Source organism: Phaeoacremonium minimum, assembly GCF_000392275.1.
Source record: "Phaeoacremonium minimum UCRPA7 unplaced genomic scaffold PA7_03_scaffold_541, whole genome shotgun sequence".
NCBI classification, from domain to species: Eukaryota; Fungi; Ascomycota; class Sordariomycetes; order Togniniales; family Togniniaceae; genus Phaeoacremonium; species Phaeoacremonium minimum.
The window spans coordinates 538,132-759,338 of NW_006921443.1; the positions used below are offsets into that span (position 1 = coordinate 538,132).

The following is a 221,207-nucleotide window of genomic DNA, read 5'->3' on the forward strand; positions in this document are numbered from 1 at the left end:
CCCTGCATCCTCTTGGCCCTGCTCTCAAGGGTCGTTGGGAAAGCCCTCTAGCCCTCGCGCTACGGGAACTACCACAACTATGTGAGCGGTCTGGCCCGACTGCTGCTCACTCGGTCATCTCTTACACTCCCTATGTCAAGGGAGCCTGGTGTTCATGATAGTCGGCCTAAGTACTTTACGACTCGCATACAATCGACCGGATCGTGTCTCACACTCTCCCTCCCTCCGGTCCGTCTCCTGAATCATTGTCTCCCTTCCGAACAATGGCCTTCATTTCTCTAAGCCTCCGCCCCCGCCATACCAGTGGGTGTACGGAGCATTGCCATGAGACAAGTCTAGAGTTGCATCAGCTGGTCTTATCTACGATATACTCCGTACACTCCACCTCGCTCGGAAGGCGGCTAGCCGGTAAATATGCCAGATATTAAGAGAGTTGAGCCTGGTAAAACATGTCATGTTGTATAACCATCCCACACCTCTACCATGTCTTCCCTAGCAGTGATCACCTGGCCTTTCTCCGAAGGGCGACTGGGTGATTACACGAGCAGAGAGACGGCCTCTGCTCTGCAACTGATTTGCCTCTTTTAGCCGCGCCTACGCGGCGATTGGTGTGGCAGGACCACACACATAGCCTGGTTTGCTGATGCCGTCGCGATCGCATTTAGGGAGCTAATCTAATCGACCTGACGGTGACGGTGACTTTACAGCTGCCATCCTTCCAGGTTATTTGCCAGGTAAGGGAAGATAGCAGCCCTATAGATCCCCAAGGATGACATCAATGACGATGCGAGTCAAGCTACGAGCTCCCACACCTTTGTGGGGTCCAGACTGCTGTGTGGCATTGAGACGGTGGCTTACTGAGACTGTTGTCTAGTCATCAATTCACATTTGGTGTCATGCCCTTGCGTTCTTCGGGCAAGACGATGCAAGACGAGACCTGCTGGTGGAGTTTTAGAGCCGTTCTAGAGTCGCGAAACTGTCTCCCTCCCACACCACCCTTCTCGACGAGCTGGAAAGGCGGCATGACCATTTCAGCTCTGCTCTTGGTGAATCAGTTCTCGACCTGATGGCTGGCTCATTTCCGTCTAGGATCGCCATCTTCCCCATTATCTTACATGTCCAAGCAGCGCCTGGGTCACGATGCTTTGAATGAAAGAACCACTCAGGACCTGTGCCGCCGACGATGTCGTGCATGCAGGAATTCTAATCACTCATTGGAGAGAGGGGCCAGATTGTGGAGGGGAATAACCGTTTTCTGCACGATGATAAGGCACGCTGCTTGTCTCGACTGCAAGTCATCTCTGGTGCTGCAGGAAAGCATGGGAAAGCAAGCAAAAGCGACGAGGGGGGCATGCTTGGAGATACCTCGATGATTGGGTCGAGGAGGGGCTATGTTCAATGATCACCAGGCCGGTTCGCCAACTTCACTAACTTGACTTGTTAGTCTTCCTTCTTTGTCTTCGGCAAATTACACCGCCATGTGCGCTTATCCACAAAATTGCGGGCGCGTGCACGGATGAGGGAGAGAGGGAAGGCGAGAGGAGAACGGAGCCGGAGGGGGATGCTGGTGGGATGGTGGGATGAGAGAAGTGAAGTGCTGAAGACGCGAAAGTTCGCGTCAGACGTGTTCCTACACGTGTAATTTCAATTTAGCGTGGTTTTCGCGTTAGGTGAGCAGGGGGCCTTTGTCGCTCACCGCTCTTGACCTCCTCTTGTCAGTCCCACCCCACCCTTCAAGCCCAACTTATTGATCGTGGGCTTCTTCAAGCTCTCTTGGGTGGGCTTGTCCAAGGCCAGCACCAAAAGCTCCACACAGATGGGAAGGCTCTGCTGACTTACAGCTGGCTTGACACACAAAACCCTAACCCCGAGGCTGTAGGTACGATTGATGTCATACAATCTTCGGTAGTTGCAACTGTCTGTTGATCGCTGCCACATCCGCAACAAAGCCTTTCTGGTCCATTTTTGGGTTAATTCCGTTTGCTTCAATGAAAGTCTGCTCTCAACCTGAAAGTTCGGTTTCATTGTGTTATGAGGAAACGATCGTAAAGTATCAATAATGCCACTGTCAACCTACGTCTTACAGCCTGATTTTGATTATGAGAGGGAGACTGGTGCCTCACTTTGGCTGTCAGGCGCAGTGACGTGTGTGTTCGAGGATATTGCAGTCCGAGCCCGGCAATTCAGTCTATATAGCGAAACAATGTCGACCACTTTCTTTGCAAGGCGGGGGCTGAAGTGTCCGAAATCCCAAAAGAGAAGTGGCGGCCGTATCCTGAGGGGGAATCGCCATTGTCCAACAAATACTCAGGAATTTTTTTGACCTCGCCTTCAAGGGCGCAGGATAGAGTTCCCCGCACCATCTGCCTCGTTCTTCACTTTGCCTGCCTGCTATTTGCGCCGTGTTCGGGGCTTGGATGACGAGGCGCAGTAGACCTCATCTAAGTGGCTGGAGTTCCATATCTGCGCGCCTGGGTATTCGCTTGACAAGGCTCTGGACAAACCGACATGCGAAAGTCTGTCCTGCGCCCCTGAACTTGAGGTCTAAAAAAATCCTGAGGATTGTCGACTTATTTGGCAAGGCTCTACACACCTTCCAGAGAAAAACTTTGATGAGCACGTTCACTAATTCGAGTTAAGTAGACCAGGCAAGAGACTCGTAATTGGTTTGCGTTCTAGTACAATAAGTTTGATGATCCATAACACACGCACAACTAAGAGACAAAGTATATCAAGCTATCGACCTAGTGCTAAATCTACTTTTCTCTACCATCACTCGCACATGAAATCTTTGACAAGTCTTTGGGCTCCATGATCAGATGACTACGGTAGCGCTTACAACACAGCAACATCGGAGGGATGCCTCATTACTTGTCAGAGAGCAAGTCCTGTCGACACGGCCAGATTAGCTTCCGGAAAGTATAGTCTTTGAGTGCTTCTTACAAGGTATTCTGTCCACAAAGCAGTACTCCTCGACTCTCTTGATGTGGTAAACCCCTCATGTGACAAGAAAACCTTCCGGCGTTGACGTGCTTGAACTTTCTGCCAAGGATTATGAGTAGATGTCTCGAAGAATAGCCCAGAAAAGCTTACATCTTCAATCGTATTCGCGGCAATATATCGAACAATCGTGACAGAGTTCTCTTGTCCAAGCCGAAGGACTCGCCCGATGGCTTGACTTTCCACGGACGGATTCCACTGCGGCTCGAGGATGTGGAGGCGATTTGCAACAGACAGACTGTTCAATCTGTGTTGAGCTTGTGTTAGCAAAATGGTTTGAGAGATTTGTCGAAGCACCAGTCTCACCCCATAGCTCCCGTGCCCAAGGTCATGAGCAGTGCTACCACATCTCCTCTCGTAGCGAACTCAGAAAGGATTTTCTTCCGAGTCCTCAGTGGAACGTCCCCGTCAATCCGAAGAAAAGGTAACTCGTTTTCCAAGAACATTTTCTCCACGATGTCGAGCGTCTGCTTCCAGAAGCTGAACACAACACTTGAATCAAATTAGTAGGTTAAAACAGTAGTTCTGAGCACATACTTACCTCTTGCCTTGTAACCTGTGTTCCTTGACATCCTGTAAAAGTTTCACAAGTTTTGATGGGTACTGTGAGATGTTTAGTTCTGCATTCAATACTTCCTCCTCAGGTATTGTCCGTGGTATAGGGCCATCTGTCTCAAAGTCACCCTGACACCGAGAGCATTCGTAATGCCGTTTCTGAGTTTTGATGATATCGGCCTTATACCTGCCTTTACACTCGTGACAGACTAGATGCTGGCACACAGTGACTATGGCAGAGTCAGCATCGCCCGCATGGCCTAATGATGTGATGTCACAATTGCAGTAGACACATATTGCATCTTCGCTTTGTTGCAAAATGCTCAGGAGGTCGCCTTGATCACCGTCTGTGATAGCCGTCATTCTTTTCAGTGAATTCTGCCCGTTATTACAGAACATTCGTAGGCGAAGCAGTTGCTCTAAAATAGTTCGATGCGCCGCTTTACTTGCGTGTTCGTTGACAGCGGTCAAGATAGCCTCCCTGCAGGCAACTGCGAGTTGGCTATACTGACTTCTTTCTAGATCGTTGAACTTGATGAGGTGTTTGATACTTGTCCAATTGTCGGTGGAATGATATATTGGCAAAACTCGTTTGTTCCGACGTAAGCATATACACTTCAGCAGAAGTCGAAGGTTATCAAAATCCCTGATTGTGATTCGTTTGCCCTGTGGTTGCCTTGGGGTGATGTACTGTCTGAACACTGTCCTCTCTTCTAGGATAGGAACTTTCAAAAAGCTGACCAGCGCTCCTACATCCTCGAGTGCGTTCTGAATGGGCGTTCCGGTAAGACACCACCGAATGTGGGCAGCAATGGCGCTTACAGCTTGGAATTGCTTGGTAGACCAATTTCGGATAACATGTGCTACATTGAAGGCTTAGCTGAGATGTTTTCGAAGTTTCGATCGACTAACTGACCTTCATCAAGTACTATCCTATACCAAACAACCTGATCCAATCGATTCTTCGGTTTGCCAAACTCGGCCGCAATTGTTGCATAGGTTGTGAATACGATGTCGCTTTGGGTTAGCTGCGAGCAACCCGCATGTCGGTGTTGTCCGTGGTATTTGTAATAACTCAATGTGGAGGGGAAAAAATGCCTAGAGACTTGTCAATGAATATGTCCTGCATATCTAGATTTGCCGGTACAGACTTCGCGATTTCGTCAATCCAGCTGTCCAGCAGTACTATATTGAGAATAATGGATTAGAATTCGGCATATACTTATTGGCTGGAACCCTTACGTGCAGATGGGACAATGATCAGGGTGGACCTAGCATTGGGCAACATCTCCTTATTCAAATTCCCGTCAGTCTTAGTTGTAACAAATCGATAAGCGTCTGGCAAAGAAGCTGCAATTGCAGTCAGCATTGTCAGCGATTTCCCTAGCCCCATGTCGTCTGCTAGAATTCCTCCGGCGGCATCTTTTGGGCTTGAGGCCTTCATTCCGGTAATCAGGTGTTCATAGCTGGTAACAATCAGTCATACCACTCGCTTGTCTATTAACCACAGCAATTCGAGTACTGACTAAGGGGTTGGAGACTGGTGATATGCCCATAATCGGTAATCATCGTCAATATCACCTTCTTCCCTTCTCCGTATAAAGTCTAAGGCTTCCTTCTGATGTCTATCCGCTGCGTTAGATAATCGACAGTACGGAGTACCAGGTGAATGACTCACAGGAGCAATTCGGTCTTCACCTTCATGCTAGGACTGGCCAATGCAGAATATAGCTCTTGGTGTCGATCATCAAAAAAGTCATCGAAACTGAAATAGTTGTCTAGGTCTCTTTGCGAGCTTGCAACCTCGCCCAGCAGTTCGTTACTCTGAGCAGCTGCAGAAGAATGATTGACTGACTGTATAGTCAATGAATCGAAAGCTGATAGATCAATATCTTGAGGATTCTCGTACGGAAGCTGGCGCATGTCGAAAAGCGGGCATTGGAGGAAGTGCTCAAACTTGGCCAATATCCTGGCTATCTCTGATGACACTGCCCGCAAACCATACATCAGTATACCAACAGTCATCACAACCGACTTAACCCCGGCCTTCATGCAATTTGTCAGCTTCCAGCCCTCTTCTGTCACAAAAGCCTGGAATTCAATTGATCCCACACCCATCGCTTCCTGAAATGGGACGGATGTAGCTTTATTCAATACAGCAACGTCTTCGCCTTGAATTGTCTGAAGCAGACAGTATCCTTCTAGAAACGCGAGATTGAGAGGCAGAATGGAATGGTAGCCTGGGTGATTTGTTGACTCCCATGTTATGTTGAGAGGTTTCCATCTAACCTCAACCTTGATATCGCAGAGCTGTGAAGGTATAGGTGAATAAATGACGAGCATTGACACAGCTAGAGCTACTTACAACGCCGTAGCACACCATATGAGCATCATGTCCAGCACTGCCATATTCAAGATCGTCATGAATGAGGTAGTCTGGTTTTGAAACGAGGTAGTCTTGAGTGCTCGCAACGGAGATCGAAGTATCCGTCCACACTGAAGAGCCATGATCAAGCGATATCTCCTGCGGTGAGAACCCATCCCGCGAGATAGCAAGTGGACTAAATGATACCGAGATGGCCGACTGTGAAGCTTCTGACTGGGCGGATGATGGATGTGGAGAGCAATTAGGGTAGGGTACTTGAACGGAGTCAACTGCTCCTCTGTTTGGTGATTGCAAGAATGTATCCGAGCATGCACGCTTATATGACTGCTCTATGTTAGAAAAGTCCTTGTAATCTCGAGGTCTTTTCCGAGTCCATCCGTGTGACTGATCGAGGTAGTACATGACAGTAGTCAAGGAAAACCTCGAGTATATCAATCCTGCCTCTTACCTCTCGTTCCTGGTTCGGATTGGGATAACAAAGACGATGAAAAGTCGGTAGGAGGTTGAATAATTCATATATGTGCACGTAAGAACTTATGATGCTGAATCGAATTGTTAAAATGTTGAGCCAAGACTACATTTCAATATTAAAATTGTACGGTATTCCTAGGGTTTGACAACTACAAGATTAGCCGAATCTGCCTCGTGAGGCAACCAATGCAGGCGGAGCAGCGCACACTGTGGTTTGCCAATGTAGGGAATGCAAAATAGCCGCCCGTCTTAAAACCCCATTGAGGCTCTTTCCACCCACCTTATATCACTCGGCAAGGCGAGGCTGCACTGGCACGGGGTCAGACCTTCGACAGCGAATTTATCATCAGCTATGTGGCTTTATATACTCATTGACTAACTACATGAATGCTTATCAAGTTGGCCCAGGGTGACAGCAATTTTGATGCGTATCCTATCATAGCAATCATCCTCAATGATGGCACAAACAGATATTGACAGGGAATTCCGGGATGTTCTATGTGCATTCAGAGCGCAAGCCAATCTTACCACTGAAGAAGACTACGAATTCAGATACACCACCATCCATGACCTTCAATCAGCTATTCTACGTATTCGTGAAAAACAACTAGCGGACAATAAGCTACGCTACCTCAGCCGGCTGGATCCAATCTTGAAAACACTCCAACAGTATGGTCAGGTTCTCGAGGTGTTCGTCAACGCTGCTGAAATGGTTGGCTTCATCTGGGTGAGATCCCTATCTCAACTTTACGTATGACATACTCTAACTCTACAAGGGACCGATGAAATTTCTCCTGGAAGTATGCTTTCACGGCAATCTACAGCTGTAGACTTTGCGATTAACATTCTCGCTAGGTCTCGTCAACTTTTCTCGAGGCTTTCAACAAACTCCTGGATGCATATAAGGAGATCGGGGAGAACATGCCACTTGTGCTGCAGTACCTGCAGCTTTTCCACGAAAGCCCCTATTTGCGAAGAATTCTTGTACTGATCTATCAGGATCTTTTGGAGTTTCACCGAGAAGCCTTGAAGTATTTCAAACAGCGAAGTATATGCCCTCTCCCTTAGCGTTAGCAACATTCTCTGATGTAAAACATAGTGTGGAGGAAATTATTCCAGGCCCTTTGGCGAGGATTTGTTAGTAAAATAGACACCATTATTAAGAACTTGCGGAGCCACCAGAATCTACTAGACTCTCAGGCCAATATCGTTCAGTTTGAACAAATCCAACTTGCACGCAAAGAATCAGATAGGCAGTTTGCTAGCATGAAAGAAGCGGAGTTGAGTCGCCGTCGAATCGCGACATATCAGTGGCTTGCGGCTGCAAATGTTGAAATTATTCACTCACGAGCGACAACTGCACGTTCGACAGTCCCGCTATCGGGGCAGTGGATATTGGATAATAGGCGTTTTCAACATTGGTTCCAGCCCGATTTCTGCCAAACTCCTGCACTATGGCTAAATGGTAGCCCTGGCATCGGTAGGGAGCTCATCTAGTTTGGGTGTCACACAGACTTGACCTAATCAAGGCTCTTTAGGGAAAACGGTGCTTGCCTCCCTTATCATCGAGAAGATTCGAAGCCTCAACAGTGTTCCGAATGATAAGAAAATTCGCTCAACCCTGGCTTATTTCTATTGCAAATATGAAGACCCAGAGAGAAACACATTTCTGTCGGTCGCGCGCGGAATTCTTGCTCACCTACTCTCACAACAGGACGATCTGCTCCAGCACTTTTACGAGATGTCCTCGAGGAGCGGTGAGATAGTGTTAAATAACCCTACATTCGCAAAGGACCTCCTTGACACTGCTCTTGGGCTTTGCGACAGGGCATATATAGTGATTGACGGCATCGATGAATGCAATAGGGGAGAGAGAAAGGAAATTGCGACCTTCTTCCGAACCTATGTCCAGTCGTTATCCGGGACAGAATGCGACCGTGTTCGCTGCCTCTTTATTAGCCAAGATGACGGATATGGCAGGAAAGATTTTTCAATGATTCCGTCATTAAAAATCACTGCAATTGACAATAGGGCCGATATCGAAGCATATGCGAAAGCATGGGATGCAAAAATTAGGACCAAGTTCGAACTCGACGAAGGATTCAATATCCAGAACGCACTATCCGGAGCTGCTGATGGTGAGTCTCAATGCTGAAATGCAATTCTGTTTATCTCATGCGAACCAGGGATGTTCTTATATGTAGCACTCGTTGCAAAACATCTGTACAATCAGTCTTGTCGTAAAGACCTTGAGACCGAACTTCATCCAGATATTTTTCCACGTGAGATAGGCCAAGCGTAAGTTCTAAAGTACAATCTAATAGACTATTCATTGATTCTTGTCAGTTACGGACGCATCCTAAAAAGCTTACTCGATAACAAAGGAACAAGTCAACAAGCTGCCAGCAGAACCTTATTGGCATGGCTCGTGTGCGCAAGGCGACGCGTGAAATGGAGAGAGATACAGGGTGCTATCTCCATTGACCTCCAGGAGATGTCAATAGATGTCGATCGTAGATTTGTGGACGGGTCCAAAGACCTGGCCGGCTCCTTAGTAGAGCTTTTACCTGATGGCTCCGTGGACCTTGTTCACTCTACGGCAAAAAGGTGAATAAATGGACCCCTTTCCAGAAGAAAAGAGTTCTCATGTCTGATATGAACTTCAAGATACCTCATCGAATCGGGTTTTATTGATCGTTCTCAGGTCGATTTTCAGCTTGCTCAACTTTGCATTGGGTACTTGACCCTCCCGTATCTTCAATTACCAGAAATAAACGCAGCAGATGATGCATACATAGATATCCTTCTTGATGGATACTACAGCTTTATAGAATATAGCATTGCATTTTGGGCAGTCCATCTTGAAGCGATAAACACCACGGAACAGAGAGACGATTCTATCAGGGGCCTGGTTACCCATCTCGAGGCTTTTTTGACTGCGCACTTCCGTGAATCTGACACTAAGGTTACAGTATCGGATACTCTTCGAAATACACTAGGCCACTTCAAAGACAGCACATCATTCGTCCAATTATTGCAAGCTGTTGCTTTTTCGAAAAAACAGATCAGCCCTTTCGGGAAAATCCCTTCAGATGAGGATGTTCTGGACCTTTCGCAACTGCTAGCTTGTATCCGTGGTATATTCGAGAATTTAGTTTCTTCGGATGCACTTCAAGTTTCTCAGCGAACAAAACTTATTGACCTATACGGCAATAAATGGTTCAAATGCCCCCGCATGAACTGTAGCTTCTTCTATGAAGGGTTTGAAAGTAAAGATGAGAGGAACAAACACGTTGCTCGGCACGAACGTACATACTTTTGCTCTTTTGAAGGTTGCCCAAGCGGTATCCTTGGATTTATCACTTCAAAAGAGCTCGGAAAACATCTCCACGAAGATCACGAGGTGACGAACCCCGATGAAACTGAGTTTCCCACAATTCGCAAATCGCAAATCAAAGCCAAAGGGCACCTATCTTGTCCCCACTGTAAGCTCAAGTTTACCCGAAAATATAATATGGATTCACATATACGCACACGTCATGGTAATGACCACCAAACTTTTACTTGTTCGGAGTGTGGAAAGTCTTTCAAGAGATCTTATGATCTCGAGCGTCACAAAAAGACGCATTCAGGGGAGAAAGAACACGAATGTGGCGGGCTACTAAAGAGCGGTGATGCGTGGGGCTGTGGAATCAAGTTTTCTCGAGCAGACAAGTTGAAGCAGCACCATCAGAGTGACGCCGGCAGACGCTGTCTGCAACCAAAGATCGAAGAAGAAGCTAAACAAGAGGAGGAGAACCGACTAGAGGAAGAAGCGCAGTGGATACTTGAAGAATACAACAAATTCACAGCTATACCGAAGAGAGCTTATGATAATGTCGAGACAATGAAAAACCGGAAGTTTACAACTCAGCATACGGATATGTTGAAGAAGATACAAGAGACCGGGTTGCCTCCAATGACCACTCCCTCCTCTATTGGTGATTCGAACGAATCGGTACTTGGACCGGTTCAATTACAATCGCAATCGCAGAATGACCTCACGCCTTTGAGAGAAGAGCAGAATCGTGTATCACCCATCAAAATTCAAAGGAAGGTTGCTGCGCTCTGCCAACCTTTCGACCGAACCATTCGTTTCCCGACATCGGATCAGAGATCAACAAATTCATACAAAAAACTGTGAATTGAGCACTCGTGAGAGTCATCAAGAATACTGCGCCATGAATATGGTCAGTTTTGACAGTTCATGTTATTTCGATTTGCCTGTAGTACATTTATTACGGGCTCCCTCAATCTAGAAAGGACGGAAATCTATGAAACAAAAGCCTTTCATGACGTGGATAGAGCGAGAAAAGAATTCAGGACAAACCCTAGGGAACGCCCATGGACAAATCATGTAGAAGCCCTTCAGTAGGTTTTCATTTGTCTATAAACCACATTCGTCGCCCCAGGCTCTTCACAACTGCGGCAAAGACACATGTGATTGTGGGCTAGATGAGATTCTTTCAGCTTAGTAAGACATTATCAAACTTGCAACTTTTTGAGGTCTCTCATTCAAGGGCGCAGGAGATCATAATCTTGAGTCGTGGGGGTTGACATCTGCAGAATCGCCCAAGAAACTTTATTAAACGGCCTTTAGCCGGGACTGAGGTAAAAACCCCCCCACGCCCGGATAATATCTTCGATATATTTGCTTTGAGAAGGATGGCCAGCTAGGGAGCAAAAACGAAGACATTCCTTTGGAAAACGAAAAAAGAAGGCACCCCTCTTCCCGGAGTCAATATAGCAATTCTCCAGTTAACTACCAAACCTAGTGACATTACTTATTGATTATACCATAGTGAAACCCTAAAATGGGGATGTAGATGCCTGGCAAGCTTGTGAAGCCTTGATCCACAAACCACAACAATTTGCGAGATTGAGGAAACGTATATGTAATGAACCGGTTCAAGTCCAGAAATGAACCACCTTATTGTGGGAAGACCTGTTCAGTGGACCTTGGCTCTCACAAGCTGAGTGATTTTGCAAAGAGTTATCACGAATCTAAGAGTCACATCTAATTCATGGGACTAAATTACCTCTTGAAGGAGAAAAAGTAGATAAAGCATTTGGCTAGTTCGGCTTTCAATACATACAGACTGACCCAGCCAGTCTGCAAACAGTCAATACAGCAACTCGAAGACCAAGAAGGTCAAAGCAATCAATACAACAAGCGAACCAAAATTCTTTATTTGAATGATGACCTCGGTGTGTACTCAAATTCTCTGTGTAGTGAAACAGCTGAAATCAATGAGTAGTGAGTAATAAAGAGTCATTCCGTTCAGAACATGTGATGAGGTTCTACAAACAATTGTTCTTGCATTGGTCACTGAACTAACATGATAGCTTATAAAGATACACAAACTGTGTACAGGATAAATGACTTAATGATCAGAGATTATTTATATCTATTCTTTCCTGTAGTTGGTCTGTCTCGCAATAATTAATAGCATCCTTCTTCTACCTTCACACACCCAAGGTGCATGCTCCTGAGCCGTGACTTTTGATCCCATATCGGCATGACAAGTTCGAGTGATCAACTCAAGGATATCCCTGACAAGCCTTGAGATATCCTGTGACTATATGTCTCGCCAATATCGAAGAGCTTCGATCGTGTGACTTACTGGTATCAACCCGGGCCTCTGACCTAGCACTAGGTTCTCGACATCCTTCCACCCATAGCACTCATCCCCTTTTAGCTTTTGGTGGCTCTGCTGGAGTTTGGACTCACTACCCATCACGTATCAAAACGGTTCGAGGTCGCCGATAGGTGCAACACATCATAACCCTGGTGGCGACCATTTTCCTTACCAGCTTTGCCTTTCACAACGCGATATCAGAAGCTCGCCTTTCGCCAATTGCGGCGCCTAAGGCAGAAGTTTTCGAGGGACCGAAGCCATCTTGATTGCAGCGCACCGAATTCTGGTCTTCGTTGGCTCACAAGGATACGTGGTTCACATTTACGTTCATCTGATCTTCTCCCCCTCCCCAAGGCTAGGTATAAAATCGTTCGTTGCGCCAGCCTCCTTGAGTTTTCCTTCTTCCCGTTTTACTTCGCGGCTCTTGCGTATCAAATCATTCTGGAATCAAATCGTCATTACCTTCGTAGCTACTTCACTCTTCTTCGAATTCCTCTATGATGGATATCACCTCGTCCGAGAATGACAATATCGGGCGTCGAGTACGAGCCATGAGCGCACCAACGGCTGCAAAGGAATGGTCTCGACAAATGGCTCAAGACGACGAAGAGGGTCCTCACAAGTTGAGTAACTATAGGGGCCACAATGAAAGCCATGGTAGAGAAGCGCAGCCTTCATTGAGCTCGGCGACATCGAACGAGACCCCAGCATACCATGGCGACAGCCGGGAGCTGAACACCCTGCCCGAACCGACACTTCCTCCTGTCCGGGACATCGTGAATAATTCTGATATTCCTCGAGGAACCTTGTCTAACTATGGAAATTTCACGAGAAATGACGGCTTCATCAGCAATTTCACGCCTATCAATGGAAGCAGCCAGAGTCTGACTCAATTTCAATCCCGGCAGGCACGAAGTGGCAGCCATATTGGCGATAACGAAGCGTTCTCTCAACAAAATCCACAACCCTCTTATGTTTCTCCATCGACGTACCTCGGTGATGATGCCCGTCTCATCGCAAGACGTCCATCCGTGCCAGTCTTGCGGATATCGCCGCCGAGTCCAGAAGGCAGCTCCAGCTTCCGGCCACGAGAGCACAAGATGACGCAGAAGATCCTGCAGAAGACAGCCAAATGCGATTATTGCAATCAGAGGAATACATCCGTCCTACTGAAATGTCAAGAGTGTCCAACTGCCGTCTGTCGCACCTGTGTGGAGAATGGGAAGCTCGACAATAGCCCAACGCATCGTGTCAAGAAGGAAGATCGAGACTCCCTGGACTGGGACCCGAATACAGGTCCCCGAGCAGCTGGATTCAGAAGCAAACGGCGGACGAATGACCAGAATAATAGGAATCATGGTAACGCCGACGATGATAGATCATCTTGGGAGTCTCATCACACGCAGTCCATTTCCAGGCCACCTCAGGAATCCCTCTCTGTAGGTGGAGATGCAGTCCATGATAGCGATGATGAAGAGTGGACACCGAACGCTCCTTCTCGAAAGAGGAGTCTTCCAAAACAAGCAAAGAGACCCCGCGGTCGACCTAGAAAGGAATCTTTGTCTATTGATGATGACAATGACGAGGAAGAAGTAGATCAGGCATCCTCAAAGCGTCCACGTTGGAATTCAGATGCTGCAGCAGCCACTCCAGGAAGCGGAAGTTCTGCCCGAAGCATTGCACTAGATGAGGAGAGCGCCACCGCAGCTTCATATCGACCCATCAGGCAGACTGCTCTGAGCGCTCTTGATAGGGCGTACGTCGGAGCCTCACACGAAGGCATACAGAGTGGAACTAGCACTCGCAGCAAGGACGCTGCGGACGCTGAGCAAATACCTCACGATATCACAGAACCTGGCTCCCTCCAGCATTCACGGCCAGATCTTCATGAGACAGTTCCAGAGGCCAGAAAGTTTCTGTCGACAAACTCCGACGTTTCTCGTCCCCTTCCTGCTCGTCCCTCAAGCCCACGATTCATATCAACTCCCCGAAATCTCGCTCATCTACCCAATATGGAGCAGCGACGCAACCCTCCCGCGGGGCTGCCTCCCCCTGCTCCTGTCCATCCGCCGTTAGCTCCTCAACGCTTTGCAGAGCCTGGCGCAGTTCCACGCGGGACTTTCCCTCGCCCTCGATATGGCTCGACCATTCCCGGTACCTGGCAGCCGCCGCTGTGGACTTCTAATGGTGTGGATTGGGACAAGCAACGCAATAGTCCGACTTCTACCAGGCCAGACGATCATGGAGCAAAACCTCACACATCCGCGACCCCACCATCTACATATTCTGCGTACATGTCAAATCATGCGGTCGAGGACGGGTATTCCTTGCCCCCTATTCGAGGAGCATCACAACCATACCAAGTATCTTATCCTCCTGCGTCCGCTAGCCCTGGTCAACCTCCAATCTCACAGCCACGTCCCTACCCCCTGCCACCGCTGCACTATCCAGCGACACTGCACTCAGGGTACTATTCCTCGGCTTCCACACAGCGACCGCGCGAAAGTGCTTATACAGGACATGTGGCACATAGATACGAGCGTCCGGAAAGCTCTACACGGAACAATAGGGATGTTCTAGATGCTAGTGCTACGCTGGCGGGAATGAGATCCAGTCTTCCAGCCAATCCTGAACCTCACCGTCCGGCTGACGGCAAGGAGCACGCCAATAAGACCACGCAGACCGACGATTACCTGATGGACTTGGATAGATAGAAAGCTATTCTGCCTCCAACAAGCAAAGATAGCGGCGTTGAAGCCTCGCCATCACGAGAAATTGTGGTCTTGACCTATTATATGTTCGAGTGTACTTCTCCCAAACAACACTTCTGCTAATGATCCAAGCTAATATTCGTACAGTACAGAAGAATTCCGCCTATGAGCAGCACCGACATTTACGACAACCGAGAGTAAGGAAACCCGCTTTGCTCGGACTTCCTGGAAGAGATGCTCTGAAGATTCGGAAAATGCTAGATTTTGTTTTCTTCCCACGAAGCTCTTGCACCGATCCCGAGCGAGGTACGAAATTTTGCAAATGAGATTTGACTTGTGATCTTCCAGAGGGGATATCACGGCAGATCGAAGGCGTGGTTGATAGCCAGCCGGACATATCGTGTCGCGATCGTCTACGAGCGCTGTTAACCTTGCCTTCACAAGTAATCATTCATCGTTGCTCACTAAGGGAAGCACTGTTGCGATGCAAACAAAGAGGAAGCCAAATCGCCTCATCCAGATGATATGGTTGTGGATGACTCTGGCGGCTTGATGACTCAATTGTGAGCAATAAAGTGACAGCACAGGGACATCAAGGGGTTTCCTCAATAGATTTTCCTACGTAATCAATGAAATCATATCAAAACAAAACTCGTGTGAATCCAGGATTTCTCTGACAATTATAATGATATCCCTCTCGAGTCTGGACCTATGTGACTTGCAGATGCCATTTTGTGGCCAAATCGACATGATTTATTGATTCGATAGGACAATACTGATCATTTTACTGGTCATGGTAAATATCCGACTTCTAGCGACGTCTCTGAATAGATCTACATATTGATGACTCGGACATCTCTAGCAAAAAGCTGATAGAAGGGTCAGCAACAGACTTGTAAGGTCAAAGCCGTGACAAGAATTGAAACGTTATATAAGTATAGCAAAAGCAGGAAGAGAGATAAGAAGGAAGTAGATTCTACATGATCTAAAAGTTCAAAAGGAGACCGCGGTGCTTGCCCACAAATGACAAGCAAATTCAACAACAGTGGTACACATGTGCTTTTGAAACTCCCATATCCCTTTTCTATTTCCAACATTCAACCATTAAGAAGCCGCCTCCTGGTTGCCCAAGATCATTTCGACCAGCTTATCCTTCTCCGCACTCTTCTGCACCAACTCCCAGAACGCCCCTTTGCCGTCCTCGTCTTCCTCCTCCTCATCAGCTGCCTGCGCCGCGCCTTCCTCCTCAGTTGCAGCACGACTCCCAGCTGCCTTCTCTTTCTCCATACCAGCACGCAGGAGTTCCTCGGGCGTTCCCATCTCTGCAACACGGCCAGCCTTGAGGACCAGGATCTTGTCGAAATCCGCAACGGTGGATAGTCGATGGGCAATGACAAGCACGGTGCACCCAGCCGCTGCAAATTCAGCGCGGAGGGACTCCTGGATGGCAGCATCGGTTGCCCGATCGACGGCGCTTGTGGCTTCATCAAGGACTACGATCTTTGGTCGACCGAGCAAGGAACGGGCAAGGCAGACGAGCTGTCTTTGGCCCTGAGACAAATTTGCACCACCGGTACTGATCGACATCGATAGATCTTTGAAAATGTCTCGGCTATCCGTCTCGTTGTTGACCTCCTGCTCGGTGGTTGTTGTGGCAGCTGGAGCGGTATTCAGATTCTCGAGATCAGGGACAGGATTTGCGTTATCGGCGGATGCCGCTGGGTCGACTTCAGTCGTAGAAATAAGCGTTTCCTGAACGGCATTGGAAGGCGTATATTGGGAGGGACGCTCCGGGTCTGCTCCTTGAGGTTCAACGAGATGAACCCGCTGCAGAATTGTTTGCAAATCATAATCGTCCTTCAGCCCCTCAATGTCGAGATTTGACCGCAAGGTGCCAGAAAATAAAAAGGGATCCTGAGGGATGATAGCTAGTCTGCTACGCAAGTCCTTCAATTTGAGAGTTGCGATGTCGATATTGTCAATGCGAATAGATCCTTCCTTAGGACTCAGGAGGCGGAAAAAGACAGAAGCCAACGTGGACTTGCCTGCGCCCGTTCGGCCAACGATCCCGATTCTCTCGCCGGCTTTGACCTCGAAGTTGAGATTTTTCAAGACAGGAGGCAGACTGTCTTTGTATGACACGGTCAAATTCTCAACTTCAATGCGTCCATCTGTCGGCCAAGCGGCCGGAGCGTCCTTCCCATCCTCCGGCTCTGTCTCGATTTCTGCGTACTCAACAACACGCTCTGCAGCATTGAAGCCCAGTTCAATCGAGGTCATTGCTTGTAGAAGGGATGTTAGTCGCCCTGTGTATCGAAGTGCAAACGTAAGACTAAAGCCCGCGAGCGCAGCATCGACGCCTCCAACCGAGACGGCGATAGCAACCACTGTTACAAAGACCGTTCCGAGCATGCCCATTCTAAAGTTCATCCACCGTCCCGATAAGTTGAGCGCCCAACTGGCTTTGTTGCTGTTATCGATCAACGTGAACATGCGGCCCATATAGAAGTTCGACCGGCGAAAAGCACGAATCGTGGAAAGGCCTGACAAAACTGAACTGAACTGATCATAGATTGGCGAATGGGAAATGGAGTTGAGTCTCTTAACCTCCCGAGCGACAGTGATGTACTGACTTGCGATTTGCCCATAGAAGAGGAAGAGCAGAACTCCAGCAATAAGAACGTACATAGATACCGACAGACTGGGTGAATGTTAGCCGGTATACTTCCACGAGAATCCCAGTATGAATAACGTACCTTGCTGCAATGACAACAACCAAACTGAAGACGGTCTGAAGGAAGTTGCCCAGTTCGCCAGACAAACGCCGGTCAACCATAAAGGTATCAGACGTAAATCTGTTGAGTATTCGCCCGGAAGGAATGGTATCGACCCAACGAAGAGGAGCCCGCAGAACTGCATGTGTCATCCTCTCAAAGAGGACCTTGGATGCCCGTAAACCAATGATGATCATGAAGAAGGCCCGCCCCACAACCATCAAAATAACGAGAATATAGAATAAGACCGACAGTCCTATCCAGAATGCAATAGAGTGATGGGAAGGACGATCCACATGTATAGTGGCGGCATGTGGGTTCTGCAAGAACAATCGTGTATCGTCAAAACCAGTATATGTAGACATATTGATCGATTCGGTTGAGTGGTCCTCCGAGAGCTCTTTTAAGGTCCATGTACGACCAACAGTCGCGAATCCAGATGCGATGATGCAAAGCGCGGCGAATGTCCAGAGGAAAGGTGCATTGCTAGCCTGAAGGTAAATCTTGTATATCCTCCACTTGACACGGCCAGTTTCACGCTTTTCATCATCGTCAGTCTTTTTGCCCTTACTCGGACTGTCGGTAGCACCTAATGTATCATCGCTTGTATGGCTTTCTTGCGCATCGACTGCTGTGCTCGTCTCGCTCAATTCCTGGTTAGCCGACTCAGCGGTGTCGCTGGATATTGTCCGAGTATCGTCAGACTGAGTAATCGCTTCAGCGTTTTCGACTTTGCCATCGTGAAGTCGGACAAGATAAGACGACCTCGGGAGAACCATCTCGGCGTGGTGGGTTGCAAGTATCCTAGTTCGTCCTCGGGCCAATTCTCCAGTCAAGGCTTCATCGACGATGATCCTGCCAACATGGGCATCGACAGCGCTCAGAACGTCATCCAGGATCAAAACGCCAGCTCGGGAGTAGAGTGCACGCGCAAGGGCAACTCGCCATCGCTGTCCACCACTCAGAGTTACACCCTTAGGGCCGACCTCTGTCTTATCGCCATCTACTAGCAATTCAATGTCTTTCTCCAAAGAGCAGGCCTTGAGCACTTTCCGATATCGCACCTCACTCAAAGGCAGACCAAAGGTGATATTCTCTTTGACTGTCCCAGTTTCAATCCAGGGAGTCTGCGACACGAAAGATGTCAATGATGGGATGATCCACTCTGCATCAGCAATGAAGTCAATCTCGTCGTCCTTCTCAGGTGGTGGTGTAGGAACTTTGACTGTCCCTGACAAGAGTTTGACTTCTCCTAGGATGGCGGCTAGGAGAAGACTCTTGCCAGACCCCGTTTTGCCGGTTATGACACTCAGCTCGCCTGCAGGGAATTCAAGTGTGATGTCTCGCAACATAGAACGCTCTTCTTGGGGTTCGCCTTCTCCTTCCTTCTCCTCAGCCTTTGGCCAGGCTACCGTAGCTTCCTCAAATGTGATGGCTTCGCCTTCAATCGCGACAGGCGCCTTATCAGGCTGATTGAAATAATTCTCGAGACGCACGCAACTCGTCCACGCTTCCATGAGATAGACTTGCAACATGGGCAGAAGAGCAACAGCCTCATCCAGCTGGTCGAAAAGTCCTAGTGAGGCAAAAATGACGGATGCCCTGATGTTCGGGCCTTGTTCAAATGCGTAGATGGACAGAGCGACACAAGCGAGCAAGAGCGGTCCCATATTGATGACGAGGATGACAAGACACATCATCAGAGAGACTTTCCAGTACTGGCCAAGCTCCTCGTTTCGGCTCTTAAGAATCTTGTCCTCCCAGTACTGCTCAAGCGCCGAATACTTGATCTGGCGCATGCCTTGCAGTGCTTCTGTAAGGAGATGGGCCTTCCCATCACGATATTTCATGAGACCAAACTGGATTTTCGCGTATTTCTTGGACATCCAGTGAGAAACAGGAATCACCAATGCTGCTGAAAGCAATCCCGCAACAACGGCTTTCCAGCCAAGCAGCTTCATCAGAAACCCGCCTGCAAGAATGAGCTTCACTAGAGCCAATGGGAAGTAATAATTGAAATTGCAGAACATCGTCACACGACCACTAGCGGATGTTAGTAGTAGTTAGAAGCGCATGGGATGTTGAGGACATACCTGTCCAATTTCATGTGATTGATGACGGATTGGCGTATATCATCCGTCTTCTTCTCCTTGTCCTTAGGCTTTGATTTAGGATCATTGTCATACTTTGACTCATCGTCATCCTCGGTCTTGACAGCAGGCGCGGCAGCCTCGTGCTGATTCAAAGCTTTGTGAAACACCAATGACTGCAGGACGCTCCCGAGGGGAAGCATGAGTCGACTTGTTGTCCACCAACTCAAGAGACCATTGACAACGACTTGCAAACCCAATGCAAAGCACAAGCCAAGCGCCCATGCCCATATTTCAATTTTGCCCTGGCCAGGGATCCGAGGCGATTCCAGCCGCTCCAAGAAATTGTAAAGGACATATTGTGGAAACAAAGCTAGCAATGATGAGACTAAAACGAGGGACCATTGCTGTGCGAGCTGGACTGAGTGAAATTTGACGAGGCGCCACCACAGTCTGCCCTGATCATTCCTCGCAGTGAAGTGGGTATACAAGTTGCGAGACCGGGTAACAAAATCCAAACGAGGCAGATCGGTCATTTCCAATTGACGTTCTTTCGAAATCTGAAACACAATATCATTCCAAGAGAAGGCCATCTTCGAAAGGATTGACACAGTATACTGCTGGTCGACAAGTTTTCCTTTGAAGTAGACATCTGGGCGACGAGGAATTGCGGCTAGAGAGAACGCTACAGCGACAGCTGCAGCCACTTGAAGAAGCCAACATATGCCCAGTCCTAAGACTCTGGAGTCTCTACGTGAAGTGACAAGATAAGCAAACTTGTTCCGGTATACAAGAGAGCACGTCAAGACAATTGCAGACAATAGACCGTATATGGCCAGACCATACTTTGCCAGATACTGGCCCCTGCGAGGCAGGAACACGCATTGCGAGAAAATGAAGGCCTGGCGGTTTCGTTAGTGACAGGATATACAGTGGTGCGACTCAACTCACCCAGGCTGCCAAGTCGGACCAGGAACTCAGGATGGACTGGAAAGATGCTGCAGCGCTGACAAATGAATCCGTCTCATTCGCCAGAATACCAGCAACGATGGATGCAGCCAGGCCCAGAGTGGCGCTCAGCCATGTGAGAAGCCTAGGCCAAGTATCTGAATAGTTCTGGGTTGAATCCTCGGTGGCTTCTCCATCTTGGTCTTCGTAGAAACCCGATACTGTTCCATATCCGTTGCTCTTGAATAGTTTCGATCTTTTGGACAATTCAATGAAAGAGGGGACACTAAGGCCAGCAACAATTACGACGCCAGCCCCCGCCACCGCCAGGTGGAGGATGTCGGCGTGAACGCTCATCGAAACAGGCTCGAAAACGCAGACGCTTGAACTTCTGGCAAGGGGAGCAATGCAATTGAGCTTGGGCTTGGCATTTATATCCACACTTGACTGGCGGCCGGACCAGAGAGCCGAAAGAGAGCCACCACAGCAAGTGCCGGCGCTCGTGTGAGGATATGCAAGCGATGTGCGCCCAAGTACCTACTTAGGGCGTCACAGGTTAAGCAGTGGTTCGCTTTTGGATGGCAATAACACAAAGAGCTCCCTGCATGCTTGGGCGAAAGTGAAGATGGTTGAGTTGGATGATATTGGATCGCGGTGAACCGTTTGCCAGGGCAGCTCGGATATAAGACGCTTTCGCTGATTGGGCCGACTGAAACATCACCTGCACGCCCGCTACGCCGCCCCCGTTGTAGCCTAAATTTGTCTACCATACCGAATAAGTCCTACATCGCGCAGTAGCGGTCGGCACGTCACAGAGCCGTCAAAGACTGCCCGGACTGCCGGGCACAGTACCATCGTCCAGTAGCATGTCGCGACCAGAAAAGCAAGGCTTATGTTATGCATATTTTATCTACTTTGATTTGGTATCATTTTGGTTATCTTTGTTGGGCTCGTCCTTCCGTTCTTTTGGAGATTCTGATGCCCAAGGCTAAGCCAGCTATCTGTATTTCTTTTCCCCTTGGCAGGGACCTCTTTGGGTATCTATCAAGGTCCTCAAAGGTCCTCAACCCTCCATGCTGCGACGGGCCGTCCAGTCCCAACGTTTCGTCCCTTCCCGAACCCGTTCAAACGGAAATTAACCATTGACTATGGTTCCTCCGTTGCAGTGAATGGTCTGGCCGCTTACACAGGAGCTGTCCTTGGACGCGAGGAACACCACGCATGTCGCAATCTCGCTCGGCTGGGCTGGGCGGCCCATCGGGGCGGTAAACTCCTTCTGCGCCTTGTCGTTCATTGTTGAAGGGATCAGGGGCGTCCAAACAGGCCCAGGAGCAATGGCATTGACCCTGATTCCGCGACTGACATATTGGTTGCTCAAACCTCGGGTGAAGGAGATGATCGCTCCTTTGGTGGAAGTGTAGTCCAGTAAGTCTGGTCGCCCAATATATGCATTGATACTGGCATTGTTGATAATCGCGCCACCCGTGGATATATGCGGAATGAGATACTTGGAAAGATAGAAGAAGGAATGGATGTTGACGTTGAAGGTATGAACCCATTGATCCCTGAGACATCTGTCAGCATGTATGCGAATCTCCAGCTCTCCAGAAGTAGTCACTTACTCCTCTAGGTCCTGGATGTCCTCGACCATCATCTGGTATGCTGCATTGTTAAACAAAATGTCAATCGACCCATTGAAAACCCTCAAAGCCTCATCTGCTGCTTTCTTGCAATTCTCTCGCTTTGATAGATCTGTTGCAAAGAGGTGGCAAGTCTGTCCCTGCTTCTCAACCTCCTTTTTCGTGTCCTGGGCATCTTTCTCTTCTTCTGGTAAATAGACAATAAGAGAGTCGGCACCCTCCATTGCGAACAGAATCGCAGTTGAGCGTCCAATTCCAGAATCACCCCCAGTGATAACCGCCTTCTTCCCCTTGAGTTTGCCTGCTGCCAGATAAGGTTGCTTCCCGCCCTCATCTGTAGGTAAGTTTGTATCCTCGGGTGGAGGATCCGGCATTTCTGACTGCTTGCCGGGGAAATCCTGCTTCGTCACAGGGATGCTGTGATCTGTGACGGGATTTTAGATACCCTTTCTAGACGAGCTGTTCGCGACATTGATGAACTACTACATACCTTTCTTGAACTGATCAGCCATCGTGAGTGAAATGTGTCAACAGATAGGCAACACCTAAATTCAGGATTGAGGTCGGTAAGTGCTCAAAATTGATGGGAAAATACGTCTAGTATTCGAGCTCAAAGTCTTTTTTTCAAATATTTGGATCTCTACTGTATACAGCATCTGACGATATTTGAGTTGTGAGGCGGACCAAAAGGTCCCTGATGATCATCTATGACGACATGCAGGTGGCCATGCGTCATGACACTGCGTTGGACCCATCATTCTTCCTTCCACTTCCACGTCTCACAACAGCCTCATCGATGAGATCGACGGATCGGCTTGACGTGTCGGGTGTCTTTCCGAAAGTCAATGGACTTCTGTAAAATTATATGAAGTGCTGTGATCACAGTGCAACTAAACAATTGCTCGAGAAGGGGTTCTGAAACGTCTCTGGAGTGGCAGCTGAGGTGGGGATCGCCTGTAGGGCTGATATAGTTGCTAGCGCCTAAAGGTGCGGCTGAAGCCGCCTGACTACCAGCTAATAAGCATCCCTACGCGACTTCTTAGCCCGCCTATAATTCAAATATTCTGTATTTCCCACGCCTATTTCACCTGGTACGTCCATGTCAATTGAAATCCTTTGCTAGGTATGGAAATGACCGCACCAAGTGCAACTATCTACTGTGCAAGAGCAAAACAAACGCATTGTGACGAGCGGGAACTCTAGAAGCTACGAATGTCCCGAAATCTTCAGGCTTGTAAGCCAGCAAAATAGCAAAGTTGAAGCGCCAACGATTTACTCCTTAATGACAAGAGATTCCCTGCCAGTGAACGAGCAAATCCATCCCGTTAGATGCCTTATTAGGTAGCAAAGTCTATCAGTTCGAGGTTTGGTGTGGTGCAGGTGCAGGGCCAACGAGTGTCTTGTTTCCCAGGTTAGAATAGCAGCCCATTCTGCCGTCCTGGTTGAAGATGAAGTCGTCTATAAGGAGTGTCAGCGCACGGAAAGAGCGTGCAAGGAATGCGTACTCACTGAGGTTCACGCTTGAGCCCGGTCGGCGACCTTGATTGTCCAAGCAGTGACAACCCAGTACGATGCTGTCGTCCTTGAGTGAAGTGCTGCAGCCTCCACATGTTGGGTTGTAGTTGCCACTGTAGTGCATTAGCCGAGGTTCTTCAATTCTGAAGGCTCTACTTACTTCTCCCAGCCGGTCAGCCGGCCATTCCGGTTTCCGATGCAGAGCTCGAGGTTGATCCTATCAAAGTTGGCCTTGTCTACATGGCTGAGGTAGCTTTCTAGGTAAAGAAGACGAGCATACCAGGTCCAATTGTATCCATATTCCCAAACGTTTCTGTTTCGGCAGTACATGCCTAGATAGGGATTGACAAAGTCATGGGTCTCGGCGAAGCAGCTGCCGGAAAAGCCTCCAGTCTGACCGTCCGTCACTCCAAACAGTGTAGCTAGTACGAGGATAGCCAAGTGCGCAACGCGAACAGCCAGCCACGCCATACTGATGGTGGTGGGATGTCGAGCAGTTCTTGATTTCTCAATGTGGAGAGGATGGAAAATAGCGGCTGATTATCTTGCTAATACACTGGAGAAAGAGATAGTAGACTGTGCCCAGGTGTCAATGGTAGATGGCTGAACGAGCGAGGCCAGCAGAGCAGTGTTGTTGTGAAGGAAACACTGAGTGGCAAATCCGGGGATAGAAATCGTGAATTGGTGATCCAAGCACAACAAACATAGAAGGAAGGCACAAGCGTGAGAGTTAGCTTAGACAGTAGCTGCCTAAAGTAAATGCTTTTGAATTTGCTCTAAACATCTCACGCAGGATGAGCCAGTGACTATTTGGAGAAGGAACGGTCTACGAAGAAGGAAACTACGGGCAATACGTAACTGCGGAAGGTCATCTTGATACGTTTTATATATTCACAGATATATGTACGTAGGTAGCTCGTAAGCATCAGAGAGCTCGGGAGGTGAGATAGAAAGACAATGACCCCAGGTAATTCTCTACCTATCCGATGTTCGCTGATCAATCCACCTTTGAAGGGGATGCATTTGGCACTGCACTTGGAATACCCAATATTTTCAGTTGCCCCTGGTTATCGTAGGCCACTCGACCTTCGTCGACGGCTCTTCGCATCTCTTCGGAAAGCACTTCGCGCTCGCCAGTCGCCGGGTTCCAAGCCCAGCCCTCCTTCATCCACATCCACCTAAGACAAGCTCTCAGTTCCTTATCCTGGGGCAGAACACGCATCCACTCTGGCTGGAAATCTGGCGTTTGACCTTTGCCCGTCCAGTCTTTGGCCCTTCCCAGCAGGACATCTCTGCAAAATATCCGCCATGAGTCGATGGCATACGGGCCCTGAGTGAGATGACCAATCTCCCACGATGTGCCAAAGCCTCTAGCTTTGGTTTTCAGTCCAGGATCCAGTCCTAGGGGGTCGTCCTCCTCAGGGTCGGGCGAGATGGAATCATCCTCAGCACCAAATTCCTCCCCGAGCCGTACATCTCTGCCATCTCCAGGACATGGATAGTTCTTCACTCCATACCGAATGTCTTTCACTGGTGGCTTATCCAGCCATATGCGGGCATACTTTTGTATGGTTGTACAACGATTCGAAGATAGCCCGAGATGATGAATTAAGGGGATAATATCATCCGTTTTAGCAACTGCGAGTGCCTCAGGAGTAGGGTAACGAGCCATGAGTTCCCAAAATACTGGGATAGCTGCCCTCCCAGCTGTCCGAATCAAAAAGGTCACGGCGATTAGAAGACGGAAAGGGTTATGAGCCAGCTCTTCTTGGATCAACCCAAAACGCGTCGCTGAAAGCGGAGGTATTGGTAGCGCAGAAAGTGTACCTCGGGCAGGCCGGGTCGCTTTCTTTTTGCCGGGACTTGGACTTGAAGCTGCAAGTTTGGTGTCATCTGGTGAATTGAAGAAGTGCGACGTGGTTCTTCGCATGCGTTGCCGTGTCGGCGTATCTTCTTTTCTCGCTACATCCGAGACTTTCTCCTGGACAGCCTCACCAGCTGATGCATTGGCATCCTCTCGCAAATCGTCGACTAGATCATTATTATTTTTACGTGGAGGGTTGAAATGTCCAGCTGTCAAGCACTCCTCTTGCTGCGCTCTAGATCTCCTGTCAGGCGAGTTTTGTTTGTGTGAAGTCGTAGAAGCTACGCTCACTGCTCGTCTGCGTTTTGAGTTAGATCCTCCAAGAGAAGGCTCAATATTTTGCTGGGATTTCTCATCATGGGTGTGGAAATTATTGGTGACACCTTTCCTTGAGATGCCTCGGTGCGACCGTCCGGTTTGTGGCTGACCGGCTTCTTCGTTGAAGAAGTGTGAAGTAGTCTGTTGTCTGCTGAGGGATCTCGATGCTTTGGGAACTACAATGGCTGCTTCTCTCCCGGGTGTCTTCTCTTCTTTCTGACGTTGAGGTATTGTTACGCCATTGTGGCCAGCATCGTCGTCTGGCTCACACCACAGACCATGTCGCTTTAAATGAATCGCGGCCAGATACGGGGTCAGCTGCTGTCCGTATCGATGGCTGCAAATGTGATCTCTCAATGACGTCGCACATTGGATGAGCATATTCCAATCGTCAACTCCACTCATGAGACTCATGTCGTATAGTTTTTCGACTTCTCGTCTTGGTGCTGTCCCGTTGGCAATGAGCGACGCCAGGAACTGCCTCGAGTCCTCATCCACATCAAAGCCATAAAGTATATCGTCTGCGACCTCCTCGCTGAATGTCATAGGCATTGATGTCTGCGAAGACTGACGACCCATGGTGCTGCTGAAGCGTCCTCCATTCATTTTCGTCGGCATCTTTTCAATATCATGTCAGATGCAGCAATGTGACTTGGTAGGATGAGCTCGGAGTCAATACCACCTGCAGTCTCAGTATGCGCTAAATTTGGAGGTGGTAAACAGGTAACAACATTAAAAGCCAGGTTCTCGAAGATTTTTGACGTCCAGTGAATGTGACCATAAATCTAAGGAATTTTGGTGGGTGATGTTACAGGTTGTGAAAAACTTAGGTTGTCATTGCGCGGCGAAATTAACATGCTTTAATATCCACCTCAACTCATAGCTTCGTTCATGTCAGCTTTGTTTACTATGGGCGAACCAGTAGATTACCAAACAAGCTGGAAAGTCTGACGGGTACTGAACCCAGAGCTTGTTGAGCATCTCAGGAAGTCATCACTACAGCATGATATGTCGGTCTTAAGGGAATATGACTACCATTGCAAGAGTCTACATTGCTTTAGTTCAGAAACTTTGATTTACACTCTACCAACCCCCCTGATGATTTGCTCCAACTCCCCAGATCTTTCGTCGATGCGAAAACAAAGAAGAGCGGGAGGAGCCTAGTATAACATACATACACGACACCGGTGTGTTTTTCTCTAGTGGCGGGTAGGGACATTCTTTGGCGGGTCATACACGACCTTCCTTGACTTCAGCCATGCCCACTTGTATCGCTTAACCCATACGCTGATGGCAAAGAGGACCGTGGTGCAGACCAGTACCTTCATGCCCATTCGCTTTCGGTCGTCCATCTCGGGCTCTGCGGCCCAGTTGAGGAACTCAACCACATCCTTGGCCATTTGGGAAGTGGAGGCGGGGACCTCATCCTCGTACTCAACAAGACCGTCGTAGAGAACACGGGCCATAGCAATACCGGTACCGGGGAAGTAAGGGTTGAAGTTCAGACCAGCACCAACCTGGGCACCAGCCGGGGGCTCCTCAGGGTATCCGGTGAGCAGGGAGAAGATGTAGTTGCAACCACCATGTCGGGCCTTGACAATCAAGCTCAGGTCTGGGGGCAGAGCACCGTTGTTGGCGAATCGAGCAGCCTCATCATTCGGGTAGGGAGCGGGAAGGTAGTCAGACAGCTTGCCGGGTCGCTTCTCGATCTCGCCCTGGTCGTTGGGCTCGGTATCGTACTCGTTCTCTTCGGCCAGCGCCTTGGCCTCGTCGACAGTTAGGACGCTGCCGACAAGAGATCGGTAGGGGATTCTGCTGAGGGAGTGGCAGGAAGCGCAAACTTCTCGGTAGACCTGAAATCCACGGCGGAGACTGAACGTTTCGGGTCAGCGGAGAGTTAGTCTAAATAGCCGAAGGAATGGTCTTACGCTTGGTGATCGAAGGTCTTGAACCATTGCTCGTGAACCCAGGGATACTTGGTGGGGTGAAGACTATTCGAGAAGTCAGATTGATGTTATTCTATCTTCAAAACACATTCGTGAATGCCAGTCGCCAAAATGTCTCATCGTGCGTGGTAGGAGGTTGGCGAAGCCGCTATGTCGTGTATTGCTCGAATCTTAACTTACCCTTCCTCAGCAGGTGTCATAGCTGATGCAGTAGACCCATAGAGATGGTAGTACCAGGCGATGGAGCTGATCGCGACAGCAGTTGAGGCGGCGGCAGCGATGTTGAGGCCGACCGGGGATGCCTGGGCTGTTGATCCAGAGCTCGAGGTGGACGCCGCACGCTGTCAAATCCCATCATTAGCCCAAAATCTTCGTCAAGCCATGCCGGATACCGAAGCGGAAGGAGAGTCGAGGCGTGTGGTGGACTCAATTGCACCCTCGGTAGCTCGGTCCATGGAGGCATCATCAGTCAATCCGTACCTTCGCAAAATTCATGGCGCCATTTCTCGCACCGGCGAAAGCGCGCGTCGAGCGCAGGCAAGACCGGGCCAGCATCTTGGGTGAGCTGATACTGAGCTTCGGAGATGTCGTGATGAGGTGGACAAGGGCAATTGTCTGCCAATGCCTTGTACTTGGTGATCGAGGTGCTCACAGGTGATGTTCCGAAAAAGTCGATGAGTACTTCCCGCAGGATCCCGATGGACCTAGTTAGGTGGAAGCCAAATACGTCCTTTCTCATTCGCCAGCTCCATTTATCACAAGAGATATCACGTGACAAGATCATCTCCTAGGCTTGCATCCATTCTCCTCAGTAGCAAGGTTTGATCAATCCTCTATGAAATACTGAGGAAGATATGAAAGTCGAATTCTACTTGGAGAATAATGTGGTATTGCTTTTCACGGCATCTGTCACAGCTTTGGCGATGTGTTGCAGGTCAAAAGTGATAATGTAGAGTGAGAGCCATGCATAATCTCTAAATGCAAAATCCATGATTTTTTACTTGCCAACCACCCTGAAACTCCAGAAGCAGAACCGTCTCACCAGTATGACCAGCGAACAGTATTTTCGAGTGCGTGACAATGCAACTATACACAAAGTATGGAGAATCTTCCGGCTTACTTTGCCAAGCTTAGCACCATGTCAAAAGTGTAGCGACCCATCAATGACTTACCTCGGCATGGCCGTTAAGGCTGGCAGCATCTCTCCTCTTCTTGACGGCGGCGGCGAGAGTGTCTAATACCGATACAGTGTCATCCCAGCCGATGCAAGCATCGGTGATACTGACACCATACTGAAGACCTGCCTTACCCTCCTTCGGGACCTTTTGGTTGCCTGCATAACCTGTAAGCCGCGTGTTGTCACAAATGGTATAGGTGAGACTTACCCTCATTTATGTTGCTTTCGATCATGACACCCATAATCGCAGTCTCACCAGCCTCAATCTGCTCTGCCAAGACTGCGGCAACCTTAGGCTGGTTCTTGTGGTTCTTCAGCGAGTTGCCGTGGCTGCAATCGACCATCAATCTCTGCCGTACGCCTGCCTTCTCAAGTGCGGCCTTTGCCTCCGCAATGCTCTTTGCATCGTAGTTCGTGCCCTTGGTGCCGCCTCTCAGGATCACAAAGCAGTCGTCGTTTCCAACAGTTCCGACAATAGCTACTACACCAGGCTTCGTGACTGACAAGAAGTGGTGCGGGTGTCTAACGGCGCCAATAGCGTCAATCGCAACGCCTAGTGAGCCATCTGTTCCGTTCTTGAAGCCGACGGGGAAGCTGAGACCGCTGGCGAGCTCACGGTGTAGCTGAGACTCCGTAGTCCTCGCACCGACCGCACCACAGGAGAGCAAATCAGCTAGAAACTGCGGTGATATCGTATCGAGCATCTCGCTTGCGATGGGCATGCCCTTGCTCGTCAAGTCCACGAACAATTGTCGCGACAGCTCCAAACCCTCGTTGATCTTGAAGCTGTTATCGATCTCGGGATCGTTGATCAGACCCTTCCAGCCAACAGTCGTCCTGGGCTTCTCCAAGTAGGAGCGCATAACAATCAAGAGTTCATCCTTGTGTTTCTCCTTCTCTTTGAGGAGCATGTCGCAGTACTCCAGTGCGGCCTTGGGATCGTGAATGGAACATGGTCCAATGATAACCAGTAGCCTCTGCTTCTCGTCTGTGCCATTGACTACTGCGACAGCCTCTTCTCTGCCGTCCAGTACAGTGCGTTTTGACTCGGGGGTCTGGGGAATCTTGTGTTGGAGGAGACCAGGCGGTGTAAGAGGGTTGTAGCCGCGAACTGTGAGTAGAATAATTAGTATTCAAATACGAACCCTACAGGGCTGACAGGACAGAAGACTTACTTCTCCAATCTTCACTTTCAGCCTTGTTGCCGACTTTCTCGTTGGGAAGGAAGAAGGACTAACATCAGCAGGTGAGTCACTATGTCCTAAAGGGTGCGGTACGGCGGGGGAATAGGATGGTCATAGCTTGCGACCAGGACACTTACAGCCATGACAGCGTATTAAAGAATGCTTGTTAACAATGGAATATGACCTCTGAACCGGCAAAACCTTTTGGTCTGCAGGGGACGATCCAGGGGAGCGAAGGGAAGAAGCTGGGTGAATAATTATCCAGCAGAAGGTTCAGAGGAGTTTCTCTGGTGGCCACAATATGCTCGGCTGGCTTAGTTTAAATTTTTCTGAGTGACCTCAGTGGTCAATGGCTGCGCTGCGGTGTAAGTGAGTGGTGGTGACTCAACGTAGCGGGTAGTGGGCGGTGGTGGGGTTTGTGCTCCATCACCTAAAACCCTGCAGCGGGACACGCCTTAGGAGCTGCATCTATCCCTAATTAGGGGCAGCGGATTCGCCCAGTATCACCGACTAATGTACCTTGCCAGCGAAGTATCATCCCATATCTACTTTAACGTTACCTGGAAGCTAGCAGATCCATCCCACGTGGTGAGTAAATACAGGTTGGAGATATGTCTACAGTCACATTGGGCGGCCAGCTCCGTCCAGGTGAGACTCCTGTAGCCGACCAAAAGAAATCTAAATTGTCTCTCTACTTCTAGGTATGCAAGCTTGGTGCGCAAAATCGCATAGACATATCATTTCCCTGGCATGAAATCCATCAACTCAACCCTGCTTCACTCAAGCTTTACAGGCTTGGTGGCTTCTCTCTTGAACTCCTCTATGCCATTCAGTTTCCCGTAAACCCATTTCAACACCATGGTACTACCTGTCATCAAAGCAGCCGAGGTGCCAAATAAAAGAACCCGCTGCCAGGTATTCAAAACGCCGAACAGCGGATAGGGGTAACTGGTTCTCGTTAATTGATCAAGCCTCATCCTGTATTCACCGAGCTTGGCATTATGCCTATGCCACTTACGTTTGATTGTGGGAGAAGCAATATTCGACCCAGCCCCAATAAAGAAACGCAAGGACAGTACTGATACCCATAGCACCGTATGCCTTGATAGTCCACGGGGGACTCAAGAGTAGAAGGTCGATAGTCAACATCACGGCCGGCATCAAATGGAAGCCAACATCTGGCAGTAGCGGCAGCTGCAACTCGGGCGGGAAGAGCAGGCTCTTGTCAATGAGGCTAATGCCCCAGTATAGCGTGCTAATCAAGACTTCCAGGGGCGCCGAACACACAGAAATGACGTTCTTGATGTCGAAGAAGGTCTGGTTCATTGTGATATCTGCCAGAAAGCCGAACACCATACTGGCGCAAGCCAGCGCCAGGCCGATAATGGTCAGAAATTGAAAGCTGCCGCCAAATTGCTCAGACTGCGGGTTTGGATAGAGAAACAGCCAACGGAAGGAGGCCGAGAAAGAGGCGATACCCAAAAGATGAATCAACGCCGAAGTCGTTCGTGCTGGCGAGGCAAGTCGCTGCAATGGATGCCGTGCCATGATGAAATTCGATCACTCACAGAGAAGGAGAGGGTGCGACAGGCTCTAACAATGAAGTATGAGCAGATATATATAGGCTCTACAGATGCAGCCTAGTGAATATGATAGTAGAATGTAGAGGTGAGATTGAAAACCAGCTGTGATCTTATTCACATCTATAACGTCAGCCATGTAGGGGAACATGTCGGAAATGGCGGGTTTTCCAGTTCTGTGGTCCACTTTTTACCCCATAAGAGAGCACTCAGCTTAACCACCAATGACACCACAGCTCACGTACAATGTGAGGCTATATCATTTCCGGATGTCGTGCCGAAGCGATTCACATGACTGCTACGTATGAGGGAGACTAATGGTGAGAGGAGCAAATTGCTGTGGGAAGTTGACAGGTTTGAAGCTATCTACCAAGCCCAGTGAATGCCGCATGAGAAAGTCTCTTTAAGTCAAAGATGTCTTGATGTTGACGCAGAGAGTGTGTAGTCTTTGCCTCCAAGTCACCACTACCATTGAGCCCATAGCTGTCTTCTTCATATTCTAAAATGATAACTACAGTGCCAGAATTCAATTAAAAAGAGAGGAAAACAATAGCCACCAACTTACGCTTCAAGGTGAGTTGCCGATTACTAGCGGACCTGACAAGCCCGTTTATAGCTTTTAGGTGAGGCTCTTCCCGCTAGCGGGATCCTGCAACCATCGCAATCCTGCCGGGACAGAGCGATACAAGCCCCGATTGGTGTGCATTGCGACACCAAATACTTTTTTGACAAAATCACGGCACCTCTTTGCTTTCACTGCGCTGCGATACACAACACAATACCTCCACAATGGCAGACGAAGAAGATGCCAAGTCGCCGCAAAAGCGAACCCATTCGGATTTTGCGGAAGATGCAGGTAGGTTTAGCTTCCTTGATACCGTTCTGTTTACCTGCTATTCCCTCGCTAATCGACACTTCTCTCAGAGAGCTCCTCCGACGATGACATGGGGCCTCAGCTGCCGTCGGCAGCACCCAAGAAGAAGCGACGCGTGCTACCTTACGAGAAGCTCTATATTTCCGCTCTACCGAAGTCTGCCCGCTACTCGAAATCCCTGATGCATAAGGAGCAGCTGTCGTTTGTCACAATGACCCCCTTGACGGACTTCCTCATCACCACATCTGTGGACGGAGTCGCAAAGTTCTGGAAGAAGGTTTTTGGTGATATCGAGTTTGTGAAAGAATTCAAGGCGCATCAGGGTGAAATACGGTCGGCCTCTGTCAGCCAAGACGGAAGGAGCTTTGCGACTGCTGGTGTTGACAAGACCATCAAGATCTTTGATGTGATCACGTTCGATCTTCTGGCGATGCTGACCCTGGATTACGTCCCAAAATGCGTGTGTTGGGTGCACAAAAAAGGCGCTTCGCTCCCTCTCCTGGCAGTTTCGGATGACGCGAAGCCCGTCATACATATCTATGACGGTCGGGGCGAGAAGCAAGAGCCCATCCACACTATCAAGGGACTGCATAGAGGTATTGTGTCTCTCATGGCATTCAATGACAGTTATGACTGTGTCATATCTGCCGATGAGAGCGGCATGGTCGAGTACTGGAGCCCAAGTGGTGGCTACGAGAAGCCCGACAATGTCTTCCAGTACAAGAGCTCCACCAATCTCTTTGAGTTCAAGAAGGCGAAGTCAACGCCGACGTCTCTCAACATCTCGCCCTCCGGGCATCAGTTTGTGACCTTTTCTATGCCAGATCGCAAGATTCGCGTGTTCGAGTTCGCAACCGCGAAGCTACATAGGACTTATGATGAGTCCTTGCAGGTGATTGAGGAGATGCAACAAGCTGCAACAGCTGTTCAGAAGCTTGAGCCTGTCGAATTTGGACGTCGCTTTGCCGTTGAACGCGAGGTGGACTCGGCTACCTACCGCAACAAGGTCAATGTGATATTCGATGAGTCTGGCCACTTCATCATTTACGGCTCGATCGCTGGAATCAAAGTATTAAATACTTACACAAACCATGTTGTCAAGGTCTTTGGAAAAGACGAGAATTTCCGAGCCCTCAACTTGGCCATCTATCAAGGAGCACCTCAAAAGAAAGGCGTAATGACTGTGGCCATGGCTGCCTCCAGTAACCCGCTACTACAGGAGTCTGAAGCCAAAGACCCGATGTTGATAACGACAGGCATTGGCAAGGTCCGCTTTTACATGTTCACCAACGAGGAGGAGATTACAAGATCAACCAGAGATGTCCAAAACGAGAAGCCGACAATGCTAGGGGGCCGTAACAAGGCAGCCGAAGAAAAGAAAGCAGAGACAGGAACGGCAGCGATCATTCATACGACTTATGGCGATATTCATATTCGACTCTTCCCGGAGGCCGCACCGAAAGCTGTAGAGAACTTTGTGACGCACTCGAAGCGAGGCTATTACAACAATACCATATTCCACCGTGTCATAAAGAAGTTTATGATCCAAGGAGGCGACCCTCTTGGCGATGGAACTGGTGGTGAGAGTATCTGGGGCAAGGAGTTTGAGGATGAATTCAGCAGTCTGAAACACGACAAACCATACACCGTGAGCATGGCAAACGCTGGCCCGAACACAAATGGCAGCCAGTTCTTCATCACAACTGAGAAGACGGTAAGTTCTCAGTGTTTGATTCACCTCAATAGCCCACAATGCACTGCTGACAGATTTCATAGCCTTGGCTTGACAACAAGCACACAATATTCGGCCGCGCCACGCAGGGACTGGATGTGATTCACAAGATAGAGAACACGCGCACCTACAAGGAGAAACCGGAAGAGGACATCAAGATTCTGAATATTGACATTGTATAAGTCTAGACTGCGTTGAAAAAGGTTGGTGTAACACACTCATCAGAGTCAATTGCTGGTCCTCCTATTGGCCGCTTGCCTGTGGACACAAACTGCTGGGATGCCGTTTCGTGATTACCTCATGGAAAGTTCCGGGTGGACGGGACAGCCGATGGTTTGCAGGCCGCCCAGCCCCGGAGGTGGTGCGAGGCGTCTCGAATGGCCCCGAAAACGGGGGGCGCAAAGAACACGCGGGATTGGCAGATCGGAGAATTAGACTACCTAAATAGCGGGCGGTTTGGGGGGCCTTATCTAGCCGACCGAATGGACCCTGCGAACCCAAATCTTGCACCCACCTACCCTAACCTCCACCTCCTCCGAGATCTGGCTCTGGCCCCAAATCGACAGCTTGGCCGATTCTCAATCCAATTCAGCGCCTGAGCGCTTCTCGCAGACAATCGTGCGTGACTTGACTTGCCATAGCCGTATGCAGATATACAACCCGCCCAGGCAGATGAGTATGGGTGTTGGCATCTTCAACCCCGCTTTATTCGTTGGTCCGTCTTCAGAGCAGCGCCGTTCAGAGCAGCATCACCTCAAGGTCAAACGCGATAAAGAGGAATGCCTCGTCCCAAGAGGCCCGGCGCCCCGGAGCCCAAGAAACGGAGCCGTAACGGCTGCTGGTGAGACATCCCAGCCTGCGCGCCGCCTGTGGCGTCCCCAGGGAACCCTTCAGAAAGCAACGCTGACCGGTATCGATTATCAGGCCGTGCAAGGCTCGAAAGGTGAAGTGTGGGGAGGAGCACCCTACATGTATAAAGTAAATAACCCCCTCGCATCTACTTACCACATCCGGAGTCCTCGAATTCTAGTGTTACCCCAATCTGGTATCTAATGTTCTGACCATCTCCCAGCTGTCAGAGAACAGGAGAAGAATGTGACTATAGCATACGACTGAACTGGGATGGCCGCAAAAAGAAGAACCCCGGCTTTGAGTCGTTCAACTTCCAAATTCCCATGACATCAGCCCCGGGTTCAAGTCGCCAGTCGTCTGTGGGCAGTAATAGCTTTTCCACAGGAACATCGTCCAAACCTGATTCTATTGCTACCTCGGCCAGATTTACCACTAGTTCAGCTTTACAGAGTCCAAAGGATGGTAGGCGCCATGGGCGTCCACCTGGACCACCGAATGGCATGGCTCTCTTTGTGGACTACGAGTCTGCGAGTGAGCCAGGGGTTGGTCAAGATGACCCATTGTTCTCTCCTGACACTGTCAATCCGACCTTTTCATTGCCACCACCTTTCAAGGATGATGTCTCAGAGCCTAGTACAAGAACCGCTCCTGTTGCTAGCAAGTCGTACTTGACCGGTGACGGCATGCCTCTTCAGCCTCCTTTTAAACGTCTGAAGTATAGCGCTGACACGCTTATTGACTCACCTCGCCTGACGCAAGGCTCTTCCCCTGCATCCCTGAGCGAATCTGTCTCCGGTACCAACCCGAATTTCTACTCGAGCACAAGTCTGCTACCGCTCGATTCTCCCGTAACGCCGGCCGCATCCTCGTCATACAGCGAAGATGATACTCGACAGTCATCCCGGAGTGGACAGCCCTCACCAGATATACGGCGTATGTCGGTGAACTCGTTGCTCACGGGTCCGCCAGGGCCGAGCTATCAACAAGACTTCAATTCCAGCGGGTCTGCTAAAAGACGGTCCCAGGAGACTCCGCTCATCCTCGCAGAGCCAACTTCTTATTATGGTGTCGACCGTGGCTTCAAAGATTTAGATATGGGCAAGAACGATGACATGAACGCCATCACTGGCTCTTCGCCAAAATTATCTCGCGATCTCAAAGACTTCCTTAATGATGGGACGGCTGACGACGATGACTGTGCCACTGAATTTGGTTTCGGCGTCGAGACAAACGATTTGGACTATGGCCCTGGAGGTTACTACGACAAGCCTGTGTTCATCCGGATACCGCGTAATCTCGAGCCCCTTCCGTCCAAATTGCGCGAGAATCCAATGAATCTGCTGTACTTCCATCACTTCATGAACCACACCGCGAGAGTCTTGGTTCCCCATGATGACCCAGTGTCAAACCCGTTCCGGACTGTCCTTCCGCATATGGCTGTTACCAACGACAATCTTCTGAGTCTTTTACTCGCTTATTCAGGTAAGTTGAATAGCTCAAACAGACACTCAGCTACTGACCATACCAGCATCACACCGTGCCAGGCTACTTCAGCAACCTGAACCTGCCACAAGAATCGCTCTTTGGGTGCAGGACATCTTTCCAGCCTTGCGCGCAGCTCTCAGTGATCCAACCAAGAGCATTTCGAATGCGAATATTGCCACGGCAATCATGCTCGCGTCACTTGAGATTGTATCTCCAACAGCATGTAAGTAATAATCGAGTTCCAAGCCCATGGGCTCACACTAAGACCTGTCCCTTAGTTGGTTATACAATTCCCTGGCAAAAGCATCTTGGACTAGCACGGGAACTCATTGCTGCTCGACCTGATGGCCTTCGATGGACGCGGCATTGGTCTAAAGAGGACCAGGTCTGCTCTTTTCTCTGGAGCTGGCTCGCATATCTCGATGTTCTAGGTACATTGAGCGGTGGTCCGACAGAGAGCTCGCCGTCGTGGGTGTTAGAGTATCAGATTGATGAACACCCCGATGAGTTCGACGAGATAGATTGCATCATGGGATTCACCACTCGCTGTGTTTACATCTTGGCAAAGATCGCTGAGCTTGCTAGAGCGTGTGACAGGCAGCGCATTGGGCCGGATCACAGGATCATCCCCTACTGGAAGCCATCCCCAGAGCTCATCACCAAGGCATGGAAGCTCGAGGAGGAGGTCAAGGCAAGCCTGACTCTCCCGCCCCAGCCGTGCAAGCATCTCCACGCTTCTGGGGATGTTGCAAGGTGGGATGCTAGAGAAATGCAGTCTACAAATGACGCATTCCACTGGGCCGGACTCGTTCATCTACACCGCCGGGTCCTCGGGAAGCCCTCAGAGCACGAAGATGTCCAAGCTGCGGTTCTGAAGATCCACGAATGCCTCAAGAATATTCGCATGGGTGGCACTGCCGAGGCATGCTTGTTGTTTCCGATGTTCACAGCGGGATGTGACACGCTTGATGAGACGCACAGGGCAATGATTGCTCAAAGGCTCATGTCTGTTGAGAGCACCGGCATGATGCAGGTATGTAATGGAGCACGATATCTATCACTGAGCATTGTTAACAATTTCATCTAGGTGCACAAGGCCCGGAGACTGATGCAGAAGGTATGGGAGACGGGTCAGCCCTGGGAGACATTGTCAAGCTCGGAGTTCATCGGATGAAACCATACGTTGAAGCATTATGCTTCGGTTAACTAATGCAGATGTTATTTGTCTTTATATTTGATACCACGGATTTGGGAGGGTGAGGGAATAACCTACGAACGATAGGTAGACTGAATCAAAGGTTGGGTCAGCGCTGCTATCTTGCCGTAATAAATAATAAGTTGTTATCCATCTCTGGCTTATCATCCTCTGCTCGACCTTAGGCTTACATGTACGTCTTCCACGAGTTATTAGTAATCTTCGCCAGGCGCTAGGATTCCGTATATATCTTCCCCGGGTCATCATTGACAAACACGCTATCCCACCTGGTATCATCAAGAGCACAGGTCTCGATCCAACAAGGTGTCACTCCACTTAAGCCGTTGAACTTAGAACCTACCTCAACGGTAACGCCGACAGCCTTTAGGATTAAGCTTAATCTGAACCCTGCAGAATACCTCTACCATAGCTTACACATTGCCAATATGACCCCAGGCCAGATAACGAAGAAACACAGAGAGCATAAATCGGAGGGCTACCACGATCGCGTAAGAGGATAGAGGCAGCCGGACGAAGCTTAACCGACAAGTTACTAGATTTCCTGGTTCTACGCCACACAACTCAGATCGGCCCACGGAACTGGTTCGCTCAACCGTCGCCCCAAATGGCGTTACAATATCTCAATCTAAACCCTATATTATTATTAGAAACATCAAGCTCCTACGCCGAGCGGTTCAGGTCTTCCCCCCCCTCACGAATCCTTCTTGCCCTGGGGACCCTGAGGTCCCTTGGAGGCCTTGGCGTCCTTGGGTGCGGGCTTTCCGATATTCTCAGTGTTGCCAAGGATCGGCGGGTTGGGTCCCTGGGCAGGGGCCGCCTCGACCTCGAGAATGCCGACTCCAGAGAGGGTGTTGGAGTTCTCGATCAGGGCGTTCACGCCATCGGCGGTGCTGAGCAGCACGTAGACCTGTCCCGAAGGAGGGGCCTGTATGTACTGGAAGCCGTTCTCGGCGGGGGTTGTAGGGATTGTGGCAGTCAACTGTGAAAAAGTGTGTGAGCATTCAGTCCAATCAAGAAAGATGGCACGGCGGAAGGAAGGCAAAGGCGACTTACGTCTCGGTTGTTGGCAGCAACGGTGGTTTGTGTGTAATACTGGTTCAACCCGGAGAAGAAGACTGCATACACCGGGTCACCCTGACTGATGAGGCCGGCGTTCAGGGCGTTCGAGTAGGCATTCAGGAACGTGACATTGGACACGCCGGGGATGTAGACGTCCTCTTGCGGCGCGAGGGTCAGCGTGGGATAGGCCGTGAAAGGCAGCTGGTTCCCAGCCGGCCAGACCTTGATGGACTCGGTGGCGATGGACCAGGTGGCATTCAGGGTGAGCGGCGTCGAGAAGCTGTTGGGGAAGGACGGATAGCCGGCGACGTAGCGAATGTAGCTGGCGTGCTGAGATTCAACGCCGAGGATGCCGTCCATAGCCATCACAAATCCGTTCAAGTAGTCATAATCACCATCCAAGGGGAACCGCTTCTCTACGACAGGCTCTCCACGTGCCTCGGCCTCGGCCGCACGCTTCTTCACCTTGGAGTCGTAGTAGAAAGGGAGGACAGCGGCAGCAGCGCCAGAGAAGGCTGAAATGGCAACGCCTTCCAAAATGGCAGCGAATTGGATGAATGTAACAGGATCGGTGCTGGGGAATTGGTACGCTGCCTCAGATACAGCGTCCTCCTCCAGAACTGCCTCCAGGAATGCAACGTGGTTCTATTCACCCCTTCTTGTCAATATCATCTGGAGAGAAACACTGTTGAAAGGATAGCCAGGTTATCTTACCTGCTCATCGACTAGAATCTTTTGCAGGTTCTCGTACACTGAAGGATCAAAGCCACAGTTGCAGAAGTCTTCCATGGAATAGTTGTTCAGACCTTGCGTATAGAATGCTCTTCCAAGGTACTCGAGCGACAAAGCAAAGTTGAGGATATCATAATCATTGTAAGGCTGCATCGCGCCTCTTGGTGCGATTGCGGCATGCTCATCTGCCTCAGGGGCGGGGGCGGGAGCGGGAGCCGCAAGAGAAGTGGAAAAGGTCGCAAGGACCGCGAGGACTGAGTGGGAACGCATGTTGACCAGCTAGGCTTGAATGACAGAAAGTCGGAACGAGCGGGAGGTTTGGTCACGCTCTGAAGTTCGGAGTGGTGGTTGAGAACGTGTAGTAGTTATATAGGGATGACCCACGAATAGTCGAATATATCGGCCGAACTCCCGTGCCATGACCAAGGCAACAAAATCAGACTTTGGGAGCTATCCAGAGACTGGAAATTGCTGGGACGGTCATACCCAGGGGTAACGTTGTGTTGGTCGACAGGACATTGCGTAGCCGAGGATGGAACATATTATAAAGTTGCTGATGAACGTTCAAAAAGAGCCTGGGATAAGACCCGGAAAGCTCGTATTATACAGCTCCATCATATGTTTACGCGCTGTATGCTAGATCCGGCAAAGTAGAGTGTGCCTCAACCAGGCTCTCACAAGTGAGTGTTCCAGGAGCAAACTCGGAACCATACCAGGCCACGAATCTCCACTCTCTTGACAATTGCGCGAAGTTCTCCAACCATTGCTAGGCCGACTCCAGATAACGTTCAGGATCTGTTTCAAGTTTCAACACTTGACGCCTCATCAAAGTTACCTTGAGTAGTCTTCGCTGAAGTGCCGGGTGGTTGAACTTGATGATATTGAGGATGATAGGCAGGACCGTTTATGATTAGAACTAAAACTAGATCGAACATCAAAGTCAAACGCTGGCAAGATATGGATGTTCCCTGCGAACTGGGACGAGCAAGGGGAAGGCAGTGCTGGCAGAGTGAGCTCTACCACAAGTTATGATTAGATATTCCATCACTTGCAAGTGACCTTTGATGGCCAGACACGTGTGGAGCGCCTCCTGGCCTTCTCGATGACAATGCTGCCGTATACCCCATGCGTAACCGAGAAGCCTTGTCTGTGTGTACATGCAAGAAGGGTCTCTGCGGATATTTGCTTGGTGCAAGGCTGTCAAAGAGATGACTTGATGTCACCGCCGTATGCCACCTTTCTCAGCATCTCCCTGTTCAACTCGGCCACGGACTTGACACATGCCAGACCCATTGACTGATCCAAGTCTGCCAACAGGCCAGCCAAGACATGCTTTGCTCCTTCCTTTCCATTGATGCCTAGTCCATACATTACAGGCCTTCCAATGAGTACAGCCTTCGCCCCTAAGCACAGAGCCTTCATTATGTCAGCTCCCGTCCTAATACCTGAATCGAACATAACCGTCATCTTGTCCCCAACTGCATCGACGATCTCGGGCAGCATCTCTAAAGACGGTACTGCACCGTCCAGTTGACGGCCGCCATGATTGCTGACAATGATGCCGTCCATGCCATGCTTCAGCGCCATCTTGGCATCTGCCGCACTCAGGATGCCTTTCAACACAATAGGCCCATCCCAGTGCTTCTTCAACAGCTCGAGATCCTCCCAGCTGTGGGCATGGCCCGAAAACGTCTCGCTGATCCAGTACCTGGAGGCAGAGATGGTATTCTCTTCAGGTGTGTCTCCATCGTTCTGGTCCGCGAACTTCTTCCTGAACACCGGGTCGCTGAACCCAATGGCGTTGCCCGTGCCCGTGATGAAAGGCAGGAAGCCAGCATCCAGGTCGAGCGGCCGCCAAGACATGGTGAATGTGTCGAGCGTGACAACGAGAACTTTGTAGCCGGCACCCTTGGCCCGACGTAGAATAGAGCCTGTGATCTCGTCATCGAGAGGCCAATACAGTTGGAACCACCTCGGCCCAGCGCCCGATGCCTCTGCTATCTCCTCTATGGTGCTCGTGCTCGCGGTGCTGAGCGTGTAAGGCACGGCAAGTTCTGCACATGCTGAGGCAACCCCAAGCTCCTTGTCCTCGTGGTATGCCGACATGACCCCTATAGGTGCCATCACAACCGGGGACTCTGCATTCAGAATCTCAGTATCCGCGCGCTAGAGGCCTTTAATCTGTATTCGAACCAGTACCTACCATAGGTTTCACCAAATAGAGTCACTCTGAGCTCTCTCGGCTGCGTAGGGCGTAGAAACCTGGGGATGAGTTTCCACTGTCGAAAGGCGAGCCGATTCGCTTCCATGGTTGCTTGCTCGCCGGCACCTCCAAAGACGTAATTGAAAGCTTCTGGCTTCATGACCTTCCGGGCCTGGTCCTCTAATTTGTTGGAGTTGGTCGTGACCGCTGGTGGCTGACCCATGAGGATGGCCTGGCGGTATAGGTCGAATTGGTATTCGAAGTATGGCAAGCGCTCCTCGCCGCCTTGATCGTCCGAGTCGCCCATCTTGGAAATTGAGGCTTCACTTGAAGACTACAACAAACAGTTACTCCCGAAAACAAGGAGAGTGAATTCAGGTCAGCCGGTTCACAAAAAGGAGCCCGAAACCATTGATTGACTGTGCCGCCGTGGAGGAATACCGGTACCAGCAGCCATCGATATACACTGTGCAGTGTCGCAAGGTGGACCTCGGCACTCTTTCTTTCACCGGGGCGAGACGTCATGTCATGTTCTGGGCAACGGGGCTTGTTGATAGTGCGGTTCCTCCGCATGTGCCAACCGCCAACCCCACGTTGCACCCACTACTAGCCTGCTGCTTAATCCGGAAGAAAATACCAGTAGCAGCATGTAGAGCGAATCTCGGACTTTGATGGAGTGTTGATGTGGAAGCAGTCGGAAGAAAACCTCGATTCTCAGTTGTCTCCACTGGGAATACTGTTGAGAAGATGCATCTTACTCGAGTATTGGCAGTGCATCGCGGCTTTGATGGTGGGAAACCAAACAATAGTCAATGCAAACAAGCTGACGAGCCTCTCACTCAACGTGTTATGGATGGATTCCTCATCGTCCGAAATACTTTTTTGCAGCAGCTCATTCATCTGATGGGTCTGTTCTGTCATGGTGAAGTACCGGTATGTACGCCAACTGCGCAGTACGGGCGAACAGACGACGGTTACGTTATCACGAGAATCCATAATAAATGCGGCTTAGCAGTCGATCCAATCTGCTTCTTGTAATGCACAATGCGATTCTTCAGTGCTGCGGCCAATCCGGACAGGCTGTAGGACCGTTTCCGGGCCTCCAGCATACAGTACAACCGTACAACAGACGAACCCCCTTGATCAGTGAGCTCAGTGAGCCCCCTTGACCGCCAACAAGGGTACCAGGCACTCCAGGGTACGTACAAAAGGTCAAGGGATGAATTGGATGAACGAGTTGAGTGAGAGACAGGAGGCAGGCTCGAGGCAGGCTCGCAGGCATGTCGCCTCGTTCAACATTGCCCCTGCATCTTCATGCGTTGAAACATCCCTTTCTCTGCTAGGCCGTTTCGCCAAGCAGCGCGCAGCAGCCGATCGGGGGCCTGATAGGTCCAAGCTGGGCTTCAGTGCGGGGAGCGCCAGCCTGCCGATTGGGTGGCGCTCCGCCCCTGAGAGCTGTTGCAGCCTCTAAGCTCTGTGGACCGCTCGTGGACTGACAGCTCTCCACCATCGCGACTCGAAAAAAGGAGAGCACAGGGAGGCCACTGGACGAATGCCCGAACGGTATGTCGAGTGCTTTCGACGGCAGGCGACCAGGGGCAGAGCCTGGACAGGGTAAGGAATAGGAAAGAATGGACAGACGCACAAAGAATGTGCTCCCTTGTAAGACCAGGACAAGATAAGGTACTTTGTTCAGCTTTAACGTTACCTGACCTTACCCATCCGCCCATTCGCCCATCCATCTACTTACTCTATAAGGCCCAAGTGAGCCGTCTTTTTCTTGCACACGCTCCCTTTTCTCTCTCTTTTCGTCTTCACGACTGCTTCTTGGTCTTCTACCGATCTCACGGACTTTGAGTCTTTCCATTCATTCTTTCAGATAACCACTGTGCTTCTGGACAAGCACACTCCATTCTTTTATCGAGCCGACTATTTGTCTGTGTCCCTCGAGATCAAGTAATCCCAAGCAAGCCCGGCGCAACCACCGTTCTCACACCGTTCAATCATTCTCTCAAACCGCTGGATTCGAGATCCCTCTCCAAGCTTGAATACAAAAATGAAGACGTCCACACTCTCCACCCTGCTGCTCGCCGGCCTCGCCGCGGCCGCCCCAACCGCCAAGCGCGCCGAGAAGCAAGCAGCGGCCATCATCGCGGCCATCATGCCCACGGCGGACAGCTGCGCGGGCGCCGACTTCCCGGACGAGTGCCGCACGGCCTCGCAGGCGGCGCCGCACCTGATCGCCGCCATGCAGGCCTACGGCGTCTACTCGCCGGGCGCCGTCTCCGCCGTGCTGGCCCTCGTCGGCTACGAGTCCGTCGACATGAAGTACAAGCACAACGTCAGCCCCGGCCGCGAGGGCCAGGGCACCTCCAACATGCAGATGGCCGCCTTCAACATCGAGTACGGCCAGAGCATCCCCGCCATCGGCGACAGGGCCGCCGCCGCCGGCGCCGCCGGCATCCTGGCCCTCGTCACCGACGACAAGTACAACTTCGGCTCCGGCCCCTGGTTCCTCAGGAACAAGTGCGACGCCGACGTCCTGACGGGCCTGGCGGCCTTCACCGACGAGGCGTTTGCGGCCTACATGGCCTGCGTGGGCGTCACGGTCGACGAGGGCCGCCAGGCGTACTGGGACCGGGCCAAGACTGCGTGGCAGTAATAAGATATCAGAGGAAAATGGGACAAGGGTTTCCTGATAGGGCACGGGGCGTAAGGCAGCGGATGCTACGAGTACGAGGATTGCATTCTCATTTCGATTCTTATTTTGTACATATACCCATTTTTCAGTGCCAGCTTTTAAGCGGCCTTCATGACTCTGGTCTACATTTGCATACGGCGGTAGTTCGGGGCATCACAGCATTCAAAAAGGAGTTCCTTCTCATTAATTTTCGTCAGTTTCTTGTCCATTGTGATTCAAGCCAAGTTCATATTTTGTTCTCGGCCATGCCAAATAGCGTCGTAGACTAATATTTGTCCATGGTGATTACATGAGCCATCGTAGACGTACACTGATCAAAGAGGGACGGCGTTGTGACTGGATGAGCCTCTATTAGTGAGCGCCTTCAGAGAGAAGACTACGATGCAACAGGTCACGGTGCGTATGTAGGCGCAAGAGACCCATGACTGGAGCAGGGTATTTGATATTTTTGTTGATACAACACTGCAGATCCAACTAACTTTTTGACGCCCGTCAAATCCGTTTCATTCATCAACAACATAGACCCATTTAGTCATGACTTATATCATACCCATCACATAGCCCAAGTCTCGTAGCTGATTTTTGCCTTTGCAATAGCCCTCTAGATTCCTTTAGGTGCTGCCAGGCATCCCTGAGCTTGGGCTTGTGAAGGAGGAGTATCCGCTTGCGCTCGCACTCCCTGTCGTTGACGGTCCTTGTTGTTGCTGAGAAGGATCTGTATTTCCAGAGAAGAATTGGAAGGACTGATCGGTGCCCCAGTTGGCGGATTCTGTATAGTTTTGGAACGCATCCTAATTTACTGTTAGTGCCTTTCATGATATCGGATCGGAGAGGATAACTTACCCAATCAAAATTTTGTGTGAGGTCCATTTCATTCATGGTACCAAACATGGATGAGAATGGAGAAGCCGGGTTAGCCATTCCCAGAGGATCGGACTGGAAGTCCGGTGTAAGACCAGTGGGTCCATCAGTTGTAGGCAGACTCAATCCCAATGTCGGGTAGTTCGTGCCGCCAGGACTTTGGACGGTGCTGAAGGCGGCGGCCGTATTCGGACTCATACCACCAGAAAGCATCCCGAGTGTCATGGCGGCTGAATGCTCAGGTTGCATGCTTGGCTCATCCTGGTTGTCACACACCACGTCTCTCCTCGCCGGATCTTGGATCAGATCTGGATCTCCACCGGGGTTCTTAATCTTCTCGAGCATGATCTTGAGAATATTGTAGGCCTTGACCGCCTCCATTGAGCCGTCCTTCAGACCTTCCCAGATGTCGCGAACTGTTTCGAGACTGCTGATCATCTCCATCCTCTGCTGTGGAGTCCAGAAATACATAGCTTGGGAGTCTTGCCTTTGACCTGATCTCTCTGCCATGTTGTCGAAATGCAGGTCCAACACCACAAGCATGGCCGGAAGAAGGAAATCCTTGGTTGCAATTGAGGTAACATACCACTTAATAGACCTCAACCGGCCGTTCGACAATGATTCTCGGTGCAAAGTCGCGAGATGTCGTAAGGTTTCCAAAGACGCCTCGATAGCGCTGCGACGGGAATGCGCATATCTGGGATTCGTTCTTGCTCGAGACATGTATTTGCGGTGCAGCAAGCAAACGATCTTCTGATAAAGGATATCGATGTTAAATCTCGCAATGATGAGCGTGAGAGGGTCATGCGAGCCTTCCAGTGGCTGCATACGCAGATGCGGGGGCAGTTCAGCTTTCGTCTCCCGCAACTTCGCATCAAATCGAAGAATCTCATCATAATGGACTTGTCGACCGACCCTATTCGTCGCTTGCAAGATGTTACCCAGCTCCAGGCATAGCTTAACCTTTGCTATCATATAGCTGATAGGGGTAGGTTCAGTATTGGGCCTGGAAGGTGGCAAGACCTTGGTATCTGGGCCGAACTCCTCGTCAAAGATGTTGTTCGGTAATTGTGTATCGCAGTCGTGGTCATAAATCATGTTCGGCAGGGAGACCTGATGCGAGAACACGACATCCGACATCCTCACGAGTGACCATGTCCTACGCCTCATCTCCTATTTGGGCACTTAGTCAGCATGTTGTATACTGAGAAATATGAGGTAAATGCTACTTACTGCTTGGAATGGAGTTAATGATGGAAACCATTTCGCGTCCCTGTGATATCCCATGCGGAAGGCTATCCTGGCGATCAAGGAATTGATCAACCAAAGGCCCAAATCGGCATCCCATCTCGAGGAATACTCTCCGAACACGTAGAGAACCATGGTCTCCACTGTGTATTCCACTGGTTTTGTATAGTCTGCAGTAATTAGGCACTGGACCGTACGTAGACGATACTCGGCAGCCAACTCCAGACTCCGCCCCTTCCATTCTGGTGGCTCGTCTCCTACCTTGTGGTAGCTCAGCATTGCCAGGCACAAGACCGAGTAAAGCAAGCCTAACCACATGATGGGAGTTTTCGAGGGATCCTGCCAGTGTGCTCGTAGTTGCTGGTGGAAAGTTGGTGCATGAATAATGTTGACTGCGTTATCCATCGAGTTGAAGTATCGTCCACATAGGGTCAATACAGCCGACTTCGGGGGTAATTCCGCTCGGAGCTCAACTTCGCTCGCTGGAGATGCGCCCATCAGGAACGTTGGGCCGTCCCGGGCCGCTGCCGGTTTGCTCAACAGAACCTTCTCATAGCTCTTCTCCAGGTCCTTCTTGTGATTTACAAAGTAATTCTTGACCTCGGAGATGTCTGCTAAGATGGTATGCCAATGTTCTTGACCAATGTACATGGACTTTCCATGGTCTGCGTCAACTTTGAGAACACCGAGGGATGTGGCCAGTCCGTCGTCGACATCACTATCTTCTTCCTCTCCTTCGTCTCTCATCGCGCCATCGTCGTCTCGGTCGATTCTTGCCGAAGAGCCGCTATCTGTTGTCGAGCTCGTGATAGGGGCTGCAGTGGAACCGGCGGCTGCGGCGGCGGCTGCTGCTGAGGCGGCATCTATGTTGGCACCTCCGTGCATTAGGGATAACACTAGGCCTTCTAAACGGTCAATACGGTTCTGCATGTCATCAGGGCTTGTAGCGCCTTGACTTTGATTCTTTTTACGAGATGCAGGTGTTGCATAAGAACATGATGAAGTGTCTCCTCCCTCACGCTTAACACAATTACTGCAGGGGTGACTCCTGTCACATTTCCTAGAGGTGTGTTAGTTCGAATATCTCCGTCAATTCGGCGGGAACCTTACAATCTGTTCACTTGTTAGCAAAGAGGTTGTACCAGAACAACTGTCAGACTCCCGAGAACTCACTTTCTTGTCCGACACGGATAGCAGCTGAGCGGCACTCTGTTTCGCTTTCGTACAACCCGGAACTGCTCCTCAGGCGAACGGCCGCCTCCCGAGGAGGGGGTTGTGGACGGAGGTGTGGGGGTCATCGTCTCTGATATTGCAATTCACAAAAGATGCTGAAAAGCGTAATAGGGGTATGAAACAGTGTGTCGACGGGCACGTGTCGGAGTTAGGGTCAACGAGCGTACAAATATGTAGATCGTCCGATATTCCCCAAGAAGGCAACGGCCGAATTCGTCTTCGGGGCCGCGTCTCAAATACTGCGCAGGGCAAAAACAAGCGAATCTAGGCGCAGGAGGCGATACACGAGCCACCCTATCCAACGATGCTCACAGAGATTGGGGGGCGGGATGATCCCGAGGGCCCCAAGCAAGGTGGACTGCTAGGTGATCTGCCGGACTTCAGGGCTGAAGTGGCGGAGATAGAGTCGTCCTGCAGGAAACAACTCAAAACCTTGCAGCCAATGTAGCTGACGCATATAAGAGAGCCTTGATGATACAGCCCCCTTCCCCTGACTAGAACCTCGTTTTCTTGAGACGATGATTCTGATTCAGCACAACCCTGGTGGAACCAATTTGCGAGTAATGATCACACCGTACCGGGCGGGGCAAATGACAGGCCGGCTGCGAAAGTCCAACTCGGCCTGATCGTGGCGCCAAACAATCGTAAATCTACTTCACGATGTTGCTGATTATCAAGACAGTCGGCGATGGTGTCACCGAGTTGAAGTAAGCTCGCAGCAAAGGACGCAAACCTCTTGCCACTGCGGCAGACCTAATGCAAGCCGGGGAAGGCACGAGATGACGACGTCGAGACGGGTTCCTGATGGCGAAAGCGCGTAGACAGACGGCTGGCGTGGCCGATGACTTGATCGTATAAGGCTGAATGAGAGTAGCGGAGCTCGGGAGGCGGTGCGTGAGGTGGCCGCAGACGAGGCAGGCTTCACGATGCTGGACACGAGATGTGATGGTGGAGGTGGTATCGTCCGGGTTGACAGTTTCCTCGTCCAAGCTGGACATGCATTAGCTCTGCACAACAGGCTCCATGAGATTCCAGTCCGCGCAAGACAGGTTGAAACTAGATCATCACCAAGCATTTGCTAAAGCAGGGACGCAACTTACTAATCGCGGTACAGTGGCAGAGCCGCTGGGTCGCAAGGGCTACCCAGGTTGTGAGGATGCACAGCAAAGTACCAGCAGACAGAGCGAGACTGAGATTACGACGCAGACGGTGGTCTGCCTCTTCAGATTCAATTCCAATTATTGAAGCTATACAGGATAATTGGGATCGGCTGCTCCGAGCCTGGATCGGTAAGCAGGAAGCAAGAGGAAGAAAAGAGGACGAAAAAAAGAGACCGAACGCGGAATGCGCGAAGGAGTTGAAGTTGAGATATAGTGGAATGCGCCACGAGAAGCGAATCAGTGTGGAGAGCACCTTCCATCCAGCCCATACATACATAGTACAAACATCCACGACGGTCACCGTATGCAGGCGGCGGCACAGCACAGCGGCGGCGGGCAGCTTCTTTCCTTCCTTCCCCCTCCTCCTCTCTTCACCATACCACCACAGAACCCACAGAACCCACAGAACCTCCCCTCCCACAGAGCACATCGGAGACCGGGCTTAAGGCCCCCAAATCCCATAGGCACTTCAGTAGCCCCTCACAAAAATTTCCCTTAACGTAAGGGTACAAGGCACTTGTACCAACGATACAGTGCTCTAAGCCCCGGAAGCCCCGCCTTGGACTGCTCCAAAGGTGGTCTAACTTTTCTTATCACTCCCAGCCATGAGGCCTGCCAGACTACGCACGATGGCCTTGATCATCATCATGGAAATCTGAAGAGCCATCCCGACCTTACAAAGGGTATTGGGTATCTTGGCCCGCCAATTTCAAACCTCGTATCGACCTCCCTTATCCGCATCTCTGTAATCCGCTACATCCTCTGTAGCTGAGTGACACGACCCATCACAAATTATTTGAAATGCCGCAGAAACTGCGCCTTCACACGAACAACATGGAGATATAGCGTCTGTTTCTGTTGATTACCAGAGGCGGCTGTCAGCGAGGTGCAGGAGCCAACCTTGGAAGGCTTGGGAAGATAAGGTTAGCTAGTACGGTCCAGTTAGCGGCACGCACGATGGCCGGGGATCCTCACTGTCGGCGTGTCATACGATAGGCCACAGGCCACAGGCCACTTAGTTGTGTACCTAGGTACGTGTAGATGGGGGGGGGGGGGGGGGGGGCGCCCAGCTCCAGGTGTGACTGAGTCGGAACACGGCAGTCTCTAGAACCGGCCTGAAGACATTGAAGGCAACAGCTTGCTGACGAACACATTTTCTCTTGTTGCAGGGGCGTCAGATGCAGCCAAGCACTATCCGGCAGTGCTGTAAGGTCTACTACGGATGCACAGTGATAGGCAAGCCAACCCCAACCCCGGAGTGGTCTGTGTGGAAGGATGCCCCGAGCCCGAACTGAGGCTGGTATGGAGAGGTACTGCACAGTAAGGTTCTGTCTGTCTGTTGCTGCGGGATGGTGATGACGTATTGGTTGCTGCTGATGTGCGCCTGACCAAAAGCTGGTAAGCCGCTCTCTGGCTTGTCTCCTTGTCTACCTGATCCGCATGTGTGTGTGTCGTGTCTCCTGATCTAGCCGGCTTCGCCTGAGACAGCAAGCAGAAAGTGCTGCTTAGGATGCTGTACAGTACATGTAAGTGGCATGCTGCAGGGCTGTGGTTGTGGTTTGCGAGTTCTAGCTGGCGGTGCTGGGCCAAGCGTATCCTACATGCCGCTACTACCATGCAGCGGACAGACAGCGAGTGAGTCATCGACGGTAGCTTTAGTGCTCACACCCACTAGCGTTACCTAAGCCTAACCTCGCTTCATTCGCCGATCCAATGCATGGTGGGTGCTACTATGTACATACGTGCAGGCCCCATTTGTAATCAATGGCCTAGCCTGGCGGTCAGTAATAAATGGGTATTTCTGTCGATATCGAGACATTCTCGACTTCCCTTCGTCTTCGTGATGCTCTGCCGCCGAGCCCCCATGCGAGCTCCGAGGCATGCTCGGCATGGTCGTACCAGGACCAGAACTGACAGGGTTATTCATTGCCCTGACCCGTTGACGAACGAGACAGCCTGGGAGCATTGGATTTCCTCTCTCGCTCTCTGCCTTGCCTGCCGACAAGCGCCATCGAACAAGCTCAATTACTTCGGCGATAATCGACGACAAGCACGACCGGAGTGATCCAATCAACACTCTCGTTCTCTTAACGGCTACTACCTGGTTGATGCACCTCATCGCGACGCCTCTCCCTCCACGGGCTGATAGAGTCTCCGCTCGTCGTCGCACTCTCTAGCCGACTGCGATACAAGCCACAGCTCGATGATCGAGGCTTTGAGTATTCCCCTGTATTCCCGGAAGACGGACCTCTACTGACCGGACGGGCCCGGACCCCACCCTGTGCTGCGCCGGACCACTCAGCCGACCAGCGTTTTTCTCCCATTACCAGCTCGATTTTCTCGAAGCCAAAATATTATTACATGCTCACATTTCAGCCCATTAAGAGGAATTGAGTTTTCACCAGACTAAAACAGCGAATCGATTCTTTGCTTGTTGCAAAAGAAATCAAGTCAGACATGGTAGGTCAGAACGTCATTCTAGGTCACCAAGTACTGCCTTAGATGTCTGAATGTCTGTAACTGGAGCTCAGATGTTCAAATGTCGTGTCCAGCGGCGTCGCACAGCAACGGATCCTTATTGACTGAATTGGCCACTTGAGACCCTGATTGTTCGCATCTCAATGTACGCGTTTCATCCGTGGCATGATATATCGATTATATTCGTCGCTTGGACATGACAAGCTTGAAACGCTATATACAAAGGTTTCCATTCAAGTCGCAGCATCAGGCGACTTTGTAAACGATAAGACTTGCCATATGATCCATATCTAACCACAAACCTATCGTTTCTATGAAAACGTGGTATGAATGCCTGAGATCTATGGACATTTATGCGTCTTGCCACGCGTGCATGCAAGCCAATAAAAAGCATCAAGCCTTCTAGAACACCACCTGCACAGGAGACACCAGCCCTTCCGAGCACCAAGCTTTCGGGGCGTTGTGGAATTAGCGGCAGTTGGCTAGCCCCAGGGGTCTCAGCCAACCAACCATGGCCTGGGGACGAGCCACGAGGGGCTTTCGCGGTGGAGCCACATGGGCAATTTAATCGCCAGCATGCATTGGCCTTTGACCCCTGTCCTGTCTCCTTTGATATGAAATGCCTACAATGCGACAGGCCGGGCTGGGTGGTGTGTGGCCCCTCCCTTAAAAGAACCATGTGGTCGTCTGCTCGTATCATCGCGGCTGCTCCGTTTCCTCGTGCCTTGAACGTCGCATGCGTTTTCAGTTCAGGTTCGTCGCTGGATTCCCCCCGTGTAAGGCGACATGCCGTTGAGGGCTGGGGCGATATAAAGCGATGAAACGCGCTTCCTGGCCAAAATCCCTGAACAAATGGCTGCGTACCAGCAGATCCGGGACGCATCTCCCGCCGCAGATCACCAGGATTTCGAGGAGCATGAGTTGCAGATCAACGAGAAGGACAAGGCTCCAGATATCGATGCCGAGGATGCGAGACTCTTGTCTGAAGATGAAGATGGCCTGAAGCCTGCTCCGAAAAGCAGACAGAGGCCGCCGATATGGCTGATCGTTCTGCTGTGCGTCTTGGCCGTCTTGGTAGGCGTCGCGATAGGAGTGTTAAGCTTCCTCTGGGTCCGAAATAAGAACAAGCAGAGCTCGAGCACGACAGTTGCATTCCGTCGACCAGCATCTGAATACGTACTAGATCCCAACTGGAACTACAATGCAAAACCAACAAGACGGGAGTATAATTGGGTGATCAAGGACATTGTCGCAAATCCTGATGGGGTCTTTCGGCCTATGGTCACCATTAATGGCATGTTTCCTGGTGAGCTGATCGTCTGTAATGAGGGAGACACGATCGTGGTCAACGTGGACAACCAGGCAAAGAATGCCACCTCCATACACTGGCATGGCATCTTTCAGAATGGCACAAATTGGATGGACGGCACGCCTGGCGTAACTCAATGCCCAATCGCTCCAGGGCGTAAGTTCCGGTATGAGTTCACCGTGACCGGACAGTCGGGAACATGTAAGTCTGCTCCCGAGAAAACAGCCTCTCAAAAGATGATTGACAGTCTCAGACTTCTACCACGGCCATCAAGCAGCCCAGGGACTGGATGGCTTGGTCGGGCCAATAGTAGTCCATTCGCGGGACAAGACCGACCGCCAGCAGATTCCCTATGCGAGCGATCGCGTGGTCATGCTCCAGGATTGGTATCACGATCTCTCCGATGGTCTCCTCCGGCAGACCTTGTCCCCAGGAGTCGAGTCCTCGCCCGTGCCCAACGGGGCCCTGATCAACGGCGCCAATATCGTCGACTGCTCGCTGCATCCCCATCGCAAATGCGACAACTCTACCGCGTCCCTGCCGACATTCGACCTGGCACCCAACGAGCACCACCGCCTGCGCATATTGAATGTCGGCGCGTTCGCTTGGTTCGAAGTCACGGTAGATCACCACCTCAGCCTCCCGGTCACCGCGGTAGATGGCGTCGGCGTCGAGGCCACCGCCGATTCCAGCCTCCTTGTCGGCCCGGGCCAGCGGTACAGCGTCGTCCTGAACGCAAACCAGACCGATTCGAAAGCATTCTGGCTCAGGGCACGCATGCTCAACCACTGCTTTGCCGAGAACGTCCTGCCCGAGAACGGCATGGCCGAGGCCAAGGCCATCGTTCAATACGGCTCAGGGGCGTCTGCAAACACGCAGCTGCCGACCACCGAGAATGACAGCGGCAGATACGCCGTCACTTGCAGAGACCCGGCGCCGGGGACGTACGTGCCTGCACCGGCGCAGGCCGCCCCCGAGTACGCACATCAGTCCTGGTATCTCCGGGTGAACCTTGAGATTGGGGACTGGCGTCTCGAGCGCGGCTTTCTGAACCAAAGCACCTATCGGCCAAGCCTGTCATCGCCCATGCTGCATAGGGTCGTCGACGGTCTAGCCGCCAAGAATGAGACTTTTGAGGTGGAGGGCGTCAACGCCAGAGCCTTCGACACCGAGTCCGAGCTCGTCATCAGCTCGAAAGAAATCGAGACAGTAGATATCATCATGCAGAACTTCGATGAGGGAAACCACCCCTTCCATTTGCACGGATCGCAATTCTTCGTTCTCGCTTCCGGCCACGGCTACTTCCCCGGCTATGAGAGCCTGGGTTTGCGGCCAAATGGGAAAGGCCTGCTGGATGCCACAAACTCGAGCATCATCGACAACCCTCTACGGCGAGATGTCGCCACCGTCGAGGGCTTCGGCTGGCTCCTGATCCGATTCGTTGCCGACAACCCGGGCCTGTGGCTTTTCCACTGCCACATGATCTGGCACGGGGAAGCGGGTATGGCTATGCAGTTTCTCTCGAGACTGGACGTGCTCAAGAATTGGAAGATTCCAGAGCAGAATCGTCAGCTTTGTGAGGTAGGCATTCAGGAGCTCGAAAAGGGGTCTTGTCCGAAGGATAGCATCTTCTATGGCACGACCTGAGCGTCCATGTTGTTGCTTTCTACACACATATTGATATGCAGAGCAGAATGATCTAAGGAGCCGCTTCATGTCAGAGGTAGAGGCTCTCAAAGACCAACAGCTCTGCAGGCTAGCTGTCTATGGCATGTTTGAATCGCCTCTAGTAGCACCTTCCGGGTCGCATACCGCGTCAATGAGCTATAGCCATAGTACATGTCCTCGGCGATCGAAGTAATAAAGTCGAAGGGGCGGACGGAACCTTGGGGTATTCACTACGCCTTCCATTTTCCTGTCTATGATAGTAAATCCCCCTATGTACATACAATATCTCAGTGAACCAAGCTCTCAGAATTAATCATGTCGCATAAACGCGTGCCCGGCTTTTGGCCGAAAAAAACCCCCAAACGCCATTGTCGTGACTGGTCTCTACTCAAGATGCCGTGACAGCTTCTCCGTTGGACTTGACGCTATATGGCTTGAAGAACTCTGTGTCGTTGGCCAGCTCCTCCTTCACCTGTCGAACTTGTTAGCACCAATCTCCTATTCAGAAATGCTCTTCTAGGCACGGCAACTTACTATGTCTAGACCGCCAACCAGCTCGCCGTCGATCCACAACTGAGGATACGTCGGCCAGTCCGCGAACTCCTTCAGGCCCTGCCGCACCTCGTCGTCCGCCAAGATGTTGAAGAAGCCGTACTTGACGGCGTTCTCGCGCAGCATCGCGACCATCTGCCTGGAGAAGCCGCACTGCGGCGAGCTCGGGGTGCCCTTCATGAACAGCATCACCGGCGCCGCCTTGACCAGCTCCGCCAGCCTCTTGTTCAGCTCCTCCTTGGTCTTCTCGGGATCCTGCTCCTGCTCCTCCTCGGCCTTGTCAACCATATCCACATCGCCGTTCGTCGTCGCTGCGCCGGCTCCGGCGCCCGGCTTGCCCGCGTGTGTCTCGATCGCCGCGCGCACCTTGACGACGCTGCTGCCGCTGACGGTCTCGAGGGTCTGGCCGTTCTTGGAGATGACCAGGAACGGGACCGCGGTCACGTCGTAGTGCTCGCTCACGTCGCTCAGGTCCTCGGCGTTGAGGGACACCCAGGACGTCTCGCCGTTGGCTGGGTATTCGGCGGCTAGCGTCTTGAGGACGGTGGCCATCTGTGCGCAGGGCGCGGCCCAGGGGGCATGGAAGGAGATGATGAGGAGCGTGGTGGGTGGGAGGGAGGCAATGTGGGCCTGCCACTCCTCGTAGGTTGTGATGTCTTTGATGGTCGACATGGTGGTGACAAATGCCCCTCGGGATCGTGAAGTCGCGGGGGCTGTGACTGTGACGTGCTTTTGTCGGGTAGAGAGGGGTCTGCGCCTGAGCCGTTGAATCAACTTCACAGTGACGGATATTTGCAGAGAAGGATGCTGGAGAGAGGGGTGTAAGATGCTATATGAGAGCAGCCAATGCTGACATATCTTTGCAGCGACTGACTGACGATTTATTGATTTCTCACCAGCTCAGGGTGTCTGATTTGGGAAGAAAGTGGAAATTTTGGCTCCGGTCTTAGGTAGTGGCGTGCGGGAGAGAAAGACTGCCCCGCGATTTCTGTGTTGCTCATGAATTCTGGCACGTTTATTGGCTGTGGCATCCTTGCGTCATTTTTATCAGATCCGACACAAACCTCTGGCAGGCACTCGGGCATGCTTATTACTGTTTGTTGGAGCAGCAAGTGAAGAAATACATTAGCTTCATCAAGGTGCCTACACATGTATTCACAGAGAAACTACCTCTTTTTCAACAGAAGATTGTCAACCCTGGCTACAAACTGCTCTGACATGTCTATTCGAGATAAGTAATATTTTTTTTCTTCATTGTGTCTCAAACAGATCCGCAAGAATATGAGTGAATCATTTCTTTGCCAAAGCATGGTCTTTACTTAATGATACCTACTTAAGCATTACAAGCCCGGCAGGTGGCAGGCGTAGGGAACATTACCAAAGAGATAGAGTTGACGAACAACCATGACTTACATACCTTGACTTACCTGTGTAGGTAGGAACACTTACAAGCTGATAGCCTACACGGCCACTGTTTCCCACAGCGGGCCTCAGTTGTCAGTGGATATTCTCAGCTGGTCAATGGTCTTGTAGCCATAGCACTTTTGATGTTGGCTTTCTCTTGCCGCTGATTTGGCCGAGACCGGCCCGGCGTCACCTACCAGCAACAGTACGGTGTCTCTAGAAGTTCCCCGTGTTCTACGGAAATAGCAGAGAGGGACCTGGCCAGCGAATGCTGGGTGTGGCTGTGCGGTGTTTGTCGCCGCAAAGCTTGGCTTCGCAGCCAATCGTCCAGAACATCAGTACCGGTACTGAACCCGGAACTACGGCTCAGATGCAGGGCCTTCTGGAGCGAACCAGGGCTCGAACACTGCCGCAGTACCTAAAGTAGCTACTGCACATATGAACTGCTTTTTGGTTCGAGCAGAGGCCTCGTTGGCGCAGCATTTTGGCCACGACGCTCTCTCGATTCATCCCTCAAGCATGTGGGATACCGACTGGCTTGCTTGCTTGACCAGCCTCAGTCTGCTTGCGTATGGCACACCTTCTCCGAGCTAGCGCCGACTTTTAGACTCAACTACGATGTCATTGACATCTAGTGGTGGTATTGCTGGCTGGCTGGCTGGCTCCCTTAACCATAACACACAGACCTCGGCGCTGGCTGTAGCCTGTAGGGCTGCTCTCCATCAGACGCATTGGCAAGATCTCGCGGCCGCTTGCCCTTCAACCCTCTCTGGATTCCCTGCGACATATGATCCGCTAGAACATGCAGTCTAGGTCACAATGGCAGTGAGTGAAGGTTGTAAGGGGGCGCAAATGCAGTAGGGAACCGGAGCTGGTGACGAATCACTGGTGGTGCTAGCAGACATGCCGCCACGCCGTCCTCGACCGTTGCACCTGATGGGGGATGGTCGCACTGGCAGTCATCAGCAGCCGAGCAGCCGTCTCAGTCTTCCAAGGTTGGCATTGCCAGTGCCAGTGCATTTCCCCACCAAAAGTCCAAGGTTTGGTCCCTCGGTGGCACCGAACCCGCGCCGCTCTTTCGTACTGCCGCCGGCCCACCAACCAGCACCACCGCTACCACCCTGAGCCACCCCCCAGTGACCATGCAAAACCAGCCCATAAATGACACGGCAAGTCCCCGTCCATTCTTGCACAAGCCTTTGTCCACCACCAACACACACACACTCACCTGCCGTACAAATTCCAAGACAGCGATCTGCCCTTGCGATCGTGTGCCAAGAACAATCCTCATTCGTTCCTGGGGCCTCTGCTATATTACATACTCGATTCGACCGGCTCGCATCGACTGAGATACTCTAATATCTGATCTCTCTCTCCATCTACACACCGCAAAATGTCTGCCCAACAGTACTACCAGCAGCAGGGTCCTCCCCAGGGCTACCAACAACAGGGTGGCTATCCCCAGTATCCCCAACAGGTAAGTTCTCCTCTCGTCGCATGCGCGCGCAAGGGCTTTCTGACTAACTTCGACTCTCCCAGTCCTATGGTGGTCAACAGGGCGGTTATCCTCCTCAGCAAGGCGGCTACTACCAGCAGGGCCCCCCGATGCAATACCAGCAGCAGCCCCCCAGAAAATCAGGTGGCGGCGCCGGCACCGGTTGTCTAGCTGGTCTCCTCGGATGCTGCGTGTGTCTCGAGTGCTGCGACTGCTGCACCGACTGCTGCGAGCTGTGCCTATAAGCTCAGAGCCCCGTGTGACTCTCGCGTAATTGAACACGACGGTACGATCCGGGAGCATGGGAGGACTTGGGAAGGGAAAACGGGGGGAAGGGGGAAGGGGAATCTGAAACGATTCTTGAACAAGATATCACCTTGCGAGCAATAGGTGGACGTTATGACTACCACACCAGCCGGCTGCTCTGTTACCATTCTTTTTTGTCTCCTGTCGAAAACGGGCCTTTGGTTGGGCAGGATTGTGGTGAAGCAACGGCGCACAACGGGAGGCCTTCCCAATTGACTTATATAATTCTCTTGCCTCTGGATGAATATGCTTGACAAGTCCCGTCGGCTTGACATTGATGGTTGTGAGAATCGTATAGGCGCATGCGACTTGCGACTAAGTTGAAAGTATATTTGCGCGTATAGCGAGCGTAATTAGGCCACGACGAGATGTTCCAGATGTCTCCCGAACCTGCTGCCTGTCAGTCAGCATTGATTGCCCTTTCGTGCCTTTGGCTGTCCAAAGAACTTGAGGTCGCGAAGATCGAACATAATCCCATTGGCGATGCGCTTGTCATACGCATTTGGACTCAACAATATGTAGGAATTTGTAGAACTAGCAGCTCTCGTTGAATCGTTGAAGAAGGTCAAATGTGACAGACTTGATCACTTTCCGTGGCGGAGGTGACGCGCAGTATGCCAAGATCCCCTAAGCGCTGTCCTAGCAGTGACGGGAACCCCAGCTCGCCCAGCTACCAGGCTTTTCAGGTAGTAGAGTAGCGTCGCTCAGGGTGGTTCGGGCTCCTGTACCCCAAAAGCTGGCACCCGATTACGTAGGACCATTTCTGCTGGCAACCCGCCCCGCTCTGACCTGCACAGCCTCCAATAGCTGCGGCCAAGCAAGCTCTCTCTCTCGCTCCGAGCAGGACACTCCCTCTACAAATCATCAGCGCTTTGCCGATCTGGAAGCTACATATCCTCCTCCTTCGCTTCCTCCCGAGTATCGACATCACAAGAAGTCACATAAGCGGTGGAGAGAGAGAGACACAGCAGCCATGGCCTCCCTCAACCTCTCCATCAATGGGCCCTCAATCAAGAGCAGCTACCAGTCCGTCGTCAATGGCCCCGCTCCGTCATCAAGCTCCCCGACCTTCGCCCACTGGGCCCTCTTCTCCGTCCAGGCACCACTCCTAAATGCCTTCCAGGACAGCGGCGCAAAAGAGAGTATACTGAAGGTCGAATCCACAGGGGGTAAGCTTTCATCTCATGCCGCAGCCCTGTCTTCACAAACATCACTCTGACCACATTGTCGTACAGAGGGCGAGCTAGCCGACCTTGTTGAGGACTTCAACGAGGGTCGAATCCAATTCGCCTATGTCAAGGTCAAGGACCCCAACACCGGTCTGCCCAAGAACGTGCTCATCGCCTGGTGCGGAGGCGGTGTCCCCGAGAGGACCAAGGGCTACTTCACGAGCCATGTGGCTGCCGTTGCCAAGGTCCTCCACGGCTACCATGTCCAAATTACCGCGCGTTCCGACAGCGACCTCGAGCCAGCAAACATCATTCAAAAAGTCTCCGATGCTTCAGGGGCCAAGTACACCGCCGGCGGCTCAGCCCCTTCACCCGCCCCGGCCGCTCCTCCCGTTGCTAAGAAGCCCGTATTTACACCGACCACCTCCAGTACCGGTGGCTCATTCAACCCTCTTGTTGCGGCACGGAACCGAAGGAACGAGAACGTAGATGAGGATGGCTGGGGAGCAGATGCCCCGCAGGTTTCACGGACTGAGATCCAGAAGGTTGAGTCCGCTTACAAGCCAACGAAGGTGAATATCGCAGAGTTACGGGCGGGACATCAGGAGTCAACCAGATTCAACGGCTCCAGCAAACAAGATGACACCCCAAGCGACGTAGTTAGGGGCGGCTACCAGCCTATTGGTAAGGTCGATATTGCAGCGATCCGGGCCGCCGCCCAGAACAAGGATGATCTCCGACCCACGCCGGTAAAGGGGAGCTACGAGCCTGTCGGCAAGGTAGACATCGCCGCGATCCGGGCAAGGTCCCAGAAGCCCGCAGAAGAGGAGAAACCTGAATCCCCACGATCACAAAGCCTGGCCGACCGAAGCGCGGCTTTCAGCCAACCAGCCCAGTCCGAACGGCTCACAAGCTTGCCAAAGCCAAAGGTAGCCAACAAATTCGGTGGCGCCGGCTCTTTCACGGGCACCAAGGCACCAACTCCCGGCGGAATCGGTGGCTTTGGCGCCCCTGCTGCCCCTGCTGCTCCGCCAGTTGGCGCGGCCAGCCGAACATTTGCTGATCAAGGCGGCAAAACACCAGCGCAGATCTGGGCAGAGAAGAAGGCTAGAGAACGTGGCGCATCCGGCTCAGGAGCGGCTATTTCTCCTCCTGCGGCCTCTCCCGTCACTGCTCAGAAGAGTGGATCGGAATGGAAGAGCGGTTACAGCGGAAAGAGCTGGGCTGCCGTACAGACACCCGCCTACGGACGTGCTATCCCAGGCCAGAAGACCGGCGAGACTGAGCGTAGCGATCGTTCGGCTGAGCCTGAGCAAGCACCCACTTCCCCCGGCGGTGGAGTCTCTGCACTGCGCGATCGATTCAAGGAGGCGCCGCCAATGGGTGGTGCTGCTCCGGCTATCCCAAGGGCGGCCACTGGTGCCAGTGAAGACGAGCCCGCTCCGCCTCCGCCTCCCATGGCCAGTCGCCCATCAGGCCCAACAGGGGGCTTCGCTCTTCCTGGCCTCCCATCCCGGCCACCTCCTGCGGATGAGCAAGAGGAGGAGGAAGATTCTCGCGCTTTTGAAGAGCAATCTCGGGCCATCGAAGAGCGTGATCCCTCACCCATCCGAGTGGCCGTGCCCGTGCCGCGCACGGAGGAGCCCGAGTTCGAGCCACCCGCAGAGCGTCTTCCAGAGAGACCGATCCCTGTTCCTCAGATAGAACGAGAGGTGCCAAAGGAAGCGGAGCTGCCTCGAGAAGAGGAGTCCTTCGACCCACGAGCCGCCGCAGCAGCTGTTGCTACCGGAGCCTTCGGGCACCAGCAAGCTGAAGAGAGCCACGAGGCTGCCAGTGGAGGAAAGAGAGCAGTGATCCAGTACGACTACGACAAGGCTGAGGACAACGAGATTGATCTCAAGGAGGGCGACTACGTCACGAACATTGAGATGGTGGACGACGACTGGTGGATGGGCACAAACTCGAAGGGTGAGAGTGGCTTGTTCCCCAGCAACTACGTCGAGCTTGTCGATGACGACGATGAGGCTCCCGCTCCGGCCACCCAGGCGGCTGTCCCGCCTCCACCTCCGGCTGCCGAGCCCGAGCCGTCACCGGCCGCGCCGGCAGGAGGCGCTGGCGGGCCCACTGCAACTGCACTGTTCGACTACGAGGCCGCTGAAGACAATGGTAAGAAACCCCCTTTTCATGAGCTAATTTTGGAGGTGCACATGGCTAATAATCAGTGACAGAGCTGAGCTTCGAGGAAGGCGCTAAGATTGAAGATCTGGAGTTCCCAGACGAGGACTGGTGGTTTGGTCATTACAAGGGCAAGTCGGGCCTGTTCCCAGCCAACTACGTGCAATTAGATTCTTAGCATGTCATGGTGTAGGGTGGGCGAGTTGCATGAGGTTGTATGTAGAACCAGTGGGTATCGTTGGTAGATTCGAAAAAAAAGTACCTTATGCGCCAATGAAACTTATAGAAGACTTCAATGTTCGAGCTGTGAAATCCGTTGACCCTCGGGATATTTACTTGATGAGCTGCAGTCCGCATTCAGCCACTCAAGGAGTGTAATGCTGCTGATATGGTTTGATAGGCTTATTCTTGTTTCTGCCAAGCCTGGTCTCGGCAGACAGACCTCAAAAGTCTGTTGTCCAAAATAGCTTTTATATGAATGTCCTTTCAGACCAGGTTGGCTGTGATTGCTTATCTTCAGCACAGTTTGGCGACCGGACGGTTCATTCATATCAACAGCCTACTTCACATGAAGCAGTAGCCAAAGCAAGCTCCAATCTTAGATGCTGGTGTCCAATAATTTCTGGATATATTTATTCATACTATTAGCTACGTTCAAAGTACTCAAATCTAGTGGCTCCTTAAATGTACTTCTCATCGAATCTATTTATGTACTAGTGTAAGTAATGTTCAGCGTTGACCTTACCGTCTATGCTTCCAGCGAGAAGATTAGGTAGGCAATCAAGTTCAACATGGCTGTCTATGTACTCTGCCATGCTATCTAGCCTCTATCGGGCATTCAAAATTCTGTCAAGTATCGTCGACTCATGTTTCTCGAAAATAAGACGACTAAACCAACTTTGATCACAGGCGGGGCAGCTGTCAGGCCACAGACATTGTGACCTGACGGGGGCCGAAACAATCTGAGTTTCGGATGCCGGGACGGCATAGGTCCGGAGATCTCTCCGACCCCAGGCCAGGCTTGGCCATACAACCATGTTCGAGAAGCGCTACAGCACTTCTAGCACCATTGTAGATTGCATCCGCGAAGTATCGTGCTACGATACTGGATGTGAACGTAAAACTTATGTGATATTTTTCGAATCTCACAATATGTGCTATATACTAGACAAGAAGGTTACAGTTTGCCGGCCGTGAAGCTAGTCTTTCCCCCTAGCAGATGATCAATTCAATGCTCGCTCAACGCTCCTCAACTCTCTCTCCCGTACATGTGCTGATGTTGTCCTCCCCCTCTTGTTTCCCTCAGCTCCGAGTATTGTGCTGGCCATTGTAAACCGAGTGGCCATCTTCGACAGCTAGGAATTGTGCTCTGGAGGGTTGTCACAACAGCTTTGCTTTCGCAGACCTCCCCGGTGGTTTTCCTCGAGACCAGGCGGGGGCTCTTATAGCATCAACATCGCAAACAGTCCCATAGCAACAGACCCAGCAATGACGGAGAAAGAGCCATCGTATTGTGAACCGGCGTTGTTGGTCAGTGTTGACGTGTCGTTGCTTCCGCTGGGGATCGTACTGCCAGTCTGTGCCGCGCTGCTGGGCAGCGTCATCGTCATGACGGTCGTCTGGCCACCAATAACGCTCGTAGCCGTCGTCAGAGACTCGCCGATGCCGCTGGCACTCGAACCGGAAGAAGAGCCCAGGCCCGATGACCCATTGCTGCCCTCGGTCGGGAGAGGGATGAGGGACGAAGCGGTCTCGATAGTGCCAGGGAGAGACTGCAGAGACTCGTTTGGCGACGCACCAATACCTGCGGCTCCAGCTTCCCCTGAAGAGCCTGTGCCAGGGAGAGGTAGTAGAGTTCCCGCCGTACCCGCAGCGCTGGCGGAGCCGAGAGGGACGAGACCGTTGCTTGCCTGGGCGACACCAGTACCAAGCGGCGCAACACCTGCCACACCGGCAACTCCAGCCTCGGACGAGCTGTTGGCGAAAGTGAACGTTGGCGTGGTAGTCGCAGCAGGAGCCGCAACGCCAGCACCTCCAAGAGGAACCAGGCTCTGCAGGGTCGTCGACGAGGCCGAGGACTCTACCACAGCCGCTGCTGGTGTGGATCCGATGATATTGAAGCTCCCTACGTTGGCAACTGCTGTGGTCTGGGCAACCGCCGCCGCCGAAGTGAGCAGCGCCAGGGACGAGAGACTTGTGCTGGAAGACACGAGAACAACTCCTGCCCCCGTCTCAGATGTCAGAGCAACACTGGTGGATGATGATGCAAGTCCCTGCGCAATTGACGTCAGGTCTGCGAGGTTAAAAGTCGCCGTAGCAGAGCCAGAAGCACTGGTGGATGATGATGCAAGCCCCTGCGCAATCGACGTTAGGTCTGCGAGGTTAAAAGTTGCCGTAGCAGAGCTAGAAGCACTGGCAGCAGCCTGGTGATCATTTATTAGCGATATTCCCTGGTATCTGAACATTCTTAACTGACCGAATCGGTTGCAAGCCCAGGTAACGGCTGAAGCTGGCCAACTTGGCCGGTCTGCAGTCCCGGAAGTGGTTGAAGAGCACCGACGTTCGTCTGAATGCCAGGAAGAGCCTGCAGTCCAGTAGCAGCACCAACAGCCGCTGAGTTGGGCTCAACTGCAGCACTCACACCACCGCTGGAGACCGCCTCGGTGGAGTTGCCCGCCTTCAATGACTGTCTGTTGCCTTCCTTCGCGTTGTCACTCTTTCCATTGCCATTTCCCTCGCCATCTCCCTTTTCCGCAGCCACAGCCACAACACCGAGCAGGACCGTCACTAGGGTTTTCGTCGAGATATACATCCTTGTCCTTGTTTGTCGTCCCAGCGAACCAGTCGATATATCCAAGCTTTTGTCGTATTTTCTCCTCCAAGAAGTGAATTACACGGGTCCAGCTCGTTAATAAGCGAAGCAAAAAACGTTCCAGAAGTAAGGCGGTTAAAGTTGTATAAAGAATGTACAGAATAATACGCTGCCCTGCAGTCTCGAAATGAACGACTCGACGAAAGGAAAGCGGGAAGAAGAGAAGAGGAATTACCCAGGCAAGCTGGACGATGGAAAGAACGACAAGCAAGAACAGACGAGAGGAGAAGGAAGAAAACGATGGGAAAGCAGCCAAGACGGCGGGCTGGATATATCATGGCCTCTTTTGCCCCGATGATTTGCGACAGGACGAGTCTGAAGTCACTGCTACAGACGTCATCCTAACTTCTTGTGGTATAATGGGGCCCTGTGTCTGGTACCGACATGTCAACAGCTGGGCTAGACTCGCTGAAGTCTGCTGAGACGGGGGAGGGCCTTGCCCCAGACCAAGGGCTCTATTCTGTGGAACGCCGTGAAAAGGGACGTCTCATCATGGCGCGAGGCGGGAGAGCACGCCGAGACTGAGGTGCCTTGCATGGGAAACAGAGATGACCTCTAGCCAGTCAGAGGCTCGAGGAGGTGTGTCATCAAACACATGAGCCCAGGGCAACGGCTGGGACAGTCCACAAAGGCATGGCTCAATGGGTCATGAACTCATTGATGGTGAAGAGTGAAGGGGCCACACGGAAGAGAGCGGCAGCGAGATCTGAGGCTCTCCCCGGCTCGCAGGGGCTTAAGGTTGAAAATAAGCATGGCAACCATGGCCCACCTAGTAGCGTCGATATGCCAATGCTTGTCAGGGTGACAGGTACGGCTGGCTAGCTATTCATCCGGTTCATGCGACGACTGAGGCGACCACCGCTGTCTGGTCGCATTCATTGAGCCCACGCTATGATCAAGTGTGATCGGGGAGGCGCAGGGGTGTCAAGCTGCGGCCCTGACACACGGCCTTGCATCGATCAAACAGCCTCCTCTCTTCGTAAAGTCTAAGCGGTCTCGAATTTGCTGTTAAGGATGCGCCGGTGCTTAAGGTGAGCCACCTAACAGCTTGCATGCCCCAAACCATGAAGATTTGACACCAGCTGCATCTGAAGAATGTTTGTTGATGTGAGAAGTCGCCGTTGTGTTGAGCTTGAGAATTGTTAGCGCAACAGCTCTTTTGCCGTGAAGGGAGTTTCGGAGATTTACCCCTGTCTGGCAGTTGCCTCTGTTTCGGTTTCTACCTGTCAGCCTCAACACCTAGACGAGTTTACTTTGCTCCAAACAGATGGGAGAATGCTAAAAACGATTGTTCTTCAATGACCGGTAGTTAATGAAATTAACTTGATACACCTGATAGTACTATTACAAGACTCTGGCAATTGCCTGAAGCAAGGTGCCGAAATTCTGCTGACTGCGCATGTGCACTGTAGTGACCCTACCAGCCTCCATCAAATCGGCAATACGCCAGTTCTCGTCTAACGCCATTGTGAAGAGATCCAATATCATCTGTAGTCCTTTAACCGTGAACACTCCCATCAAAATTCCATGCCAGGAGCTACACTCCTGCAACGGAAATTTTCATTGCAAACTGAATGCGCTTTTTCGTTGATTCATATTACAAGCCGCCATCGGCTGGAGTATCGCCACCCTCATTGGATGCATTCACGCCGTGGAAAGCATCGCCAAAGGCGGAATCATCCATATCCAAATCTAGACTGCCACCAAGGTCCCCTGGAGTTCCCTCGATGGGAGATGGATCGTAACCTGCGAGAGCATCCCCGGCTGTGTCAAGGTCACCGAGAGAGCTGAAGTTGTCACCATCAAATGCCATGGACTCGGAGTCTCCTATAGCCGGAGTAGGGGCTGCTGACGCAGGCTTGCTTGTAGCTGGTTCGGGTTCTGGCTCTGCCTTCGGAGCTTCAGGGACTGGGGCTGGGGCCTCCGTTGCTGCATTTGGTGAAGCCGCCGCGGGAGAAACGCCTCCTTTCGGAACAACAACCCAGTCTCCAGCAGCCGCGTCCTGTTCGGGCGCAGGAGGAGACTCCTTAGGAGCTTCCGGAGCTTCAGTTCCAGACATGGCCACATCACCGCTTGCCTCAGGCTGGGCTTCTGCTGGCGCTGGCACTGGGGATGGAATATTCGCATCGGCTGGTGTGCCGGCAGCAGACGGAATGCCAGATAGATGGGCTTGCGGTGTCGGGAAATTATTGACAGGTGTACTAGTCGCTGAGAAGCCAGTATGCATCTGATCTAGCAGACCGGCAGCCGTTCCACCCATGTCGATATCCGAGTCGCCAATCATGATCCCGCTATTCTGTGACCCGGACTGAGATGGCTGTCGGGACATGGACGCGTCCGCACTCGGCGCAGCAAGCTCAGCTGCCACCGGTGGAGGCGGGACCGGCTCTGGCTCTGGGGCAGGTTCTTGATAACCTCCGTCTTGAACGCGGCGAACATCGTGAACGACTTCAGCGTGACGGCCAAGTGCTGACTCGACACTGGCGACGATCTCATCAACTTTCTTATGATGCTTGTTGTTGAAACGACTGATGCCCTCCTCGCCATCATCCTGTCTCCCTTCCAGCCGCCAGAACTCTGGACCTGTATCTTGCACGGCGGTACGTAAATCATGCTCTGCATGTTTAATAACCGAATTAGACTTGAACTTAGCCAGCATCCTCTCGTGACGAGCTTTCATTTGTTCAATCTCCACGTTTGTAGAGTCAATTTTCTCGTTGACTCTCTTGCGGAACTCGTCTGCCAGTCCAGCATCCAAACGACCAATGTATGGCTTCTTGGCGGTGTTCTCGTGAGAGCCAGATCCGGGTGCCTCAAAGATGCCCTGAGTCAAAGAGGACAGCTCGCCTTTCAACCCAAGACCAAGGTCCGCATGTACAATCTGGCCAACGGCGTAGGGAGAAGACAGTACTTCCTCCATATTCTCGTGATTTTGTCGGTAGCGAGCCATGCTTACTTCTCGGGGCGTCAGAAGATCGAACATGTCTCCTCGGAAAGTGTCCTCTTCGTCATCGTAAGCATTCTCGTGTGACGGAACAGGTCCCATGACATGTTGCTGAGGCGCCTGTGTTCCAGTTCTCGCTCGCTTAGAGGGATGAGCTGGTGTCGGGCCAGAGGGGTATGCCATCTGCTGGGGGACGCCGCGCGCATTGACCGGCGAGGCGTACAATGCCTGGCCTCTTCCCTCTCTTGGTAGAGGGATCTGAGGCCAGTTGCCTCGATCCGCAAGCATGAAGTCTTTACGGACGATCTGACCCCCCCTCTGTAGCTGCATGCGGGTTGACATGATGGCCTGGGTGCGTGGATCGTGGGGAATCATGTTAATCGGGATCCGCTCGTTGTTCTCGATGGGCCCGTAATGGACAACCCATAGCGCCGTATCTATTGAGGGTGGGTTCGGGCCGGTGTTCTTCGACGGAGTCAAGCGGAATCGTCGCCGTGAGTGTGTCGCGAATTGCTCGCCGGGGCGATACCCAGCTCTTTGGTACCAGGTCTCCAGGACCTATTGAAGAAGTTAGTCCGCTAGCATCAATCAATGAAGGGCGCACCCGTCACATACCGTGCCATCGCCCAGATCTTGTTGATAGTACGTCTCCCCAGATGCCCAGATATAGCCATCACTGGCAAACTCTGTCCCTAGCCGGCTCAATGGCTGCCAGGTAAGGAGGATAGTCCCATCTTGCGGCGCATCGAGGAAGGTCCAGAAGAACGGCGCAGTGTCGCGAGCAATCTTGGGAGCAGCATGCAACCACTTCGTCACCTCCTGAATGTCCACCCTTGTCATCAACGCATATCTGTAGGTGCTGATGAGGTGGATGTGTGGGAGCTGAATAGTCGCTCTATGTTAGCCTTGCGCGTAGAGATGCATCGGTGCAGACTGCAAGATTGTGATGCTCACCAATTTTTCATGGACATTCTGACTCGGGTCTGCGGCCGCCATGATGTGTGCGCCTCCAACGAGACTATCTGCCAAATCACAATCCTTATTGAGATGGTTTGAGAGAAAGCAGAGGGGCTCAATGAGTGTGTTGGCGCGCTTGGTGAAGGGTCACTTTTTACGCGAGCAACCGCTTGCGAAAACGCGAAGCTGGCTACTGGATCGCCAATGCGCCCGACTCACGTGATCAGACTATTCCTTAATCAGCATCCTGCAAGATCATCTCAACGACCCCAGCTCACATTAAGTCGCATTCACATTTCACAAGCAATGCGAGAGTGATTACTTGATTTACTATCGTATTGCTGATATGCTTTTCTACCTTATGACGCTGGTTGAGCCCAGCGACGAGGTATTAATGTCAGAGCGACTCATTCCACGATATTCAATCCGTGATGTTTGATGCTCAATCTATAATTCTACCTTACCCTGGTGATCTTTTCTCACTGCCTTATAATGTTCCCTCCACAGACTACCCCATTTCTAGTCTCCATTTTATGCCTGGTAGGTTGAGGCAGAGACATTGCCACCACGACCGGTCCAGTTGACGTGGATATCCTGGCCTTCGGGGTACTTGGCGCTGGCGAACTCGGGCTTGATTCTGAAGGTGTGAGCACCGAAGTAGTCACGCTGTCCCTGGAGCAGGTTGGCAGGGAGGTCCTTGGTGCGGTAACCGTCGAACCATGACAGAGCAGTGGAGAAAGCAGGGGTCGGGATACCGAGGAGAGCCGACTTGGCGACAACGTCACGCCAGCCAGGCTGAGCCTTGTGGATAGCCTTGGTGAAGAAACCGTCGAAGAGCAGGTTCTCCAGGTCGGGGTTGTTGCGGTAGGCCGCAGTGATATCCTTCAGGAAGACAGAACGGATGATGCAGCCACCACGCCACATCAGGGCAATGGAAGGCTTATTCAGCTTCCAGCCGTACTCCTTAGCGGCCTATAACAATGGTTAGTACAATTGCTCTTGTTGAATTTCCTTGGGTGGATCACATACCTCCTGCATCAGCATGAAGCCCTGAGCGTAGGAGACAATCTTGGAGGCATAGAGGGCCTGTTCGAGGTCGTCGAGGAACTGTTCCTTGTTGCCCTCGAAGGTGCTGGCGCGGCCGACGAACTCGAGAATGCCCGAGGCCTTTGTACGCTCATCCTTGATGGCAGACAGGCAACGAGCAAAGACGGCCTCACCAATCAGGGTGACGGGCATACCGAGATCCAGGGCGTTGACGGCAGTCCACTTGCCAGTACCCTTCTGACCAGCCTTATCCAGAATCTTCTCAACGAGTGGGGTGCCATCGTCATCGTTGAAGTACATGATATCTCTGGTGATCTCGATCAGGAAGGAGTCTAGGACACCCGTGTTCCACTTGGTGAAGACATCGCCGATTTCCTTGTTTGACAGGCCCAGGCCACGCTTCATGATGTCGTATGCCTGTGATGTGATGATTAGTTAAGCCATGGGAGAGGGGGATGTGGTGGATTACTAACCTCGGAGATCAGCTGCATGTCACCGTACTCAATACCGTTGTGCACCATCTTGACGTAGTGGCCAGCACCCTCGTCACCGACCCAGTCGCAGCAGGCCTCGCCGTCGCTCTTAGCAGCGATGCTCTGGAAGATGTCCTTGATGTAGGGCCATGCCTCCTCGTGGCCACCGGGCATCAGAGACGGGCCGTAGCGGGCACCCTCCTCACCACCGGAAACACCGGAGCCGACGAAGCGAAGGCCCTTGCCAGCCAGGTATTGGGTTCTCCTGTTGGAGTCGGGGAAGTGAGAGTTGCCACCGTCAATGATGATGTCTCCCTTCTCGAGCAGAGGCAGGAGGGTCTCAATCCAGTCGTCAACAGCCTTGCCGGCCTGGACAAGGAGCATGACACGGCGGGGCTTCTTCAGCTTGGACACGAACTCCTCGGTGGTGTGAGCGCCAACAATGGGCTTACCCTTGGCCTCGTTGGCCAGGAACTTGTCGACCTTGGAGACTGTTCGGTTGAAGGCACAGATGGTGAAGCCGTGGTCGGCCATGTTCAGGATCAGGTTTTGGCCCCTGTGTCATCTATGAGCATCGTATTTGGCGGGCAGAAGGGGCTATAGGGATAGAACTTACATGACAGCCAGGCCGATGAGGCCGAGATCAGCACTGGCAACAGCGTTAGCATGCCCTCGACTAGAATTGTTGGATGCCCCGCCAATGGCCGAGTTGACCAGGCGAGCGCTGGAGGCACTCAGCTGTGTGCAGAGACAGGGGGAGAAAGAAAACGCAGCATTGCTCCAAAATCAGGGAGAAGATGGCCCAGGAGAGGCACCGCCGGCAAGAAGGGACTTCCCTGACTGCTTGCTTTGGGCGACTTGGCCCGGACTCCGGCAGCAGGAGACACCCGCGCGTTGGCGGGGTGTGCGTGAAGTCATCGCGAAATGTCTCATAGGAGGGGAAGGTGGGGTAAAAGAGGACTTACACTGCGCCAGACATGATGCTGTCAATTATTGGTGGGGTGAATCTCTAATGTGTGGTGATTGGGAGAAGCAGGTAGTTGGATCTTGAAGCTCGCGATGAAGGGCTTCGAACGATCACAAGGAGGGAGGTGGAGCGGGTTGGGAGTTTTGTTTGGTTTGGGGAGAAGAGAGAAATTCTCAAAAGAAAGCTGGGAGCGAGAGATTGATCTCCTAATACACTCATCAGTGGACGGACGAGGCCTACTAAATTGCTAGACGGATGAATTCGCTAGGTTGATTAATGGCGGGGCCTGAGTAAGCTCCGGCCCTCACACATTGCCCGCTCACTGGTTGCAGTGCTTCAGCCTAACAGAGCCAAAGTATCTAGGGAGTTGCTCCAGGTCACTCACACTGACTCCTAGATTCGGGCCAGGTGCATGCGAACGAAGCGCTGCATGGTTTGTTTGCTGTCGAGACTCGAGATAGCCTCACGACAATGCTACGACACGTCTTTAACGCCTCCTGCCAGGGCCTGCTGAGGCTTCTATTGGCCGTGCAATTCAGAATGGGATGACGAGCGGAGCTTCTTCCACACCGGCAGCGTTCCAGGGAGGCATTCAAACCTCTACTGTTAGACCTGTCGTCTCCATGTTTCGTAAACCCCCAAGGTCCACGGAGCAACGACGACTCCAAAGGCTGGTCTGGACCTCGCGGTACTTGATGCCCACCCGGAGTACCTGAATTCCTCAGAGCTCTTCGGAGGAGAGGCAACCTGGGTCCTGAATAGAGGTGGTTTGCAAGATAAGATGACATATTTCGCCTCTCCTTACCATGTCTCCGTTTGCCTGTTCGTAGTAAGAGGTCCTCCGGCCCGGTGAGAAGACCGGAGAAGGAGCCAATGTTGAGGCCCCAACCCCTCCACTGTGGTTTAGGCTACCTGACCTGCAGCAAACCAGGCCGCACCCAGGGCTGCGTGGGCTGCCGTCCACCCCCAGCGCAAGCACAAGCCCAAGCCCAACCGGAAACTTCACGAGGCGCTACGGGGAGTCTTGACGGAAATGACGGGGAAGACCAGGAGGCTAGCCCCGATAGTGATCCGGGTTTTCGCTGTTGACGCAGATTTCCCGTGCAAGAAAATGGCGCTTCTGGGTCAGTCATGGCGCTCAATGACTCAATCGCACCGACCCACCTCCACCTCCCCTCCCATTCCCATTCCCATTCCCATCAAGGTTGTTGTCTTGTCACAGACCCTCAGTCCGTTGCGCTGTCGCAACGAGGCCAGGAGTCCGGGCCAATCGGCGCGTCCCATGGGCCGCGATATCGCAGACTGTACCCTTCCAAAGCCCTCGTCGCTTCTTCTTGGTCATATCTCAGTAGTGCCATCCGAAACCAGCGCAAGGCTGCCTACAATGACCTCAAACATTTGCCTCCTGACTCGCACGGAGACGCCCCAAAAGAGCCTCGTGAGGGATACCTAGGTAGTTGGAGGGGTTACTGCTACCCCGCCAAGAACTGATAGTGATGCATGGCGGAGTTAACTCCGACCTGTTATCGATAAGTCGCTGATGAGCAGATCCGTAGTATGACAGATCAATGTAAACCAAGTCGGCAGCGTGTGTAAGCGTCTATTTGTTGATTCGTCCATCGCACCCCTGGATTGGGGAAAAGGACCTGTGATGTTCGGCTTCGGACTTGATATGCCATGATCCCGTGCGCTACTGATCAAATACCAGCTTGTTGTTCCTAATATGATGATCGACTGCGTGAGTCAACCCTATCATGAAGGTCGAGACGTACTGAAGAACGACGTCTTACCAGTTTATGGACCAGAACATAGCCTGGCGGTGGTTCTGTGTATACTTGGAAGCTGTGTTCGGCCGAGACTCTTCACGCAAGTAGGTGTACAATGTACCTGAGGAGAGGATGCACCTACGTAGGTACCTTAGCAAATGAAATGTGATACCCTGAGACACAACATCAGAGATGGCGTACTATATATATTTCACCATCATCATATACCGAAATAAAAGTTACTTGCAGATGACAGGTAGCATGGATTGCACCCTCAAGTGGTCACTAGCAACTTTGATACGAGTAGGGAGTATGCGAGGGTGATCAACCATGTGTCAATGTGAAGATAAGCTGAAAAAAGGAGAGCGACCCTAACAGCCGGTCCATTAGTGTAGGGGCTATCACATCGGAGTATGTTCAAACCGTAATTTCTCTAGGCGCATTTCGATACTAATCCAGTAACAGTTCTGATAACATCCTGACTTCCGGTAACGCTGGTTCGATTCCAGCATGGACCTTTTTTTATTACGTAATTTTTGACCTTTCTTTTTTTTTTTTTGGCCAGCACTGACTTCGTTCCAACTCTTGCTTGCTACACTATCACCACCACTATAATCAACAAAGGTGACCTTTACCTACGCCACCAGCCCGCCTGTCACGATCGCTCAAGGACCTCACAAGAGCAAAGTCTCAAGAGACCTAGCTCACAGGTACGTGAATTTGCCGAAGATCAAGCCGTATCAAAAACGCAGTAAAATTCATCATGTCCTATCCCGGCGCTCCAGGTGTCCCGAACAACGCCTCACACCCTTCTCTCCCGCCACGACCACCGGCAGCTGCTAAGAGCGGCGGCGGCGGATTCAAATCGAGTTTTTCTCCCGCGGCGTCGTCGTATTCAGGGTCGGCTTCGTACTCGAGCGCGCCAAGCTACAGCTCTGCGCCAGCTCCTGCAGCACAATATGGCGCCGCACCGAGCAACTACTCGTATCCCCAGGCCGCGCCCGTAGGCGGTGGCCGGGGCGGCTATCAACAGCCTTCTACCTCGTCCTATAACAACTACTCTCAACCGCAGAGCTACGGTCAGCAAGCCGGAGGCTACTACGGTGCCCCCGCGACGGGCTCCTACAACACGCCACCTCAGATCCGCAACCCTTTCCCAGCCCCCGGCGCAGCGACCGCGACGGCGGCTTCACAGAATCCCTTCGACCGCAATGACCCCAACTACGACCCGGACATGGCAGCGCAGATCGCGCAGTGGCAGAGCGCTTATCTGCCGAAGGAGGGCGCCGAGACCACGGCCAGCAAACCGGCCGGCGGCGTGACCGCGGGGCCGACGTTCAACGCCGAGGCAGCGGCCAAGGCCGCAGCAGACGCGCAGGCGACCTCGAACGAGAAGAAGAAGACGGTGTACCGCGAGGGCGGCGGCAAGAAGTGGGCGGACGACACGCTGCTGGAGTGGGACCCGGCGCACCTGCGGCTGTTCGTGGGCAACCTGGCGGGCGAGGTGACGGACGAGTCGCTGCTCAAGGCGTTTGCGCGGTGGAGGTCGGTGCAGAAGGCCAAGGTGATCCGCGACAAGCGCACCAACAAGAGCAAGGGCTTCGGCTTCGTCAGCTTCAGCGACCCGGACGACTTCTTCCAGTCCGCCAAGGAGATGAACGGCAAGTACATCCAGAGCCACCCCGTGGTCGTGCGCAAGGCCAACACCGAGATCAAGCCCCAGGTCGCCAAGGACGCCCACAGCAGGGGCAAGAACCACCACAAGAAGGGTAACAAGAGCGGCAACGGAGGAGGCAAGGGCGATGACGCTGGCTATGAGCCTCATCTTGGTGCCATGGGCGGCGGCATCGTTAAGCCAGGCCAGAAGACGAAAGGCGGCCTCCGGTTGCTGGGTTAAGATGGCTCACGCAAGATTTCTGTACCTTCGTGTATCTGCATGGCGTTAAGGAATAAAAGGTATACCCGCTTGCAAAAGTGGATAGTCTACAAGAGCTCATAGGTAGATTTTATACAAGGCTTGTACTATTTGCACATATTATAAAGTTCTAATCTCCCCGTAACGTGATGCCATTGAGTGACTTTGAAGACATAAAACATTTTATAGGTTATATCGGGACTACGGCGTCTAGAAGTAAATTCGAAGTGTTCAGTGCGATCCTCATGTCAAGGTCATCACACTCAGGTAAAAGAATTGCGCTGGGAGACGACTCCCAGTCCCTCTCACTCGTATTTTTCTATCAGCTATGACCATAGATTATCCGTGTCCTTCTCTTTCCCCCAGATACAAAGAGACTCTCAGTGAGCGCAAGATTTTGCTTCTCAAACCTATGACCCCCACCCGCCATGCGATGGCCCCAATGATCCTTTCCTTTATGTCTAGTAGCACAATCCGGTGTATATGTGTAGAAAAATGCTGAGCCCGTTGCATGTTGGGCGGGTATCTTAATTACATTATTCAGAAAGAAAGCTGAAGCGAGTATTTGCTATATCAAGCACGACAAGCAATCAATCCTCCCGTTCTGATTTGTGTCTGTCGTCGTCCGTGCTGGGCGGCGACGTCTGTGGCCGGGGGATCATGTCTCCGTCGACAGTGACCAGGCTGCTCTCGAGGTCGTCCGTATTGTTGAGCAGACCAGCTTCCTCGCCGCTCTCGTCCTCGTCGCCGCTGCCACTGTTGCTTGCAGAGCCGACGACGTGGTCCATGTGGCCGCGGTGCACGTCCTCCTGCGCGTCCTCGCGCATGCGGGTGATCTTGATCCAGTTGTAGGCGATGATGGCGCCGAGCGTGACGAACAGGCCGGAAATGTTGATCGGCGTCAGCTTATCGTCGAATACGAGCGTCGCCGTGGAGATCGTCACGACCTCCTTAAAGATGCCCGCAATAGACAGCGTCACCACGGAAGTGCGCTGAAGCAGCGCAAACTCACATGCCGTCATGAGAAAGGCGATTGTTCCGGGGAAAAGGATGAGGAAGGGCGTGGTCAAAGCACCCCACTCAGCCGCAAGGGTCTTCAATCCTTCTATGAGGGCTGGGAACCCCTCCACTGGGATGGCGATACAGATCAAGGTGAAGAACATCACTGGCGCCAGGAAGAAGATGCTGGAGAAGGGATTGGAAGTTGCCGGATTTCGAAGTAGGAGAATCTGTGTTAAGCCCCACCGGAAGCCAGAGAAGAAGGCCGCTGATATGACGAGAATGAAACCGCCGAGCTTGAACTCGACCTCGCCCGCAACCATCATGATAACGCCAAAAGTCATGGTAGCAATGATTGCCACGAGCTTCCATGTTGGCGCCTCGAGTCTAAACAAAAAGGCGAAAAGTAGTACAAACGCTAATGAAGATGATTTGCACATAGCTAGGTTCTTGAAGTTAACGTTGTGATTTCAGCCATCAGGGACGGCGGCGCTTACTGTAAAATGTGAGAGTAATGAACCTCAAGGATGTATTCCCCAGTCCAATATCAAGGCCTGTGGCGGCGCCGCAAGGCCCAATTCGTGTCAAGTAAAACATTTTGGTCATGAGAGGCCGGTCGGTCTCTGGCTCGTGTCTGGACTGGCCCATATCTGATATATGCCCGGTGCCATTGTGTGGTCGTAATGAGGGTACGAAGTAAAGAACTAGAGAAGCAAGGGAAAACTGGACGAGCATGTGAACGGCGGTCGTAAAAAGGGGAAAGGGAAAGTCCAGGCGACTGTCGTCAAACATCCATTTGTTGTACTGCATCGGTGTCAGCAAAAATGTGCCTCGGCGAGTAAGCCGAAGAGGGCCAACTCACAAGTGAGATGCAGAGAGAGAACAGATACCAGAGGCCGATCAGGATGCCATTGACAACCAGTTTCCTCACTACATTTTGGTCTGCCTCTTTTCTCTCTTCTGCTGTGATCTTGTCACGGACAATTCTCTGGTCTAGGAGCGTGTTCCGCCGCCTCTTCTTCGTCTTCCGTCTTTTGTCGTGCTTCGTCAGACCAGTCTCCTCATCATCGTGCAAATCCTCTTCAGACAAACTGTCTTCTCCGGCCTGATCGACTCGGCGGCCGTCGCTCTCCTCGCCTTCCTCGGCGATCTTGGGTTCCTCGCCAAATCCGGGCTGATCCCTGATCGATTGGCCTCTCGGTCTCGTGCCCCGGGTGTTAGTAGCCGGAGCAGCGGGATTCAGCAAGCTGCTCCTCCGCCGGCGGTGGCCAGCCGGGTTGATGGGGTCCATCTCTATTTCCTCGCCGTAGGGACTCCTGCTGGAAGGGCCAGCATCTGCAGAGGTGGCCACAGATGTGTCCAGGCGGATTGAGGCGTTGGGGGGTTGTGGATATGCTCCTGAAACGGTCGCGTGTGGTGTCGAGGACGAGGGTAATGCTGACGGCTTGGCGAGAGGGTTTTGCAAGTCGAGGGGGGCTCGGGACGGCAGGGAGTGAGGTTGAGCGGAAGAGGATGGGTTGGGCGAGGTCGAGGAGGAGGAAGCAGAGGAAGAAGGCATTTTATTTACTTCATATCACTAGCGTCAGGGAGGAGAAGAAGCAAGAGGAGTCATGGCAGAGGATGGAGCGGCATCCATGGCATGGGCATGGCATGGGCCTGTGTCTCTTGCATGCGATCATCATTTGCCCAGGTGGCATCGCGCCAAGGGTCGGTCCCGTCTCTGGGGAAAGATGAATTATGGGGCGTGACCGCGTCTCACTGGCGCTTGCCTCACAGGCACACAGGTACTTGCAACACCCTCCAGCTAGGGTGCCTCACTACGGTACCTGGTAAATCCACTGTCCTCCCCTGAAGGACCCTGACCGACACTTCGGCTCCTGTTTATGCGTGCATGATTACACCAGGTTGAGTAGCAGGAAGCATGCCATTTGTATTTTCTTTAACTTATCATAATGGAGGATTATATCAAGCAATGGAAGAAGCAAGAAAGAACCGAGACTAATGAGCAGATAAATCGGTTATATGTGGTATTCGGAGAATAGCTTGTCCAGTCGGCCTGCGAAACAAGTAATGGTTTATGCCAACCTCGAATAGTAAACACAGCCCAAGCCATCGTCGACTCGCCCCAATGCTGGATAATATTCCACTAAACAGCGAGTGAAAGTTAACAAGGTTAACTGAGCAGCGATGCCATAGGCCATAGGGCGGTTTCCTTGACTGCCGGGACAAGGTCTCCCGGAAGGTCTGGAAAGTGCATTGTGGCTTTGTTAGCTCCCATTCCCAGCCATGTGATCTCAGTCAGGAGTCAGTGCTACATGTACCATCGAGGTGGTCCAGCTGGCAGTGCCGGCCAGAGCCCAGACGACACCATTGATCTCTAGCCCGGCTCTCGGTTCCTCGATCAATCTTCAGAAATGATGATGATGTCAATTGAATTGCTGTCTCATGGAACGCGAGGCTCCCTTGATGGCGAAGCCTGTGAGGCCTGTTATCCTGAACACCGGTATGCTGCTGCTGTTATATCGAATGCTCCATACATGTGCATTGGATTGAACTAGATGTCTGGCCGCTCGCGCTGTACTCGATAGCTCCAAGGTCCTCGGCTTCGGGAGATTGGCGTGAGAGGGTTCTTACTCCAGTTAGTCCGCGACCTGAACCCACTGATGACTATACCATGTGGAGCAGCCTGCTCTCATCGATCGACTTTGTCTTACAGTAGAGCGATGAACTCATAGGAGAAATATCCGGGCGAGCCGTAGCATCCCAAGAATCGGCGTTTGAGGTGCATGGACTTACTGCACTCCGGGATGCCTGACACTTCTTCTCCTTACCCCAAGCTTTAACTGAACCTACTCTACTGTACCACAACTTGCAGACGGGCCACCTCAAACAGTGACGTCCGTCAACCTCCAATAAAGCTCAATCGTCTACCTCACCTACCTACCAATTTAACTACCTTAGGTACCTAGCCATAGGAGGTATATCCAGCGCGTCTGCCAAGCAATAGCCTATTGGATGCTGAATCCAAGTGTGCCAACCACTTAAGCTCAAGTAGAGCTTTGAAACACAAGGTACAAATCCGCGATGACTTCCCTTGTTGTACCATACCAATGCTCAAAGCTCAAATCACTGGTCGCTTACTCATTCTCCCGCGCCTAAGCACACAACTACAGCTGCGGGGGAATTGAGACCTTTCCTGCGCTCGCATGGCCGTTGGTGCATTGTGAAGCCTCTTAAACCAAGCCTCGTGAATTGCAGCTGACAGTGAGGTCTTTAAAGCAGTAATTCAGCTCAACGTCCAGCATTGCTTCTTCCGGCTGCTGTGACTGCCTACATAATAAGCACTCAAATTTGGCAAGCTGCACGCTCTCGTCGAAATATAAGAGACAGTCCACTACCTTCTCGTCAGTAACCATCCGTCAGTCCGTCATAGCTCCATCTTTCCCCCTCCACTTACAACACCCAGGTACTAATATCGCTATAGGCAAGACAAGGCTTGGCAGTAAACAACGTCGTCATGGCCGGCCAATGCCCAACACTGAATCCGCTGAGAAGCCACTCCGGTGGGTATCTGCCTATTGAGAACTATGGCATGATCGGAAACATGAGGACATGTGCCCTGGTAGGCATGGATGGGAGTGTTGACTTCATGTGCTGGTACAAGCCCCCCTTAATCTCACTCAATCCGCCTACCTTGCCTGGCTTCCCCCCTTATCCAGCAGAATATGGCTATTCGGCATCGGGTTCCTCCTAACTACTCCTGCGCTCACCTTACAAGGCTTGGTCTCTAGCTAACAAATCATGACAGGCCTGATTTTGACTCACCATCTGTCTTCTGCCGTCTTCTGGACAAGGACAAGGGCGGTCACTTCAGCATCGCCCCAGCGGTAGAGACGGCTTGCACCACAAAGCAGCAGTATCTACCCTCAACCAACATCCTGCAGACGCGCTACATTCACGAGGACGGCGTGGTTGACCTGGTCGACTTCTTCCCGCGGCCCAAGGATGCGGCCGTCGTGACCAAAGGGCTGAAGCAGAACGCCTTCCGCGAGGTGACCAGGGTGCAGGAGGAGCTCAAGAAGTGGCTGGTCCGCCGCGTCGAGTGCATCCGCGGCCGTCTGAGCCTCGATGTCGAGATATTCCCGGCGTTTGATTATGCTACATCGCCGCACATCACCACCATTGAGCAGGTCGTCCATGACCCCTGTGGCGCCGTGTCCAAGACTGTTACCTTCCACAGCAAAAATGTCAAGCTGCAGCTGGATGTGTCGATAGACAAGGGTGATGGGGACAACGATGCGTGCCCGGTTGTGGTCTTCAAGAAGGAGAAGCGGGAAGGTATGCTAGGCGAGGGCATTGTGGCGCATATCATGATCGAAGAAGGCCAGGCCATCAGCTTTGTCCTGCGCAACGACATCCCGGATCACATTACCGAGAACATCACCACCGCCGTCCTGGACAACCAGCAGCACGACACGCAGAGCTTCTGGTACAACTGGATCTCCAAGAGCAAATACAAAGGCCGGTGGCGCGAGGTCGTCAGCCGGAGTCTGATGATCTTAAAACTGCTTACTTATGAGCCTACTGGTGCGATCGTTGCCGCACCCACATTCTCAGTACCAGAGGAGATTGGTGGTCCTAGAAACTGGGATTATCGGTACTCGTGGGTGCGAGACTCCAGTTTCACGATTTACATCCTTCTACGGATGGGCTATATCGAGGAGGCTGATGCCTACATGGAGTTCATCAGCGAAAGGATCCTTAAATCAAGGACACCCGATGGCGACCTTCCCATCATGTTCACCATCAGGGGCGAGACAGAGATCCCGGAGATCGAGCTCGGCCACCTTGATGGATATAGGGGTAGTAAGCCGGTCCGCATTGGCAATGGTGCCGCTTTCCACCAGCAATTCGACATCTATGGCGAGCTGCTCGACGCAATTTACTTGAACAACAAGTATGGAAAGCCTGCAACATGGGACCAATGGGTGTCGGTCAGGCAGCTGCTAGACCACGTCCTGACGATCATGGACCAACCCGACATGTCCATCTGGGAGGTTCGAAACCACAAGCAGAACTTCACCTACTCGAAAATCATGCTCTGGGTAGCGTTTGATCGAGGTCTTCGACTGGCTGACAAGAGAAACCTGCCTTGTCCCAACAGAGCGAAATGGCTGGAGGCTAGAGACAGCCTCTACGAAGAGATTATGGAAAAGGGCTACAACACGGAGATGAAGTGTTTCGTCCAGAGCTACGAGAATAATACTATGCTCGACTCTTCCATTCTGATCGCCCCCCTGGTCTTCTTCATATCACCCAACGATCCTCGCTTCACCAACACCCTCGATCGCATCCTGCTACCCCCTGAGAAGGGCGGCCTCACCAGTACTGGCCTCGTCTATAGATATGACACGGAACTTTCAGAAGACGGTAAGTGACTAAATATTCCTAATTCTAGCTAGTGCTAGAAGCTAAATACTGTCTAGGTGTCGGTGGCCGAGAAGGTGCTTTCAGCATGTGTACGTTCTGGCTCGTAGAAGCCATGACGAGAGCCGCGACATACGACCGCAAATATTTGGTGAGAGCAATCAATCTGTTCGAGAATATGCTGGGCTTCTCGAACCATCTTATGATGTTCTCGGAGGAGATAGCACGGAGCGGCGAGCAGCTGGGAAATACTCCCCAAGCATTCAGTCACCTTGCTCTGATCAGTGCGGCATTCAATCTGGACCGGATTTCAGAATTCCACAGGTAGAGTTCGAAACACTTGGACACTGGACAAATATTAAACTACGGATGGATAGGTAGTAAAATGTGGACAGGTAGTATTCTGCTAATGAAGAAATACTAAACTACGAGTGGAGAGGTAGTAAACCACGGGCAGATAAAAGCACTCAATACTCATACATGGAACTTCAGATGCTTCAACTAAGAAAGCGATTTGCATTGTCTTATGCCACCTTCATAAGGTGGTAGTAAATATCTAGATATCTCCGATCAAAATGCCTGAAATTATTACCGTAACGCCCTCGCTATGCAGTATCAAATCGTAGTCCCTCTTGTAGCTTGGTAGAATCCTCTCCACGGACTCCAAAATTGTTTACACAACTGTTGTCCAGCTGTCAAGGCTCACGTCTTGTGAATAACTAGCCCATACACCCAAAGTCTCCATGCCTTGAAGAGGAGAGTGCGGAGATTGGCACTGACCACCTCTTCTGGGGAAACAGTGACCATCGCTAATGGTGGTCCGAAGACGGCCAAGTCGATATGCTTATAAGCTGACGTTATGACGACAGATCCATCTCGTCTCTTATTGTCACGATCGAACTAAGATCTGAGCTTGGTGGCCTTGAGTCGAGGTCTGGGGTCATCTCTCTCGGTGGTCCTCTTCGTTTCTCCATCCATGACTTGATGCTGTCCACGTCTTCACTTCCTTCCACGACGACGATAGCATGGTCGTTGCCCTTTCCTAAAAGCGTGCCGGCGTATTTCGCATCGTCCATAGTCTTGCTGTGTTTCTTCTTGAGTGCTATCACAAAATTAGTCTCTTTCATATGCTCACAAGTAAGAGTAGACGCCTACCTGTCAAGTAGTCTGTTGCTTCCTCCTCCACACCCTCTGAAGCAATTCTTTTGATCTCTTTATTTCGCGGGCCAGTAATCCAAGCAATAAAGTCGTCTACACCTCTAGTGTCTTCTTTATCGTAGAACATCTGCTCCTCCCAGTTTCGCTCCGGCTGGATCACGTAGGCGTCCTGTAGGGCCATTCGCACATCGACTATTGTTGGCGACAGGCTGCTACCGTTATCTGCAGCGTGGGCAGCTGTCTCGCGACACAGAATATCCAGATATCGCGTTGCGAGGTCCGTGAGCGAGTCGATGACAGCGGGCTTCGCTGAGTGATAGCCTGTCGCGCGAAGTATCTGGAGTACCACCGGGCGCATGAGAGAGTGGTAAACCGCTTGGGGAGGCGTCATTTTGGGCAGTCTGCTGCTTCCGAGGAAGCTCTACTCGGATATTTTGTTGACCACCAAATTTGACACCAGATCCAGCTTCATCTGTTCATGTAGTCACGCCTACTCGAAAGGCTGTGCGACTGGTTTGCGATGGTGGGGCTTGTTAGGAAGAAGAGCGCACCTGCCTTGCAAGAAATCGATTACAGGCCTGAGATCTGGTAGGCACTACTCTAGTGAAAGCTTGGGCCACCTTCGACTAGCATCCTTGAACCTTATTCAACTTCCCACACCACAGACAATAGGTTTTCAGTCCGTTGTCTATTGTTGAATACCTAGCTCCTGGCCTATTGTTCAACGAATAGCCCAATATGGAGGACGCCAAACCCGCTCGCCCCAAGTTGAAGATCAACTTGGGAGCCAAGGTCGACAAGTCTGCTTCTACCGCCTCTGCTCACCCAGACTCCTCGATCCCCGTCTCTCAGATCACCAACTCCCAGCCTGTACAGACTCCTCTTACGCTTACTCCGAGTCAAACTCCTGCTACTCCGTCCGGAACGAAGCACAAGATCAAGCTCACGATGACCAAGTCCGTGCCAGCAACTCCCGCCGACGGGGCGGCTCCCGTTCTCCCGGGACCGGCTCCGGTTGCACGAGCGGCGCCCGCTATCAAGGCAGCCCCCCCATCCATTACTAAGACCAAGGCTGGACGAACCTCGAAACCTACGGCGAAGAAGCGTGCGAAGGATGATGGCGATGAGGATGATGCTGGAGGTGCGTCTACGGCTCGGCCGGCGAAGAAAGTCCGCCTGACGAATATCTCCGTGGGCGGCGAGATCAGCCGTCGAGGCTCCCAGAAGGTCGTATCCCTCAAACTCAAGCAGACGGGGGGGGAGAAGCCTATGCGAGAGCCGGGAACTGGCTACGACTCGGAAATGGAGGGCGCTGAGGATGATCCGATCATTGAAGAACAGATCGTGTTCCGCATGATGGAGGACGAGAACTGCGAATACCTACGAAAGCAGGTTGAAGAGCGACGCATCGGCGCCGGAGCGGACTTCAAGATAAAGTTTATTGACGACCGCCGTGCCTTTGTCGTTGTGCGGGGACAGCCATATGCTGCTGTACTGGTAGATCTTCCCACAATCACCGAGGGCATGAAGACCTGGGATCGTAAGGCACTAGTTAAATCGGCTGATCTCTGCCAAATGCTACTGGTATTCGCGAAGGTCAAGAGCGAGCACGAAGCTAAGACTATCGAGCTCCCGAAGACGGTTATGGACGGCCACAGATGGCCTCATGGCCTCACTCCTCCCATGCACGACTGCGTACATCGCAGATTCCGCAAGCGTCTAAGTCATAAGGATATTATGAACAAGGAGGCGGAGGTTGCCAGGCTACTTCAGCTGGACCAGCAAGCGGCAGCCACGAGGTGGGAATGGGTCGATGAGCGGAGAGCAACTACCGCTCAAGCCTCTGAAGAGGAAGAGAACGAAGGCTATCAAGACGCAGAAGGCGAGGAGGACGATGAGGGCTACTTCCCAGCCAATGGATACACACAAGATGATGATGAAGCTGGTGTGGAGATTGACGAGGCCGATCTCGAGGCCGAGCTGGCAGCCGCAATGGAAGAGGATGATATGGAAGTGGACACAGAGGGGACACCTGCCCAGGTTGGAGCAACACCGATGACCACCAATACCGCGACTCCAGCCGCCAACGCAGACACTCAAGACGACGTCGACGGTGATCTCTTTGACGATGACGATGATGATGACGACGACGACGATGACCTGGATCCAGATGAGAGAGAGCAGCGCGAACGCATCAGAGGCGTGAAGGAGGACTGCAGAGAGATCAACGCCCAGATCAAGAAGCAATGGGCGATCATGGAAGCGACACCAAACAACATCTTGAAGCAGCGCGTCATGACGAAGATTAAGACTTTGCGATCAGAACGCCGCCTTAAGTTGGCCGGTGAATCACTCCCCGATATGCTTGATGAGTTTCAGGAGCCTGATGATGAGTGATGAGGTTTGTCGGACGGTGATATTCTTTCCACAACAGCCTCAAATCATGGGTTTTATACCCCTGATATAAATGGGGACGTCAGCACGACTTAGGTGGTGTTCAGTGAGAGAGAGCATCTCGTGCCATTGAGGCTATCAAGGCAGCTGCCTCATGTTATTACTACCCTGTACATTTATGAAGCCGCGTTATAGAACACGCATGAAGAGCCAGGAGCCAGGAGTCAGGACGCCTTCCTTTGTGGCAGGCCGGCTATTCGGTTACTTCACCGTGGATCATATTATTAGATGCCACCAAATGGAGGAGGCTTCACAGCAACCCATAGTTGATCACCTGAAAGATCTATGCTAAGTCTGCCCGTTGTGATACATGCATCCCATATAAGTACATTTTCCGCGTGAAGTTGTATGATACATCCTTTCAGAGCTTTGGCCTGTAGAGTTGCGAACACTTTTACATCGACTTCAAGTAGTTGGCCTCCTTGATCTTGGCCTTTCTCTCCTTCCTCATCGCCTTGCGCAGCTCTTCTCGCTTCTCCACTGCGAACAACGCATCCGAGACATCGCCATCTGACTTGCCGGGCAGATTGATGGACTGCTGCTGTAGAGGGATTTTGGGCGCCAGTGCCTCGAGGTTGCCTGACGCGATGATCTTGGCCTCGAGATCTCGTTGTTTCTTTGCTGCTATCCGACGCTGCTTCTTCGATTTGGCTGAAGGAGAGTCTTGTTAGCCAACATTTCTCAAGGTGCTTTCCATTGATATGAAGGTCTGCTCACAGAACTCGTCACCGGCATCAGCCTCCGCCTCCTCGTTCGCCTTCTTCTGCACCGAGAGGCAATCCCATAGCCAAGCCGGGTACTCGTTGTCCGCGAGCGCCACAGGGTCCTGCTTCCCCTTGAAGTAATTTAGTCCGTTGAGCACCGTTCCAGGCGGGCAGGAGGAGAGAGCGCTGCTCTGTGCTGCGTCGGGGGCTGCTGCGCTGTCGCCTGGTGCGGTCGTCGATGCATCTGATGGAGTCGGCGCATCAACTACTGATGCTTGCCGCAGGGGCCGCGCCACGGAGAAAGACCGATATATCGGCTGTGATGATGGCAAGGCTCTTCGGCTGAGAGCCGACGCCCTTTGTAGACACGACCTGCAGATCATGGCTGGCGGACTGTGGGATCTTGTACAGCTCGTGTCTGGTGGTGGTTGCGTTGGAAGCGTTCAGGGTAGGTTTGCAGAGCTCGAAAAATTTCTATGGCGGGCGCTACGGACCATAGGTGCACTATCACAATCCTAGCATCGCATCAAGAGCTTACGATCATTTAAATGCACCCACAAAGCTAGTCAGGGTGATGCAAAGTTATCTTTGGCAGTACCATTCCATGTTTTACAGAATTGATAGGCTTATGTACAAGTATGAGGCCTTTTAGGCTCTGAAGGCCGTGATGCGTGGCTCTCCCATACGTTCCGAGCGGCTGCCCATCCCTCGGCAATACTTGATTTCCCTCTTCTGCATTGTGCAGGCTAGACTATCCCATTGTCTTTAATCGTTTCAGACTCGCCGTTGTGCCTTGTTTAGCTTTGTCCCTGTCCAGTCTTCTCGAAGTAGTTCTGTTGCTCAAAGAGATAACCCTTGACTCTGGCGGTCTTGAGAAGTTGTAGATATCGTTCTGTCAATCTGTTAGCGCCTACTGCTCTTGAACCCACTCGTCTCGTAGGTGCATATATGCAAAAGATCGAATCATCCCTCGCCGTCCTGATTGAAGCCGTGACATCGGCTCAATGCAAGATCGAGATGCCTCGAGTGGACTGACCTCTTAAGCGACCGCAGTTTTCCAGATGATTGACGCCCTCCCGGTAGTAGCACTTGACAAGCTCCTCCTTCACTAGTCGTCCCATCATGACCTGCACCCACTGCTCCCGGATGATCGCATCCTGAGCCTGCTTCAGCCTCTTGGTGTCATCGTAGTCGACGCCGTCGAATGTGGGCGGGACGGTAGGCTTCTTGGCCAGGAACGCAGCCGACTCGGGAGTAGGCATTGTGAGTAGTGAGATTGGAAGACAGAGAGTAACGGGCTGACCACCGGCTGCAACCCTGACTGAGCTTGGTGATGTCGTGGCTCGGGCACTTGATCTCTCGCAGCTCTGTCTTGCGGATGATGCTGGCTGGTTCGAATCGAGCCTGCGTTGATTGGACCGAGCTAAAGGAGGCCGGTGCACGGACCAACAATTGCAGGTGGTGGAGTGTGTTGACCGACTTTACCAGAGAGCGTTGTTAACCCACCTAAACCTGGCAGAAAAAGTCTACTGCTCCGCAATTATTTTTTTTCTGCAGGAAAAGATAGATCCAGCCCCCCCATCCGTTATAAGAGCAGACTGAGGGAAGCAAATTTCTTCTCGCTACTTTCACCTTACATCCCCTTGTACTTCTCTTTCCCCTCTGTCCAAGATTTTTTATTTAGAGATAGATTAATTTCCTCCCGTTTCCTCCTCTATCACCATGGGCAAGACCAAGGAAATCAAGGCCAAGGCCTCCAAGTCAAATCCTCTGTCTGTTAAGAATGCCGGCGTCACCAAGCCCGCACAGACTGTCGAGGCCAAGTCCAAGAAGATGGCCAAGGACATCGCCAGCAAGGCTGTGAACGGCAAGAAGCGCAAGGTCGAGGAGTCTGAGTCCGAGTCTGAGTCCTCCGAGTCTGAGAGCGACTCCGAGGCCTCCAGCAGCGACGAGGAGTCTGAGGACGAGGCCCCCAAGAAGGCCCCCAAGAAGGCCCCCGTCACCAACGGCAAGGCCAAGGCTGCCGCCGCCAAGGATGAGTCCTCCGACTCCAGCGACTCGTCTGAGGACGATAGCGAGGACGACTCCGAGTCTGAGAGCGAGGCTGCCGTGGTCAAGACTAACGGCGCCGCTAAGGCTGAGGCCGAGTCTGATTCATCCGACTCTTCTGACTCCTCTGATAACGACAGTGAGGACGATTCTGAGGACGAGGCTGAGACTAAGCCTGCTGCCGCCAAGGCTGTCAACGGCAAGGCAAAGGCTGATGCTAGCGTGAGTTTTCACTTCTAACATGTCATTGTCCGATCTACGTACTAACTATGCCCTGTTCCAGTCTGACGAAGAGGAAGATTCTGAGAGCTCTGACGATTCCGAGGAGGACTCAGACGACTCAGATGAGTCTGATTCTGAGGAGGCCGAGAAGGTCGAGGAGCCGTCCAAGAAGCGTAAGGCTGAGGAGGAGGTTGCTACACCCTTCAAGAAGACTCGCACTGAGGACTCTGACAAGAGCGCCACTCTGTTCGTCGGTAACCTTGGCTGGAAGGTCGATGACAACGTTCTCTACGAGGAGTTCCAGGGTTGTGGCGGCATTGTCGGGGCCCGCGTTGTCACAGACCGTGAGTCTGGCCGTTCTCGAGGCTTTGGCTACGTCGACTTCGACTCTGCCGAGAACGCTGAGAAGGCCCACGCTGAGAAGCAGGGTGCTTTCCTCGAGGGCCGTGACATGAGACTCGACTTCTCCACCCAGAAGCCCAAGGACAACACGGACTCACCTGCCGGCCGTGCCAACGACCGTGCCAAGAAGTTCAACGACACCATCAGCCCAGAGAGCGATACCCTTTTCGTCGGCAACCTGCCGTGGAGTGCCACCGAGGAGTCCGTTTCCGCCTTCTTCAACGAGGCTGCTAACGTCAAGAGCCTGAGACTGCCCACTGATAAGGACACTGGTGACTTCAAGGGCTTCGGCTATGTGAGCTTCCACTCCGTCGAGGATGCCAAGGCTGCATTCGAGGCTCTCAACGGCGGCTTCATTGACAACCGTCCCATCCGTCTGGACTACTCCCAGCCACGACCTGAGCGCACTGGCGGCTTCGGAGGTGGCCGTGGCGGTGGTGGATTCGGTGGCCGGGGCGGTGGCTTCGGTGGTGGCCGCGGAGGCGGTGGTGGTGGTTTCGGTGGCCGAGGTGGACGCGGTGGCCGTGGTGGTGGCCGTGGTGGCTTCGGCTCTCCTCGTGGTGGAGGTGGAGGTGGCTTCCAAGGCAAGAAGATCACCTTTTAGAAAAAGGAGGTCAATGAGGAAGTCAAGCAAGAGCCTCTCGATGACGTGGGCCACGAGTCCTCGCGTCAGAAGCCCGGTCCCAGGGGCAAGAAGGCCAAGAAGGGCAAGAAGATTATCTTCTAGACTGGAAGTTGTTGGAATTTCGCCGCACATGTCAGTTGGCAAGGAGGTTACACTGAGGGCTTTCACCAGATACTAGTGGGCTTTGTGGGTTGTCGGTTCAAAAACGTAGCACTCCCTCCACGGGGTCGTGGGCTTTTGAGACTCAAGCCTCTGCAAAGAGGTTGCGATACACCTGTGGGCTTGTTCCTATCCGTGGGCTCGTGGTCGGTTGAGACATACCGGCTCGCATTTTGGTTGGCAATGCTCTTCGCTCTTTGGGGCCATCAAGACGTAATGATGGGTTTCTTTCGGTCGGCTCCTGTGGGCTACTGTGGGCTCTTCTGACTGATGTAGTTGGTATGAACCTCCTTATGCGCCTCTCTGCAGGGCGCATCTTGGAGCGGACCAAGCTTCAAAGTCACGACGGCTTGTGGGGTTCTTTGACGGCTCTTCTCATTTCAGACCTTTTTCCCTGTGTATACTCTTGAGGCTTATATCTTCTCTCGACGTCTGGCGTTTACGGAAGGCTCTTATATCTGCTGGCTAGCAAAAGGACATCTGCGGTTGTGACTTGTCTAGCTGGTAAGTATACCACCCCCCTAAAAGTACTTTGTCTTGTCCCCCGTCCATAGTCTCCCATTGTTGGGTTCTTCAAATGCAAACAAGAAATGATATCAATCTCTGAGGCTCTACCAACGAAGTTGTCGCCTGTGCTATGTGAGATGTGAACCCAGACTGGAATCATATGCAGATGTGAGCCTATGAGTATCACCTGCCAGTTGTCAAGGCTCATCATGTTTGACATTATGTAGGCGCTCACAGGTGCCTCGTAGTTCTCAGTTTGCTCACTGTCATCGGGTCCAGCAAGCAGCAAGTGATTCACACATACACACACACACACACACACAAACACATTCCAAATGACCCTTAGAACACAGCACCATTTCAGCCTTCTTTCCGGGGTCCTGCCTCCTGGTTCGGTCTGCAAGTGACAATGATCATGAGCTAAATTAGGCCTGTTGGGGCGTGTAGAGAGCAGAGATACGCGTGGGAATGGCTGGGATAGTGGGGCCTGTTATCATGGGGTGTAAGCTCCGCCCTGCTGATAGCGCGCGCGCGCTATTCTATAGCGGTAAGAGGGGTCACCCACCACGACCCCTCCTCTGCTTCTGCTTCTGTAGGATGGGATTCTACTGTACTGGGAGGTTGTTGGGAAGGACATCCCAAATTGGACTTGGAATTGGAATTTCCCGCTAGATTATCTAGGCCATCTTGAACAAGACAAGTGCGCCACACAGAGAGGTAAAGTCCCTTACTGAGGTACTGTTGGTATCTAAGTATGGAGGTAAGTGCTGTCAGTTAGGGTCGCCTAAATCGTGTCTATCTGTCATAGATGATAGCCATCTTTTGCGAGTGAGACTCTTCAGACATGCAGGTATCTGGTGCGTCCACCAAGAAGAGCCTGCTCTGTGAGTTCAGGTTGGCTCTGCTCTTGGCTCTTGTCTCATGTACACCGCAACTCATCTGCCGACTGCTCCTCGCTGTGAGATGAGAGGGTTTCTCCGCGCGTTGCTCAACAACATTAAGTGGAGTGAGTAGGTAATGAGAAGTAGGACCAAGTGGACGACGTTGAAAGAATCGACTCATTGAGTGAACAACAACATTCCACTTTGCTCCTCTTCTACAGAAATGGCCGTAATTCTTCAAGACCCATCCCTACTGCAATGCTCTGTCTGTACTGTGTAGTACTGTATGTACTATGCGTTACTATGCAGTAGATAGCGGATAGCCCCCCATTCGTGGTCCGAGAACCGGTGTCGATGAAACAATACCTGCAGCCAAACCAGCGCATTTGCACGCTTGTCCCGCCTACTTACCTACTCTGAAGTAGACTACGCCGATACACAATCCAACTTCGACAGAGGCTAAGCCAAAGCCAAAGCCAAACCGGCGTCGCATCGCATCGCATCGCATCGCGTCATTGGCAACCTTGTCCTTGCTTCCGCTCCCTTTAGCGGACAAGCCTGCCACACGCCAGCCAGTGAGATCACCCGGCACCGCTGTCTGGGTTGGGGGGGTTGATCACCCGTGGGCACTTGACCACTGAAGAGGGCCCCGTCTTGGTCCCCTCTCTTTTGAGGTGGGCGGATTGTGGATGTGGATGGATGTACCTGCTGCAGCGCCCACCACCACTTCCAAGGCCGAATTCATTCAGCCAAGACAAAGACAACAAAGCCTCAACTGCCGCTAGACGCCTGCCCTGCCCTGGGCCTGCCCTTCTCCATTCACCGGAGCGGTCTGGCAGTGCATCTCTTACCACTACCTCTGATGTTTCCAACCTCGAGTCCGTCGCGCATTTCCAGATCTTGAGGAGGACGGCAACACTCAATTCTGAAGAGCCGGGGCTATCCATCAACTCGTCGGCTTACTTAAGTTACGGTAGACGGAACTCAAGGGATCGTCTATCCACCTTCCTTTATCGCCGACATCGATAAGACAGGCCCGGCGCGGGGCTGCTGCTCAGCAAGAGGAACAATCCCCAAGACACCGCCTCGACGGACTGCCCGTCCCAGGCAATAAGCAGTCATCATTCATTTCCCTAGAGGCTTGCTCCTCTTCACCTTCTTTGTTTCCTAGTCCATCTAGTCTTTCTGCTCGAAATGTCCTCATCATCCGGCCAGCAGAGCCGTCACGGCGGTGAGCGCACCGCCGAGAACTCTAGGGTCATCTCAGAGAGCATTGCGCGATCGGACGCTGCCATGTCTCAACATCGCAGGAATGACGGTCAGTCCCCAGCCGCGCCCGCCGGCCGCCATCATCAGCGTCCAGCACCGCTAACACGCTCAGAATCCTGGGTCGAGATCGCATCCCAGCCCTCCTCGTCGTCCCTCTCCTCGATCGGAGACGAGATCGTCACCACCGGCCTCCGGGTCGGAGGCGCCTCGTCGTACCCGCCAAGACGGCGGCGGCTGCAACAGCCACACGTCCCGCCCTCGTACATAGTAAGCCAGAGCGCCGCGCAGGCGGGGACGAGTAGTCAGGACGAATACGATGAGACGGAGAGCGAGGAGGACAGGCTGATGACATCGTCGACGGAGAACATGCAGAGCCGGCCCAGCCTGCTTCGTCAACAGACGGCCGTGGGTGCGCCCGCAGACTCGGACTCAGACGACGACGACGAGAATGCCACGGCCCTGGGGAGGCCGTCTCAGTCCCCGGTCTTCAGGCCACAGCCGAATGCATTCTCCCACCCACCCAACCATCTCTCGCAGAGAAGCCATTCCACCAGCTCCGCCATCCCCCACCACCCTCCCTATGGCCGCCCGTCCATGTCCCAACGGTCACAGACACGCGTCCACCGCAACCACCCGAACTTCATGTCCCCGTCTTACCAAGCTGATAACGATGCCGCATTGCGGGCATCGCTCACCACTCTGCTCTCCTGCGCCGCTGCGGCCAGGGGACTACCTAAATCTAAGGAGGATACCATTGCTGGTCCTTCATCTAACCCACTAACCGGCACTGGCGTCGGTCCCAGCTCGCAACCCATGGAACTTCGGCTCGTCGACGAGTCCGAGCTGATGGCAGAGCAGTCTGCGAGGGCGCAGCCGCCAACCGGCAAGACTCCCCCCAGGGTCTCGCAGCAAAGCCGGACGGCGTCCAACTCCAGCGCTCCCAGCGGCCCCGCCTCGGCGTCGTCTCGCGACGACAAGAGCAAGAGGGCCGCAGCCACGCAGTCGAAACCGGCGCGCGCCACCAAGAAGAAGAAGACGGCGGCCGCCATCGACGGGGAGACGGCGACGTTCCTCAGCCCGACGCTGCTGTCCTGGGTCGTCAGCGCAGGCGTCGTGGTGCTCGTCTCGGTCGTCGGCTTCGGCGCCGGCTACGTGATTGGCCGGGAAGTCGGACGGCAGGAGGCCGGGCTGGGGATGGGCGGGGGCACGTCCGGCGCGGGTGCTAATGCCACCTCGTGCGGCCAGGATCTCGTCAGGGGGACACCCGGCGGCACGCTGAGGCGGTTCAGATGGGGCACGGCGATGGGTCGCAGTGTGGCTGCGTAGAAAACACCTGGCCCGTGACCCCCTGAGCCCGCAAATGGAGCGAGGGACTATATACGTGAAGCATTGCTGGGGAGTTTGAACGGAGTTCTGAGACTATCATACAGGTTATTTTGCGTTCATCCTCGCGTGATGATGGGAAACGGGGCTGGCGAGTTATGCTTCGTGATGAGAGACGTTGTTACGCTGCGAGGATCTACCCCGGACACATGGGACATGATGGGTGAGAGGAAGACGTATATCGAGTAAGGGGCCGGGAAGGGCTCCGCGAAATACGCATACTGGGGGCTCTCTTCACGCACGCTGGGTATGGACGGGTACTGGGAGTTCATTTGTTCGTAATACTTCATTAGCATTGCAAGGTCTAAACATATCAATTCATAAATCTTAGTCCAATATGGCCAGCTCCCTGTTTCTTTTCCGCTGTAACAGATATACTCTATGTTCGCCCTGCCTACCAGATCAACTTCATGATAATAATGAATGAGTTGAGCAGGATGAGGACAACTATCCCGCGTCAGTACTCGGCCGCTCCGCAGACCGTCCTCAGTCCTCAGGTACTCACCTCGCGCCGGCATCCTGAGTCCATTCATCGTCGAGACGACAGTGTTCCTCGTCCGTGTCCACGCGGTTCCCGCGCCGTACATCTCCGCGGGATGCCTCCAGCCTATGCGCGCCAGGAATCGCTCTTCCGAGAGGATGAAGACCGCATTGGCGAGGAGCACCAAGACTGTTTTTGTCGGATAAGCATTCTGGACAGCATGTGGCCTCGCAGGGTGGCTGACTTACTCGGGATAAGCTCATAGAGGAGGGACACCCATGCCAGTGGGCTGAAGATGTTGAACATCAACATCTCGCCCGTCGCTACTCAGGGGCTGCACAGTCTCCGCTCTATATGGTCGCGATGCAGTGCGCTCGAGCGCTGCGAGCTGATTCAGGTAGCAAGTCATTACCTTTTGACATTTTGAGGATTTTCTTGTAGTTTTGTCATTGTTCAAGGACGAATGTCTGGGCCTGGCGCAGAGGAAAGCGTGGCGTCCCGAGCAAATCCGTTCCCGATCCGTTAGGCAGAGACAGGAGATCTGGCCTCCTTTGTCGAACCCGCGACGATGACTCCTCGCTTGACGTCGCCGCAGCCTTGAGTTGAGGAAACCAAAGCGAACTTCAATTCGAGCCAATACAGCGAGTTAACTTACATCGTTTCCCATTGTGTGTACCTGCTATTTGGTGTGCTATTATTGCTATGTAAATGAAGCATCGTCACTATCACCGCATGCACAGTGCCGACTTGGTAAGACGGGGGATCGATGTGAGTTGTGAGTGATCTGTCCGAAGTGTCAAGACACACGTCCAACCAAAGCAGCTCTGGGGCAGTTTTCAGATCTGTACTTTCAGTTGAGTTTATGAAGTTGCAACCGTGTCCAAAGTGATAGAGTTGCTGGGAGACGCACAAGACTCGAACCAACCAAGGTTTGAGATTTGCATATAGCAATTTTTTGTCTTTTACTTGTGATTGCTGTTTGGGAGACGGGAGAATAGCAAATTACGAGACTGTCACTTCTCACAATGGTTGTTCTACATACGTTCGCACGAGGGATGTTGCTCAAGATGGATATCATTCGATGAGATTTTTCTCTATATGACTCTATGCTAATGCCAAATATGAAGAGATCATACCCAAAAACGCCCAAGTAAACCGAGGAACAGATCAGAGGGTTTTCTACCTCCCCAGATCTTTTCCAAAGAGACGTATGTCACATTGCAAGCGTTTATATCATGGACCAAAAGATACAAAGAGTTTGAGATGCGCACTAATACCCAGAGGCCCGTCTGGGTCAGTCGAAGAAGCGAAGGGGGAGGAGAGAGAAAGCGATCAACTAATCAAGACCCAGGCATGTTGTTCCGTATGTTATCGTACTGGCTCGCCGGATAGCTCAGCAGGTTCTGGCTCGAGTCGAGGTTGCCCATCTGCGTCGCGAGCGTGTGCACCAGGCTCTGCGCACCCGTGGCGTCGCCGCTGGCCTCCCAGAAGACGGCTCCGCCGAGTCCCTTGTTGAGCAGGTACTGACTCTTCTGGATGGCGCTGGCGACGTTGTCGTAGCTGATGAGCTCCTGGGAGGAGGAGTCGTAGCTGTAGCTGGCCTTGGCCGTATTATCGTACACCTCGGTCGCGCCGGCCCGTGGGAGGTCCTTGTACAGCCAGACGCCGGATTGGATGGTACCGGGCCCGACGCCGTTGTAAGTCTGTCCAATGCCAGACGTTGCCTCAAAAGAGCGACCGTATAGGGGAAGACCCATCATGATCTTGCTCGAGGAGATGCCCGCCACTATGTAGTCACGAACGGCCTGCTCTGTGCTGAATTTCGTTGCTACTGGGTTCTGAGGGTTGGAGTAGATATTTGCCTGATGTCCAGAGGTCGAGTCCCAGGAGCCAGCATAGTCGTATGCCATCAGGTTCCATGAGTCGATCCAGGGGTCCATTCCTGCCATGTCCATATTGTTATAGTTGGTAGGACCAGCGGGACTGGCAATTGTGATAATAAAGTGGTATCCCGGAGCATACTGCGCGGCATAGGCATCAAAAGCCTGGCGACACGCCTGCAAGAGGAGGACGAAGTTCTGAGCCTCCGCCGCGTTTGCTGGATACTCCCAGTCGATGTCGATTCCGTCAAAGCCCCAGTCTCCGACCAGCTTGACGGCACTTGATGCAAACTTCTGGCGTCCAGCCTCTGTAGCTGCGACGGGAGGAAACTTTGGTGAGTATGTCCAGCCACCAATGGATAAAAGAACCTTGAACTTGCGGTTCTTCTTTTTCAGAATGTAAAGTTGCTTAACTACACCATACGCATTGTTGCCTGAGTCGTTCCACGAATCAGTTGAGTAATGCTTCTCCAGGTCGGCGTAAGTGTCTGATGATTTTCTAAAGCATGATTAGTTACGAGGACAGGTGGGCAGGAAGTTGTTGACCAAGACTTACACCGTGCCATCACTGGCGATGTCGGCAAATGCATAAAGGAGGCGTGTCACATCGGCAGCAGGTATTGACTGAGGTTGCATATCTGCCCCGTATATGCCCCAATTTGTGAAATAGAGAGTGTTTTGATATACGGAAGGCTTGTCACCAGATATTTCGGTGATGTTGCCAGTCGCAGTCTGCACGGCTGCAGCGGCCCTGGTAGAGGTCGACCCGGACGAGGATTCAGGCCGAATACCAGTCACAGTGGCCACAGGGCTGAATTGTTCGCTGATAACATCCCCTGACGGTGCTGGGCCGCCATAAACAGTGCTAACGACGGTAACTGTCTCGGTTGGGACGTCGACGCAGACGACGTCATCCTTCTGGAGGGCTCTCGGCGCCGCTCTAGCTGGCGAGGCCAGGAGTAAAGGAGCGACGGCAAGGAGTACCTTTGCCAACATCTTGACAATTTTACTCGTCTCTTTTCTTTCTTCGAAGAGGACGAGGTAAGGACTGGTAACTCGAAAGTTCAAACAACAGGCAAGGCCATAGCAAGGAGAAACGAACGGTTTAGATATCCCTCTTCAAGCCCCCGACCTCTCTGGATTGCCATACAAAAGAATGAAGGTAGAGCGGCGGTCCAGCTCGCCAACCTCAGTAGCAGTGTGTCTCTGGCAGGTGCACTGGAATGGAGACTACTAGACCTCCGCCAGGCATGTCGCCAGGCGCAGGCCGCCCTAAAATATGAAATGGCACTCATCTGAGACACAGTCTAGAGGCTCCTAAAGATTTCCAAACGGTGGTTGAGGGCTCCATCTCGTAATCTAAACTCGAACACCCTTTAGCCGAGAGACCTCGACACGAGAGACTCAGGGCCTGCGGGCCGGGTCCTGATGAAGAATGGAATAAGGAAATTTTCTGGAATGGCCGAAGGGATAGTCGAGTCTGTAGCAGCATACACTGGTATACGCCTGGGCGATATGAGGAGTAGCCTTTGGGCTTCCTCGGGGACTTGAAACAATGCTATAGCAGTCCCCAAGTATAGACGGGAGATGTGCGCGGATGAAGTCGAGAGCAGGTGGACCAAATACCCGGGAATCAATGGGTCAATGCAAGCCACTTCAACCTTAGGGGTCGCAACCTTTGCGATAGAACGCTCCTTATTGCTCCCTCCGCTGCAATACGGAGAATCTCACTCCCGGAGGAGCCAAGCACTGCTCGGCGGCGCGGGGAAGTCTCCATCTTGGTGAAGAAGCTCGAGATCGATATGGTGGTGAGGAGGAAGCGGATTGGTCGCATCGTAAATCGAAGGCATTCTCCAGAGCCTTTCTACCGTAGGCTGCTCTGGCCCCAGGAAGGAGAGCTGCTCTCCTGTTGTCAAAATCCCACAATGATCGACGAGAAGTTCATCTTAACAACCTTGATGAAAACGTAACCGTTGAGAGGCTTAATGAGCCAACATTGTTGAAGGGAGGCGCTTCGAGACTTGCAGGAAGTCCCTTCGCGCAGCATGCCTGCTGCTGCAAGGGCATAGTTATAGTGGCTGCATTAGTGTCTGCAGGGGAATAAGGTTAAGGCAAATAAGGTAGCCCCAACGTTGCAACGGCCAACGATGATCGACTTGGGCAAGTCGCTCTGCTTGTCAATTTGCTCAATGCTACTTGACTTGAGTTGCGGAAGTTTGTTGAAATATTCTAGGTAACGTTCTCTCATTCAGAAAGTCTCTCGCAAGAGTGCAACGAAGCATCATTGGAGTTGGCTCATGTAATTATGCGGCAAGTTTAGAGCAAATCCAGGAGATCCTAAGCGAGCTCGCCTACCACGCAAGGGAGACCACCATGGCACATGCTTCTAATACTGTGCAACCGTAAGATATGTGTGTTCATGTCAATTTTACAATAGCCAAAGGGCGGACCATCCCAGGTACCAGAAGCCGCCATTTCCCCAAACCTATCGAGAACTCCATATGGCAGGCCGGATTAGGTACTCTTCGCAATATGATTTCCTTCATGACTTAAATCAAAAACGCCGCCCACCAAATCGTGTACACGATTTCAGAGATGACTGCAAGATGCAGTTGCCAACAGAGTCCTTGTAGCATCTTTCTCGTGAACAAAACTCCTCCCTTCGTCATTTTCTCGTAAGAACACCCCGTTCAATAAACATATAAGCTAGTAGTCCCAGCCCTGTCGAGCGGGTCTTGTCCACTAACAACTGGCATGAGACATCTCATTCTTAGTTGGACTTCTTCTCCCTGGCTTCCCTCTTTTCCGCCACGTTGACAAGAGGTCTAGTCTTCCGTTAGAGACAAATGGCTTTCGCCCAACCACCTTGAACATTGGTAGGACTTACACTGCCGCCGTGAGAGGCTTCTTCTCGTGCCCGTGATACGTTCCCGCAGGCTCCTGCTCTTTGTTCTCAAAGAGCATCTGAATGGTCGGCATCAGCGCGAAGGCGCCCAGCAAGACCGCGAAAGCCACGCCCGTGTTGAGGTCTGTCTCGAAGAGCCAGTCTCCGTGGCCCTCTTCGTACAAGACGCACGCTGTCACGAACTCGGCAGCCACCATGAAAGCCAGCCCCATGCCTCCAATGGCTAACCTGAACGCAGGCACGCGCGGGATTTCATAGTGGACTATGGTGTAGCGCGCCCAGAGGCTTGACAAGACCAGCATGAAGGGGATGAGGGCCAGCTCAGACTGCGGAGTGGTGAGATGCGTGACGGGCATCCATTGCTTGTACGCTAGATACGATAGGAGAGTTCCGGAAGCAAATGTGACCAGGAAGTAGATGAAGCCTAGCCGAACAATAAAGAACGCAAGGGCAATATCCCAGAGAATTTCTATTACCGACTCGGTTGTTTCGAATAATACAAAATTCGGCATATTCGGTAGTAGTGCTCTGCTATGCGATGCAGGATTGATGTTCAAGTTGTGGTCTTAGTGTGTATTCAATTGATGTATTGTATGCTCAAAGCAGATACCAAAGCCACCAGAGTATATTTACGTTCCTTCTGTCACTTATATGTTTGCTATTCCGTGGTCACGCGGCTAGTATCGCGATTCAGTGGTGATGCTCCAGGCGCCTCATTTGTGGGGGAGAGGTGGTGTGATTGTCAGAGCACAAAGTCTGGGGAGATGCCGGCCAACCCCAACGAACCATAATGCACAGCAAACCTGCCCACATATTGGCCTGTCCCTTTATCTGGTGACACCGTACTTGGCGGTGCTGTCAAGTGCTGCTAGTTCAATCAGCTGAGAATACGTGCATTGCTTCGTACCTCGGAAGTTCGAAGCGGCCTTCACGGGACCATCCGCACTGGAGCTTGCGACAGACTTGAGCTTGGGGAAGTGAATGTATTGGGGGTATCGTCTACATGTTTTAGGGCTGATTGTCTGAAGTTCTATCCGTCGTAGATGTTGGTCGGTATTTCTGCCATGGGGTGTACTCGACCTTAGATCCCGGTCTTCTCGAGCTTCTTGGCCAAGTCATCCACGGCCTGGTCCTTTTCCTGGATGACCGGCTCCTCCTGTGCCTCCTCGGCCTCCTTTACAAGCTTCTCAGCACGCTCTTCTGGTTCGACGTCCTGATCCTCATCCTCGTCTTCCTCTTCCTCCTCATCAGAGTCCTCCTCCTCGAGATCGCTAAGGCTGTCCAGACCCCACTCATCTTCAAGGACAACATCGCCGCCGAACTTCTCTTTACGTTCCTCTAAGAGCTCTTGTAGCAGAATTATACCCTCATCCTCCTCTGTGAACTTGTTGCCGTTGAGCTCAATCTTCTTGAGAGCAGGTAGTGCCTCCTTTGCCGCCTTGGCGAGTGCCTCCACACCCTTTGAGGTGATGTCGTTGTATTGCAGACGAAGAATCTCCAGGCTCTTATTTTGGCCCTTGGACAGAGCCTCTCCCAACAGTACTCCACCCTTTGCGCTCAAAAGCGAGTCGCCGATGCCCAACTCCTTAAGCTGAGACCAGCTTGGTGCTACCTTTGCCAAAGCCCGAGCGCCGAGGAGGGTGAAGGTGTTGTCTTGAAGATCCAGAACCTTGAGCTCGGAAGCATGGCTGAGACCCTCGCTCAAGAGATGTGAGATGCCCTCCTGACGGATACCGTTCTGAACCATCTTGACCTCCTTGACCTTGTTGTGTAGGCTGAACGTTTTTGCCCAGGCAGTCATGCTGCCGTTCTCGAGACGATTGCGACCGCAGATGACGGTCTCGAGGTATGGGACATCCTTGCCCTCATTGCGCGCAGCCTCCTTCTTCGAATGAAGCTCTGAGAGCGAGTCGGCAATGAGGATGCCAGCATGGGGACCAAGGCCGTTGTTGTTCAGGTAGAGGTGCTGAAGAGGTACATGTGCAGCCAGAAAGGCGACGAGAGGAGCTTGGGTGTTCAAGCCAAAGGCGTTATCGTTAAGATTAATAGTTCGTAGGTTTGGTAGGTTCAGGATAGATGTGAGCAGGGAAGATAGAGCTTCGGGGATTTCGTTGAGAAGTCGACCTGTGAAAATGTCGGCGAGATTGGCAACCTTTATTCTTGGTCAATATCGTCGGCCCGCAGTCGACATGCTGAGGCATACATACCTGGAGTGATTTCTTTGTAGCAAGGACCTCACCAAGGAGCTTGCATGCTCCTATGCCCAACGTGTTTCCCAGTAGTCTGACCTCCTCCACATCGTCCATCGCTCGAAGCTCAGCAATATGAGGCTCGAGGTCCGCGGCGGTGTCGAGCTTCAAGCCCTTTCCCTCCAGGGAAAAGACCTTGGTTGGAGCCATATTGCGAGTGACAGAGCAAAATACTATTATAACAGAGCCTTGATATGCACAAGTGCGTGAAGTTGCCTGTGGGAAGCGGACAGTTGCAGATGCAGTGTATCACAGGCCTGGAAGAAATGTTGTGGTTTTGGGGGGGCAATGGCGGGGTGATAAACAAAAGCCTAACTCAGAGCACTATTAATTTTAGTTAGGTAGATCGGACACCTGGTGGTCCGAGCTCGCGACAATCGCTTTTTCTAGACCTGACCATGCAACCTCCCTGACTTTAACGCGCCAGCTCGAGTGAGGCGAGGCACCATTTTCTGATCTGTTGTCCTATTCATCATTAGAATCCGCATACAACACGCGACGGCGCCTTCATCGGCATATTTTGTGTGCTGGCCATTCATCAAGTAATTTCTCGTCTCCGAAGTTTATCCTGATTCCAGCCGCAATCTCCGTTTGAATAGCGACAAACGAATCTCGAAGACCGGCAATATCTGCAGGTCAATAAGCCTACGAGATTCCTTCACAATGGCGAGGCGCGACTCCCCGCCGGACTCCCCTTTGTCATCAATGGCATCCTCAGATGCCGAGGTCTACGATGATGATGTCCAAGAAGACGTCGAAGAGACAGAGCTGCCCCCGGCGAAGCGACTAAAACTCGGTGGTGGTTCTACGGCTTCGTCAGCCATTGTCGCAGAGCCAGATCCCGAGCCGGATCCGCTCGAGGGAATCGATGTATCTTCCGACTCTTCGGGCGACATTCCCAGCTCCCCGATCAACGTGCGACTCGAGGAGGACGACTTTCAGGAGCAGGTGACGGTCTGCGCATGGGAGGGATGCAAGGCTGGTGATTTGAAGAACATGGACAAACTTGTCGAACACATTCATAATGACCATATCGAGGGCCGACAAAAGAAGTACACGTGTGAATGGATTGGCTGCAACCGGAAAAGCATGCCACATGCTAGCGGATACGCATTGAAGGCGCATATGAGAAGCCATACAAGGGAGAAGCCGTTCTACTGCTATCTACCGGGTAAGACCAAGTAAAGAACACATTTGTGCAACGCAGCTGACAAGAATTATAGAATGCGACCGCGCCTTCACGCGTTCCGATGCCCTCGCGAAGCATATGCGAACTGTTCACGAGACAGAAGCGCTCCGACCATCAGACCCAGTACCAAAAAGCATGCAGGCCGGCGGCGGACCAGCGGGCAAGTCTGCGAAACTTAAGATCATTATCAAGACGCCGCAGTCGCACGCGGCCGGTCAGGACGATGCCATAGACGATGGGTCAAATGCGGATGATATTGCGGACCTCTTCACTCCTCTCACTGAAGAGCAGGGCTTTACTGCGAAGGAGATTGCCTTGCCTCTTGAGCAACTCCACTCTCTGTGTAGGCGGCAGGTGCGGTGGGCAGAGAAAGATGGCGAGGAGCTCAAGAAGCAGTGCAAGAAGTGGGAGGATGTGTACAAGAAGGCATGGTTGGAAAAGGAGGTGCTATTGGATCAGGTCATCAAGAGCGAGATGGACTGGTATGGCCGGAGGAGGCAAGTGCTCTCTGGAGTGGCCGATGTCGTTGTGAACGGCGCTGGAAGCGCAGACGAGGCAACCGTTACTGTTGAGAACGGGGGCGTCGAGGCTGAGAAGGAGATCGAGGTTGAGGACTAAATATTTTCTGGTCGAGGCGAGAGGTCTCATTGAGACTTTGATCTCTCAAGTGTATAGATGGAAACAAAATGTGAGCGACAAGCCACGAGGACTGAGACCACGGCGTTCCGGATTCGATACTTCCCTAGGGCTGGCTAATGCTGGAAGCTAAATGTAAAACTTTAGAATTATGAATTGTCACTTTTCGATATTACTATTTTACAGGGGTTTTATCTCCTCGGCGGGTTTGAGTCTTGCCTCAGTAGAGCTGAGCAGTAAGAAGAATTCACGTTCCGCGCTCAAGTCCACCGCCGCCTCACAACCTGCAGCTCTATGTTTTGACCGACTCGCAGCCCGAACTACAGGCCCTTTGCCTTCTTCCGCTTCTCTGCTTCTGAATTGCCGAAGGGGAAACCACTTGTGCGCTTGTCCGCGCCGGTTCTCCTGCTGATATGTCCCTTGTCGGAACCGAACATGAGCACCCAGAGTCCGAAGGCAGCGAACACGCCACTGCCGACTGCACCAAAGACGTAGCCAGCTTGGCCGGTGACGTTGAACCTGGCATAACTGTAGAACGCCTCAAATGCGTGATACAAGGTAGATATGAGAATCACGGCGTTGGCGTATGGCGACACCGCGTCAGATGGCGCTGGAAGAGGATGTCAGTCAGGTGTTGCCGAACAATCAATCAAGGAGCGAGACTTACTGTCAACGAGAGAGGTGAGCGGCAGCGCTCCTGACAGAACCACTACAAGAAGTCCAACTGCAAGCTGAGACAATCCCAACGAGCGAGCAAAGTACTGCTCCACAGCTAAAAGACGGGAATCAGTTTCTGGGTGCGAAGTAGTACAACCATGACAATCAGACAACGAACCATTAGCATGCTGGTAGTCTGGCGTGAGCAAAGAGGAAATGAAGGTTGGCCATAGTAGGAGAGGCGTCGCCTGGACTGTCATCCAAGCTGCAGTTCCGAAAGCATAGGCAGATACGGCCTTCGATCGACCTTGTCAGTTCATATCAAGAGACACCCACTTTGGAGGGCCTTGACTTACGTCCATGGTTCCTGAGTATTTGGTGGCTCGGTGAATATTAATACAAGTATAATGAGGGCTCAGGGCTTATGGCCGTCTGATCGAGTAAAAGATTAATATATGATTTATAGTGTAGCAAGAGTGTCCTTTCTAGAGTGAAATAGCTGAAAGCTACTGAAGCTGGCAGTTGAGGCTGGTGTTGCTAAGACACTGTAACGACGTCATGCAGCTGGGGGGTAAATGATTGGCCAAGGGTCCCCAGAAGTCCCGAGCAGCGACGGGGGTCTGCCGCCACCCGCCAGAAGCCGATCTCGCTGTGAAATGTCTAATCCACTAAGAAAGTCGCAAAGTCGAATTTCAAAGCAACCAACTAGAAGAACATATGCGCATCTCCGGACTGGTCAGGCAAACTCCCTCAAGCCCACACAACGTCCGCCCCCTCCCCTTCGACACTGTCTTGATATACTACGTGCCGTTCTACATTGAGTGCATGGTAAAAATCGTTCTCTTTTACCTGGAGCAAACGCCCCGACTCGTGCCCCGCGCCGAGTGTCTTGAAACAGACGAACAACACATCCTCATATCGACAACCGCTGCCGAGGCAGACGACTCGAGCCACTCGCGATGAGCGCCATTCTCTCTGCCGACGATTTGAACGACTTCATAAGTCCTGGTGTCGCGTGCATCAAGCCAGTCGAGACACTCCCCAGCGCGCCGCCGCAGGACTCATCTCTAGAACATGAAGTCGTCCTCGATGGCCAACAACCTACAAACGCGGGCCCTGCCCAAATATCCCTGACAGACTGCCTTGCCTGCTCAGGCTGTGTCACCTCTGCTGAAGCCGTTCTCGTCAGTCTTCAAAGCCACAGCGAAGTCATCAACGTGCTGGATTCGGCCCCAGCCTTGCGAGTCACCGGTCCGGATGCGAATGGCAGGTTTGGCGTGGAGGGTTTAGAAGATCCGGCGCGGAAGCTCCTCGTTGCTAGTGTAGCACCCCAAACTAGAGCTAGCCTCGCTGCAGCTTGTGGAAATGGAGTCACAGAACGTCAAGCCGGATACATGATTGACAGGCTATTCAGGGGACATGAGGGTCTTAGAGCAAGTGGCAGGTGGGGGAATGGGTTCACATGGGTAGTAGATACCAACGTTGCCCGGGAGGCGTGTCTTGTGCTCGGCGCAGATGAAGTGACGAATGCAGCGTCATCACGACCGAAACCAATTTTGACATCGTCATGTCCGGGTTGGGTATGCTATGCGGAGAAGACACATCCATATGTCCTGCCCCATCTGTCGAAAGTCAAGTCACCACAAGCTCTGATGGGCACGCTGCTGAAGACAACTCTCAGTCGTCAGCTGGGGATTCCACCAGACAGGATATGGCATCTCGCTGTGATGCCATGCTTCGACAAGAAATTAGAGGCAAGCCGTGAGGAGTTGACAGACGCTGTCTGGGCAGGAAGCGGCATGCCGGGACGAGGAGCCCGAGATGTTGATTGCGTTATCACAAGCAAAGAGATCCTCATGCTCACAGAATCCAGAGGGATTGATTTCTTCAATCTACCCAAGGCGCGGTTACTGCAACCGCAAGATCAATTCCCCGACCCCGTCCTTCAAAGATTCCTCTTCCCTTCAAGCAAAACCCATGCTCAGTCTCTTGCCGCAGGCACGTCTGGCGGCAACCTCCATTTCATTCTCCAGGATGTTGTGTCACGGCATCCCGGCTCGCAGATGCAGGCAGTCAGGGGTAAGAATGCAGACGTCGTCGAATATACAGTCACTTCTGCTGCAGGGGAGCCGATATTCAAGGCTGCCAAATATTACGGCTTCCGAAATATACAAAATCTGGTTCGCCGCCTCAAACCTGCACGGCCGTCGCGGATGCCCGGCGGGAAGGCATTTGGCACCGCTAGGAAGCCGGCTGGCAAAGCGGGAGGCCTCGAATATGGCTACGTCGAGGTAATGGCATGCCCTGGAGGCTGCACGAACGGCGGTGGCCAGATCAAGGTTGACGACCAAATAATATTGGATCGAAAAGGCATCTCTGGCAAGCCTGGTCCGTTGGAGCAGAAGCAGTGGCTTGCGGAGGTGGATGAGGCATATTTCTCAGCAGATGACTCGGATGCCGAAAATGGGCATGGTTCCGAGATCAACAGTGCTGAGACCGACTTAGTCGACGGCATTTCTCCTTCATATATTCGAGATACCCTGCTGCATTGGGCGAGGACAACCGGTATAGACCTGGACAGATTGGTGTACACGAGCTATCGTGAAGTAGTCAGTGATGTTGGAAAGGACAAGACTACCGACACCGAGAGAGTAGTCCAGCTAGCCGGAAAGATCGGCGGAGGATGGTAGATAGATTGCAAAGTAGATAAAATCGATCAACCTTCCTTGGCACCTCGCCGAGCGAAACCAAAACCTCCACGGCCACTCGAGTCGGGTCCCCTCGGTCCACGAATGATTTGATCTTCATCCCGTGGTGTGCTGGGTCGAGCGGGTGAGCCATTCCCGCCGCCTCGCTTTGGTAACGAGAAGCCGGGCTTTGGCGAGCAATCAGGATCATACAATTCCCTTGGACTGCTGGTTGCCTGTGGATTCGCCGGCCGCCGCGTTTGACTATCATGACGGCTGTGGCTATCATTCCGATGACCTCCGCGGCCGCGTCCCTTTCCTCTTTGATTCGGACGACGCTCATTCTGCGGCGGCGTGACGTTGCCAGGCGTGGAGTTGCCTGAAGAGGTAGCTGATTCGCCGAAGATCTTCGCTCGCGCCTCTTCGTACCGCCGCTGCTTTTCCTCCAGCTCTTTCTGCTGGCGCATGCGGATCTCCTCTGGTGTAGGCTGGTTCTTTTTAGCCTCGTCGTCGTCGTCCTTGTCGTCCTCGATAGTCAATTGCTCTAACCCTGTCACCGGGTCTCGTTTTGCTATCATGCGCGGCGCAGGTTTCCGGCTCAGGACTTTCATGGCGGGCTTAAAGGTCGTCGCAAGCGGCACGTTGTTGCTGGTGGAGACATAATGAAACTCCTCAGGGGCGTCACTAGAGACGGTGAGCAGAATTGCGATTTGAGATGTCGTGTCTTCGACTGCTGTAACTTACGCTGCTTGCCAGAGCTTTCTGTTAGATTCTGCATGCTGTGCAAGGCGCTCTGCCTTTGTCAGAGATGCCTGCTGTGTAGGAGCGGGCTCCTCGTTCTGCTCCTCTGCCTTGTCAGCCTGAGTCTCCCAGTCATCCTCCCAGGCGTCTGGGATGCTAGCTCCCTTGGGCATCTTGAACTGTGAGGATGTCGGTTCCAAGAGACCTGAAAACCGGTTTCGTCATGTATATAGCGCGCAGATGGCAAGATAGGATGAGAAATTAAGAAGAGAAGACGAGCGTCGATGTTGGAATATTTACCTGTATGCCCGACTTTGAAGGTTAGCAGTTACTGACAGCGCAACTCCTCATGCCAAAATACTTGTAAAGTGGATTAATTGCTGGGCACGGGCCAGCTTCCCGACGCTTGCCCGAACGACGAGTGAGCTGAACTGAGGTTAGCGCAGCTTTTACCGCTATTACCACAACGTATTGGATGAGGTCCATCAATGAGTGATAGCTTATCGGAAACCCTGCCAGCTGCAGGTGTGCCCCTCCAAATGGAAGCACTGAAAATTCTTGACCCCACCAAACCCGATAGCAGCGGGCAGCTGTCAGGGCATTTCACCTACACCGATCTCGCAGGCGAACCTTGTGCTGATAGGATTTTTTTTCCACAAGTGCTCATATGCGAAGTGCGAAATCTCTATCAGACCACAAGATCAGGTTAGTACTGCTTTCTCCCAAATCGTTCTACTCTCGTAACTGTGGAGAAGCCGGGTCAATTGGCTTTTCTAGACTCCCGCATCATACTTCCAGGTCCCTGGTCCGCTTTTTTTTCTTAAGCTGGGGCTATCTCTGACTACACTACCTACCTGACCTCTGACTCTTATTCTACTTTTCTACCTCCCATAAACCAACTCTACTCACACGACCTCTTCCAGAGCTCATTGGTATCCAATTGAACTTCGACCATAGCACGAATTGAATTGCCAACATGTCGAAAGGAAAAGTTTGCCTTGGTAAGTGTTCTTCAGACCCCTATCGTCATCTGAAGAGGAGCACTGGGAGTTCAAGCGAGACTTGACTCTGCGCTTGCAACCAGCTGGACAAACGAACCTCACTTCCCTGGTCGCCGTTCTTCTGAACTACACGCTGACTTATATGTTCTGCAGCCTACTCCGGTATGTTTCGGAACACTGTTTAGATGGTAATCCTCTGGAAAGCTAACCCGTGGCTCATCTCAAAGGTGGTCTGGACACCTCGACAAGTAAGTTTGGCAACTCTCGCCTGTGTGTCAAGACAACATGACTGACCCTTGCAATAGTTCTGAAATGGCTTCTGGGTATGTTGCTCCTCTCCATACGCTCTGGGCTCGACCATCTACCAGCTCAGTACCACCTACGAACCCTCGACTAATGGCGATTGCGATGCAGAGCAGGGATATGAGGTCGTTTGCTTCCTGGCCAACGTCGGTCAGGTAAGGATCTTCGATGTTCTGAGACCAACAGCACGGACAGGCGCTCACAATATCTTAGGAAGAAGACTGGAAGGCAATAGAGGAGAAGGCGCTCAAGGTCGGCGCCAGCAAGATGGTCATTCTTGACCTTCGTCGTGAGTTCGTCGACGAGCTGTGCTTCAGGGCCATCCAGTGCAAGTGAGTACAGCCACACTGGTCTAATCTGGGACATTAGTTGTTAAATCATAATAGTGCCATCTACGAGGGCCGCTATCTCTTGGGTACCAGTCTGGCCCGTCCAGTCATTGCCAGGGCCCAGATGAAGGTCGCAGAGCAAGAGGGATGCCAGTTCGTCAGCCACGGCTGCACCGGTAAGGGCAACGACCAAGTCCGCTTCGAGCTCGCTTTCTACACCATCAATCCCGATATCAAGGTGATCGCTCCGTGGAGGGATCCTACCTTCTTCAAGCAGTTCGCCGGCCGCAATGACCTGCTAGACTACGCCGAGAAGCACAACATCCCCGTCACATCTACTAAGGCTAAGCCGTACAGTATGGATGCCAACCTTGCGCATTGCTCTTATGAGGCCGGTATGCTCGAGGACCCCGACCAGTCTCCGCCGACCGATATGTGGACTATGACCGACGACCCTATTAACGCCCCAAACACCCCCGAGGACATCACTCTTCACTTCGAGAAGGGTATTCCTGTGAAGCTGGATCTCCTTAAAGAGGGCAAGTCCATCACTGGGAGCCTGGAGATCTTCACCAAGCTCAACGAAATTGGCAAGATTCACGGCATTGGCCGAATTGGTATGTGTTAGTCGATGATGTGGGCACTCCATCGTGGGCTGACTCTGAACAGATATCGTCGAGAACCGATTCATTGGACTGAAGGTTTGTTGCACTTTATTTGACAGACCATCCTGCAGAATAATAAAACGTCTTAATTGGACACCGAGACTAATTGAATATAGTCCCGAGGATGCTACGATTCTCCTGCGATGACCATTCTTCGATTGGCGCACATGGACCTTGAGGTAAGACACTTCTGGGGTCCATTCTCACCCCTTTTAGCCATATTTCAAGTTATGGATATAAAGACACGATTCCAAGCTAGACGGTTACTCCCGAAACATTTCTATTCAGACTTTCCTACTCTTCCACTGTTCTTAGAAAGCAATTCTGACGACATCTAGGGCCTTGTGATGGACCAGTCCATGCGATCAATGCGTGACCAGTTTGTGTCCCACGAGTGGGCCAAACTCCTTTACAATGGAATGTACTTCTCGCCCGAGCGCGAGTGGCTTGACAGTATGTCTATTCAGAATGAATTTCAGTGGAAATTCGAGCTAACGTATGTCTAGCCTGCCTGGTTGCCGCCCAGACACATATCAACGGCACCGTCCGGTAGGCGATCCTACAAGCTAATGAAACGATATGCTCTAACAAAGATGTAGTCTTCGTGCCTACAAGGGCAACGCCTATGTCCTCGGACGAAGCTCAGAGACCGAGAAGCTCTACAGCGCCGAAGAGGCTTCCATGTCAGTCCTCCTTCTTTTGAGATACTTCGTCATAAATAATCACTGACACTCCTGTAGGGACACATTGGAGAACTTTAGCCCCGAGGATACCACTGGCTTTATTGGTGAGTAGTTGGATTGAAAACATATTGAATAAATGGCAAGGCTGACACATGTCCAGGCATTGTTTCCATCCGCCTTAAGAAGTATGGCCTCCAGAAGCGTGCGGAGGGTGGCTTCAACTAAGGCAGTGGTGGGTGGAATGAGGTCTTGTCTTTGCTTTCTGGTTGTGATTTCGGAAGGGGCTTTTAAAATTTCCTGAGGTAGACAAATGACATAGACACTTCACAGTCCTCAAGCAGAGGGTTTCCCGTGAACATGTTTGAAGCCGTTGTAATTCATGAACTAGCAAGTCTTATATGCGCTCACATTGAATGCTTCTGGTTCAGTTATACCTACCTAGATATCCACCGTAGGGAAGGTGACACATGCCCTGCTGCCACTGCCTAATACCGCCGTTCCAGCGCCTCGGAGCCACTAAACATGTTCTGCTGTGGGGTCAAGGTACGCTAAGGTCGGTACCTAACGCCCAGCTAAGCCAACCGGGGACGTGGGGAAGGTCGCTGTACGAAGATGACATCTTCCGACCCTACCGCCCACTCAAGCAAATACAACCACCATAAGCAGACATTCCTTTTTAGAGACTGAGCGGATCTAGATCCTCTACCTCCTTTTCTGCTCATTTCTCCTCTATCATGAACGAAATCGTCATGGCAGACTCGCAGCCTCCCGTACAGGTTTCGACGCCGCAGAGCCAGCCGGCAACCCAGCCGCCGAGCAGCACCACGCCCGATGTCGCGATGGGCTCCGTCGCCCCTATCCAGCAGCAACAGCAGCACCAGACGAGGGTCCAGTTTGCTACCGGACATGGCCAGCAGCCTCACGCGCCATGGGATAATAGGAAGTGGCGTGATGAGTACGAGCTCGCCCGGGCCAAGCTCTCAGACCAGACCTTCAACATCGGTAGGACAAGTCTCCTCTCACCTTGACATCGGGCAGGGTCACTGACATCTACCCGTCAAGGCAACTACCCTGACCCGCTTCTGCCGAGAGAGCCGCTGAAGCAGCCGAAGGGCTCGGAGGAGGCAGAGCAGCGCCTGAGGGAGCTGATGGCCAAGATTGAGGGACGCCCGACGGGTGCCTGAGTTACGGCCACGGCTCTGCGACACTTCTAGATTGGCAGGTGCGGTGATGTCCGGTTTGGGAAGAGGTGTGAGATGCCACCATGTTGAGGCGTTGGAATTTGAGAGCTGGGGCATGGTTCTGGACGGTCGGCGGAGTTTTGGGAGTTATGGCAGCATAGGGTTGACAATCTGGCTCATTGCTTCGTGGTCAGACAGAGTTTCTCATAGCAACTCGGCTATTACAAACTTGAGCCAATGGGTGATACGTGCTGTGCGAGTGATATTCTGGATGCCATGAAGATCAAGATATGGTTCGTTGTGAGTCTGCGCGAAGCTCAAGACTGGCAATACTCTCAAAGTTTGTGGCAGTGTCAGCGTCTCTTGTTCAGACTACTCATTGCTACTTTAACATTTCTATCAGAATTCTATGGCTACTGTAATATTGTTCACAGCAACGGTAATTGCTGTCGTCTAATCTGCTCATCCTGGGGTGTGAACATGAATTGGTATGATACGTATCCTTGTCAAAAAAACCTGATTTTAGCCATCATGAAGCGTTCTTCTGGAAACCCTTGCGGACGTTATTTTCGGACTTCTGAGACACGAAAGGAGTAAAGTGGTAGCGAATTGGCAGCCTACAACCCCGAAAGCAGATGAAGTTTCCTACCGTCTTTGGGGCTCAACCAATCTGTCTCTGTCGCACCAAGTTTTGGATCGACGGCATAGCATGGCATAGCACGGGCACATAAGCAAGATGGCTCAGAAGAGCCGTGGAAAGCCGGGGTGCCTCCCTCCACCAGAATGTTCGATAGATTAGGAGGGCACTATAACGAAGATCTGCTTTCCCGGGACAAGACAGCATGTACATGGCACGTTCGGTAACGGCTTTCCGAAGGCTGAATGAGAATGGGATGGAGGGAAAAAGCTCCGTCTCGAGGCAGAACGGGACCGCGGGTCCATCGGTTCGGGACGCGCTGGCAGGGGGAGTCCCGTTCGTCACATGGCAAAGTCGTATTTGCGCATTCAGGCTTTTGAGGGAGAGCGGCAGGTATTTCACATGAAGACGGCGTGGCTTTGGGATAATTGTTACTGTGATAACTGGTACATGTAATCCCTCCCTCACAAGTTGAAGACGGGTATCTTGCTGGCTATACTTGCACCGTTTCTAAGTTCCCTGGATGTAGATTGCCCGCCTAGAGTGGGTTTCATTGCCGCCTGCAGATTGCGAGGAACCCTAACTTGAGTGACTTGCATGAAAGATGACATCTAGCAGCGTATTCTGTCCAACCTCAGCTCGTCAAAAGAGACATTGATGCGAGATGGATGTCGGGAGGGTGCCTCAACCGTTGTGGAGGGTCACAGCGACCGCTGGAGGTGGCCTAATTGTTGAGAACCCCTCCAGAAACCCCCACGACTCTCTGCCGCGGCATGTAGTCAAGGACGGCCACAGTTCACGATGCCGGTGAAAAGTGAAGTAGCACTTGAGGGATGTATCATCGAAGTCAAGGTAGAGAGAGTGTTGTAGCTTACGTCAGCATCTGGAGGCTGCTCTCCTCTTAGTCTTATCGGTGGTGCACGCAGCTTTGGAGCACAAAGAGTGAGACATGTTTTAACCGCCACCCAAAGGAAAGAAGATTATCCATGTAAGCCCATGTTCACTAGGATATGGCTTGGGCCTTACCTGCGTAACTCCTATAGACCGTGTCGCTATTGATTTGGCGGGCATGGGCGGCGAGCTGAAACTCTGAACAAGGACAGTATCTGGTTAACTATAGGGCGCTCTCGTAAGGGGAGAGCGGAATAGGATTCGTCTTGCATACCCGTCTCAGTGTTGAAGGTAGCTTGAGTGATAACGAGAGCTGCTCTTCCTCAGTACAAGGGGCGAAGAGATGCAGCAGAGATCGCTTCGGACCAGACGAGCTGCAGCCACGGGGCATCTCCCGTCATGCAGCTGACATGCTCGAGGCTCGCAGCCGAGATCCCATTTTGGGGGACGCTATCGACCACGTTACACAAATGGGAAGCCAGGGCGTCAGATTGAGACCCTGACAGGACGAGAGAGGAAGCTGGATTAGCTAACATATCGAAAGTCGTTGGGCCACAGAAACCGCCGTCAGCGCAGATTTGAGCGCCGACAAGGGCAGGCTTGTGCAAGGCGGTTCTACAAGTCGCAGGAGACGGAGACGCAAAATTGTGATGGGATCTACCTGAGTTATCTTAGAGTCGCAGCCCCTGTCACAACCCAGTCTCTGCCCGTCCATTGGTGGTATTGCTTCTGGAAACTGATATCGCAGGAGGCATGCGGCCCGAGACCAAAATAGACTCGTTATGTGTTGTTGGCAACAAGCTACTTCAGAAGACGAAGGGGAATGCAGACAGGCCCATCTACCAGGCCGATCTCTTCTCTGATGACTCTTTCAGTGCTTTGGCAAACTTGTCGGCGGCTCCCCAACAGTTCAGTCCAAACAATTGTTGGCCGTACTTCACTTGAGAAGCCAAGCCTTCATCGGGTACTTTTTCCCATATCCGTGCGAAGTCGAGATATCAGTCTGACATCACGGTCCCGGTGGTGAAGTTACCCGGCTCGCGGTGCTGCATCATAACACCACCCGGTGAGATACGCAACCCTTCATTATGTGACGCTCTCGGTGAGATGATCTCTTGATGGCACACAAACCTAGCCTATGGTTCTGTAACGCTAACGATGTTGCTTGGCTGTAGCCCGCACAACATCCCAGAACCCAGACTTAGATCTTCCTTGCCTGATACTGTGAGGTCTAGACGGGCCGGTGGTAGTTTGTCGCTTGGACTGGTCAGGCCCGGGCCTATCTCGTTGAGCTTATCCGACGCGAATGATGGACTGACTGGCTCGTTACACGGAATGAAAGTTGCGAGAGGCAAGCCTGTCTTGTCTATCGTATCCGACCCGGAGTCGACGGCACTCACCTGCTTGTCTGCCTTAGCTCATCCAATTCACATTTCGGGGTTCTGGCCACCCGCTGATGCTGATTAAGAGACCTCGCCTCGCCTGGCTTCGCCTTATACGCCCACCTACCTACGTGCCTAAGTACTGTACCTGTATGCTAGGTAGTACCTACTAAGCTAAGCGTCTCACCTCGCCTTTCGGCCGTTCGCCTGCCTGCCTCAGCCCGCCAATTCTCCTTGCTTCCTTCGCCGGAAAAAGAGGAAATACCTATGGTAGGAGCCAGGTCTTTATTTTTGCCTCTTACCTTAGCTGAGACGACCCCGGATTCCATCGAACGGACGCTTCCCGCCCTGTCAGACCTATGGGAAAGGACGACTGATTAATTAGTGGCGTCTTTACCTCTACCTAGGTACGACCCCTACCGGCCTTGGACCGCTGGGCACCAGAAGCAGAATCACCATTGCTCAGCTCGCAGCTCCGGCGGCGACTAACACAAACCTTCTGCCCGAAATCTGCCGCTAGTGACAGGCGCAGGCCTCTGGGAAAGTTGGACATTGGCTCGACCCTTTTGGGGCGCCCGAGAGCAGCAGCGTGAGGGTGGAGCGCTCCATTGCTCGCTACAGCCGAGTCGCCCCTCTCCCAGCACGCCAATCTCGAATCAATCGTCAATTATTGCCCTACTGACCTCACCTCACCTCACCTACCGCTTATCCGCTGCCACTGGTGCCCTGCTTGTGCTCTGCTGGTGCTGGTGCTGGTGCTGGTGGTGCTGCCTTTAGTGCTGGCGCTGGTACGCACTCTCCCACTGGGGGACTGAGGGACTGAGGGACTGACTCCATCCGCCCATCAACTTGCCTTGCTTTACCTACTTTACTCACTCACTCACTCTAATCAATCATCACCTCACCTTCCCTACTTCACCCTCTTCTCAACGACAACAACAACACCAACAAGAGCGTTGTAAATTCGCTCTCCGTTCCTCCACCGCGCGCACGTCGCGAGCCAAGTCAGTCAGCCTGTCTTGGCCGCTATCTACTACCGAATCCCCGATAGCCCTGGCATTTGTGCCTCGCAGCGCTCCAGCCCGAAGAGCAACAGCAACAATGTCAGGCGCAACCGACTCCGCAGCAGGCGGCGGCGGCGGCGGCGGCTTTGACCTGCTTCGGAGAGCCACTCAAGCGATGATGTCAAGGTATGTGTACTGTCATTCTGTCTGTTATTCTTCACCTTGGCCCTCATATCAACCACTGGAGCGTTACTATTTTGTTCTTGCTTTGGGAAATACGGAGAGATGTTCGTCTAAGTTATCAGTTTCCCATTTCATTTATCCTCGGCTTCGGCATGCTTCCCAGAACGCCTGCACAAGTTTAGCCACCACGATGCCGCCCAAGTTTCCCCGTCTATTTCCCCGTGCATCTATCTATCAATCTGCCTTCCGCCCCTCCCTTCAAGTGTCCCCCTCCAGCAAGCAGCGGACAAGGCATCTCTGCGTGGCCGGACGGCGAGCGAGTAGCAAGCTGGCTGGCTGGCTGGCTGGCTGGCTGGCTGGCTGGCCGCTTCTCCATGGTCTACGTTGGGAGATCGACCCCCTACTTTCTCCGAAGACCGTGGCGAGCAAGAAAGACGCGATGACCTGGGAGCTGGGAGGGAGCTGCTAAACCGGCAGCATTCGAAATGCAATGCCCAATGGGTGGATGGCGGGGTTCTCTCCTCGCCCTTCTTGGCCCCTCCTACCTGCCATTGTCCACTCTGGATGCCTTACAATTCCCTGCAGTGCAGTGCAGTGCAGGTATGAATTCGAGGTGGAAGGGCGCTTTCGGCGATGATGCCTTAGCTCTTCATCTTTGCCCTTCCCTGCCCCATCCATGCACTACGAGGCATGCCCTCGATCCCCGGGCGGCGTATTGTGCTGCTGCATGGTATGCACATTCGCAGTACATGCATACAAGCACCCCTCCTCCCTCTCATCACCAACAAGCATCTGCATCACCTTCGTCATCGTCCCCGTCGTCCGTTACCCGTCATGAAAGAGCGTGAGCGAACCGGCTCGTCTTCGAGTCAGTATCACTCTAGTGCCAAACCAATACGCCGTTCCCCCGCCACCTGAATCACAATGGCAATACCTGAGTGAGTGAGTTAGCACGCACAGGCGCGTAACGCACGCACTCAGCACGCACACATGGAGCTGGGAAGCCCCAGTCGTCGTCCTACCGGAACCCCTCCCATGAAGCTGTGGTCGAGCGTAGCTGCAGCAGCTTGCGTCTATGGCGCGTCAATAATTGGCTTGCACATGCCAAATACCAGCGGCCGGGCCCAAGACCCAATTCTGGCTCTAGCTCTAGTGAGCTCATCCATCCATCCACCCTACCTAGGTATCCATGTGTGCAAGTACGTACCGCACCGTACCGTACCTTTCTGTACCGTCCTACAACGTAGCCATACAGATGTACTGTGCTGTACTGTTCTGTTCTGTTCTGTTCTGTGCCCTGCAGTGCAGTCCACCTCAGTGCGGTTCCAGTGCGGTAATGGTGCGGCAACGGATGCTGCTCGCAGTTGCCAATCGAGGCTTATCGACAATTGGGATGCCCTGACTCGCTGGCTGCCCTGCGCGAGCTGTCCCGATAGCTCTGTTGTTCCGTTCACCCCCCTTCCCTTCTCCAATTCTGAGTGGCTTGCCCCTCCTCCGAACCGCTCCCCCTACGCCCAAGAAAAACACCTCCCCCACCGTCCGCTCTCGTCAAGCACATGGCCCGCATCAGGGATGCTGTGGTGTGCTCGGAGCGAAAAAATTCTCAGATTGATTTGAGTCTTTTCTCTCTCAGACGCAGCAGACATAGGAGCCGCGTTTTGCTTCATAGCTACCGTTGTTAAGCCCCTTTCGCGCCTTCGTCCATGTAACCGTATCGTTCCTGGTTTGCTGCTTGCAAGCATACAGACAGACGGTCTCGCCGGCGTTGAAATTTCTCCGGTGTCTCCCGTTGGCCCTTCGTCATAGACGACATAGCCGCACCCCTCCCCTCTGGCTAGCTTAGCAATCCTTGCCCCATATTCCACACGGAGCCATCATGAGCTAGCATTTTAAACCCCATCTGTCCACACATCTCTGTTTCCCGCTCTTTGCCGATGCTCTTCTTTCGACGTCGTTGATACCCTCTCTCTTCTTTCCTTCTTCAAGGACTCTCATCATGACCGGGGTTGTTGACGAGCGCAGCAGGACTGCCGCGGCAGACGACGATGCCAATGATCACATCGGCTTCGAGACGCCCCGCTCCGGCGTGGCAACACCACAACCAGACCTTCACGACAAGCGATTGCCGGGCATAATGAGCTATTTTGGTCAGGTTCGTCCAGCCTCTCTTCAGCGTCTGTTGTCGGGCACCTTCTCTGCGACTGGACAAGCTGCGGCTGCGCCCTCCCCTGCAACCCCTCTAGACGAGGAGCCACGTCACAATACCTCCCCATCACACTTGCCTGTGAGCCCCGTAGAGCCGGCTTCTCGCAGCCCGTCTGAAGATGAAGGACCACCTCTCCTACCACATGAGAAGGTGGCGTTGCCTCCAGAGAAACCGCTGCCGGGAAGTGACAAACTCCACCCATACCCAACCCCTCCCGCATCACAGCGCTCCTCCCTCCGAGGTGTGAACATGAGCGAGGCCAGTGGTGACCAAGAGAGCCGAGGAGCTCGTGCACCCTCACCTCGGCCGAGTCCCCATCAGAAGAGCATATCAGATGTACCAAATCTGAAGGCGCGGCGCGCCACCCTGCTCGCCCCCCTGACAAAAGTTGCTGTTACGCAATCCAATGTTCACGCTCGTCACTTCTCAAACCCAGGGAGCCGCAAGGCTTCCACTACCCCAAGCTCCCCGATCTGTTCACATGCGTCCCGAGACGACGATGCTTCTGCTTCTGAAGATCGTTTTGCTTCCATTCATCAGCTCAAGAAGCTAACAAGTGTGGTGGCGTCAAAGAGTGGTCAAAATACCCCTACCCGATCGCTGTCTACCGCCCAACCACCTCAAGTCGAAAAACAGAGCCTGTCGCGCAGGCAGAGCAGTGCGGAGGGCAGTGGCACTCAAACTCCGACACCAGCCGGAACAGTGCCTGCTGCTAAGGGCAAGCTCACCATCAAGATTACTGAAGCTAAAGGCTTGAGAAAGAGCCGATCCCCATATGTTGTTGTGGTCTTCCAGCGTAGCGAGTTGATCTCCGGGGGCCCTAGGTTCGTCGAGGACGAGGATGAGGCGTCTGTAACTAATGCTGCAATGGGAGGAGTTCCGATCCAGCGTCAAGCCAGCGACTCTGGCCGTCCGCCAATGGCGATCCCGATGCGGAGCCGGCAGAGCAGCAACACAAGCATTGGCGAGTATAACACATTTCGCAACCGTACACAGCGCCGGTCATTCACAAACCCCACATGGGATGCCGAGGCTGCTTTGTAAGTCGCGTGACAAGCTAAATAAATATTCAGGAGATGGTACTAACAGCATCTAGCGATGTTGTTGATTCAGATATGCTCGTGGACGTTTCAGTCTATGATCATGGCCTGAATGGGGAGGAATTTCTAGGACACGTTGACTTCCAGGCCAAGCAGACGGACAGCAATGATCCCGTCAGGGGCTGGTTTGCACTGAAAGGGCATGCTGACACAATGGTTGAAAATGCCCCGACTGGTGAAATATACGTTGAAGCCATTTACCAACGGACCGAGCGAAAGCACTTCGGGCCCGAGGACTTCCAAATCTTACGACTGATTGGCAAAGGCACCTTCGGCCAAGTATACCAAGTACGAAAGAAGGACACGAAGCGGATTTATGCGATGAAGGTCCTCTCGAAGAAGGTTATCGTACAGAAGAAGGAGGTGGCTCACACTGTTGGCGAACGCAATATTCTTGTCCGAACAGCCACATCAGACTCACCATTCATTGTTGGTCTGAAGTTCTCTTTCCAGACGCCATCTGACCTGTATCTGGTTACCGACTACATGTCCGGAGGAGAGCTGTTCTGGCATTTGCAGAAAGAGGGGCGTTTCGATGAAAAGCGTGCCAAATTTTACATTGCTGAACTCATCCTGGCAATTCAACACCTTCACAACAACGACATCGTTTATCGCGATTTGAAACCTGAGAATATTCTCCTGGATGCTAATGGCCATATCGCGCTCTGCGATTTTGGATTGTCGAAGGCCAATCTCACAAAGAACGACACAACCAACACTTTCTGTGGAACCACCGAATACCTGGCACCTGAAGTGCTCCTAGACGAAGCAGGTTACACGAAAATGGTTGACTTTTGGTCTCTTGGTGTGCTGGTTTTCGAGATGTGCTGTGGCTGGAGCCCGTTTTATGCCGAGGACACTCAGCAGATGTACAAGAACATTGCTTTCGGCAAAGTTCGTTTCCCGCGCGACACCTTGTCTGTGGAAGGTCGCAACTTTGTAAAGGGTTTGCTTAATAGGAACCCTAAACATCGACTTGGTGCTACATCCGATGCGGAAGAACTAAAGCGCCACCCTTTCTTCAACGATGTCGACTGGGATGCGTTGTCGAAGAAGCTGATTACCCCTCCGTTCAGACCAAGTCTCAAGTCCGATACCGATGTTTCCTACTTTGACCCCGAGTTCACCAACGCTCTGAACACCAATGGATCTTTGAACGAGAGGGCCGCAGCCTTAGCCAGAGGCTTTGCGACCTCAACACCCCTCTCGCCGTCTGTACAGGCAAATTTCCAGGGCTTTACCTTCGTTGATGAGAGCGCTCTAGATGAGCACATGAAGGACAGGTTCCATGACGAGGACGAAATGGATGTAGACCGAAACAAGGACAATGACTGGGACGACTTGGAAGACATCGATCCGAGGAAGTCAAACCGGATGAGTGGCATCGTTCGCACCACGACTAACGATGAGCACATGTTCGGGAACTCACAATTTGACATGTGAAGGGCCAGATTCACTTTGTCTGATTATCTTAGTTGTGCAACATGTTTCTTCCGTTCTCCTTAGGGGGTTACATAAAAAAGGACCAAACAGACATCCTGTTTATGATTTGATATGACGCATCACGGCATTTGCATTGGGTCGGTTTCCACAATGTGCATTTGGTAATCGGATGCAGCACGGTCAGGGGATCAGGCGTTTGCTGGCAAAGGCAACAAGACCAACACCAACAACAACATCAAGAGGTTGAATGATTTCTTCACAGAATGCTAAATCGACCTGAATCTCCTGGGGAGGGAAAATCAATTGGCTTATTCATAGCCTCATCTTCAACATTTCTTATAGCTTCTCGCACTTGCTCTCCTAGCAGTGCTACGACGCCATCGGGTTCCCTGATGAGTAGGGCTTATAGTACGGGAATTCGCCGCCTGTCGGTGACTGGATGGTATTCATTGCCAGTCGCAGCGAGAGGAAATTGAAGGATTCGGCCCAAAGTTCCAGAGGTTGGGAGTGCCCGGCCAGCATTCCGAGAACGGCAGAATTTTGACGATGATGTTGATGACGTGGATCGATCATGCTAGGCGTGCTTGATGGGGGCTGCTAGGCAGCTTCGTTTGCTAAAAAGGAGGCGGGACAATCAATGTCATGTAATGAGGGCGGATGAGACATCAATCAAGCAAGCATGAAGGGGGCAGATGGTAGCATGTACCTTAACACTTGCTGTGCAAAGCAACACGTAGAGCGATTATGCTTAGTTGTGTGCTGAGATGGAAGATGCTGTGATCCCTCCGTGTGATCTGATAAACGCTTCATCGATGTGATGTTCTCATTGGTACAATAAGACTGATAGGTGAAAACTAGGTAGGTCTTCACAATCTATGATTCGGGATGGAGAGCTACCTTCTTCTGTTGGCTTTTCATCTGGTTTCCAGGCTTCCCAAGCTCCGAGCTCCTCCGAGGAGACCTAGGCTAGTTGTACAGACTGACCATCTACAGCCCCAAATGAATGGGAAGACTGAGTAATCATGCTAGCACTCCCCATGTGTCTCTTGAAGCCCATGGGGCGGCCAATCTGAGCCGTCCCATATGGTCTAGGAAAAGTGTGTTGGCCTGTGTGCAATAGCCGCCGACCTACACCAGGGTCACGCAGGCTGCGAAAGCAAGACTCGACGAGCTGGCTGGACAAAAGTGCTCGCTCGAAGGAGGACATGCCAGGGACCATGGCATGGCTGAGTAGTGATCATGTATGTATAATAGGAGAGCTAATTGCCTACTTTCGCTACTTTTTTTTCTTCTTTTTTTTCCACCACTACTGTGTCTCAGTAATGCAAGAAGTCGACTCCCAGATTCTCATGTCTAGGTTCAGACTCTAAACCTGAGAGATGATGCATCAAAGTTGGAGCTGGCTCGGAGGGCAGGAATTTGGATACTGCGATACTGGACACGGATCCTTTAGTGTGGTCAAGATTCCTGTAAGAGAATAGGGATTAGAGCATTTGCTACCCAGGTGAAGGATAGTGCTCTTGGCTCTGTCCTCTGTCTTCGAGAACGACAGCATGTTCACGGCGTGGCTAGTTCCAGGTAGAGATTCTACCTAGGCTAGCTTCGCGTGTCACAGACAATTATATCTGGGAGACTGATAGCTAGCCATGAATGTGGATGCAGCCAAGCACGAAGTGACCAGTCAAGCGAGTGAGTGGTTTCTTCCTTCTATGTGAGTTGAGCATAGTCTTCTGAAGTGAGTATGGCCAATGATTGTAAGCCGAAAAAGCCGGATGGAGTACTCGAAGTAATGTCAGCGGTCATTTTGTCGAGTTTGATTGACTGCTCACTCCGAAAACACCTCTGGAGCTTTCCCTCTCAGTTTGAGCGATCTCCTACCAGTGTGCTAGAGCTTTGAGCAAGCAATACCTCCCTGCATCAAGTCCACCCCGAGGAGTGTCATTGTCACGTTGGCCAGGGATTCAGTTACGAGGAAGCGTAGGAGCTTTGCAGGTAATGTGTTCGGAGAAGTCTCAATTCCTGACGTCGCACGGGAATATGTTATAACAATGTACACGGATGACTCCTCCACATCTCATCCACTGTCTCCTCGCCCCTCTATACCACCCTCTCGCGTTGCCCAGATCGATCTTCGGACGAACCACATCCAGAAGCCCCCATCAGAACCGCAAGCTCCTTCCACACGTTTATTTTCTTAACTGCGTATCATGTCGAGCTTAGTGGCCGTGGGCGTGGTCATCCTCCTCCTCCTCGACCAGCCAGTCCTCGACGACGGCCGGGGCCGCACCGGCGGCGGCGCCCTCCTGGCCCTCGACCTCGACAGCCATGCTCTCGTACTCCTTCAGCGAGGAGGCCAGGTCCGCCTCCTCGGGCGACTTGGGGGTCTTCGGCACGGAGAAGGTCGCGACCTGGCCGGTGGCGTCGGAGTCCTTGACGGGAGGGGCCTTGTAGGCCTTGAGCTCCTTGAGGTAGAGCTCCTGGACGAAGTCGGCTGTTTGAAAGACAAAGTGTTAGCTCTGCGTCTAAGCTGTATATGTCTGAGCACAATTGCCTCGCGAAACCAATGAAGAGGGTTCGGGGATAGTCGCCGGAATGGGCGCGAAGCGTAAGTTTGGGCGAGCCCGCAATTGGAGAGGAACCGCCTCGCCTCAGAAATTCCTTGTCGATGTTTCCTGAAGCTCGGCAATCCGTCCTACCCATCCGAACTCTCCCCCAATCCCACCACAAAACGCTCCACGCCCGCGCAACTTCCCATCACAATGCTCAATCAACTCGCACCAAGCTCGCAATCGACATACCTCTTCGGGAAACGGTCGGGGCGATGAAGGTTCTCATCTGGACGCCATTGCGGCAGGCGAGCCGGGAAGCGGCGGCGACGGCTCGTCGAGCGCTCTGAAACACAGCAAGTCAGTACGATTGGCAAAGCAAGGCACAATTGTGACGTGGTATGGGTAGAACTTCTGAATACGTACAGCAGCCCTGGTTACTGAGGTGAGCATTTTGGATGATGTGCGGTGCTCAATTGACGCGGGAGGAGGAGAGGAGGTCGTCGGGTGATGGTTTCTGAGGTTAGAGCCGACGTCTGGGGGAGGAAAAAAAGGCTCGTCCATCACCAGCCGAGCGGCCGGCACTCACGTGACTGAGTCGGGACTAGCAGGGATAAATGAGAGCACTACGAAAATGAAGTTTGCGATGGGTGTATTCACGACTCTTCACCCTGAAAGAAGGCAAAGAGGCAATTGAAGACATTTTATTTTCATCTTGCGAAAGTATGTTTCTAGAAGCTGCACCACCTTGGCTGTCTATCTCTAGACCTGTAGGTTTCATTTCATGGCACCATTCATCCCCGAGCAAACAAAAACTCCAAGCCTACCCACTCCAACGCCAGTTTCACACCCATATATATTTGGGAGGAAAGTAAGACCTTGACTGAAATGACACACGTTTCGGCCCAGAGTAAATCCAGCCCTCTATTCTACTACGTCTGTGTATGTTTCCCTTTATTCTCAACTCCTCTCTTGCCGTTCTACGTATGGACGCCTGTCCTTATATGACTCCATTGGGACAGCATCTCCATTGGTAACGGGTGAATTGGGCTCCTTGCTTCTCTTGTAGCCACCGTTGGCTCTGGTTTTCTTGCGTATGGAGACGAGTGTCCCAACAATTGCATAGCCAAGGAATATAACGGCAGAAACAATCGAATATGCAATGATCAGAGAGTTGGAAGCGTCAGCCAGCTGGAGACCGAGCCCGCCGTTGATGATACCAAGTATAATCATAAGCCGTCCCCACCAAATATGTGCGAGGCTGAAGGGCCCGCGGCTTTGGTGTTTGGCATAATGGTTATGGTGCAATAAGCCAATTACTGGTTGAATCACCAACAAGCACACAATCACGGTGCCGAATATGGTGTGCGCTTGCTTGAAGATCTGTGAGGCGGTTAGCATGATATGCGACGACAATACTGCCACGATCTTACCATGTCTCTGTCAAGAGCTGCTCGAACGCCAAGTCCGAACCCAGCCCACATCAAGAGGAATGCCACCGTTTGCCAGCCGGCATGTACGAACCATTTGCCTATTAGCGGCATGAGCAGAGATCCCAACGGATACAGAATGACCATGACAAGTGCCATGATCACACCGTGAGCAGCAAGGATCTTCTTGTTCGGACCCGCAACGACACTCACGCCCGAGCCTCCTGAGCCTGAATCTGACCCGGAGCCAGATCCAGATCCAGAGCCTGTGCCGGATCCTGAGCCGGACCCAGAACCGCTACCGGTGCCATTACCGCTACTACCACTTGTTACGAACGGATTGACGTCGGAGTCAATGGTGGCCTGCGTTAAGTCGAGATTGAACTGCGTTGTTTCATCGTGTTGCGAGATCGACTCAGACTTATCGGTCGTGCTGAGACTATCTCCTGACCTCCAGGCACCGATCCAGTTTGATGAAGTGGACGTCAGCGAAAGTGATCCTCCATTGGACCAAGACTCGCAGTTCGAGCACATGACATTTGCAGTCATTGTTTTCCCATCCGATGACACACCACTGCCGGAAAGCAGGGTCAAGTTCGCAGCATCCGACGATGTGTCTAGCTGAGGCGGCGTGTGGAAAGTGCCAAGTCGCGGAGACAAGGTCAGATTCCCACTGCCATCCTGGTACATGATGAACATGTTGGAACCTGACATCCTACTTCCGGTTCCAAGCGCAACCCATTGGTAGTCTGTGGATGCAGTGATTTGGAAGTAGATATTGCCGGAGCCGCTGGATGCCGAGCTACTCGGGACACCCACGCTGTAGCAAACACTGCTATCCGCATTTTGAGGGCAGAAGTCCGTCACGTCTGCTTTTACGGTCCTTGCTATACGTCTGTCAGCCTCGGTAACCCAAAGAGCGCTATATATCCATATTGCAGGCCTTCAAGCCTGCACAAACTTACACCAGATTACGGCTGCAGCCGCAAGGCTTACAAGATGCTTCATGATTGTTTTTGGAGCTGATAACTGTAACGATTGAGTCGAGTACTGCTATTGAGATGTCTCTTCCAGGTGCGAGAATATAAAGCTTATCCGCACAAAGCCCTGGAATGTACACAAATCACGGAAGAGACCCGCGAACCGACAAAGTCTCCGTAAATAGTCGGACAATCAGCCAACACGAGATGGCTCAAAGAAGATGCCGTTGTCGTCGGACGGGTCTTTTTTAGAAGGCAGAGGTGTAGAGGGGTGTAAGAAGAGTATGTCGGTAGGGTGCGCCGGACTCAGCTTGGGGAAGACAAGTCTGGAATGAGGATTGGTCGGGAGGTTTCAGAGAACCAACAAGGATATCTGACCGAATAGAAGAGACAAAGAAGAAATCGGGCGCCAGAGCGGGCAGGAACAGGGTAGCGGGTGCCAGTAATGATATTTAAGACGCCTGACGCCGTGGCTTACATGGGGGAAGGGCGCTGGGCTGACCAGGTGTAGGTACGGGGGTACGCAGACAATGCTGTACCGGTAGGTTCGCGGCAGCTTCCAGGGTTGGCTTGGCTGATGAATAATTCGGGCAGTCTGAGAGGTCGCGCTTTCCTTCGTTCCTTTTGGTCTTGTCTTGTCTGTCCGTCTGTCTTTACCTGAGGGAAGGAAGGCATGGAGGTGTATGTCAGGGACCACCTGCCATATATCCTCTCTCTAGAGGTAATTACCTGCTCAAGCGACCTTCGTCCCTTCCTCGCATTACGTCGTCCTTGCTCGGCACTTGCCATTATTACGACTACCTACCTTACAAGAGGCTAGACGGACGGGGGAAATCCATGTTTGTTGCTTATCTCAAGGCGTCATTTGCCCGAATCGGGCAGATTGATGCTGCTTGGAGACGAGACGAGCGACTTCATGTTTTACAGTTTGGACTACCTACAGGTATACCACTATGGAGACATCGCCCACCCTGTTGACTTTCCAGTTTCCACGGCGCATGGCATGCATAGGCACCTCCTGAGATCGCCCAAAGTCACTGTTTCAAGAGGTGCAAACACTGCACTGCCCCTCTGCAGGCCACCGCACGATGCAGATTCCCAGGCAGTCCCCATTGGAGCTCCTCGCCAGGGCGCTCCCATGCACATCTCACACACGCACACCATCTTCACTCACTAGAGGGTGGTTTAGCCTGTCTCTGTCCAACCTAAAAACCCCTGGCTGGCAGGTGTGTTAGAGGGTACAGTAGCGTCGAGATCGGGGCAACTCAAAATAGAGATTTGGGCCTAGCGCCCGCTGGTGCTGATCCCGCACAGGACGCCCTAAATGGGATGGGATTAGGTACTCGAGGTACTTTAACACAGCAAGCAGCAGATCCACCACTGTTCGGACTTTATATGCGTGCCGGAGATGTGGCCCAACTTCACGGCTCGAGTTGCTGTCCAGCCAGTCAAAAGACTGGAGATATCTTACGCGGCTCAGAATGCTGGACATGCTGGTATACTTGAAAAGCGAAAGACCGCGCCAGCGCTTGGCATGTGCTTGGGTTCCATCAGACCTTGGCGTGCTGTCTCCATAACAGTTGAACCGACAAGCTGACACGAGAGCTCCAAGAGAGCTCTAAGCTTCAGAATTGTAACTACCTTTGTCCGCAACACTGTCCGTAGATGACGCTCATCCCGATGCCTTACCTAGGTACTTTGCTGCTGGTGAGGCGCAATCCGGATCACTGAGCTTCCAGGCGTCTTGTGATGGAGACGGGTGAGATTTCTCTGCTAGAGCTTACACACCGTCAGTCAGAATTAATTTACCGGCGCCCTCAAATAAGCTAAACACGAGTAGATACTTACCGAGCCAACCTACGCCGCACAGCACTCCGTATGCTGGGGCAAGCCACCAAGGCTAAGAATGCTCACTAACTTTCCATTGTCCGAAGGACTCTCTCATTCCCCGGACCTTCACTAGACCGAGACACTAATTAACAGTACGTCAAGGTTTAAAGCCACCCCAAGAGCCTCTTGGCTGACGATCCCTCAGTGTCAAACCTGCCCCCAGACTGACTGCGCCAGTGCCATTGAGCGCATTTGTCAGTCCTGAGTAAAAGCGGCCTGCTATCGAAAGCAACGGGGAATAGGTACATGTAGCACCCAAAAGCAGCCAAGCCTGGAGACAAACCGCGTATGGGTACATACAGAGCTGTGTCAAAGTTGGGCTTGACCTTGGGAGCTTGGGGTACCTAGTCAGGTCATCCTGTACCGTCCCGCACTTGCATCGCCAGAAACCTCACATTCGATGCTGCCAACTGATAAGCTAGGTTACAGTAGCATCACGCTCGAAACCGATCTCTTTCCCCACCAAGGTCAAAACAAAGCCACAGCATTGCGCGTCGCCGTTGAGATGCTCGCGCTGCCAAGGAGCCCTACGGCAGTGGAAGCGTTTCTGGTTCGGGGATGTCATTTTTTTTTGCATGCTGGGCCCAGACCCGCGGGAAGCCTCAATCTACATCCGGGCGCACAACCCCCCGTCGCCCTCGGCACAAGGTAGATACCTGATCTGCCGTAGAAGCTATGCCACCCGGGCTCCCGCCATATCACGTCCGGCAGATGCAACGGACACCGCCAGTCGGGACTGGCGTCTACGTAATCCTGGGCCGGCGGCAAGCCTTGGCGCCTTGGAGACCTCCCAGGGCAACGCTTGGTCTTGCGTGAGCCGCGGCGACTATGGACTGTTCTCTCTGCGGCTGGAGAGTTCGGCACTCACCAGCGCCAATGCATTCGACACGATGACCATCTGATACGCCTTGGTTGAACAGTCGATATTGGGGACGAGCATCCGTAACACAGACCGCTGTCTAAAGGTAACAAGGTATTTGACCCAATTCAATAAACCTTGCACTCGTGTCATCCAAGAATGTCGATCACGCTCATTTTCGACCACCTTGTGTACGCTCAATAATATGTAGTATTGTCATTAGTCTCATTAAACCCCAGAAAAGTCGGACAAACAGATAGCGCTAGCCTTACTTCGGCGCAACTGTTCAGCCGCGTCGAGGAACATCCCGTGATATCAGTTCATCCGAGAGCCTCGTACAGAAAGCAGGAAAACCAAACAGCCCCATTGTACCCATTCACTCGCGCACACCTACACCAAAGGTGATCTTGATCCGCTTTTGTCTCGCCATGTCCCTGTCATCGTCGCTTTTTCAACGCCAAGGAGCTAGGAACCCAGCTCCTATCTGCCATTAACCCACTGCTGATTAGCTCTAATCGTGAAAGAGTCTAAAACGCTCCTCTCTACCCCTCCTGCACTGCCACGCAACTCCTGTAAACGCTATGCACGACGGTATATACATCTCGTCCAGCCAGGATGATACGATATGACGTTCTTCTGGCTTCGCCAAAACAAAAATGAGGCCTCCGCTCAAGCAGCAAACATGAAGCCGTCACGCTCGATCAGGCTTGACGAGGCAACATAGCTAAAGCCGCCAAAAGGATTGTCCTGCCCATCGTACTTCAGAGATGACGGAGTAAACAGCTCCTTCGCCGTGACGACTGGGCTCAGGCTCAGGTCCGTGAATTCTGGCGCGAAGTTTTCAGCAAGCTCAGGGTCTGTGATCATCGGCTGAATAGGTGGCTCGATCTCACGGGCCTCCAGAGCCTTCCAGTCTATCTTGCGGAAGAAGCGATGCTTCTTGATCGTGGCGAGATCCTTTGGCATGTGGCTACCCAGTCGCTTGCTTGGGTCCTTCTTCAGCAGTCGGGTCAGCAAATCCTTTGCGTCCGGGCTGAGGAAGTAAGGCATGATGAGCTTCTGCTTGACGATGTTGTCCTGAATCCTGGCGTGATTCTGACCCCGGAACGGCGGGTTGCCGGTCATGAGGTCGTACCCTAGCGCACCGAAAGACCACCAGTCGACCGCCTTGCCATACTTCTGGCCTTGAATGACCTCTGGCGCCATGTACTCGACGGTGCCCAACATGGAGTTGCAGGAAGCATCGTCGGCAGCGACCTTGGAGAGGCCGAAGTCGGTCAGAAGCAGATGGCCCTCAGAGTCTAGGAGGCAATTCTCAGGCTTGAGGTCACGGTAAATGACACCAAGGGTATCGTGCAGGTGTGACAATGCGAGCACCATCTCTGCCATGTAGAATGCAGCGACGGGCTCGGCAAACATCTTCTCGGTGTTGAGATGGGTGAAGAGCTCGCCTCCCTGGCCGTACTCCAGAATGAGATATAGTTTCTCCTGATCCTGGAAAGCGTAGTACAGTTTCACAACGAAGGGATGTCGGTTGACCGACTCCAAGATCTGTCTCTCGGTCTTCGTCTGCTCGATGAGCTTCTTATGCACTACGAGCGACGCCTTCTTGAATTGCTTTTGCGCATAGAGCCGTCCGGTGGTACGCTGCTTGACGAGCAGGACAGTACCATACGTACCCTTGCCCAGGCACCTCAAGGGCTCAAAATCGCCAGCCTCCATCTTAGTGCGAGGGCGCACGATGCCGCCCTCGATCGCATCGGCGAACATGCCGGCTCCATGTCCAGATCCCTTGCGCTCGCTCACACTCTCGCTGACAAAATCATTCTCCAAATTGATCTCGTAACTGGTGCTGCACAGCGACGCCGTCTCGCTCCCGCTGCCGCTACCCTCGTGACTCTGAGTTCGGCTAAGTGGGATGCTCGTAGGACCATGGCCGTTGACGCCCTTGGCCAAGGGAGAGGCAACATGCTGGCGACTGTCACTGCGTGTCATAGAGCTCGCACGGGACGAGTTGTTGCTGTCAAGGCTCAGAGGCTCTAGCTGAAGTCGTAGTTTCGCGATGCCGCTGACAGCCGGTGACGGCGCAGCCTTCAAGAGCGGGCTGCAGTTTGCGCTGACTACGTCGTCGATAGTAGGGGTAGGTCGGTCTTTACGGCAACGAGAGGAGCGCGAGCGTGAGTCCTGGGCCCCGAGGCGGGGAGTCGCGGCGCCATAGTCGGAATCCTCGTCTCCGGAAGTGACTGGAGTTTGAAACCCGCGCACGGTATTGAGCGCGGGAGCAGCTGGGGCCAGCATCTTTCCGTTCGCGATGCGGCTTTCTAAGTACGGGTTTTTGTAGAGGAGCTCGTCTCCCCTAGGTAATTGTGTAAATTATGTGTTGATGAAACGCGCCCGGAGTGGCGACCCTTTGGCCGACTCCTTGGTCAGCGTGTCGTTCAAGGAGTGCCACGTCGGCGCTCGGGATCGCAGCGGGCCTGAGAAGTGAAGTTTCGCAGAAGTCTCTTGTGGCTCGGAACACGCATCTGGGACTTGAAGAAAGAAGCTGAAGAAAAGTTGTCTCGGGACTCGTTACTATGCATTTGCAGAGGTTTGGTTGGGTTCTGGGTGGTTCTTGGGGTTTGTGGTTGTAAGAAGAAAGAGAGGAGTTTCAGCTGGGAAGGAGGTAAAGGTGAGGTCTATCAGACAATTAAGGGAGGACCGGACAGGCAGGCAGAAAAAAAAATTGATCGACTCGGCCTTCCGGTCTGGGGTCAAAGCAAGGTTCTGGCCAAGCATGTGCAGTGGATCTTGGTCAGCCCAGAACCACGGCCCGCTGAAGTACGTCAATACGTAGGTGGTAATTGGCAGCGTTAGCCCTGGACCGCCTGGTATTTTCCCCAGAGTCCAATTAAATCGGCTCGTTTTAGAGCGGCTGGACACGGTTTTCCAGGCCTATCCCGCATTCGACACCAATTCATAGCGCGCGCCGTCGATCAATCACCTGGCAATTAATGAATTCGAGGTTGTTTTCCTGCACATTTTAAGTGGCGGACTCCGGCCCTAGGTGAGACGCGCCGTATTGCTGCTCTACACTCATCAACAAAAGGTTCTTCGCGTTATTTCTGTGTCTATCTGGAAGGTTGCATAACCATAAACAAAACAGCCCAACGGATAGCCGTGGTCTTTGTGCGGGCCGTGACGTGTCTGGTGATGTGGGATGTGTCAGACCGTCATGTGGTGATCCAGCAAGGCTTAGGACGTGGGATTACTCGGCCTCAAAACGCCTTAGGATTTGGATCTAATAGTGGCTGAGAGACTGAGAGCTACAGTTATGCAGCCTTTCAATCGTGCAAGTAGCTCAACTCAGCTCAGATAGTATACAGTTATTTTGCAAGGGTATCTGTCTATGCCTTTGACCCATTGATAAATCACATGCTTTTGTTCAGGTAGCCTACACCCCTTCCCCATCATTGCGCCCCCAGAGCTTGACTGTGCGATCATGGCCACCACTGACAATCCACCTTCCATCTCGGCTTATATCGACGCTGGCCACTGGCCCGGTATGGCCACTTAGGGACTGGATCATCGTCCAGTCATCGGCAGAAAATATGTTGACCTTGTGGTCGAAGCCGCTTGACACGAAAAATGTCCCTGACTTCTTCGGTAACTGGGCGCCTTTCTCATCGACTCCAGGGGCCACGCCTTCCAGTGGATCATCAAGACCTTTGTACCATCTCACATCTGACACGGCGCTCGTGTGTGCGCCAACACCGCCGGTTCTCTGAACCTTCCTCACATCCCAACACTTGATCCACCCATCTTGCGACGCGCTCAGAACACGATGGCCATCGGAGCCCCAATCTAAACCGGTGATAGGTTTGATATGTCCATCCATGTGGCCATCCAGGATCATGACCGTTCGACCTGAACGTAAATCCCAGATCCGCCCGATGCTGTCCAGTCCTGCGCTTGCCAAAAGCGACCCGTCGGTGTTGAAGCTTACAGCGAATACGCCGCGAGAGTGTCCTTCTTGAAGCAGTAGCTCCTGGGTAGTCTCGATGTCCCATAGTCTCCAGGAGGTATCTTCTGATGCGGAAGCCAAGTATTTCCCAGATGGATGAAACTCGACGCGGCACACTCGCTGGCTATGGCCTTCAAGACTCGCTAGTGGTGTGTCCTTGTTCAGAGACCATAGATGTATTTGTCCTTCTGCACCTCCAGAAGCGAGGTTGACTGAGTCCGGTGAGACGTTATTCTCTGGGAGTGTTGCGCCTGGGTACCAAGACAGGCCGCTGATCTTGTTCGTGTGGCCCCTGAACGTTCTAACTGGGTCCAAGCTCGGTAAGTCGATGAGCTTCACCTGGCCTCCCCAGTTTCCTGTCGCGATAAGATTGCCACCTGGGGATATCCTCGTCATGCTCACATGTCTATCACCAGCAGTCTGACTTCCTTGTAGCTCAAAGGCCTGTAATCTCTCCTTGACCTGCTTTCGAAACTTGACGTGTGTTCGCAACGGTATCTTGGCTTCTTCCCTTTGGAAAGCTACTCTCTTCTTTGCCCTCGGAAGCGAGTAGTTTGCTATCTCAATTCTTGCTTGCAGGAGGGCGTCGCCACCTCTCGAGTAGAACTCTTCCTCCTGCTCGTCAGCTTCCTCCTCAGCGTCGGGCGCATCTTCCATGGCAACATCCCCGTTTTCTTGTCCTGCCTGCTCTGCCTGCGTCGTGAGAATCTCCCGTAATCTTGATCGTCTATCCGCCGCATCTTCGCCGAACAGGGTGACTGGCTCGCCGAGTTCACGAAGCTTTGCACGTACCCTCCCATCGTCTGTCGGAACCGCGATGGTGGCGGCAAGTCGCTTGCGCTCGAATTGTGAGAGGATTGCCGATGCTTTCTCGGGAGCAATCCCAGATGATGTGGGAAGGTCGTAGTTGTAGTCGACAGGAACATCAGAGAGTTCCATTCCCCGATCCTCAGGCTCTGCGTCCTCGACGTACGCCCTCCTCGATGGGTGCATCATCTTGCCGACAGAACAACGCGCCGCGCACTGGTTGATTTGATTCGGAGGGCAGATGCTCACGGGTCGCAAAGCCTCGGTTGATTTCCTACCAGGTTTGCCGTTTGCCTGGCGGAAGAGCTCTGTAGACAGTTGTGAATCTTGCACCTAACCAGCTTCTAGGCTTCAAATGTTTAATCCAGAATGCAGCCCCAGCACCTTGTTAGGGTGGGCTGTTGGGTGGTAGATATGATTGGCGGCAGCAGTGCCTGAGAAAACCGAAATCACTAGCCACACACCCAGAAGTAGTAACTCGGCCCTTTGTATCCCAAGTCAACGACAAGACACCCAGTTTCAGGCAGACTGGGCCGGTAAACTAGACTTAAGAATTATATTTAATTTTCAGTAGTCTAGAGAGTACACTGGATTCTTGAGATATGCCCATTTAGTGACTAGTATATTGGATAGTCATCAAGTGTTTGTCGACTTGTTACAATAAGATCAAGGGGGTGCGCAAATAGTGGTTCGAGGGGTTGCGAATAACCAGGCCTAGGAAAATCGGTGGCGCTAGTGAACTAGTGCCGAATTGCTGCGATAAGTCGGGCAAACAGCCATCATGGAGCCGCCTCCAACTTCTACGAACAAAGCGAACCAACTCATCTCGCACATCTCAATGAACTGCCATCTCCCCGGCCTCTTCCTTGTCGCGGATCTGGCGTGAATTTGGACAACTGCATGTTGAGGCTGTAGTGACAATGGCCAGCATCGATCGATACCGTCCTCCTCGAGAAGGCTACCAACCGCCCTCCCTTCCACCCAAACCACCCGAGCGTCATTCAAAATCTCCCTCAAGGCGACGCGATGTCCCTCCAGCGGTGCCCTCACCGCCCACTCATACCTCCCGCACATCTCCTCCTCGACCGACCTCACGAAGGAGCACCGCCTCGTCTGCACAAGCCTCTCCTACAACCGTCTCCAGACCGGCGCCTGAACAGAGACCAAACCAGTGGTACTTCACGGCTAATGAAGCGCTCAGTACGCCGAGCATCCTTGATGGCTTATCGCCAGCTGAGGAGAGGCTGAGAAGAGCCAAGGGTGTCAACTTCATTTATCAGGTCGGAGTCCTCCTGGACCTACCACAGATTACCTTCTGGGTTGCGGGCGTGTTCTTCCACCGCTTCTACATGCGGTTCAGCATGGTTGAAGAGAAGCAGGGAATTCATCACTATGTATGTGTCAAAGTCTATTGTGTTTTCGTTGGGAAGCCTTCGGAAGCCGCCAAAGCCGCGGTCTGACAAGCGTCAGACCTCCACTGCTTCAGTCAGACTTCCACGATCCAAGAAGGGTACCAAACTGGCTACTGCGAATTCAACGCTAACGACCTATCCCGAACAGAACATAGCAGCAACTGCTCTTTTCCTCGCCAACAAAACGGAAGAAAACTGTCGTAAAACAAAAGACCTGATCATTGCCGTCGCAAAGATCGCCCAGAAGAATACCAAGCTGATCATCGACGAACAAAGCAAAGAGTACTGGCGGTGGAGAGACAGTATTCTCATGTATGAAGAGCTGATGCTGGAGCTCCTGACTTTCGATCTCATGGTCGAGAACCCATACCAGAAGTTATACGAACAGCTTGGCAAGCTGGAAATTGTCCACAACAAGCGACTTAGAGAGGCAGCTTGGGCATTTTGCAACGACGCGTGTCTCACAGTACTACCCCTGTTGATGGAACCTCGAGATGTCGCCATTGCTGCCATTTTCTTCGCGACGACATTGACAAATGAGAAAATTGATGACGTGAATGGCGAGGCATGGTGGAAATACCTGAAGGCGGACGAAGAACGGACAGTGAAGGCAATCAATCTGATCACAGAATTTTATTCCGAAAACCCTCTGAGAAAACAGGATACTCGCTACCAAGGCTCACCCGAGTTCAATTTGGAAAGTACGAGACGAAGAGGAGAAACGATCCTAAGCCAGACTGAAGCTGGCTCAAGCTATAACGGCACCCCTGCTGCCGAAAGGGCAACACAAAGCCCCGGCTATCAGGCCAATGGCAGGGCGGAACGCGAAGGCGAATCTTCAAGAAAAGAGGGTGAGGAAGCCGACCGCGAGATCAAGATGGAGTCTGAAACCGCTCGAGGTGATTCAGACGCCGTGTTAAAGGCGGTCGCTAACGATCTCGACCACCATGTAGGGAAACCGAATGGCACAGGCCTTCCCTCCCCTGGACTTAAACGAAATGGTCATCAGGCGGATCTGGATCCCGATTCTCAATCTCAATCACAAAAGAGGCCGAGGTTATCAGAGGAGGACGAGGGAGAGGTCCTCGAATCATGATTTATGTTTAGGGGGTAATATTTTGCAGTTTGCTACATGTGGGCGGCGTTGCGTGGCGAGTCATGGCCCTTGGTCTTTGATACTGGGAGAATAGTCCTCTGCCATTACGATTTGGCATGACGTGTATCATATGAGATTTCTTCGTCGGACTATTTCCAGATCTTCATGGACAGCGACTCGATTCTGGACAGATATTCGCCAGAGCGCGAAGTAGGTGTTCTGATTGTATGAGTTCTACGGCCCTAATTAGGTTGGCCAATACCGGATGGTAGATCATGATATCCCAGGAATCAGAAAACCTCTTGAACTATCTCACCTTGTTTGTTACGTGCTCTAGCCTGTATTACCTATCTCGTCGCAGTCCCGAATGGCCGTTCCTATCCCCAATCTTCTCGTCGATGAAGTCTATCAGGTCGATCATGTTCGTGCACTCAAGCATAGCGACCCTCTCCTTTTTGCTCAGTAACGACTCTTTGTTCGGGCCCAGTCCCGGTGCACACATCTCGCTCAGGTGATGCAATACCAACTTCAGGGGTAGGGGGGCCCTGGCCACTTTGTTCATAAACGTCTCAACGACCGCCCATGTGCAGGCATCATTGCCCGCGTACAGCGCTGGATTTGCTAATATTGCCCGTGCAGACATCAAGCCGGCTAATTTAGGAAGGTGAGGAAAGGCGTCTATTCCACCAGTGGCCTGCTCGTTTGCTTTGTCTTTCTTCGGCCATAATGGCGAAGTAAAAGGTAACGAACTCATGGCGAAGACATCGCCAGATACAAGGATTGGCACGCGATCACCGTACTTCGATGTCAGTATTTCTAGTGCCTCCAGGTTGATAGGGATACTGGACGGGGTTTGCCTCGTCCGGGGATGGATCGTTAGGAAGTCGATGTGGCGGTCTTGCTCTGGTCCTAGCACAGTCTCGATGAAGTCCATAGTTTTCCTAATAGACAGTTAGACTCTGTATCAACATTTTGTGCGATGATTTCCTTACCTCAAATCTTTGTGCACACGAATCTTGACGCTAACGCTACGGCCCTTTGGGTTCTCCATATCCTTCTCCTTGCCCACACCCCAGCCTTCGTCGCGGAGTCGGCTCCGCGTCTCAAGTACCATGTCTCGTACAAGCTCTCGCTTCTCCATGAGGGCGGCACCGAGAGTCTCGGCGCATGCCCAAGACTGAGGGCATCCGCAGTTCAAGTCCACTCCGCTAACAAATGGGGCCACCAGCGAAGACGCTCTGGATAGCTCGAGGGGCGAATTCGAGCCGAACTGCACGATGGTGGGCGGCTGCGGTCCATCTGTTGACAGTGTAAGATCGCTATCGCGAGCGAAATGGCTCCTGTTGAACTCTTTCGCGAGAATCATAGGTGTCCAGCATATGTCGGTACCATAGGCGTAAACTGTCTGTCGGAAAGCAAGCTGTGCAATTCATCAGCCATCTCGTCCTTCAGAGGGTATCCCGGACTTGCCTTGCTGTATCTGACCATAGGCGCTGAGGTGTACACGAAGCGGCCCTGCCTCTTTGCCAGGTCGAAGATTTTGAGCGGACTAGTCCCCATGATGTCAGTTATCTAGGTCCACAACAGCGAACTAAAAGTGGCTGAACCAAGTCACTTGAAGCATGGTAAATTGTTTGGTGTTTCTTCCATTCGTTTGTAAGACTTACTGCTCAAGACTCCAGGACTCGGCGTCCTTAGAGCTAGCATTAGGTTGTATCATTCTCCAGCAGCCAGAAGCACAAGTGAGTCAACTCGTTCTGGAAAGCAACCCAAAGCTGTGCAGTGTGCTTCAGAGTGATCGCCTAGAATAGACCATTTTAAGCAGCCTCGTAAGAGTGCCGGGTAAGTTCAGGCGGGTTTTGACGCGGTGGTGCGCAGGATTAAGCCTTTCACTTCATGCGAGATGAGAGTTGAGGTTCTTGATGCTGCTTTGGTGGAGCTACAAACTTACTGCATTCGATTTTCACAAACACTCTCATTGGCTGATGGCAACCCTATCATTCCGAAGTGCCATACAACAGCACGACATGCACACTTACACCAACACAGCTTATTCCAACCCTAAACTTCTGGTGTCGTTCCCTATTCAAATATAAAGCGAACAACTTCCAAATTACAGGGGTCGGATTTTAGTATGTTGCTCCCTTCATCGAGAAACTTATGTCATGGCATACAGAGTCACTCAACAACCCGAAGGTTCTGCATTCCGCATTGAACATATCCTTCATAAGGACTTCATGAACAATATCATAATCAAGTTCTTGGATCCCATTTGATAACCGTATAGAGTACAGCATTCATCTCTCGACTTCAGGGACAAGGTGGTGGAGTGAAGGTTGGCCACGGCTTACAGTCCGGGAAGCAACTATTATCCATCAGTAACGTGCTATGTGAGGATTCAAATATTCTTGTTGGTTCGATTCAAAGACTCATTGGATTACTCACCCGCCATAAGTCTGCCCGCATTCATTGATCCCGTCCCAGCATACAGTTTGAGAACTGCAGTCCGAAGTATTTGGAGGAGGAGTGATAGTCGTTATCGGTGGTGCTGTGGTGGTTGGTGTGCAAGGGGGTGGTATGAAGGTAGGATATGGCTTGCAATCAGGGAAACATCTACACTGTGTTAATCGAGCACCATATTGGATCAGGAGACCCACGTGAAAAGGGTGCAGGACCTACCCTCCGTATGCTTGACCACACTCATTGATACCATCCCAGCAGGCAGTTCTTGTACTGCAGTTGTCACTCGAAGGTGGAGGTGTTATAACTGAGGGCTTTGATGTAGTGGTAGATGAAGGGCATGGCGGCTTCGAAAAAGTAGGCCATGGCTTGCAGTCGGGAAAACATCTGTGTCATGTAAGTGACGAGTGATAACTCGCTGAGAGCCCGCACATAGCGTCTGAAACTTACCCTCCATACCACTGGCCGCATTCATTGATATAGTCCGCGCAGACGGTCCTTGTGCTACAATTGTCGCTCGCAGTCGACTTAGATGTCACAACGGGCGGCTTCGACGTCGTTGAAGGACAGGACGGCTTTGAAAACGTTGGCCATGGCGTAGTATTCGGAAAGCATCTATAGCCACCGTCAGCACTCCTGGAGTAACTTGTCTTGTATAACTTGTGTTGTAAAAGACCATCATATGTAACACAATGATGCACAAAATCGCGGAATGAAAGAGCTGCTGGACACAAAGACTTACCCGCCGTATCCCATGCCGCACTCATTGACATAGTCAACACAGATCGTCTGCACGGTAGAACAGGCCGGCTTTGAAATCGTTGTGCTTGGGCACGGGGGAGCCGTCGGCTTGGATGGTCCACATGTATCGTAACATCTATTACATCAGTATGAGCTACTGTGTCGGCATTCGCCTGACGTTTTGCGCAACAGCTTACCCTCCCCATCTTACACCACACTTGTTGAGGCCATCAACACAGATGGTCCGGGGCTTGCAGTAGTTTTCGGCGGCCGGAAGGGCGGCTGCAAGGCCGGCCAGCGCCACCAACGGGCAGAGCAAGCGGCGGGTGGATAACATGATGTGCAGGTGTGTCGTTCCGGGTATATTGCGTCTCGATTCAGGACCTGCCTTATCAGAACAGGAGGCAGACGGGCAGACCGTGTCACTTGCCTCCTGCCTGGTTGAAGGCAGGAAAGTCTTATATCTTTATATCCCGATCCCTGCACCAGCCTTTTGTGAGGATCTGCCCGGTCTGGGCTGAAGTTAGACGTTTTTGCGCATCTGACGTCCTTGCAGGGAAGTTTCCTGCCTTGGCATAATTGGATGTCTAGGGCTGCTGGCTTACACCAGCCGATGAGCCTCGTATTCTACATCGCGGGGACTGTCGTAGCCAAGACGGAGCTTAGCTACATGGAATGGCTAAATTGCAGATCGCATTCCCCCATTCAGCGCGTTCAAAAATTCCCCGGAGGCGGCGGCGGCAAGCAACTTGGGCCGTCCCGGTCTTCGAAGGGTTGGCTAAGGACTGCGTAGTGAAGACACATAAAAAGGAGGCAGGGACGCAAGGGACACTAGGTAGATGACCGGTAAGACTTGAATGCAGATAGAAAGAGAGGCAATGTCCACCAACCGTTCGCCAAGAGTACTGCAAGCCACACAAGACAACTTATGGCACCCGAGGGCTTGCTAACAGTCTCACGATTGGAGTGCCTTGCATACCCTCTTCCCCAGCTTTCAAGCGCAGGTCTGTGTAGGAGCCAATGACCGGTTGACGGAACCGATGCTTCCTGCAAGAAGCCGTTGTAGGAGGCTTTTTCTATTCTACTGCACGTAGAGTTTCTCATGTCTTGGAGGATGTTAAGAAATCTTACGGTTGCACTCGTATCCTAACGGGGACCAACGTCCGATCTACGGTCTTGCGGTCCGTCATCATTGGAGGTGCCGTGCAAACTTCGAAGGAAGAGTTCCTCGAAAGACTCCCGTGGTTTCTGAGACTAAGTAACTCTCAACACTTGCACATGTTTCAGTATTCTAGAACCCAGAACCGATGGAAGCCCTTGCCTACCTCACGGCACAGCTACGGCGATGCAACGCGAATCAAAAGCAAGGAGATATGATTCGACTTGCCCAACTGATTTAATATGCGCTTTCATGATATAGATAGCCAGGGTCCAGGGAGGTACCTATTGACGCCGCTATATTTAGCCCGTCAGTCTGTCTGTTGCGGGGAGATCGTCGTGCTTAACTGGAGGCGGATGAATTCGAATAACTGGCTTCTCCAATTTCGAAATTTGCCTTAATTACATTACAAAGTAGCCAAGAACTGCAGAGTAAAGTTTTTGCTTGTCGAACAGATGTTTTTTGGCCACAGAAAGCTCGCGGGCGCAACAGTCTCGCTGCGCACATGACGACTTCCAAGAAAGTTCATCATTCCACCAACCGCAATGGAATGGTAGGGGCAAAACGATCATATAGAAAGGCGAAGCCTCCCAGATCGTCGCTCCATGAAGAATAATACGAGGTTTATACAAGACGAGATTGGAAATAAACCCACCATAACTTGTACGATATAACGAATCAACCTGTCAGATCCTAACCTCACAATGAAGTGGCTTTCGCTCGCCTTATTCGCTTCAGCCGCAGTTGCGTCTCCTGTTGCGCCCCGAGATGACCTCACCGTCTACTCGCTGAAAGTCTCATCGTGAGTTCGCCCAAGGTTGCCCCTTTTGGCAATATTTTGCGCAGGCTCTAATATGACGTAGACGGACCGCCGGGCTCGATGGATCATATCTCGCCTGCAACGGTAGCACCGTCGGCGTCTACCAGGCGAAGCAGCCCGTGAAGGTGTACACGGTGCCCAGCGGGACCGGCCAGAAGGGCATGTACGAGCTGCACACATACCCCGTTGGCGTCGTCGACCACGCGCTGGGCCTCGTGGGCAACAACGGGGGGCTGCTGCAGTTGACGGACGTGACAATGCCTGCCTCGACGACCTTTCCCGTTGGCACCACCTGCGACTGGACGTCCTTCAGCCTGGGCGGCTCCCGCGACCCAGACACCGAGGGCGACACGCTGCAGTACAACGGCGCCAAGGGCAAGTGGGTTGCGTTCCCGGGTGCCAGCGGCACCTGGAAGGTGACTTGGTTGACAGGTGAGACTCTTCAGCCGTCGGAGCGGGTTGCTGCTTTTTCAGCTGCTGACTTTCTATTTCAGGATCTGCCATTGTTGTCCAGGACTATATCCCGATCGACGTCGTCCTGGAGAAATCTGAATAGTCGAGAGAATCGAGACGAAAATGATGGAGAACGTTTGTAAAAAAAAGTATGAGGCTAATATCCCGCCCGGAGGACCTGGGATTCACTGTATGAGGGAGGTTAAGGCTGGTACACTAGTTAGATGTGCATGCAGATAATTTCAAAATGATTGTAGAAGGGCAAGCTCGTCTCTGTGAAGCAAACAGCCCAAGGTGACAGCCTTTGCGTCAGCTCACATATTACAAGGTCAGAAATTGGTGAATTGTTGTAAATTTTCTGGTTGAACTGCTAGCCACAATAATCTTGCAGACACGCACAATTTCACCAAAGGCCAATGACCGGTTTTAAGAAACCTTTCTCCCATGTATCTTACTGTAACATAGTAAACTCCAGTAGTCATGCACGTAAAATCTGAACCAACCAATTGTACACATTGGGGGAGCATTCTTCCAGCTCCCGATCGAGCTTCTCCTTAAGCTACTCTTTCCCCATCCCGCAACCCTGTCTAGAAAGACATCTCCTTCTTGATCTCGGCGATGGCCAGACCGGGGTTGAGACCCTTCGGGCAGGTCCTTGTGCAGTTCAGAATGGTGTGGCAACGGTACAGGCTCATGGAGTTGTCGAGAGCCTCCTTTCGCTCCGCCTTGCGCTCGTCTCGGGAATCGGCCAGCCAGCGGTAGGACTGGAGAAGGATGGCGGGTCCCAGGTACTCCTCGGAGTTCCACCAATATGATGGGCAGGAGGTAGAGCAGCACGCGCACAGAATGCACTCGTAAAGACCATCCAGCTTCTTTCGGTCAGCCTTACTCTGGCGGTACTCCTTGCCCTAATAACTTGTCAGCATCTCTCAAATTTCGTTTCAAGCACACAATACATACGTCGGGAGCAGGAGTATCTCTTTGCAGATACGGCTTGATCGACTTGTATTGCTTGTAGAAGTGCGTCAGATCTGGGACGAGATCCTTGACGACGTAAGTGTGCGGTAGAGGGTAGATCTTGACTTCCGAGGCAGACTCGGTAGGGATACGGCCTAGGATACAGTCAGTAAAGTTGCTCGCTCGTTCCAATCACCACTTCTGTTGTCATCCCGAGACATGCGACATACATAGGCAGGCGAGTGTGTTCATTCCGTTGATGTTCATCGCACAGCTTCCGCAGATACCCTCTCTGCAGCTTCGTCGGAAGGTAAGAGTAGGGTCGAGCTCGTTCTTGATCCGGACCAGCGCGTCCAACACCATGGGTCCCGTCTTGTTTAGGTCAAGGGTGTAGGTCTGCATCCGGGGCTTCTCGGTAGGCTGGTCGGGATTCCATCTGTAGATCTGGAAGGACTTGAGGCGCGCCGCCTCGGTAGCGGGTGCAGCACTGGCATTGGACTCCTGGACCTTTGACTCCTGGACAGATGCGAAGGAGCGAACAAAGGTCGCCGGCCTGAAGGCTGGCCTGGCAGAGCCCAGAATTCGGGCAGAGGTAGAGCGGAGAGCGGCCATCGTGGTCAATTGTCGTCGAGCAAGGTCGGCCCGCGGGGACGAGTATGCTGAGATTGAGCTTGCCGGGGAATTGAAATATCGAGACCAGATGCTCGACAGCGAATGGCAGCGGAATGCCTCCAACAAACGACGATAGGGTGGCGTTGAAAGAGTAGAGTCGTGATAATTCGGCTCGGTTCCTCGGTTATCGTATGCCTTTTGGGCAGCCAATCAATTTGCTCGAATTTAAAATAGGGCGTCTTAACTTTCCCAATCAGTGTTGCTCTGTGGCGGGACGTATATTAGTTAGTGTGTGTTAATGAGCATCATAGATATGTCGGCTCTTGCCGGATTGTGGGAGTGGATGACCGGACGAGAAGTCAAAGGAGCTCATTGGGCAAGCCAGACATGTACGACATTTGGAGCCAGCTGCAAGTGACCTCATTTGGGATCCCTACACAGATTTCTATGTAATCATCAAAGCTTATCTAGCAACAGCACCACGTATACCTTCGCAGACGACTCCTAACTTCCTGTCTGTATCATGGTGTCAGTACTAGTCCTATTAGCATAAAACTCTACTTGCGAGCCGTGCGTGGCTGCGCTCAATTGATTGTCTCGCATCAGTCTACGCTATTTGAAGATATGGCCACCGGTGCACTGCGACCCCTTGCCCTATCATGTCGACCGGCTCTTCAATGTATGAAGCTCCCCAGGGACGAAAATCGGACATCATATCTAACCGTACTTGATAGCATCTCTTAATCTTCAACGAGGCGCCTACGCCGTGCGGTCTCAGCTATCGAGTCGACAAACACAAGCAACGCACCGTCGATGGCTCTCTTCAACACAAGTGCTCCAATCGCAGCCCGCCAGCCGGTTCTCATATAATGTAGCCGCATCCTACATCGGCAAAGACCGCCCCTACGATCCGTCGAAGCACGTCTTCCACTTTAATCCCTACAATCGCGTGCAGCCTCCGAAGAAGAAGAGCAAGAGCTCGCGACCGGAGAGCGGACAAGACGCCTTCTTCGTCAGCAGATTAGGCGACACTGGCGGCGTCGCGCTCGCTGTGGCAGATGGCGTGGGCGGATGGATGGACTCGGGCGTGGACCCCGCAGACTTCTCGCATGCCTTCTGCGACTACATGGCCGCCTCCGCATACGAGAGCAAACCCAGTGCCGGCCCGGATGGAGAGCAATCGACGCTGACAGCGCGCCAGCTCATGCAGAAGGGCTACGAGGCCGTGTGCAACGACCCCGCGATCGAGGCCGGCGGCTCGACAGCCATCGTCGGCGTGCTCGAGCCCGAGGGCACGCTGGAGGTGGCGAACCTGGGCGACAGCGGCTTCATCCACCTGCGCCTGAACGCCGTGCACGGCTACTCGGAGCCGCAGACGCACGCGTTCAACACGCCCTTCCAGCTGTCCGTCGTCCCGCCGTCGATCCTGCGCCGCATGGCCGCCTTCGGGGGCACGCAGCTGTCGGACCTGCCGCGCGACGCCGAGGTCTCGCGGCACAGGCTGCGCCACGGCGACGTGCTCGTCTTCGCGTCCGACGGCGTCTGGGACAACCTCTTCAACCAGGACATCCTGCGCATCGTGAGCGGCGTCATGAAGCGCCGCGGCGCGTGGGTCAACGGCAGCGCGGGCATCGGCGTCGCGCCGGACCTGCGGCCGCTCACGAGCCCCGAGGACGCGCCTCCGTCTGCTGGCGGCGGCGGTGGTGGCCAGACGCTGCAGAGCCTGCTGGCGACGGAGATCACGCACGCGGCCAAGGCCGCCAGTGTCAACACGAAGCTGGACGGGCCGTTCGCCAAGGAGGTCAAGAAGTACTACCCCAACGAGACGTGGCGTGGCGGCAAGATAGACGATATCTGTGTCATTGCCGTAGTTGTCTCTGAGTCCAAAGCCGAAGCCCCTATCAAGGCGAAGCTGTGAGGTTTGGGATGGTGGCTCAAGAGAGTGAGCATGTAACATTTACTGAAGCAGGCTGAGGAGAGCTGTCACATTTGCATTGTAAAGGCGTTTTTTTGGGTCATTTGGTGGCGGAAATTTGGCTGGCAATATCTTAAAAGGGGGAAGCTCTAGACGATCTATAGACTAGTTACTATCACCAGCTTATTTAGACATATCGCGCCTCAGAGGCGTGAGAACACAGAATGTGATTGTATATATCCCGCTCAATGGCATTGAAAACGGCGAGCAGCCGATTGGAGAGTCAACGTACCCGTTCGCTACCAGGAAGTGAGATTGTGCGTTATCTCTGATGTGAATCTGCATGCAGGCTGCCGTATCCAACCCAAACATCTCTCGATGCGGCCAGCCGACGTCTAGCTCCTCTTCACATGGAGTCGACTGACCGACTGGCCATTGATCATGACAGGTCACACTGCTGGCGAGCGGGCTTTTTCAATTGGAGATAGATCACAAGCCGTGCAACATCTAGTGGCACAAGGGAGCAGATCACAGGAGCAGGAAAGCATAGAGGAGAACCTATCAATTCTAATTTTGCGCACGTCCGTATATGCAACACAGAGCCAGTATTGAGAACTGACAGGAACCACTCTTTCAAGATTTTGCCCTTTTGTTTTTTCCTTACTTTCCCTTTCCTTCCACGGGCTACAATCGCACAATGTTCCACCCCCGGGAGGTTTTTGTCTGTCCTCGCGTCAAATTACCAAAATATTACCAGCTTGCTACATGTGTGTATGTACGAGTGTAGGGGGGAAACGAAAAGAAAGGAGCTTCGAAATATGCAACACCCTCGCGTAACGCCGAGCTTCTCCCTCACCTCCGTTCCTCACCAGTGCTGAGCCTGCTTTAGTTGAAGTAGAGCAGGGCGGCGATGGTGACGAAGACGAAGGCCAGGGGAGAGCCCAGGCGCTGGCTGTCGTTGGTGTTCTCCGGGGTGGAAGTAGCGGAGGAAGATGCGGAGGTGGACGACGCAGAGCTTGAGGAGGCTAGGACAATGTTAGCATAGAAGTAGAAGTGCTGGCAACCAAGTGACTCACTGCTGGAGGCGGTAGAGCTGGAGCTGGAGCTGGAGCTGCCAGAGGTAGAAGCGCTGGTGGAGCTGACCTCGCTGGAGGCGGTAGTCTCGGTAGCGGAGGCAGTCGTCTCGGAGGCAGAGGTGGAGGCGACAGTCTCAGAGGCGGTGGAGGAAGCAGCGGCAGAGCTGGACGGGCTGGCAGTGCCCTCGAACTGGAACTGAGGGCTGTAGTTGGGGACGCCAGAGCTATCGACGATCTCGAAAGCGTAGGTGTCGGTGGGCAGGTCGCTGGGAGGGGTCCAGGTGAAGGAGCTGCCAGAGTCCGAAGCTGTGGAGCATTGTTAGTTGATCAATTGGCAACGCTGCTTGGGAGAAGAGGTGCTGGGACATACAGTCAATGACTTCGACGGTCTGCAGGTCGGTAGGGTCACCGTTCTTCAGGGTGATGGTGACGGGGCCGTCAGCGCCGGTCCACTCAATGGTGAAGGGCTTGCCGGCCTCGATGTCGTAGTCGCTGTTGGTCAGAGTGACCTCAGCAGAGGCAACGGCGGCCAGGACGGCCAGGACGGCAGCGGTGAACTTCATTTTGTTGGTTTGAAGGTTAAACGTGTGTCAAAGAGCGTAGAGAAAAGAGTCCTAGGGCTGGATGATGGGTCAGCAACGGGAGGCTTGCACGTTCTACGTCAGTTTTAGACCGAGTGAAAACGAGGTTTGCTAGAGAGCAGATGTAGGAGCGGAAGGGTCGGCTAGAAGAGGGTATCACGAAACTGGGTGGGTGGGTGGAAAGTAAAGAAAGGAGACGCGATCTAAGACACGCAGGGCAGAGGTCAGGGTCTGGACTTACACGGTGGGCAAATCGATTAAATATTGATGAATTGGGAGAGGAAGAAGTTGGGGAATGGTAACGAGAGTACTGTATTAGGTGGAAGACTGGATATTAAACGACTGTGAGTGATGTGATGGAGTGCGAAACGTGGGAAAAGGCGTGAAGAAGCCCTCCCAGGTGCTACTACCTCCTCTTCTTCCTACCGAGTGTTGGCTCTGCTTGGCTCTTGGAAGGTGCCGGCGCAAATGACAACACGAGACTGGGCGAGCCGGCCCCAAGAAGCGCAAGGGGGGCGCAGCTACCTGCAGCTGGGCGAGCTCCTGAATAAAAAAAAAATGGCTAATTTGCGCTAGCCGAATGAGGGAAAAATCTGTATGCATAGGCGCTCTGGGGTAGCAGGCCTCCAGGCTTAAGCAGCCCTGGAGTGCTAGGGAGTGGCCGCGGAACCTTTCTCAGCGCGCGCCGGCCACTACCATTCCCTAATTTAGAGGGTGGGTTATGTCATTTGTCTTTAGGATTAGGGGATCCTCGCTACTGATCAGGCACATTACTGCCCGCTATGGCAACTGTCTAAGGTACTGCCGGTTTGCAGAGGCGATCATGACGACGGTTGTCTTGCGCCCATGCCTCGCCCCGCGAAGATGGCATTCGCAGCACGATGCTATCGGGCATGGCACCAGGAACCAGGCGGAAAAGGGGGGCAAAGGATTCGCGTTGGGTGCCCTCCCTCCTCCATTACGAAGTTTACAGTCTGCAGTCTAGGCTACCTATCGAGGTGCATGTCGCGCTGAGAATAGGCATAGGTAAGAAGCTTATTGAGTACTCACTTGCAATTGGATGATGGGCCCAGTTTGCTGCAGAGTTGATGGGCCAAGTGGAAACCCAGCTGCGAACTGGTGTCCAACTTTTTCTCCAGCTCAACTCGAATACGGACGGGGTTCTTGTCAGATTAGTCAAGCATGACACGCGTCTGTTGCTGTTGCTGTTGCTGTCCACAATGCCCACCAACTCTATGTGCAATACCGGTACATATACTGTGATGTTGATGTTATCGAGACACGACACTTTGTACATACCTAGCCGCTCGAGTATGGATGAGTCGGTACTGTAGTTGAGGCAAATCTCGCGAGACAGACGTAATCGCATTCCAGGCTCTTGAAAGCCCGTCGCCGTCGCTGTGGCGCTCAATGCCAAGACCTCAAATCGCGATGGCTCTAATGCGCGTCTGTCATTCCCCCCTGTGGAACTGAGATGGCGCTATCTCCGAATAGGGCAACCTGTACCTGCATTTCCCTGCGTCCAATGTTGACCCTGCAAACCCCGACATGACTGTGGACACAATGCTACTGGGCAATTACAGCCCAGAAGTCCCCTCAACAGAGCCAATAAGCTCAATAAGAGAGGATAAAGTCTTCCCATAGCATCGTAAAAGTAGCACCGGAGGAGCACGTCTTTTTTTTTCCTGATGTAATGGCTTTTCAATCGTTGCTGAAGACTGTCGCGACTGCTTCGCCAAGGTTACCGCACCGAGCAGCCTCCCAGCTTACGTGGGCAGCCGTTGGGGCGTGCAGCTCCAGCTTTTAGCTCGCGATGCATGTGGAATTTGTGGCTGTCTGAGAGTGAGACGCCCAGCAACTCTTCATGATCTTCGGCTCCACCGATCGCGCAACAACACTCGAATCTCTCGCAAATGGTATGGGCCTCTACTAATGGATCGCTGTAGTACGTAGTTGACTCTGCCTTCGCTGCGGTAAGCATTGGTGGTTATCATCAACCCGAACCATCCATTCTACATGAAGCTGCTGGCTCTATCTACGGCGCTCCGCGTTTCAGCGAGGGTCAAGGACTAGGAGCCAACCATCGGCTCGTAGAAGCTGCAAGGAAGCTTGCAGGAACCATCGCAGTAGCTTTGAAACTGCACCCTCCGACGTCATAGCTTGCACTTCCCACATCTCAATTGCACGTCGCAGATTGCCTTTGTCAGTGTCGCTTAAGCCTAATCCCCATCTCTGCGTTCCCATTGACTAGCATCTGAGTAATCTTCAGGGGTTTTTGAAGGCAGCCAAAACCTTGAAGGTGAAGTGCCATATAGATCACAGAGACAACAACTTCAACTAGACCCTAGCTCCAAGGTCCTATGTGCTGTGCATTAACATCAATACCTCAACCGTGCCGTTCTCAGCTGATCCGGAACATAGCGAACGGGCTGAAACCCCAGGGATAGCTATCCTAGGAAGCGCTGCACGTAGGCGGCCGCTGTCAAGCCGTTTCTTGAAACCTCCATGTCCATGCGGTGGTTCTCTTTGCAAATTTGGCATGTCTTTAGCTCGAAGAAGAGCGTCCAGCTCGATCTTTATGTATGACAAGTGTCCACCCGGTCACCTGAACTGATACGTCGACTAAGGCAAGTCTCTAGACATACTAGCAGCGTAAACAAGGTCAGGGTTTCGTCAACGGTAGAGTGTCTAATTCTCTCTTGTCGTCTCAAGGAGGAATCAATCTTTCTGTACTTCCTTCATGGCAGAACGCACTTGACGACACCCCGTCGGACGCCTTCGGTTTCCTCTCTCATCAAGCTCACCGTGACCCCAAGAGTCTCGATCTTCTCGACGAAGTCGTCGAGAGATCCACCAACGCCGAAGTATAGCCTCTTAGCAGCGACAACGGCAACGGCTTGTCGACTGCGCTGCTCGGCGCGTTCTCTTTGAAGTATCGAGAGCAGAGTCTCTGTGAAGGACGCCAGAGCAAACGGAGAGTATATGGTCTCGGCTCCCATGACCAGAGTCTGAGTATCGCCCAACCCCTGAGGCACGTTGTCTGAGGAGTAAATCAAGTCCACAAACTCGGGGCACCAACCTCCAGAGACAAACGACAACGAGATGTCGTTCTCACTTAGGAAGGTCTTGAAAGCGCCCAGGACGTCGTCGCCCAGCTCGAGCTCTCCCTCCAGAGAAAATGCCTCGTCGAGAGCTTGAATTTTGCCCCTCTGCTGCAGAGCCCACGCGATGATGAAGTTGGGCAACGTCACAAGATAAAGAACAGTGGGGTTGTAATCGGCAAGCGTGAGGCGCAGAGGAGCCTTCGATGGCGACGACGACTCCTTCGATGCAACGGCCCACTGAAACAACGCCAGCGAGGGAAGGCCAGTGCCGCAGCCCAGCTAGCAAGGATTTTTCATGTCAATTGACTCGTTCTCTCTCACTCGACAGGATACGTGATGGGGGTTTGGCTCTCGCCTCTTACCTCGACAACTCTGGAAGGTCCCTGGAACAGAGCCTGAGATAGCTTCTCGGTGGCGAGGACCTTGACCAGATCCACGCTGCTCTCCCAGCTCTTGAATCCGCCCTCGTAAATCCCCGTCCTGACGTCGTGCTTGCCGAGCCCGGGCTCGAGTTCCTCCTGCGGATCCGAGGCATCCTCCTCGGCCATCAACTGCACCCGGACATCCCACAACTCTCGGCGTGGGATCTGGATGATCCCTTGCTCGCCGAGGTCGACGTCCAACGTGCTGTATGCAACCTTGGACGGCAATGTCCGGAGGAAGTCATCAAGCGCGTGAAGTGTTGGCGGGAGCAACGGCTTGCCCTGCACGGGGAACGCGCTTGCTGTTGCTGCTGGAGGTTGCTGAGCCGATGGAGCCGGCTGGGATGCATCTGCATCGCTATCCTCTATATCCTCCCCGGAAAAGGAAAAGGAGAAAGACATGGTTGCGGTTGTGACGTTTTTACTCCTGGTTGTGGTTTTGCTCCTCCTCACACAGTTTTGGAGTGGTTAACAAAATCTTGAAAAAGACTTTGCACTCGTAGAAACCCTTGGGTTACCACTCTGGGGTGACTGGCAACACAGTCCCAGATCGATGATGGAATGACACGTTCAACTTCAAAAACGCCAGAGTCTAAGACCCTGAAGAGAGTCTCTATGGCAACCCATGTAAATGCAAGTCAGTCTTGGACGAAACAAAGCGCACACTGATATCACAATGAAGCAAAGTGATTACTGCATACGGGAGTCGGTCGGTAGGTAGATAGTTAAGTGCGGGCGCTAAAAGAAGGGTGCTTTAGGAGGGGCACAGCGGGAAGTTTTGGCTTATGCGCACCACCAGCGCCTGCATTGTCAATCAGCAACATGCATGCAAGCAATTGGAGGAGGTTCTGGCCATCTGTGGGGGGGTCCTCGAATCCACACACTCCGCAACCTCACCACACCAGAGTGACCAGGTCCCTCCTCGCATCCAAGCCGGACCGGATCGGACAGACAGGCAAACGATAACCAGTTTTGATATGCACGTCGTAACTCTAGTGGAACATGACATTTACTATGCAGAATCGACAGCCGGCCTTGGCAAGTCACTACTCGACCAACAGGCCACATCCCAGTAATTGTCCTCATCTTCCCATTCGCCACTCACCGCCCCAGCCAAACCTCGATTATCGCAGCCTCGAGGTCGAGAACGGTGATAGGGCCGTTTACGACTTATACCTTCTTTTCCCCTCAACAGCCGCCTCCAGCTGCTAGACTACTGCTGCTCTGCTGTAGTGCCATCCGCACCTTGGCTGCTTGTCTCCATCCCACCAGCTGCCAACTGCCTGCCTTAGTGACTGTTAGTCCAGCTAGCCATGAGTAAATCACAGTCTTTGCTTCCCAATTGGGCATGCCATGGAGCTCCCCCGGTTCACCGCCGTCAGGGTACGTGCAGGCCCCGAACTGGGAAACGGCCGAGACGTGAACTGAGCTGGTCCCAGGTAAGTCAATCCTGAGCGTATTCCAGTCAACCAAAGCCGGCCCTCGCTATCTCTCCACCCCAGGAATACCTCAGGGTAAACAATCTCGCCGCCGACTTGGGGTCCCTTCCATCGGTAGCGTTCTTGGTCCGTCTCAATCCGCCATCAAATGGTGCCATTAGACACCAATTGAGGTTGTAGTCTCAAGGGACCTGCACGGGCACAGACTAGGACAGAGCTCCTACTCACACTATCTATCATGAGATCGATTTAGCCCAAAAAGCCCACAGTGCTGTCTCGATAAATAGTCCCGTCACTTCCGCTTTTCCTGAGAGGCTATGGGGTTCCCCAGACAGCCAAGCACCAGCTCGGGAAGACTTGCAAGCATGGCCGGCCCGCGTCTTACTCAGATCTCTGACCATGTTCCAACCGAGACAAACGGTGCAAAGCCATCACCTCATACCAAAGATGGCGCCTACTCCGTTCGAGAAGAGCCTCTCGGCACACCCAAGCCCATTCGAATCATCGGGATAGGGGCCGGAGCTAGCGGCATCAACATGGTCCGCACCCTCCGGCTGAACCTCACAGATTACGAGCATGTCATCTATGAGAAGAATGAAGATGTGGGCGGGACCTGGTTCGAAAACCGCTATCCGGGTTGCAGATGCGACATCCCAAGCCACAACTACCAGTTCTCCTGGCGGGCCAACCCTGAGTGGTCCAACTTCTTCTCGCCGGCTGAAGAGATCGAGGCATACCTTTGCCAGATATGTAAGGATGAGAAGATGATGGACGTCATCAAGACCTCGCACAAGATTGTGGGAGCTCGGTGGAACGAAAGCAAGGGGATATGGGAGGTCAAAGTTGTCAACCTCAAGACTGGAGAAGAGTTTGACGACTACGCCAACTTCCTGTTAGATGCTTCAGGCATTCTTAAGTGAGTGGCAGTCTTGTCATTCCACAATATCAAGACTAACAATCTTCACAGCAACTGGAAATGGCCAGACATTGAAGGACTCCATGACTTCAATGGCACTCTCATTCACAGTGCCAATTGGCCAAAGGACTTTGATTATGCAAACAAGTCAGTCGCTGTCATCGGCAACGGTTCCACTGGGATCCAGATAGTACCTGCTATACAGCCAGGTGAGCCAGCAATACTGCACTCTTTCCCTCGACATTCTCTCACACTTGTGCAGATGTGCAGAAACTCTACCATTCCGTTCGCACTCCAACATGGGTTGTCCCTCCACGGATACAGACCATGGCCACATTTGGAGCATCCAAAGACATCCTCGCCGACATCGAAATCGACGAGCAAGAGAACTTCACACCGGAACAAATCAGAAAATTCAAGGAAGACCCAGACTTCTACAAGAAGTTCGTCAAGGCGGTTGAGAAGGACGTCAACGGGAACTTCCCCATTGTAAGACCTCCTCTCACGGACTGCGCTATCATCTGCTAATGAATCTCTCTTGATAGATGATGAAAGACAGCCCCATGCAGCAGTTTGCCAGCTCGCAATGCAGACAATACATGACGGCCATGCTTGGAGGCGACGCCACGCTTTGCAAGGCCCTGATCCCTACGTTCCCGCTTGGGTGCAGAAGGATGACTCCCGCGCACGGCTACCTGAAGTCCCTGACGCAGCCGAACGTGTTCGTGTTGACTGGAGGCATGAAGAGATTCGTCGCCGAGGGCATTGAGATGGAGTCGGGAGAGGTCGTGAAGCTAGATGCAATCATCTGCGCAACTGGCTTTGATGTGTCGTTCTGCCCGCGGTTCCCCCTAATAGGTCGGGACGGGAATCTCCAAGATATTTGGACGGACCACACCCCACAGGCGTACATGTCCTGCGCCGTCCCTGGGTTCCCAAACTACTTTAGTAAGTCTATCTATCACAGCCGCATTCAAACCGATTTTAATTTGCGATAAAGCTTTCATGGGCCCCAACGCACCGGGTGGCCACGGCAGCATCTTCACGGCCAGCGAGCACATCGCCAAGTACATCACGCGCGTGATCAAGAAGTGCCAGACGGAGGGCGTCAAGGCGATCGCGCCGCTCCAGGAGGCGGTCGACGACCTGTACGAGCACATGGGCGCCTTCATGCCGCGCACGGCGTGGGCGAGCTCGTGCCGGTCCTGGTTCAAGGCCGGGCGCGCGGACGGCCCCGTCACGGCGCTGCACCCCGGCAGCCGCATCCACTTCTTCCACATGCTCGAGACGCTGCGCGGCGAGGACTACGAGTACGTGTACGACCACCCGCGGCAGAACCGCTTCCGCTACCTTGGCAATGGCTTCTCGACGAAGGAGCTGGACGAGAGCGTCGATTCGACGTGGTACTTGGACGAGTCGGCGGTTGTTTAATGGCGGGAACTAATACTGTTCTCACCTCAAAAAGGGGAGCATGAAGGAAGGAATACAGCATAGGACAGCGATGGGTATTGTTGGTGTTCATACAAGGCGCGGCTGCAGTTCCCATCGCTTATAGCGGCATGTCCTGCGGGATGCAGAGTCAATAGGGGCCTACTACTTGCTGGTGTAGACCAGGCTGGGTAGATCTAGATGGATTTTAGAGCCGTCAAGGCATCATGATGCGCAGCGGCTTCCTGAGCGGTTCAGGCCCATGAGGGAAGCTTTGACAGCTGGCTTAGCGTAGCTTACGGATGACACAGCCTAATTCGACGAATTTCGTTACTGCAAGATCACAATTGGGGATAGGTTGGCATATGAGGGGATCACTGTGAGTAGATACAAGTGTTGTGCACTATAAGTCGCTGTCCCGCCACGACAACTATGGAGTCATAAAGATTAGTTACACATACTAGAAGATACCAAATGGCAAGAGTCGAGACATCTATCTGAGGCCTTGAAGAGTCTATTTATTACAATAGTTCCACCAACACTTGACAGTGGTAGTTCCTCTCATGTTGACAAAATTCCTGATAACCTTAGTTAAGTTACGTGTGATACCCTGGTGGAGGATAGCGGTTTGATTGTCAATACCATGTATATGAACACGCTGAAAGCCGTTGGCGGTCCCACCGCATATTCATAGCAGCCACTGTAACATTTCTTTCAACTCCACCACTTCGCCAAACGCCGCATTGAACTGTTTTAGTGCATGGAGTTCTTAAGCTTTAGCTGGAACAGTGGCGCGTTTTCGCCAACAAACAACATCTAACCACTGCCAATCGCAGTAATTTGGTGGAGAGTTGTAGGCGTGTCATATGGAACTTCGCGGCGGCCTTGGATTTGTAACATGTCACCATTTGAATTTCCAGTCGCCAATAGGCAACAAGGCACTATCCAGTTGGCGAAAGATGAAACGCTGCATGCAGCCTGGCTGCATAGGCCCGGGCGGTGCTGCCCACTCTAGCTGGGCGCTTGTAAGCGATTGTCTCATTGGAGGCGTACAGGAGAACATGGGTGGCCCCATCAAGCGGCCTCCTACATTGATTGATATCAAACCAACAACAACCTGTATCAGTTGTTTGCCCTGGGTTTGAATTTGAAGGTCTCGTTCAACAATCAATTCTATGTTTAAAAAGGACCGTCCTCGTTACCATCTGGTAGCTTTAGCATGTCTCTGTGACGGGGACTACAACCAATTCTGAATACTTATCTCCTCATAGACTGTATGGTTTGATGATGGCAGCCATACCGGGACAAGAACCGCTCAATCTACTAGCACTGGGTAAGTAGAGAATGTGTCATGTTTATTTGGGAACAATGTTGCCATAGTTATTAACACAAGTCAAGACGGTGGTGGCATCCGTGGTGTTTCGGAGCTCGTCATTCTCCATGAAATTATGTTAAGGGTACAGCAACGTGGTGAACTCCAAGAACTACCCCGGCCATGTGACTACTTTCACTTAGTAGGGGGTACCAGCACTGGAGGGTAGGTCGATTCAAGTTAGATTTGGAAACATACATCTAGCATTGCTAAATTTCTCTAGTTTGATCGCTATCATGCTTGGAAGGTTGAGGATGTCAACCTTAGATGCTTTGAAAGCATATGACCAATTCGCTGGGCGAATATTCTCAGAGAAGAACCGCAAAAAGAATCCTGGCCAAAGATGGACGCAGATGTACAAGGCAACAGAGCTCAGAAACACAATCCAACAGCTCGTTGCGGAACAAATCGATGAAGAATTGATGAGAGATTCAAGAAAACTTGAGGAGAGGGGAAGATCCTTCGTTTGTTCTAAGCCTGTCGGTGAACATCGACGGACGGTGCGATTTCGATCGTACGATATTGACAATGATCTATACAAGCATCTCAAGATATGGGAAGCTGCTCGCGCAACTACTGCCGCTCCCATGTACTTCAAGCCGATGACCATCACCAATGACGTGGCCGAAACAGAAGATTTTGTTGATGGCGCTATTGGATGCAACAATCCAACAGAGATATTGCTTGAGGAAGCAGACTTGCTATACGGAAAACAACGCAAACTGGGCTGTGTTGTAAGTCTAGGAACTGGAACAAAAGTACAGGAGTTGGCCGGGACCTCCAATGGTATCCACGCCAAAGCAAGTTGGATTAAAAGCTTGGGCATGGTGATGAAGGAAATCACTGTTGACTGCGAGGAGACCCACGATCGGGCGAAGAAGAAGTTCGAGTCTTTCTCTGGTGCATACTTCCGCTTCAACGTGGCCGGCGGAGCGCAAGGCATAAAACTTGAAGATTGGGGTATGATGGAAGAGTTGAAGCAGAAGACACGGAATTACTTACTGGAAGATGAGGCCAAGGCAATGGTCGATGATCTAGCCAACGTGCTTCTTCAGAAGGGTCCCAACCATGGCTTAACTATCGGCCACATTGGTAAGTAAACCAGGCACTCGAAGGAAATCAATACTAATGTCACCCTGTAGGCGGGCTCCAGAGAGACAATTTCTTACTTCATACACAAGCTGCCATCCCTAGAGGCCACGCCAGTCGAATATTCACCGGTAGAGAAACCATTTTGAGAAAATTGGAGCGGCATTTTGGGAAACGGGAAGCAGCTTGTGATTCACGACGAGAGTTTCACCTTCGCGGACTGGGCGGTGTGGGTAAGACACAAATCGCCCTGAAGTTCGCTGACCAGAATGATAAAAGGTATGATTCAATCTACCAGTCTGAGATGCCACTAATGAGAGGAAAGATTTCGTGTTATCTGGATTGACGCTACAAACCCGTTGACCATCGAGCAAAGCTACAAAAAATATGCACGGAGATTGTTTCCCGGCCAAGATCCCGATTTAGCAGTTCAGCTTGTCCTTCAATGGCTGGAAGACACTGACGCTGAGTGGCTACTTGTATTTGACAATGCTTCCGAAAATGGACTGAGCCAGTACATGCCAGATGGAGACCGAGGCAATATTATCTACACCAGCAGGCATCATCACTTGGAGCGGCGTCTTCGTCCTGAGTCCATCCAGGATGTTGATTGCCTGGAAGCAGGTGACGCAATAACTTTGCTTCTGAGAGCAGGAGATATTGATGCAAGAGAAATGGAAGCTAGGCGAATTGGCAGGGCCATCGTGGACGAGCTCGGATGTCTTCCTTTAGCCATCGATCAAGCAGGTGCTTACATACAGATGGCGCCATGCCCTCTTAATAAATTCCTAGAAGTCTACAACAAGGAGAAAGAGCAATTACTCAAGAATCCACCTTTTCGAGGAGAAGATGAGCTACGGAATCTTCCTGTATACACAACCTTTAACATATCCTTCGAGTTCATACGAGCCTATTCGGAAAGGCGCCGAGATATGGATAAAGTTCAGCACGCGAGCAGTGCCATTCAAATCCTTAGCATTATATGCTTCTACCATAACGAAGGCCTTATCAGAGAAATCTTTTCTTGCGCGGCGGATCAACGTGCAGGCAGAGCAAAAAGAAACGAGCATTTCCCTTTGATGGTTGAGAACCGTTGTCTCAACGAGCTTGTCGAAATGAAAGACGGTATCTGGGATTCGAGGAAATTTGATCAGGGCATAAAATTCCTACGGGATTTCTCCCTAGTAAAGTTCGATGACGACACAGAGTACACTGCCATGCATGTATTGGTTCACGAATGGGCAAGAGGTAGACTCGACAGAAATCTTTGGGCTCAATATGGTCTCGTGGCCCGGTCTATTCTATTCGATTCTATTTCGCATAAGGATACAATGTCATATGCCCTTTATCGTAGGGATACTCTACCTCATATCGAAGCATGTCAGAAATACTACAAATGCCGGCATGAGGACGACATCTTGGAAAGCGAGTATGACAGTAAGTATGCACTCGTTCAAAAAGAAGCCTGCAATTTCAAGGAGGCGGAGGCCGCATTGAAGCGAGCTATACGTGTAAGACAATTCGAGTACAGCTTCCTTTCCGAAGCGACATTGGCAGCTATGACGCAGCTTGGGGATGTCTATACAAAACAAGGCCGCTATGGTGAAGCCGAGGCTGTTTTGGTAGAGGCTCTCACAAGACGACAAATGGCACTTCTGGAGAAGAAAGGGGCTTTATATGGGCGCACTAGGAAGCCTAAAGGATGGGAATATCCAGGTGAGCCTAAGGTACAACAGATTCAACCTGACCACTTCCAAACCAAAGGCAAAGAGCCTGAGCATCCTGTTGGACGAGATGCTCCTGTCGACCATGTCCAAAAACCTCAGAAAGATGCAGAACTTGAAGACCCCGTGGATGACCCGGATATTCTGGATTATAAGATCAAATTGGCAAGAGTCTATGCAAAACAGGATCAGATGTGGATAGCAAAAGAACAAGTGAAGGATGTCGTCAGGGCTTACAAACGCAAATATGGTGCAACCAGCAACAACTCAACACTTCGATCAGCCATTTCATACCTGAGATCTATAGAACAGATGACCACGGGGGTATTTGAGCACACCTTATCAATCCAGGCAAGAGAGGCTTTGGATGCTTCCAAACGTTTGTGGGGACGTACAGCACCCCGGACGATGTCGTTGAAAGAGAGACTCGCGGGTGCTTTAGCGACTGAGCACCAGTTCAAAGAAGCAGAAGACCTCTATGCGGAGCTTTTCTACTACTATAGAAAACATTTCGGCGAGACAGCGTTGGAGACTATTGACCTGATATCGGACGTTGGCCGGATGTATCACGATGCCGGCCGATGGATGGAAGCTGAAGGGCTTCACCAAGTTGCCCTAAACACACGTGAAAAGAAGCTGGGGCGGAACCATCCTGATACACTTCGCTCCATGCAAGATCTTGCATTCTCTATAGGACACCAGGCACGCGTAGACGAAGCTTTGCCATTAATGAAAGAATGCGCTGAACGACAGGCCGCAATCTTGGGTGCAGACCATACTTCGACGAAACTCAGCCAGTCACTCGTCAAAAGGCTACTTCGACTCCAACCTGCCTGTACACCAGCTATCCAAACACTAATGAGAAATATTCATACTGAAAAGCTACGTTCGACCATGGGCGAGTTTGCTCCGCAATGGACAAGGGAGTGGCAACCAGAGCCGGTGGTGGTCCCAGATGCCGAAAGGCTTTTCTGGAATCAATCTGTACGCGCGACAGAGACCGAGATTGTGTTGGTTCAAGGCAAACTCGAACTACGTAGTATTCAAGATGAAGTTTTGTAACGGTACATACTTACGTAAGTTACACGTCTTGGTATGAGGGAAGAGGTAGTTGTAAATTATACAGTAATTTTCGCACTGTACATAGGCAACAGAGGCAAAATCCGCACTGTCCAATTCTCGCTTCCAGCTCAACTCACGCCAATTGAAGGCTTAAAAATCCGTTACATATCAGCCTAGAGGAACTCAATGAACAACCCAAGCTCTTTATCGGTCCTATAGAGCAAGCTAGTAAGCCATTAACATCTACGAAGTTCTTGCAGTCACATGGGCTTCACGACCAGCAGAGTTAGCGCAACATGCGGTCAGCAGCGAAGTTAATGATGGCATCGGCCATGTCAGCGAGCAATGGCCTCAAAGCTCAACCCATGGCTCTCTTACCACCTATTCCACTTTACAGGCGCCTTTTGAGGGCCCACAGGAAACATCTTCCACAAGAGATGAGACTGCTAGGAGACGAGTACATCAAAGCCGAGTTCCGCGCGCATCGAGACGTGGATAATCCCGTGCACATCGTAAGCCGGTTGCCCCTACAGCGTTCGTCCAAGACGCTGACAGACCTACAGATAGGGTTCTTGACAGAATGGCAGATGTACGCTCAGAAGATTGAGGGAGATTCATGGGTAGGCGAGAAACTTGAGCAGGGCAAGATCGAGAAGATGAGCGGTTCGTACCCTTGTCAAAGTCTGTTGAATGATTGTTTTGCTGATCAAGTCGCTTTATCAAGACCAGCAAATAGGACAACTTTATGAATTAATGAGAGCAATTCGCAGGAAAGGAGAAGATGATTCAGACACATAGTTGCATATCTTATCAGGTTGCACGGCAATGATATGGTGCTGCCTTGAATCTCGTTATACCGGTGTACGATATTGTGTGTACCTACCGCTCTAAAGGGGCCAGGCCAGGCTATTAGGTGTACTTCATCAATTAGGTATTCTTGTGTTGTACGTCTAGTCTCTGTCTAGTGCCTCCGCAATCCAGTTCGCTTGAATAATGCTGACCTTCTTAGCATAATTCTTCTGCGTAAAAACGTGTTCTAAGAACATGATGGCTTCTCTTTTCTGTCCATGCAAGACACTCGCTGGGTGTATTGCCACAACATGCTTTCCTTGAGTCGTCACGTAACTGCCATCTGGCGCGAGGATCGCAGTTTTCATAGCGAATCCCTTGAGGAAGCACCTCAAGAGGATCTCGGCCCGGCCCGGAGACAGTGGAACAAATGGTTGAGGGTCTGCTGGTGCTGCATCTGCGAGCATTTTCTCCTTGACACATAAGCCTCGCAGTTGTTTCCTGATATTCAAAGCTTGTCGCATGTTTCGCACGTTGACCTTTCTTCGTTTGCACCATTCGGTTCGGTCAGATTTCTCGGCCGCATAATGTTGCATGGTTGTTAAATAGGTGAGCAGATCTCCTTCTCTGCGATATAGCTCCTTTCGATATTCCTCAACCTCCTCTTTCACTTCCTCTGTTTGAAGCTGATGGAAGATGTCATCGCCGGAGGTGATGCAAGATATTATATCAATTACCTCAAGAAGGCAGTCATATTCCGGCTCCGCTGCTGCTAACAGAACCCTACCATATGGTGCTGACACTGGGAAAAGAGCCATTTTCCGCCCCATATCCGTGATCGAGCCATCGTCAGCCAGAGCGCCGAGTATATGGAGGTGGAGGAGAGCCTTTTCGAAAGAGTCAACATCTGGGCGGTCCATCAATGGAAAAGAGAAGATGTCGTCAATGCCCCGTGCTTTCATTGTAAGTACAGCACCTAGAGTATCAATTCGCAGAATCTCAGGAAGGTCAGTCTGCGGAAGAGTATCGTAGGTGTCCTCGGTGTAAAGTCTGTAGCTCTTGCCAGGAGCTTCCCTTCCTGCTCTGCCTGATCTCTGAATCGCAGATGATTTCGAAATCGGTTTGGCTAGTAGAGACTCCATGCCGAGTCTTGACCGAAACTGTTTAACCTTGGCCTTGCCGCAATCCACCACGTATCGAACCCCTGGGACTGTGACAGATGTCTCGGCGATGTTTGTTGCAAGTACCACTTTCCGCGTATTCTTTCCCCTCACGGGTTGAAATGCTTTCTGCTGGGCTTCAATCGACAATTGACCAAAAAGAGGTACAACCTGTACTTTCGGCACATTGGATGCTAAAGCGGTCGCATATTCCTCGATCAATCTCTGTGCCGCTTCAATTTCTTCTTGGCCGGTGAGGAACGCTAGGATGTCTCCGGGACAAGGCTGCTCCACGTGTACTTTAAAGATTGTCTTCAGCAAGGCCTCCTGCAGGTCTGGTACTGGCTTTGGTGCGTGAATCAGCTCCACTGGATATTGGCGGCCTTCGATTTGCAGCAATCTTACGGAGGACTGGTAGGTGGATGACTGCCGCGATGTTTGCAAGGTTTTGGCGGTAACATCAACAGAAAAGAATTCCCGTATCGTTTCAACATTGGCAGTAGCGCTCATGATGATGACTTTTAGCGGTATTCCTCCGCGTCCAGCTTTATCTCCGGCTAGAATTTGCTTGAGAAACCCTGATAGTAGGTCCACGTCCACACTTCGCTCGTGGATCTCATCCACTATGATAGCACTATACTGCTGAAGGTTTGGATCTCTCAGGAGTTCTTGTAGGAGCATGCCCTCCGTGAGAAACTTGATTTTCGTCCCACGGGGAACATGATGGTCAAAGCGGACCGAGTATCCCACCAGTCCTTTGGCGCCTTTGACACTGGAATCTTTTCCTAACGGTGTCCCAGCTTCACGAGACACACGATGTGCTAGAGTTGTCGCTGCTACACGGCGCGGTTGCGTTATGGCGATCATACCTCCCACAGCGACTTCTTCCAACGAAGCGCCACCTTCCCTGCGAACTTTCACCGTCCTTCTTTGGCACCAACGTTCCGTATAAAGAAATTGGGGAACTTGTGTACTTTTTCCAGATCCAGTTTCGGCGACAACCACTAAGATGTCATCTCCATTTCTCTGTAGTGCTTGTCTGATATCATTGCGATAGTTCCATATCGGCAGTTTCTCCCGTACGCGAAGAAGCTCTGAATCTCCTCTCTCGGAAGAGGTAGAATCAGCTTGCGAGTGTGATTCAACGTCCTTGTCACCGTATTTTTTAGGAATGGTACTCTTCTCCTGGCGATTCACGACTGCTTCAGCCGGTGAAATTTCTTGCCCTCCACGCTCACTCTTGCTTGGAGTCTCGTCCTGCGTTTTGGTTTTGAGGTAGCCCTCTAACGATATCGTTTTGTTTCCAATTTTGATGAACTCACCAGTCGCGTGAGTTTTCCGTCGTTTCGACATTTTTTTGGCCGCATTTATCATGGATTGAGAGTTTGTAATGCCAAAGTTCAGACACCCAAAAAATCGAGCTTGATATTTCCCGTCACGTGACAGCCACCAAGCACCAGACAAACCATTCACTCTTTTTACAGCCGATTGTCAAGATCTTCGAACATATTCATATTGATTATTTGGACAATATTAGGTCATTGTAAGTAACTTGGGTGCTACGAGTGAGGAAACTGGGATTCGTGGGGTATTCATTTAGTGACCTCGCCGCACCAAATGGTTAGGCGGAAGACCTGGCACAACGGTGTTTTGGGCAGAGATATGTTAGACCAAATAAGCCCTGCACACATAACTTCCCCCTTTCGCTGTTCTTCACCCTGCCAAAGAGATGCCAGAAAATCATGGAGCGAGCAAACTATGCTCTATATGTGTCCAAGACCTCAAGATTGATGACACCGTTGACGACTTCCATGAAGATGTAGACTCCAAAGGCGATCCTACCCTGCATTTCAAGCCAGAAAAAGATGGTTCAAAGCGCCTACCGCGTGTCAGAAAATGGGACGATATTTTGCCTGACTACCCAGCAATGCAAGCTTCAGCTCAAAATGGTTGTGAGCTTTGCGATTTCGTCCGGAGAAGTCTCATCAGGCGAGGAATTAATGGCGACTGCTCGGTCACCATCAAGTGTGGTTATGTCTGGGGAGCAAACCGGGATGAGTTAAGGCCGCAACTATTATTCGCGCGTCGAAGTGATGGTTTGACTTATATGCGATGCGAGGTCTTTCGTGGAGACGAGCAGTTAGCGTATATCATCTTCCCTATCGAAGCCACATCGGACGGTTGGATTCTGCCAAAGTCTCAATGAAGATGCAATTATAGCTGATGCTTCTATAGAGAGCCTCAGCACTTGGCTGCGACTTGATTCCCCACGAGAGAAGGAACCTCTTGACCCTGAAAATGTCGAATGGATCCAGTCGGAACTTTGGAAGTGCGATAACGAATGTGACCACTCTCAGAAAGTCCCGAAATCAAATTTCGTGCCAACTCGTCTCATTGATGTTACTGGAGTTGGAGATGCTAGTTTTGATGCAAAGCTGGTTATCTCAGCTGATATTGCAAAATATTCTTCTGGTCATATACAATATGCCACTCTGAGTTATTGCTGGGGTCCAAAATCTGATGCCGATGAACAGCTCAAGACGACTCAATCCACTATTCATTCCTATTGTGAGAGAATTCCATCTGCATCGTTATCACCGGTTGTTCGGGATACCATACGTGTTTGCCGAGCACTCAACATCAAATATGTTTGGATTGATGCCCTTTGCATTGTACAAGACGACATTGGAGACTGGGAGCATGAAAGCGAAATAATGGGCCTGGTCTACTATTATTCCTACCTTACCATATGCCCTCTTATTTCGCATTCTTGCCTTCAGTCATTTCTCCACGTTCGTTCCCCGGGTTTGTGCATTCCTTTCTCCTCGTCTCTTCATCTCAATATCAAAGGGGTATTTAGGATGTATGAAAGCCATAACGACCAAGACATGAAATCGGTCGGAGAGGAGCCAAACTGGTCAATGGATCTAGATCCACCGCAGTACATGGACAGAAAATTGTCATCGTGGAAATCAAGGGGATGGACCTTTCAGGAGGAGAGTTTCTCTGGTCGAGTATTGTATTTTGGGAAGTCGATGCTGCATTTTACCTGCGAGAACTGGGCGATATCAGAAAACTGCTATGTTGAAGAAGGTCCCGGGATAATTGGACCGTTTCGAGAGCTACTCGACTCAATTTTACTCACCGACCCTACGGACTCGTCTCGATCTCGAGCAGGTGCTATTTGGGACTCGATCGGGCTTATCAATCGTCGACACTTCACGAACTTGGAGGATTTCTTTCCGTCGATAGCGGGATTAGCAAAGGCATGCTCTGACGCAAAGAAAGACACATATCTTACAGGGTTGTGGATGCAGCATATTTGTCGTGAACTCCTCTGGATAGTGTTCCAGCCACCCAAAGGAAGTCTCACCTCTCATATCGAGCAATTGGTTGGCCAAAACCCTTACATTGCGCCGTCATGGAGCTGGGCATCCCAAAGACAATATTTTGAGAACTTTGTTTGCGAAGAATATGAGAAACTGCGGACGGTAGAAGAAGAGACGCAGCTGTCATCAGACTCGAGGCTTTTTTACCAAGCACGATGCTGGCCAAGCCACCTTCAATCAGAAATGAAGCTTGTTGACCATTCTGTGTCTCTAAAAGGACGAAATCCGTACGGACGTATCGAGAGTGCTTTCCTGACTTTACGTGGGAGGCTGGCTCCCTTCCCATCAGATGTCATAATGCAGCCATCAGGACTTGGCCGCTCTGCAATGGGTTATTTTTCGAATAAATTTGGCACAGTCATGCTGGATTGGTGTGTCATTGAAAAGACTATCCAAAAAGCAGAAGATATGAGGCTGTTCTTTACCATGTCGTGCTGTCAGCCTACAAGCAACCGCCCATTACAATGGTATGCAAATCCCGAGGAAGACCATGAGGAACTTGTCCGCATGAGCTTCGAAGGAGGCTATCTAGGTAGCGGCGAAGACGGGTTTGACGAAGCAGATTCCTGCTCTTTCTGCCTGGACGCAAATCACAAGAGGAATGTTTGGGGCATAGTTGTGAATCCAAGTGGGAGGGATGGGAGCTATTTCCGTGTAGGAGCATTTGTTCTATTTCGCCACTCTGGAGCAACGGCCCTCTTTCAGAAAGCCACGTACCATGACATAATAGTGGTATAGGTCGGTTGAATAATATGTTATAGAGCACAATGTATCGAGATTTAGCTCCCATTGAATCGTAAAGGAGAAAAAGGATGTTTTACACTTTTCTTGAATATCACAGAATACTTATCTGAGGAACTCTCAATGTTGATCATATGGACGTAAAAAGATCGGCCTTTTCGTAAGGCTATGAAACCGCCTAGATGAAACCCTACTGGGTTATTTCACGTCTGTAAAAACTTGATCCTCTCAAAATCATCGCGGATTTTGCGACAATAAACCTCACAGCCCGATTTATATGATAGTAATACATTTCAAGTTCAAGCATGAACATGGGGAGCGGTTCCTTCGCGCAAGGGTCTACAATATTGAAGCTGTTAGCTTCGACGGCGATGCCTTTCACCTCATCCGTACGGAGTCATATATCCGCCGCCAAGGGGTTTCTATCGTAGTAGGACACCGGACCTTGGTTTGTATACCATCCAATATCAGAAGACCCATCCGATCAACGAGCGTTGAAAGAACCGAAGGCGCACAGATTGGTCACTCAAATACGCGCCTGACAGCCTGGAGCAAGTCCAGGTACATAAAAACCCTTGCCCCGCCTTTCTCCAACTGATCAGACAACCAACCTGGCCCTCTAGAGGAAAAGCAAAATGGAGAGATTCAAGCTTGTCTACACCGTTCCAGGTCTGTCCGATGCCTGTGATTGTTGATACTGGTGGCTGAACTTATGATAGCGTCTCACATCCAGGCAACCAAGGATGCCGTCTTTGCTGCAGGGGCAGGCGTCTACGAAGGCGGCAAATATGTCCAGGTCGCATTCGAACTGACCGGACAAGGTCAATTCCTGCCAGTGGCAGAAGCCGGTGCTGATCCGCACACCGGAAGTGCTGGTCAATTGGAACGAGTACTTGAGTACCGCGTAGAAATTCTATGCGAAGGGCGAGACCTTGCCAAAGTGGCTGTCACCGCGCTGAAGAAGTCAGTCACATTATCTCCAAGCTATCCTCAATCGGCTAATTTCCGATACTAGGGCTCATCCATATGAGGTTCCAGCATATGAAGTCTATAAACTCGAAGATATGTAGTCACATGGGCTGTAGGCTGATCACTGGAGGAGAAGGGAACGATTACATCAGTTCATTATTAGCGTCCACAGCGATAACGCCTATAACAGGGTGAAAGTTCCCGTGACAAAAAAGAATACGCCTGTTCCCAACCTTTCTCTCTGGCTGTAGCCTTGATGACCTGAAATATCATCTAATGCGACTGAGCTTCTCTCTGTTCATTCTTACTCCATCGTCCACGGCATCGCTCTGTAAAACCTTTGTTAGTATGTGAAATAGACAGAAACACAATGTAAACTGGATCCAACTGACCTTCATGGCAATGCGATCGATGAGGACATTCTGTCGCTCAAGCTCGTTGCCCATATCACGAGCAATTTCGTTGAGGACACCAACACCAGCACCTATCGCTTTGATATTGTTCTTTATTTGACCTTCGACAACTTCGGCATCGGGGTCATCCTCTTCCTCAAACAAAAACTTCGACCTCTCAGCTGCTCGGTCGGAACTATGGCCGAGCTGTTTCGTCTTATTGAGGTTCTTGAAGCTGTCTTCCATCCGCTGGGTAGTATTATATGCGTCTCGGCGGGTGGCCTCTCGCTGTTCCCTTTCCATGCGATGTCGATCTAAGACCTCAGCGTCACGAGCTGCTTTTCTATCCTTAGCGGTGAAAGGATTGGCCACATGAACTGCGAACATGCTACGGTTCAAGGTCTTCAGCTCCTTTGTCCTGTCCTCAGCAACCTTGTTGTAATTAGAGGCGAGATCCAGGTTCTTTTCCGTATTGTGGAGGCGCTCGGCCTGAGCACCAATTCGAGCGTATGTCCCGCGGGCTTGCTCCTGCGCTGCGTGCATTATCTGAAGCGTGCGCAACGTGCTGTCCTTCGAAGCGTTCCTCGTGTCACGGATCTCTTGCTTCAAATTCTGTATATCTTGCTCCTCCTGCTCTTCGGCCGTCAGCTCTCGCGGTGCACCATACCCATCGTAGCTCTCGTCATTAGAGGAGCTAGCATGTCCATAGTCGCGGCGTGGCTGTTGAGCATATCTGTCCTTTGCACCATCGAGGAGTTGAGCTTTGTTTGAATCGTCCCCATAACCCCCGCCTAATGACGAGGGCCCCGCGACAGCGCCGCTACTCTGTCCGTATGCGTCTGCGTTCTGAGGCTGACCCTGTCGTGGAGGCTGGTACCTATCCTTGGCTCCACCGAACAAAGCACCTCGGTTGTCGTCACCGTCCATCGTATCCGTGCGACCAAGGCCGCCATAACCTCCGGGGCCCCTGGAGCCGATTGACGAATTCGCACTATAAGCACTGGCATTATCGTCGTATCGGTTGCTGCCGTAGCCACCCGCAGCACCAAACTTCTCGGCGCCATAGCCACTGCCGGACGATCCAGTGCTGGAGTATGGGGGAGGAGGGCCGTTGGAACCTCTAGGGCCAGGTCCGCTCGGCAAGCCATTCGGGGCACCAACACGGGGACCGCTGGGCAGACCGGCTCTGGCTTGTTGATATGGAGTCATCGGCGCTGCGTAGGGGTCTGGAGAGGAGGTCTGGGCATATGGATTGTCGTCTTGAGAGGAGTCTTTCTTTCGTCCAAAGCGGCCGCTCGATCCAGACTTGACGGAGGCGTCGTCCCCGTCAGACTTCTTTCCGAAGCCGAACTTCTTCATTTTGTCGGTCGGTGTCTGCGCTGATTAATATGAGGACAAGCAGAATCGACGCAGGAATTGAGGACGGCTTTTCAAAGGCGGATAAATAGAGGGAAATTAATGGAATTGGATGGGGAGCTGGGTGTTCTCCTTTTTGTGGCAAGATGGAAGCGTCTGTCGTCTGGGCAGTGTTTCGAGACGGTCAGCATGCAGCCGGGATGGGCAACGGAGGGGTCCTGATCGGCCTGAAGAAGGGGAGGGTCCCAACGGGTCCAATTGGGTCTGGTGGGTCGCTGGCTCGGCAGGTCAGCCATCAAACAGTCGTCAGGCACAATTGGTGGAGTCAGCATGACCCCTCTAGCGCCTGAGACTCTGCCAAAGATAGCTCGCCACTCCCATGGTCCAGCCACAATACAGGCGCTGAGCCAGGGAAACCACCAGGCGACCAACGCGGCCGGCGGCGGCTGGGCAATGCTCAGGCTACCTGAAGTAGGTGCCGTATCTTTCCAAGTGCAAGGAGTGCAGGCTGGAGTGAAATGATTGAAGGGAGAATGAAGTCTAATTGGACAACCTTAAAGGACTGAAGGCAGCATCCAAACTGGCCAAGGTAGCAATTAATTGATAGGAAAGTTTTATCTGACCTTCTTGGGGCCGCACACTGCCTGGAGGAAAGCGTGCCAGGGCGCCAGAGTCCTCTCCAGCCACTGTGGCTTTCGTCTGGCCCGCCTGTTCATCCCACTTTGAGATGTGATGCCATGGCGATAGAACTTCTTCTTTGCATCCAATGTCGGAGCTGTTGAGATTGGACGATCTGGTGACATCTCAGATACCAGCGTTGAGCCGGACAGATTCATATCGTACGGTAGCACTTCGGAGAGCGCGCGCCTAGAGAGCTGCCGCTCCTCCGACCCATCATTCTCAGGGCCGCCGGCGTAGACATCATATATGTGACTCAGCTTTGTCTCGCTGCTGCTGTTGCTGAAAGGGCTGTCGCCTCCACCACGGCCATCCCCGTCTTCATTGTCCACCAGCGTCAAGCCACTCAACCGTCGTCTTTGTTCCCAATCCACCGTTTCCCCCGTCTCTGCCCTCTTGACTGTCATATTGAGTCGACATTAGACGCCACGATTCGAGTTACGAGCCGCTAAGCACTGAGTTGACGATAGACGGTTGTACACTGTAAGCTTGAGATCGAGGCTTGATGGTCCAACCCTCCCGAGATTGAATCGCGATCTCTGCTTTGCTGGGACAATTTTGCCTCACAATTACAAGTGCAGCCGGGAAACAGGGGGTTAGACGAGAAACCGTGGCACATCATTTCCTGGGGGCCCTTGGAAACCCTGAACAGTCTCATTGAAGACCGCCGGTGCCCGGAGCAGAGAGTCATAAGAACTCTCATCCCTACTGAGTGCGTGAATCACATCGGCCTGGATAGCAAGCACCCCTGAGCAGTCACGCAATCCACTCAATTCATCAGAAGGGTCGACCTCATGTGCTTGAAACACGTCAGTGTCTTGAGCGCAATTGAGCATTTGCACCCTCATTCAGACTAAACTCTCCGGTCCACGTCGCGAAGACAGTTCAGATTCCGAACACCTGGAACCACTGTATTCTCCATCCGTACGAAAGATCTAGAAATCGATTCATGTTCTGAACCGAACCTTAGGTACTCACTGCCAGCGAGCCGTTTCTCAACCCCGTTCAAGATGATCCTGCGAATACACAAACTCTCATCTCATTCCGTAACGCTTCATACTTTACCTCGATTGCGGCACTATATATATTTACACGTTTCTTGAGTGAATCACTGCTTTGGGCCTTGCTGGTTCATAAACATCGTCGACGGTCATCCGGACTTCTCGAAAAGATCACTAAGCCATCTTCATATCAACGCTTAGGGTAGCACCACAATCCTTGAAGCTGGTGGTCATCTGAGTTTCCTGTACCGATTGCTGGGTACTGTATCTCATTTTGATACCTTGTTTTGAGGCACTCTCAAATAGGAAGGGACATACGACAAGCAGCCGCTGACAATCTGAAGCCAAAGCTGGCAGGTACGACCTGTTTGGATATCCATCCGACTCAATTCCAGAGCGGGCAACTTTTGCCTAGTTCAGAAGGCGCCTGCTGCTCAAAATGTCCGTTTTCACATTTGAGACCGAACCCACCAGGGTCTCGTCTCCGTGGCTTCAACCCACAGACATCTCCGAAGTCAAGAAGCTGGAAGCCGAGCCGCAGGAAGGGTCAACTGAATACAAGTTGCATCTACTTCTGCGGCCTAGACGCCGCGAGTTAAAGCGACTTACCAGGCAGGCTGTCTCGGAATCGTCGCCTAGCCCTTCGACAGAGACTCGCAGAGATCGTCTTTACCATCTGACAACTCAGCTATTGTGGAGGTTACAACAGTCATCTCCACATAAGGCAGCCCGCTCCAACAAAATCGTCCTCCCACAGCTTCCAGATGACGGCACCGACCTCACAAATGCAGCGAAGCCTGGGAAGCTGTGTCCCGGGCTAGAGGATTCGAGAGGAGCGTTGTATGAGATCGGAGTCTCGGACGATGGCACACTGGTTGGCTTGACCAAGGACGAAATGGATGATAGCCTGTTGACACTTCGAGTAATGGCCGCTAGTCTCGGATGCCATGTCGAGATCCTCCGCATGATCACTGTAGGAGACTGTGAAAGCGTCGAGACACCATCGGGAGTTGTAGACACTGATATTTTCCGAGCCGAAACCACACACAAAGAAAAGTTATGGGTCGCAGAGGCGTTCGTCAAGCCTGATATGGGAGGAGAAAATGAACATCGACAGCTCGAAGATCCCGCTCCACGTGCCAGCCCTCAGACGGCGACGCCAGAAGATAACCTCAGTGCAGAGTCTCTCACTTTAGATCAATTAAGGATAACACTGACAGGTCCCACAACATCCGGAAAGTCGACTCTGCTCGGAACGCTGTCGACGGGCACTTTGGACAATGGCTACGGCAAAAGTCGATCCTTCTTGTTGAAGCATCGACATGAACTCGTGTCAGGCGTGACAAGCTCTGTTGCTCAAGAGCTTATTGGATACCGAGAAGACCATATTCTTAGCTACTCCAACCCTGATATCGAGTCCTGGATAGATATTCACGACAGGGCCCAGAATGGTCGGCTGGTCTTCTTGTCGGACTCAGCCGGCCATACTCGTTATCGTCGGACAATCCTGCGAGGGTTGGTCGGGTGGTCGCCTCATTGGACCCTACTGTGCATACCCGCAGACGATGGTGAATTGGCTTCAAGCACCCCTGAGAAGACATCGCCAGCCCCTGATTTACTTGATCCTGCCGGGTCTGGCATCGATTTGACTAGGGCACATCTGAACCTATGCCTTAGCCTAGATCTGCCTTTGATCGTCGTGGTCACTAAGCTCGACCTTGCAACCAAAGTAAGCTTACAGCGCACGTTAGGGAAGATCTTATCTGGGATCAAGGACGCTGGCCGCATTCCTAAGATACTGCCAGGGCAAAGGTCCTTGTTGGATCCGACTAGGGTGCCTCCTGACGATAACAGAGCCATAAAAGCAATCACGGATCCGATGTTGGAAATGGGAAATATGACCAAACATGTTCCGATCGTCCTAACAAGCGCTGTTAAAGGCACTGGTCTAGGTTTGATCCATGCATTGTTGCGGAACCTTCCATTACCGCCCACTCCTACTGCTCAGGATTATATCGGAATGGCTCTCAACCCAGAGCAGCCATCCTCATTGTTCCATGTTGAGGACAAGTTCAGCCTTCCGGCATCATATGGCAATTCAGTAAAAACCGATGAAGAGCCTGATATGGGAACTGTCGTTGCCGGATATCTCAGGTTCGGGAGCTTGGCCGTTGGAGATCGTATCGTGGTTGGTCCTTTCCCAGCAGAGGATGATGATTCACGAACTTTGACACCAGATGACCGCCCATCCCCTGGCAATTACAGTTTGTCGCTTTCGCATCCTTCCTCTACAGAACTCAGCCGTATTGCTTTACGTAACGCTGTGTCCGCGTCAACAATTAAAGGCGAATGGCACAATGCGCGCATTGTCAGCATCCGCAACCTACGGCTGCCCGTACGGAAGCTCGAAGCTGGACAAGTTGGTACGATTGGTCTAGTGTTTGATATTCCGAACGAAAATCTTACAGACAGCATCTTTGAGGATGCTCCACGGACCATGCCGAAGTTACGGAAAGGAATGGTTCTAGCGATCCCCAGTAAACACATGATAGATACTGGGCTCTCGTTACAAGCTGCAAGTGGTCTGACTGCAACATTCTCTGACCCAGCAGTTGCCTCCTTGACAATAGGCAGCCTGGTGAATATATATGTTGCTAGTGTACGTGCTTCGGCTCGGATCCTGCGAGTTCGCCGAGAAAGGGCTCGGTCGGGCATGGAGCATACGTCTGCGGAAGTTATAGATGATGTATTCAGTCTGAATGATCAGATGGAGACAGAGGAACCAGAGCCTGTCGCTCATGACACTTATGAGGTCACACTCGAGCTATTAACTAACAGAGAATGGCTTGAGTTGGGGTCACAGATTGTCGTACTGGAAGGTAGCAGCAAAGACAGGTCTGGGCTTGAAGGCTTTGTTGGGAAAGTCGTGGAAATTGTGGATTGAGCTTCATATCGTTTGGCGCTTAGGGAGGCCAAAGCTTTGTATCAGCCAAAAATGGCTTCTGCACAGTAGGCGCAAGCATGGACAGCTTGGATTAGAATATACTGCTTTCATTTTTTGATACTAGATATCCTCAACCCACCACTGCTTCCATGCTCCATGGTATAAACGCCGAAACTCCGAGTCGATGTGCTGAGCGGTTACGACCGCCACTAAGCTCTTACCAGGCCGTAGAACAGTGTCCACGTCAAGATGAATCCTGCCAGCCCATTGAATAGCCCACTTGTCCAGAACTCAAATGACCCTCTGAAGTATCTGCTTGTATCAAAGAGCTTCTTGCCTGACGACAGTGATGTAGGTGCGACTCGGAATGTGTAAAAGAGGATCGCGGTGAGGAGGCTGAAGATGATGTAGAACAGAAAGCCACTGTAGGATTCGAGGCCCAAGATGCCCGCGCCAACACCGAAGAGGGAGGCTGTCAACGACTGGAGATTGGCCAGGGTCTGCAAGTGGAAGTCAGCAAAATATTGCTACGTGAGTAAATTGAGAAAAACAGCATACCTTGCTGTTGTGCATAACAGACTCCTGCACCACCGGGTCGATCTGAAGCTCCTTTTCCGAAGGCATCGCGACGGCCTTGCTGTCCACAGTTCGATCTGGACTGAGTCTCGTGATACGTTCCGGAAGAGCGGCGAGTCAGAGCTCGGGTTGACTGAAATGGGGAAGCCCGCTGTTGACCCTGCACTTTCGACCGATTGTCGTTATCCAGAAAGCTTGAAGTTAGCTTCGGTCCCGGTTGGCCACTTTGAAACTCGCAATGCAAGCTTCGGCGAGTAGCCAGCAAATCCATAGGCGGAGAGAGCACTAACCCGCGCCGCAGCAGGGGGGTATTGACGCGGCGCTCGGGGGCTGAGTTTTTCCTTGGGTGTTCTTCGCCTGCCACAGAGGGGATGACGTTTCATTAAACGCCACCAAACGGTCGGAAAATCGATGCAGGGGACCCTCGCAAGCACAGGCCTCGCTCAGCGGGCAAGGCGAGCTCCCCCCGGCTTGAGTTACTTTTAGTTAAATGAGCACCCTTGCACAACATCTCGTTGCCCGTTCAAGTTAAGATTGTGTGTATTTTGGGCCGCTGGCGCGCGAGACGTGCACTTCTGTCCTCTCTCTCCACTGTTTCCTGTGGTTTGCCTCACGATCCCCTATATGCCGAGCGCAACGCATCTGCAACACCTCCTGCTACAGATCTCCACGCTTGTTCCCGCGCGCGGCCTGTCGGTGTACGCCAGATGGATGCGACGACCGCCACAGCAACCCACACGACAGCGAATACCACATGGAGACGGTAATACTCGACCAGACGCCGCTCGCCGATTATCTCAAGGGTTTGTTGGACATCTCTACTCTCCCCGGACCTCTTATAGGCCCCAGCCACTTACTAACACGCGCTATGGCAGATGAGGGCGATGAACAGCCGAGGGAATGGGCTCTCGCGGAGCCAGACGCGATCATCGACACGCCTCCTCCCAGCCCTCCGAGTCCGTCCTTTGCCCCGGTAGGGCGGCCGATGGTGAAGTCACGGTTCAGGAATAAGATTCCGAACTCGCTGCGACTAGACATACCGCATAAGAAGAGGCTCAGTTCCCTCCAGAACTTGCAGGATGGAGCGAAAGCAGTTGCTACGAAGCTCGACCGTGCAGACAACTCCAAGTTTCTCGAGCAGTTCCGATATACCATCGTTGCATCCCAACTACTCAGCGGGGACTCTGTCTTGGGGCAGCATCGCCTCCTGGCTCAGAGCAACGGCAATACTTCAGTTGCAGATCACGAGCCCAGTATACCAACGGAGGCTGGCCTTCTTCTAACTGCTGCCGGGGCTCTAATCCTCGCCTGGGTCATCAGCTGGCTATGTGGCGGTGGATACTCGCACTTGACTAAGAAAAGAGTTGTATTTTTCGTTGGGTTGGTGGTGGTTGTTGCCGTTCTTTCACATACCTATGTTCGGCAACAATGGCTCCGATACGTACGGGAGCAGGCTGTGGCAGAGATGTCGTCTTTCGTTACCAAGTCACAGGATTTCGATAGTGCGGCGAGTGCGGCTGTTGCACTCATACAAGAAGTTGAGCTTGTCTCGAGGGGATATCGCATCAGCGTGCCCTTACCGCCAATAAGCCGGATCGATGATCGAAATCAGGGTCGTCGGTGTGTTCGGCTGCGGAAAGCCCTCAAGACTTCTTTCAAGGACATGCTTTTGAAGTATGAGCAGACCTTTGATGTTGTCAAGGGGTTTTCGGAGCAACTCGATCTCGAGAAATATCATGACATCTACGACATCAGCGATCTTGACATCTCAGATGCTCTGCAAGGATTTAAGGAGAGCGAGTTTGAGGACACTGAGTCGCTCCGAACACTAAAGATCGTGGCAGCTCGTTTTCACACGATGCGCAAGATGTTTCTTTGCGCATTACTTGCCCTCGAGGCACACGGTGACAACTCTGATTTCCTGCGCTGGACTACTGCGGTGGAAGGTCTTCGAGTACTTAATGAGGCTACCAGTGAATCATACGAGAGACTTAGGACCATCTTGAGCGAAGAGGAGTCATTCCCTGCAACTTCATCACTCAAGACGCCGCTCTCGCCAGGACGTGAACGATGGCGATCTCAACTCCGCAAATTGAACTCGCTCACCACTGGTATCCGTGGCCTGCAGGCGAAAATGAGCCTTTTGCGAGAGGAGTCTGATAGGGCTCTGAACGAAGCGGACGATGTTTCCGAGCTCGGACCAAGCCTCATGGCTCAATATGAGTCCATAGGACAAGACATCAAGATGCTGCAAGGGGCTTGGGAAGAAGGCAAGGCGGCATTGGCGTCAGGAATCAACAGGAACGAGAAGCGACTCTCATCCCTAAGCGCCATGCTCTCGCCTGCGTCCACCCTCAGCGGAATCACGACCGTGGAAGAAGGTGGAGTCGTCGATGCGTTAAAGATTCTGAACGGGGAGTCTCCCTCGCACAAGTATTCCACCGGTACTCCAAGCGAGCCCGACACTGAGGAAGTGTTCGAGGCCGTCGCCATGCCGCGGCCACGCAATCTTTTCTCCAGAGAGGAGAGGATTGCGAAGATGAAGGAGGACCGCGAGAGGAAAGCAGAGATGAAGGAGAAGGCAGAAGCAAGCCGTGGTATGCTTCGGGAGCTCGAAATGGTCATCAATCTGCGCCCGACCAAGGGCCGGCCAACGACGATGCCACCGCCGAGCCGCATTTCGTTATAATGAAGCGATCTTCCCCTTTTTACGAATTTTGCTCTTTTGGCGTAGCATCACATCGCTTTGCCGGGAGCGTCACGACATTAGCTAATGAACACATGCATGAAGGCGTATCTTCGTTTTCATTTTAACATCATATATAGACTCAGGCAAGCCAGCAGAGGCGTTTCATATGTGGGATATAGGACTGGGCGGCAGGGAGACACATATATACTTATCTGCTTTTGCTAGTGTAATTACAAGCTTTGAAAATAGTTATATAACTGTACAAAACCACGAAGAATCACTTCAGCTCCCTTCTTTCGTCCCTTGACTACCATTTTGCTTCGTTTACGTCTTAGAGATGGAGCTATCGATAGTTACCACTAGCGGCAAGGTAGGGGTTCATTACTGCTCCATGGACTACTTGAGATTCAACAAGATAGACGGTTGTCCTCTGTGAGAAAGATCTCAGTGTAAACCTTCGGTGATATGTGCATTTGGGTTAGACATGTTTAGGAGGAGGTTTGGTAGGGTAGTGGGTTGGTTAGGGGGCAGTTTACCTGAGCTTGGCTACCAACAAGCACGGGCCACATTCAATTATTGCCCCGCGTGTCTGACGAAAGGCTCGACGCGTTTTCCACGTCGCGCGCGTGTCTTGCCCATTAAACCCCAAAGCTGCCTGCACCAGCCCACCAACTCTTTCGCAAACAAGCAACCAAATTTCTCTCTGTGATACCATTGACGGCCTTCGACCTCAGCATTGCCTGTCCATCTCCTCTGAGTATATCCTCCAGACACATCCCAACATAACTCACATTCACAAACATCAGTACGTGCCCTCTTTCTGGAATTCCCCTCACCGACAAAACCCCCACCACCGCCCTGGGCAGTAACTGACCGTAGCAGCAATGCTTGAGGCACGATTGGAGCAGGCGAGCATCCTGAAGAAGGTGAGTCGAGCTTCATAGTGTGTTTCTTGTTATATAATCACCTCTCTAATTCATAATTCCCCATCAGGTGGTCGACGCCATCAAGGATCTCGTCCAGGACTGCAACTTCGACTGCAATGACTCCGGTATCGCCCTGCAGGCGATGGATAACTCCCATGTCGCGCTCGTGTCCATGATGCTGAAGGCCGAGGGTTTCTCTCCTTACCGATGCGACCGCAACATCGCGCTCGGTGTCAACTTGACCTCCCTGACCAAGGTCCTGCGTGCTGCCCAGAACGAGGACATCCTCACACTGAAGGCCGAGGACGCGCCCGACAGCCTAAACCTCGTCTTTGAGAGCTCTGAAAATGACAGGATCTCAGAGTATGACCTCAAGCTCATGGACATTGACCAGGAGCACCTGGGCATTCCCGAGACGGAGTACGCAGCCACAATTGCCATGCCCTCAGCCGAGTTCCGCAGAATCTGCACAGATCTACTGGCCATGTCTGAGTCCGGTATGTTCTTCACCAATATCTCCTCCTGACACTGCATTTCTGATAAGGGCGTTCACAGTCACTATTGAGGCATCCAAGGACGGCATCAAGTTCTCCTGCAACGGCGACATTGGCAACGGATCCGTCACCCTGCGCAGCTTCACAAACGTCGACAAGCCGGCTGAGAACATCGAGATTGAGCTGAGCGAGCCCGTCTCTTTGACTTTCTCCCTCAAGTACCTGGTCAACTTCTGCAAGGCTTCTGCTCTGTCCGGCCAGGTCAAGTTCTGCCTGTCCAACGAGGTTCCCCTACTGGTAGAGTACAACCTGTCTGGCAGCAGCTACCTGAGATTCTATCTGGCACCAAAGGTACGTGATAAAAGACGCTGTGGCGAGCAACTTTGGCAGAAGATACTAACAAATACTCACAGATCGGTGATGAGGAGTAATGGAATTAGGACGAAACACCTTGATGGGCTTTACATGTGGCGTGGCTGGCTACTTATATGATATGGACACAGTAGGGATAAAATGAGATGTTAGACCAAAGGCCTGGGGTCGAAATTACCGTGCTGGGAAAGATGATACGACTCGTATGCCCCCAACTTACCTTATGTTAATGAGAAACACACATTCAACCAATCTTGCTCTCGTGCTTTTTGTCCCCTAACCCACGGCGATAATTGAACTGAATAATCCTCCAGTCTGCTATTGGGCGCATGCACGGGGCAAGCGGGGGTACCTGACTTACCTGAGTCGAGGAACGCTGAAAACAGACTGCGCGGGGCATGTCCATATTGGAGGGGTTCTATCCGGCAGTGTGGAACGACCACGCTGCAGCGTCATTTCTAGAACTTTTTTTGGGCGACGCTGCGGTTATCGGCGATGCCGCTACGGCTTTCGTTCGTTTGTTAGTCATTCCCTAATCTTTCTGCTATGGATCTTCTAAGACTGATGCGCTAGAATTCCTTATCTCGTTCCTGTTCTTTCCTCAATATATCTTACTTTCGCTATTTGAAGAGCCGTTTTGGGTCCCCTCTTGTGAGTCCTTCCGGAACTGCAGGTGTTAAGCCGCACCTCGTACGATACTCTATGGGAAGCGTGCGGGATACTGTCCCCAGCTCGAGCAACATGGCAGGAGACTTGCCAATCCCTGAGACCCGCGTCTTAGCGATCGCCAGTCATGTAGGGAACATTTTCAATTCTTGCCCGTGGTCGTCGTCCAACTAATTTGTTTGCACAGGTCGTCTCGGGGTATGTCCCATGCTTGCGCCGCTAATCACCAGGCTCTTGCGCTGACTCTGGAGCAGTTATGTGGGCAACAAGATTGCCGTCTTCACCATGCAGTCGCTAGGGTGCGACGTTGCGGCGCTGAACACTGTTCAGTTCAGTCAGTTTTCCGTGGTCCACTTCTAGGCGCATAATCTGACAGTCGTCGTTTCTGCAGGTAATCACACCGGATACAAGCAGTGGAAGGGCACAAGAGTATCGGCGCAGGAGATCACAGACCTCTTCGAGGGGCTCAAGATGTCATACCTCGACAACTTCGACATGATGCTGTCGGGCTACATACCCGGCGCTCCAGCGGTGTACGCCGTCGGCAAGATCGCGGAGGAGCTCAAGACGAAGGCGAAATCGCAGCCGGGGAGCTTCTTCTGGGTGCTGGACCCCGTCATGGGCGACAATGGCAACTTGTATGTTGCGCAAGACGTGGTGCCGGCGTATAAGAGCCTGATCCAGCATGCGGACTTGATATTACCCAACCAATTCGAGGCAGAGTACGGGAGGCATGATTCGAATCACAGGAAGCTGAGCTGACGATATGATATAGACTGCTGTCAGACGTCAAGATCACAGATATGGACTCCCTAGCGCAAGCTGTGCAGGTCCTCCACGAGCGCTACCAAATACCACACATCGTCATCACGTCTGTTTCCCTAGAACATCCCGACCACCCGCAGTCCTCTTTATCTGTCGTCGGATCGACAATGACCTCGGACCGCAAGGCGCGCTCCTTCAAGATCGTATTCCCAGCTATAGACGCCTACTTCAGCGGCACGGGAGACATGTTCGCGGCGCTGATGGTGGTGCGCATGCGCGAGGCGGTGCACAATAGCAGCGAAGCCGGGCTTGAGCAGCAGGAGTCGTGGATCAGCGAAGATGGCGTGGCTGCGGTGGACCTGCCGCTTGCGAGAGCGACGGAGAAGGTGCTCGCGAGCATGCACGAGGTGCTGACGAAGACGTGCGACAGCATGCGGGCCGAGGTGAAGAAGGGAGAGGCGTCGATGGTGCATGGGACGGAAGAGGAGGACGCAAAGGCGTTGCGTCTGATCAAGTCGAAGGCGGCGGAGTTGAGGCTCGTTAGACACCTGGGCTCTTTGAGGGAGCCGGTGGTGGAGTTTCGTGCGCAAAAGATGTGAGCGAGGTCCCTGAGCATTTAATGGTTATATAGGAGCATTTGGGCATTGGGGCTTGCATAGACTTTTACGGGCCATTCCTGGTCATCATTGCGATAGAAAATTATATTGATGGGCCTTCTAGCAGAACGCCTTAATTGACAAGACCTTAGTTTGTCTATTCCGTTGTAGCAACCAACCTTGAGCTCATTTGATATCCTGTTCCTCATACTTGTCGTAGCAAGCCATAGCATAAAATCACGTTCTGGATTTCGCCTGCAGAGACCTCATTCTTCTCCGATGCTGGGCGACGCCCTGCCAGAACTTGAACAACGTGCCTCCAACCATGACGACGACGAGGAACAGCACGAAGTAGATCATCGGCCAGTCCGGCACGCGCATCTCCTGCTGCTCTCCGTCCCGATCATCATGCCCGTGGCTCTTCCCCGTTAAGCGGCGCTGCTCGTCTGTCTAGGCCGTGCCAGTGCTGCCAAAGCCGCCGGCGCCGCGCACGCTCTCCTCGAGCTCGGCCACCTCGACGACCTCCGGGGTGTAGATGCGCTCCAGGACCAGCTGCGCGATGCGGTCGCCCTCCTGGATGGTGAAGTCGGCGTCTGAGTGGTTGAACAGCAGCACCTTGACCTGGCCGCGGTAGTCGGCGTCAATGACGCCCGCGCCCGTGTCGATGAAGTGCTTGGAGGCGAGGCCAGAGCGGGGGGCGATGCGGCCGTCTGTTGAAGGTTACCATGGTCAGCCGACAGCACGTCGTGGGAAAGTGCTAATAGGGGGAGCTTACAGGTGCCAGCAGGAACAGCCATGCTGATGTCGGTGTCAACGAGGCCCTTGCCGCGCGCGGGGATGACAGTCTCCTTGGCCGCGTAAATATCATAACCGGCGGCGAAAGCGCTGCCACGGGTGGGAGCGCGGGCTTTGTCGCTCAGCTTCTTGATCAGCAGCGGAGGTGACTGCTCCAGCAGGGGCACGGCGACGCCGTTTCCGTTCTCGGCAGCCATCGTGGGAGCTGTGGACGTGGAGGTTGTGCTGTCAGTCTTGACACGCTTTGCGGGAGGAGAGGTAGGTGGTGACTGAACGGCGGTGTTGTCGGCGGTGGTCATGATCTTCTAGAACCGAGATCTAGGAGTTGGAGGAGGTAAGGTAAAGAGGTGCGATGATACGATGAGGTGGAGTAGAGGGGTTGCTAGGTGGCTGGAAGGGGTGTAAGACGCGTTCACGCGTCGCGTAAATGACCTTTTGATTGGCCAATTCGTCGATTTTGGAAAGGCAAGTAAAGATAAAGGTGAATGTATGGTCGCAATAAATTACATGCCTAGTTTCATAGATAAATGGCACGGGGTATTCAGCTATTGGAATAGCCAAATTGATGGTTTTCAACTTGGAGACGTTGGTTAGACAAATGTTTGGTCCCTTAATTTTGTCTCACATGAAGCATAGGTTCCTCATGGACCGATATAGGGTTTCTTAGCGGCGAGTATTACAATCTCATGTCTTATCTGAATAACAGAAGGCCTTATTGAGCATCGAAGGCCCGACTTCTACTTAGATGCTTTTGTGCACAGTATTGAATGTTTGTCCGATATTGAAATTGATCTCTTGAAGTAAGGAGCTAGTCATCGATCTCGCGGCCAAAATCTATTAGTCGCAACCTGGTAGCATCTCGGGGATGGAACTGTGCAACCTTGGCTCTGACTAGAAACCGACTTGCAGCAGTTTCTCGTGGGATTATCACGTAGGCTGCCGAGCCGTCGCCTCCTGAGTCCGTGAGCGCGTTGAGCAACTCCTCTGTTAACTCTCGCATCTCTTGGCCAGCGGCAACAGCTTCATTCCATTCCTCTTTGGCCTTGCTATTCTGGCGCTGCTCAGCTCCCCAAATATCATCGATGCGGCGCTGTCGTTTGTCCTGATTCTGATTTTGTTTTACCTTCTTCAGCTTTCCATGCGCGCTGAAGCCGGCATTAAGGTCGTCTGCATCGACGTCCATCATATCGCCAACAACCGGGCCGCCTAGTTCTTCTGCTGCTAGCATTACCCCAAGATGATCGTCAATAAACTTATTCAAAGCTTTCAAGAGCTTAGACGTGTCCTTGTCGTAGCCTCGCTTTTTCTGCTTTAGTTCATTAATCTTCTCCTTGGTGATCTCCTTAGGGGTCATCTCCATTCTTGACTCTAAACCATCGCGAAGCGACTGAATACGAGCCTCCAAGCTCTTCTGAAGTGCCTTCTGGTCATTGAGATTGGCTTGCTCAACTTCCAAGCGCTGGTTCGCCTTCTTCAAGGAGGTCGCCTGAGACGCGAGGTATTCCCGTGACTCGGCAATAGTACGATGCGTGTTCCTCAGGGCAATCAAGGCCGGGAGGACAGAGTCTGGGAACGGCAGAAACGGATCAGATGTGGTGACATCCTCATAGGCCTTAGTCATGATCTCCATTGAAGCTATTGTTGACTCCACGGGCCCGCCATACTGGCGAATGGGCGTCTCACGCAGCTGTGGCTTTTATTAGACTGATACCGGCCGGCCGGTTGAGGAGACCGGAGGGGGAGGGATGTTGAAACGTACCTTGGACAAGGCCAGTTCATGCTGGCGGACCTTGTCCTCGAGCTCTCTGACGGAGCGATCTAGGTAGCCCGCGTGCAGATCGTCGCTGGTGACACGGTGCGATGGGTGGTCCATGATACCAAATAAGAGACTCACGCTGCAGTGATGTTGTGCTATGGAGTTTACGCGTCTTGATGAACGGGTCTTGTGAATTGGGTTCCTGGACCGTCTAGCGTTTGTTTCGTTTCCTAGTGGCAATAGGGCGGATAAGGCTTCAAGTAACGCTATATGCCCAGTCTGCTCTGGATACCGTATTTGTTACCGCTATAACCTCAAACTACCTAGGCTTGAAGGACGAAGCTTGTTATGTGTGCCCGTGTGGGCAGGGGTCCAGGCTTGGATGAATCAAGGAGTTCTCGAGAGCGTCGTCTCCGTTTCAGGCGAGTCCACATGTGCTCGTGTTACATCGACGCGGGAGAGGCTGCAGAATGTCGCGATACCGGATCGATCTTGAGCAAACCTTATTCTCCCAGTGAACGGCCCTTTCTATTGAGAGCTCTTGCCGTGTGTCAGCTTGAGATATCGCGTCAATGAAATAGCTTCACGGTCAAGCCTGTTTTGCTGCGATGCATCTTACACAGCTGGGTACAGTACTACCAGCGCGGCGTCTTTTGAAATCTCACACAATCATTGGTATGGTGGCAGCTTGGGAAAGTGCGACTGGGGTGCCTGCCCAGTTACCGTTAGCGCCCAGCTTGGACTTCCCCACCGAGAACATTCCCCGCTAAATTGGAATTTAGAAGGGCCTAACTTCCCTCTCAGTGCCGGAAGGTGAGCCTTTTAGCCCCAAGCAGCAGCACAAAGAGCCGAAATCAGAACTGTGGTCCGCTGCCGCACAGGCACACAGGGCAGCATTTGGAGCCACCCAGACTGCAGATCGGCGCACAGTTTCATCTCAACGCACCTAGTAGTGACTGCTTGACCTCACCTTTTTCACACTCTCTCTTTCTGCCTCTCTGCGTCTGGTTTTCCCACCCATCAACCATCCATCCCCCATTCCCCATCTCCATTCCCATCCCTTTCTCCTGCGAACGAAGATCAATCGTTTCCTCTTCTTAAGCATTCCCGCCGCTAATCTGCTCATTTCCCCCCCTGTCCTTGTGCCCCCTTGACTGACCAACGGACCTCTCTGACAACCTGTCTGTCTGGCCGTCTGTTTGTCGTCTCGTTGCACGTACGTAGCCGTCACTGTTTCAGCGACAGGAACAGCGCAAGCAGCCCCCGTCGACGGAGAGAGACCCACTTCCCTCTTCTGTTCTTCCTTGCAAAATATATCACCGCCTCCCTCGAACGCTTGCCACCTCCTCCCACCTCCCACCTCCTCGCCCATTCCGATCGATCTTCCAGCTTCCAGCGCCGCCTTGACTCACATCTCGCAGCAAACGGCACCACGAGGGGGAGACGCAGCTGCAGCAGAGCTTTCATCAAAGGGCGCTAGCTTGTTCTACCATTTGGTGTGGGGAATCAGAAAACGCACGCCAAGACCAAAGCTCATCCAGCAGTGAGAGCAAGGTGAATCTTCGGGTGCTTGCTCCTGTTTGTGACAGAGCAAAGGTTTGAGAAAATTGGTTCTCTATCCTCGCCTACTGCTTTTACAGAGCTTCCACCACCTCCCGTCACAGCCTCTTCGACTTCTTCTGGCGTTCTTTGAGTAACTCACCTACCTAATACCTCTCCTTCCGCGTCCTTTGACCACCTACCTAGCCTCTACTCTTCTCTCGCCCATTCCTCACCTACCTACCTTACGCAACACCAACACCAACACCACTACTGCTGCTATATCCACCTGCCCGGCAAGCAAAGCTCCTCCGTCGCCCATTGTCTCCCAGCAGGCTACTTCACCTCTCTCTATCTCCGCCAGTCCAGTCCACCAGAGGAAGAGCTTTCTCTCCACTACTTCACGTACTCTCTACAGTACCAGTCAACCATCCATCTAATCTACCACATTCCTTGCGGCCTCTATCGCGTCACTTCATCGGTCCTTCCTCGACCTTCCCAGATATTCCGACCTGTGCAAGCTCGTTCGACCCGCCACTACACCAGCACGTTTTCCTTTCGAAAACCCCAAAGGTGTAGATAGGAAACAATTAATTCAAAAAAAAAATTCAACTCGACCCCCGTGCGCAAACGACCATCCCTCTACACCATTGAGAGTGAAACCCCAGATTCAGATTTGATATTCAGCAAAAATGTCGGCCTCACCCCAGACTACACAGTCCACCAAGCGTCCCCTCGAGGAGACATCTTCTCCTTCTCGTACTGCCGACCAACCTGAGGCAAAGCGACCAGCCCTCGACAAGATCATTCGCAGTGACGAGGAGATTAAGACCTCTCAGCCTGCAGAGAACGGCCATGCCACTGCTGCTCCTATCACCGCACCTGATGCAAACGGCGAGACAACTACCAATGGCGATAAGGTCAAGGCGGAAGGAAAGGATGAGCAAGGAGACACCATAGTGCCAGATGTTTCTGAGACGAAACCCATCACCAGCACTGGCCCAGCAATTCCTACCCAGGCACAACCCACAAACACTCATGATGAGACCGCATGGATCCACATTCGAGCTGTTATTACCAGCCCCGAGGCTGCCACCATCATTGGCAAGGGTGGCGAGAATGTTTCCAAGATCAGACAGATGGCACTGGCCAAGTGCACTGTCAGCGACTACCAAAAAGGAGCTATTGAGCGCATCTTGACCGTCAGCGGCAACGTCGATGCTGTCGCCAAGGTAAATTGATCTTTTTCTTGGGATTGCTCCCGTTTGCAATGGCACTAATGTAAAATGTACAGGCTTTTGGGTTGATCATCCGCACACTGAACAATGAGCCTCTGTCTGAGACCTCGAACGCTCACTCCAAGACTTACCCGCTTCGTCTTCTGATTCCCCACATTCTCATTGGGTCTATCATTGGCAAGGGAGGTGCCCGGATCAAGGAGATTCAGGAGGCGTCAGGCGCTCGCCTGAACGCTTCAGACTCGTGCCTACCCCTTTCTACAGAGCGATCGCTGGTGGTCATGGGCGTCGCAGACGCCGTGCACATTGCGACCTACTATGTTGGCAGTACTCTTCTAGAGCAGCTTAATGAGCGGTTTGGAGGCCCCGCAGCATCTGCTTATGCCACCAGAAGCGGCGGCCCGGCTGGTGTCGTCCCTGGCGGCATGCAAGTTGTCCCCTATCTGCCCCAGCCCGCCAGTGGCAACTATGGCAACCGCGAGAACTATGGTAGACATGGTCGCCATGACCCCCGAGCCCATCACATCCCGCCAAACCCATATGCTCCACAGCCGTATGGCGCCCATCCTCAGCAGACTCCACAGCCGAACGCCGCTATGCCTATGCATTACGGCGCGCAAACCGGCGGTGCCTACGGTGCTGCCCCGATGCAGCCCCATCAAGCACCTCATGTTGGCCCTCAGCCCCATGGCGGTCCCCAAGCCCAGCCCATGCATGGCGCCATGGCAGGTGCCCCTCTGACCCAACAGATTTATATTCCAAATGATATGGTCGGCGCAATTATTGGTAAGGGCGGCCAGAAGATCAACGAGATCCGACAGATCAGTGGCAGTGTTATCAAGATCAACGAGCCGCAAGACAACAGCAATGAGCGTCTTGTCACAATCACAGGCACGGAGGAGTGCAACCGCATGGCTTTGTACATGCTCTACTCTCGACTTGGTGAGATGAAGAACGCCGCGTTACGACCAGATTTCAGCTCAAGACGCTAACACGATTGACCAAATAGAAAGCGAGAAACACCGAATCTAAAACCTCGATACCCACTATTAACACAGCACTTCCAAGATGCTACCGTGTCGTCGTACAGTCATATGCGATGATAAACCATATCATGATGGATTGGGCCAGGGGTTAGACGGTTAAGGGGAAAAGTTGTTATGGGTATTGTTAACATCTAGCAATTCTCCCTTTCTGGATGCGTACACACATCTCACGAATTCACGGCTCTCTGAACGGGTTCATTAGCATGAACGGTCACATAACAAATCTTCTAATAGCACAATCTTTCGTTTCTAACTTCACTGCTGCACTTGTATCCACGAGACCCTGAATCCCTGATCCTGATGGCCTTTCCTGGTGTTTCCTGGTGTTTCCTGGTGCACTGCTCCCTTAATATGAACCATTACGTCGTGGTTTACTGTCCGCAAACCGCAATCATCCGTGTGAACCTCCACCCAGATTTACAGAAACGCACATCACTTCCTAGAGCGACTAAATCTATAACACTCACTTCCCACGTATTAAATATCTTTTTTTGGTCACGTTTATTGCAGTGTACCCAGTGCTAACTATGTGTTAGGCAAGGCCTACGGTCATATTTCAACATCAATTCAGATGATCGAAGACGAGGTAAAGTATTCTGTTTTGGTTTATCACGGTTACGTGCAAGGAGAGTGCATCATGATACATTCTCAGATTTCTTCGGAGACAAAGCAATGACTCTTTCTTTATCAATCTTAGGTCTTATAACATCATGATATCTCATCAATGACAAAACGCCAGCCATCCTTAACCTGTTCTTCAGCTCCGTATCATACAACAATCCAGACTCATAATGTCATTCGTTGGAGCAGTGAAATGCTCTCTCCCCAGATCAGAGCATCACCGTCTATTTCTTAGTCGCGTCGTTCGGCGTGCCTCGAACCCAGCTACGTAGAGCATTAGTACAATCTCATTGGTAGACATGATATATAACGGGAGAGAAATCTTACCTCTCCCACATTTTGCCAATGAAGCCCGGCTGAGGTCTCTGTTCATTCATACTCTGGCGTCTCGCTACCGAGCGAGGGTCGTCTGAACGCTTCTGCTGGTGTAGCGAGGCGAAGAGTGTGCCCGAAGCGCGGCGGGGAGCCGTGCCGGCAGACTCATTGGAGGAGGTAGAGTTGGATCTCTCGTCACGATTCATGGTTGTAGTTGTCTTGTTCTTCACGTATGTATGCGTGATTGTGTATTATCGATGTTGATTTTAGGAAACTTGACGGTTATCTCAGGAAATTATGGAGAGCAGGAAAGATGAAGAAGAAGAAGGTTCACAGACAGGGCGAGCGGGGTATATATTTAGTTACACGACACGAGCACAGGTAGCGAAAGCATGTATGAGACCCCTCAGGGCTGAGTCCAGAACCGCCGATGATGCCTCAGGAGGACTTTCTCTGCCCATCTGCTGCTTTCACAGGCTTGGTGACCACCACACCTCTTCCCGTCGGGGTGGGCCAATGAGAATGACATCGTGTCTCAGGGTTTATCTCAGGGAGGGAAGCGATCATCATGACTTCACCAATGACAGGAGCTGGAGGCTGCTACGGGATTGGATGTTCAGGGGAATTTCACTGGGGCCACATTGGGCTGTCCACGGGGAGGCGCGGCGGAAACCGAAGGCGCAAGTCACTGCGTCCTATGACGATACCTGTCTTGCCCGTTGCGGAATGGACGGGCGAGTAGGTCCCCTGATATCAAGGGGCAAGTCTCATTGAGGAGAAAGTAGACATCAGATCATGTTTTGTTCGGGGGAGTGCCTACCCCGCAAAAAGGGTGGTAGTCTACTGCACAGTACTCTCCGGGCGGCATTGGGGCTGATTCATGGCGAGGTGGTGACCAACCAGATGCGCTCGATTGTCAGAGCAGTTCTGGTATGTCTAGCCCGTAGCTACCCATCAGATTGTCTCATCGCGGCCACCCAAAAGGGCACCTTAGAGCTCGTCATCTATTGCACTTACTAATGGGTCTACTTTGAGGAGCCAAACCCTTACAGCACGCGATAAATTGCTGGGAGTGGGAGCTTCAGGATCTGGACCCTGGGGCCTCTGATCGTCGTCAGCGGTGGTCATCTGACGATGTCAAGTAAGTCGCCGACGTTCATCACCCTCAAAAGCTCGGAGACCGAGCTGCTCCTGCTTTACTACTTCTATTCAGTTCCGAACCGCGCGGTTGCTTTGTAATGAAGCAAACAACATCGAAAGAGCGAAAGGACCGAGACGGCCGTAGTCCGCCAGCGTGCCTACCACCGTAGAGAGTCAATTGGCGTGGGCGTGACGACGACCGCGAAGGGCAAGTGATGACCAGCATGTAGTAGCCCATGCATGACGTTTGATGTTCAAAGAATGGGGCAGGCCAATTGCTAGCGTTGGGCGCGGGGAAAGCTTACCTGCATGCGCTAAAGCACCCTGGCCTGGCTGAAAACGCTCTAGTTGCCATTGGAAGCATTGAAGTCACGTGCTTGTCGCGAGGGCCTCTTTGGAGGGCTTTTGTTACCCCTTTTTCAAACTCCTCGTGGATTTTGGGAGATCGATATAACTTCAATACATAGAGTTGTACATCTATAAATTTATCTCAACTTGGGACCATACATTCTACTGCTAGGCTGTTGAAGTGAGGTAGTAATCATCTTGTAGGACAAACCTCTAATGTAAGCCAGTTTAATTATCAAACAATGCGAAAACGATTTTTGGAAAGTTGCAATCACATTCTCGTAGTTATGGAGGCCTCGGTAAGGTCTATCATATGTTTGTCGAGAACCATAATACAGCAGTGTTTCTCACGTTACGTGTTCTGGTGGCTTCTCAACAGTAGATGCGTTGGCCGCGAAACCATGCAGCATGTGGTGCGCCTCATGTAGCTTAGTCAAGAATTTGTTGAAAGTTATGCAGCAGTAAACCATGGCTATTTTGGCTGTTCTTGGTGTGTTGATGCTTGTCAGGCTGCGAGACGACACGGTACTATATCGGTGAGTTAGTTTGCTCCTATCTAGTGAAAACATGTTACACGGGGGCCGGAGCTAATGCCCCAGCCCTACGTGCTTCAAGTCTTACTCGATCGAATCGCCCAGTTTTGGTTTGTGAAACATATTGTACAGTGTCTTCGTACTCGACTTTCATCATAGCCAAATTTTGAGGTCGGCATTTAATACGCTGAAGATAATACGAAAAGTCTTCTGAACGCCTGAGAACATGGCTTCGATCCCTGAAGATTAGTCCACTCTTCAATACTCACTTCAAATTTGTGGAATCCATGACTTTCATTAGCTGATCAGATAACTGCTCAAGTAGTATGAGTTCGGCAAGTCACAAGCAACGGACCTGTCAAGTACAATGCAATAGGCTTTTCATTTTCTTGTGGCATAGAGAGCCTGTCTAGATGTTCCCACAAAAAGAGTGTAACAACAGTGAAGGAGTGTGATCTTTCTAAAACGCCATCCGATGCAAATTCCGACCGATGGGGAGCCGCCCCGACCTCTCTAGGACATGCCAGTCCAACCCATGATGCATAGAACAAAAGGAACCCAGAGATGCATGCACCGTTTCCAGAGTTGACGAGACCGAACCGCTCATGCCAGAGTCAGAGTGTTGAAGTGAGAAAGAAGAAAGAGGCCGCGAGGCAGCTTAGTAGTATTTGCAGATGACCTCGGTCTGGACCTGAGGAGGGCCAATGGGGACGTTTTGCTGTGGTATCATGTTAGTAAGACTGCTCAGTGACAATGGGGCTCCGACTCAGTGTGACTTACAGCAGAGCCGTAGACATAGGTGACGCTTCCGTCGATGCCGTGGGCCTCGCACTTGACGTTGTAGGCTCCATCGCTGGAGATGTAGGTGAAAGAAAGGTCGGAGTCGACGGTCTTGCTAGATCCGTCGATGGGGAAGGCATCAGTGAAGGTGTTCTCAGCAGCAGCCCAGAAGGTGAGGTCGACGTAGTCGGTGCGGCGAGCCTTAGCAGAGGGAGCAGCGGCAGCAAGGCCGGCGAAGAGGGCAGTGGCAGCAGCAGCGAACTTCATTGTGAAAGTGTAAGTTGATTTTGGAGATGGTGTGAAGTGAAGTGTTGTTTGAAATGTTGGAAGATCTGGAACTGTGATGATTGTGCTGATGATGATGATGATGAGAACAACAGACGACTTGAGTCGAGAAGGGCGACCATCTTTATATCCAAAACATTGCGCTGTTGTCGGTAGGGCATCTAGTTCCCTTAGGCATCTTGAAAGTAACGTTCATCCGTGATCACTTTGAATAGAGTAAGCATGTTGTGTTGCCTGCTGTGGGCTTCTTCAATCACGGACCGGCGGATCTTAGCTGAGCCTGCGGCTGTGAAATGTTACAACTGACTATGTTGAAGCTATTACCAAATTCGATGGTATCTCTAAGCTGCCTGTTTGCTTGACCTTGAGTGCTGGATGTAGGGTACGATATTCACTGATTGGCCGGCTTGCGCAGGTGCTGAAATCTAAAATAAGCAGCCATGGCTTGTTGGAGGAACACTGGCGTTCGTCCGCCAAGGCTGAAGAGGCTCGACTTTTTGGAAGACTTAGGCTATTTCCAGCGACCAATACGCAACTTGGGCCGATTTCATTCGTATAATGCAGTTTACTACCTAATCGGAGGCATAACCCGGAGAGATCCGCGCCTGTAGAAGCCTTCCAGAAAGCTAGAAACCAGGCTGAGCACCTCCTTCTCCTTCTTAGATAGGGTACCGATGGCCTTCCCCGGCGTATAACCTACCTTTCAAAAATACGGACAGGGCGGCGTCTAGTAAGCGCAAGCGATATCCCATTGCCTTATTGCGTAGGTTACTGAAGATCGCATCACGCCCCATGGATGAAGGATGCCAGCCGAGGCGAGAGTCGGCCTCGTACAAGCCCCAGCTACGATGTGGGAGGATCAGGCTACTTCAATGCGCCGAGTGCTCCGATATGCGAGTTTGCGCTGCACGAGAGACAGCAAGAGGTTGAGCCACGTTACACGTGATTGATGATTACCGTTTTGGCATCTGGGGGAGCATATCCACTCTCGGTAACCAATCAGCGTAGGCCACGGCCTGTGGCTCAGCACAGGGCTGAGGGCACATGGTGCATCGAGGTGGTCAGCACTCAACAGCCTTCTTCACGACATCGCCATTCCCGGAGTGTGCTAGGCTGCCTGATTGCGCAACTATGTGCGCTCCCGCAACTGGCGCAATTCCTGGAGCCGGCACTACAATGCTTTCCCCAGATGTGGCGTGCGTGATGCCGAGCTCGATGCTACCGCATGTTGCTACGATGTGTTTCGTGTTCTGCGCTTACCCAGCCTCCTCATATCTCACCTCAGAAAACCCTCTCGGATCTCGCTTGAAGCTGTGCTTCGGCTGTCTCAAGTTTTCTCAGCCCTGCCCAGCCCCCTAGAATGAGTGCTTCTTGGCATTGGTGAGCATAGCTGTGTCATAATGCTCGCCTCAGCCGAGAAGTTGAAGCCTTTTCTGGATCTGGTAATGCCGCGGAGGGCAATTTGGCTATGGTAACGCCGTGGCGGATGAGCTCGGTTTGTCGAATGGTTTGACATGGTACGACATTCGCAGCCTGGATTAGCCGGAGCTTCTTGATCATAGCCTTCTCCTCCATTATGCGCATATCGTCATCAGTCCTCGAATAGCAACCTAGGACAAACGGCAGCGAGGTCAACAGCATTGCATAGCAAAGAGAGAGCGTGTGTATGCTGAACATGAGAGAAACCAACGACTCTCTAGTCCAAGCAAGACCACCACCCAGACATACGATGCTGTCGAAGAGCTGCGTCATAATGGACCTGCTTCAGAGTTCAACAGCACGGGAGGTGGTCTAAAGCTTAATCGACGGGAAGCTATTCCGCTCAAGATGACGGCAAAAGCGTAGATGGTGCGCAACGGTGGAGCTTATCAGGTCTTGCACCATAATGTTGCCACCTTGGGTAACACCCGTGGACACCTCGATGAGCCGGGTGCAAGCGCCTCGGCGAGTGTTCGTGGTCATCGTCAAAGCTGACGATGGTCATGTGTGGTGCGATCTTGAGGCCGCCAAAAAGCTTGCTTCAATCGGGGTTTTACTGCCGGCGGGAACGGCCTGGGACTGAAACTTGTCACCCTGGGTCTCAAGAGTGGCATCGTGGTTAAACGGTACGATGGTGGCAAAAGACGTTCTTTTGAGTGTGCTGGTCCCGAAGTCAACTTGTGGCTGGCAAGTTGCGGCTCTTGCCTCCCAGCCTCACTCTACGGTTCTGACTCAAACCAAGTATCACGGATTTTATCGCTTGTCCTTACGGACGCATGCCTCTTCCGCGACGAGCCCCAAGATTTAACACGGCTTTGACTAACAGAATCATGATTTTGGACTGACAGCATTTGTTCGCGTGTGTTTCTGCAGCAACAAACCATCCTTGTGCATTCTTCGTGGATTTAGGCCACGTGAAGTCAGTGATGATCATGCCCCTTCAAGGGATGAGATCGTCAGCGTCATTCGTGGTGTGCCCATGGTGCAAGCCCCACCTGCCTTTTCATTGTCCCCTTTCTTCTCGCCATACCGTTGGAGCATTGCGACACGTTGAGCCACCTGTTTTGCATTACCAAGTAGGCAAGTGTTTGACAGGAGACTGCGGCGGGAAACGTGCGCCACCGACGTTCTGGCTAAGACATGCTGCCGATCGTCATGCCCTATGCGAAGCGGCTCTTGTTGTGACAATAAGCTTAAGAATGCCAAACCCCACAGGGTCTGTCTCAACACGGGAGCTTTAGTTTAACTGTTGAGTTTATTTCGGCCTGTCAACAGCATTGCCAGCCTGTCCTAGGGATGCTACTGGTCAAAGTCTCGCGGCTTGCCTCTGACCCGTCCAACCCACTAACGGGCCACTGGTGTCCGGTGAAGTATGTTTGACAGCCATGACGTCTCGCCAGATGCCAGCGACTGCAACATTCTAAGCTTCATTGTGATCGACTACTACTGCGGTTGTAGCCTTGATCCCCGCGTACTATGAAGGACTATGGGGTTAGCTCTGGAGTTTGGTCAACTTGTTAATACTGTTTCATAGTTGGGCGCGGCCGAGAGACATGCCGAGTCAGTCAAAACAATGAGGCTATCTCATAAACACGCCCTCTACGTAGGACGGGCTCAAGTTTCAGAAAGTCTATCTCGATATCATGGCAGAGGATTTTCTATAAGAGCTGTCGATATCTTCCTTTCTGGGATCATGTTTTGCTCATCAGCTCACCAGTCTTACTCCAGCATCCACTTCAAGCAACAGCTTCGACTTCTCAAGTCGTAATATTTAATATCACTTTCAAGTACTTCGCTTTTCGCGTAATATAAACAGACTCAAAATGAAGGCCGTCGCTGCTGCTGTTGCCCTCTTCGCTGGCGCTCTCGCCACTCCCCTCGCTGCCCGCCAGGGCACCGTTGGTGGCGTTGACAGCCTGACCACCATCTGTGGTCAGGTCGAGAACCTGGTCGATACCCTCAGTGAGTAGATCTGAGACGGTTCTTGGAATCCAATACTAATAAAATCACAGCCAACACGGTGAGCGCCATCACCACTCCGGCTCAGCTGACGCAGGCCCTGCCAGCTATCGTGAGCGATCTCACCAACCTGAACACTACACTTGCCCCCTTGGGAGCTATCCTTGGTGTTCTGGCCCCTCCAGCTGTTCCAGTTGTTCCATCTGTCACGGTTCCGGGGGTCCCAGCCGTTCCGACTGTTGGAACTGGCGGTACCGGTACTGGCACGGGGGGCAACAACGGTGGTCTTCTCTGCGGTCTTAGCCATATCCTCCGCCGCCAGACTGGTGCTCCTATCACCGGCCTCGGCGACCTGGACGATATCACCAACGTCCTCACTCCTCTCGTTCAGATTCTTAGCTCTGTCCTGAACGCTGTTACATCTCTGGTTGGCATCAACAGTGAGTACAACCACTACTTCTTCAAAATAGACAATTACTAATTAATATCGATAGGCCTGACTGGTACCCTGACCGGAGGCGAGAGTGACCAGCTGACTGGCCCCCTAAGCGGTATTCTCGGTACTGTTGGTGGCCTTGTCCCCGTTGCCAGCATCACCCAGCTCCTCAACCTCAAGGCATAAGCGTAAATGCTCTGGAGAATAGCATAATTTACTCTCGTATTACATTCTTCGGGAAAGCTTGATTTTGGGAGCATTGGTGCATATTTGGTTCAATGATGATACTTTTAGTATATCTTTATCTGTAATCACGATTAATGGCATTGCAAAAATTTCACCTTTATGGATATGTTCTTGGAAAATTGTGATACTTTGTAGCATCGAAAATTTTGTTTTGTATTTTTGATATGGTATGTTCGAGTGGTGATCAGAAGAAAATAATGATATGAAAAAACTCGCGTCTTGGTCGAGATTGTACCAGACAATCTCATTTGGACGAGAAGGAAAAAGTTCAGAAAGGGAGTAAGTACAAGGAAACAAGGAAGAAAACCTTGTCATTCAGAGAAGCGAAAAATGAGAGTGCTTACCTTTCAGACACAATTCACTCGACTTACCTTTGTCGCAGAGATGATCTGGTAATGGGTAGATGCTGAAGCGATTGCTCTCGCTTATTGCTTCTTCCCGTCGTGCCAGTTGGGCTCAAGCCACATCTGCCCAGGCTTGCGTTTGACCGCATCAGACCGTCTGAGACGTGTGCTGTCGGGTCCGTCTTCGTCGTGGAACTCCAGCTGTGGAGAGTCCGGTTCAGACCTGGTTTTGTCTGGGGGCTGGCCCCCATCCGGTTCCTGGTTGTCTTCTTGCGGCCCCCACGTGTCGGGCAACTTGCTTGTTGAGCTGTCTCCGGAGTTGATCGTCTCGGCGCGTTCCGGGGACTGGTTCGTGGTTTCGAGGCAGCGGATGGAGGCTTCCAGGCGCATCGCCAAAGATCCGTCTGTTGTGCTCGGAGCGTAGGGCAGAGGCACGGGTGCAGGGAGGGGCGCTTCAGCTGACTCTGGGCTCCTTTTTTCACAAGCGATGTCGTCCTGAACGGGCCTGTTCCTGGATCTGTCGTTGCTAGCAGAGCGGGGAGGAACCATGAGGAGTTCGGGGTTCTGAAGCGGGACGGGACGGCCATACATTTTCTTCCACGGGTGCAAGGGGTTGGTCGTGAAGACATAGTAGGGATCATGGCCCCCTGCGTCGATGTGCTCTCGCCGATCACGCTCTAGGGCAGTGTTCACCAAGTTACCATCGTGCGGCACCCACTGAACGTTGGACCCCGAAGAGGCATGGCCCGCAGCTCGTGCCAGCCTCTCCCGTCTCGCAGCCATGATTGCCCGTGGCACACCAAGGCTTGGAGGGCTCGCCTGAACGGCTTGTGCCTCCCTCTCCTTTCTCTCCCTCTCCCTTCTTGCGGCCATGATTGCCCGTGGAACGCCAAGGTTTGAAGGGTGCGCCAATATGGCTTGAGCAACGTGCTGTCGAGGATCGAGCCGGGGATCGTCTTCCGGGGGCGAAGGGCTTCTTCCCCGTCTTTGTGAGTTAAGGACGTCGACCAACCAGGCCTCGCAGCGTACTTGACGTTCCGCAGCTTCTCGTTGCTCCTGATTTTCGGCGTTGATATATCGCCTTGCCGCCTCTTCAGCGTAGAGACCACCAATGATGTTTCGCGGTCGCTGCTCCTCATCCGTAGAGTCAGGCTTCTTCCACCTAAAGAAGCGGGAGAACTTCATTTCGATGAAGCCTCCCTCTTCCTCAAGCCTCCTTAGGCTCTCTGACGTCCCAGATCTCCTTGTCGTTCGGGACTTGGACTTTTTGGGTCCAAACTTGGTGATATCCGGAAACAAGTTGAAAGACTTTTCTTCGATACTTTGAAGGACGTTTGAAGACGTGAACTTTGCGTGTAACCTCTCCAGGTTTATATAGACATTTGAAAGACGCCCAGGCCCGTTGCAATCTCTCCTTGGTCAGAATGAAACTATTCATAGCTCTAAGAAGTCGTTCAGACGAGAAACATAAGGAGGTTTCATCTTTCACAGCCCTGTCAGTTTTTGTGATCGTACAAACGATTGAACAAGAGGTTGAGTGTCGCCTTTCGTGGCTCGTGTCAGCCTCTGCGGGTTGACCGAGATATGCCCAAGTTGAGAAAGGATCGGCCCGTCTCTATGAAGGCCTTGGAGCGAGAACAAAGCTTCTGAGCTGGCATTCACGGCAATCTACTAGAACAAGAGCTTTGTCGTTGGAGGATAACGAGACTCTCTTTGTCCTTGAAGGGCTCTAGACCTGGAGACAAGTGGCTATATAAGGCTCGAAGTCCCTTGAAGACTGACCTGTGGGTGCTCCTACGTTTGAAGAACCAGACAAGCAGATCGCTTCTCGCCAGCCCATCACAATGTGTTTCCAGACTTCAACCAGGTACGCGTGTGGACATAGCCGGCGGGATGGCGAGATCAAGACTTGCAGAAGGTTCAAGAGCGCACAGCAAAGCTGCTGGACAGCTTTCGGAGCGGCATTCAGTGGAAAACCTCGTGCTCATTGCGGAAGACTTGAGAACATTGGCGTGGTCCTAGGAGATGATGTGTGTCCCGGATGTCGACATCAGCAAGCCACACAGGTAAGAAGCGATGACTCTCGAAGACGTAACGACCATGCTAGCAACAGCAGCCGTCACCGCGAGGCTCGATCAAGTGACAATGTTCGGGCTATGCCGCCAGTAACTCACACAGGGAAGCAGAATGCAACGCAGCGAACTCGACAAGGGCCACCTCCAGCAATGGAAAACATCCATCCAGCATTTCGAGACCATCCAGCATTTGGCCAAAACGAAGACACAGCTTTAGAGCCAGCGGTTCCAACACAGAGGCGAAGGGGCCGGTCTAACAGTACATCACACTATGAAAGCCGGACCAGAGGCCGAGGTGTTTCCTCAAACCATCGAACTCGGTCATCACCACGACCATCCCGTCCGACCAGATCAGTTTCCGGGCCTGCCCGTGAACGAACCCACCACCACAGAGCAGCTCCTTCCGTGCCTCGGGCAGAGGTCTACAGCACCTACAAGACGCCACGACAGCCGCCCATTGCTCCCCTGATCCGTCCTGACTCGCCTCCTGGCTTCCCCTATCCCGCGGTCAAGCATGCCACGCGGGAGGAGATGCGCCAGAACTTCCGCATGGAGAACCCGACACTACAACGGGAAGACCGTGAGGCACGCAAGCAGGCGGAGCGTGATGTCCGCCAACTCGAGAAGGAGGCAGCACACCTGGTTAAGGACCGGGAGCAGACACACTCTGGGAAGCGCAGTGCCACAGTTCTCGACAACAAGGCTGAAAAGATTCGTGAGAAGGCGCTAAACAAGGCGCGCTCGCAGAAGGACAAAGAGACTTCCGCCAGCCGCCAGCCGCGCGACAAAGAGCACCGACCGCGGCCTCAGCCACTGGACATGCGCGGAGGTTCTACCCGACGAAAAGATGTTGCGCCACCGGTGGAGATGGCTGCTGCTTTGGCGCGTATGTTCAGCGGCGACGAGATCGAGACGCCACTGGTAAGTCCTGCCATCGGTCCCTCAACAGTCCACGCCAAATACCACAACAAGGTGGTAGCGGTCAAGCAGCCGACGATCCATTGGCCTCATTCGCCCTCGTCCGTCCCAGTTCCCACTCGGGAGTTGAAGCCAAAGGCGGACAGGCACGACGGTAAGCACCCAAAGAAGACTGCTGACAAGGACAGACAGAGAACTAAGGAGAACAAGAGGAGCTGGCTTGCTGGTCTGCGCGAGGCACCGTCCATCGAGTCCTTCGTCTGCAATGACGCGCGTGAGATAGAGCGAGGTTTGTAGAGGTAAGTCTCCAACAAAGAGTACGGCTGGCCGAGAACGGTGTGATTTCCTTGCCGTCGAACCAACACTCTCGTTTAGACTCATATGTTTCTTTTGTTAGGCCGGCTTGGCTTTAAAAATAGAAAGAAATAAAGAAAAAAAAAAATTTGAAAAGGAATGAAGCTCTGAAAACGAAAGGCCCCTTGACAGTGAAACGTGACTATAAATAACCATTCTAAATAGACGAAGCTATCTACGCAGTTTCGAACAAGACCGTCAAACAATTGATTATTGATGTGACCAACACAATGAACCGACATGTATCCTCGCAAATGCCTCGACATTGTGATAATGCATCAGGGGCCGTAGCACAAATTCCTCCTCCTCAACGCCAATCGCAATGCTGTTCGCTTTTTCATTCTTCCATTCCTTTCTCCAAATCATCGTAGCTTTAAATCACTTGGACCTAGCCGTGGTGTATCCTTCATGCCATGAAGTTTATCACCATCACTTCATGTCATGATCTTGCCCACACCGTGGCTGTGATGGCTTGTCGTTACCAGTGTTGTGCACATACGTTCACTGTGCTTTCCCATTCTTTCCAGCTTTGTTGGCCCTGAACTTCTCGACCTCCTTTTGAACTTCTTTGTTAACTCGAGATTGCAACTCTTGCCTGTAGCCCAGCCGAAAGAGGAGCTCGAGCCATACGAAAAGCGGCGCGAGGAAGATGGCTTGTAGAAGGTTGTCGAGCAATGCCGGGGCACGCCCCTCGTACTTGCCGTGCCCCACAAACTGGGCAAGCCAGCAGACCACATGCACCGCGATGGCCCACTGCGTCGCCGTCTTCGAGTCGAGGGAGAATATGTAATTGTCTGCTGCCGCGGCTCCCAGGCAAATCAACGCGAGCGCAGTCCCGGCTACAGGCTCAAGCAGGACGTACAAGCCACTCCATAGTATAGCGCTAATTGTGCATAGGTTCAACGGCAGATACGGAATCGTGAGCCAGTCGGGCAATGGGATGAGTGTTCCTGAGTTTGCGGCCTGCACAAGAAACGTGTTAGTGGCGCCTAGGACAGGAGGAGATTCTCAGGGAATAGACGCACGATGAGGAAGCCAGAAAACAGTATTATAGGCACACACATCATATGTATACCGAGATTGACGCCATTGTGATGGTACGCGCCATACTAGACGGGCAATTAACCGTTAGTCACTGATTTGCTGGCGCGAATGCAGCCGCGCTGTAAGCTCAAGAGGATCTTCTGCAGGACAGTTTCCGAGATGGCTTTTGGGGGCGAACGCGATTGGTGCTTACGAAGACGAGGTGCTTTTCCAGATCGAGAGACATGATCTATGCCAGATCCAACAAGGCTATTGATCGTATTCGCAGGTTCAATAAGGGCTGCTCGACTATACTTTAATCGAATATAGATTGTTGGGCGGGTCGAGGGGAGGTTCAAGTTGACCGGAATCTCGGGGATAATACTTTTCGTCTCGACTCATTTCATTGGACTATGTTGACATAATCATACTGGCTGTCCAGCAAGCGAGTCCAGCGAAACAATGACGCTGTGCAGAATTGATAGGGTGATGGTTGTGAGTCTGGGGAAAGGTGTATGAGGTAGAAGAGTCTCGAAGTCGTGTATAGCATGATTTTAGACATTGTTAGACGGTTAGGTAGCTAGTTCCATGTGCCCATGTCCTTAGCCAAGCCTTGCCTCGGATGTGGGGAAAGCTTTGTTGGGGTCTTCAGCACCCCGGACTCGCAGAAGTCCTCGAAACTCTGAGGGGCAGCTGCCTTCATCTTCATGTGAAAAGGAAATGTCATGCCATTTCAGTCTCCTATCGGCAGACCCGAAGAAGAACTCACTACCCCTACGCAGTTGATTGACTGAAGGGCAAGCAGTTAAAGCTGAGATCCAGAGGTGCATACAGGAACCTCGAGATACCTCACATACTACTTTAAAATGCCTGAACTTGAAGTAGTATAAAGTACAACTGCTGCAGAGCTTAACAACTGCTCCGGTAGAAAACAGTTATCGGTCGCCGCGGTCGCCGTCGCCCTCAACGAATCAACATCTCTTTATTCTAGACCATTTGGCTTTATGGCAAGATGTGGCTCTTAGAATGACGGAATGACAAAGCCACTGCTTGCTTTGCTGACATGGCTTTGTCGACGGAGTTGTCACTAACAAAGAACGAGGCTGATGTTCTGGGAGGCTTGAACGCTAAAGCCAGGGGGGCTGCCGCACTTAGGTTGGTCAGCGCACGGGCCACTCAGCCTTGATATTCAGGTGCGAAATGTTTTGCGCCGCAAGCAAGCAACCCACCACCGATTCTGCTCCACTACAGCAGCTCAACCTCTCAGCCTCGTCATCTCTGCAGTCCCTCCCTCCTCCCTTCCTCGGGCGCCTCAAGCAGACTGTATGATAGCTTCCTTCCTGTCTTCTTTCTTGCGCTGCTTCAGTCCCGGCGACACGATCTTTCTGGATGGGCAGGGCATGACTGGCTTGGGCGCAATTTGAGCAAACTGCTCCTCGTTGTTCCAGCTTCTTCTCTGGCGCGACTCACGCGCATCGCGACCTCCTAATCCGTCTCCGCCTATTCGGCTACCACGTCACATCGCCGAGTGACGGCCATCCTCCCTTCCGGCTGTAGACCTTCCTCGACGTCGACGGCTCCGTCATAGCCATCGTCCGCTCCTGGCCTCTGTGCTCAAATTCTTAGCGAGAGAAAGTTCTACCCCCGCATCAGTTTCGACAGCTTCGGGATCGATATTGGGAACTGGGGTATAGCAAAGCAAAAGACTGCGGATTCGTGAAAGGCTACCAAACTCTGATAAACATGTTCTTCCTCTACAACCTCGAGCGACGGGTAACCCTGCACCCGTCATATTTCGGTAAGAACATGCATGATTTGGTGACGAACAGGCTGCTTCAGGACGTGGAGGGTACATGCGCCGGCAATTACTTCATCATCTCTATCATGGATACGTTCGATGTTTCTGAGGGCCGCATATTGCCGGGGAGTGGCGTGGCTGAGTTCACAGTCGGTTATCGTGCCGTTGTATGGCGGCCCTTCAAGGGCGAGACGGTATAGTGTTTAGGTTCCTGTGCCTGCGGCATTCGCTTATCTGGGGTCTAGGTTGATGCTCAGGTGACATCTGTGAATCCCCACGGATTCTTCGCCCAAGCTGGACCACTACGGCTCTTCGTCTCGTCTCACGTATGTGATTGGTTTCCAAGGTTCTGGAGCTATCTTAATGGCTAAACACTGTTCAGTTGATCCCAGCTCTCGTAAAATATGACCCGAACGCGACACCTCCCCAGTTCACAGATCATGAGGGATTCACTATTGAGCCCGGCACCCACGTTCGTATCAAGATCGTTGGAACCAGGACCGAAGTCGGCGAAATGTGGGCTATTGGCAGCATCAACGAAGATTATCTTGGGTACTGCTCCGTTGTCTATCTGTTGCCAACCTGATGCTAATCCATCATTAATAGTCCTTTGCAAGACTCATAGGGCATGCTATTGCATCTGCTTATCCCTCTGGTTTGTTGGAATATTGAAACTCCTTGAGCTTGCTCCTGGAACTGTAATACTATAAGCGCGCAAGATGGCTTCAGCGCCGGGGTTTATCCCAGAACTCGAGATTGGCATTCAAAGCTGGAATGGCAGACACACGAAAGGCCTATAGGCCTTGTCTTCAGCATGAGTTGACGAGTTATCATTGAGCAAGGCCTTAGTGAGGCCAGAAGCTCAGTCCAAGCGCCGTAGCTGGTTGCTCAACAACTCTATCTCCGTTGCTGAACTACCCGAATCTCGTGCCATCTACGGAAAGAAAAGAGAGATAATTTAGCACAATGAATGATGACACATCCTTCTTGTCAGAAGATGAGATAATGCTCATAGAATTCTGTAGGCTATGTTGTCTGGCTTTAAAATCGCAATTAACGATTATTCAAATCATATCATGTTAGTCCAGGAGAGTTTTAACTCTGGCCGTACCGTGACTCGATATTGTACGTAACGGAGAAAGTATGTTGAACAGTACAAACCCCATACGAATGACACTCCCGACAATAGTGCTTGACTGCTTCAACAAGTTTTCGATGAGCATCAAAATATGTTTAGGTAATATTCTGTGCCGGGGTTCTTTTGAAATTGTCAATGCAAGCACATTCAGTGAAAGGTGTTCGTACGGTTTTCTCAGCAACGAGGCATCAAAGAATCATTCTAGTACAATCTCCGTAGACGAAAGAATGGGCTATCTTGGGAAGATTTGGCACACAATCCGCGGTTCCGCTCTAAGAGTTCGTGGCATCGAGATCCGAGACATCGATAACATCAGACATGATGATGCTAAGGAGATGACGGTTTTAGAGGACGGCAACGCCCCTATCAAAGGGGTCGCAGCTGAGGGTGTCGTGACCAAAGGGTTCACCAGCCGAGAGCCTGGATCTCCAAAGAATATGACTCTTAGATCGGCAGTCCAAAGACAGGATGTCATCGGAGCATTGCTTCCAGAAGAGGTCGCTCTTCGTCAACTCGATGACAGGCGCGACCCCGATTTCAGGGCCCTTGCGCTCGAGGCTAGCCCGGCCTGGGAGCACCTAGACCCAGCCCCGATCCGCTTCATGCTCTCTCAGCAAACTTGGGCACGACAGATGTACATCACCCAGATCTGCGACATTGTATACTGCCGCGTGACGGACGAGTGCTACGTACGGTGGCTATCGGCGGAATCGACGCCGCGAAGAATCAAGCTTATTCCGACGGCGCATGTCGACGACAAGGACGAAGACAATTGGGACGCCAGCTACGGGCCATTCACACCGCCACGAACGCCCGTATGCCGTCGGTGGCACCAGACGTATCCAGCAACCGAGATCTCGGTGCCAGCGAAGGATTTCAAGTGGGGAAGGCGTCGTGCGGGAAAGCCGTCTTGCATAGGTTCGCGGGCTGACACTTGTGACTGGGTGTTATCCAAGACCCCTGATTTAGGGAAACAGGGTCCAACGCTAATGGCTACGATACCGGGCGGCGACGAGTACTTTCTAGTTCCGCCGCAGAATGCGACTGGATCTGATTCGCGGGCTAATTGACTAGGTATCCCAGTCTTATGAATGTTCTGCAGCATAGCCAGGGTAGTCCGTTGTAGCGTTCTCAGCTCGTTGTTCAGCTCCGCCGAACTTGCGACTCGGCTATCGGCTATGGAGTTGGGATATATAGTTGGCAAGGCTTGAGAAGATTACTGATCAAGGTTGGAGTAATAGGGCGCATGTATCGAGTGTTCCAAGTCAAGGACTTGTCTTCGTAGAAACAAAATAACAAGGTAACTCTCCTTGTCTCGAGCGAAAGGTTAGACCACGAACAAATGGATTGCCATAAATCTCTCAGGGTTGTCCACACCGTGATAGATCTCAAAAGGCATGTAAAATTTCAGCTGATAAGTCTCAGGATATCGTAATCTCGAATATATGTCCATAGTCTAGCCGGGCCCATGGTGAGCCACTTGCATTTACGACAGAAGCGATCTCGCAGCGGATTCAGGCGAGCAAACCAACAATCAAGAGTGTGGTCATGATCACCGATAAAAAAGCAACTCCAACGAATAATGTTTTTGCTTCCGTCACGAGACCAACTGTTGGTGCATTGCCACGTAATGGCCTTGGGCTCCAGAGAGTTGGTGAGTTTGCCATTCCGCAATTGTGGAAGAGTTGGTCTCACAACATTGCAAGACAAATGACTAGCTCCGTATAAATTGCCGAGTATGGTCAGGTATCTGGCCGAGTTGCCCAATTACGAGCGTCAAACATCCACACCTCCGTTAGTGCAGATGCTGTGTAAATGGTAATTACATCTGGACTCCCCCCAAGTCCGGCTTTTATCGGTCATGAGGACAACAAGAAAAGGAACCCAACTGCACAAGTTGCAGGATTAGTCTGTTGGCACTTTGGTCCCGGTAATGTTAGCCACACAAATGTTGGTCTCGGTATCCTTCTAGATGGCCAACCATAATACAGCGGAGATCCTCGAGTCCTCCCTCGAATTCGGGAGAGCGGATGTCACGGCCCGGTCCGCCATTGCTTCTTTCTCGCCTCGTACCCCTGCAAGGACCCGGACATCGCTATGTCATAACTAGGATGTCGATCGTGTGTGATCTTCAGCAACGTCAGTCAGGCTGGTGATTCCAGAAACCCGGTTTGTCTTCTATTGCCAAGATCTCGAGTTGCACAACCACGGAACATGGCGTGAATGCTTCCCGCTATCTGAAGTCGGTGAGCAAGGGACTGTTGTCTTTGAGAATTTGAAATAAGGACGATCCTTGTAAGTTCTGTGAACATTTTCTCCAAGGCTGGCAGAGCAGATGCATAGATGTGATAGATCACAATTCCATATCACCAGGGCGAGGCTAAGTTGCGGTGAGTCAACTTTGCCTTCGGCGATTGCTGCATGTCGGGTATCTCGTTACCGCATTACCAGTGCATATTCACTCGCGGGTACGATACCCAGAAACTAGGATGCTCACAAAAATAAGTAGACGTAAAGATTCCGTCTGAAGTCCGTCTCTAATAAAAGACCGTGGGGTGATGGCTCGGGTGCCAGAAGTGCAGAAAGCCTCCTAAAACAGACCTCGATGTTCCGCACCTTATCTTTATAACATTCCTGCTAGGTGACATCAGCATGACGCGAGACATTTCAACTCGGACATGACTGGCTAATCAACTGCAACGCATTGTGCAACGACAATAGCGTGGCGTACGGCATGTTGAAGATGTCGAGCCGCTGAGTATGATGGCTAGGGTTGAGGGGATACTTATGTATGAAATCTGCTCAGTTGCGCCCATAAGCTTCAAGGGTGTCACACCTTGATCTTGATGGTCCATTTACCACCTAACTTCAACCATCTTGCAGCGAGACAGCTGCAGGAGGCCGACATGAGTACCACGCCAAGAGCCGCAACCAGATAGCGTGGCCCCCTCGTCTCGAGAATGGCCTGACTGATAGGCAGACTGATGAGATTTCTATTCGTCAGGTCAGGAGCCTTGTCTCGCATCCATCGCGGTCTATGAAAGGGGCTTGAAGAACTCACGCAAAGCTAGCAAGGGTATAGCAACCTCCAATCCACTTTCCATAGCCTCGTCTCTCGCAAAGTTCGCTGATACATGAGGCTATCTTAGCGTATCAGCAAAGTACGGGATCTGAGATGTGGGGGATAGCGGAGGCCAGACAGACCAGACAATGGAGTGAAGCTCCCAGTTCCAAAGCCGATCAGAAACGCCACTGTGTATAATGCAGGAGCGGAGTGGTCGCCGCTTGGGATCCAGACTGTGAACATGACCAAGACCGTAAATAGGATCGTCATGATCGTCACGTTGAATGGACCCCAGAGAGTCGCAAGATATGGTGGCGCGGTCCTTGCAAATATCGCGCCACTTAAGGGTCGTTGGCGTAAGCTGTGTCAATAGGGACCGAGGGAAGACTTACATGTTGTATGTCATCTGTATGTAGAACTGGTTTCCAAGACTAAGAAAGACCGCATACGCCGGCAATGACCCCCATTGAGCATAGAGGACGAACTCGAATACTACATAGCACACGTGTGTTAGTAACCTCGTCACAAATCACGGCTTGTGGTGCATACCAAAGACGCTATACGTAAAGAGAAAAAACTTGCGAGACCGTAAAAACGTCCAGCCCGAAGAACAGCCAGACCATAGACTTCTCCGAAGACTTGCATCGCTGTTCTTGGATTCCTTCGCCTCGACAAGCATATTGCCAATGAGGAGGAATCCAACAAGGATGCAGGAGAGCGCCACCATGGCATCCTTCCAGTCCAGTTTCTCGAAGAGGACCTGAAGAACCACGGAGAAGAAAATCCCGCCCACGGGTGCTCCAAGCGTCACGAAACCAATTGCGAAGGCGTGATGTTCCCTGAACCAATGATCGACAACGCCAAAAGCCACCACGGCTGGAACAGCTAGTGAAAGGATGTAAGTAGACGAGCTTAACGACCTGGATGAAGTCTCGGTATAGCCGACATACAGTTGAAGACACCGCCAACAGCGAAGCATCCGAGAAATTGGGCGTAAGTCGAGGCCCAGCCTAGCCCAAGAAAAGATAGTGCGTATGCCAGGCTGCCAAACGGCAGATAGTAATGAGGCTTGAATCGATCAAACAAAGCTCCTGCAGCCACACACATGAAGCAGTTGAGAAATCCGAACACTGACAACAACCAGGAGATCTTAGTGGCTGACTCCGCAGCTAGCTGGTGCTCCTGCAAGTAAGTTTGAAACAAGCCTATCGCTGACATCAAGCCGTAAGTCGGGATTGTTAGAAACAAGGAACCTGTAAGAACCTTCCAGGATCTCAGAGTATGCTCAGACCCTGGCCCTGGATTATCGTTGCTTATACCCGCTTCTACGCGGAAGGCTTCTTGATCGTTGTACACGCGATTGGATGAGGCTGAAAGGTATTGGCCACCACGATGTTGACCCCTGGATCTTGAAAGTAATTTTGTCAGTTATCACATTGCCACTTATTCCAGCATCTTGCGGAGAACTCACTCTAGGCCCTTTTCGTGAGAGCATGCATCCAGCGAAGAGGATTGAGGTGGTGGCTGGTTTGACATGATGACGGTGAGGATGGACGATAGGGATGTGGCCTCGCAGTAACACATATAAAGAGAGCTGGGATGTTGCTGGTGGTTGTTAGACAGAATAGAGATTTCTCAGGTAACATCAAAGGTTGACAACCAAACAACTAGCTTTTATACTTCGAAAGTTCTGTGATTCACTTCTGTAGTGTGACTGGAAACATTTGGGAAGTAGGCTGGTAAGTCTGTCAATCAAAGATTGCTCTGAAACTCCCAACTGGAACTGACAAACAAACAAGGCCCCTGCAGCAGGAACTCGAACGGATCTTAAATACTCTACTAGACCCTCGCCGAGGATCAAACCATATATATATGGTTATAGTAGAAGTCTGATCGTATTCGAAACGGAGAGTCAAGCAAGGAGCTTCTTATAAGAGTTATTGAATCTCAAGATACTGCCACTAGCAGCAAGCAGAGAAATCTACCTCGTCATATGCCACATTGGCTTCCTAGCAACAAGCGGAGTAATCTTTCCCCCATTTATGCATCTTGAGAACAAAGATCAAGCTAATGTGACAGCAAAATCAAAAGAAACATTGCGGAAGCCTGAAGCGAAGATACAAGTGCTTCGAGGGTACTTACGAGTTCGTCCGGAAAACTCTTCATGCACCAAGGCAACCCAGTCACTCGACAGCATCTGATGCAGAGCTGCCTATGCAAATAACCAAGTAGACATCCTATTGAAGCTTAGTGGAGGCTAGGCAAGACAAACATCGGATTGAATGGGAAAGGAGTAGGACTAGACAACGAACCAGCTACGTCTTGTCGAGTGAATACCAAATCCACTTGCTACCTGCTGCCAACTGTCACATCTCGTCACCAACAACCAACATCGGACGTGCTTCACGGAGCACAGTCCAAACAATTCACTTTTTACTTCAGCAGAATAAAATCGACTGGGACACCCTTCCTCAGCCTTATTTATTGTGTCTTTGGCGACATTGCTGGAGCGTTCCCTAAGCAAAGTGAAAAAGCAAAGGCAGGGAGAGTTATATTGCTGAGCGTTTGTTCTGCCGCTAAGACATACTCATTGAGCTTCATGGTGCAAGGCTAAACGTCAGCCACGTCTCAGGATCGGTAACCATGCTCTCATCTTTTGCTAGACGCCAGTTTGGCGTCATGCGGAGCGGAACGGTTCCCACCCTCAAAGGCAGGGCAACATCACGTCGCTCTCTTGCCCAGGTTGCATCCGCTGCCGTTGCCGAGACGCATGTCGCTAATAGCGTGGGTGTCCAACTGCCCATAGCTGTTCAGGTACCAGAGCGTGAGGAGTTTTGGCGCAAGATCCCGCTCTGGCAGGATGCCTCCGCCAATGACTTCCTATCCTACCGCTGGAGTGTAAGTCCAGGCTCTTCCATCGTTAGGCTGAGCGGCATTGTTGATGTTGTTAATCCTGACACCACCTATACAGGTCGCCAATACGGTCCAAGGCAGTGCTAAGCTCCTCAAATTCTTGAGTGCAGTACTTCCTAGCGAGGTACCTTACGACGAGACCGCGACCACCATGCAGACACGCGACGATCTTATCAAGGATGTCTTCGACGGAATTTCTTCGGCAACCATGGCAATCAGAATGACGTTAGTGATGTTTCCTGACCTTCTAAAACATCGGCTGCGGGCTAATGGTTCATACTCACCTTAGACCATACATTCTGAGCAGAGTGGATTGGCAAAATCCGCGGAACGATCCCATCTTCCGACAGTTCCTTCCCCTGAAGTCAATGATGCTACCCGATCACCCGAAGCTTACACTAGACTCCCTACATGAGGAAGCCGACTCTCCCGTGAGCGGCCTTGTGCATCGGTATCCCGACAAGGCACTTTTTCTGCGTAAGCATCTTAAGCCATTCGAGCCGATTTGCGGGTCGCCACTCGTTGACCGTCTGCTCGTCATTACTGACTGCTCGTAGCTACATCGGTCTGCCCCACTTACTGCATGTTCTGCACGCGTTCATATGCTGTAGGAGCTGACACGGAATCGGTAACCAAGTCGTCGTTGAAACCAACACGTAAGAGATGGGAGCAGGTCTTTGAATACATCGAGAGCCAACCCGGTCTCCATGATATTGTGGTATCTGGTGGCGATAGCTACTACTTGCAGCCAGAGCATCTTTCATTGATTGGTGAGAGGCTCATCAGTATGCCCAACATACGTCGCTTCCGCTTTGCGTCCAAGGGGCTTGCCGTGGCGCCAATGCGTGTCCTCGATGGGTCCGATGGATGGGTCAACGCCCTCATCGATGTCTCCAACAAAGCAAAGAAGGCGGGTAAAGCCGTGGCGCTCCACACCCACTTCAATCACCCGAACGAGATCTCATGGATTACCCAAGATGCCTGCCAGAAGCTTCTCGAGGCTGGGGTCATGGTTCGCAACCAAACAGTGCTTCTTCGCGGAATCAATGATGATGTGGCCACTATGTCAGCCCTGATTCAGAAGCTCGCAGACAACAACATATTCCCGGTGAGTGGGCTCCCATCTACGCAGTGACAGAGGCTGATATCGGTGTACAGTACTACGTCTACATGTGCGATATGGTGAAGAAGGTTGAGCATCTCCGCACTCCTCTGCAGACCATTTTAGATCTAGAAGCGCAGATCCGCGGCTCGATTGCCGGATTCATGATGCCGCATTTTGTTGTGGACCTGCCTGGCGGCGGCGGGAAACGCCTTGCATGCTCCCACCGGTCTTATGATCGAGAGACGGGAATTTCTACTTTCACCGCCCCCGCGGTAACAGGAAGAGCCAAGGAGAACAAGGTTTACGAGTATTATGACCCTGTCAACTCCTTGTTTTCATGATTGGTGGGGAGCTGGATCCAGACTTGCATGTGGGCGGATCGTCGAGCATATGATACGGCCGTTGGTGTTAAGCGTTAGCTAGGAAATGCCGCACCGTAGGCCCTGGACCTTTACAGACCCTTATTACCACTAGGCCTGCTTTGTGTTAGATTGGACTTACCTGCTCAGGGTCGACATACATGATAATTTCATTTTCCGTAACTGTATTTCCTTGTTTCTCAATAGAATACTGCAATTCTATGTATCTCGTTTCCATTATGTCGCTTTGAGGGGTCTTGGGGAGACTCGTGTCCAACATCGGTCGTTGGTTTGCGGCTGTTATGTCTATTTAAATCCGTGTGAGATGATTGGTTGTCTATGCTGCAGGGGACCCCTGTCTTCTCCAAGCAGCGTCGCGATGCTACCGGAATGGCAAATCTAGCAATAGTCTTCGCCTTTTGTGATGTAAAGCGGTGAGGCGGATGAGACGAAGTTACATCCAGGGTGGTATGTAAATTTTTATGGCCACTGAAAGCGTTCTGAGCTGTCGAATTTCGAACTCGAAGCGTCTTGACAAATACCTGATAATGCATGTACCAATTGCCCCCCATAAATCAAAGGCAAGCTCGAAATCCTTACGCACTAGGGAGAGGTAGGGGTAGCCATAAGGACATTAGCCCTGAGTACTTCTCTGAGTATTGTTCATCTCGATGAACGCGTCATTCAATGATTCTACTGATCGATCCGGAATATGGGAAGACACCTCTTCGCGCCAAGAGCGCGTTTGTGCGGTGGCGAATAACTCAGGCACGTTTTCAGAAGCCACCAGTCTTCGAGATTAATGCCCAATAGGCCGGCAGCCTGGATGTGAATAAAATAGGGTGTTATTCCCGCGGATACTTGACCCATCACGTCTTAGTGACATGGACAAATAGAGCATGATCGCCGTATTTGCCTCTCATCCACACAACGCTTAACACAATCCTAAAGCTCACCGGATGTCAGCTCCCTGAGACTTTCGCAATATTATGTTTGCTTACCCGGGAAAGGCCCTTGCATACTGATTTCAAATAGCATCCTTGATCTACTGATCGGCGAGCCGATTCACCTGTGAACTTAACGTTATCGTGCTGCTAGGTCATTCATTGATGGCTCATGAGCAAACGAGTTAGTACTTAGCGAGGACTCTCCTTATGGGTTCAACCAATAGGCTTAATTTGAGCCGCCTTGCATGATTAGCTTGTGCCACATAAACGTTCGTTGACTCCCGATCAGGAGAATCAATGTTAGTCCGGTAAGGGTTTTGTGACATTTTTAACGAGAGAGCACTACCTTTGTAGTCGTTGGTGGATTATAGTAACAGAAGAATCCTCGAGGTCCATAACATTATCATAGCTCTCATCAATTAGTACTTCTAACCTTGAGATATTAACACTTGTTGCCCTGGCGGGGGACTACATTCTTGAGGCGCTCGGCAATGCTTAGGTTACACAACAGACCAACAGCAGCAAGGTCAACCAATCCCAAACCTTTTCAAGGCTACCAGGCCTCCTTGCTCGTATAGGAACACGCCAATTAAAGTTGATTTGAATGGCGGCTTGTTGCTCTTGCAACTGTTGAGGTAGATGTAGATTTGCTTTTTGTGTCCTCCGTGGCAGCACCAAATGGCCTGAGGGTCAGTCATAGCTAGACGCCGAGATTGAGTTCCGGGTCCCGCCTATGTTCGAATCTTCAAGATCAAGTAGGGGATATTCCAGCATATGATGTCGATCCATGGCGTGAGTAAAAGCCTGGGCTGGTCTTACTCCACCCATACTGAGTAGAATGCTAGACCTGCATATTCGCCCACGCGAGTGATGAGACCACAACGCCGCTGGGATTACAGCCACCTTCCCTTTCAATAGCATGGCGCCCGCGCCATTAAGAACCAGACGAGCCTACGGTAAGCCACCACTAGGGTCCCAAGTGCAACTCGCATGGTGGCGTCCAATATCGTAATGGGGAAGAGACGGACCGTTGTTGTGTTCATTGCTTTGCCACACCGACCAACCCTGTCGGCCACTTAAGGCTCTCAAAGGATACTCGAGGGGTAGTATGACAATGCAGCCATCTATCTTTTTGGGACGACTCCTCGTTGCTGTCACATTTGCCACCCGCGTCTTGCTGCCCCGTTTTTGTACTCGCCAGGAACCCAACATGGATAGCCCATGTCCTTTCAGACTGACTCCATAATCAAAAGATGAGGCTTGCAAATCCGCTAACTCTTAACGGGAGAATTGAATCCACAACCGCATGGCGATGGCTTGCAGAATGCGCCTCAGTCCAATGACAACGAACATGAAGGCCTTTTGACTTGAGTCAATGCCCTTAGCCGTTACCCGATACCGAAAACACAGACTATGCCAGTCGATCGATGCGACTTATTCATCTGGGCTTCATTCCACGTTAACGCACGCCCAAAATCATCCGATATGTGCAAATACTTCAAGATAATGATCCCACAATTCGTCACTGAAATATCATAAATTGAAACAAGCAGTAGGTTGGAGGAAAATATAGCCTTTCTGGAACTAGAGTTGGTGACAGCTCGTAATTGTGGCTTTCAGCTTTAAAAACGCTAAAGGATCATCCTAGTTATGAAATACCGAAAAGTTTCGGAAGTGAAAAACGTACAGGGAATTGGAACTTAGTAAATCAATGTCCACTGTAGTCATTACCGGGGACGTTCCAAGTGAACTGGCTCAGAAGTCACTGTCAAAAGACATTTGCGGAACCGTGAAGAGCATTATACGAGTTACCACGAATCAATAGGCACTCCCACGCTTGGCGATGCCAGCTCTCATCGAAAAGCTTCTCTGATGCCTGAATGAAGGCTACCATGAGTGAGCACAGCCTTTTAAAACCTGAGTGGGTGTTATTGACCACTGTTGGATGCTCGACGAAAATGGTACTGCAATCTGATCGACTTCGAGAAGGAAAACAGTCTACTGGGACTGCTAGTGACAATCGAAACCAGCTTCATCTGACTCTGTATGTCACATCGGCCGCCATGTCCAGGATTCGTCAGTCGTTCTGCAATCGAAAGTATTTTTTAATGTTGCCATTGATGTCTTCAAGTATCTCATGCTGTGGAGCGACATGAAAACGGTATTCAAAAATGCAAAACATGGGAGGCGATCGGGTGACCATTGAGACTTTGGATTGACACTTAACGTTGAAAACAAATCGTTTGGCTTTCAAAAGCTCTCAACTGATTGAACTTCTCTTGTTCTAAGTAAGGACAAGCAAGCCCGTTTTCAAGTTCAGATGCCAAAAGCTCCTCTTTCTATCTAAGTAGGCAAACCTCAACAGGTGTGTCCAATCAAGTATCACCTTGGCCCGATAAAGGATGGGGATGGCTGAAGTCAATGTGCTCAAATATGCGCAACCACCCACTTTGCAACGCTACTGGCGTGCTACTTCACTGTATCAATTGTGCTTGTGGTCATGCTTTTGGAAAAACTTAAAATGCTGATATTCGACCCGTTTGAATGGATATTTGGATCGAGGTGGGATAGACTTCACACTATTCTTCTCCCTGCGGCCATCATCAGATCACCACCACCCTTTATTCACTGCGCAAACACCCGCTAGCTACCGATCCAACGTTTGAAGAGCCACGATGGATATGAGCGATATGACTTCGACCATGGCCATGGGCGCAACGGCGACCTCGGCTACACCCGCGGCTACTTCATCGATGTCGATGTCAATGGGTGGCAGTTGCCAGATTTCGGTTAGTATCCTCTTCAGATTTCTCCCCATCTTGACATCCTGAAGGCTAACATGCTGCCGTGATAGATGCTTTGGAACTGGTACACCATCGACAGTTGCTTCATCTCTCGATCCTGGCATGTGAAAAGTCGTGCTATGTTCGGTGGCTCTTGCATCGGCGTTATCCTTCTCGTCATGGCTCTCGAGATGAGCCGCCGCGCCGTCAAAGAATATGACCGCTACCTGGTCCGCAAGCATACCATGACAGGTGCCCCTGCTTCAACACCAGCAGGATCTCTTCCAAATTCTGGAGACGCGTCACCTAAGACAAACGCAACGGCCTGTGTCACTGCCACTGGCGTAAGACCGTTTCGGCCGAATGTTTTGGAACAAGCTGTGCGGGCACTGTTGCATATGATTCAGTTTGCAACTGCATACTTCATCATGCTGTAAGTCTCGGCGCTCATGCTCGTGCGCAAGTCTTGCGATAGCAGAATTATGGCACTATGCTCAAAGACAGAACGATGCTGACAGACTGAACTAATAAGGCTTGCCATGTACTACAACGGCTACATCATCATCTGTATCTTCATCGGAGCATTTCTCGGCTCGTTTGTATTCCAATGGGAGATGCTAGGAGGGTAAGTCAATAGACACTGTGTCTTATGCTGATCAGACTTGACTGATGAGAGTGACTTGTAGCGGAGCACCGACAAGTGCAGCACAGGAGGCTACCGTTTGCTGCGGCTAGGATAAGGCATGACGAGTTGTCTCTGACAAGAGACGTGAATTGACAGTGGTTGATATGGACTCAAGATTGACAGACAGAGAGATCATGTAGCCCTACACATTTCATGTAGCTTTAGGTGCAATGAATGACAAACACTCGTTTCACCATTCCGTGATTCTCAGCGCTAGGTTATGCAATGCGCTCAACTTTCGCATGACAACTAAAGTAGCTATCGAATGGTTGCTCTTGACGTAGCGGCACAGCAAGTATCGCCGGGTCCCGTCTTCTCGCCGGTCTGTACCGGACGCGATACAGACGCTAATTCATTGCGCGGCGCCGGCCCGCGCCGTCTAGTCCGGCCGCTCTCGGGGCACGGTGTACGGGACCTCTCCTACTCGATCTTCGACTTAAGAATAGCGAATGGCTGGAGCCGAGGAATCTTCTGTGATTGAAACTTGCCGCTCACTGAATCCTCAGGCAAGGATGAACTACTGCAATTGCTGACGCGTATGGAATGTTCGTGCGTTACGTGAGATATGTGTACCCTTCAGTGTCGGCAAGACGGGAGCGCAGAGTCTGTGAAGGATGCTTTCCAGAGCATCATCTAACTGCAGATGTGGTAATTGGGTCTCTTCGAGAATAAAATGGAACTTTTCATGGCGATCGTCACCTTTTTTGCGGCTCAAATCTGAGGTTGCGGGGCGTGGCTATTTTGAATCCTCTATCTATCTGAGAATGGTGGTCAGATTTATCCCGCGTGGCCTGAGCACACGGCTGCCGCATTCCATGGACGTCAACCCGGGACGATGGGAGGGTCCTCTGTTTATGCTAAACACGGACGGGAACGACGGGCTGCCACAGAGTCGCATCGATTTCGTAGCATGCGTCTAACTCTGAGGTAAGAATCGACGGAAGCAACCATTGCTAGCGAGCGACACCGCGCGAAGGTCGCTACCATGTCGCACTTCGCTTACATGGTGTTCGAGGCCCGCGAAGCTGTCGTCGATTCTGGACCGGGCTTGGTGGGCAATTGGAAGCGACGACGTGGCGTTGCTGAGGAGGGTTTCGAATATTCGACTCCTGCAGCATGCAGTCATTCTCTTACCATCACTCTCCGGCGTGGCGTCCCCGTTGACACCTCAATTTACACACTTCCTCATTTTGATTCACAAGCCGACACCAGCGAGCGCAATCTGACGCCGAGCACATGCATGCCCGACAGGGACAGCACATGCAACCACCACGTGTGAAGTACGAGGGGGAAGACATGCTGCGGCCGTACACGGTATGCCAGGAACCGGGGCATTCTACCGCTTTGCTCTCAGTCCCCGAACGCATGAAAGCTGTCGAAATTCCTACGTGCGAGGTCAAGCACATTCAGCCATGAAAGCAACTGTATCGTGGCGGCGCACATCTCTGCCCCCTTTGTGGACCTCATACTCAATGTTTGAGGCTCGCTCTAGGCGATAAGATGCCAGGGGAATGGTTCATAAGCAATTGTGCCGGAAAGCCTTGCAAATTGAATACGATGCGTCGAGATCGTGACAACGTCGCACGGATGGGCGGGGCAGAGCGGAGCCTTTCAGCATTCTGTCAATCTCGTTGGGAAATATCCAGGACCCGTACCGTACCATTCCCGCCGATGCAATTTAGACTTTGGAAACATTTTGCTGGCGCCGTGTCTTTTGACTTGTACCCAGCTGCATAACTTCATAAGGTCTTCGCGAATCGATGGGTTTACCCATTTTAACCTACAAGCGATCGACTGCTGTCGTGCATGAGAGGTTCCAACCAGCGTGGCACAGTCACTGCTGATCTCCAATCGAAAATGCTACAGAACATTGGGTCTTGAACACAGGCGCTTCTGGTTTATCAGCTTCAGAAGCGGTCATTGTAGATCCGCGGGTCACTAGCGGCATGATGGATTGCTCTGCAGGCTCTATCTCGGAATAAGAGATAGATTGCGCTCTCGCGGACCTGCATCGAGCTGCATATAGCAGTGTAGCCCTCACGCGGCTCAGGAGTCAGGTATATGATCTGGCTGTTATGGCCAAGGAAGCCCATGCATGTAGCACAACTGGGTGCGGAGCTGACAAGTCTCACGGCCTTGTACGAAGAGCACAAGCCCACGGATTAGCAGATAGGCCAATTGCCCGGCATCTCTGCCGACCGGCTCTTGGGAAGAAATTGATGGTTTCTGCTAGGCTCGCACAGGTCTGATACGGGACGGGTCCTTCGTGAGAGGGAGTCGAGTCGAGGCCCTGGGCTGGCGTCCGATGCAAATGGTCCGTTCCACAAAAAGCCTCTCGTCAATGCTCATGCTGTGAAGCTGCTAGACCAAACCCAGCGTGGTGGTTTCCTGCGCGCTAGAAAGAGATGAAATGCCGGCAACACCCCAGCTCCTGACCTCTGGATGGATCTGCTAGGCACTGCTCTTTCCCCCATCCATCCGAAGCCTGCTCACCAGTGGCCAGACCCTCGCAGCGATCAGCACTGCATTTTGCTCGATTCGATGTCGAGTAGGATTTGCACCTCTGATAGGGGACGTTGACCAGATCCACCAGGACCACGCAACCTCGCAACAGTGCAGGGCATCCGGGGATACTCTCCTTCGAGAAGAGGAAACGCCGACGATTCCTGCTCGTTTCAACGCTGCTGGCCCGCATATCCAGGAGATCGGGGCATTGCTTGTCACGATTCGCTGTTGTCATCTGACGCCTTGAGGATCACCAAGTGTATTCCTCGCCCCGCAGGGGCCCCCGCTGCAGAAAGACACGACAGCTCACTAGACAGGCTTCGCTGGCTAGTGTAAGACTGTTAGTGCTGGGAGGCTTGCATCAATCGCCTGTGTCTGCATAGAAGCTATTGCCTTGTCAGCTGTGCAGCTGTGCCTAGCCCCCTGGCATAAACCATCCCCAACACATCAGCACACCAACGAAGACCCCTGGCGAACACCTGGTCAACAGTACCCCTGGGCCCTGCCGGCGGTAGCGAAATGGGCAGCCTGGCTGTCAAGCATGAAGGCGCCAACAACTCTAGCTCGGGCGACTCTGCTGTTGGTGCTGGTGCCGGTGCTGATGGTGCTGGTGCTACTCCAGGGCCCCTGGGTGCTCAAGAGTTTGATGACATGCTTCGGATGCACCTCTATGCTGCAGCAGGGAACTCCTCGCCCTCGGATTCTAGGCTCTTCCTCGAACCCTTGAGTTCATCTTTGCCTTTTTCTAACGTCTTGAGGCTTTCTCTTCCTCCTCTTGATATTATCGACAGTACAAACAACAATACACGCACCTACCTGTGTATCGAGGACCGTTCTCCTCCATCTGCTTCATCGACGCCATCTACGGCAACATTTTCCGATACTTCCAGTAATCATAATAACGCCGATCCTCTTGTCTTCGACACATTCTTCGACTGGACTTCGTCGTCCAGCTTTGAGCATTGCTCGGATAGCGTTGGCATCATCAGCAACAGTGCTGGCAGTGGCAACAGCAGCGGGACTGACGACTGGTGTCGTGCAAACGCCATGCCAATGTCTACACTCTCGGCTCCCGATGGAGTCGGTGCTGTTGACGGCTTGTCCAACCCTACCTACTCAACATACATGGCTGCCAATGTGGCCGGCAATATCAGTCAATGGCGTCCACACTCGGCGCGGAGTGCACGTTCACCAAGCCCTCTACTGAACCGGTGGGCGAGGAAACATCATCACCACCAGCACCACGAGGCCAAAGACAAGGACAAGGACACGAGTGCGGCAAGGAAGAGTAGCTCCTCCAGCATCAGCAATTGGAGACTCGGCAGTGCAGAGAAGGACAAGCCGACATCGTCGAGTACAGTAAAAGAACCGAAACAAAGCCAGCAGACAATGCCGCCACCACTGACGCGAGAAGAGTTCGAGGCGTTGCCTCTGGCGATCCAGAGAAAGGTACGTTGTCCTACGGACGTTTCTACTTATCGTCTTTCTCTCTCTGGGAGCCTAACCCAGCTCTATACCGCTTTTGATGCATTCTTGGGTCCACGATGGATGGCGCTTGCCTCTTTGTTATTCTACCTCGATTGGCTCTTTCCGGCCCACCACCTTTTTTCCTGTTCCTGTCAGTCCTAAATGCTACACCCAATTGGAGGGCTGCTGTTTAATTTGTTTCCTGCAAGCTTTCCCCCGACCAAGAGCATCGCACCTGCCCTGGATCCCCCCTCCTCGCCCTGCTTGAGCCATTGAGACTGCAGGAAGCTGCAGCTGGACGAAAACGGCGGCGGGGGTCTAGCCGTTTTGCCACGATCAAGCGTTCGTGGGAGGCACCCGAGGAAAGAGCGTTTGGTTGAGCTGAGGGAGACAAACGGGCGTTGAAACACCTCCAAGCCGTCGACGACTGACTGTCCCGAGTCTGTGATTCGGCCGAGTCTTGAAATGATTCTAAATGACAAATTTGCGGCGTCGACCCTCTCCCGGCGCCAGAACCGCAGCTGTGGAGCTCTGACGGGCGGGCAGAACCGCGCGGTGCAGCCTCAAGTGAAACAATCTCATTGACGAGTGTGCCAATGCAATTCAATCAATACATGGGCCACCCACACCACACCATAACCCAATCCCCCGGGGCTGCTTCAATGGGAGGCGCCGTCCGGTTGTTCGTGTGGACATAACGACGCCTAATCAGCCCGCTGCGGCGGGTCCCACGGCACTGGCGCCGTGCTTGGGAGAATGCGGTTAGAGATGCCAGAGATGTGAAGAAGAGACGAACGGCGCGCGCACACGGACGTGGAGGCGTAAAGGGCGCTCGTGGCCTCGAAGACTATTGAAGTCCGGCGGTCGCTCTTCATCTTTGGTGTCTCCTTCCCGCCGTCATAGCTCTCCCCTCTTCACCGTTTTTGTCACACGCTTCAAATCACTTTTTCAATATCACCGCCCCCTATCTGCGCGCCATATACGTACGTCTCAAAAGCACCTTACCTGATCTTACTACACCACATATATACTCGCGTCCAGTGACGCGGGCGTTTGGCACTTCAGCTCGGCGATCAATCAACCCCCCCGGCCTGCCTGCGTGCCTAGGTACAGTCCGGGCTGCAGTACTGGGAGAGGGTTAGCGCAACAGCAGAGCGCAAACGGCGGCGAGCGGCCTACTACCAATCGCCCTCGGCCCCATGTCTCCATATTCATTCATATCGATATCCATCCATACGCCTATCCATTCATGACCTATATTCATACAGCGCAATTGAGGCCTGTGGAAAGCGTCCAGCTCCTGCCTCTTCCACTGTTGCTGTACAGAGCTGCCCTGCCTTAGCGGTTTCGCAGCTGTGGAGTCTGCTGCAGTTGACTGAGGGCTTGAGTGGCCAAGTGCGGGTGGTTGCAGCTCTTAGCTTGTGCTGCAGACGCTTGGGCTCCTCGGCCAATGCAGGTCCCGCGTTAGACGTCCTCCGCTCTGTCCACCGTTCCTGTCTCTCCGTTCGCTAGTCGAGGTACCCAACCACAGCACCGTCCTGCACACTCCACTACAGTCCCCTATAGTGCAGCATAGCACAGTACGGTCCCTTCCTGCATGACAAGTCACCACCTCCCCGTTTAAGTCCTTTTCCCCCCTCCCACATAGCACCTTCGGGTTACTCCTTGCTGTCCGTCTTTTCTCGTGTCGTCCGATCTGGTTCCATATCTCGATCGACTCTTTTTTGTATTCGTCTGCCTGCCTGCTTGCAATGTTCGTGTTCGCTAAATTATTCTGTTCTTTTTGCAGTACTTTTCAACCCTTGAGCGCCTCCGCTTCGCCCAGGGCTCGGGCATAGTAGATGGAATTTACCACCACTACGACGATATTTCCTCCCACAATCTGAAGCGTCGCCGGCCTCGTCAGGACAGAAGCGCCTCCGATCACTTCGCCCGCCGAATCAGACGGCGCTCACTGCGCGAGACGCAACCTACGAGCCCTGACTCGCCCGGCTTCTCGAGTATCCCTGATAAGATAAAGAAGCGGCAATTTACTCGAGAAGAGCAGGTTGTGCTGGCCAGACAGCTCCGGGCGAGCGTCATTCTGGACGCGGCGGACGAGGCTGTCTATAAGATTGGTCGACGGGCAAGCAAGAATTGGACCCCTGATATCGAGGTGTCAACCCCGGCGCTATCATCTAAGCGTGGAAGTATGGAGACAGATAACAGCGAGAGGCGAGAGCCTCGGTCTAGCAACAAGGAGAACAAGGAAAACGAGCAGGGTTCTTTCTACGACAGCTTCCGGTGGTTGGATGAGGAGGAAGATCTAGACCTGAGGCTGTTTCTTGACGATTATCACGCCAATCTTAGGGAGGATCTGCCGTCGCCTACTAAGCAAAGGAGGCCGTCTTTCAGGCGCCATCTATCAATAACGAAGCTGCCATTTGGGAGATCTTCGATCTCTACCTCCAGCCGGCCAGCGACAAAGGACGCCATGTCTCCTACCTCTCCGCTACAGAGCCCCATTGCACCTGCACCTCAGATGGCCCAACACGGTCGTCGAAGATCACGAACGCTGTCCTTGATCACGCCCAAGCATGCTCCGCAGGACTCAATTACTGCCATTGATCCTGCTGCCACACACTATCAGGACCCCGAAGCTAGATTGAAGCTCAGGGTCTATCTCGCCTCTCCCCAGAAGTTTGACGAGGCAATCGAGTTTGGATTTCCCTCTGCTGAAGTTCTCTCTGCTGCACCTGTCATCAATAAGGGTGCCTCGTCTCCAAGGAAGCGGCAGTCTCGCAGGCATATGTCTGAGGACGACCACTTGCGCACGTTCCTAGCGGACGATGACGACGATGACAAGCTATCCATCAACAGCGATCAAGCCTCTATACCAGATCCAGACTCCCCGAAGACGCCTCAGCTTGGGGACAAACCAGCAGTCCGGCCGATGCGAGTCCCCGCGGACCCCCTTCATGCGCACAGACCGTCTGAGAGCTACGCACAGGTTCCTGCATCCTCTAGAGAAATGACCCTACGGATGACACTCACTCGGCCAGATCTCAGAGCCCACGAAGATCAAATCTACGGGTGGCAGGCAAAGGGCGGCTTCTCGCAGCCGTCACGGCTGTCGCAATCCTCGCCTCTCAGAGAAGACTCCAGCTCTCCGGTGCAATATGTTGGGCAGAGCAGCAGACCCAAGGAGAGCATCGAACAGGTCCTTGCCGGGATGGATCACTGGGAACCCGAGACCGGCGATCGAGGGGTCATGAAGCGCATTTGGAACCGGGTCCGGAGAGCTTAGACGGATCTGCCAGAAACCCAATATTTACGCTCGAGTAAGATCAACGCTGCAAGAGTGATCTGAAAGGGCCCGCCAACCACAAACGCAATTTGTTACTGCACCAGCATCATCATTATCACCCTCATCAACAGCAAAAGCATCTACAACATCATCCTAATCTTGACGAATCATCATCACGAGTCTAGCGTGTTCAATACCCCAAATCATTGTTTCATTTGTTTTCTTGTCTTGTAATTTCACGGGCACAAACGCGTGGGCAACGGGGGAAAGCCCCTTTGATTGTTCAGCTTATTGTTCAACTGTTCTCAAATATCATCACATCTTGGTCTCAGTCAACCATCCATCCATTCGCTTTGCAGCAGTGTTTTCAAAAATGGCGTTTGCGTGTACAATACCAAAACTCCACTTGGGAGGTGCCAGGATATCCGGTCTTTTGTTTTTCTTTCTTTTTTTGCCCTGCGTTGTTTGCATGTTTCACTGTGGAGGTCTTAGAGCAAGCGCTGATGGGCATTGCTTTTTTCCCCCTCACTGTCTGTCCGAGCTTCCTCATTGATACAAGAAGCTGGGAGAACGTGGAGACGGGACGAAAAAAAAGCCGTTGGTGGTTTCTAGAGTGGAGTTTTACAGTGGATGGTTGGTTGGTTGGGTGGGATGGCATGGGATGGGGCGGGACACATGGGATGAGACTACAGGAGCTTACGTTGTTTGCTCACCGCGATTGCTACTATGATATTTTGGCCCCATGTCGTCTGTTAGCTGCTGGTCTGCGCAGCAAAACAAAGATGATGCAGCAGGCATTATTAGAATAGGGAGCGGTCAAGCAAGCACGAGAGAGAAGAATCCCGAGAATTGATGATTTTTTTTGAAACGCTAAGAAAAAAGAAACCTTGCTGTGAACTGTGAGATCCCCCCAGGGGCCCTGAGGCTTTGACAGAAGTGAACCTGGTCTGCGGTACGTTCACCTCTGTTGGTGTAAGTGTGTAAGCGGCGTAGCTGCAGTGCACGTCTATCCTGAGACGGGGGAATAGAGCCCTTACAGCAGATCCTGCATCTATGGAAGCCACAGTACCTAGGTAGGTATCCCCTCGCAAGCTACGACAGAGAGCCCCCGCTGTACAGTCTTGGGTGCTGCGGAGGGCTGAGACAAGCCCCGTCCGCCTCCAGCTGTCATCAGGGTGTCTATACAGCATTGTTGTCGGGTCCGAGGGGGAGCCAAGGTGGAAGGCAAGCTTGTTGGTGAGGGGAGGGAGGCCTGAGCACTCAACTATAGCAGACTATCGCTCGCTGGGGGGGCTGATAATATTGATAATACCCGGCACAACATCGGCGACCTGGCAGAGTCAGGGCAAAGGCTGCTTGCTCTTCTCGAGAGGCCGATAGACGAGAGCGAACTAGATGATATTGACAGCAGCAGAAGCAAGAAACGCGTTGTACATACAGCAGCACTGCATGGTGTTGCATAGGTATCGTGCAAGAATACCTACCTGCCTACCTACCAGGAATGCCCTGCTTAGAGCTATTGATCTGCTTTCACTGGCTTTTCGCTTGAGTCTTTTTTTCTCTCTCTCTATGACCAATTCGGATCAGAAGCACATGATGGCTATCAGATGGAGATCAGACCCTGTTGCAAGCTAGACTAGACACTAGACAAGATGTTGGCATTATCTAAGACATCGTGGCAAACGGGCAACTCCCTAGGAATTGAGCGT

At 52.0% G+C, this 221,207-nt stretch overlaps 55 protein-coding genes across 55 annotated transcripts; 28 read left to right on the forward strand and 27 right to left on the reverse strand.

Moving 5' to 3' along the window:
* Positions 1 to 15,905: 15,905 nt before the first annotated feature.
* UCRPA7_7658 (putative abc bile acid protein) lies at positions 15,906 to 19,868 on the reverse strand (the record flags this gene model as incomplete). The annotated part of the gene is made up of 3 exons (XM_007920185.1): positions 15,906 to 17,502; positions 17,558 to 19,618; positions 19,669 to 19,868. The coding sequence occupies 3 exons, from the start codon at positions 19,866 to 19,868 to the stop codon at positions 15,906 to 15,908; spliced, it is 3,858 nt and encodes a 1,285-aa protein (XP_007918376.1).
* A 1,880-nt stretch (positions 19,869 to 21,748) lies between these two features.
* Positions 21,749 to 22,765, reverse strand: UCRPA7_7659 (putative 3-oxoacyl-(acyl-carrier-protein) reductase protein; the record flags this gene model as incomplete). The annotated part of the gene is made up of 3 exons (XM_007920186.1): positions 21,749 to 22,178; positions 22,236 to 22,677; positions 22,744 to 22,765. The coding sequence occupies 3 exons, from the start codon at positions 22,763 to 22,765 to the stop codon at positions 21,749 to 21,751; spliced, it is 894 nt and encodes a 297-aa protein (XP_007918377.1).
* A 4,384-nt stretch (positions 22,766 to 27,149) lies between these two features.
* On the reverse strand, positions 27,150 to 28,451 carry UCRPA7_7660 (putative cytochrome c1 protein; the record flags this gene model as incomplete). Its single annotated transcript, XM_007920187.1, has 4 exons — positions 27,150 to 27,822; positions 27,879 to 27,941; positions 28,077 to 28,237; positions 28,377 to 28,451. The coding sequence occupies 4 exons, from the start codon at positions 28,449 to 28,451 to the stop codon at positions 27,150 to 27,152; spliced, it is 972 nt and encodes a 323-aa protein (XP_007918378.1).
* Positions 28,452 to 29,012: 561 nt separating this feature from the next.
* Positions 29,013 to 30,400, reverse strand: UCRPA7_7661 (putative phospho-2-dehydro-3-deoxyheptonate aldolase protein; the record flags this gene model as incomplete). The annotated part of the gene is made up of 5 exons (XM_007920188.1): positions 29,013 to 29,015; positions 29,069 to 29,229; positions 29,282 to 30,184; positions 30,249 to 30,306; positions 30,395 to 30,400. The coding sequence occupies 5 exons, from the start codon at positions 30,398 to 30,400 to the stop codon at positions 29,013 to 29,015; spliced, it is 1,131 nt and encodes a 376-aa protein (XP_007918379.1).
* A 2,226-nt stretch (positions 30,401 to 32,626) lies between these two features.
* Positions 32,627 to 34,625, forward strand: UCRPA7_7662 (putative cyclophilin-type peptidyl-prolyl cis-trans isomerase protein; the record flags this gene model as incomplete). Its single annotated transcript, XM_007920189.1, has 3 exons — positions 32,627 to 32,693; positions 32,762 to 34,425; positions 34,488 to 34,625. 3 exons carry the CDS (start codon positions 32,627 to 32,629, stop codon positions 34,623 to 34,625), a joined length of 1,869 nt encoding a protein of 622 aa, XP_007918380.1.
* Positions 34,626 to 36,177: 1,552 nt separating this feature from the next.
* On the forward strand, positions 36,178 to 37,954 carry UCRPA7_7663 (putative c6 zinc finger domain containing protein; the record flags this gene model as incomplete). The annotated part of the gene is made up of 5 exons (XM_007920190.1): positions 36,178 to 36,228; positions 36,321 to 36,777; positions 36,902 to 37,003; positions 37,059 to 37,813; positions 37,868 to 37,954. 5 exons carry the CDS (start codon positions 36,178 to 36,180, stop codon positions 37,952 to 37,954), a joined length of 1,452 nt encoding a protein of 483 aa, XP_007918381.1.
* A 733-nt stretch (positions 37,955 to 38,687) lies between these two features.
* UCRPA7_7664 (putative ferritin ribonucleotide reductase-like protein) lies at positions 38,688 to 40,057 on the reverse strand (the record flags this gene model as incomplete). Its single annotated transcript, XM_007920191.1, has 3 exons — positions 38,688 to 38,975; positions 39,050 to 39,700; positions 39,770 to 40,057. 3 exons carry the CDS (start codon positions 40,055 to 40,057, stop codon positions 38,688 to 38,690), a joined length of 1,227 nt encoding a protein of 408 aa, XP_007918382.1.
* Positions 40,058 to 40,987: 930 nt separating this feature from the next.
* Positions 40,988 to 42,297, reverse strand: UCRPA7_7665 (putative fmn dependent protein; the record flags this gene model as incomplete). Its single annotated transcript, XM_007920192.1, has 2 exons — positions 40,988 to 41,898; positions 41,991 to 42,297. 2 exons carry the CDS (start codon positions 42,295 to 42,297, stop codon positions 40,988 to 40,990), a joined length of 1,218 nt encoding a protein of 405 aa, XP_007918383.1.
* Positions 42,298 to 44,046: 1,749 nt separating this feature from the next.
* On the forward strand, positions 44,047 to 44,652 carry UCRPA7_7666 (hypothetical protein; the record flags this gene model as incomplete). Its single annotated transcript, XM_007920193.1, has 1 exon — positions 44,047 to 44,652. One exon carries the CDS (start codon positions 44,047 to 44,049, stop codon positions 44,650 to 44,652), a length of 606 nt encoding a protein of 201 aa, XP_007918384.1.
* Positions 44,653 to 45,302: 650 nt separating this feature from the next.
* On the reverse strand, positions 45,303 to 47,685 carry UCRPA7_7667 (putative c6 transcription factor protein; the record flags this gene model as incomplete). Its single annotated transcript, XM_007920194.1, has 4 exons — positions 45,303 to 45,482; positions 45,535 to 46,002; positions 46,468 to 46,725; positions 46,786 to 47,685. 4 exons carry the CDS (start codon positions 47,683 to 47,685, stop codon positions 45,303 to 45,305), a joined length of 1,806 nt encoding a protein of 601 aa, XP_007918385.1.
* A 4,838-nt stretch (positions 47,686 to 52,523) lies between these two features.
* UCRPA7_7668 (putative l-ascorbate oxidase protein) lies at positions 52,524 to 54,627 on the forward strand (the record flags this gene model as incomplete). The annotated part of the gene is made up of 2 exons (XM_007920195.1): positions 52,524 to 53,181; positions 53,234 to 54,627. 2 exons carry the CDS (start codon positions 52,524 to 52,526, stop codon positions 54,625 to 54,627), a joined length of 2,052 nt encoding a protein of 683 aa, XP_007918386.1.
* Positions 54,628 to 55,036: 409 nt separating this feature from the next.
* On the reverse strand, positions 55,037 to 55,872 carry UCRPA7_7669 (putative monothiol glutaredoxin-5 protein; the record flags this gene model as incomplete). Its single annotated transcript, XM_007920196.1, has 2 exons — positions 55,037 to 55,120; positions 55,183 to 55,872. The coding sequence occupies 2 exons, from the start codon at positions 55,870 to 55,872 to the stop codon at positions 55,037 to 55,039; spliced, it is 774 nt and encodes a 257-aa protein (XP_007918387.1).
* Positions 55,873 to 57,997: 2,125 nt separating this feature from the next.
* On the forward strand, positions 57,998 to 58,344 carry UCRPA7_7670 (hypothetical protein; the record flags this gene model as incomplete). The annotated part of the gene is made up of 2 exons (XM_007920197.1): positions 57,998 to 58,081; positions 58,144 to 58,344. 2 exons carry the CDS (start codon positions 57,998 to 58,000, stop codon positions 58,342 to 58,344), a joined length of 285 nt encoding a protein of 94 aa, XP_007918388.1.
* A 1,034-nt stretch (positions 58,345 to 59,378) lies between these two features.
* On the forward strand, positions 59,379 to 61,927 carry UCRPA7_7671 (putative amylase-binding protein; the record flags this gene model as incomplete). The annotated part of the gene is made up of 3 exons (XM_007920198.1): positions 59,379 to 59,574; positions 59,641 to 61,740; positions 61,803 to 61,927. The coding sequence occupies 3 exons, from the start codon at positions 59,379 to 59,381 to the stop codon at positions 61,925 to 61,927; spliced, it is 2,421 nt and encodes an 806-aa protein (XP_007918389.1).
* A 1,264-nt stretch (positions 61,928 to 63,191) lies between these two features.
* On the reverse strand, positions 63,192 to 64,561 carry UCRPA7_7672 (hypothetical protein; the record flags this gene model as incomplete). Its single annotated transcript, XM_007920199.1, has 2 exons — positions 63,192 to 64,172; positions 64,226 to 64,561. 2 exons carry the CDS (start codon positions 64,559 to 64,561, stop codon positions 63,192 to 63,194), a joined length of 1,317 nt encoding a protein of 438 aa, XP_007918390.1.
* Positions 64,562 to 69,053: 4,492 nt separating this feature from the next.
* Positions 69,054 to 71,021, reverse strand: UCRPA7_7674 (putative 6-phosphogluconate dehydrogenase protein; the record flags this gene model as incomplete). The annotated part of the gene is made up of 5 exons (XM_007920200.1): positions 69,054 to 69,494; positions 69,552 to 69,986; positions 70,043 to 70,598; positions 70,659 to 70,691; positions 71,008 to 71,021. The coding sequence occupies 5 exons, from the start codon at positions 71,019 to 71,021 to the stop codon at positions 69,054 to 69,056; spliced, it is 1,479 nt and encodes a 492-aa protein (XP_007918391.1).
* Positions 71,022 to 73,538: 2,517 nt separating this feature from the next.
* On the forward strand, positions 73,539 to 74,672 carry UCRPA7_7675 (putative rna-binding protein; the record flags this gene model as incomplete). Its single annotated transcript, XM_007920201.1, has 1 exon — positions 73,539 to 74,672. One exon carries the CDS (start codon positions 73,539 to 73,541, stop codon positions 74,670 to 74,672), a length of 1,134 nt encoding a protein of 377 aa, XP_007918392.1.
* A 4,545-nt stretch (positions 74,673 to 79,217) lies between these two features.
* UCRPA7_7677 (putative glycosyl hydrolase protein) lies at positions 79,218 to 81,444 on the forward strand (the record flags this gene model as incomplete). The annotated part of the gene is made up of 3 exons (XM_007920202.1): positions 79,218 to 79,252; positions 79,498 to 81,119; positions 81,176 to 81,444. 3 exons carry the CDS (start codon positions 79,218 to 79,220, stop codon positions 81,442 to 81,444), a joined length of 1,926 nt encoding a protein of 641 aa, XP_007918393.1.
* A 529-nt stretch (positions 81,445 to 81,973) lies between these two features.
* UCRPA7_7678 (putative bromodomain associated protein) lies at positions 81,974 to 82,455 on the reverse strand (the record flags this gene model as incomplete). The annotated part of the gene is made up of 2 exons (XM_007920203.1): positions 81,974 to 82,218; positions 82,272 to 82,455. The coding sequence occupies 2 exons, from the start codon at positions 82,453 to 82,455 to the stop codon at positions 81,974 to 81,976; spliced, it is 429 nt and encodes a 142-aa protein (XP_007918394.1).
* Positions 82,456 to 83,012: 557 nt separating this feature from the next.
* Positions 83,013 to 84,671, forward strand: UCRPA7_7679 (putative transcription initiation factor tfiid subunit 7 protein; the record flags this gene model as incomplete). Its single annotated transcript, XM_007920204.1, has 1 exon — positions 83,013 to 84,671. The coding sequence occupies one exon, from the start codon at positions 83,013 to 83,015 to the stop codon at positions 84,669 to 84,671; it is 1,659 nt and encodes a 552-aa protein (XP_007918395.1).
* A 2,483-nt stretch (positions 84,672 to 87,154) lies between these two features.
* On the forward strand, positions 87,155 to 88,709 carry UCRPA7_7681 (putative cutinase negative acting protein; the record flags this gene model as incomplete). Its single annotated transcript, XM_007920205.1, has 2 exons — positions 87,155 to 87,703; positions 87,765 to 88,709. The coding sequence occupies 2 exons, from the start codon at positions 87,155 to 87,157 to the stop codon at positions 88,707 to 88,709; spliced, it is 1,494 nt and encodes a 497-aa protein (XP_007918396.1).
* Positions 88,710 to 92,140: 3,431 nt separating this feature from the next.
* Positions 92,141 to 92,872, forward strand: UCRPA7_7682 (hypothetical protein; the record flags this gene model as incomplete). The annotated part of the gene is made up of 1 exon (XM_007920206.1): positions 92,141 to 92,872. The coding sequence occupies one exon, from the start codon at positions 92,141 to 92,143 to the stop codon at positions 92,870 to 92,872; it is 732 nt and encodes a 243-aa protein (XP_007918397.1).
* Positions 92,873 to 94,750: 1,878 nt separating this feature from the next.
* Positions 94,751 to 95,926, reverse strand: UCRPA7_7683 (putative chitinase 1 precursor protein; the record flags this gene model as incomplete). Its single annotated transcript, XM_007920207.1, has 2 exons — positions 94,751 to 95,789; positions 95,847 to 95,926. 2 exons carry the CDS (start codon positions 95,924 to 95,926, stop codon positions 94,751 to 94,753), a joined length of 1,119 nt encoding a protein of 372 aa, XP_007918398.1.
* A 2,134-nt stretch (positions 95,927 to 98,060) lies between these two features.
* Positions 98,061 to 98,707, reverse strand: UCRPA7_7684 (hypothetical protein; the record flags this gene model as incomplete). Its single annotated transcript, XM_007920208.1, has 2 exons — positions 98,061 to 98,115; positions 98,178 to 98,707. The coding sequence occupies 2 exons, from the start codon at positions 98,705 to 98,707 to the stop codon at positions 98,061 to 98,063; spliced, it is 585 nt and encodes a 194-aa protein (XP_007918399.1).
* Positions 98,708 to 99,276: 569 nt separating this feature from the next.
* On the reverse strand, positions 99,277 to 100,594 carry UCRPA7_7685 (putative ran gtpase activating protein 1 protein; the record flags this gene model as incomplete). The annotated part of the gene is made up of 2 exons (XM_007920209.1): positions 99,277 to 100,347; positions 100,403 to 100,594. The coding sequence occupies 2 exons, from the start codon at positions 100,592 to 100,594 to the stop codon at positions 99,277 to 99,279; spliced, it is 1,263 nt and encodes a 420-aa protein (XP_007918400.1).
* A 513-nt stretch (positions 100,595 to 101,107) lies between these two features.
* UCRPA7_7686 (putative zinc finger protein) lies at positions 101,108 to 102,251 on the forward strand (the record flags this gene model as incomplete). Its single annotated transcript, XM_007920210.1, has 2 exons — positions 101,108 to 101,615; positions 101,668 to 102,251. 2 exons carry the CDS (start codon positions 101,108 to 101,110, stop codon positions 102,249 to 102,251), a joined length of 1,092 nt encoding a protein of 363 aa, XP_007918401.1.
* A 338-nt stretch (positions 102,252 to 102,589) lies between these two features.
* UCRPA7_7687 (hypothetical protein) lies at positions 102,590 to 103,288 on the reverse strand (the record flags this gene model as incomplete). Its single annotated transcript, XM_007920211.1, has 4 exons — positions 102,590 to 102,879; positions 102,937 to 103,041; positions 103,105 to 103,222; positions 103,283 to 103,288. 4 exons carry the CDS (start codon positions 103,286 to 103,288, stop codon positions 102,590 to 102,592), a joined length of 519 nt encoding a protein of 172 aa, XP_007918402.1.
* A 1,701-nt stretch (positions 103,289 to 104,989) lies between these two features.
* UCRPA7_7688 (putative iron only hydrogenase large subunit domain-containing protein) lies at positions 104,990 to 105,616 on the forward strand (the record flags this gene model as incomplete). Its single annotated transcript, XM_007920212.1, has 1 exon — positions 104,990 to 105,616. One exon carries the CDS (start codon positions 104,990 to 104,992, stop codon positions 105,614 to 105,616), a length of 627 nt encoding a protein of 208 aa, XP_007918403.1.
* Positions 105,617 to 105,952: 336 nt separating this feature from the next.
* Positions 105,953 to 106,527, reverse strand: UCRPA7_7689 (hypothetical protein; the record flags this gene model as incomplete). The annotated part of the gene is made up of 3 exons (XM_007920213.1): positions 105,953 to 105,992; positions 106,043 to 106,297; positions 106,358 to 106,527. The coding sequence occupies 3 exons, from the start codon at positions 106,525 to 106,527 to the stop codon at positions 105,953 to 105,955; spliced, it is 465 nt and encodes a 154-aa protein (XP_007918404.1).
* Positions 106,528 to 107,330: 803 nt separating this feature from the next.
* On the forward strand, positions 107,331 to 109,560 carry UCRPA7_7690 (putative argininosuccinate synthase protein; the record flags this gene model as incomplete). Its single annotated transcript, XM_007920214.1, has 13 exons — positions 107,331 to 107,355; positions 107,439 to 107,517; positions 107,661 to 107,678; positions 107,729 to 107,813; positions 107,872 to 107,990; positions 108,045 to 108,604; positions 108,657 to 108,688; positions 108,769 to 108,831; positions 108,991 to 109,105; positions 109,159 to 109,201; positions 109,252 to 109,335; positions 109,393 to 109,439; positions 109,496 to 109,560. The coding sequence occupies 13 exons, from the start codon at positions 107,331 to 107,333 to the stop codon at positions 109,558 to 109,560; spliced, it is 1,335 nt and encodes a 444-aa protein (XP_007918405.1).
* Positions 109,561 to 110,069: 509 nt separating this feature from the next.
* UCRPA7_7691 (hypothetical protein) lies at positions 110,070 to 110,519 on the forward strand (the record flags this gene model as incomplete). Its single annotated transcript, XM_007920215.1, has 2 exons — positions 110,070 to 110,337; positions 110,398 to 110,519. The coding sequence occupies 2 exons, from the start codon at positions 110,070 to 110,072 to the stop codon at positions 110,517 to 110,519; spliced, it is 390 nt and encodes a 129-aa protein (XP_007918406.1).
* Positions 110,520 to 117,737: 7,218 nt separating this feature from the next.
* On the forward strand, positions 117,738 to 119,362 carry UCRPA7_7692 (putative serine threonine-protein kinase sck1 protein; the record flags this gene model as incomplete). The annotated part of the gene is made up of 2 exons (XM_007920216.1): positions 117,738 to 117,859; positions 117,916 to 119,362. 2 exons carry the CDS (start codon positions 117,738 to 117,740, stop codon positions 119,360 to 119,362), a joined length of 1,569 nt encoding a protein of 522 aa, XP_007918407.1.
* Positions 119,363 to 121,578: 2,216 nt separating this feature from the next.
* On the reverse strand, positions 121,579 to 122,361 carry UCRPA7_7693 (putative atp synthase h chain protein; the record flags this gene model as incomplete). The annotated part of the gene is made up of 3 exons (XM_007920217.1): positions 121,579 to 121,853; positions 122,161 to 122,254; positions 122,335 to 122,361. 3 exons carry the CDS (start codon positions 122,359 to 122,361, stop codon positions 121,579 to 121,581), a joined length of 396 nt encoding a protein of 131 aa, XP_007918408.1.
* Positions 122,362 to 127,736: 5,375 nt separating this feature from the next.
* On the reverse strand, positions 127,737 to 129,365 carry UCRPA7_7694 (putative serine threonine-protein kinase psk1 protein; the record flags this gene model as incomplete). The annotated part of the gene is made up of 1 exon (XM_007920218.1): positions 127,737 to 129,365. The coding sequence occupies one exon, from the start codon at positions 129,363 to 129,365 to the stop codon at positions 127,737 to 127,739; it is 1,629 nt and encodes a 542-aa protein (XP_007918409.1).
* Positions 129,366 to 130,500: 1,135 nt separating this feature from the next.
* Positions 130,501 to 132,066, reverse strand: UCRPA7_7695 (putative u4 u6 small nuclear ribonucleoprotein prp4 protein; the record flags this gene model as incomplete). The annotated part of the gene is made up of 1 exon (XM_007920219.1): positions 130,501 to 132,066. The coding sequence occupies one exon, from the start codon at positions 132,064 to 132,066 to the stop codon at positions 130,501 to 130,503; it is 1,566 nt and encodes a 521-aa protein (XP_007918410.1).
* Positions 132,067 to 132,715: 649 nt separating this feature from the next.
* UCRPA7_7696 (putative cyclin-k protein) lies at positions 132,716 to 134,385 on the forward strand (the record flags this gene model as incomplete). Its single annotated transcript, XM_007920220.1, has 3 exons — positions 132,716 to 132,759; positions 133,079 to 133,271; positions 133,438 to 134,385. The coding sequence occupies 3 exons, from the start codon at positions 132,716 to 132,718 to the stop codon at positions 134,383 to 134,385; spliced, it is 1,185 nt and encodes a 394-aa protein (XP_007918411.1).
* Positions 134,386 to 134,728: 343 nt separating this feature from the next.
* UCRPA7_7697 (putative dihydrouridine synthase protein) lies at positions 134,729 to 136,341 on the reverse strand (the record flags this gene model as incomplete). Its single annotated transcript, XM_007920221.1, has 6 exons — positions 134,729 to 134,930; positions 135,186 to 135,326; positions 135,378 to 135,805; positions 135,871 to 135,934; positions 136,053 to 136,085; positions 136,337 to 136,341. 6 exons carry the CDS (start codon positions 136,339 to 136,341, stop codon positions 134,729 to 134,731), a joined length of 873 nt encoding a protein of 290 aa, XP_007918412.1.
* A 3,108-nt stretch (positions 136,342 to 139,449) lies between these two features.
* UCRPA7_7698 (hypothetical protein) lies at positions 139,450 to 140,121 on the forward strand (the record flags this gene model as incomplete). The annotated part of the gene is made up of 3 exons (XM_007920222.1): positions 139,450 to 139,547; positions 139,609 to 139,997; positions 140,060 to 140,121. The coding sequence occupies 3 exons, from the start codon at positions 139,450 to 139,452 to the stop codon at positions 140,119 to 140,121; spliced, it is 549 nt and encodes a 182-aa protein (XP_007918413.1).
* A 484-nt stretch (positions 140,122 to 140,605) lies between these two features.
* Positions 140,606 to 141,587, reverse strand: UCRPA7_7699 (putative succinate dehydrogenase iron-sulfur subunit protein; the record flags this gene model as incomplete). Its single annotated transcript, XM_007920223.1, has 3 exons — positions 140,606 to 140,926; positions 140,979 to 141,130; positions 141,206 to 141,587. The coding sequence occupies 3 exons, from the start codon at positions 141,585 to 141,587 to the stop codon at positions 140,606 to 140,608; spliced, it is 855 nt and encodes a 284-aa protein (XP_007918414.1).
* An 813-nt stretch (positions 141,588 to 142,400) lies between these two features.
* UCRPA7_7700 (putative 5-azacytidine resistance protein azr1 protein) lies at positions 142,401 to 143,505 on the forward strand (the record flags this gene model as incomplete). The annotated part of the gene is made up of 2 exons (XM_007920224.1): positions 142,401 to 142,419; positions 142,484 to 143,505. The coding sequence occupies 2 exons, from the start codon at positions 142,401 to 142,403 to the stop codon at positions 143,503 to 143,505; spliced, it is 1,041 nt and encodes a 346-aa protein (XP_007918415.1).
* Positions 143,506 to 144,387: 882 nt separating this feature from the next.
* Positions 144,388 to 145,141, reverse strand: UCRPA7_7701 (putative extracellular matrix protein; the record flags this gene model as incomplete). The annotated part of the gene is made up of 3 exons (XM_007920225.1): positions 144,388 to 144,527; positions 144,579 to 144,884; positions 144,949 to 145,141. The coding sequence occupies 3 exons, from the start codon at positions 145,139 to 145,141 to the stop codon at positions 144,388 to 144,390; spliced, it is 639 nt and encodes a 212-aa protein (XP_007918416.1).
* A 2,756-nt stretch (positions 145,142 to 147,897) lies between these two features.
* UCRPA7_7702 (putative s-adenosylmethionine-dependent methyltransferase-like protein) lies at positions 147,898 to 149,087 on the reverse strand (the record flags this gene model as incomplete). Its single annotated transcript, XM_007920226.1, has 2 exons — positions 147,898 to 148,542; positions 148,626 to 149,087. 2 exons carry the CDS (start codon positions 149,085 to 149,087, stop codon positions 147,898 to 147,900), a joined length of 1,107 nt encoding a protein of 368 aa, XP_007918417.1.
* A 1,402-nt stretch (positions 149,088 to 150,489) lies between these two features.
* Positions 150,490 to 152,471, forward strand: UCRPA7_7703 (putative phenylacetone monooxygenase protein; the record flags this gene model as incomplete). The annotated part of the gene is made up of 5 exons (XM_007920227.1): positions 150,490 to 151,040; positions 151,092 to 151,249; positions 151,303 to 151,529; positions 151,586 to 151,988; positions 152,041 to 152,471. 5 exons carry the CDS (start codon positions 150,490 to 150,492, stop codon positions 152,469 to 152,471), a joined length of 1,770 nt encoding a protein of 589 aa, XP_007918418.1.
* A 1,605-nt stretch (positions 152,472 to 154,076) lies between these two features.
* On the forward strand, positions 154,077 to 154,940 carry UCRPA7_7704 (putative vegetative incompatibility protein 2 protein; the record flags this gene model as incomplete). The annotated part of the gene is made up of 1 exon (XM_007920228.1): positions 154,077 to 154,940. The coding sequence occupies one exon, from the start codon at positions 154,077 to 154,079 to the stop codon at positions 154,938 to 154,940; it is 864 nt and encodes a 287-aa protein (XP_007918419.1).
* Positions 154,941 to 165,032: 10,092 nt separating this feature from the next.
* UCRPA7_7705 (putative transporter sec9 protein) lies at positions 165,033 to 166,514 on the reverse strand (the record flags this gene model as incomplete). Its single annotated transcript, XM_007920229.1, has 2 exons — positions 165,033 to 165,092; positions 165,156 to 166,514. The coding sequence occupies 2 exons, from the start codon at positions 166,512 to 166,514 to the stop codon at positions 165,033 to 165,035; spliced, it is 1,419 nt and encodes a 472-aa protein (XP_007918420.1).
* Positions 166,515 to 172,464: 5,950 nt separating this feature from the next.
* On the forward strand, positions 172,465 to 174,399 carry UCRPA7_7706 (putative proliferating cell nuclear antigen protein; the record flags this gene model as incomplete). The annotated part of the gene is made up of 1 exon (XM_007920230.1): positions 172,465 to 174,399. One exon carries the CDS (start codon positions 172,465 to 172,467, stop codon positions 174,397 to 174,399), a length of 1,935 nt encoding a protein of 644 aa, XP_007918421.1.
* Positions 174,400 to 175,283: 884 nt separating this feature from the next.
* UCRPA7_7707 (putative proliferating cell nuclear antigen protein) lies at positions 175,284 to 176,250 on the forward strand (the record flags this gene model as incomplete). The annotated part of the gene is made up of 4 exons (XM_007920231.1): positions 175,284 to 175,325; positions 175,393 to 175,822; positions 175,881 to 176,170; positions 176,233 to 176,250. 4 exons carry the CDS (start codon positions 175,284 to 175,286, stop codon positions 176,248 to 176,250), a joined length of 780 nt encoding a protein of 259 aa, XP_007918422.1.
* An 892-nt stretch (positions 176,251 to 177,142) lies between these two features.
* On the forward strand, positions 177,143 to 178,221 carry UCRPA7_7708 (putative pyridoxal kinase protein; the record flags this gene model as incomplete). Its single annotated transcript, XM_007920232.1, has 3 exons — positions 177,143 to 177,191; positions 177,249 to 177,579; positions 177,633 to 178,221. The coding sequence occupies 3 exons, from the start codon at positions 177,143 to 177,145 to the stop codon at positions 178,219 to 178,221; spliced, it is 969 nt and encodes a 322-aa protein (XP_007918423.1).
* Positions 178,222 to 178,668: 447 nt separating this feature from the next.
* UCRPA7_7709 (putative deoxyuridine 5 -triphosphate nucleotidohydrolase protein) lies at positions 178,669 to 179,210 on the reverse strand (the record flags this gene model as incomplete). Its single annotated transcript, XM_007920233.1, has 2 exons — positions 178,669 to 178,928; positions 178,994 to 179,210. The coding sequence occupies 2 exons, from the start codon at positions 179,208 to 179,210 to the stop codon at positions 178,669 to 178,671; spliced, it is 477 nt and encodes a 158-aa protein (XP_007918424.1).
* Positions 179,211 to 179,821: 611 nt separating this feature from the next.
* UCRPA7_7710 (hypothetical protein) lies at positions 179,822 to 180,886 on the reverse strand (the record flags this gene model as incomplete). Its single annotated transcript, XM_007920234.1, has 2 exons — positions 179,822 to 180,700; positions 180,773 to 180,886. The coding sequence occupies 2 exons, from the start codon at positions 180,884 to 180,886 to the stop codon at positions 179,822 to 179,824; spliced, it is 993 nt and encodes a 330-aa protein (XP_007918425.1).
* Positions 180,887 to 183,000: 2,114 nt separating this feature from the next.
* UCRPA7_7711 (putative poly -binding protein 3 protein) lies at positions 183,001 to 184,538 on the forward strand (the record flags this gene model as incomplete). The annotated part of the gene is made up of 2 exons (XM_007920235.1): positions 183,001 to 183,540; positions 183,603 to 184,538. 2 exons carry the CDS (start codon positions 183,001 to 183,003, stop codon positions 184,536 to 184,538), a joined length of 1,476 nt encoding a protein of 491 aa, XP_007918426.1.
* Positions 184,539 to 188,207: 3,669 nt separating this feature from the next.
* Positions 188,208 to 188,596, reverse strand: UCRPA7_7712 (hypothetical protein; the record flags this gene model as incomplete). The annotated part of the gene is made up of 2 exons (XM_007920236.1): positions 188,208 to 188,267; positions 188,330 to 188,596. The coding sequence occupies 2 exons, from the start codon at positions 188,594 to 188,596 to the stop codon at positions 188,208 to 188,210; spliced, it is 327 nt and encodes a 108-aa protein (XP_007918427.1).
* Positions 188,597 to 191,916: 3,320 nt separating this feature from the next.
* Positions 191,917 to 192,674, forward strand: UCRPA7_7713 (hypothetical protein; the record flags this gene model as incomplete). Its single annotated transcript, XM_007920237.1, has 3 exons — positions 191,917 to 192,055; positions 192,106 to 192,492; positions 192,547 to 192,674. The coding sequence occupies 3 exons, from the start codon at positions 191,917 to 191,919 to the stop codon at positions 192,672 to 192,674; spliced, it is 654 nt and encodes a 217-aa protein (XP_007918428.1).
* Positions 192,675 to 195,702: 3,028 nt separating this feature from the next.
* On the forward strand, positions 195,703 to 196,368 carry UCRPA7_7714 (hypothetical protein; the record flags this gene model as incomplete). Its single annotated transcript, XM_007920238.1, has 1 exon — positions 195,703 to 196,368. One exon carries the CDS (start codon positions 195,703 to 195,705, stop codon positions 196,366 to 196,368), a length of 666 nt encoding a protein of 221 aa, XP_007918429.1.
* A 9,759-nt stretch (positions 196,369 to 206,127) lies between these two features.
* UCRPA7_7715 (putative kama family protein) lies at positions 206,128 to 207,807 on the forward strand (the record flags this gene model as incomplete). The annotated part of the gene is made up of 5 exons (XM_007920239.1): positions 206,128 to 206,346; positions 206,420 to 206,586; positions 206,651 to 206,838; positions 206,919 to 207,469; positions 207,520 to 207,807. The coding sequence occupies 5 exons, from the start codon at positions 206,128 to 206,130 to the stop codon at positions 207,805 to 207,807; spliced, it is 1,413 nt and encodes a 470-aa protein (XP_007918430.1).
* Between the last annotated feature and the right edge of the window lie 13,400 nt (positions 207,808 to 221,207).